This window comes from Solanum pennellii, chromosome 2 (genome assembly GCF_001406875.1).
Source record: "Solanum pennellii chromosome 2, SPENNV200".
In the NCBI taxonomy this organism is placed as follows: Eukaryota; Viridiplantae; Streptophyta; class Magnoliopsida; order Solanales; family Solanaceae; genus Solanum; species Solanum pennellii.
Genome location: NC_028638.1, coordinates 58,885,826 through 59,096,283, shown reverse-complemented (window position 1 = coordinate 59,096,283; position 210,458 = coordinate 58,885,826). Strand labels below are relative to the sequence as shown.

At 33.4% G+C, this 210,458-nt stretch overlaps 31 protein-coding genes and 1 long non-coding RNA gene across 59 annotated transcripts; 19 read left to right on the top strand and 13 right to left on the bottom strand.

The window, feature by feature from the left end:
• Window positions 1-4,031: 4,031 nt before the first annotated feature.
• On the top strand, window positions 4,032-7,041 carry LOC107009393 (BRO1 domain-containing protein BROX homolog). Of its 5 annotated transcripts, none has more exons than XM_015208721.2 (12): window positions 4,032-4,431; window positions 4,542-4,782; window positions 4,857-4,931; window positions 5,006-5,064; window positions 5,151-5,286; window positions 5,353-5,455; window positions 5,545-5,611; window positions 5,908-6,006; window positions 6,100-6,189; window positions 6,281-6,435; window positions 6,517-6,618; window positions 6,706-7,041. In XM_015208721.2, the coding sequence occupies exons 2-12, from the start codon at window positions 4,578-4,580 to the stop codon at window positions 6,854-6,856; spliced, it is 1,242 nt and encodes a 413-aa protein (XP_015064207.1). In that variant the 5' UTR covers window positions 4,032-4,431; window positions 4,542-4,577; the 3' UTR covers window positions 6,857-7,041. The 5 variants fall into 5 exon arrangements, with proteins under 5 accessions (XP_015064207.1, XP_015064206.1, XP_015064209.1 ...); XM_015208720.2 differs by having other exon boundaries at window positions 4,033-4,431; window positions 4,514-4,782; XM_015208723.2 differs by having other exon boundaries at window positions 4,035-4,431; window positions 4,514-4,782; window positions 5,359-5,455.
• A 7,271-nt stretch (window positions 7,042-14,312) lies between these two features.
• LOC107009157 (ankyrin-3) lies at window positions 14,313-19,336 on the top strand. The gene is made up of 4 exons (XM_015208430.2): window positions 14,313-14,892; window positions 16,486-16,761; window positions 17,150-17,287; window positions 17,487-19,336. Exons 1-4 carry the CDS (start codon window positions 14,563-14,565, stop codon window positions 19,014-19,016), a joined length of 2,274 nt encoding a protein of 757 aa, XP_015063916.1. The 5' UTR covers window positions 14,313-14,562; the 3' UTR covers window positions 19,017-19,336.
• A 949-nt stretch (window positions 19,337-20,285) lies between these two features.
• Window positions 20,286-23,676, top strand: LOC107011734 (transcription termination factor MTERF5, chloroplastic). The gene is made up of 4 exons (XM_015211348.2): window positions 20,286-20,536; window positions 21,469-21,518; window positions 21,644-21,859; window positions 22,008-23,676. Exons 1-4 carry the CDS (start codon window positions 20,457-20,459, stop codon window positions 23,114-23,116), a joined length of 1,455 nt encoding a protein of 484 aa, XP_015066834.1. The 5' UTR covers window positions 20,286-20,456; the 3' UTR covers window positions 23,117-23,676.
• A 1,363-nt stretch (window positions 23,677-25,039) lies between these two features.
• LOC107009213 (sister chromatid cohesion 1 protein 2) lies at window positions 25,040-31,271 on the top strand. 9 transcript variants are annotated; one of them, XR_003576273.1, is made up of 13 exons: window positions 25,040-25,406; window positions 26,780-27,065; window positions 27,208-27,245; window positions 27,322-27,380; window positions 28,035-28,093; window positions 28,165-28,724; window positions 28,983-29,094; window positions 29,235-29,371; window positions 29,448-29,902; window positions 30,079-30,115; window positions 30,194-30,258; window positions 30,355-30,487; window positions 30,847-30,988. XR_003576273.1 is itself a non-coding variant. In XM_015208503.2 (13 exons), the coding sequence occupies exons 1-13, from the start codon at window positions 25,283-25,285 to the stop codon at window positions 30,952-30,954; spliced, it is 2,127 nt and encodes a 708-aa protein (XP_015063989.1). In that variant the 5' UTR covers window positions 25,044-25,282; the 3' UTR covers window positions 30,955-31,271. The 9 variants fall into 9 exon arrangements, 8 of the variants coding, with proteins under 8 accessions (XP_015063989.1, XP_015063990.1, XP_015063988.1 ...); XM_015208503.2 differs by having other exon boundaries at window positions 25,044-25,406; window positions 27,211-27,245; window positions 30,194-30,215; window positions 30,847-31,271; XM_015208504.2 differs by having other exon boundaries at window positions 25,044-25,406; window positions 27,343-27,380; window positions 30,194-30,215; window positions 30,847-31,271.
• A 574-nt stretch (window positions 31,272-31,845) lies between these two features.
• LOC107011066 (COP9 signalosome complex subunit 3) lies at window positions 31,846-36,904 on the top strand. Its single transcript, XM_015210388.2, has 11 exons — window positions 31,846-32,157; window positions 32,656-32,771; window positions 32,864-33,110; window positions 33,621-33,678; window positions 33,806-33,895; window positions 34,314-34,379; window positions 34,912-35,001; window positions 35,168-35,326; window positions 35,409-35,530; window positions 36,288-36,360; window positions 36,449-36,904. Exons 1-11 carry the CDS (start codon window positions 31,961-31,963, stop codon window positions 36,515-36,517), a joined length of 1,287 nt encoding a protein of 428 aa, XP_015065874.1. The 5' UTR covers window positions 31,846-31,960; the 3' UTR covers window positions 36,518-36,904.
• A 124-nt stretch (window positions 36,905-37,028) lies between these two features.
• On the bottom strand, window positions 37,029-39,731 carry LOC107011067 (kelch repeat-containing protein At3g27220-like). 2 transcript variants are annotated; one of them, XM_027914259.1, is made up of 7 exons: window positions 39,523-39,731; window positions 39,259-39,453; window positions 38,955-39,184; window positions 38,354-38,524; window positions 37,995-38,100; window positions 37,620-37,826; window positions 37,029-37,448 (listed from the first exon to the last, which is right to left on the bottom strand). In XM_027914259.1, the coding sequence occupies exons 1-7, from the start codon at window positions 39,697-39,699 to the stop codon at window positions 37,281-37,283; spliced, it is 1,254 nt and encodes a 417-aa protein (XP_027770060.1). In that variant the 5' UTR covers window positions 39,700-39,731; the 3' UTR covers window positions 37,029-37,280. The 2 variants fall into 2 exon arrangements, with proteins under 2 accessions (XP_027770060.1, XP_015065875.1); XM_015210389.2 differs by having other exon boundaries at window positions 39,259-39,447.
• LOC114076031 lies at window positions 39,280-39,974 on the top strand. Its single transcript, XR_003576282.1, has 2 exons — window positions 39,280-39,414; window positions 39,555-39,974. It is a non-coding gene; the product is annotated as an uncharacterized LOC114076031 (long non-coding RNA).
• Window positions 39,975-40,387: 413 nt separating this feature from the next.
• LOC107011068 (cytochrome c1-2, heme protein, mitochondrial) lies at window positions 40,388-45,264 on the top strand. The gene is made up of 8 exons (XM_015210390.2): window positions 40,388-40,547; window positions 40,835-40,907; window positions 41,575-41,795; window positions 42,832-43,111; window positions 43,221-43,292; window positions 44,424-44,540; window positions 44,648-44,713; window positions 44,801-45,264. Exons 2-8 carry the CDS (start codon window positions 40,848-40,850, stop codon window positions 44,915-44,917), a joined length of 933 nt encoding a protein of 310 aa, XP_015065876.1. The 5' UTR covers window positions 40,388-40,547; window positions 40,835-40,847; the 3' UTR covers window positions 44,918-45,264.
• A 2,382-nt stretch (window positions 45,265-47,646) lies between these two features.
• On the top strand, window positions 47,647-50,133 carry LOC107010503. Its single transcript, XM_015209789.2, has one exon. It carries the CDS (start codon window positions 48,807-48,809, stop codon window positions 49,905-49,907), a length of 1,101 nt encoding a protein of 366 aa, XP_015065275.2. The 5' UTR covers window positions 47,647-48,806; the 3' UTR covers window positions 49,908-50,133.
• Window positions 50,134-62,165: 12,032 nt separating this feature from the next.
• LOC107011609 (transcription factor GTE8-like) lies at window positions 62,166-70,650 on the top strand. 3 transcript variants are annotated; one of them, XM_015211181.2, is made up of 12 exons: window positions 62,166-62,338; window positions 62,464-62,514; window positions 66,113-67,387; window positions 67,491-67,539; window positions 67,640-67,771; window positions 68,809-68,876; window positions 68,993-69,056; window positions 69,370-69,453; window positions 69,583-69,683; window positions 69,772-69,838; window positions 69,933-70,063; window positions 70,146-70,650. In XM_015211181.2, the coding sequence occupies exons 3-12, from the start codon at window positions 66,170-66,172 to the stop codon at window positions 70,416-70,418; spliced, it is 2,187 nt and encodes a 728-aa protein (XP_015066667.1). In that variant the 5' UTR covers window positions 62,166-62,338; window positions 62,464-62,514; window positions 66,113-66,169; the 3' UTR covers window positions 70,419-70,650. The 3 variants fall into 3 exon arrangements, with proteins under 3 accessions (XP_015066667.1, XP_015066668.1, XP_015066665.1); XM_015211182.2 differs by lacking the exon at window positions 62,464-62,514; XM_015211179.2 differs by having other exon boundaries at window positions 62,166-62,514.
• Window positions 70,651-71,304: 654 nt separating this feature from the next.
• Window positions 71,305-73,421, bottom strand: LOC107010485 (lysine histidine transporter 1-like). The gene is made up of 8 exons (XM_015209771.2): window positions 73,294-73,421; window positions 73,059-73,216; window positions 72,596-72,985; window positions 72,114-72,507; window positions 71,925-72,030; window positions 71,766-71,857; window positions 71,629-71,697; window positions 71,305-71,547 (listed from the first exon to the last, which is right to left on the bottom strand). Exons 1-8 carry the CDS (start codon window positions 73,321-73,323, stop codon window positions 71,449-71,451), a joined length of 1,338 nt encoding a protein of 445 aa, XP_015065257.1. The 5' UTR covers window positions 73,324-73,421; the 3' UTR covers window positions 71,305-71,448.
• A 1,880-nt stretch (window positions 73,422-75,301) lies between these two features.
• Window positions 75,302-77,340, bottom strand: LOC107010210 (lysine histidine transporter 2-like). The gene is made up of 8 exons (XM_027914412.1): window positions 77,288-77,340; window positions 77,016-77,173; window positions 76,564-76,950; window positions 76,100-76,493; window positions 75,924-76,029; window positions 75,754-75,845; window positions 75,612-75,680; window positions 75,302-75,537 (listed from the first exon to the last, which is right to left on the bottom strand). The coding sequence occupies exons 1-8, from the start codon at window positions 77,288-77,290 to the stop codon at window positions 75,439-75,441; spliced, it is 1,308 nt and encodes a 435-aa protein (XP_027770213.1). The 5' UTR covers window positions 77,291-77,340; the 3' UTR covers window positions 75,302-75,438.
• Window positions 77,341-79,373: 2,033 nt separating this feature from the next.
• LOC107009218 (lysine histidine transporter 1-like) lies at window positions 79,374-82,728 on the bottom strand. Its single transcript, XM_015208514.2, has 8 exons — window positions 82,369-82,728; window positions 81,270-81,427; window positions 80,790-81,182; window positions 80,317-80,710; window positions 80,139-80,244; window positions 79,970-80,061; window positions 79,826-79,894; window positions 79,374-79,743 (listed from the first exon to the last, which is right to left on the bottom strand). The coding sequence occupies exons 1-8, from the start codon at window positions 82,405-82,407 to the stop codon at window positions 79,645-79,647; spliced, it is 1,350 nt and encodes a 449-aa protein (XP_015064000.1). The 5' UTR covers window positions 82,408-82,728; the 3' UTR covers window positions 79,374-79,644.
• A 6,055-nt stretch (window positions 82,729-88,783) lies between these two features.
• Window positions 88,784-92,369, bottom strand: LOC107008752 (serine/threonine-protein phosphatase 6 regulatory ankyrin repeat subunit B-like). The gene is made up of 2 exons (XM_015207902.2): window positions 91,421-92,369; window positions 88,784-90,433 (listed from the first exon to the last, which is right to left on the bottom strand). The coding sequence occupies exons 1-2, from the start codon at window positions 92,132-92,134 to the stop codon at window positions 89,150-89,152; spliced, it is 1,998 nt and encodes a 665-aa protein (XP_015063388.1). The 5' UTR covers window positions 92,135-92,369; the 3' UTR covers window positions 88,784-89,149.
• Window positions 92,370-96,702: 4,333 nt separating this feature from the next.
• On the bottom strand, window positions 96,703-101,030 carry LOC107011861 (F-box protein SKIP14). Its single transcript, XM_015211530.2, has 2 exons — window positions 99,509-101,030; window positions 96,703-98,523 (listed from the first exon to the last, which is right to left on the bottom strand). The coding sequence occupies exons 1-2, from the start codon at window positions 100,406-100,408 to the stop codon at window positions 97,954-97,956; spliced, it is 1,470 nt and encodes a 489-aa protein (XP_015067016.1). The 5' UTR covers window positions 100,409-101,030; the 3' UTR covers window positions 96,703-97,953.
• A 2,461-nt stretch (window positions 101,031-103,491) lies between these two features.
• Window positions 103,492-110,103, bottom strand: LOC107011708 (glucose-6-phosphate 1-dehydrogenase, cytoplasmic isoform). 5 transcript variants are annotated; one of them, XM_015211308.2, is made up of 16 exons: window positions 109,948-110,103; window positions 109,251-109,452; window positions 108,961-109,046; window positions 108,534-108,588; window positions 108,270-108,456; window positions 107,474-107,631; window positions 107,320-107,388; window positions 106,599-106,657; window positions 106,346-106,382; window positions 105,718-105,789; window positions 105,424-105,571; window positions 105,174-105,269; window positions 104,460-104,530; window positions 104,054-104,169; window positions 103,913-103,958; window positions 103,492-103,826 (listed from the first exon to the last, which is right to left on the bottom strand). In XM_015211308.2, the coding sequence occupies exons 2-16, from the start codon at window positions 109,416-109,418 to the stop codon at window positions 103,659-103,661; spliced, it is 1,536 nt and encodes a 511-aa protein (XP_015066794.1). In that variant the 5' UTR covers window positions 109,419-109,452; window positions 109,948-110,103; the 3' UTR covers window positions 103,492-103,658. The 5 variants fall into 5 exon arrangements, with proteins under 5 accessions (XP_015066794.1, XP_015066796.1, XP_015066795.1 ...); XM_015211310.2 differs by having other exon boundaries at window positions 109,850-110,002; XM_015211309.1 differs by lacking the exon at window positions 109,948-110,103 and adding an exon at window positions 109,681-109,851.
• Window positions 110,104-110,878: 775 nt separating this feature from the next.
• Window positions 110,879-116,207, bottom strand: LOC107008657 (plant UBX domain-containing protein 1). 2 transcript variants are annotated; one of them, XM_015207786.2, is made up of 7 exons: window positions 116,056-116,207; window positions 114,371-114,467; window positions 114,178-114,252; window positions 113,791-113,858; window positions 113,142-113,271; window positions 112,926-113,030; window positions 110,879-111,368 (listed from the first exon to the last, which is right to left on the bottom strand). In XM_015207786.2, exons 1-7 carry the CDS (start codon window positions 116,131-116,133, stop codon window positions 111,166-111,168), a joined length of 756 nt encoding a protein of 251 aa, XP_015063272.1. In that variant the 5' UTR covers window positions 116,134-116,207; the 3' UTR covers window positions 110,879-111,165. The 2 variants fall into 2 exon arrangements, with proteins under 2 accessions (XP_015063272.1, XP_015063273.1); XM_015207787.2 differs by having other exon boundaries at window positions 110,879-111,350.
• Window positions 116,208-119,139: 2,932 nt separating this feature from the next.
• LOC107012024 (AUGMIN subunit 6-like) lies at window positions 119,140-125,347 on the top strand. 2 transcript variants are annotated; one of them, XR_001455968.2, is made up of 14 exons: window positions 119,140-119,613; window positions 119,735-119,791; window positions 119,980-120,074; window positions 120,675-120,825; window positions 121,177-121,302; window positions 121,418-121,574; window positions 121,736-121,796; window positions 121,878-122,160; window positions 122,561-122,686; window positions 122,979-123,134; window positions 123,219-123,465; window positions 123,543-124,004; window positions 124,677-124,934; window positions 125,012-125,347. XR_001455968.2 is itself a non-coding variant. In XM_015211740.2 (13 exons), the coding sequence occupies exons 1-13, from the start codon at window positions 119,398-119,400 to the stop codon at window positions 124,715-124,717; spliced, it is 2,178 nt and encodes a 725-aa protein (XP_015067226.1). In that variant the 5' UTR covers window positions 119,140-119,397; the 3' UTR covers window positions 124,718-125,347. The 2 variants fall into 2 exon arrangements, 1 of the variants encoding a protein (XP_015067226.1); XM_015211740.2 differs by having other exon boundaries at window positions 124,677-125,347.
• A 1,517-nt stretch (window positions 125,348-126,864) lies between these two features.
• On the top strand, window positions 126,865-132,588 carry LOC107011078 (serine/threonine protein phosphatase 2A 57 kDa regulatory subunit B' theta isoform-like). Of its 3 annotated transcripts, none has more exons than XM_015210410.2 (4): window positions 126,865-127,087; window positions 127,170-127,332; window positions 127,726-129,080; window positions 131,690-132,588. In XM_015210410.2, the coding sequence occupies exons 3-4, from the start codon at window positions 127,869-127,871 to the stop codon at window positions 132,047-132,049; spliced, it is 1,572 nt and encodes a 523-aa protein (XP_015065896.1). In that variant the 5' UTR covers window positions 126,865-127,087; window positions 127,170-127,332; window positions 127,726-127,868; the 3' UTR covers window positions 132,050-132,588. The 3 variants fall into 3 exon arrangements, with proteins under 3 accessions (XP_015065896.1, XP_015065895.1, XP_015065894.1); XM_015210409.2 differs by having other exon boundaries at window positions 127,716-129,080; XM_015210408.2 differs by having other exon boundaries at window positions 127,654-129,080.
• Window positions 132,589-133,036: 448 nt separating this feature from the next.
• Window positions 133,037-136,682, top strand: LOC107011079 (probable carboxylesterase 16). Its single transcript, XM_015210411.2, has 2 exons — window positions 133,037-134,291; window positions 135,795-136,682. The coding sequence occupies exons 1-2, from the start codon at window positions 133,438-133,440 to the stop codon at window positions 136,333-136,335; spliced, it is 1,395 nt and encodes a 464-aa protein (XP_015065897.1). The 5' UTR covers window positions 133,037-133,437; the 3' UTR covers window positions 136,336-136,682.
• A 7,092-nt stretch (window positions 136,683-143,774) lies between these two features.
• LOC107011319 lies at window positions 143,775-156,791 on the top strand. Of its 2 annotated transcripts, none has more exons than XM_015210763.2 (19): window positions 143,775-144,156; window positions 144,329-144,674; window positions 146,065-146,310; window positions 147,171-147,361; window positions 147,444-147,615; window positions 149,395-149,532; window positions 149,612-149,789; window positions 149,930-150,075; window positions 150,284-150,460; window positions 150,561-150,671; window positions 151,098-151,217; window positions 151,315-151,471; window positions 151,998-152,161; window positions 152,266-152,352; window positions 154,479-154,807; window positions 155,155-155,212; window positions 155,403-155,542; window positions 155,810-156,059; window positions 156,276-156,791. In XM_015210763.2, the coding sequence occupies exons 2-19, from the start codon at window positions 144,351-144,353 to the stop codon at window positions 156,609-156,611; spliced, it is 3,324 nt and encodes a 1,107-aa protein (XP_015066249.1). In that variant the 5' UTR covers window positions 143,775-144,156; window positions 144,329-144,350; the 3' UTR covers window positions 156,612-156,791. The 2 variants fall into 2 exon arrangements, with proteins under 2 accessions (XP_015066249.1, XP_015066248.1); XM_015210762.2 differs by having other exon boundaries at window positions 155,786-156,059.
• Window positions 156,792-156,991: 200 nt separating this feature from the next.
• On the top strand, window positions 156,992-159,371 carry LOC107011320 (putative E3 ubiquitin-protein ligase RING1a). The gene is made up of 6 exons (XM_015210764.2): window positions 156,992-157,477; window positions 157,654-157,736; window positions 157,808-158,049; window positions 158,170-158,219; window positions 158,324-158,398; window positions 158,708-159,371. Exons 1-6 carry the CDS (start codon window positions 157,281-157,283, stop codon window positions 159,195-159,197), a joined length of 1,137 nt encoding a protein of 378 aa, XP_015066250.1. The 5' UTR covers window positions 156,992-157,280; the 3' UTR covers window positions 159,198-159,371.
• Window positions 159,372-159,631: 260 nt separating this feature from the next.
• LOC107009523 (glycosyltransferase family 92 protein RCOM_0530710-like) lies at window positions 159,632-162,009 on the bottom strand. Its single transcript, XM_015208867.2, has 2 exons — window positions 161,526-162,009; window positions 159,632-161,401 (listed from the first exon to the last, which is right to left on the bottom strand). Exons 1-2 carry the CDS (start codon window positions 161,641-161,643, stop codon window positions 159,912-159,914), a joined length of 1,608 nt encoding a protein of 535 aa, XP_015064353.1. The 5' UTR covers window positions 161,644-162,009; the 3' UTR covers window positions 159,632-159,911.
• A 6,423-nt stretch (window positions 162,010-168,432) lies between these two features.
• LOC107010209 lies at window positions 168,433-169,941 on the top strand. Its single transcript, XM_015209447.1, has 2 exons — window positions 168,433-169,555; window positions 169,907-169,941. The coding sequence occupies exons 1-2, from the start codon at window positions 168,433-168,435 to the stop codon at window positions 169,939-169,941; spliced, it is 1,158 nt and encodes a 385-aa protein (XP_015064933.1).
• Window positions 169,942-172,764: 2,823 nt separating this feature from the next.
• On the top strand, window positions 172,765-174,026 carry LOC114076068 (transcription factor MYB20-like). Its single transcript, XM_027914474.1, has 3 exons — window positions 172,765-173,064; window positions 173,144-173,273; window positions 173,352-174,026. Exons 1-3 carry the CDS (start codon window positions 172,932-172,934, stop codon window positions 173,836-173,838), a joined length of 750 nt encoding a protein of 249 aa, XP_027770275.1. The 5' UTR covers window positions 172,765-172,931; the 3' UTR covers window positions 173,839-174,026.
• A 2,162-nt stretch (window positions 174,027-176,188) lies between these two features.
• LOC107010208 lies at window positions 176,189-178,298 on the top strand. Its single transcript, XM_027914326.1, has 4 exons — window positions 176,189-176,344; window positions 177,317-177,424; window positions 177,585-177,649; window positions 177,736-178,298. Exons 1-4 carry the CDS (start codon window positions 176,255-176,257, stop codon window positions 177,881-177,883), a joined length of 411 nt encoding a protein of 136 aa, XP_027770127.1. The 5' UTR covers window positions 176,189-176,254; the 3' UTR covers window positions 177,884-178,298.
• Window positions 178,299-179,813: 1,515 nt separating this feature from the next.
• LOC107008687 (protein WVD2-like 4) lies at window positions 179,814-183,655 on the top strand. The gene is made up of 9 exons (XM_015207822.2): window positions 179,814-180,113; window positions 180,210-180,746; window positions 181,132-181,506; window positions 181,588-181,646; window positions 181,770-181,844; window positions 182,239-182,338; window positions 182,429-182,491; window positions 182,981-183,091; window positions 183,289-183,655. Exons 1-9 carry the CDS (start codon window positions 180,042-180,044, stop codon window positions 183,427-183,429), a joined length of 1,533 nt encoding a protein of 510 aa, XP_015063308.1. The 5' UTR covers window positions 179,814-180,041; the 3' UTR covers window positions 183,430-183,655.
• Window positions 183,656-184,078: 423 nt separating this feature from the next.
• Window positions 184,079-184,837, bottom strand: LOC107009345. The gene has a single exon (XM_015208661.2). It carries the CDS (start codon window positions 184,764-184,766, stop codon window positions 184,191-184,193), a length of 576 nt encoding a protein of 191 aa, XP_015064147.1. The 5' UTR covers window positions 184,767-184,837; the 3' UTR covers window positions 184,079-184,190.
• Window positions 184,838-188,614: 3,777 nt separating this feature from the next.
• On the bottom strand, window positions 188,615-190,669 carry LOC107010411 (cystinosin homolog). Of its 4 annotated transcripts, none has more exons than XM_015209694.2 (9): window positions 190,473-190,669; window positions 190,267-190,399; window positions 190,098-190,187; window positions 189,890-190,029; window positions 189,654-189,696; window positions 189,380-189,497; window positions 189,235-189,284; window positions 189,070-189,159; window positions 188,615-188,931 (listed from the first exon to the last, which is right to left on the bottom strand). In XM_015209694.2, the coding sequence occupies exons 1-9, from the start codon at window positions 190,589-190,591 to the stop codon at window positions 188,902-188,904; spliced, it is 813 nt and encodes a 270-aa protein (XP_015065180.1). In that variant the 5' UTR covers window positions 190,592-190,669; the 3' UTR covers window positions 188,615-188,901. The 4 variants fall into 4 exon arrangements, with proteins under 4 accessions (XP_015065180.1, XP_015065181.1, XP_027770282.1 ...); XM_015209695.2 differs by having other exon boundaries at window positions 189,890-190,014; XM_027914481.1 differs by having other exon boundaries at window positions 190,267-190,312.
• An 8,250-nt stretch (window positions 190,670-198,919) lies between these two features.
• LOC107008660 (ATP synthase mitochondrial F1 complex assembly factor 2) lies at window positions 198,920-202,711 on the top strand. The gene is made up of 4 exons (XM_015207789.2): window positions 198,920-199,449; window positions 199,608-199,782; window positions 201,618-201,895; window positions 202,068-202,711. The coding sequence occupies exons 1-4, from the start codon at window positions 198,991-198,993 to the stop codon at window positions 202,173-202,175; spliced, it is 1,020 nt and encodes a 339-aa protein (XP_015063275.1). The 5' UTR covers window positions 198,920-198,990; the 3' UTR covers window positions 202,176-202,711.
• Window positions 202,712-203,576: 865 nt separating this feature from the next.
• On the bottom strand, window positions 203,577-207,012 carry LOC107011638 (succinate dehydrogenase [ubiquinone] iron-sulfur subunit 2, mitochondrial). The gene is made up of 2 exons (XM_015211223.2): window positions 206,184-207,012; window positions 203,577-204,021 (listed from the first exon to the last, which is right to left on the bottom strand). The coding sequence occupies exons 1-2, from the start codon at window positions 206,834-206,836 to the stop codon at window positions 203,850-203,852; spliced, it is 825 nt and encodes a 274-aa protein (XP_015066709.1). The 5' UTR covers window positions 206,837-207,012; the 3' UTR covers window positions 203,577-203,849.
• A 1,297-nt stretch (window positions 207,013-208,309) lies between these two features.
• Window positions 208,310-210,162, bottom strand: LOC107010439 (protein NOI4). Its single transcript, XM_015209724.2, has 3 exons — window positions 209,990-210,162; window positions 209,293-209,484; window positions 208,310-208,720 (listed from the first exon to the last, which is right to left on the bottom strand). The coding sequence occupies exons 1-3, from the start codon at window positions 209,996-209,998 to the stop codon at window positions 208,697-208,699; spliced, it is 225 nt and encodes a 74-aa protein (XP_015065210.1). The 5' UTR covers window positions 209,999-210,162; the 3' UTR covers window positions 208,310-208,696.
• Window positions 210,163-210,458: the final 296 nt, after the last annotated feature.

The following is a 210,458-nucleotide window of genomic DNA, read 5'->3' as shown; positions in this document are numbered from 1 at the left end:
TAGATTAATAAAATAAGGTAGTTTTAATATATTTAAATAAATCAAAGAATGAGGGTAAATACAGTTGTCTTAATAATACAATATTCATAAATTAGTTTAAGTCATAAATGTCCATAAAGCGACCGTGCTAGAACCACGGGACTCGAGGGATGCCTAATACCTTCCCCTTGGTCAACAGAATTCCTTACCCGAACTCGTTCGCAGACCAAACAGAGAGTCATTTCCTTTTGATTAGGGATTAAACAAAAAAGGTGACTTGGAACACCGTAACTCAATTTCAAGTGGCGACTCTGAAAAAATCAAAATAATCCCCTAATTAATTACGTCACTTAAAATGGAAAAACCCTTACGCCGCCGCGCGAAAAAGGGGTGTGACAATAGATAAGTACTATTTATTAAAAATAAAAAAAATATGTAAAAAATCTATGACCAAACGAACCTGAAAACTCCAATTTTCAAATTTATGATGAAGCAAAAATTAAATCTGATATCCAAGTGAAAAAGGATAAAGAGGCTTATTATCACCAAATTTCAAGTGTTATAATTGATTCTAAAGGGTTGACCCCAAACAAATTTATCAGTCATGATGATCTTTACATAAATAACCAATCGGATACACTTTATAGATTATACAAATATACATATAAATCAAGCAAGTATTTTATAATTGCTAATTATTTTGAATTTACGTATTTACATATGGACAACTATTTGAATTAATTCTTCTAAAATCAATTTAAAAAGGGAAAATTGTATATAATAGTAAATTAATAATCTAAAATAAATGGAGTAGTTAGGGTTTGATTTAATTGTGCTCCATAGCAAACGTTTGCAAAAAATTGTCAAGCGCCTCTCTCCCAAATATCTTGCTCGCCATTCTTCTCCAATCTCTCGCTCGCTTCCTCACTTTTTATGCAAACACAAGTGTATAAAAATTGTTTCTAATTGTATAAAGCAGAGAATACAATATATTTTTGTTCCCCTCTCTCCCCTCTTCCAGATCTCGTTCGCCACTCTCCCAAATCTCGCTCGCCACCCTCGCCTTTCTCACTTATACAAACAGAAGCGAAATGTATAAATTCTTTTTTGTTTGTATAAAGCGTGAGAAAATTGTATATACACATGCAAGTACATATATTTTCGTCCTATTCACTTATAATTATACAATAAAAATACTCGCTTGCCCAGTTTCTTTTGCCTTTCTCTCTTTCTCGTTTTATACAATTTTCAAATTGTATCTAATTTCTCTCTTTCTCGTTTTATACAATTCGATTCAATTGTATATTCCTTGTCAAGTCTCTTTTGTCTTTCTCTCTTTCTCATTTTATACAAATTCAAATTATATATAATTATTCTGTACACTCATAATAATACAAGTAATTTTATACACTTCGTTTTTATACAGTTTTCTGCACAAGTGTCTTTCTCTTTCTTGTTTTATACACTTCGTTTTATACAATTTCCTTCAAGTGTATATATATAACGAATTATATGATTTCTATGTTTGCTATGAAGCGCAATTATGTAAATTTTGATATAGCATACAAATATAAATTTTTTATTTGTTATATGTGAAAGTTACCCATTTAAAAATGGACCATTATCCAAGATAACTTACAATGGACCAACCTATTTTTTTGATTGGGCCCATCATAAATGGGCTATCCATCCCTATATGTGAACCATGGTTAGTAGTAGCCCAGCAGCCTAGAGAAGTAGTGCAAACGTCAGTTAAGACGCAACCACTTCACAAAATGTTGCCAAAAAGTGACTATATCGTAAATAGCAGTGGAAAAAAGGGTATCTCGATATATGTAGACATGTCTTTTTGATACGATGGATTGGAAAATATGCCCCTATGCATCGGAAGATCACACAAAGGGATGAAGATTTTTTTTTTTTTTAAATTTTATATTTGTTTGGTCAAATTATTTTCAAAATATTTTTTTTAAAAAAAAATATTTTTTTTAAAAAAAAATATTTTTTCTGTTTAAAAAAAAAAGTCCTAGATTGACTAAAATCAGAGTTTAAGAAAAGAATGAAAATCTTTTAATTTTGTGGTTCTAAATTAAATTTATGTCAAATGTATCAAAATATCTTTTATTTTATGACCTTAAATATGTCAAATGAAAAGTTGAAATTAAAGTATATTACCAAAAAAAGGAAATTGATTATTTTTTTTAAACAAACTAAAAAGAAATTTGAGACATTCTTTTTTAAACAAATGAAGTAAATTTCTTAAAATTGAGTAGTAAAAATAGAAAAAAACAAGTTCCAAAAGCTTTTCCATCCTTTTTTTTTGAGTTCCGAATAAATTTAAATCGTACTATATAAGGCTTATTCGAAGATGACACTCCCAACAAAACTTTCTCTATACTAAGGCAAACCCAAAATTTTTAATTAAAGGTGAACCACTCCTATCAGTAATCGACCTTGTAAAGCCTCTCCATCCTTACATACATATGATCTTCACGTTCACCCCCATCTCCACCCTTCTATATTCCTATCCGGATAACCCTTCACCCACCTTCATAGTGTTTTGCCGATTATATATATTATATATAAATATTTTGCAGATAATTTTTTTTGACCTTAGATAATGATTTTTTTATTTTCCTTGCTACCTAACCCACCAAAAGAAGGAAAAACAATTGGGATACCTAACCGCCACGGAGCCACGTGTGCCAATTTGGATCCTTAACATGTCGATCCAATAAATTTGATTGAGTTAGATATAATATACTTTCTCCGTTCAAAAAAAATATCTTCTTTCTTTTTTAGTTTATTTAAGAAAGAATTTTTTTTTAATATCAATTTTTCACGTGATATATATAAGGTCACAAAATTAAAAGAAAATTTTATACATTTAACATAACTTTATTTTAGGACTACATGATCAATTTCTTTTATTTTCTTAAATTTTGTGTCAAGTCAAACTAAATCATTTTGATGAAACTAATAGAATAGTATAGTATTTATATAATAAAGGTTCACGTAACGCACATTTAGGTGAATGAGGGGCTGATGCTTTAACAAGAAAAGAGTGCAAATCAACCTGCTTTAATGAAGTAATAATTATTTTTTAAAAAAGGTCCATGTAATTGCAAATCGAAATAATCCACCAAATTTTAACTACCTTAGCCAAGTTTAATTAATAAATATTTTTTCATAAATTGAAGATCACTTATCTAAATATGATCCAACTCGTCATGTAACACGTAAGTGTTGCTGTTTGTCAGGATCCAGTTGTCAAGCGTGGATTTGCAATATTGATTTGATGCAGCAAAACTTGATAGGTTTCTTTAAAAGTAGAATTAAATATTGTGGTACCGACAGATTAAATAATATTGATGGGGAATTGAGAAATGAGATGTATACACGCCAAATGAGTCAATCTATGTTCTTGCATCAAGTATCCTACAATTTAATAATTGCAAATTGACATATAATTGAAATTATTTTTATGCTAAAAGAGAGGCTAGATCATGCATATAGTATATTCCAACTTAAGTTAGTTATGATTCTCAAATGGTATGCCTAGGTTTTCATCAATTTTATAATGGTGTTATTCCGCTAGTTTGTGCGCATTTTGGGCTATGGATTCATGATTTGGACTCTAATGTCAATGAATATACTGTTCAATTTAGTTATTGAATTTAAAATTTAATATTTATTCATATTTAGTTGATATCTTAAAATATATACCTAATTGAGTCAAAGTTATTGGATTTTCATGGTCATAACGTACAGTCGACTCTGTTTTATTTTTATATTGATGGTGTTCGAGCTAGTTTGTAAGAATTTCACCTATTCTACTGGCGACTTATATAGATATCAAGTAACGTTATCTATTATAAGTTAGACATATAAAAAGAATTTCATGTATCGAAATTGAACTTGTTCTTTCATGATTTTTATCTATTTTATTATTAGTTACGGTACACTAACGCTCCACCAATTATGGATTTTTAGGCCAAGTGCAATTGACATAAAAATCAAAACAAGCACAACTTGAAAAGGGATAGATTTGATTAGTGGAGAGTGCTCTATAATTCACTCCTTCAAAGTCAAACACCTTTGCACATGTTATACTCTTTGAAAAATAAAATGCATATATGTCTTCCTTTATTCCTTATTTTCCGCTGTTAGAAGAAAGTTCACAACTTACAAGTAATATAATAGTTATAAATCTTTCCTACGCATTAGCATGTGACTTATTTCTCGTAATCCTCATCAGTTGCTTCCAAATCTCAGATTTCTACATAATTGTAGATCCCACTTGCAACTCTTTTCTTTTCCTTTTAATTAATATAAATGTAAAGTTAAACCATCCTGGAAGCTTCACTTCACAGTTGATATAGTCACTTAAATAGGTGATACTGATAGTGATACAATTTGGTGTCAGCCCACACTAGCAGCCTGGCATTTGCAGTAAGTTCTCAGCATTTATTAATGTACATTGCAAATAATAAATGTATATATATAGTTTCATCTTGTTCTTTGTTATTTCCAGAATCTTTCAATATTCAATGCCTATGTAGGATGTTACTAGTTGAGATCAGTCCCCTTGAAGAGCAATGGGGTGCGCGGTTTCTGTCTACCAGGTTGGAAAAAAGAAGAAGCACAAGGGCATCATCCCTGAGGTCAGCATATTTGTCCCCTCAATGCGTGTTCCTGCTCAATGTGATCTACACAGGACACTAAAGGGTGTCATTCCTAAGGATCTTGCTGATAGATTAACTTCTATAAGGAACCAGATTCTGCTCATCGCACAAGATACAGGTATATATATGCACTACGTATTGAAACTACATGACCTGTTGTACCCCTATTCAGTACTTCATTTTGTTACTTAGATGTGTCTGCTATTGATGAATTACAAAAAGCGCTCGACGAGTATTTGTCTCTTCTTGTTGGCCTTACTAGAAAAGGTTAGCACCCTTTCAAAATTTATCTACTTTATACTTTCAAAATGTACAAATCGATTGATCATGTCATGTTACAGAATTCGGGCATCAAGAATTGACTGGATTTAAGTGGAAAAACTTGGAAGATGGGCAAGAGGTTCAAATTCTTTTATCAATTTAGTATCTGCTGAGTGGTTCTCACTTGTTGACATGATTTATGATCCTTTGCTTCTTTTAAATTAGCAGGAAACCTCTGTAGCAAACTCCTGGTTTGAATTACTGTCTGTCCTCCACATGATGGCTATGTTAACATTAGTAGAGGCAAATATGAAGTTGGCACCAAGAGACATTGCTATGACTGAACGGGCTGTGTCAGGAGGTATTGTGGTTATTTATTTTCTTAAAAACTCCAAGTGTGATCAGCATTGATCAAACAGCGTTTCAGTTTCAGATTGCATGAGGGATACTGTTGATTTGCTGCTGAAAGCATCAGGTTATTTGGATTTCTGTGTCCAAAATGTTCTTGTCCACATACCACCTGATATCAAGTATGTAAATATATCTTCAGCCATATTTCTACATATATATATCTGTTTCTGCGTCATTTTTATTAGCTATTTTATCCTTATTTTACCAGGAACAAGTTGCCTAAACATCTGCATCAGGGTATTCTCGAAGCTACCTCAAATCAAGCACTAGCACAGGTATTGACGATTGATTAGAACACGAGTTTTGATTCCTTATAGCTAATAAAATCAATGAAAAGGGAACTGCTTTCCAGTGAAACAATCTCCAAAAATGGATATCATGTTAGATGATAAAGTGGGATCGATAAATGAATTCAAATCAAGTCATACAGGGCAGTTAATTAATTCAACTCATGATAATTGTAAGATCGAAGATTCTACTTCCTGTAGAATTCAATACGATGCAAGTGACTGTTTAAAAGTAAGAAGGTATTGAAATTCCAATATGGACTGATTCCTGAGTGATATTTCAGGGAACTGAAATTCAATTAGGTTTGGCTCTTGAAAGTCAAAATGCTACTTTATCAGTGAAGAGGAGGCTGGCATGTGAAGCAGTAAGCTACTATGCACAGGTACTTGAAATCTTATGAATGCTCCCAAGTCAACTCTTAGTTTGCTTTTTGTATCATATGATTGTATATCTAACTTCTTTTTTTCTCTTTCAGACACTTTGCTGCTTGTCTGGAGACAATAATTTCCACGGAACAGCGAAAAAGCATCTGTTGTTCATCAAATGGAAATATCTTGAAGCAAAGGTTTTTCTTCCTACCAAAAAGTTGTAGTTAAGCTTTTTTCATCTTCTTTCATTCCTATTGCCAATACATATAATGTTAACGACATGTTCAGGCTGCAGCTTACTACTACCACGGTATAATCATTGACAAGGGCACTGAACCATCCTGCCACGTTAGTGCAGTATGCTGTTTCCTCGCAGCAGAAGAACTACTTGCTGAGAGCAAAAAAGCCTCCTTAAGTTTCTGCCTTGCAGAACCTATCACCAGGTTTTTAATTTGCTCTTTTTAATCACATTGCAATGAATGACCATCACAGAAGTAGTAAATTTCCTTCATGTTTTTTCATAGAACTCCTCCAGCATGGGGTGTTATGAAACATTTAAACAAAAAAGTGCCGGAAACTGCTGCCAAGAAGTCCCAAATGTATGGCTACCTTTTGGACCAAGAAAAGTGAGTCTTATGAAACTTTCTTCTAATTATGCTTATTCAGATTTTCACACATATATTTAAATAATATGATGAGTTTGCAATTAGCAGAGATCTTCGAGTACTACCCGATCTTCCAGAATTCCAGTTGTCACTCAAACCTGACGACTACACATTGCCAGAAGCAGATTCAACATGGGATAGTGAAAAATGGGATATAAGCCTCAAAGAACATCTAAAAGATTGCGAAGAAACTGACTAGCATTATTGTACTGAAATATCTATCTGTACATTATTTAATTTAACAATACAAGTGTTGAGCGGAGGTGCAAGGCTCAAATAAGCTTTAAGATAATGTCGATATATACCCATTGCTGGAACATGAGTTCTTCTTATGTATTATGCACTCAATGCATTAATTTCTATTTCCTTTTCAAAATTGGCGCATTTTCTTACTCTCCATTTATTTGTTAGCCATCCAAAATTAATGTCCTCTTCAGTAGTTTCCGTGCACACCTTCTAGATTTAACGAGTTAATTATCGTTTATCTTCATTCAAAATTTCAGTGATCACAGCAGCTTGGATAAAATAGATGCAAAATACACCATAACAAAAAGAGTTCAACAAATATCCACTGCCGGTGCAACGCTTTTTTTCTTTTTTAACATCATCAAAGTTTAACTAATATCTACCCAAAGATGGACTGTGGCGCAAGTCTTTTTCTTTACACCATCTCTAGATCTAAACATTACTGATTAAACATTGTTGTTTCAATATGCATAATAGCATAAAAAGTAATAAATTCAAACAAAATTAGGAATTAAACACCATATCAATTAAATTTTATAAAAATCTCATTCAGCAAAATAATATATATTCTTTTATTAAGACAATATTTTGAATATTTATTAGGAAAAATTGCAGAAATCCCACTACTTATTACCATTATCCCCTATAAGTTTTACAAATCTTCAAAATTTCTCATTTTCGCGCATCATATTAATATATCAACGCTTATATTATTGTATCAATTTGAGGGATTTCTATAATCATAAACTTTTATGGAATAAATTATTATTTCACCTTAAAAGTATGTGATTTCTGTAATTTGCCCTATTCATATTTTATAAAATGAACGATCTGAAATGGAAATAAACTTTGGGCTAAATGCTCTATAATCCAGCTATATCCTTTGGGCTAACCTTGAAATTGTGGCCCGAGTCCAAGAATGAGATTGAAACAATATATCCATCAATCATGTTTGTACTTCCAATTAGTTAACAGTAACATGTGTATCTAGTGGAGTATTTTTTTAGTCCCAAAAAAAAAAAATCTTTTAAGTAAACGAGGTTTAAATAACCTTTCACCATATTAAATATTATTAAAAAAACTTTTTTGGATTTATATTTTCTCCGTTCACAAATTGTCTTGTTATTCACACGTGAAGCTAATAGAGTTACAACATAAAACAGAAGCTATTTATGAAATTTCCTCAAAATAGGACGTATGATAATTTTGACTCATAAATGGAAGTACAAGATTTTTTATTTTTTATTGTAGTAATTTGATACGTGGAATAAACTCAATTTATTGTGATCAAAGTTAAGTACGAGAAGATTTTCTAATGACAAGGTACAAAAAACTCTTAAAGTATAACCTAATTGAAATAAATATATATGTAGTATAGTAAAAAGGTAAATTTGACTCTATCAATTTCTCTCTTTATAATAAAAGACCAGCTTGCCAAAATGGACATGGCTTCTGAGTAGGGTGGCAAAATCAAGTTCAATTCGTCCAATTCAAAATTCACTTTATTTAGGTTTAGATTGATTATTGATCCGTCCATTTGTTAGCTCAATTCATTTCAATTCAATTTATTAAGATAATATTATTTATTTTAAAAAAATCGTAAAATATGAAAAATGAGTCTCATAAATTTAGGTATGGTTGGCAACGTTGAAGATCGATACCCTCAACTGGATAAAAAGACTTGCAGTATTTAATGATAGCAGGGGATGTTAATGACAAAATATATATTTTGCAGAAGCATGATCTAGAACTCACGTTTATATAATATTCAAAATTATATTGTAGTTATATACGTAGTAAAAGAGGCAGACATTTACAAGAGGACGACAAAAAGGACGAGCAAATTATTGTAACCCATTCTCATAATATTGTTGGACATTTTCCTTAGCATTCATATATCAAATCTGACATAATTGTTGGAACATGCAGTACTATACATTGTATATTTTTGCATATACAGACATTTATATCTAATCTGACAATTTGCTAATTTTTGGAGTTTAGGCTATGTACCTACGTGGAGCTTTTTATATCGTCCTCTATATACACTTTTCATTCCTTTTACTTTTTCCACGGTGAGTTATATGGTTTTTAGTAATTACGGTGACGTTTTCATTAGACTTATCCAATTTAGCATATATCAAAATTAGGAAAACTACTGCTCCATTAAAATATAATAATCAGCAAATGTATTACTTTGATTGAAAACACTTATTTAAGCATAAAAAGAAGTACATTATTAGAGCATTCTTGCGTGATTATTGCATGATTGCATCATTCTAGCGATATTTATGAAAATGAACCCCCCCCCCCATGCACTGTACTTAATATTAATATAAATGTTATAATTTTGAAATTATGATTTCGGAATTTCAATATTTATTGAAGTTTTAGCGATTTTCACACATTTGTGTGTATTTGCTTAAAATATTAAATTTAGTTAAATTCATAAATTATAAGTTGCATATGTCTACGTCCATGAGCTTTGTGGAGAACGAAAGTAATTAAATAACATCTCAGTAAAACCAACTGCTTACCAAACTTGCACTCAATTGTAATATAGGAATTATATAATTAAAAGATTTTAGTGGGTACATATAGCAATCATGTCCCAAAAATATTACTCCCTTCGTCCGGTATTGTTTGTCATGGTTTTTATTTTTAGAGTCAAATTATAAAAATTTTGACTAACATTTTATGATGCATTTTTTCATCATATTAATATGTAAAAATTGTAATTTATAGTATTTTTCACTTAGTTTTAGAATATTTATTTTTTTTGATTAAAATATCGAATTAAAGTGATCTAATTTGCCTTTGAAAATTAATCAAATTAACTTTTGATAAGCGCAACATGCCAAACATTTCTGGACGGAGGAAGTAGATTACCACTCTAGTATCAAAGTAATTAATTGGACGTTAATGATTGCTTTTGTATTTAACTAGGATAATCCATATTATTTCTCGTTAAACCAATTGTGGATTTGTTACTCTTACTTCTAAGTTTAGTTTTTCTTAGATGAGAAAAAACACACGAATTACATAGCTTTAAATGTGGATTACAATTTTTATTAGAAGAATATTAAAGGGAGATGCTCCAAATTAGTCTCATTAAAAAGATGCATAGCACTAAGGAAACGAAATCATATTTGCTTAAAAACGGGAACTTTGAGGATTAAGCAATTCAAAATATGTATTGCAAAAATGTTAGTTAAACATGATGGTGCACTATTTGGTATATAAAGTGTCACCTACTTTTCCTTTTCTATCGATGCCTAGCTAATTTCCTATCCAAACACCAAATTAATTATACTAAAAGATAGTTAGGCAGGACCATCTTTTAAATAAACTTCTATATGAAGTGGCGCTTAAACGGTTTAAAATTTAATTTCCATGGAACAGTTGGTTTTTGGTATTAATTAAATTAATCTAAAAAAAGACACTTCCTTTCCACGCAAGAGTATGAATAAAATAAAGGGAGTTGAACTTTCACTTAAAGTTCAAATCATTTACCCTCTCCGTTTACTTTTTACCATGCTCTGTGAGAAATAATATTTGATATGCGTATTTTCACTAATAATATATACTCTTAATTGATGTTTAATATTATGTTGATTCGAAAAAATTAGTAATTAATTCTAAAAATAAAATGAAAAAACTAAAATTTTTTCTTGATATGTTGAACATGCAACTAAAACTAAAAGTGAAAATTTATTTTTTGAATAGTGAACAAAATAAATATGAACAAAAGAAGCATAAAATCTTAATGAATAAAATTAGCAAATACTTATAATAAAAAATAATAAATAATCAACAAAATAGTTGAGAATGCTGGCATTTAAAAAACTAAGCTGCGTGGGGGTGGGAGATTACACTTTGTTTTGAACAAGAGCAATGAGCATAAGAAAGGTCCCTTTTGTCCCATGTGCGGTGACAAATGGAATTAGCTCCACTGAAGTTGGGTCCGAATTTTCAAACGTAGAAACCTGAATTGGGACCATTAATCTAAAATTAAATTTAAAGTCATCAATCATTATGAGTTAGTATTAATGTCGTTAGACAACTCTTTTTCTAAAGAAATCGCTCAAACAACTTGTAATTTCGGAACAAGGGGTGGGTGCCTCATTACAAAAAAATCATAATGATCAAATTACGTTATTAATTAAAGAGCCTTGACCCTTGCGCACGCATATTTTATCTACTTTCGCCCAACAATTGCGGTGGAAGTTAACTAACTTTTGTTGGAAATGGCGTCTGGGATTGTTTCAGCTAAAAAAAAAAAAAGATTAATTATACATAGTGAAAATGATTAGTTGACTAGAAAAAGTGGGTGGCCAAAACATGCCATAAAATAGTACCAGGATATAATGTTTTAACGCTAAAAAAGAAATTATTATAACATGTCTTGTATAAACTATTTCTCAAGTTAGGCACATGCCTTGTCAAAATACATACACACAAAGACTGTAAGCTGCATATAAATCACATGACTAGTAGAAATATATTGAGTACTAAGCAAATGTGAAATGAATAAGGACAAATTATTTTTGTCGAGTCAAATACTCAACTTGTTCTTCGCACATGCTGCATCTCCAACATTTCTTCCTTTTATTATCATAATACTTGCTAGATTTCCATTTATGTATTATTAGTCATGAAATGGAATCTCTATGTAGTTTTTATCCATGCAAAAAAATTAAATAGAAATAAATGAAAGGGAAAGTTAGGGCTACTTTGGTTATCACGATGTTAATTATTTTATACTTAATTTAGTTCCACATTTATTTTTAGCATAAATAATCAAAACTAGTGGAATTTTATGTCGAAATATTGGTAGTAACAGTATAAGGATCAGTTACACTTGGGGCAAACAAGTAAAAAGAAGACAAAATTACCATTCAGCCTAAAGCCATATTCAATAATATTATAATATTATCACTGTCTAAACTCAAAGTTAAAAAATTTATCCAATTTAAAAGGTTAAAATTTGCTTCAACTAAATATATACATCACATCAATGCAACTTATCATAGTTAATTAGTTTGATAAAGAGAAAATATCTACTCTATTATTGAACCATAATTAAGTTATATTTGTGAATATTTTTAACGCATATCATGCATTTATTAACTTAATATAAACACCTGAGTCATTTTCTTGTTAGTTAGTGTTCTCTCCTAAGCACTTTTAGAGGGTGTTTTGATTGAATTTAAAGTTGGTCAAAACCTATTTTAAGTTATCTTTTTATTTCTGGAATTATTCGACAAATATAAAAATGACTAAAAAATAAGTTAGGAATTGGTTTGACAAAAGTTAAAAATATAATTTAAAATAAATTTTAAATGACTTAGAATATGTTAAAAAACAAACGTATAACTCCTTCTACTTTTTTATTTTTGACTTATAAGCTATTTTTTTTTTAAGTCAATCTAAACAGAATCTTACTCGTCCACCATTATAATTTTTATTCGTCACGTTTAACCTATTGAGAAAAAGATAAAAAAAATCTTCATATTTATCTGAACAATAATTATTTATTTTTTAAGACATAATACTCTTGAATATCAATAAATAAGGTTAATTGATAAAATAATAATTATTTTCTTGATATATATATTAAGTTATAATATAATAAATAAAAATAAACAAAGTAAATAATATTATGGTCAATGAGATTGACTGAGATCTCTATCATATCTTAACTGAAGACAGAAAAAGAGAAAGAGATTGTGAGTTGAATGGGTTGAGTACTCGTATTGACAAGTCGCGTGCACAAACAAGGCAATTTGTTTAGCTTTTTTCACTGTTTTTAAAAAAGTGAAAGTTAGTACTGCTCAGAATTTCAGTGCAGAGTGCAACTGTAAAATTTCAGCAATTGGGATTGTTCATTATTATTTTGATTTCATCTCAATCTTTCTTTCCCCTTATTATTATATGAAAATATGAGCAGGCCCTGTCCCCCAAGCCATACCAAATAGTACACAACCCTTTGTTGGCCGGTGAGCGGACTTCCGCCCATATCCCCTTGTCAATATTGTTAGGGACTCAATTTATTACCACTACATTTTGTTTTAACGTCATGTCTTCATCTAATTTCCAAAAATAATATTCCTATTCATTACGTCTTAATTACAAATAAGTTAAAAGTTTATGCATAGAAATTTTCAAATATAATAGTACTGCTCTAGTATAAAACTAATGTAGGTTAAGTCAATGTAACGTTGGTTTAAGTGGACACAGATGGATGATTTGATGTTATTGCCTTACGGCATGCAACACATTTTTGTCGTACAAGCTTACAAGTAAAAGAAAGAATAAAGAAGAAACAAACTTTATTGCGTTGAAATAGCCATTGAGACTAGCTACTTAAATATATTTGAAAAATGGAAAGTGTGTATTCCTTTTTAATAATTAAATTCTCCGTCTTAAATGTAAATATAATGAAGTCCTAGTATTGTTGGACATACAAAACAAATATAGTTGACGATAAATTTCGAGCTTCCGATGGAGTGCGGGAAACGGTTGCCGATTGGCATAGACGTAATGGATGAAGGCCGTCCCTACAGCTATCGATGAGATGAAAGTTCACGCATTTGCCGTCCCCCATAATGCTCCCTTCTTTCACTTACCTCCAAAATCCCAACAACAAATTCATGCCCCACACTAGATTTATTCTCCATCCTTCCACAAACAGATATTACTATTACTTTTTGTATATGTAACTAAGATACGGTTCAAAACTAAGTTATACATACTTGGCTATAATCATCTCATTGACATTAATAGAAAAAGTAACCTTATATAATTATCAAATATAGAAATATATTATTCATATTTTTTTTAGACAAAAGGAGAAAGGAATACAACAATGAAATTTTTACAAAGAAATTGTTGTCTATGATGCAAAATTGCTCAGTTTTATCATTAATTATATGCTTTGGATTAGTTCATACCTTCGTTGGTTAGCTAATTATTTCTTTCTTTTCGTTCAATTAATTTAGTTTTAAATCATAATCAAATATAAAATGTAAATATAAACATAAGTATAATTTTTTTTTTACAAATATTTTAACACGTAAAGTTTACTCATTTAACCCTAATGTTATGTCAAAATTAAAACTTTACTCATTTAACCCTAATGTTATGTTAACGTCAAAATATTACTCATTTAACCCTAATGTTATGTTAATGTCAAATGGGGAAATTAGATGAATGGCTAACAAAGGATCGACAATTAATAATGAAATTAAAGCAATTTGGATGTAGATGAGCCAACTTTAGATTTTTTCACTGAAATTTTTATCTATCATTTGAAAATTTCTTACTACTATTACAATTTAAATATAAAAATGTTAAATTACTACTAGTTGGGTTGTGGGTCAGCGAGAAAAAGATCCATGTTTTAACTGTGGTGAAAGAGGCCCAATATAACACTGCCTCCTCAACCCTCTCTCACTCTGGCGCTCACTCCTTTCAAGTTTCCTCTCTCTCGATTTTCGTGTCTATTAAACAAAAATAAAACTCACACTGCTCCATTCCTTTATACTGCTCTCTGCTTCTTCCTAGCAGCACACCTACTTTGTATTTAGCTGTGTCGCTGATGCACGTTTAACACACACACAAGATAAACAAGTAAGTAACTTCTGCTTGCGTCGGAAAATGACAGTGTTTGCCCATTCTGGTGGCGGAGGTGGTTTCCTCGCCGGGAAACAGGTCTTTCCGGTGAACTACGAGGCTGAAGTTTCCCGTCGTCTTCTTGAAGCGTCGCATACAAACGATCTGACATTAGCTCTTGAATGTATCGCCGATCCGTTTGTGGACGTTAATTTCGTCGGCGATGTGTGTTTAAAGGTTCGAAAAGCAGAGGTCGTGACTCATGACGAGTTGCCGAACGAAGTTAGGATCATTTACGAGGAGTTCAAAACCGACGTTACGGCTTTGTTCCTCGCCGCTCATAATGGAAATGTTGCTCTAGTGAGAAAACTACTGGTAACAATTTTCCTCAACTTTGCTTTTCCAATTAGTACTAGTAATAATTTTTTTTATCGTTCCAGTGTTTTGCCTACTTGATTTGAATTGATTTTGATGTTTTCTTCACGCAAGAGAAAGCTTGTGCTTTTGGATCATTGACTATTAGTTCGTGTAGCATCTTTGTATTCAGCTGGAAATTCTCCATCTGTACTTCTGATTAAATTAAATGCAGCGCTTTGGTTATGACTTATGAGTCCTTTGGTTAGCTATTATGATGATATGCACTAATTAATGCTCCGGTGAAAATTCAAAGTTTGTTGAGCCTTTAACTTTAACGTTTTGCATCGTCTGTCTGTTATAAGAAATTTGAATTTTGAATTTAGCTGGATAAGACCTAAATCTTTCCGGTTCCGGTCATTGTGTCGTTATCGTACTGTAAAAGTCGCTGAAAACGCTCGCAGTTAATGTCGACTTTTCCTACTTGTACAATTTTTCTTTGTTATTTCTGCATTTGATAACTTTTTGGTCCTAGTCTTTTTATTCTTTTATACTTTTGACCGTCGTCTGTTTCTATCGTCATCCTCGTTTGAATTTTTTACCTATCAAGAAAAAAGTAACCTATTTTACTAGTTTTTATTTTATTTTTTTAAAAATGTCACCTATTTTCTCTCTACTTGATTCACCCATCTAACGTTATTTTCAGCTATTGTTCTCAATTTTAAGAAAAATGTCACTTTCTCCCCCATACTTGTTTTACCTATTGTCACTGCAACTTGTGTTTTAAAATTGACTAGTTTTCGGTTAGCAAACAGCAGTATAGGTGTTATTTTACGAAAATTAGGAGGAAAAAAATCTTACTCTAGTTTTTCCCTACAAAGAAACTTTGCTTCGATTAATTACTACTATGGGGCATTTGTTAAAGGTCTATGTTGTTGTCCATATTTTGAAGTAAATTTTTTATCTTTGTCAACCTTTTTGTTGCATTAGAGCATGACAGATCAAATTAGACAATAGGATGAGAAGGCCTTTGCTGAAGTCATTTGAAAATTGAAATGTCCAACATGGTTTCTTTTGAAAAAACATGAACAGTACGCGTTGCTGGATTATAAATCTATAACAATGGTAATTCACAATCGATCTTAAATGTGAAAAATTTAAAACACCTTATTAGTGAATGTTTTCGAACGAAAATTTTTAATCATATTTGTCCGGTGGATTAGGGAGAATGTTGGAATAAGTATAACTATTCAGCTGCTTATTCACTGGTAGAAATAGGTCCTTACACAGTTACACTGTTTTTCCACTGGCATATTTTCAATTCACGGTTATAAGAGTGTGCAAGCTACTAATCCTAAAACCAAACAATATAGAGTTTATCCTCTGTAACATCTATGGTCAGCTCCAGGCACAACTGACCTATTGCAGATCATATATCTGTTGGTTTGTATCTTCTTTATCTTTTTAGTTCTTGGTTTTTCCTGCAGAATAAAATTCCTTGTGGACTCTGAGGATTCTGTGGTTTTTGCTTTCTTCTTTATCTCATAAAATGAAACTATGCATTTTGAGTAACTTATAGAGTAATATAGTTACATTTTTTTAAAAAAATTGCAGAGCATTGGAGCCGATGTAAACCATAAACTTTTCAGGGGATTCCCAACCACGTCAGCTGTGAGGGAGGGACACCTTGAGATCTTGGAGATGTTAGTTAAAGCTGGGTCATCTCAGCAGGCTTGTGAGGAAGCTCTGTTGGAGGCCAGCTGTCATGGGCATGCAAGAATTGTGGAGGTGCTCATGGAATCGGACCTGATTCGACCTCGTATTGCTATACATGCTTTCTTCACTGCATGCTGCCGGGGATATGTAAATGTGGTGGACACTCTCCTTAAGGTGAAAAATTAAGCTAGCCATTTAAGATACTATTTCTCTGCAGGATATCACTGCTAACTTTAGCTCAGCTGTTTCCAACAAAAATTAAACCTATGAAACAATTAGGATTAGAGAAAAGCTAGAGTCACATTTTTTACATTACTCTCCTTACTCCTTTTATGCAATTTTGCCTTTATTTGCAAATTCAAGTGGGTTCTTTTATTTTTTGCTGCTCGATATACCTATAGGTGGGAACAATATTGATGTATACATACCCTTTTTAGCGTTTGCCATTTTACTTTGCCTTTATTGCTCGTTGTGTGTTTATCTTGTATCCTTTTTGGAGCAACCATGGCCAAAGTGTGAATTTTTATTAACATCTTGATAATCGCTGCTTTCTTGGTGGCAGCTTGGAGGGACTGTGGATGCTACAAATCGTGTGTTGCTCCAATCAAGTAAACCTTCTCTGCATACAAATGTGGACTGCACAGCACTTGTGGCTGCGATTGTTTGTAGGCAAGTCTCTGTAGTTCGTCTGTTGCTTGAGGTAATAAACTCAAAATGGATCACTAGTTATCAATTAGATGCTTCTCAAGTGAAACACTTGACTTCTTTCAATTACACACTCAGCAATTAATGAAGCATCCTTCTCGAATTTATCCTTGTTAAGCTGAATATTGAGCCATTTTAGTTTTAATCAACAATTGACTGATAAAGCTTTCCCCTTACCTTTTTGGACTCTCAAGGCTGGTGCAAAAACTGATGGACCAGTCCAACTTGGAGCCTGGTCCTGGGATGCAGCTTCAGGTGAAGAATTTCGAGTAGGTGCTGGGTTAGCAGATTCCTATGCCATTACTTGGTGTGCTGTGGAGTATTTTGAAGCAAGTGGCGCTATTTTGCAAATGCTCCTCCAGCGGCTTGATTCCTGCACATCTCTCAGTGGAAGAACTCTTCTCCACCATGCTATTCTTTGTGGTAATGCAGGAGCAGTTTCGGTGCTTTTGAAATGCGGTGCTTATGTGGAATCTCCAGTTATAACCACCCGGAACATTGAGTTTCGTCCTATACACATGGCAGCCCGACTTGGGTTCTCAAGCGTTCTTAAATGTTTGATTGAATTTGGCTGTGATCTGGATGCAAGAACGGACGCAGGAGATACAGCTCTAATGATCTCTGCAAGATTTAAGAGGGAAGACTGCCTCAAAGTATTGACTAGAGCAGGTGCTGATTTTGGTTTGGTTAATGTAGCTGGTGAATCTGCAATTTCCATTGCTGTCTCCAACCGATGGAAACTCAGTTTTCAGGGTGCTGTTCTGGAAGTCATCCAGAGTGGAAAGGTTCCCAAGTCAAGCAACACATCTGTCTTTTCACCATTACTGTTTGTGACTCGATCCAGGGACCTTTTGTCCCTGAAGGCACTGGTTGGACGAGGAGAGATTGATCTGGATAGCCAAGATGACCAAGGTTTCTCTGCTGTAATGATCACAGCTGCAGAGGGTCATGTCGAGGGCTTCAGGTTGCTTGTTTACGCTGGGGCTAATGTCAAACTGCAAAACAAGTCTGGGGAGACTGCTATTACCCTCTGTGCGCTAAATCCAAATCGTGATCGATTTGAAAAGGTTCTGCTCGACTTTGCTCTTGAACAGGATAGTCGAAATGCTGCAGGTTTCTATGCACTGCATTGTGCAGCTCGATGTGGTGACTTGGATGCAGTTAAGCTGTTAACAACCAGGGGCTACGACGTAAACATGTCAAATGGGGATGGTTATACCCCACTCATGCTTGCAGCAAGGGAAGGACATGGCCGCACATGTGAATTCTTGATCTCTTGTGGGGCACGTTGTGATATGAAGAACGCAATGGGTGAAACTGCACTTTCGCTTGCTAGAAAGATTCTGAAAAATGAGGCAGAGCGGGTGATACTGGATGAACTTGCTAGGAAGTTGGTCTTAACCGGTGCTCAGGTGAAGAAGCACATTAAGGGAGGCAAAGGATCTCCACATATGAAAGTTCTTACAATGGTTGAAGCTGCTGGAATATTGCGTTGGGGAAAATCAAGCAGGCGTAATGTGGTATGTCAAGAGGCAGAAGTGGGACCAAGTTTGAGGTTTCAAAAGATGAGGCAAAGGAAAGGGGACGCTGAGCTTCCTGGAATCTTTAGGGTGATCACATCCAAGAACAAGGAAGTGCACTTTGTGTGTGAGGGCGGTTCTGAGATGGCAGCGCTTTGGGTGAGGGGAATAAAGCTTGTGACAAGAGAAGCTATGTTTCACTAGTAGAGATATTGAGGACAAGAGTTAAGATGTATAGTTATTAGCTTTACTACTTTCATTTTGTCATATGCTTAGATGAATGAGTTCTTACTTATGTAGAGTATCTCTTAGTATCTGTAGTACTTCGTCTTGTAGTACTTCGTTTGTAAATGTCATTTTTAACGAGAAGAAGAAAGGTTGAGAAGACCACAGCTTCATCATACATGAGTTGGGTTTTACTTTTCTTTCTTTCACGCTTCAGTTAGTTGAGATAATGCAGATGGAATCCTCTTCTTCCATAAATGTTGTACAAACTTATAATAGGAGGTTCACTTGTTCTATTACACAGAGTAGTTTAGTCTCTACAATTTTCACTATTTAATTTGTGGAATTACTGGGTAAACGCAAGATGATGAAACTATATTTGTCATCAAGATCACACTATTACATTTTACATTTGACCAAGACTATACAGTGATGAATTTGTGGAAAACGAGCCATCTAATATCGACAAAAATAACTCTTCTGAAAAATTAGTTCACAACTAACATATCATTTGTATTATTCACATTATATAAAAATATTTTTTCTCACCCATCGAACATATCTTTTTTTTCTTATTACCAAATACTTTCCGGAGTGGACATAAATATAGAAAAAATTGAAAAAATCAAACTAAACTGATCTAATTCGGCTTTTCAGAGTAAGTGTCTCAAAACTTTCGATGCACATATCAAAGTAGAACAAATGTACAATTCAATAGTTAACTTCAAATATTACAATTCAGTAGTTAACTTCAATTATTAGTTCCCAAGAGGATCCAAAACATATTTTTATCGATGTATGTTATGTAAAGGAACCTATCTTCGTCCTTGTTTTCCTTGAAAAGTAGTTGGAGGCACAATGTTCGTGACAAAGATAAATTTAGTCTTTTAGTAAGCATTATAAGTATTCCATGACGAGCATTTTTTTAAATTTCAAATATCTTATACTTTGATTTTGTCCTTATTTTATTTTTTATTCGTATGAAAAAAATTAATTTAAATATATCAAACTAATACAAATCAAAATAGAAAAAATTAAATCAAATTATTTAGATTTGATATAAAATTCACATTTTTTATAAAACCGAAAATCAAAGAAGTGAATAGAAATTTGATAAAAAACTGAACCGCAGGACGGAACATCCAACCCCAAGATAAATATTGAATTTCATAGAGTACTACATAATCACGTGCAGTGCAGGTGACTTTCCATGAGGACTCAAAATTAAGACCATCTTATTGCTGGTCCAGAGATTGTGTTTGGCACTAGAGAACAAACCACATCTGCGGTCCAAAAGCCTCCTCCCCAAAAATCTTCAAATACACCCAATTTCCAACTCCATTTTTTACTTCACCTTCTTTGTTTAATCAATGCTTCACACTAGTTTTCATAGTAACAACACCACTGAGCAGCTGAAAAATGACATCTTTTATGCAACTACGAATCCCAAACGCAAAGCTTGCCTTCTTTTCAAGAACATCCCGAGTACCTCTTTATCGGTAACGTTATCTTCGACTAACATCACAAATTTACTGTCTTTTAATGGTTTTTCTTTGTGGGTCTGTATGATATTGATGTTTAGGTGCTATAACCTGTTATCTATGACACCACTTTCAATTTGAACATGGTAACACCATTGGCTTATGACCTGTGCTTAATGTCATAGTCTTGTTAGAGATACATATAGGCAATACCAATTACATGAGATTAAATTTGAATCAAGTTAGTATATTTACTTTAGCTCAATGCTAAGAAACTTTTAGCCTTGTTAGAGATTTATATATTTTTTAGGAATGTAGCCTGTAGGAGTGCCGGAGAAATTGATCTTTAGTAATATTGTACTGAGATGAACTTAAATGGAGCGATATGGACAAGGATTCATAAAGCCGGCTGCAAACTTGCTTGAGATTGAGGCTAGTTGTTCTAAATTGTTTGTTAGTGATAAATATGACTATTCCCTGGCAATACCTCTTAGAATTTAGAACTAAACATTAGGTGGTTGGTGTAAATATTATATGCATTATAATACCACTCGTACAGAAAAAAGCTCTAAATATGACTCCTCTTTTTCCTAACTATATGAATAAAAGAAGTTGATTAGGCATCACTATTTTCCACTGCACTAGCATATGACCTGTTTATACTTTTGTAGACATGTAAATCCTCGTTTTTTCTACAATATTTTCACTTTAGTTTTTACTTGTATTTGTCAAAGCTATTTTTGCAAATGTTTTTCTTGAGCTATTGGAAACAACCTCCCTACCTCATTCAAGATAGGGTAAGGTTGCGTACAGCCGTACACCCCACCCTCCCCAGACCCCACTTGTCGGATCACACTGGGTATCTTGTTGTTTGTTGTAATTCAGGGTTTTGTTGTAAATATCGTCTTCTCTCTCAGTCGGGGTTAAATAATTAGTTAAACTTTCTTCAGGATTGTATTGTCGTTCCCTCAGAAGGTTTTCTTTTGCACAGCTAAGTATTGTAAGTTTCTCAATTCTGGAATATGAATTCTGTTACCTCCAGTAGACTTTCCAGCACTGTGTATCCTCCTTGCAGTGCTGCTATTGGTTTTGCCATAATATTTGTACATTATCTTCGATTGACAGCTGAATCTGAGGTAGACGGATCTTTTAGCTTAAGGTTGGTCCCCCCAACCCTTGTAGCTGCTGAAAAGGAAGAGGCGAAGGCTGTCTTGACCTTGTTTCTGAAGAAACAGGGTTTAAGCAATGCTCTTGCAGCAAGAGCTATCAACAGATCAGAGTCTTTTATCGAACACCTTGTCTCTCGGCTGCATTCTGTTCATAAGTCTCGCTACCTCGTAGGTCTGGTTTAAGCAGATTGATTTCCTGTTGTTTTCCCCTATTTCTCTGCTTGTACATCTGTGGATTCGCAGAATGTGCATGAGCATATTCACTGTGCTGTTTTCAGTTTAACTTCATCTGTAAATTGTGAATTTCCTTTTATTTGCAGGACGAGAACTAACAACTCTTGAGATTAGGGATGCTCTCATCCCATACCTTGAGGCCCTCCACGAGGAATATGGAAGCATTTTGGTGGACGTTGTGGAGAGCTTTCCAAACCCACCAGTTGTGGAGAAAATAGAAGAAACTGTTGAAAAAGTACCTATTCCTGTCACACCAGCTTCACCTCCTAGTGCTGTTCTCGACTCCAAGAAACTGAAGGCTCTGGCACGAGTGACTGATATTGGACCCACTGGAAAGCTTCCCCCACATATTTTGTACCTTGTTGAACTGGGCATGGACATTGAAAGGATTAGAGTAATCACACGAAAGTTTCCTGCTTTTGCTTACTACAGTCTTGAGGGAAAAATCAAACCAGTAGTTGAGTTCCTCCTTGATCTTGGAGTGCCAAGATCGCAGATCCCAACAATTCTCAGCAAAAGGCCTCAACTATGTGGAATTAGTCTCTCAGATAATTTAATTCCAACAATGACATTTTTGGAAGAACTGGGCGTTGATAAAGAACAATGGGCTAAAGTAATCTACCGTTTTCCTGCACTTCTCACTTACAGTAGACCTAAATTGAAAGCAACAGTGGACTTTCTTTATGAAATGGGTCTATCTGCTGAGTGTGTGAGCAAGGTTCTAACCAGATGTCCAAACATCATAAGTTATAGCGTGGAGGACAAGCTAAGGCCTGCAACTGAGTACTTCCGGTCAATGGGGGTTGATGTTGGAGTTCTTCTCTACCGATGTCCTCAAACCTTTGGTCTTAGCATTGAGGCTAACATTAAGCCTGCCACCGAGTTCTTCAAGGATAAGGGGTTCAGTATGACGGAAATTGCCACAATGGTGTCAAGATACGGTGCTCTATATACTTTTAGCTTCGCTAAGTTGGTATTAAAGTGGGAGTTCTTTTTGACCATGGGTTATCCAAGAACGGAACTGGTCAAGTTTCCTCAGTATTTTGGTTATAGTTTAGAAGAGAGAATCAAGCCAAGGTTTGCCATTATGACTGATAAAGGTGTAAGGTTGTTACTGAACCAGATGTTGTCACTGTCAGAAGATGCTTTCAATAAGGCTTTGGAAAAAAAATTGCAGAAACTAATAGATAGTTAGCCATAGGCAACGTCTCTGATGGAAGTCACCAGCCAATAAAGGGATATGTGGAGATTTTAGCATTTAGATTTCAAAGTCCGTTGAGCCAAAAGTTATGGTTTTGAGTTATTGCTAGGTGAAGATAGCAGTGTTCCTATTATGTTTTTTTTACAAAGTTGTCTCAATGGATGCTAGGGAAATTTGCTTCCTCTCCTCTTGAGGAATCTTATTGAGCCAGTAGACATCTCCTGTGCCTGGTGTACAACTGTACAGACTAAACTAATCGGAAATATTGGTAGAATAGCTTTTAGGCAATGCATTTTTATGTGTATTTTGTACTGGAGGTTTGTTGTGTTAATAGGCCTTTAGAATATGATCTTTAACAAGTGATTTCTCAATTCTTGGGAGATCAACACTATTTGTGAGGACACATATATACATGGCTAGACAATCGAACACCTCTTATTCACTGTTTAGTTAAGGTTGTCTATATGTTTGTTTGGACTAATCCTGGGAAATTTACGTTTCTTGTATGTATTATCAAGTAACGAGCTTATATTGAATATGATATTATTTTTGTACATATAGTATCTCATTTAATAGTTCAAATATTATTATTTGTGATATTGATTCGTTAAGATCATCCAGAAATAATATTCATTTATTAAATTTTACAGGTTGGAGAATGGAGCACTTTCACAGTCAGATGTTAAAGTAAATAGTGTGATGAAATTATTTTAAATTTTCTATTTTAGTTACGAGTATAGGTTAGAATAGAAAAACTTATGATAGTATGTTATTAAGTTTTTATAACCTTACCCTAATTTAAATCAAGTAGATATCAAATATCGTAGGATCAAATCAAGTAAAAAGAAATACTCTAAGTGCTTTTGTACAAAACTCTTCGAAATTATTTCAATAAGTACGTTTTTTTACAATGTGATTCCTTATTTCACTTTCAAACTTGAAATAGAAAATTTTGATAAATATGCTAAGAAATATATTGAGTAAAATAATGATTCTTAGTTTATTTTCAATCAAAATTATAGCCAAATTCATATGAATCATTTGGTACGATGACTAAATTATTTTAAAATTGTAATTTTAGATTAATTTATTAAGGATGATTAAGATAAAATATAGTTCCAAATAAATATTTAAAATGAAATGTATATTATATTTAATTAACCATATAAATTGTCTTTTCTTCTCGTGGAAGATACCTTACGCCCTAAAATAATAAAATTACATTAACCAAATGATAAGATTAAAATAATAATTGGTTAATGATTCTGGAAAAGCAGTAGGAATTGACAGTGGCCGTGGGCGATAGGGGTGTGTCGAAGTGACACGTATTGCACTCAAAGTTACTGAGCTGGCAAGCAACGACCTAATCGGGTCAGAGCCCCGAAAATATCCGTACATACACAAGTTACCGTTTGTGAGGAACCCCATAAAATCGATAAGAACAAACGTGTCTTTTCAAAAAAAAAAAGGTAACTTTTTTTTACTGCAAATACATCAGACTACGGACAAAAAAAGGAAGAAGAAAATAGTACTACGTACTACTTATTTGAATTAATAATGTGAGTTTATCCTTCCCTTTTCTCTTAAAAAGAATTCCTAGGATTAACTTTTAATTGAATGCAAGAACAAACCATATTTGATTTGTCTCCAAATTTTAATTGCTTGTTCCTAAGCTAATAATATAATGAGTTCTGGATATGTTCGCTATAAATAAATACGCTATTTCTAGAAAGTAAAAATCTTTTTTTTTTAATTACATTATTAACAAAATGCTTCTATATCTACAGTAACACCATTCTATGTAATATTAACAGAAGCATAAAATATTAATTAGTAGTTTCCAAGTATGCCTAATCAGTTACATGACCTGTCAATAGAAAGTTATATTTATTGGTAATATATAATTTGGTCATTAGTATATATTATTTTATGGTGAGATAGGGGTTTACATTCCAAAACGGAGAAACACATTTCGAAATTAAAAAATTGTGAGACTTGTTTGACAATCCACTCTCTCTTCTTCCTCTTCTCAAAGGGCTAGCAGTTGAATGCAGAGCCTACACTTTGATTCATCTCATACATAGAAAAAGTTTAAAGTAGAGTGAGGCATTTTTGTCTCTCTCTTGTACAAAAACAAAGATAGGTAAAGAGAGAAAGAACATGTTTTATTCACACTTACTTCTTTCAAAGAAGGGGCCTTTAGGCACCATTTGGATTGCTGCTCATTGTCATAAACGTCTCAAGAAAGACCAAGTCCAGCAGACAAACATCGTTTCTTCTGTCGGTGCGTTTTCCGTTTTCCTGTTTACCCCTTTCTTCATCATTGATGGAGAGTTATTACAAGAACAAAAAGTAGTCTTTTTAATTAAGATGGTGTTTTTTATCTTTCTTCTTTTCCTGTAAACGTGTTTCTCCTAACTTCTTTCTATTTGTATTTATTTTCTTCATACATTAAGACAGAGTGAGAGGTTAACACTGCAGGTTTCTTTACCCTTTAGAGAACCCTGATTTCTAATATAACCACAGTGTCATTTATTGGAATTTAGTGTTCTGTTGACTTACTAGTAAAAAGAGACGTGCTGCTGACATGAGTTTGGCGGATTTCTTTATATAGCTCTCGCATGCACAGTTCATATAGTTTATTTTTGTCCCAAATTGCAGCTACTAGTTACCTTTTGTCTCCATTGTGTTAGATGTCATCCCTACATCAACTATAGCCTTCTATTTTCACATTTAGTTGGATGGCTGAACAGTTGTTCTCAAATTGAGTGCTAAAACCATACATTTATCAACTAGATTTTTCGTAAACCACTGCTTGTCAATCACATCGGAAAGTCGTTGGGTCAGTGGATACCTCTCTCGGCAAATAATTTTACCACAATGCCCCAATTAGGTACTACCACTTATAGGAATCTTCTTTGCTAGTACAATGCCCCCATGAGAAGAAAGAATATTGTGGTGCTCACGCTTCTCGTTGAACCTCGTGGGTAAACTAATGAATGAAGAATGTGATTTAATCACAGAATAGAATCGGGGTTTTGGTCATGAAGGTGGTGAAATAGGTTCAAGTGTGACTGACTTTTTTTTTTGGAAATTTCACTTAGTTTGCAACTTCTACTGTGTTAGCTGTAACAAATGCTATAGTTGTAACATGGAATTCACAAGACACAGTGTAAAATAATAATTACTTGGAAATTAGCATGTCTTCCGAGCCACGGAAAATGGTTTCTGGCTTTATGTTGGATTGTGAACCTTTGCTGCAAACTTGGGTGATTATAGGTGGTGTTAAATGCTGTCTCTGTGAATTCTCTGGATGATCTAGGTAACTGTTTTTAGGCGGGGTTATCGGAAACCTCTCTGCCTCCGTAAGGTAGGGGTAAGGATGCATATGCACCATCCTTTGCAGACGCCACTTGTGGAATTACATCGGGCATGTTGTTGTTATTTGCAATCTTGATTACGTTCACATGTTTATGAATTGCTGTGTATATACGTAATGAATGTGATCATTGTCTTGGGATCTTTTTTATTTCGGATTCTTGACGCTGTTTGATTCTGTTTTTTAATTGCAGCACGATGCACATAAAAGTAGCATTAAGAATTTTAATGATTTCTTGAGTGATTTAGATTTGCTTTACTGGTTTTTCCTTTGCTCAGAGAAAATTCTGCATGATGAAGCTCCTGTGGTCACATACAGAATTTTAGGTCACCTGCTCCTGGGTGTGGTTAGAATATATTCGAAAAAAGTGGAGTATCTTTTCAAAGACTGTAATAATGTTCTTGTTAACCTTGCTGATTTTTCAACTCGCAATAGACCAACTAGTAAACCATCAGTTGTAAGGATCGCGGGTATGCATGCTCCTGTCCACTCTATCACCCGACCAAAGAAATTTGAACTGGATACTTTTGATCTGGAAGTCTTGGAAGATCAAGACGCAAACAGGTAAAATAAATACTTTCCATGAATGACGTAGTTTCCCATGTTAATTTGTATGTTTTCCTTTCTCTTTCTCCTTGTGTTTTTTCTGATTGTCGATTTGGGGTTTAATTATTTCAATCTTGGTTTGCAACAAACTGTTTTGAAGTAGTCATTTCGCATCCCGTGAAGAAATCACGCTTTCCGGTACAGTACATTTCTGTTGTCTTTTAATTCATAATTACTTTTTTCGGCTTTATGTCACTTACTCTTTTTAAAAGAGACTTTCTGCTTTTTGTTTCAGATGCTCAGGAAAATTTGGTTTTTGGCTCATCTTGCAAGGTAGTCATTTTATGAAGTATTATCATTTCTTTGGTTTGTTTTGTTAACAGCATATCTCGGCCTGTGAAACTTTTCCAACAAAAGAAGGCAGCATAACTCACTTTCTGCTTTGTGTTCACTTAATATCACTATCACTGCTTAGCAAGATATTTTACTGTTTTCCCTGAATATCTCATAGTTTATGTTAAACTCTTTGCTATATGTTGTTAGAACCTTAGGATTGGTGTAGCACATCGAATCAGTTGATTGATTTTAAATTATTATCTGCAAAGTGGTTAGTGGAATTTGTACTTGTCAAGATACATCATGGATTCACGTAACTGCTTTTCTTTGAACAAGTACTGGACAGTGTTAGTGGTGATGTGTTTAATTTGAAGAAGTAATTTGATGGATCAAACTGTTCTTGTTTCTGATGATACTTGAATAAGGATTAGCTTAGAGCCGTAAGCAGTCACCTTCATTTGTTTTTTTCCTGATGATGGCATGGGTTGGTTGGAATTTCGCATAACTACTACTTTCATTTTGTGTGGGTGTTGGGGTTGGGGTGTTTCCGTCTCTCTCTCTCTCTCAATCTGGTACTGCTACATGAAAAACGTCAAGCTTTGTTTTCTGTGGATATTCTTGCATACATGACATATAAGCTGCTTTTTTCAGTATGAGGAAGGTGTCTCTCATTCAGAGTTGAAGTCCATAAATCACACTCCAGTTAGAGAGTATGCACTGATCTCACTCCTCTTAAATAGATGTAGTGCTAGTGCTAAGAATTTAACATTTCATGTTATAGCATATATTCACCTCACCTGATGGACAAAGATTTGGACTTCAACCCATCAGTTGGGTCAAGCCATGTGGAAGCTATGTGGAACCTTAATGAGACTAGATTCTCCTTGGAAGAGCGCTTTGAACCAATGACCTTTGGGGACATTGAAATTCAGATGATCTTTGATAGGAAAGCTGATCACCAGACTGGTGATGAGCAAATGAAAGAGTCGAGTGCTGGGAACTTAGTAAATGAGGAGCATCTTTATGAAAAGAGGTCATCTTTGGAAAAGCACGCAGAACCGATGATTATCACAGAAGCTACATTTGAAATCAACACCGATCAACAATCTGAGAAAATTCATCAGCCTACTCATGAGCTCTTAAAACACCCTGATGTAGGAGTGAATGTAGATGATGAACAACCAGCAGTCCTTGGTGAATCATCTCTTGTGGAAAAGCACTGTGGTTTTGAGCAAAAGAAAAATATTGAAGCATCTTCCTCTAGGAAAGGGAAGGATCGGACTAAAGTTGATCGATCAGTGTCCCTCTGTATTGATGTATCCCCAGAGACCAAGATCGCAGGTGATTCCTTATCTGGTTTACGTTGTTCTTTCACATATCTTTTAAGTTGAACAGCTGAATCCGACCGGAAATGGAATAAGCTGCACCTACCACCCCTTTTCCCCTTCACCTAGAAAAAATAAGAAGGAATATGTGTGCCCCTTCTCACCCTTTTTGCTTGCTTGTTGGACACGATCTTATTCGTCCCTTCAGATGCCCAAGCAAATCATGTTCTAAACTGCTTGTTTTTTTAACCAACATCACTTTCTTCTAATTCAGGATCTACATCACCAGATTTTATATCTCTTCGCACCCCAGCTAAGAAGGAGCGTAGGCGGATTTCAAGGAAGCGGAAGTGCATATTTGATGAGTCTATTGTGATCCCAAATGAGTACGATCCTTGTCTTTATTCAACCTATTGCACTAAGATATCCGTATGCAGGATCTTCTTGTTGTAACCTTCTTTAGTTAGTGCAGTTAAGTTCATTGCATAGTTAGAAGAGATTGATGTGACACAACCCAAACATGCAGGGTATTCAAGCACTGGATTGGCGATGCAAATGACTTAGTTTGCAAGAGAAGGAAATCCCCTCATTCCAGTTATTTTGCATGGAAAGTACATAAAATTTCCTCACTTCCTCAGAGTTTTGAGGAGCCTCTTATACCTTGTGAGTAAAGGTTCAAACACTGCCACTGCCATTTCCGTGTTTTAGGTAATTTAATTAACCAACCGTGGCAATGCAGGTAGTCTTTCGATTGATATTGCATCAGCAATTAGCAAAATTAGATCAGCACGGCATGGGCCTGCAGAAACAGTAGAAATTCCTCTGCGTGAGGACATGCCAGACTCTCCTTATAAACTCAGATCTGGGGAACAAATACCTATTGCTTCTGCTACATCTATGCATGAGTACTTACCTGAATCCCCTGGTACCCTCAGATGTGGAGAACAAATACCTGATGCTCCTGCGGCATCTCTGCATGTGGGTGTACCTGAATCTCCTAATACTCTCAGATATGATGGAGAACAAACACCTATTGCTCCTGCAACACCTGTCACTGGCTCAAGTTCGCTGAGATTTCATGATACGCAAGGAACTTCTAAATCACACATAGAACCAGCAAGTTCAGCTGAAATCACAGAGAAAGAAGCACTTTCCATGGAGAATGTAGAATTTGAAATGAATTTAATGGACGAGGTATGACACGATTGACTAGTCTGATTGCTTACATAAGCAAAAGGAAATTGCTTTCAGCTACTGAAGTGTATTGTGATGATTATTAACTTTTTTTGGAAATAAAAGAGTTCTATTGTCCGTATCTGTTATTGCAATGCTAATAAGTGCTAACTGCAACAAATGCGCTCTTTCCTCAGGAGATCAATTCATTTGAAGGGGATACCTCAGGAAAATGTAAGAAAGTACTGTTTTAGTGGTGCAATATTATTTCAATTGAGTTGCCATTCTCATAAGTTGTCGTCTTGGTTGCAGGCAAATTTTCCCTGAGAACAGGGTATGTGAATAAGGGATCTCAGTTTCGATTCTTGCATCCCCTTGTCTGTGGCATCTTTTGGTTATGACTCTCAGAAATTTGTGAAAATTCATTTCTTCTGTTTTTGGCGGTGATCCAATTTTTGGCTTTTTGCATGCAGAAAGGTCGCAAAATTCCTGTTTGAAAACTTCCTTGCTCGGAAGGGGAAGGAGGAGGTAGAAATTGTCAACTTGTCCTTGCTTATGAAGGGGAAAACAAAGGGAGACAGTGCAAGGGTGTTCTACGAGATACTGGTACTGTTTCTAGGTTCTTTTCGTCTTTCTGGTAATTTTAAGCTGCCAAATTGAACTTGTGGATGAATGGAATTATTTGATACATATTTTGAGTAGCGCTTTCAGCAGGAGTTTTTGTCCCTTGTTTCCCTTCTGTCAAGCATCCAGGATGTGCTCTAGATGTGGTGCTTAAAAAGGAATTTCTTTGGTTCTATTGTTGTTAAATGCCCCCGTGTTTCTTGGCCTATAAACATTGGTTATAATGGATGGACACATGAATTTATTTTATGCATTTGTCTCTGTTTTTAACTAAATATAATCCAATGTAATATGCAGATATATACATTGTGAATTATTTACAATGCTTAATTTTCATGCAGGTTCTGAAATCAGGAGGCTGGATAGATGTGCGGCAGGATGATGCCTACAGTGACATTCTTTTGCAAAAACTCCCAAGACTAAAGCAGACCTTTGAAGCTGAGTCCTGAATCTATGATTATATATATATGTATGTTCACAAAGAGAGCTGTATTGGTAAATAGTAGCCAGAGGAAACAATCACATGACATATATGCCTCATCTTAGAGTAGTAGTAGATGAACCAGCAAACATGCATATATGCTTTTATGTATGTTTGGTAGTATATAAGAGTGGAAGAGCGCTTTTCTTTGCTAGGTTGATGTAAAAAATTGTGAATCAACCATTGCTCTTCCTCCTTAACATGAGGGCAAGTTAGGTTATTGTTAACTATTATGTCTTCTGTCAGGAATTAGTTGAATTTATTGTCAATGTTTTGGTTTAACTACTACTGGTGCCCAATTTAACCACTTGTGAAAAGAAAGCTATTACTCTAATTTTCTTTAACATTAAATATACGAAAAGGCTTTTTATGAGAAAATTTAACCCAATATATATCTGGAAGTGGTTATAGAAAAATATTGCTCTACAAAGTTGTCAATTCATAGGCATTTTAATCAACAATGAGCAACAATAGTTGTGACTTATGTCGTATAAATATCACGTTACATTTGTAGTCGTGAGTTTTAAAAATCTTTTATCGCGAAAAAAAAAAGAAGATATGTTAGGATACAAAGAGGTTGTTCGTGTCTGTAAGTAGTCATAGAATAAAAATTAGTTTATGCATAAAATTTTGGTGTATTATTTGATTATCAAATTTGAAATAATTTATTCCTCCATTTTATATGTAAAGGAATAAAAGAAATTAAAATAATTTTTAAAGTGTTTAAATAAATTGTTTTAAAAAAAAGAAGTTTTTATAATCTCTTTATTTAAATTTAAATTTAATAAAAATAGATCAAAAGATGAAAACCCAATCCCTCTTTATTTTTATTTATATAAGAGAAATAAAACTGGACATAAAAGAAGTCCCAATTATTTCTTTTTATTTATTACCCAGTCCAGTTGAAGCCTCGGCTCTTAGACGTGAATCTGCTGAAACTCATAGTGTGTTGATTGATCGGTTGGGCGAAAGAGATGAATCTGAACATGAATTCAATGGAATCATTGGTTGCTCAAATCCAAGGGCTATCGAGCAATTCATCAGACATAACTCAGCTTCACAACTTTCTCAAACAATCGGAAGAGCTACTCCATTCCGACTTCTCTCGCTTGCTTTCTTCTCTCGCTGAACTCGATCCTTCTATTCACTCCCTCGGTTTTCTCTATATTCTGTAAGTTCCTTTTCATCCTCATCTCTTATTCTTATAACCTAAACCTAGGGTTTCTATTCTGAAGATTATTATTTGTTTAAATTAGCCATTGTTAGGTTATATATATATATATAGATAGATAGATTGATTAAAACACCCTGGGGTGTGGCTTAGTCATCGTGGGCTATGGACGATGAGGTTTCATGTTAAAATCCCAATGCAGGTGTTTTTTTCCCATCTGCCCTAACTTTATTGGTGGTACGCGTGGAATTAGTCTTGGTGGACACCACGGTGATTATGAAAAAAGAAAAGCTAATTGACAAAGAGGAATGTTATGGTCAACACCAATACATGTAGGATTGAGGCATAGTTGATTGATTGATTACATAATCTATAAAAATAATGCAGAATTGAACCATCCACTGAACTAAAGACCAGTATTTGTGTAACAAGTGGGCGTTGTCTTTTGTACTCTGTCTAGTGTGTATTAATCATATAATTGTGTTTGTTAACTAACAGGGAGGCATGCATCTCATTCCCAGTTGCAAAGGAGCATGTTAGTGAACTGCTTGTTTCTGTCGCTAGATTTATCAATTCATGTTCTGCAGAGCAAATCCAGTTGGCGCCCAATAAGTGTAATTTTCTCTGGTTTCTGGAATAGCTTTTGTGAATATTCTTGTTTCTGGTCTAACTTATATTGAGGCACGTCTGCAATTTGTGGTTGCAGTCATTTCTGTTTGTAAAAAGTTCAAGGATCATGTTTTCGGACTGGAAACTCCGATTCGTGGTGTGGCTCCAATGCTGACTGCTATTCGTAAACTGCAATCCTCCCCTGAGCAATTAACAACATTGCATGCCGATTTTCTTCTTCTTTGTCTATTAGCAAAGTGCTACAAAACTGGCTTCTCTGTGCTGGAGGATGACATATATGAGATTGATCAGCCACGGGAGTTTTTTCTCTATTGTTACTACGGGTTAGTTGTTTCAGACTTTCTGCTTAGAAGTTATTTCAGTTGTGTTGGTGTCGTTCCCTTGTTCCATTCCTTGTTAAATTTCTCTGTGACTTTTTTTAAAAAAAATTGGAATATTTTTTATGGCAATTCATTAAATCATGCTTTCCTATCAGTGTGTTTTCTAATTTTTATAGGAAAGAGGAACTTTGCTCGCCTATGAATATTTGTATTTGCTTGTATAGTTATCTGGTGAAAGAATTAATTTTGTTCAAAAACCCATGGTATTGGTATACAATTATCTACGTCTGCCTTTCTTACCTTTGATATTGTTTAGTTCTCCAACCTAAAGACAAAGTTCTTAACAGCAATGTGAATCACAAGTGATGTACCAATTTAGAATGAGATTGAGTAATTCAATATTTTCTTAATTAAAAAAGTCACTGATATATGATCTTTCTATCGCTTTTTGGATTTTTCTGGACTTGTGTCTTATACTTGTTGACATGTCTTATAATTTGAACATAATAACAGGGGAATGGTTTGCATTGGACAAAAGCAGTTCCGCAAAGCATTGGAACTCTTGCACAATGTATGTTACTGTGTTCTCATTCCATGTTTCCTTTATTGGTATTTGGTTTTGTTATTCCCTCTTTGCAAGTTACTATATATTATCTATATCTGTTCGTTTGTGCTGATTCTATCTGTTATGCTTCTAGGTTGTGACTGCACCTATGTCTACTCTAAATGCAATAGCAGTTGAAGCTTACAAAAAGTACATTTTGGTTTCACTGATTCATCTTGGGCAGGTGTGTTTTGCCGCCATTTTTTACATACTTTTGGTGATAATATTTAGTCAATTCTCCTAAGTCCTAAGCAATACACTATATTCTTGTGACGTCTCTGTTGGACAACAGTTTGTGAGATCTATGTGTCTTTTCTGGGGCTTGAGCTTGCACTGCCGTATAACCTTCTTATTTTACATTATGTATGATATTATCACCCATGGACTCGTTTAGTTTGAGCCACAATGTGTCAACTTTTTAAAATGATTTTGGCTTGTAATATGCACTTTGAGTAGAGATGTAAGCACCCCCCTCCCCCCCTCAACCAAAACAACAACAAATATGCACAAAGTAAAAAAGAATATGATAGGTCATGTTTCCGATGTTTATTCTTGCTGATTTTCGTTCTCCTGATTAAATTGAGGTTTGCTTATCATGGCAGTTCTCTACCAGTTTTCCCAAGTACACTTCTTCCGTGGCTCAAAGGAACTTGAAGAATTTCTCTCAGGTAATTATTTCAACTGTGCAAACATTGATTCCAAGTAGCACCGACTGTTTCACCCAAAGCAAAATGAAAGGAATATTTTCCCTCAAATGATTTGATGACAATGCAAGCTCAGTTAAGTATGCACAGTTGGCGTTACAATGTTGACGTTAGAAATCTTGTACTGATTCAAGTGTTGTTTCAAAGTATAAGCATTGCATATTTTGTATTAGCACTTAGCAGGCTAGGCATGAAACTACATAAATGATAATGAAACAAGAAATAGATCAGTATCTAATAGAAGTGAAAGAAAGAACGCATTTTCGTGTATCGGAAAAGTCACTGTTTAGAGTCCTCAAAATCTGTTTAGTGTACTCAGCGAAGAAATAAGGTGACCAGCTGGAAGCTTCTGAAATCCCAACAATATTTTCTAATATAAAATGAATCCAATTTGGGAGGAGACTGAAGAGACGCCTCATCAAGGATAATTCTCTGTCATGTGTGGTCCTTATGTGTGGAATATAACATAAACTACTTATTATTTCTTTTTGAGCAGCCCTACCTGGAGTTATCAAACAGTTATGGCACTGGAAGAATCTCTGAACTTGAAACATTTGTTCAAGCAAACAAGGAGAAGTTTGAGAGCGTAAGTTTTCTTGTGGTCAAACTGGTACATTTCCTGATCCTCTAGCAGCTAAGATGAAAGAGCAAGTGTGCAAAGTGGAAGCCCTTTTATCCACTCTCAGCTCCCAAACTCCCATGTTAGTCCATCTTTTGTGGAAGTTGTAACAATCTTTTCATTATATTTTCAGGATAATAATCTTGGATTAGTGATGCAAGTAGTGTCTTCTATGTATAAGCGCAATATTCAGCGGTTAACTCAAACGTACCTAACTCTCTCCCTCCAAGATATTGCTAACACTGTCCAGCTAAGAGGCCCCAAACAGGCAGAAATGCATGTGCTTCAGATGGTATCCTGCTTTTTGATCTACTGGATTGTGTAAGCCTTCAACTTTGAAACTTGAAATGCTGATGTTTCACTTTTGGTTATAGATTGAAGATGGTGAGATATATGCAACGATCAATCAGAAGGATGGTATGGTTAGATTTCTGGAGGATCCTGAGCAGTATAAAACGTGTGGAATGATTGAACACATCGATTCATCAATTAAGAGGTGAGACTTCTGTTACTTCGGTCACTGGATATGGATATTCTACATTTTACTTGTAATTAGACGGTAATTTTTCTGTCCAATGTGGTGGCTATAGGCTATAGCTACTGATTGGCTTTTTAAGAATTTAAATTTAATCTCAAACTCCAAATAAAGTTGGAATGAATTTGAACTTATGCACATGGTACTAATGATAGATGTCATGATATGCGCAAAAGAATGCCAATTTCCATCCAGCAATTTGGATATCTGCACCAATTGTACCTACATAAGGGAGATGTTTCTAAAATACTAGCGATTGAGGGAGGGTGAAATTAAAATTTAGTAATGTTGTACATAAATAGGTTGGAAATTTTACTTTGCATCGCTTGGGGGTTATTTGGTTGGAAACTAGTTATCCAAGGATATCCTGGGAGGGATATAACTTATCCCACCATGTATATGGGATAACTTATCCCATCACTATGCTATAAATGGTGGTAAAAGTTATTTCAAACAACACATTCAAATTTTATCCTTGGACTAATTTTTTATCCCAGGACTATTTATGCTTATCTCTCACACCAAACGAGCCCTTATTGATAGTAGGGTGAGGCTAAAGGGTAGGGTTCTCCATTAGATTTACTTTAATCTTGACATCTCTATCTCTCTGTGTACATATGTTCTAAAGAATTTTACAATATGTGAATGAAACTTATGTCATGTGATCCTATGTACATATGTTCTAAAAACTACAATGATGTATGTTTTTCTATTGCAGATTGATGGCAGTGTCGAAAAAGTTGACGTCTATGGATGAACTTATGTCATGTGATCCTATGTACCTAGGAAAGGTAAAACTATGTCAAAGTCCTCTTTCGCTAACTGCTTAATAGAACAACTGTATTTTTCACTAATTTAATGTGTTTACTTGCTATGCAGGTTGGTAGGGAGAGACAGAGATTTGATTTTGATGATTTTGACAGTGTTCCTCAGAAATTCACTATCTGAGACTAGCAAAGTTCAGTTTTCTGAGTAAATATGGCAAATGATGCTGATATGTTCATTTGAAATATAAGCAAACTTTATTCCATTGACCTCAAGAAATGGCTAAGGAAATAGGTGTATTTAACTCCTGGTTCAATCAGTGGTATCATGTTTGTTCCATTTGCCCTTCTGCTTTTCGTTTTGTGTGGGCAGGTTGAACTGCTTGCTCTAGTTTTATTTTACTATCTAGCAAGGGAACTGTTTAGTTGCAGTTAGAGGCTAGGAGGATGATAATGTTCATCTTCTTTAGTGGACATTGGTGTTTTAGTTAATTTGTTTTGAAGTAGAAAGTTCCTCGGATGGTTAGAGATCTCCCAGTTTTTAGTTATTACAAAAATGGATACCCTTCTTTGTACTTACTTATAATAGTAAAATAAGATGCTTTGCATGGTCAACAGCATTGTATTGCCCCATAATTTTGAGGATAAAAATCTTTAGTAGGTGTAGAACTGGACATGCTAAAAGCAACACAAGATGTGTAATTTTCTGTAATTAGATTTACTGAAGAAGCTTCCCTATACAAGTATTTGTTTGTCGTCTTTTCCTTCCACTGGATCTCTAGACCCATCTTGACAAGCTTTCAAGGAAAGTCAGATGGGGACAGGTCGCCAAATGTGCTAATACAAAATTGCCTAAATAATACATTTTAAGAAATGAAGAGTACTAATGAATGAAACGCCAAATTAACTTGACATTCAATAACATTGGAAAAGCGACATGGTAGCATTCATAGTAATCTTAACTTAGTTCTCCATGTATCTCCTACTACTTTCCTGGGCTGTGGATTATCTGGTCCTCTATCCCGCTGTCCAGAGGTGAAATACAACCATCCATCCCAGAATCCCGCCTGTGTTGTCTTTGCCCGATATGGCATCTTTCCGATGACAGACCATGTCTGTTTAAATTGTTAAAATAAGAAAAAAAGTCAGAAGTCAAGACTGTTGAAAAAGAAATAAGTTATGCAGTGACTTGTATGGAAGGCAATGAAACAGAGAAGTAACTTAATTAAAACAGATATTTCCAACATTGATGATTGATTGGAGTCAAAGAAAAGGAGATAAAATACCAGTGTATTTAGGTTGAACTGGAACACCTCTCCAACTAAAATCATCCTTTTGGTCACGGGATGCTTCTCTGTTGTGCCTCCAACAATAACAATAGAATTATTTACAATAACCCAAGAACATTCTATGTGCGAAACTGGTTTTGGCATAGAAGGCAACCCTTTCCATTTCATACTTTCATCCAGCATATAAACATCTCCAAAAACCACCTGAAGTCACAAACATACAAATTATAGTAACTTCCCAAAAAAAACTTTGAGACAAGACCATTAGAAGGAAGACAGAACCTCGAGTTTAGTTGACCAGATTGAAACAAGAATACCTAAGCTTTAATAATCAGATTACTGAACCTAGATAAAAACTATAGCAACATATACCTCGAACCTTCGCGAGCATTTAAAGATAGGGGAGCCAGGTTTGGCCATAAAATCACCCTCTTGACCACCAATTACGTAGAGCCGATCACCAACAGCAATACAAGCCCTGTAGGGAATAGCCTCAAGTTCAGGTTTTGAAATAAATTGCATTTCAGAACAGGGTATATACTTTTAAAGAAAGGAGAGCACAATTTTCAATATGGACCTGTTAGACATTTTGAAATGATATTTACCAAAGTTCATGTTAAACTATTCTCAAACTACTCAAGTATAATCTTCAACATAGTTTTAGCTTTTAAAGTCCTCATAAAAGTATAATGGAACAAGGGCTATAGCCTTAGAAAGAACGACTGACAAACCTATGTGGTCCTCCACGAGGAATGGGTACTTCTTTGCGCCAGTGCTTCTCTAAGGCTTTTCCATTTGCTACTGCAAGACTCCAATGATCTAATCCAGGGGTGTGGCGATTCTCTTTGCCTCCACCCATCACATGTAGCCTGCCTTTCCAAAGCTGAGTTGCTGGTGCATACCTGAAAAAACCCTAGTCATTGCTCTAGTTTTGTATCAAACTCATCATAAGCTACTTATTATTTCAATATTCTATCACTACGATGTGATGCTAATCTAGAACCTAAATGGATGATGGGCTAGTTAGAAACTTGATGGATGATGGGCGCATTCCTCTTACCATTTTCCACTTAAAATACCAGGCTTTTTGTCTGCAGCAGAATTTGAAACCTTGATGTGCGCCTAAACCACAGATTATCTTGCGGTCTCTACAACCCACAGTTTCTTAAACCACTTCATTGACCACTACCTTTAGGTGCACAAGAAACTGATACTATATCAACAACCTCCATCTCCATATGTGATTATTTTAAGAAATAAGGTACACAATCTAGTCTAGGTTTAATGTTACAAAAGAGATGTGTTCTTGGATAAGCCAGCAAGGATACATACCTTGGTGCTGGTAATGGTGGCAAGCTTTCCCATTTTCTGGTGTGTGTGTCCAAAACAAATGTTTTTGCTGTAGGTCCCCTGCATTGGGGACCATATTGTCCTGACACTATATATATGTATCTTCCATCAGTAGCCACCCCTAAATGTGAATTTGCCATATCTTTTGGGATTGCAAAACTCTCCGTCCATGTATTTGATGTAAAATTGTAAACATCAACATGAGAATGCACCTATACATAGTGTCATTCGTATAGTTAACTAGCCAATTTTCAATCTAAAAAAAAATGGGGAAAAAGATTTTTACATGGTCTAGGTTTTCATATCCTGCAAAAACGAAAAGCAAATCCTTAATCTGAAGAGAATAGCCATCCAAACGAACCACAGGTGCAGATGCCATCTGTTCCCATTTCAATTCAGGAGCAGGCAAATCAGCATAGGTCATGGATAACGCTCTCTCAGGGTAACGATCCTTATTACTTCCTCCTCCTAAATCCTGATTCAACAAAATGCAAAATAGATCATAATTTCGTAGTAATTAGTTGAAGCAACCCAAATGCTCTTAACTAACCTGATTGGAGACGTTAATACGGTACTTGTCAGGAGCCCAAGTGGTAGCAAGGGAAACATAAGCAGAAGAAGAAGCGGAATGAAAATCGCGGGTCAAGGAAATTGCTAGAAGAGCAACAAATGCAAGAAGAAGAATGATGGGTTTTGCGAAACTGTGCTTTGCTGTTGATCTTATCATTATGTTGTAGTAATAATAATAATAATAATACAGAAGCCCTGGGAAGAATACCCATTTGCGCCATTGATATAAGATAGGTTTATTAATTGGAGGATTGTTTTAAGAGGAAGAAGCGCGGCCGCTAATGGTTTTTCACTTTGCCCCTTGGTTTTCTGCCTCTCTTTTTTTTTTTTTTCTGATTCCTTCCCCTCTTCTTTTGGTCGGAAAAAAAAAATATTCTTACTTGATGTACTTGTTAAATTTCTATTTTAATCGTTAATTTTTAAATATTTTTATTCAAGGTCAATTTTTTTAATAAGTTAAAATTGTTTAATGTACTCACTCATTTTATCCATAGGTCATTTTAAAGTTTCAATTTTACTTAGTCTGATACGATATGCAACATCATCATCATCACTTTATTTGTTTCTTTAAAATTATTGATCAAAAATACTAGTCTTCCTCTATTAGATATGATTTGTGCATTGATCTTTATTTCTTCTACCTCCGCCTTGTGTTTTAAGATTACTGAACTTGTGTTCTCGATTTTATGTTTTACTTATGCTGTATTATTTTTTGTTACTGCTATAGCCTAAACAAAAAGTTACTACTACATGGTTAAACTGCACTTCTCCAACTTTCTTTGATCCTCCAAAGGCCCAATTAAATTAGCTGGGTTATCTTCTTCTTTGGGCCCAATACCATTTATTATCGGAAGGCCCAACGAGAAAGATAGAACAGCTCGTCCTGGAGCAAAACCTCCTCTTAGAATATTCTGAGTAGTTTTGAAGACTAGACTGTTTTTCCGGATCTCTCAGGCGCTGTTTGTCCTATCGCCGTCGATCAACCCTCTCTACGGTCCTTTTCCGGTGAGCTTTTATCCCTTCGTCTCTCCTCAATTTCTTCGAAGCTCTAGCTTGTTTCATTTTGAAAAGCACCCTAGGATTCCCTTACTTGTTGACGGTGTTTTGAGTAGAATGAATTTGCAGATCGCACAAAGTTGTTTGCTAGGGGAATAAGGAACTGTAGAATGAGTTAGGTTAAATAAATAGTCCGTTCTTAGGCGTATTGACTTAGGAGTAAAATAATCAAATCTGTTGAGTTATGTTTTATGTTTTGTTTCCTATTCTTTTAATTTTCTGATTTCCTGACAAAGGGCGTGACTGACAATGTTGGGAGGTAGAGCAGTCCATCGGTTACTAGGCAGGAAATTTCAATCTGAATCCACGGTATGGCTGTACATCCTTTCTTCTTAGCCGATGCTTATACTCTGAATCTTTGGTTTATGTATATAAGGAGACTTATTGCCTTCAATGTGCATACTCTCTTAATCTCTTCAAAAAATGCTTTTTTTGTACACTGATGTCTCGTATTTGAAATGCATTTCATTGGCAACTGGAACACATTTCAGAGCTGTTTAGTTTTTTGTTCTACAATATGTTGGGTCATGTTTTGATTTCTGTGTAATAGAAGGATAAATTATAATAGAGGATTAGTGTTTTTAAGACTAATAGAAGTGGGTTCTGTTAAAGTTTAAGTGTACTGAAATTGTATTCAATATATTCAATCACGCAAACTAAAAAGTTCTCTGTGACAATGCAAATTGAGAAAAGGACTCAGCTTTTGTGACCCTGCATTAAATTGTTTTATGTGAATGCGGTCTGCATTTTCCTGCTTGTGTTGGCATATATAGTTAAACATGCTGCACTACCTGATAACATAACATCCTTCTTGCGGCAATAAGCTAATAAGTAGTTCGACGAATCACCACTGGCTGTGCTAGAGCTCATATCTGATGTGGGAAATTTTGTGATTGGTACTGATTTAGTTGAAAGACTTGGGTCCTATCAATTTCAAGTTGTACAAATCTTTAGTTAAAACTACATAAATTTGCAGGCATCTCCAATTTTATCATCCTTTGTTTCCAAAAAAGCTCAAGAAGAATTTGGTTCTTTTGGCATGAAGTCCTTCAGAACATTAGCACTCATTGGAGCGGGTGTATCTGGACTTCTAGGTTTTGCGACAGTAGCATCTGCTGATGAGGCTGAACACGGATTGGAATGTCCAAGCTATCCATGGCCTCATGCAGGCATTCTTAGTTCATACGATCATGCTTCGTGAGTTTCTCGTGAATCTCTTATCCCCCCTCCTGCTTGCTCTATGTTTTCTTTTTCGTTCTCTGCTATCAGTTGCCCCGTCCCCCCCTTTCCTTGTCCCATCAGGAAAAGGATAAAGATGTCAGGCTTTTACGTGTATTTCTGATAAAGAAAGCTCTCTGTTGTCTTTTTTGTTCTCTGCTTTCAGTTGCCCCGTCCCCCCTTTTCCTTGTCCCATCAGGAAAAAGGATAAAGATGTCAGGCTTTTACGTGTATTTCTGATAAAGAATGTTCTGTGAAGTGTAAACTTCCATCCCTTTAAAGAAAAGGATAAGGATTTCAGGGTATCTGCAGATTTTGTGATAGAGGGATTTTGCCAGGTGCATTTCAACAATAATATGGGTCAATAACTTAAAGTACACTACATTCAATATGCATTTTTATGGCATAGCATGGAAAGACCTTTCTAAATGAAGTGTTGTCCCATTCTCATGTTTGGCCTGAAAAATGGAAGCTTCTTCTATGATATGGAAAAAATGCCAAAAATGCCAAGCACCGACTATGGAAATTGCTGCTCATTTGGTTTACAATTGTATTTCTTGTCTCTTTAATTTCAAAATGCCAATATATAGTACATCGAGACTTTTTGCATATTTAACGAGCTTATGTAGAAAAGATTCCATATTCTACGCCAATAGATTCATGACATCCATTAAGTTATCATTCTCAAAAAAAAAAAAGATTCATGACATCCATGTACTGAATCGTCAAAATGAGCATGCTAAGAAAGCCCAAGCTTATACTTGTTGGCCCATGCCGATCAGACAAAACACTCCTATACTGTGTCTGGTGGGGAGCTTTTTCATCTCAAAGAATAAGCAGATCTTCATATTTTGCATTTTACATTACCTTATAGAAAGAAGAAAAAAGATATTGTGCATTGCTTAAATTTATACTGCAGGATAAAAAGGAAGTGATCAAGACCTGCTTACAGAATTCAACTAGCTATATAGTTGTATTTTAGTTGAATTATTTGTGCTGCTCTTTTGGCAAACAGGATTCGTCGTGGTCACCAGGTTTATCAACAAGTATGTGCATCTTGTCATTCAATGTCACTTGTTTCATATCGTGACTTGGTCGGGGTGGCATATACAGAGGAAGAAGTAAAGGCTATGGCAGCCGAGATTGAGGTGGCGGATGGGCCTAATGATGAGGGTGAAATGTTTACCCGTCCTGGGAAACTGAGTGATCGTTTTCCTCAGCCATATCCAAATGAAGCAGCTGCTAGATTTGCTAATGGGGGAGCCTACCCTCCAGATTTAAGTCTTATTACAAAAGTATTTCCGCCGTTCTGTTTCTGTTTTTTTTTAGAACAAATCTCCTTTTTGTTCCTATTTCAGTCATTACTGTTATCTGCCCCATTTAGCTTCTCATTATGTTTCTCAGGCACGCCATAATGGTCAAAACTATGTGTTTGCTCTTCTTACTGGCTATCGTGATCCTCCTGCTGGTGTTTCGGTATGCATCTTTATCCTTTGTGTATCTTAGACTCTTTAAGTTTTCAATCTTGAAGCCTTTATTCCTTCTGCACTGTTGGTTTTTGACTTCCCATATGATTTTTTTTTCTTTTGATAACAAAGAAAATCCCTGAGTGGCAGAATGGGCCTTTTAGTAGAAATGTTTTTTTCCCTTTATTAAATAGCTGGTTGTGTGGCCTGAGCAACTTTTTCAAGTGGAAGTAATTCTCTTTCACGTTTCTCTCTAAACATATGAATCCAAATGTTGTCTCTAATTTTTATTTTTTGAAAATTCTTTTTGTTATTGTAACCTTGTGTTGTGGTCAAAAAAGGAAATTACTCCTAACATGTGCCACAAGAACATTGTGACACAGTGATTTCTTGTTTCCGACTGTAAACAAAGTAGGATAAGTCTCCAACCCTTATCTTGATGTATTAGACTCTGCAGCTGAGAGGACAGGAGGACAGGTTTCGTGAACTGCTTTGACACTGATAGGCATCTTATTCTATGTAATCTTAAGCTGCAACTTGAATTTAAATCAACAATCCTACAGTACAAATTCATTAATTTAATCAAATCACTTATGGAAATAGAGTAGTGAGAGGATCAGAGTATGTTTGATCACCTTTAGTTGCATAGGATCTCACATGAGAGTTTATGATCCTGTTTATAGGATTGTATTAGATCAATTCAGACTGTAGATCTTAAGGTTTCACTCCGTCACACTGATCCTAGTATCCTACTAATTTGTCAGTTGTATGAAATTCCCATATTGTATTTTGTCATCTTGTATTGGCTGTGCAACAAATTCCAAGAGCAACAGGTGCAAATAAACCGTATAATATAATAATTAACCATGTATATTTGCTTGGATCTTGAAGTCCTACTATGATCCATCATGGGATCCGAAAATGATCCTATCTAGGATCTCCATTCTAGAAACATCTCATGGTGCATTTGTTGGTTTGCTTACTTAGCTTCCTAATTGTTGTGGTTGTTTGTGAGCATAATCTAATCAAGTCAACCATTTTATTAGCTGAAGATAATTAGATTACTAGATTTTTTTTGTCCACGCAATACTGGCGTTCCTTGTTTCTTTCACTGATCTGTCAAGCTACAACCATACTATAGATTCGTGAAGGACTGCACTACAATCCTTACTTCCCTGGTGGAGCTATTGCAATGCCAAAAATGCTTAACGATGGTGCTGTTGAGTATGAAGATGGTGTCCCTGCAACAGAAGCTCAGGTTGGTGCCTTTGTCACTTGATTGGAGGTGTCTGCATGTAGTTTGATAGAGATGAGCTACAATGTTTAAGTATAAATAAGCTAATTTTTCCTTGTATCGTTGTGTAGATGGGGAAAGATGTGGTGTCATTTTTAACTTGGGCTGCTGAACCAGAAATGGAAGAGAGAAAACTGGTCTGTTGTTTTTGGTATTTGCACAGATGATGATGTTTGTGTTATTACTATATGGTAGTTTCTGATGTATTTGCATTTCCACTGCAGATGGGCTTCAAGTGGATATTTGTACTGTCCCTTGCACTACTTCAAGCTGCTTACTACAGGCGTTTGAGGTGGTCTGTTCTCAAGTCACGTAAGCTGGTCCTTGATGTTGTCAATTAGAACATCCCCTATTCAAATGCTTGTGGAGCAGGCAAATAATATTATCTTTCTCAAAATGTTTTTGTTGTTTGACGTCTTACTCTGGAATGGCCTGGTTTTTGGTAAAGCAAACAGGCTAAAATTTTCTTATATTTGGAGTTGAAATAAGAGGCCCGTGTAATTTTCAAGTTGTGATTTTTATAGTGGGGAGACATTCTCGCCTTGTTTTTGAGGCTGTCTGACTGTTGTGAAACTTTGCTCTCCAGATTTATAGTTTTGTGACTTGACATACAATTTTATTGCACTTAAAAAGAACCTATTCCGAGGGTTACCAATACGATTAATCAAATAAGAATATTTAGTAGTAAGTTTATTGTTATGGGTTGGCGGATTTGCAGTTTACGTGTATTGCCATGAATAATTCTGTATAATAGTTTTCGCTGCCTAAATTCTGTTTAGTACGGAGTAATAAAGTGACTTAAATGTAGATGGTGGTATTTGACATATTTTGAAATGGCTATAGCCAATTTTTAAATTAGCTTCTTGAAAAGCAGAGGAAATTTTTATCATCTAGTATATTCTTTCTTCACTATATGTCACTATTTCTTGTCACTCTTGAAGGAGAGGGGTTATTAAGCGGCCACATTCAACGTACACTGTAAGGTATAATATCACATTCGAATGCCTTTATTTTTCTTCTCTCCTAATTTTTGTTTAATGAAGAAAAAAGGTAACTAGAAGGAGACGGAACTTGTGCTTTTTGAACCAATTAGAAACCAGCCAATAGCCATGTTCCACGTACTTATAATTATAAGCCCAACTTGTCTATTCCATCTAGCTTTCAGCGTCGCCACGCGTCCTTTCCACTAATATCAAATTATAAAAAGAAGAATTGAATTCAATTCCTTGTATTGGGTATGGGTGAATTATTGAAGCAAATTAGTTATTTATTGGTTCGCAAGATTTGATCTCATATAAAACTAGATTTCCTGTCTTTTAAGGTTCCTCGTAAACGACATATACATAGGTGTCCACTCTCCATTCCACAATACAATTTCAAGACAAAAACACTACTAATTTCATTTGTACTACTTTCTTCCTTTAAAAAAAATGCCTTTTTTTTTCCTATTGCCAAAAGAATAACTTCTTTCTTGTTTTGTTAATATTTTAATTTCAGTTTTTCACATTGCATATTTAATGCCACAAGATTAAAGGATAATTTTTTAAATTTAATTTTGACTTTAGTTTAAAATTATAAAATTCAAAAATCTTCTCTATATTCTTAAATTCCGTGTCAAGTGAAATCAGATCATTCCTGTGAAGTAGAGGAAATAAAATAAGTAACATAGAGCCACAATACAATTTCAAGACAAAAACACTACTAATTTCTTTTATACTAAAACAAATAACATAGAATTAACGTATCGTAACAAGTAGAAACACATCCATTCAAGATAAGCATAATACACCATCATATATAATCAGTAGTTTTGACTTAATTTAACGCAATACTTCACAACCAATTAATTTTTATTAATATATGCGGTATAATTTTTCATCGAAGGAATATAAATGGCTGCCTCTTTTATTATTATCAATTATACTATACTTAAGTGAGAATATTGCTAGGAGTAAGGGCCACATAACGGGGAGAGAAGCAATCAAGCAATATATGACACCTGGTGTAGCAAACAATTCCCCTCATTTTATGTCTCACTTTCCAAAAGCGGTTTAGACAGACTTTTCATATCAAAAGTTATATTTTTTTTAAAGAAAAAATAATGAGAATTATATATATATATATATATATATATATATATATATATATTAAAGTGTGTGATTGTGTAGATGCACGCAGATGAAGCGATGGATACAAAAAATTTAAATTAATATAATGTCTCAAATTAAAGGTGAAGAAAACGTTGTTTACTAAGTAATTATAATAATATTTGTGCAAGCAATTCGTCTAGAGACTTCAATATTGTGCCATGTGTAATGTTGATACCTCAATGGAAGCATCTATATGAATGTGTAAGCATTTAATATATTATACCCAACGAGTATTGGGCGCAACATATATGCATTCAAATGCCTCAAAACTCTTAAAAGAAAAAAATGAAGTTATACATAAATGATCACTTAACATATAATCATTCTCAACTCTCAAGAGACAAGAGGAAGCAACTCATGCTCTACACAACCATCAACTTCAGGTAAAATTATATTTCTCCAAAACATATTACTTTGCCATTCATTCTATTATCGGAGGGAGGGAGCAAAGTAAGATAGACTATATTTAGAAACTCATCGGAATAGTATAATATATATATATATACTACTCTTTAGCAATGTAATTATCTTGTTATATAGTATATAATACGTATACTTTTGCTCGTACATGGCCTAGAATTTGAACTTAAGTTTCTTTTTCCAAAAAATATGTGTTATTGTATACCCTGGACAATCATCTAACTATTTCAATCTGAAACACAAACTAGTTAGATTGTTTATTATTTATATATCTTTGTCAATACATTAGAAAATATTGTCACATATGACTTTTCCTTCTAAGCCACATACATGCCGTGCTGTCTTTACTGACTCATTACATATACTCCTAAAAAATTATGATTTCATCGAGAGACTTATCATAAAATTTTCATAAACAAACAAATATATATCTCACTTTTTTATATATAGATATAAAAAATAAAGTAATTAACATGTTTGTTTGTATGTTATCGGGTGAGGCCAGGCAATATATATTGTAGCATGTTTGTATGTTATCTTGTTGATTGTTTAACAGAATTGTCAAGAAATAAATCTTGGGCCTAATTAACTCAACCTCTAATATTAGTTTATAACGGGAGAACCGTCAAAATCAATACAATCCACACTCAAGAATCTATTGTAGCTTTTTAGATCAAAGTTTAGTAAGTTTGAATTATGAGAAACATGATTAGACATGTAGAACTCATACATGTATATATATAGATTATTTGGTCGAGGACTCTAGCAGGCTTTTTGTTTTTCTTTTTGGTTTCTAGATTTCATCAACTTTGAATGAATTAATAGTTTTCATATACTCCTCTCTAACACAATTCACCCTCAGTGTGCTTCAGGGACATGTTTCTACAAGTTAATAATTTGTACACTTCTATTAATTTTTTTAAAAAAAATTTTGAAGCAAAATTATTGGATTACTGAACTCATGATTCATATCCTCCTAGTAGTCTGGTTTCTTAATTTTACATAGTACAAGCTAAGTAGCAATAAACTTGCTTCTTTTTTCAAACAAACTTCAGTATATTTCGTGTAGATAAGTTATTAAATGTTTATATTATATTAAAGAGAAAAGCAAGAATATTAATAATTTTATATGTAGGAAGAACTTCACTATCCTAATTCATATGAATGCAAATACAAGGAGGCATCAGATTCTATGAGTGTAGTGAGTAGTAGTATTAGGTGTAATCTCCAATCACAAATCAATTCAATTGTGATTGTTGTGTGACCTCACCTAACCTCTATTTTAATTGATTTGATTGATGGGAGTGGGACCTAATTGTGATCTAAAACCATCCACTCGCCCAATAGACGCGTGCCTTCTCCTCACTGGTTTTCATGACCCACCTTATTTCTGGTTAAGTTGATCCATGAAAAAAAATATTATTTTGTATTTCCTATGATTTGAAACCAACTTTTCTACAAATTTATTTACTTGTGTACATTCCTTTATACTTTGTTCTAACTTTCTTATTTAGGTTAAAAAACATTCTCCTTGTTTTTATTTCTTAGTTTTGTTAAGTATTCATTATTTCTCGTCAGTAGAGGGGAGGTGATATTCACGATGAAGCAAAGGAGAGTGGGAATATGTTAATAGGAAAACAAATGGACACGCGTCTAATTAATGGAAAAGCATTCCCACTTTGCTTCTATCAAGGCACACCTTTTTTTTCCTCAGTGCTCACTCTACGTGACCTCATATTATTGGCTCTCACTGGCACACCAATCGCAGCTACTCTATTTTCATGGGACCCACACATCTCATCACTGTTTAAGTTTAACCCTAGACACGTGGTGCCCTACGAACTACCCAACTATGCCTGTAACTATGATAATCTTCTCGGCATCCGGCAAAACCAAATTATTTCTATCTAAAAACTGCTCTACAACAGCCCGAATGGACCTTGCAAATACCTGGGCCGGGCCGGGATACAAACCTACGCCCAAAGATACCACCCTAATCAACCAGATGATGCTCAGGTTCCGCCCTATTGCGCCAAAGCCCGTAGCTAATTCTTCTGGCCCGCCGGAAACTCATGTGGTTGCAAAAAGAAGAACAAAGAGAAAGTACGTTAGAGTTAAGAAAAATAAGAATAATAAAAAAGAAAAAAGTGATGGATTGCTGGATGAGGTTGTAACTCTTCAGCTACTGCCGGAAAGTAGCGGAGGAGTTAAAACTTCGCCGGAGGACAGATCGTACCCAAAAACTATCAACTTTTTGGTGCAATTAGACCGATCTATATGGATAAATAAAAATATTTTATCGATCGGTGCACCAGATCCGTCCGTAGAGATCCGATCTCCGATGGTTGTGGAATCATGGGTGATGGTGGACGGTTTAACAAACACTACTTTTGTAGATTTATCAGCTTTAGGAAGTACGGACATGGAGAAGATGATGAATCTACAGCGTGACACGTGTCCAGGGTTCATATCGGACGGTTTAGATAGCGTGAAGTGGGTGAATCTGGCGTACCGGAGAATGATAGATCCGGAAGAGGAAAGAGGAGAACCGACGGAGATGGTGGTGCGATTAGTAGTGAAGGAGGATAAAAGTGCACCATTATTATTATTATTGCCAAGTTTTGCATGCATAGTAAGAATTGTGTATACATGGAATAAAGTGAAGCAGTCAAGGACAATGCCTTGTGATGTATGGAAGATGGACTGTGGGGGATTTGCATGGAAATTTGATGCTAAGGCTGCGCTTAGCTTGGGCCGTTGAACCCTTGTATCGCTATAGTAACTCAATCAATCTAATAGGAGAGGGAGGAATACATCAGGTAATGTTAATTTTATATATTAAACCCTAAGTGAAAAAAAATAATCTGTGCTTTGGCTGATAACTAAATCTAGCTAGGGCAAAAATGCTCTTCTACTGAAAAATGTTTGCTGGTAATTAAAAATTGTGAAATTCATGACAAAACTTTTATTCAGCTTTAATTTTAATACCCTACATGTTAACTCTTCTTAGAAGTTACAACTAAGAAATCGATAAGTACGTCTCAAACTTATAAGTGACTTTAATTTGAGGATTTTTCGTATACTAGACTTTAAAAGTTCCTCCAACACTCAATGATTTAACCTGTAATATCGCTTAGTTTACTAATTCGAACACCAATAATTTATAGAAACAACTTAAATTTTCATTTCGTATCCCATTGTATCATGTCATTTCCAACATTTCATTTATCTTGAAATGTTCTGATAGAATTTTTTTCATTCTCTACAACACCTATTCTGAATGCTTAAATATTTTCCATAAAGGCATCGCATACCCAGACATTGAATTTGTTTTTGATATCAAATACATCGTATTGACTTCCAAATAAATATCTACAGTAGAAAGAAGAGTAGACATGTACAAAATTAAAATAAAAAAAGATATATATGTTTAGAACAATATTGTGAATTAAGCTCTTCTCTTAAGGGTCTTTGCACACTAGAGAGGAAATTTTCTACTCTATCATTCTCGAAAAGTGAGAGGATTATTCTCTACATTATCCTGTAGTTTGTTCAAAATAATGGTCTGGCCAACTTTTTAGTCAAAGAAAAATAGACAATATTCATTGGATAGTTTGATCACATGATAAACATTGAATTATTGACACAATATTCATTGGATAGTTTGATGACATGATAAACATTGAATTATTGACTATTGAACATTCTTCATTTGTTTCTGTGTTATATTTAATTTGTTTCTCCTTTCACATATATATAGTAGTACTGGATAGGAATTATGACTAAAGATAACTACTACTACTAAAGTAACTTAATTAGTGGAGCTAGCTAGGTAGCTAGTATTGAAATAATTGGACAGGGTTATATTAGGTTGTAATCACATTGTTATATGCTTTATTGAAACTAGAGACAATATATATATATCTTCATCAGGACACCTGTAACATAACCAGCCTCATAAGATGCATATAGAAAACTGTATATTATTGCTGTTTTCTTCGGTTGATGTGTTTTATTATCGTTTGTGTCTTGCTCTTTATAACAGTAAAGTTATTGGCCACATAAAGTAATTTCATTTCAATAAATTACCTTTACTTGTGACAGTGGGCAACCTTAGTACTATTATGATGGATAAAATATTGTTTTACTTTAAAAAGACAAATACTATACTATAATTTACAATTTCATTCATATTAAGCCTCTTATCCACGGACCAGGCATGTGTGTTAAGTTATAGTACTACGTACGGGTAAAATTTGATTTTGCTTGATAATTAAGCTTAAACAATTAATGAGATATTAATTATTACCTAAACATCGTTATCTGAATATAGTTGCTTGTAGGAAAAAGCTCAAATTAAAGATATACTTATCAAGATTGTTGTCGACTAGTAAGTATTGATTTTTTAAATTCTTAATCATATATTTTAGTTTGATTTCTAAATATATTAATAGTGTCTTTGTTAGAAAATACTTTATATTTAGTATCAAATATTTTGGTATATTTCAAATTTAATAGAATCGTGATTAAAAAAAACTGAAGAAAACCTAACCATTGAATATATGCGAGATGTATACCTATTAATCATGGATTATTTCACATAGGTAAAGTGATGATTCCAGATGGTTTCCTGTTTTTTTTTTTAATTATTATTTAAAGTACCTTATTTCATTTTAATTATCTAATCTGTATAATTTAAGTGTCATTAATTAGATGTGAACGGACAGAATAATTATAAGGTGATTTTTCTTTCAATGGTAGATTAATCTGGATTCTGGGTTAGTTAAAATAAGCTGCAAAGTAATTATTAGAGTGTTTAGACCAAGTATAAGTTGGTAACCTCCATATATGATACGTAACTCGTGTACTTGTCAATTAATTACCCGCGTTTGTAAATAGGAATTCTTTTCCTTTTCTTCTATTTTCAGAAGAGGTAAATTAAGGATTATATCAAAATATTTTTTAATTATGATATTTTTAAATTTATCATGTGAAAATTATATTAAATTAAAGAGTTAGAGAAAGAGGTTTTTTTTTTTGGACAACTTTCACATATAGCAAATAAAAAAATTCATATTTGTATGCTATAGCAATTGCATTATAGCAAACATATAACTGTATAATTCGCTATACATATACAATTGTATAATTTATTGGCCTAAATTGTATAATTCGCTGGCCTCGCTATACATATACAATTGTATGATTCGCTGGCATATATTGTATAGTTCGCTGGCCTATTGCGTTGCAATAGTATAATTCGCTGGCCTATTTCACTGCAATCGTATACTGCGTACTTGTATAATTCGCTGGCTTATCTCGCTGCAATATATGTATAAAATTTGCTTTGCATACAGTTGAATCGAAGTACAATATTTGTATATTGTATAATTATAAGTGTATGGGAAGAAGATATATGTTTTTCTCTCGCTTTATACAAAAACATAAACATAATTTATACACTTTTGTTGTATAAAGTGAGAAAATTGTATTTCACTGCAATTGTATAATTCGCTGGCCTTTTTCGCTGCAATATTGATATAAAATTTGCATTTGTATACAATTGAATCGAAGTAAAATGTTTGTAAATTATATAATTAAGTGTATAGCATGAAGATATATGTTTTTGCATGTGTATATACAATTTTCTCTCGCTTTATAGAAGACGAAAACACAATTTATACACTTCTGTTATATAAAGCGAGAGAGGCGAGTAGAGGGAGAGTGGCGAGCGAGAATGGGAGAGTGGCGAGCGAGAGTTTTGGGAGAAAGACGACTGACAAACTTTGGCAAAACGTTTACTAGGGGTACAATTAAATCAAATATTAGCTACTCCATTTATTTTAGATTATTTATTTGCTATTTATATACAATTATCTCTTTTTTTTTATCTATACATACTAAAAAATAATTATGTTTTCATCCTTTTTTCGACTACTTCATTTCTTTTAGCATCTCTTTAATTTAATTTATTATAATATTATAAAATATTTAATAAATTTGATATATTTTTAATTCAAGATCATAAAATTCAATTTCTTTTTTCCTCCTTAAATTATATATAAGTTAAAAAATACTTAAATTATACCCCTAAGTTATAAAAAAAAATCGAAAAGTTTATAGAATGAAATAAAAGGACATAACTAGATTTCCATTTAGGGGTTGTTGGCTGGAGAAGAACGACGCCACGCGTCCTCCTTTTTGACCCAATTCTTTTGCTTTGCTTTTTACTCTTTTTTTGTTTTGCGTATTACTCTATATTTTCAGAAAGCAAACCTGCTTTAAATTGTTTTCTTTTTGTTAAAATAATCAAATGTCCTTTTTCTTAAAATTCTGCACTTCAACCAAATTAAGAAAAAATTAAGAACATTGTTAATATTCTTCAGCAATCAATAGAATGCCGTTGCTAGTGATAAAATATGGATCAATTCCTTTGATTGCAAGTGTAAGGTATTATAATTTATAATAATGTACATGTGTGCTACATCCATAGTTAGTTATTTATAAAAGTGTAACTTTCAAATATAGCAACATAAAAATCATATTTGTGCGTTATAGATATAATTTTAATATAATTGTGCTCCAAAAAAAACATAAATATGTATATTTCGCTGTACATATACAAAAGAAAGTAGTTATATAATTTCGTGATATATATACAAAAGAAAGCGGTAGCATAATTTGCTTTGATATATACATACAAAAGATCAATTGTATAATATGTGTTTGTATAAAGCGAGAAAGAGAGAAAGACAAAAGAAAACTAGGCAGGGGAAGATCGTATTTGTATAATCATAAGTGTATAGGATGAAAATATATACATTTGTCTTTGTATATATAAATTTCTCTCGCTTTATACAAACACAAACACATGTATACATTTGTGTTTGTATAAAGTGAGAGATGCGAGTGAACGGGCGAGATTTGGGAGAGAAAAGAGAGGAGAACGAAAATATATGTATAAATACAGTTTTCTCTCTCTTTATACAAACACAAACGCATTTTATACATTTGTGTTTTTATAAAAAGTGAGAGAGGCGAGTGAGCAAGCAAGACCTGGGCGAGGGGAGAGCGGAGAACGAAAATATATGTATATACATAATTTTCCATCGCTTTATACAAACACAAACGCATTTTATACGTTTACCTTTTTGAATAAATTACGGTGAGAGAGGCGTGAGCGAGCGAGATTTGGAAGAGGGGAGAGGGGGAGAACGAAAATATATGTATATTTATAATTTTCTCTCGCTTTATACAAACACAAACACGTTTTATACATTTTGTATAAAAACAAAAAAGGCAAGAAAGAAAACGAGAGTGGAGAATGAGATTCACAAAGAGAGAGACGAAATAACAACAATTTGTTATGGGGTGCAACTAAATCAAATCATAATTATAACAATCAATTTGAATTAATAATTTACTATTATATATAAATTTTCTCTATTATAAAAATAATTGCCGAAAACAAATAAATATCATAATAAGTTAGGTAAAAACTAGGAAGAATACAAAAGGTGGAATAAGAATACAAAAATTAATAATACATCAATTGTAATTACATTATTATTGTCACTGAAACAACCATCTCTCAATTATTTAAAAATTATTTCTCCGTACATTACAATCTTTACCTGGACTTCTCTTCAAACTAAACGACCCATCAACTTTTTATACGTTGAGGTGCATTTAGTCACACATTTAAAAAATGTTTATGCGTTAAAATACTTTGAAAATTGTTATTTAATGATCGGTAGTAAATGAAATTGTTGCGTGGGGACCAGTAATGAATAGATTGTCATGTGAAAATTATATTAATTTTTTTTTAATGCAACTAAGAAAGCATTGCATGCACTAGTTATTCCTTTGTTATTTTCATATACATAAAGCGAATATTTTTGTATGAAAATATTTAGAGGAGTAAATGCATCTCATCTTATAAAAACTTGCAAGCACAATCTCTTTCAACTTCGATTTTTCATATTTTCGCTAGTATTAAAAATATTATATTAAAATCAAAATTTAATTCATAATTTCAAGATGATAAATACACTAATATTATAAAAAAATAGATATGATATAAAAAATGTCAATCGAACTTGGACAACACTACAATTTTAGATTTGAATATTTTAACTTTAATTTCTTTGATAAATGAAAGGAATTTCACGTCAATAAGTGGAAAAAGAAAAACAAGCTGATTAATTTATAATAATAAACTAATTAAATAGTTTAATATTAACCGAATTGGTTAACCATTTTATACTGCTATCAACAGAACAACTATCTACATCCAAATATCTATTTAAGTTAATTTTTAACCTTAAGCTAACCAATATATAAATGATAAATGAAAAGGTTTTGATTTTTGAATGATGCTGATTAATTTGAAGACATATGAATCGCCTAAAAAAGACAAGCTGATTATATTTGATATGAAAAACGAAATTTGATTTTACTTATTTTTATCGTAAGTTATACTATTAGACAGGTTGTCTAACCAATTACCAAAGAAAGGAATCACTTCAAAAAGCTGAAGACCAATATATTGGGCCTCGAAGTGATTAACTTGGTCTTGGTGGGCCACTGTGTGGCAGCTCTGGCCCATTTGTATTATTGGGTTTTTCCAATCTAGGCCCCTGTAAACTGATGCACAAAATTATGCTCATATTTACTCAATATGTCCCATTTTAAGGGTTGAGTTATCAAGAAAAGAGTATATATAAACTGATAATTATTATTATTTAATAAATCGTTTTCTCTCAGAAATTGTGCATGTTTCTTTGATATTGAAATTAGAATAGGGGGTGTGTAAAAATCGAATCGAAAAAAGTGTTATTAATTTGTCGTTATTGGGTTAACAGGTTTTTAATGATTTTATATCGGTTTATCGGTACGGTGTTAGTTTTTAATATCGAATTATAGCGTAAATAATAATCCATTAAGAAGTTATGTTATTGTCTTGTCGTGTCAAATTTATTAGAAAAGTCATGTATTTGTTTTATAATCATTTTGTTATTGATTAAACCAAAAATCGAACCGTTAAGGTTCAAAACCGATAAAAAGTATCTTATTTATTTAGTGAATTTAAAGTCGAAAATTGATCAACCGAATCGATAATACATAAAACCAAACTGAATCGACCAACCACACCCCTATGCCTGAGGTATAGTTTGAAATAGTTATTAACTTCAATCTTAAACTTCTAAATTGACAACTTCTTTTTAGCTAAAGAGATAATTATAACGAGATATGATCTGATACGGAGTGTAATTCGTAAAATAAATATTTGTAAATATATATTTTGATATGAAAAAATTATTTGCATACAAGCTCACCGGGGCGGACCCACAGAGGGTCAAGTGGGTTCATATGAATCCATTTTGTTGAAAAATAACACTGTGTATTGTATATTTGATCATTTTTTAAAATATTATATATTTTAAATTTTGACTTCACTAACACAAGTGTGACCCTTGATCTAGTGGTAAGGAGGGCTTAATTTTTCCAGGCTACCCAAGTTTGAATCCCTACTCCCATATTTTTGTTTTATTTTTTATGTCTTGAACCCACTTCTTGAAAATTCTGGGTTCGCCACTGCAAGCTCATACACTATTGATGAACTTAGAGAAGGAACTGGAGTGAGGAAGAAACGAGATAGAATTTCATTAGTCTGAATCTGGACCATTTATAAGTGAGATAAATCAAATATATATATATATATATATATATATATATAAATGAGGATTTTCATTCCGCCTATATGGCATGCCTCAATGATCAGAAAAATATTTGTTTTTTTATAAAAAAATTGGGCTTTTTAGATTATTTTTTTTACACAATAATATTATATGTATAAATTGCTATTAATAAGTTACTTAATGATAATTACACCTCCTAACCTTTTAATAATATATATAACTTCTATCCTTTCATATTCATAATCTTCAAAATATTTAATATAAAAAATTATAACTCCTAAATATTACACCTATAAAGATCCACTTTGAGACATGCATGATGGTCATTTTATTTTTATTTTTCTTATTCTTCATTTTTGTTTTTTTGCTTTGTTAATTTTTTTTTCTTCTTTGATCTGATTTTTGCAAGAGAGAGATGTATAATGAAAAATGTTAGATATTTTGCATAGTTTGATTTTGTGAGATAAAATGATTTGACATGTCTAATTATCATTATAACTTTTGTTCTATTTAAATTATACATTTGATATTATTGGGTTGGATTTTTGATGATACAAATCATGATTCTTTTATAGTACAAAATGTTCATTTTCTTTTTTGCTTCTCTTTGTAGTTTTTTGAGATTTTTTTTTCTTATTCTTGTAGTTTTTGAAGACACTGATTATTTTTATTCACTTTGTAAATTTTGAAGAATTGAATTATGTTATGTTAAGAACATGATCCTTCTTTCCTCTTCAAATCATATATCACTAAATATTTTAAATATTTTTGCTTGATTAGTTAACTAAAATTTTATGTCTTTTTGTTGTTATTATTATAAGGATTGTAATTATGTTATGTTGATAACATGATCCTTCTTTCCTCTTCAAATCATATATAACTAAATATTTTTAATATTTTTGTTTGATTAATTAACTACAATTTTATGTCTTTTTGTTGTTCTTATTGTAAGGACCGTTTATAGTTCTCCGGTTAAACCTCCAATGCAATAAGAGCTGATTGGTTCTTTATCAGATTAATTAGTTAATTGAAAAAACGCCAATATATCTTATTTTTAATTTCGTATAACAATAACTTTCTCCTCACTAGCTATAAAAATGTTATACAAACATATAATAAATATAAGTAATATAAAAAAAATAATATATCACATCTCAATGTAAAGTAAATAAATATTAAATACAAACATATTATATAGCTAAGAATCAAATAAATCGATTCCTCTTATAATTTTGTATCTCAGAATCACATAACAATCATATGGTAAAAATACATAATTTTAACATTTCATTATTTATTATATTATTTATATATAGAAATTATTTATAGGCCAAAGTTATTTCACGATTTTGAGAATTTAATCAACAAAAAATTAACTATTTTTTAATTTTATTTTAAAAAATCCGTAGGATTACTTTTTTTTTTAACAATTTTAAAAAATTTTCGTATTACTTTTGATTAAATTTTTAATTCTATGTCCCTTTTTAAATATGTTTTTAATTAATTTTTCTCTTAATAGATATCTCTCGTATAATATAAAATAAGAGAAGAAGTATATATTATTAAAAATAATAGTAATTACTATTGTTTATTAAAAAAAATGTGTAATTATTTTTTTTTACTTTTTCTCTTATTTTTATATATTTATTTTTAATTTAATTTTTATCATAAACTCACACCTCTTCATCTTTCATAATCTCTATACTTAATTAATATTTATTAGTAATACCTATAACTTCCAACTTTATACCTTCATAACCCCAAATTATTTAATTTTTAATTTTGTGACATCTTAAAAGAACATCAAAAAAATATTTCTAACCAAATATATTATGTTAAGATTAATGTCTACTTTAATCTTGTAATGCAAAATCTATCGATAAAGACTGCTTTGTGTAATTATTTTTACTTCTAATAAGAATGATACAAAATAAGATTTATAAAAGAGAATAATTGATTCATTTTTTGCATGAAATTATAAGAGCAAGATCATTAACAAAAGTAAGACAAAAACAATTATTGAAAACATTAAAATGTATTTGTAGATACGCTTAGCGGCGGGAAATAGTCAAAATTATTATGAAGTTATTTTTAAATTTTCAATAAAATATGAATCATGAAAAATATAATAAAAAATTAATTAAGAGAATTCATTTTAAACATTTTGCTTAAATTAATAAAAAGCTAAAGACAAGCTATAACTTGATTATATTAAGATACGTTGCTAATTATTACTTTTTTTAAAAAAAAAAAATTAGTAAAAATACTAAAGACGAGCAAACTTGATTCTCTTAATTACGATGATAATTGTTAATGTTTTCTTAATGGAATTAAATAAGCAATGATTAAAAAAATGAAAAAAAAAAGAAAAGAAAAAAGGAGACTAAAAAAAATAGTGTTTAAAAAAATTTAAAAAAATGTAGAATTATAGAAGAGAATTTATCTAGGAAAAAATTAATACAGATAATTATTTCAAATATATTTATTACTTAACCATTCATCCTCCATTATAATGATTCTAAAAATTTACTTAACTTTTTCTCTTACACTTTAATTATATGAAAATATTATTTATCATTAATAATTATAAATATTCATATTATTTATGAACAATTTTTTTTTATATTTACCTTATTTAGAAAAAATTCAAGAGTCTAATTATAAGTTTTTATTAGACATATAAGTTTTTCTTTTAATCTTAACATAAAACCTTATATCATTCATTTATAATTGTTCATTGATTACTTACTTTATTATATATTTTAACAATAGTATATTATTTTTATGTTAATTCTATATCATTAAAAATTATTTTACCGAATTAAAATCATGTATCACCCATTTCTTTCCAAAGAATCAACATATATAGAGAAAATTTTAAATTTTAATATATAAATATGAAAAAATGCACAAGTACCCCCTCAACTTATACTCGAAATCTCAGAGATGCACTTATACTATACTAAGGTTCTATTACTCACCTGAACTTGTTTTATAAGTAATTTTCTATCCCTTTTGGCTTACGTGGCACTAGTTTGAAAAAAAAAGTCAACAAATGTTGGGCCCACAAGATAGTGTCACGTAGGTCGAAAAGGGGTAGAAAATTATTAATAAAGTAACTTCAGGGGGGAATAGGACTTTAGTATAGTATAAGTGTGTCTCTGAGATTTCGGACATAGGTTGAGGGGGTACTTGTACATTATCCCTATAAATATTGAAGTACTTTTTTAAGTCTTCAAATTATAGGTAGCTTATCTATTACAAATAATTTTTCATATTTCTAAGACGGTTTTTGAATTTGTTACTATTTTAGTTCTTTTGATATTTTAAAAAAAATTTAAAAGACTAAAAATCTCACTTTAAATTTTTTAAAAAATATCAAAGTTGACCATATTTAATCTTGAGAACTAATTCAACTGGATAATAAAGTCATAATTTTTTAATTATATATTATAACTAACATAAAAAAAAAAATAGATACTGCTAATTTAAGGATATTTATTTTTTGATAAAATCAATTTATTAATTGAATTGAAATTACTAATCCAAAATATAAAATTTATTAGCTAATCTATTTGGATTTGATAATTAAGAAAAAATAAAAACTTTTATACACTTCACGTAGCGCGGCTAAGTTTACTAATTATATAAAAACCAGAAGAAGAAAGAAGAAAATATCTAATCTACTAACTGATTTATCAACACAGTAATTGAGGTAACTAACTAGCATCAACTAACATTCTGAAATGACCTTCTAACTAATTAATGGATTAGTAACTTTTGGCAGATGCAAGATTTCGGACATAAATCCGAATCGATCAACTAACGCATAACTTATGAATCTTTAGTTATTTCAATATAACGTTTTATACATTTAACTGAAAAGAAATTGATATAAAATATTTACTTAATTTATATAGTTTAATTTTGCACATATGTAAGTTTGACATTTTACTTTTTTTTTTAAAAGTAAAAAATCACGCAAATCTCAAATTACTACCATAAAGAAAGTAAGTAATTTGGTATGTACAAAATTTAGAGTTTAAGAAAATAAATTAAACTTTTAAATTTTTTTAATTTTGAATGTACCACGTACCATTTGATAATTGGTAATAAATATTTTTTAAAACAGGATTAAAAAAAAGAAAAAATGAAACAGAGAAATTGAACATGTCACCTAAAGAAAACGATTAATAATCCTACTATTGCTAAACAATAAATCGTCTTTGAAAGCAAAATACGAATCTAATTTTGCTATTTCAAGTTGACATTTTGACATTGAATAGATCATTGTTTTTAATCTTAGAAAGAAAAATGTTTTCCGGATCCAAAGATCAAACAACACACTTTTTTATTTATACATAGGAAAAGAGTGATATATTCCTTAATTTTGCCATTTAAAATTGATATATTCCTCGTTATAAAAATAGTTCATATATATTCTTATCGTTATACAAACGACTCACATTTATCTATGCCTTTACAAAATAAGCTCCCATATACTCTTCATTTAACGGAAGTTAAAAAAATATTTTTAAATTTATATTTTATACTTTTAACTTTTAAAAAAATCATTTAGTGGTATATATAATTCTTCTATCAAAGTTTAAGGTGTATTTTAATTTTTTCATACATAAATTATTTTTTGACTTTTATTATTATAATTATTTGAGCTTCTTATTCTTATTTTATTTTTTTCTTTCGTTCCTTAGTTTAAAGAAAAAAATTTAACCTATTTTTTTTGTCTATATCGTAATTTGATTTTTGAATTCGAAGAAAAAAATTTGGTCATCTACAATAAGTTTTACAAGAATATTGGTAAAACATAAATAAATGTAATTATCAAAATAATAATTCTAAATTGGTTATTGAAACCAAAAAAAATTAAAAAAATATATTTAACGAAGATTAAATTTATTCATATAAGATTATAGTTTCTAGAAAAAAATAAAAAATTAAATTAAAATTATGTTTTTTTTTTCATTTCGTTAGAGGAATAATTATATATAATCTATTTATTTATAAATAAAAATATATATAACCACTTTTATAATAAAGAATATATCAGTTCTAAATAATAAAGTTAAGGGCTATATCGGACCCTTTTTCCTTAGTTATTTAAGGATCCTAATAGATTCAGAATCTTCTAATTTGCAAAAAATAATAAAGAAATCATAAATTAATGATCCAGATCTTTAGTATGGAAGAACAAAATAATATCATCCGTTGGATAAGCCGCCATATATTTCACGGTTGAGATTTCTCCCGAAGTCGTTATAAAAGTCAACAATTCTTCTTATTTTAAAGATGATAGCGTTTCGAGAAACCCGTTTTCTTTACTTCCCTCACTCTTAACAGAAAGAACCAAAAAAAAAAATAATGAAAAATTCATAGTGAGAGAAAAAAAAAAACATATCTGATTGAAGAAGTGGTGTTTGGAGCTTTCAGCTTGCCGTGTGATCACAGCAGTCGCCCTATAATTTGTTCAAAGGTTCGCACTTCTTGTAGGTTTTGGGGCTCAAATTGGGTTAAATTTCACAATTCTAGGGTTTGCTGTTTTGATATTTACGGCTTCTTCTTCTTGAATTTTCATCTGTATTTCTTCGAATTATTTAGTATTGGTGTAATTGGGCGTTGCCGCCAGGATCAGGAGCTGATTAAGCAAAGGTAATTTGTATTACCAAGCGAATCTTTGTTAATTACTTAAGTTTTCCTTTTTGTTGGAATAGCCAGCTGCGTCAGATTGAAGCTGTGAAAATAGTGAGGACTCTGTGTAACTGTCTTGTTTTCGGATGAATTATGAAGATTGATTAGCTTTATACATTCAATTTGTATTGCCCATATGTTAATTTTTCATGATAAAGTTCCTAAGTTTTTCAATTCAAGAAAAACTAGTGGTTTTGAATGCACTTGCAATTTAATATTACACCTCAGTTATTTTTTTGATTACTGACCAATTATTCATGGGGAAACACTTTGTTTCTTTGGACTTTATTCGGTGAGTTTTAGCCCCCATATATATATATATATACACATATATATATATAAAACAGAATTTGTAGCTACAATTTAAAGATCAATGATAAGATAAGAGAGAGAATTGAAAAACATAGCTGATGTTCTACCTCACGTCGCAATTCCGAGCAGCTAAAGTGATACTGGTTGTGGCATCAATATAGATAGGTCTGAGAAGAAGTGAATGTTCTCCCTTGGCAGTAAGTGGATTCTCGAGGACCTGAGCTCCGATTAAGGTTAGACATGACCCTGAAAATCGACCTTGAACTCAAATTGGGGTTGACATAAACAATGATAATGGGCTGTTATCCCTAAGTTTGCAGTAGGACTTCGACAAATGAATGAAGCTACAGACCAGGGGTTCATAGTGGCAGTCTGGCTATTTTCTTAGAACCAATGTTTTCTCATGGAATTCTATCTACTATGTAGAAATGAGGTTACCCCTTTACCTGTCTCCACTTGAAAACTAAACTTGGTTCACCAATAACTCGTGACTAGTGCCTACTATACATCTCATGTGTTACTGTAAAACCAAATTCTTAGGTGCTTATAAATCAAATCCTTAAGCTCTTGGGGTTCATTTTCCTTGCATGGGATAAATGGACAATAATTCTGGAAGTTTCTAAATGTGTCTTCATTCCAAACTTTCATAATGAATACATACTAATCTTCGAGCGCTTCATAGCTCCATTGCTTTCCCTCCTCATTCAGTTATACCTTGTCCTCAGGGTCTGAAATCAGGAAATAGAGGACGAAAAAACTGTATTTTCCAATGTAGTCAGGGGCAAATTGATGGGGAAAAGTTGGGGCATGTGAATCTGTGGTCTCTCGTAACTGAGTAATTTATGTATATATTTTAACATTTGTATAATATTATATGTTGACGCTCATGCTACAAGAAGAAGACTAAATGATTCGATCTGTTGAAGGTTGGTTTACTTATTTAGAGGACTAGAGATCGATTCCCACTAATTTTGTTTTAGTGGTGCATCCATGTTGTAGATCCCTAGATTCGCCACATAATGTGGCTTTCTGGTAACCAGACTTGCATTGTTGCAGCATATTCCTTGTTGACAAATTTTGATCGAGTATGTCTATAGGCTTTACTTATGGATGCCATTAGAAGTGCACACTGTTACCTTACTTAGAAGAAAAAGGAAAATGCAGACTTTGGGGCTTTTAGTAGCTTGATAAGGTTCAAAGTGCTTTGGGTAGCTTAATGGTCCTTCTGATAACCACTGATCCCCTCCTATTGGGTTGTAATCTAAGCATCCTATTATTTTTTAAGCGGAGTTGTGGACATTCGTGTATGTCATATGGTTCTCTCGGCAGCTGTCGATTTCCTTGGGCTATCCATCTATTCGTGAAGGGTAGAAAAGCTTTGTTGTTGTTTGACCTGCATTCATTTAAAAGGTTCCTTTCGAAACGATCTCGTCTGCAGGGACAATGATGTGAGTAGTCCATGCAGGCTATTGTCTGAGAATATTCTAGCAACTTGGAAAACAGTGAAGAGCGTGTCAATGAAAAAATACGAGTTTGTGTGCTATAATAACAATCTACAATTATAAAGATGGTGTTACCCTCTGACTTGGTCGCCCCTTTATTAAATCCATGACGACGTACTCCTTTGCTTTCTCTAGAATTGGTAGGGTTTGTGGAAACCTAGGTATGTCACATCCTCTACTTTGCACTTTTGACAGGTATCAAACACTTGAACCTATTTTCAGCCTTCCTCAATTAATGGAAGCCACGTAATACCTTATATGTCCCTTCTTAATGGCTAGGGCAGAGAAGTGCCCTTCTGATGAATCATGTATTAAATAACTTTCCCTGGACCATTATACCTCAACTAATCTATTTTGCAAGGAGGTTTCAGTAATAGCCCCTCACATGATTCTTTTTATCTGCCCCTGAGACCTTCATCACTTTATAGCTAAATGTTATCAAAAGCGAAACAAGATAGGAAAGCAACAAGTACTTGCTGGGGCTTATTTGTGTGAGGAACAATTGAAACATGAGTTTTAGCAAGGTGATAGGTAAACTAGATGCAAATTTCTAATTCAGCTTAGTAACTAACCTGCGCTGGTCATCACTTGAGGACCAAGTTGATATCATAACCCTGATCACCATCCATATTTATCCTACGAGTATTTTTACAAATAATACATCCACAAAAAGAAATCACATCTCGACAATGAAATGTGATCCATTGTGAGAACCGTCATAAATAAAAAGCTGAAAATGGTAGGTTGCGTCTCTTGGCTCTCTCCCGCAGTTGAGCAGAGACCATTCAGTCTGCTATATCCAGGTATGATCAATCGGAGACAGTCAGGTTTAAATTCCTGTCAACAAAGGATCTGCCTTGTTCATCATCAGAGTTCCTTGAGCAAGTATAATCGGAGTAGGAGGAGAGCTTTCAGCACTCCCGATAGCCTCCATCTTAATAAGCTGAGTCCCCATAAGTCCATCCCGCAATAAACATCTTCACAACATCAAAAGAGAGCAGACAACTAAGTGGAGTTGACTTCTCAAATGGTCACTTAACTAGAGTTACTATCTCATGAAGTCACTTTCTTTGATGAAAATTATCGAAATCAAGAAGGTGATTTGAGATAATAACTATTAGTAGAGTGACCATATGAGGAATCAACTCCAACAAAATTATAGTGAGCAGTTCCAGCAACTTTGAACCTCTTCTTTCTCTGAGTGACGAAAGCTTGAAATTTTGATTTCAAACCGTTCATTGTTGATATGTTTGAAATTTGGGTTTTCCACCCCGGTTAATATTTAGAAGCTCCAGTGCTAATTTGTAGTGAGAGCTCAAAGATCAAATACATTACAAGAGAAGCAAATGATATTTGAGAACAAAATTGAACAAACCAAACAACGAAGGGAGAGAAAAAATAATAAGAGAAACGTGCTCAATTAATTTCATTTATGCACAACACTTTGTGTGATTAAGGATTTAAAGGTGATGGAGGTTATGTAATTACCTCACAGTACACTGATGTGACACGGGACAACTAGAAATGAGGTTGTAAGAGGAAAGAGGAAATTTTGTTAGGTGGGACTAAACTGTAAAACTGAAAATTTCTGAATAGAACTTTATTGGAAATGTTGTAATCTCAACATTCTACTTGTGGAGCTCTTCATATATATATATCTAGAAATTCCTGCCAATGTAGCGCTTTTAGGTTTTATGGCTGGTTTCAGGATTGGCTTTCTGAGAACTTCTCTTCTTTTGTGATAGGTCGGAGAAATCCATTTTTTGCTGCGGCCAAGTAGTACCTATTCTGCAGTCTGGTGGATGGCTAGGAAAGACAAGTTGCCTGGAAGTGGTTCTGCTGGTTTTGCCACTAATTATGGATCGGAGGGCTCTGGCAGTTCAGAGAGATTCGATGCTAGAATCTCTGTTTCAGGACATTCAATTGCTCCTCAGCAGAGATGGATAAACATAAATTCTTCTTCACATGATGGTTTTGCTGTGCCCATCCATGTTATACTGCAATCCAAGCTGTCACCATCTGAGAGGAAACACTTGGTTCTGCAATTGACATCTGATATTGAACAAATTAGACTTCTTCAAAAGAAAGTTGAGTTTTATAGGACAAGTGCAATTGCAGTTTCATCTTCTAGTGATATTGTTAGCTGTAGCAATGCACAGAAAGGGCTCCCTTTAGCAAGCAAGAAGAGATCTGCAGGAAACCCTGGGTTTGGAAAAAAGTCAAACCCTTCCGCTCAGAAGACACGGGGCCTGAGCAGGGAGGTGTCAGGCAGGTTTAAATCTGTTAAGCCTGCTTCAGTACCATCCCGTTCAAATGCAACATTGATGAAACAGTGTGAGAACTTGTTGAAAAAGTTGTTGTCACATCGTAATGCGGGTGTATTTAATGAACCTGTTGACATAGTTAAGTTGAACATTCCCGACTATTTCACTGTCATTAAACACCCAATGGATTTGGGGACAATAAATAAGAGGCTGACTTCAGGTGCTTACTCGACTCCACGGGAGTTTCTTGCTGATGTTAGACTGACGTTTTCTAATGCATTGACCTACAACCCCCCTGGTAATATTGTAAATGTCATGGCTGATGAGATGAGCAAATTTTTTGAACTGAGATGGAAAACTATTGAGAAAAAGCTGCCTACTAACCATGCTGAATTAGTGGAAGAAAAATCAGGCTTGCATGAAGAAAATGGATCTGCTTCAAAGAAGAGGAGAGTTTCTCCAACGCAGCATGTAGTTGTGCCAGAACCTCCTAAATCCAAGATGACTGATGAAGAGAAACATAAACTTAGTGGTGAATTAGAAGCTTCACTTGGTGATCTACCCGACAACATCCTTGAGTTTTTGAAGGACTTGAGTTCAAATGGAACAGCAACTGAAGAAGATGGAGAAGATGACATTGAGATTGACATTGATATTCTCTCTGATGATACTTTGTTCACGTTACGGGCGCTTCTAGATAAGTTTTTGCTAGAGAAACAAAAAGGCAATGCTAGAGCTGAACCTTGTGAGATAGAGGTAGTTTGCCGTCAAAGAATACATCTTCACGTACAATGTAGAATGGACTCTCCACCAGTGTTTGATGTTAATGAATTATTGTTCTCTCTTATTGTTTTTTCAGCTGCCAAATGAATTGGGGCTTAGTAATTCATCCATGCACCTAGGAGGAGGTTCTTACTCGCTCTTTTGATTTCATCCACGCTATTAGTTGTTTGGTGTTAGATTTTGAACTTCAATGATTTTCCTTCTAAATACTGGAAAAATATACAGATAATGACCATGTTGATGAGGAGGTCGATATTGGTGGAAATGAGCCTCCTGTCTCCAGTTATCCTTCACTTGAGATCGAAAAAGATACAGATCCCAAAAGAGATGAACGTATAAATACAGGGGGTCCCAATGGTAATTCAAATTGTTTATTGACTCATTGATACTCTTCACTTTGTTTCTCTTGGACATTCTTGTAGTGCATCCTACTTTTTCAATGATCCGCTTTCTGGTGACATATCCTGTTCATATCATATCTACATTGTCTTATCTTCTAGGGCTGGTAAAATGAATTTTATAGCCATCAAGTCATCGGACTATTTTTACCATATTGTGGGGTGTGCTCGGTTCCCTTTTGATTTTGATGAACTGGGAATCTTTGAACATTCTAAATTGTTGTAGTCTGATGAATTTCTTACATTCTGAATTGTTTCCTTTAAAATAAGCTAAACTATTCTATTTCAGGTTTTCTGTTGTTGATCTTGTATCTTCTTTCCTAGTTCTTCATTGCACTACATAATGAGGTTCTTATTAGTTTTGCTGCATCGTTAATACTTTTGGAGAAATCTACCAAGTCAAGCTTGTCATAATCAACATTACTTGCTCAGAACACCTATTATTTGCTCTCTTTTTCTTTTTCTTTTGAGTACCCGTCAATTTCCGGTCAAGTGGTTTGCCAAATAACTGGCAACCCTGGCTGCCAATGTTGCATGATTGCTAAAAAAAGTGGATGCTTGTGGCCCTACATTTACTGCATTCAAGAAGTTCATAGATTTTTCTCTACATTAAGTTTGAAGTTATTCTAGTCATATGTTCGTGTATGTTGAAACTTAGCTTGACCTATTTCATTTTTGAAGTTCGTGTTGGTGCTACTTTATTATTTTTTACTTCTCTTGCCCAGCTTTCCTTTTCAGTTTCCGTGAAACTTTTTCATCATTTGTACTGTGCTTCTTGAATTGAATTTATTCTATATTCTATTTTCTTTGATAAAACTTAGATGAAGTTAAATACTTAATGTTCCAAATTTCATGTCCATCCATACAAGTGTAGTGTTATCTCTCAATATTAAGCGACTTGGAACTGCTGATTTAGTAGGGATTGCTTTACTCATTGTTTGAACTTAGAATTCTGAATACTGTCTTAACTTGTTCTATCATCTCCCTTCCATCCAGATTCAGATTCTAGTAGTTCTTCTGATGACGAGTCTGAAACTCAAAGAACACCTGATCATGCTGAGCAGGTGAAGAGCGATCACAATAGCTTCTAAATAAACCCTCATGGTGTTTATTGCCATTAGATCAGCTTTAGAGTATTTGGAAACCTAATACATCTTTTTGTGCCGGTGTTCGATCACAGGATCACAGTTCTCCAGTAAAGACAGGTGGAAAGGAAGCTGGCAATAGTTTAGCTGATGGAAATCGTGAGTTCTATTCTGATTGTGATTTCTTGATAAGTATTTCTCTGCTGATTTAATATATTAGAGAACTCTGTTGATGGTTATCATTTTATTTGGAACTGAGTACTTATCTGAAATGTAGGAAGTGCATAAATCTGCAGAATACCCATATAAGTGTGGTGATTAGTGGTTTCATAGAATGGTTATTAGGGGATCTGAGTGTAAGGTTATGAAATATTTAAGCTCTCTGGTGGTCTGAGATCCTGTAGTCAGGTTTTTTTGTTGTCTTTTTCTTGACTTCATAAATGTTGCTATCTCACTCCTTGTTTATCTCCAGACTCTATCAACGGCCTTGACCAGCTGGAACAAAGTTCTCAGCAAATGCCGTTCTCTGTTGACTCGGAAGCAGCATATCAAGATGGTGAGTTGAGAAGTGAAAACTGTTTTTCTGTATTTATTGTTAAAGATAAAAAGGTAACGTAAGAAAAGTTGGTTTATTTCCTTTTGTCTCTATTAATTTGTGGGTTCATGTGTTGTATTTTAACATTAGGAGAGAGTAGGGTCTCCCCTGGAAAGCTCTATAGGGCTGCTCTCCTGAAGAACAGATTTGCGGATACAATTTTAAAAGCTCGAGAGAAGACACTTGTTGAGGTGGGTATCCTTTGCTTGTTATAGGCATTCTGCCTTTTCCATTTATTTTGACCATCTTGTCAGTCCATCCTGTAATTTTGCTACATAGGTCGAGAAGGGTGATCCAGAGAAACTTCGTCGTGAAAGGGAGGAGCTTGAGATGCAAAGGAGGAAAGGTATCCCCAACCCGAATTCCCAATATTCAACATGGAAGAAAATTCTTTTTTTTATGTAAATTGATAGCCCTATAATGTTAATTTCCGTGATCAGCGAAAGCTAAGCTGCAAGCAGAAGCGAAAGCTGCTGAAGAAGCTCAAAGACGTGCAGAAGTGGAAGCTGCAGCTGAGGCTAAGAGAAGGAGAGAGCTCGATAGAGAAGCAGCAAGACAGGCGTTACTCCAGGTGGGTAGAAAATATATCACGTCGTAGAAGGTCAAGTGCTTCCGTTAGAATATCAAACGGGACTTCCATTTTGTTTTTGCAGATGGAAAAGACTGTAGAGATTAATGAGAATTCAAAGTTCCTTGAGGATTTGGAGATGCTGACTGCTGTTCCTTCCGAGCAGCTACACAGCTCGGTAGACGAGACCAGTCCAGATCATTCCCAGGATGGATTAGGTACCTTCAAATTTGGAGGCAGTAATCCCTTGGAGCAACTTGGTTTGTACATGAAGGTGGATGATGATGAGGAAGAATGTGAACTGGCTACTCTTCAAAGTGATGATCCTATTGATGTTGAGGAAGGTGAAATTGATTAAGCTATTACCCTCTGCCCCAATGTGTTGCTGTATCATAGCATTCAGAAATATGTGATAGGTTTAGTAACATGAATCCGTTTTCCACCTTGAAACCCGATTTTCTTTTTCTAAAAAAAAAAAAGTTACAGATAATGGGAAGTGTTGATTTGGAATTCAGTTTGCAATTGGATGTGAGAAAAGGAAAAAAAAAATAGAATTGTGTGGAAGTCCTATGCTTTTTCGCCTTTTCTGATTTTCAGCTTTGCATTTTTAATCTTATTATCCATTCAGTATTAGTGTTTAATTATGAGGGCCCAGGTTAGACCGTTAGTCTTTTTAGAAATTACGGACGATAAATATGCAAGTATCATCTTGTTTCATGACAATGATATAATTAGAATTTCTATCTGCAGTTGTGAATGAGATCGAAAGAAAGGCAATTTTCATTTTTTTAAAAGTAATTATCAGAAAATTTTCTGGTTCAACTTTAGTTAAATTCACTTCGTATCGTGAACTTTTAGACTTAACGTTGAAAGACTAGTGTAAACATGAAATTTTGGAGTTGAATGGTGGGATTTCTTTCATGGGAAATAGAGTAAAAGGCGGGTAGAAGTATAAGTAGACGGGAAAAAACATTCATGAAAAGTAAATGGATTCTTAAAATTTACATTATTGTATATACACTAAAGAAACGGACTTGAATAATATACTCCTTACGTCCTATTTACTTGTTCATATTTCTTTTTATATTTGCTTTTATTTACTTGTCCATTTTAATAAATCAAGAAAAGACAATAATTTTTTTTAATATGCACTTACTTAATTCTAGAAAATTTGTAATACTACTAAGTTGTAATTCATAATTTTCGAAATCAGAAAATACATTTATTATACTATGGGAATTGCATAATTTTTTAAGTTAAAGAGTAAAATTATAACTAATCTATAATAATAATTGGTGTCACTTCTATAATGAACAACTAAATAGGGACAGAGAAAGTAAGAGATATAATTCTGGACTTGGATAAACATAAGATGAAGTTATGGAAGACTAAGAGAAAAATTCGTAGTCCTTGGCTTGTATAATGATGTTCCTTAGACCGCCGATTGGTGCCAACACAGTCAACAGAACTCCCAGTATTATGCAAATCTGTCATTATTTTGGCTAATTAGTTGCAGTTTTAAGCTGAAATAATGAAAATTGAAAATATTAACTGCACCATAACCATACCCAGTTAGTAGTCCAAGAGAGACCCCATTTCTTTGGTTTGTAGATTGAAAGCCACATGATGCAAGGGAGCTAAAGAAAAAAGGTAGTGTTAGTGCAGCCATTCTAGATTTGGCAAGGGGAAATAGGAGGAAACTTACAAAATATGTTGTTGGGGCAAAAGCAAATCCTCCAAAGAATCCAAGAAGTCCCCCAAAGAATGGGAAGATGATTCCAACAATCATTGTGAAAGCTGCAGGCGACAGGCATTACAAATTTGATTGTATGGGATGGGACACAAGAAATGAAGGCAAACTTACCAACATAAAGGTTTCTGGTAGCAAATCTCAAGTACCATGTTGGCTTGAATCTACGTTTCTTTACAAGGTAAGTCTCAAGCATGTCAAACACTGGTATTGCATAGAGCTAGAATAATAGGTGTCAGTTTTGTATGTATATTGACATAAAGACAGAGAGAGGTAATGGAGAGAGAAGAATGGATGTTTAACCTGATAGCTCCCAATGATGTGGATAACAACAAAGGCATTAGCAAGGACAATGAGCCAAGTAGGTTTGTTCAATGAGATGAGAATGTTGTCTGATACTGAATTCCCAAATGTATAATAGCCGATAAGTGCAACTGGGAAGTAACATAGAGCCACAATAATGTAAGCAACAACAACTCCCTTCCACATAGGTCCTTTAGAAGGCTTCTCAGGTGTTGAAGGGATGGTAGCTTGAATCTCCAACACCACATTATGACCTGCGTATGCAAAAGCCACTTCTCCCAATCCACCAAAAAAATTGAAAATTGCTTCCCCTGTGTTTTTAGCCCTGTACTCATAATTCACATCTGCTTGTACACCCTTTTCAAGTGAAGCTGCCCAAGCAATTGTACAGTAACTGTTGAACAAGACATGCATGCATACTCAACAAGTAAATAAAACTGTCGGTACACATCCTAAATAAAAATATAAATAAATAAACTTACCTTAAAGACATGATAGCTGCAATTAAAGACACACCAGATATGGCATTGAAATTGGGAAGATGAGATAGCACAAAATGTACAGAGGCAAATATCATAATGTAATAGGTGAGTTTGATTTCTATGCAATTGCCAGGAGTGCAGACTAAATCGTGGATCTTCTGGAATGATTTTCCTCCAGTCACCATATAAACAATGTCAAGGCCAACTTCAACAACCAATTGTTGAGGCACCACGATATAGAGCCCCAACTTTTTACCAAAAACATGCTGCCCAAGTTCATGATACCTATCGAAACGTTTCCCTGGAACCATTTCATGCATCTCAACCATTTGCCATAGAGTGTATAAAGTTATAACCCAAGATATAAACATCACTGCTACACCAGGTCCCCTGCCCATAAATCAAATCACGAAATTAAACAAAGTTAATTAAATTAATTGCTAATCAGTCAGTAATTACTTACCATCCCAGCTCTGACATGGCATAGGGAAGACCCAGAACACCAGCACCAACCATCGCAGTAACATTGTGGAATGCTGAATACCACCATTTTGCATTCCTAGAAGAAGTAATCGGAAGCCATTCATCGATCTTCTTTTGTTCTTCCGTTCTTCCATCAGGCTGTCAAATTCAATTCTTAGTCTTATAAACAATTTCACATGGATAAACACAAATATATACAAAACAGATTGCAGTACCGAATTTTTCTGTGGTGATGTAGCAGGCATATTGTTGTGACTATTTGTGATGCGATGATGATACAAGTTATGAAGATTGCAATCGCTTCTAATTATGAATTCCTTAAGATATTACACGTTTATATATTTTATATTTTTTTTTAAAAAATAAAATAAAATTTCACACAGTTATGGAAAATATATCCAACATTAATTTGTTTTAAAATCCGAATGTGTCTCAATTCAGTTAAACACACTCTCCATTTACTCTACGCCTCACATATATGCCTTTTTTTTAATTACAAAATTAAATGAGAATGTATCTCTAAAACAAAGTGTTGTTACCATTGACTATTGGAGCATGTTTGACTAGAAAAACATTTATGTCAAGAAAAAATATATATTTTTATTTTCAAAAAATAAAGTTGACAGGCTGGTTTGTTGTGCTGTTTTTTTAAAATAAGGAGCGTATATATCTTTAATTATATTTAAATCATTATGTTAAAATATACCAATATTTAATTTATTTTTTATTCATTTATGTATAATATTAATTAAAATTTTAAATATGTATATTTTAATTTAATAAAAATAAATACTTCATTAAAAATTATAATAAATATATAAAAAATAATTTTGATATTAAAAATGCATTGATATTTGTCATATTTTTCATAATTTGACGCTCAAAGTATATTTTGAAAAATCATTAGCCAAATAGAATTTGCTTATTAAAATATTTTTCAAATAAATTAACTAAATATAAATTATTATTTTTCAAAAATACTTTTTTATAAAGCTATTTTAAAAAGAAAAAATTATATAACTAAGTTTTGACTACAATTTAAATTAGAAACGGTTATCATTTCGTTTATATTGTTTATGAAGCACTTTTTTTTTTCAAGGAATACTTTTTTCACATTTCATACAAATCTACGCCTTATCTCTTTTTACCACATCCACTCAATTTACTCCTTAAATCTCTCAACCCCATAAATACCTCAACTAATCAAAATTCAAAATTTGACTTCTTCCTCTTTTTTTCTTTCGTTTCTTTTATTTTTCTCTCTATGAGTAGTCGCGTGTTTGCACATAAATTTTAAATGTTATAATTTTAAAAATACTTTATAAAATTTATTAGCACTTGTAAAAAACTTTTTTTTTAAACTACTTATAATAATACACTATTACTAATTATATAATCATATTAACTTGCATCATGAATTATCAACGATTTAATATTATTAATACACTCTATTGAACGATTTAATATTATCAATATGTCTAGTTCTTTGTTCATCCACCATGATTACTTTGTCAAAATCAAGTTCATTACTTGTAATAGAATTGTAAAATCATTACTTGTTAAATGCCCCCAAAAGATCATTATAACATCATCTAAATATACCTAAAAAGTTGTTTAGCTAAATTTTCAAAGTACTTTATTGAATTTCAGAAAGAGGCAAAATATTTGATAAAAAAAAAGGTGAAGTTTACAAATTTGATTTGCATTAACTATTTGAACAATAGTTATGATAAAATAGACAAACTATAGCTACATGGCCTATTATGTTTTCTGGTATAGTTACTTGTGAAATTTCCCATTTTAAAAAAGTAATTTTAGAAATAAACAAATTTTAGCACTAATGTCAAACAAACAAGCTTAAGCTTATAGTATGAAAAGAATATTTACATTAAAACCATCCATGTCATAATCATCGTGTTGATAAAGAGTCTTTATTTTTTTCGTTATTGACCGCTATCAAAATCATATCATTAGTATTGAATTATAGCTAATTATTGCTATAATTGATTGGAGGATCTTTATAAATTAGTCCATTACCTTAGGATATTATTGTTAGCGGTGGATTGGTCATTTGCTATAATCTAACTCAAATCAATTTGCTTTCAAATCATAAAGTGTCCAAACAAGCGCTACTAATAATAATAATCGTTTGATATGAAATAGCATGTCAAAACGTCACCTGTGTGTTACTAATAAAATTGGATAAACAACATTCACTAATAATAACAGAGGGGTCTTGAGATTTCAAAATACATAAAAGAGTAAAAAAAAGTAGCAAGACAACACATAAAAGCTAGGAAAATTCAATAATTTATGAGCAAACAAACAAACTTGAATCGATGAAACAAACTACATGTTCCCTAATCGAAAAATTTATAGCCCTTTGCTCTTAAGATGATGGATCTCAAGGCGCCAATTGGTGCCAAAATCATCAAAAGAAGTCCCAAAATTATGCAAATCTGTCATCATAAAAAAGGAATCATCATCATCAGAAGAAAAGTATTAGAGTAATTAATACTAGTGTGATTCTTACCCAGTTAACGATCCATGAGAGACTGAATCTCTTTGGTTTATAGAGTGCAAGCCACATAATGCAAGGAAGCTGTAGAAGAAAAGAGAGAGTTATATGGTAATAGTAATAGTAATAGTTGTATAAAAAATAATTGGAGACATACAAAATAGGTTGTTGGGGCAAAAGCAAATCCTCCAAAGAATCCCAAAAGCCCACCAAAGAAAGGAATGGCGATAGCAACGAACATTGTGAAAGCTGGTTGAAACACAATACAAATGTTAGTTGATGAACAGTAATTGTTTTTCTTCATTGGGCAGAGCTTTAATTTCTTACCAACATAGATGGTTCTGGTAATAGCTCGCAAGTAGAAAGTAGGCTTGAACCTGAGTTTCTTGACAAGCAGAGTCTCCATCATGTCAAAAACTGGCATTGCATAGATCTGAACAATGTTGGGCGTTAGACTGGATAACAAAAATGTTGGGTCATAACAAATAAAAGAAGCCAATTACCTGATAGCTCCCAATAACATGAATCACAACAAATAAGTTCGCCATGACAATGAGCCATGTAGGTTTCTCCAAGGATATAAGAATGTTGTCTTCGACGGAATTCCCAAAGACCCAATAGCCAATAAGAGCAACAGGGAAATAGCAGACAGCTACAACAATGTAAGCAACGACAACACCCTTCCACATGGGTTCTTTTGAAGGCTTTTCGGGCGTTGAAGGAATGGTAGCTTGAATCTCTAACACCACGTTGTGACCTGCATAAGCAAAAGCCACATCTCCCAATGCGCTGAAAAAGTTGAAAACTACTCCCAAATCGGTTTTAGCGGTGAAGCTATAGTCCACATCCGGCTGCACGCCCTTGTGAACCGAAGCAGCCCACCCAATTGTAGAGTAACTAAATTCAATTCAATTCAATAGTTAGTCATGAGAAATAGATACTGATAAGTAATTTCTGGATGGGATACCTTAAGGACATGACAGCGGCAGCCAAAGAGACAGCAGATATGGAATCTAAGTTGGGGAGATGAGATAGCACAAAATGGACAGAGGCAAATATCATGATGAAGTATGAAAGTTTCATGTTGTAGCAATCGACTTTGCACACCAAATCATGGATCTTCATGAGTGATCTTCCTCCAGTGACCATATAAACAATGTCAACTCCAACTTCCACAATTAGTTGTTGGGGCACAACAATCCATAATCCAAGCTTTTTCCCAAAAGCATGTTGACCCAACTCATGATATCTATCAAAACGTTTCCCTGGTACCATCTCGTGCATTTCAACCATTTGCCATAGTGTGTACAAAGTGATAATCCAAGATAACACCAACACCGTCACACCAGGTCCCCTAAGTAAAATTTTAAAACAAATTAAAACAAACAAAAATTAATATTATTATTAAGACAGACGTACCATCCAAGCTGAGACATAGCATAAGGAAGACTGAGAACACCGGCTCCAACCATAGCAGTAACATTGTGGAATGTTGAATACCACCATTTTGCATTCCTAGAAGAAGTTACCGGAAGCCATTCATCGATCTTCCTTTCTTCTGCACTTCTTTCATCAACCTGTCATTGAAATTATTCAACAAACTCACTTTAAAAAATCAATTATTATTTCAAATACATTAGTTCAATACTTATAAACATTCTAACACTGTTTGCAATATGAAACTACAATACCATATTGTTTGTTGTATGACGAGAGAATGAAATCACAAATTGAATCAAGAATAACCTTTCTCTTATATATATATATTCCTTCTGTGGAAAATCTTTTAATATAAATAATAATATTATATAAAGTTTTTACCTTATATGTTTATTCTACTCATATCTTATCTTTTCTATCAATGGAAACTTATTTATTAGAGAACAAAATATGTAAATATCATTCAATTCATTAATTGTTATTCCAAATTAACATGACAATTTGCACGTAAATTATGTCATATAAGACTTATGTGTCTACTTATTCAGCATTATATATTTACTTGTACATATCTAAAATTGAAGTATATAAATATAAAATAAAATAAATTAAAAAACATATTTATATATTATGGGTGGATAATATGTGATTATACTTTATCCATTTCTAGAATACACTTGCTATCTTATTTTATTTTATTCTTATCCCCCCAAATATATACTAAAACATTTCCCAATTCCTTTTTATTATATTCTCTAACTAAGATTTCGTGTCTTTTTTAAAATTAATTTACCTTAAAATTTGCTGTCATTTTTAAAAAAATCCATCATTAATACTGTTAATTAATATCTTTCCTTAAATCCCTCTCAATTACTTCTTTTGTGGTACCCTTTTTCCTTCCCATAATCTTATTATATAAATGATATTTATATCCTTTTTTCCCCTCAAGTGGCTCTTTTTCTTTGTTTGTCCTTTTTACTTTTTTTTTACTCTCCCTCGTTTGTGGACATCTTTTAAAGAAAAATATCAAGTATAGAGTAATTTGACCAAATTATTCTTACTTATTATTTTTTAAAATTTAATACTTATTTATTTTGTATCACAATAATATCTCTTTATATTTATGACTATGAATAAAGGTGAAAAACGAATAACCAATTATGTCTAAATTTTTTTATATTGACAAGTATTGTGAATCATCTAATTTGTGTAAGATAACAAGTAGTCTGAAAATAACTCATTACAGATTTACATCCAACTTCCAAGTGGGTAATAGGCATTTTCTCCTATTTTCTTTTTTACTTTCTGTCCAACAATAATTGTCTACTATACTAAAATTAATTATCTAACAATACTTGTTCAATTTAAAAAATCAAGAGATGATTTACTTTTTTTTAATTATATGTTTTGTCCTTGCTATTAAATATATTTATCATCTAATACATTTCTCAAGACGTTAAATTTAATAAAGTCAAAAGATAATATAGTAATACTATACCTATTATGTATTATTTCTTAAAAATATGTCAAATCATTAGTTGGATAACTAGTATTATTTATTGCACATTTTGAGCTTTAGTATAAAAGACAACAAGTTTTACTCTACCATCGGTGAATGCTCGACAAGCAGTAGTCTTGATTTTTTTTTTTGTCCAGTTTAATAACACGGCCCAAGTTAGGTATTTTAAGACACTAAACCCAGTCAATGCTCTAGAAGTGGTAGTGTGGAATTAAGTCTTAGTCCTAACTAACATCCCAATTATAAAGTCTTATAAGGAGTTCATCCATCTCATTAACTATTAATGTGAGACTTTTGTCATTCTTTAACAAATAATGTTATTCTTTTTGTCCAGTTCAACAACACGGCCCCAGTTGGTATATTGAGACATTAAACCCTCTCAATTAACCACAAGTTCAGTCTTATAGTCAAAAGCTAGAATAAGATACGTTGTTCATCTAATATAAATTCTAATTCTTACTTATAGGGCTATATATATATATATAAATTTATCTCTATCAACGTAAACATGGAATAAGAGAATCTTACAGCGTTTGAAAATATTTATGGTAAGTAAAAATTTGAAGGACATAACTTCTTTTTCCTGTATATTGGACAATACTAAAAAAATAATAGAGGGGGGCAAGTAGTGAAAAGTTTGATAAGCTATATTTCTTACTATAGCAATATTTTTTACGAAAATTATAAAACTAAAAAAAAATCTTATCAAGTTCAGTGGTACCCTAAGAATCCCCTGTTTTCTAACAACTAGTTTGAGATCAAGACGTGTTGTTGATATTTAATTGTATGTTTACATTTTGATGATGCGTCCATGACAATAAAGACTCAAGTGACATTATGGTTTTTGTTTATTAGAAAGAAGAAAAGTGAAACAGAGACGCACAAAGATGTGTTTTAAGTTTTGACAATGAACAACACCATGAAATCACCCATATCTTTACACATGAAGAAAAACTATACTCTAAAATGTTTTATAGCCAACACACACAAGGAAATATATATCTTGCCAGAAATTTCCTTTGCCAAACGTACGTCTATCTAAATTTAATCAGATGGCATAATCACTTGATCAATCATAAGAAACTTGTCCTAATTGTAAAATTTGTAGGTCTTTGCTTGTACTATGATGGATCTCAGCCCACCAATTGGTGCTAAAACCATCAACAGAACTCCAAAAATAATGCAAATCTGTCATAAAACAACATATTAGTCTGCCATTTTTAAGTGTATTATATAAAATGCAGAATCACAAAATTGAAAATGCACTTACCCAATTAGCAAGCCAAGAGAGACTCCATCTCCTTGGCTTGTAGATTGCTAGCCACATGATGCAAGGCAGCTGAAGAAAAATAAAAGAGTTAGCACTACATAGAGATTAGATGTAGGGGGGAAAAAACTTTATATATTCACTTACAAAATATGTTGTTGGGGCAAAAGCAAATCCTCCAAAGAATCCAAGAAGGCCACCAAAGAAAGGGAATGTGATTCCAACAAACATTGTGAAAGCTGCAATAACATAAAAAGACATTTGTTACTAGTACTACTTCAAAGTTTTTATAGTATGCGACCAAGTCATGACTTACCAACATAGATGTTTCTGGTAACAAACCGCAAATACCAAGTAGGCCTGAATCTAAGTTTCTTAACAAGCACGGTCTCAATCATGTCAAACACTGGCATTGCGTAGATCTACAAGATTAAAGATTTGTTATAAGTCATTGAAATTTTGCAATTTAGATGAGAAGAGGTACATGGTAATACCTGATAGCTTCCAATAACATGTACAACGACAAACATGTTAGCCATGACAATGAGCCAGGTAGGTTTGTTCAAAGAGATCAGAATGTTGTCTTCCACTGCATTTCCAAACATCCAGTATCCAATAAAAGCAACAGGGAAGTAACAGAGGGCCACAACAATGTAAGCAACAACAACTCCCCTCCACATAGGTACTTTGGAAGGTTTTTCAGGTGTTGAAGGAATTGTAGCTTGAATCTCCAACACCACATTATGACCCGCGTATGCAAAAGCCACTTCTCCCAATCCGCTTAGAAAATCAAACACAGTTCCTGCAGTGCTGTGAGCCTTGTACCCATAATCCACATTTGGTTGTACACCCTTCTTAACTGATGCCCCCCAAGCAATTGTAGAGTAACTACATCATCACAATACATATATGCAAAAACTTAGTAACACTATGAAAAGGTACATTTATTTAAAGAAATAAATTTTACCTTAAGGACATAACAGCTGCTGCCAAAGACACACCAGATATGGAATTGAAATTGGGGAGATGAGATAGCACAAAATGGACAGAGGCAAATATCATGATGAAGTATGAAAGTTTGATATTAGCGCAGCCATCTTCTTGTTTGCAAACCAATTCGTGCACCTTCTGAAGTGATTTTCCTCCAGTCACCATATAAACAATGTCAACACCAACTGCCACAATTAGTTGTTGGGGCACAACAATCCATAATCCAAGCTTTTCTCCAAAAGCATGTTGACCCAACTCATGATATCTATCAAAACGTTTCCCTGGAACCATTTCGTGCATCTCAACCATTTGCCATAGTGTGTATAAAGTGATAATCCAAGATACTACCATCACAGTTACACCAGGTCCCCTGAAATTAAACTACTCATTTCAGTTTATCTAACTTTTAATGTTTTTTTTTACTGAAAGAAAAAAAAAACAGAGTATTGTATTGTACCATCCAAGCTCAGACATGGCATAAGGAAGACTGAGGACACCAGCACCAACCATAGCAGTAACATTGTGAAAAGCTGAATACCACCATTTTGCATTCCTAGAAGAAGTAATCGGAAGCCACGCATCGATCGCCTTCTCTTCTTCTGTTCTTGTATCAATCTACACTCATTTCATAAGTATTTATATTCAAAAAACCATAAACATATACAGGATGTTTACACAACTTACAATACATTATAGTTTGGTCTAAAACATCCAATTTTGGTCGTTTCAAACGTTTAACTTCGATACACTAACATGGTTATTATCGCACTCAAAGCAATTTTCATGTATTTTGTCTTTAGTAAGCTAATTTGTATCCTACATAAAAAAAAAAATTATTCAAAAGCAACGTGAATTTTGGCGTAAAACTGAGGAATTGGGAAAAAAAAAGATTGGGATTTTAAATCGATAATCCATGTGACCCACTAATAATAAAGTATTGATAGTGTGAGATTTGTATAGTATGAAAGTCAACTGAAAAGTTGAGACGATTTTCTCATCGCACGTCTTCAGTGTATGTATAACAAGTTGCCGTGAATTCACGGTTGTCAATAAATAAGTAATTAAAGTCCTATGAAAGAACCCTACTGACCTAACGTGATGTACACACATGCAACGTTTAAACTGAATTTAATGATCCGAATTATTTTATTTATTTATTTTTAAAAATGTAATATCACTTTGACTTGTTCAAGATTGACTCTAGACCACCAAACAAACAAGAAAGAGCTAGGAAAATTCAAATTTTTCTTATGAACCAAATTAAATGAGCACAGAAACGAGCGAGATAGACGGGCTTTTTTGGTACAATAATATTTCAAGATCTAAAACTCAACCAAGCATTTCAAATATTTATCATTATCTCACACAACATTTATGGAAATTCTTGGTATCTCAGAGTTTAATTTTTATAAATTAAACCATACTATATTGTTACGAGTAATTATTCATAAGAAAGTCGGAAACAACAACCTAATAGGTCATAATACACTTGATATTGTCCTTGCATATACGTTAAATTCATACATGTTTGCAGAGAGAGAGAGAGAGAGAGTTACCTTGGAGTCATCGTAATTTGATGGAGCTTGAGTTCCCATGGCTACAAGTTGTGACTTGTGTTAAATTGGAAAAATGAAATGACCAAATAATTTAAAAAGGGAAGAAACGGAGGAGAAGAAGATTAATGAATATGGAAGACTTGGAAAAAATATCGAAGCTATCTGTCTTTTATAAACAAAAAAATAAAACTACATATTCTCTTAGCTGTGTATATTATTATGATGGATTCTCAGTCCTATAGTATGTATTTAAATTTAAAATAAAAATAAAACACCATCTTGGACCTAACAAGTAGCTAGAAGAAATTGAAAGTGACGTTTTTGTTTGACTTTGAATTTTGTACAAAAATAATATTGTCATCAACGAATTAGGCGATGAATTTTACACTATATATATACTATACAAGCTGCCATCAGTCTCATTGTTATTTGCTTATACTCCAAATAACAATTGTTTTGACTTAAAAGTTGTTTTCAGATTGGCTGTAGCACTCTCCTTGGAAAATTCCACCAACTCCTGAGTCATACTATTTTTATTCTCCGGCCTGCAATTATTTGTTATATAATGTATCGTGTTGTGTGTTAAAAAATATTATTGCTATGATTGACTTTAAAACGCTAAATATACGAATTAACCACCCTCATAATGAAGGAGATATTCGTGAGTTCATACTCAATTTGAGTAATAATGACCGAAATATATGTGAACATCTCACATGCAAATAATTGATCATCTAAAATTAAGGAAGATTTGAATTTACTATAGGCAAATGGAATTTTTAAATAGAATAAAAGACATAAAGATATAGAAAATATTAAATTTCATATTTATATAATATATAATTTAAAAGACAGTACGTATACAAAATTTGATCCCCAATTTCTTTTTTCACAGGACAATATAATATGTATAAGTTATAATATTTTTTTGTCGTCATAATTTTCTTTTTTTCTTTCTTAGAGTTTAACTATAAAAAAAATTTACTATCATTTTATGAAGTATCTTTTTTAAAAATTAATATGTAAAAATTATAATTTATAATACTTTCTTCATAATTTTTGAATATCTGAATGTTTAAAATATTAAGTTAATGTAATCTAAATTAACTTTGAAAATAATTAAACTGACCTTTGAAAAGTGGAAGATGACAAATAAAAGAATGGAAGGAGGGAATAATTAATTAAAAGAAAATTATTCCGATACGTCTGAAATGGATTATCGAAGACGTAAAACGCTCACAAAATATTACTCCATAAGGAAGTGTATATTTTTCAATTTTTGGTTAAATTTTTAAAATAATTTCTAATTTTTTAAAAAAATAGTAAAATTATATCCTTTCGCCCTACATCATATATACCCCATCTTTCACCTCTAGGACACCATATTAGGCAAGTCGACAAACAAGACAAATGCACTTATTTCTTTAGAAAATCGTACAATTTCAATTTTTCGTGTTTAACTAATTTTTTTCACGGATAATATAAAGATTTATTAATTAGATGTATACAACAATATTGGAAAAGATTGTTTTGCAGAAGAATATGAAATACTATTTTTTTCATTTATTAATCATTACAATACAATGTTATTGAATTATTTCTTTATGAATTGAGGATCGAGTGTTTACGATATGATTAAAATAAAGTTTTCATGATCATTCTAGACTTGTCGCAGACTTATATTAGTTTATACCAAACAATTTATAATAGGTGTTAGTATATATGTTGTTTCACTTAACCATCGGTTAATATTGATTTGATATATTTTTACCTTGTTTGACTAATAAATCAATAACAGAAAAATGAAATGCAATTCGTTCGAATAAGACTAACTAAGAATAAAAAAGAATATACAAACAACTTTCCATAAAATTTACTCAATTATGATAAGTTAATATAGTTTAAGATAAATATCATTATTATACACCAAAATTATCTATGGATTTAATCTTTTGGATATACTTTCACACAACTTAACAATGATCTATTTCTAATAGTCAACTTGTAAGTATTTCTCATATACACGACATCTTATTTTTACATATAATAATCATTAAATTTAAAAGAGTGCTTCACGCTCAGGCTTTTTATTTTGTTATAATAATATTTGTAACATCGCATTACTATTGTAATAGCGATAAAATAAGTTCGATTTTAAGTAGTATTATTACGAAACTTCTTTACGATATTATATTTATTTTCAATTCTTTTTAATTATAATAATAAAATATATTATAAAAAGTGTTTATTATAAAGAAGTCCGACTAACATTATATATGCTTACGATATACTCTACCAGCTTTGGTTTTTCTTTGAATTTGACTAAAAATATAACTTTTTAGTGGTGATGATGATATTTAAATTCAAAGCTTACGAATTTTAAAGTTAACTCACAAAGTGTACACACATGACCCCATTAAAGTTGGCCTTTTTTTTTTTTTTTTTGATAATTCATCATGTGCACTTTCGTTGACTTCCCATTTCTTTGAAGATAATTTATTTGACGTAACTCCCTGGAATAAGGGCAACTAAAAATAAGATATTTTCCCTCTCTTCCCGGAGGTTTTATTTTGCGCTCGATTACAAATATTATTTTACTTATATGGTCGCTTTTTTTTTTAAGAAGTATGTTCTAAAAATATATAGAATCGATTAATAAAATAAATGAGTGTGATTCTTTTTTCATGGATTAATATTGTTTTTTTTTGTTCTTTAATTACTGACATATTTTATTTTTAATCCTTTTGTTGTGTGATTATACATCTAATCTTTAATTAATTAAAATATGTGTTATTATATAAGGATATGTAATGCTTAAGATTGTTTGTGAAATTATATTATCCTCAACTATAACATAACAATACAAATTTAACATAAAATTTAGGTGATTAAATGATATGACGGTAACTATTTCTTAAATTTTCTGAGAGTATATTTTAAAATTATTTAAAGGTTAAATATACTTAACGAGATATTACACTCATAGATTACCGGTATTTAAAGGACCAAAAACACAATTTCCCTTCTTACATTGTTGTTTTGCTTATTCATATTAAGTAGCAATTTTATAAGGTCAACTTCTCAAATTGAAATTTAAAAGATAAAAGGCTGTACGTATGAAATACAAGTGTGGAAAATTGCGTGTGTCCATATTCTAATAGGCTGCTGAATTTTCCTAGAAGTTGCATTTTCAAATAATGGCTTATATACGTTTGGGTTGCAGTTGCTTTTTCATTATGTAAATTATTAGGCAAATCAATAATATAGTATTTCAAAGTAGTTGTTGCTTTTTTATGTTCTAACTCTCATATCTCCAAGTGGACTTCAACAAAACCAACCAAATTCATTCAGAAAAAAAGAAGTCCTTAAATTCCTTCATCAAACAATACATGTGCCAATAGGATAAAAAGAAAAAACATTGCACATTTAATTATATAAAAATAATCATATTCTCTTAGATATAACAATCTTTTTCATGTAATAATAAAGGCGACTTAAATAAAGTCTTGGGACGCATCACGCATATGCAATGCATAGGTGTGTGGTGTGACAATCCTGTAACATTAGATTCCTATCAATATTTGACAAATTAATAAATAAATTAAAAAGAAAAAGAACCATAAATATACTATATTTTTAACTTGCAGGATATATTGAATCCCCAATTTTCTCTTAGTCAGTTGGTTAAAAATATCTCCCCAATATTTTCTATTCCTAATCTTCTCCCAGTTGAGAAAAATAATTTGTTCCAAACTTCTTCCCAAAAATATCTCCCTTTTTCCCTAAAATTTCTTTCCTTAATATTCACACAATTTTCTCCTTTAATATATTCATGCAATTATTTTTTTATTTTTTTCAAACACGATTTTTTCTTCTTCTTTTCCTTATTTGTATGTTTTCATCCCTGAACCCTGATTTATTTATTTATCAGCTTTTTTGTCATTGAAAACTTGAAAAATAACAAAACTTATTATTATTTTCAGTATAAAAGATGATATAGTTCATTCAATCTTGATCAATATGGATATCAATAAATGAATTTTAGATTTAAATTGATATCATAGTGAATGAATTTGTATACAAATTGATATCACTCAAATAACTTTTTTCCTTCATAGATACCAACTTGTATACAATTTCCATTCACTAAAATAGTTAATAAAATATAAAAATGGCTGATCACAGTTTGCATTCCAACTTTGACATACATACATATATCCTGTATATGAAATCACTTTGTAAACCGATTTCATTCATATATAATCTAATAAAGTATATCTTTTAAATTTGATATCATAATCCATAAAAATTAATTTGTATAGCAATTTCATAAATAATTAATCAAATATAAAGCACTAATTTTTATAGTCATTATACACATCACATATAAAACATTTTTATATATTACTTTATATTAAAATATTAAGTAAACCAAATATCAAATGAATATGTTAATAACTCAACATAAATATGGCATTTAATGGGTATATAACTTGGTTAACAAGTGGTAGACTAATATACAAATTTAATACCGTTTTCATATATTATTATTTTTAAAACACATTCTTTTTATTTCTTTTATGGTCACGAAGAATTAATAATGGAAATTGAAACTGTTTAAAGAAAGAAGACCAAAGGGGCCGAAATAATACTTTGCCGGGAAGCCAATATCCACTTGGGGCTCCGTATTAGTTTGGTTACACATATACATAGTCCGTCCATAGATTTTAATTTATTCGTTTTACTTTTTTTCAATCTGTTTTTAAAAAAAAAGTATTTTTATGGTAATTTTTTAATTTTAATTTTCAAATAACATATTTAAGATTATAAAATTAAAAAATATCTAATTACGTTTAATATATCATTAATTTATGACTATTTATTTTTCTAAATTTTGTGTGATGTCGAATTATGAAAAATAAATTGATTCAAGAATTGTTTTTCTTTTTTAAAAAAAAGTAAAAAATATTGAGCACCAGCAGAAATGAATTTTGAGTAAAATTGTATTAGTCATAGTCAAGATAACGCCATAAATAAATTTAGACTAGAGATGTTGTCTTATCAAAGACATTGACTGCCCAAAATATACGCCTATATATTTTGACTTTTTTAGAATTTGTTTCTTCATTTCTTTAATTAGTTAATAAAAGAAATATGTATAAAAAGTGTTACTCATTGTATAACAATTTTGATAAGAATAAGAAAGAAAGCAATTTGATTGTATGTATTAACAATGTTTGACGTCATTTCCATGTTCCTCTATTATATCGTTGACTTGACAGATCAGTGTGAGTATAGCAAACGGTTTCTTATTTTTAATTTTATCAATCTACTCTTTAATGGCACAACTAATTATCATTAAGAAAAAATCAAGACGGGAAAAAAATATAAGAAGATTAATGTAGGTTTAAGATTAGCTTTTCTGTTTGATATATTCTTGTACAAGTACTAGGTGATATTAAAGGCGAAGCCAGAGGAGCAGGAGGTTTATTTAAATTTTTGTCATTGACAATTATATTTATATATATATTTCCTTCTTGTGTAGTACTCTCTTTCCCAATTCACTTGTTCTGTCATATTTCGAGAGTCAAAACCTTATTTTTAATTTGAATTTGATATAGATAAAGTTTTTTTATTAAAATAATATTATATCTTTAAAAACTAGAAAAAGTGTTATAAGTAAAAATACTTGAAAAACTCTCAAAAAATATAAATATCAACAACAATAATATATATCTAATGTAATGAAATATAGAGATGATCGGTGTATGTAGACCATATTTCTACCTTTGTTGGTAAAGAAAGGAGAACAAAACATAACAATAGTGGAAGAAAACTGAAGAAGAAACAATTAGTAAAAAATTTAAAACTAAGAATAATCTATATGAAAAAATTTAATAGAATAAAAATGAAAATGATACTAATATATTGCTCACAATTTTGGACTTTTCAAACTTGTAAGTCTACGTGGTTTAATTCAAGTCAACTAAGAATTTTCCATGAAACTCATGTACTCCAAGTAGATAAGCTTATAGACGCACGCAACTTACTAATCACTGACTTTTACTTTTTTCTGCAATTGATTCGCTTAGAAAAACTGCACTATCATCTTCCTTAATTTCTACTTTGTTTCTAAATTCTAAAAGTAGTGCAAATAATAGAATTCCTATTAATTCCATTCACATCAACACTTTGTAATAATCAAAAGATCATAATAAATACTCTTATAACAATTTGCTTAAATGTTATATTACGTGTATCACAAATGCCTTTATCTAAACCACGATAGTGAATGGCATACTAGATGGCTCAAAGACATTGTATTGGGATATAAATTTTCCTCAACCAAACGAACCTAAAGCAAACCAAGAAGTGGGAGATTTACAAGAACTTTTGATGGCTGGCTAGGCAAAACTTCAAAGTTTAATAAGTCTCTCTGCTTCAACATACTAAAAACATGTTTTATTATACATATCCTTCTTCAAGAAAAACTTGCACACAACTACAATTAAGAAAGCTTGACGGATTAGTTCTTTAAGTTACAACCGACAGAGGTGTTGCAAAATGTAATTAAAACATACATCAAACAGATTTACATGTCTTCTAGAGCGAAGATACTACTTCTTGGAAATCTTACTAGGTTATTGAACTACGAGGACATGTAGATGTATTGAGCTAAGAGCTCACTTGACCTGCCAAATTAATGGAGTCCACCGTATGAGCCATCACCATCATTCCAATTTCTGATTATATCAACCAGAATTCCTCTCAGTCTAGAAGATCAGGCCGTGGATAGAACAGAACGCTCGTATATTTCATATGGCCTCAGTTCGCTTGAAGTGGCTTTGACAGTTTGTTCTGAAGCACCAAAACACAAGTACTGATTCACCAAACTCTTGTTTCCTTTGTATATTGAATCTGATGATTTTGCTCGTACGTGATTGGAAGAAGAAGGTCTAGCAAGCTCATTCTCAATTTGAGTGGCCTTTTGTTGGTCCAATGAAGTGTGTGAAGACACTGATGAAATTGAGAATGAACTAGAGCAAGATGATCTACGGCGGACACTAAGATGTGGTATGGCCAGCATGACACCATTTACTAGCCCTGAAGCAAGTTTCTTCTTAGCTGTTGGACTTGGAAGGTTACTTCTAACAGAGAGTGTCCGCTTGTTGTTTGGAAGAGAGGAAGGCTTGGAGAATCTCTGTCGAAGAGGAACTGGTGCTGCTTCTGAATTTCTAGCACAACTTTGATCCGCCAATTTCTTGAGCCTCTGAGTATCTCCTTTCCTTATTTTTGGCCAATAGAAAAAGCGTTTCAGCCTTTGTGCAGCATTATTTGCAGAATTGGTTTTACCCTCATTTCTAGAACAATCATTTTCAGTGTTCAAATTGTGTTGACTCAATTCAGTTGAGGTGCTCAGCTCTGCGCTTTCATTGCCATCATGCTCAATGCCCGTGTATAAGAAGATTTCAGTGTCAGAGAGTCTGAAGGAAGTGCCAGGACTACTACCTACGTGTTGCATCTTTAAATGAGATGCTACAACTCTCCTTGCTGAATGGTCGTGTTGACTAAAAATTCCCCCAGCAGAGATCAACTGCTTTGTGAGAAGATCTGATGAAGCAGAACGAGGCCGTTGCCTAAGGATATCAAGTGGTGTCATTCCATCCTTATCACGAGTATTGACATTCACAGAGCGGACAGTCATTAGTAATTCCACAAGTTCAGAATGAATATTTCCAATGACAGCCAAATGAAGTGCGGTTCTACCATCCTTATTTTCAGCATTGACAATTTCTTCAATGTTGAACTTCCCACAAACTAATTGCTTCATGAGCTGGATTTGATGGTCCAATCTACGGAAACAAGGAGTTTGGAAACCAGTAATGGCGACATGGAGAAATGTCTCTCCGGCATTGTTTCTCAAATAGACCAATGAGCTTGATGCAACAATTAAAGCTTCAACAACAGCTAACTGGCCCCTGGAAGCAGCAATATGTAGTGCAGTGTTACCTTGGTTGTCTGTGGAGTTAATTATATCGAAACTTTTTATAAGATGTTGGACAACCTGCAACCATGAACAGAATGATATAAGGCACAAAGGAAATCCAAACTTAATTAAGGAACTGCAAAAATATTACCCCAATTGCTAACATTAATATTGTCTCTTTCAGATACTTAAGATTTCGAGATCACAACAGTTACATCATCTAAGCTTGCTCTGAGGAAATCTTCAACATGAGAAACACGAGGTCAACCATTTATTATTAGATGAGAATAGTATCCAAAAGTCCAGCTGATCTTTTTTTTTCCTTCTGTTTTAAAAAATATGGATGAGTAAATCCAGACCAGAGTCTTTTCAAAGTCTCAGATCAGGTCATAAACAGACATCTGTGAAAAGAAAAGTCAATTGTCTCACCTCTTGACTCCTACGTAAAGGTCAAGTACATAATCAAATATCTCGGTTATATTCCCATCTCGAATTAGAAGTGGACAAGCTAGGGAAAGTTTACAAAGAGATGTCTGAACAGGAGAACATCTTAAAGTAGACATTAACTAAGACTTGAGTAAGGCAACAAGGGAAAACAGATGATTAGCAAAATTCTACCACCTTCTGCTAACGTACAGTGACTAGTACAAGAACCTCATACAATAAGTAGTAGATTATCGCTGACTGAGAAATTTTCCTTTAGATTAGTTTACATGTAGACCCCTAAATTTAATATCCGATTTTTCTCATAGATATATGATCAACAAAAGAACAAAGTTAGAAGTACCAAAGCCATGATTCAGAAAGTCATAGCAAGCCCAATAGCTACTTGTACGGGAGAACAAGTAAGCATAACTCCCTCCTCCTAAACAAGTAAAATAGATTGAGCGTGGGGAGGAACATATGTACTAGTTATATCATTTGTAATGGATTGAATCTCAAGACATTCTTTGAACCAATCATAGACGTTCTCGGGAACTAGAATGCAACAAGAGGTCTCCAAAATCCTCAAACTGGTAAACAAACAATGCAAAAGGCTCAAACTGGTAAGCAAGCAAGTCATACCTCAACCTGCCCCTTGGCAGCAGCTGCATGCAAGGGTGTTGCACCCTGAATGTCTCTATAAGCTAAGATGTCATCACAGCATTCAGCAAGAAGCTCCTTCAGTACCTGAAGATTACCTCCTCTAGCAGCAGCATGAATTGCTCTATTCATCATCTCCCACTTATAAGCCGATGGAATCTCACCGCCAATATGTTTATCCATCTCACCACCATCACGCACCAGAAACCTCGGGGTGATAGCAAAATCAAACAGAACCTTGAAAAGATCACAACTTTTACTCCTAGCAGCAGCATATAATATATCAGTAACACCATATTCCCCTTCTCCGAACACCAAAAGCGGGTTTCTTTCAAGCAATTCTTGAACAAAAGGGAGGTCTCCAGCAGAGGCAGCAGTATATAAAAGCCACCCACCATAGCCAGCTTTAAGAAGTGAATTTTTCCCTTTCTTGGTGTCACATTCAAGCATCAGTTTTCTAGCAACTTTAGAGCGGCATCTAGCCACATCATCAAACTGTTCTTCATCATCCCATACAGACTCAAGCCTTCGAATCCTACGTAGTGAAGTGAGCTTAATAAGGTGATTTCCATCTAATCGAAGAAGCTCACGGACCAAATCATAATGACCATTAGCAGCTGCATAATCAATTGGCGAAGCATACCACCATTGATCCCCTGTGCTCTCCCATCGAAGAGGAAAATACGTTGGAGGCATTCCAGTAAACAGATTATGAGTATACACGCTCAAATTTTACCAAACAAGTTCCAGAGGGAAAATTGAAGATTCTGCAACGAGAAATTAAAACTTCACAGTTAACAATCGCAAAGAGATAGGAATGAATGACATAAAGGAACTTGACCCACAAAACAACTACTACTTAAAGATGTAATAATAATAAGAGAAGACCCTACTGTGACAAGTACTAAAAATAGCTTGTGGATATACAGAATAATCAATAGCTTCAAGAATACAAATAAAAATATGAGAGAAAATAGTACAAAATGACACATGGAAAAACATGATTTAGTTATAAAAAAGTGAAGACAAAACCAGAAAAGATTGATAGTGATGAGAGAGAACAAAGATTGAGCCCATCATTAACCCACTAAAACTGACACATTTGCTTACCACAAATGTTCAAAGCCAATTTCTCACAGAATTAACAAAATAAATTCATGGAAGAGATATTCAAGTTTTTGTATCAGATCAAATAATTTGTATTAAATGAAAGGTCATAAATTAAAATTAAAATGCGTATATTTAATGCTATGATTTTTATGTTAAAACACATTTATTTAATTAGATATAAATTATACATCAATTTCAATTTAGTGAAAAAGCGAAACAGCATGCAAAACTGAAAAAGGCGCCAAACTTTTTTCAGGGAACTGTGGTAAATTGATATATATATCCCCAAGTCATGCCCCATTTTAACTTCTTCCATGCCTATATTATTATATAAACAAAATTAGAGCATTACATTAAGAAATTAAATGAATATACTATTTTATTTTTATTTAATTTTATTAACGTTAACTTTTCAATTAATTTGTTTGATTTAACTAATGATCATCAATTATTTATTTAGTTTTTTTCTATATTGGTCAAGTATATATTTTTAAGATAGTAATTTACAAAGATATTAGGAAAATATTATAATTTATACATTAATTTTATAAAATAATAGTATTATAAACCAACTATTTATAATAAAGATTACATGGAAGGAGTAATTAAGATGAGTAAATTTCAAAGATTTCATTCCAAATATGCAATCTTGAGATTCGAAATTTTACGGTATCTTTCCTCGTCTGTCTGATGCACTTAGGTACAAAATATATTGTTGAAGTGTAACATACTTTTTATTTTTAAGAAAGATCTTTAGAGATATTAATTAAAGCTAATTTAATGATAAAATTCTTTTGATTCTTCTCAGCCTCTTCTTAAAAAGGAGAGAAAGTCATTATTTAGGATTTGAAAGTAAATGGAAATCACATCAACAAGAAAGGGCAGTTTTAGAAAAAATACTACTAATCTACTTTTTTTTAATTATTTTTAATTATTTGTTCATTTTAATAAATTTAAAAAAAAAACAAAATATTTTTATCTATTATATCCTCAATTAATTATTTTAAAAAAATAAATTTTTTTAAAAAATTTAAAATTTTTAATTTATTCACTTCATAATTTATAGAGTAAAATAATAAATTCACTATGTGAATCATTATTTCTTAATAAGCGTAACATTCTAAAAATGAACAAGCAATTGAAATTAATGGGAGTAATTAATACATTCTTGAACTTTGAAAAATTCATATATTGAAGAGAGTAATTATACCTACTTTGTATTTGTCCATATTTACGTGTTAAATGATTTTTAATTTGATTTCTCTTTTTATTTGTCAATTTTGAAAGAATAGTTTATTTTTTTCTGTTATCCCCTTAATTTATTAAGTTAATGTGTATAAAAAATGTAGTGAGTAATATATTTGGGATCCCGTTAATTAATAGATATAAAATAGTAAACTAACTATGATAATTAATGTGTCAAAACAAAGTTTAACAAGTAAAAGAGCGGAGGGAGTAATTTATGTTCCTTGTTCATTTCTTCTTATAACTTATTTTTAAAATAGATCTTTATTTTTTACTTGCTGTTTTTGATATAATAAAAAAGGATAATAATTTTATTTTTATATTTTACCCTCAACATTAAATACTTATTTTTTAAATTATTTTTCAAAACCTCACTAAAAATTTTCTTGATGAGATAATCTCTTTGGTCATTATTTTAAAAGGTATAATTTATTTGATTACTAGACAGCAGGTGACCCCCTTAACCAAAAGTAGTTTACCTTTGTTTAAATTAGGTTCTCTTTTAGGCAAATTATACGGTAGGAATCTATTTGGAGTAGTGAAAGATAATTTATATATAGAAGAAAGAAACCTTCCCAAAAAACGAATTAAAAAATAACATTTATTCGATACAGTTTAACATTTTATCTTAAAATTCGCTTGTTGAAAATCAATAAACTTACGAACCACTTATATAATAATAATAATAATAATAATATAAATATACACTAATATGGGAGACAAGTGAAGAAGAGAGGGACCAATCCTATGAATATGGCCATGTGATAAAACAGCTTTTTAGCTGAAACTGAAAGGGGAGATGTGATCAAAAAGGAAAAAGGATATACTAGTTGGTTCTACAAGTAATAATGCAGCATGTGATTGATTGCCAAAAATTTAGCTTAGTGCTTATACTACTTTTTTCCATATGTTCAGTTATAAAGCAACATCACTCACACAAACAATGTATAATAAGCCATCTCCCCCCACCTAATGCTAGCTAGTTGAAATGTTAGACTTCAATCAATGAAAAAACAAATAAATCATTTAAAATTACTAAATATATTCATTATGTTGACAGAGACTTATGTTAACCTCCTTTTATGTATATTATGGAAATGGAATGTATCATTTCAATTATATTTATCTAATCATGATTAATTTGCTTTCAATTGTACATCTCCTTCAAGGCATCCTCAGACTCTTTCCCTACAAATATTACTTACTTTCCATCTTCTAATAATAAAAATCTCCAAATATTGTACACTAGTACTGGCTGGCTAGCGTAATACATATGAGGATTATGTACTCACCTAATCTAATCTAATCTAATCTAAAAAATAAATATAAAAATAACAAGAGTCTTAATAGTCAATCTAAACTATAATTGCATAAAATTGGAGAGTGCATGTATGAAGGTGTCAAAATCTCCTTAGTCATAAAAGCCATAAGAACGTTCCTTTCGTGACTTCGATGCAAATTCATATTTGTTCTTTAATTACTTGTCCACTTTGTCTTTAATTACTTGTCTATTTTGTCAAATTACAAAATGACAAAATAATTTTATCTATTATACCCTCAATTAATTACTTTTAAAAAGATACAATTTATTGAAAATTTAATATATCCACTTAATAATTAATAGGGGTAAAATGGTAAATATACTATGTCAATAATTTTTTCTTAATAGGTGTATCAATTCAAAAGTGGACAAGTAATTAGGGACAGAGAGAGGGAGTAGTATTTAAGTAGAATTAATCAACCAAAAATATGGGTACATTGTGAACTAGTAATATTAATTCACTCCTAATATTTTCGTTATAGATCCTAGTATATCAAAAAAGTTAGGCATCCTTGGGATATCTTGTAAGTTCTTTCTTTTCCTATGGGCCTAAATCAAAAGCCCACACCATTTGCAACTCTTCTTAAATTCAGTAGAGTAATACATGTGATACCAAACATACTTTCAATAAATTCAGCATAATTTGCGTGTCTGTGTTGGGGTGGGGGCAGTCCAACATTATAAACGTTGTTTCGACTTCTTTACACAAATCAACTAAGTTAAGTTACTCCCTCCATCTTACAATAATTGACCACTGGTACATAATTATCGTATAATATTTTCCCAACTATTTTCGAAATTACAAGAATTCCTTTAAATTTATCAATTCGAATACATCACTAGACTTCCTGATACACCACTAGGCTAGACATCCGGATACATAGGAGATAGATGGACCCATCCGGATACATAAGAGATAGTTGTACCCGAGTGAGAAGGAATGTATCAGGAGGGAATAGAACATCCAAATTTACAAGAAAGAAATGTATCAAAGAAGGAATATAACATCCAAATTCATAGGAAACGAATGTATCATAGAGGGAGATAGGAATGTATACGCCAAAAGGAGTGATGTGTCAAAGAAGAATTTTTGAAATTTTTTCAAATAGCAGAGAATTTTAAAGATTATGATAAAAGAATATGTACATTTAAGTAATTTCCCCATAATTGTCCACTAGCACAAGAATTAAATAGACGAAACATGATAAATTATGCATCAGTTCTATAAGTCAGCAAGGGAAAAAACTTACCCCATCGGAATTTACATCAATCTAATACAATTTTCATTACTATGTGATTTAACAAAGTTTATACATGTTAATTAATTAAGATTAAATAAAAATGAACAATAGATTTAAACATGTGGCATACATTGAATTGGTGCGGGTAAATTTTACCCATTAGACAAGTATTTGTTAGACATTTCAAAATAACATAATTGTCCAGTAGAGATAGTTGGAAAGAATATTAAGTAAAATTTTGATCTTTCTTCTGTTTTTGGAGCAGGTAATAGAATAATTAACATTATTAATCTTCTATAGTCTGTTGGAGATTTTATACTTAAAACTAAAAATGCAAGCAAGAGAAATCACTGGACCTGGAATAGCAATACAGCATTAGTATTCAGTAACCACCAAGTCATGCACTAGACCACCAACGGTTCCATAAGCTGTGAGCTGATTACAGAAGCATATGCACTATTATACCTTTGAAAATACATGCACATCAGCTACAGCAGACTTCTTTTTTTGTTATAAGAAACAAGTTTTTTTGTAATATTCTTAAGGAATAACCAAGAACTATATAAACTATGTTTACGGATACACATGACCTCTTAAGAGGAACACAACCAGCAACAATGCTAAAGGCTTCTCACACTGCTGTGCTCCAGGCTCTAGTAACAATATCAAACCACCGACGAGAAAAGCCATTGAAGAACTTCAGAACACTTAAACCTGCTGCAAGAAGCATGGAGTGAAGGTGTACTTGCAGGTTATGTCGGAAGATACTGGGTATGCGAGAACAACTGTGCCAAGTTTCGGTATTGGCACTTGTGGTCTGATTTCAAGCATGAGAAAGATCAAATATGATCTTTAGGATAGATCCACAGTACTCTCCTCCTCACCCTTCTCTTGAAGGCTTTGAAGTTGAGTGTATTACGGGTGCTCTGAAGATGAAAACTTCCCTAGTAACAGCAGATAATTCAAGTTCTACAATAACGATATAGAATACACTGAACTGGAAGCAAATGCATACCACTTCAACATTTTTTTCCCTTGTTCTTAATTGCTAACGCATCAATGGCAGGTGTGTTTCCCTTTCACCTAAACGTTGATGCCAAATTTCTTCCTTCACTTCACCAAGAAGTTGGTGTTTATTTTCTGGATCTACAGATCTAGTTGGTGATTGATGGCCTACTCCAAATACAAACACAATTGGTGAAATCATATAGCACAATCCGGCTATATTTCAGCCATAAATGTAGCTATTCACCATTCATTGAACTTCCTCCTCTCAATCGCCTAGTGAGTAGTTGTATTCAAACACATACAATACCACCGCTCTCTCTATCTCAACATTCAGCGTCCCTATAGTGCGAGTTCTGTAAGGAGTCTGAACCCTCTGCAAGCCCCATCCTGCCCGCACTTGCTTCACTTCACGATATCACTACTGACAAAAGCCTGTCTGGTCGGAGATAACTTTCACATCTGTCATCTTTTTCCTTCCAATTCCACAATCATCATATTCCAATGGCACCACAACCTGTAATTATAAAGTACTCAAGAACTCCTTTTGATTTGATGCTTATAGGCAAAAGAAGCATTGCCTGCTGCATGTTCTAGCCACAAAAGAAGAAATGGCAGCTTGTCTGCTTATGAGGAACAGGATTTTCCAGTGGAACAGTAATCCTCTCTTGCCTCTCTTGGTGATCCAAAAATTCCTTATAGCAATCCCTACAGCAATCTAAACACAGATTGTCGAAACTGAATAATTCCTCATATTCACAATTATTTAAGCACCGCCCACAGTTGATACAACGTTTAATGCAGATAGTACAAGCTCTGCACGACTGAGCAGTAGATTTCTTCTTTTCGCAACTTTCCGAGGGGCAATCATAGACTACTCTAAGCTGCTGGCATATCGGGCATATTTCAATATCAATAGCATAATCATCATCAGAAGACACAGATAACTGTCCACCTTGGAGAAACCGTGGTTTACGAGTAGATGGCAGCTTGCTGCTATCAACACCTAACAAGACCTTGAACTCTTCAAAGTGGTGGTGTGTCATACCAAATAATCCATTGACCCCAAGGTACTTAAGTCTGGGTTTACCTGCAGACCTTAAGACCTTTAAGTTCCGGAGAATACCATCAGCTGTGAGTCTCACACATCCTGGGACACTAAGCTGCATTGATAAAAGTAAATACATGACATCAGAAAATATAATATAATATAATATAATAAGAATAAAAAATGAAACATTTGTTTTTTAAACAAACTAGGAAATGAAGAATATACTAGACATTCAGAGACTTAGATGAACTTCCTGAAAAGGCAGAACCAAGGGCCATAGCCGAGCATATTTTGGTTGCTAAACTAGAGAAATGATAGTTATACATGATGTCTCTCAATTTCTGTCACAACCCATTAAATTTCTGTGCATGATCTATATCAATAAAATTTATGAATATAACCCAACCTCCAAGAATAGGTCTATTGGTCTAATCAAAAAGTCAAAGAATTGCCTCAATTCAGTAATATAAGGCTAAACTAGGTCTCTTCACTAGAGCAATTTTTTTGTTTTCCTAGACAGAATCTCCAGAGCTTTAAATTCTGGTAAAAATACCTACAACTTTATTCACTTGATAATTTCAGCAATACATATTTAAATAAAGAATTATAAAATCTTCTCAAAAAATATGAACTACATAAGTGCATTATAGAGGTAGCATTAAGATGTGATAGATGCCATAATGTAGAATAGCATGAACACTCATGGAACTCAACAGTGAAGGATCCTGATATCCACATTTTCAGATAGGGTTCGATACAATAACAAGTGAAATAATGTCGCATTTTAGCCAAATCCAATCAATAACATTTTTTGAAGAAAACTGAAACATTCAAAAGTTGCTATATGAGGCAAATAAGGTGAGTGTACAAAAAGCATGTGAGGCAAATAAGGTGAGAGAGTACAACAAGTATGTGAGAGTACAACGAATAATAGCGCAATAAAAAGAATACCAAACATGTAAGCTATGCAAGCCTTACATTCATTATCAGACAAAACAAATCATGGTAAGTCTAACATATGATTACATCTTATACGAAACTAGAATGAGCTAAAGTAACAAACATAGTTAGGTAAGCAGCAAAAGAGAATAGCTGACCTTTTTCAGGCTAGAATTCCTTTCAAGAACACAATTCAAACTACTATCAGTGATCCTTGGGCAGTGCACAAGACACACAGAATCAAGATGGCCTTGAGCCCTGTTCGTCAACTTTATAAGAACATCATCTGTGATCTTATTACTCAACGGATAATCAACTTGAATATCTCTCCACAGAAGTGGATCGCTACGCACCACATCTCTTAAAGATTTGCAAACACCCTCAACAGAAAGAAGGTCCCGCAATCCAAGATAATTAAGGGACAGGTACAGCGCATCAGAAGGAGCCCCTCCATCTGCATCACAATGATCATTCATACCCGACTGATCTTCATGAGCTGCATCTCTAAAAACCCAATAACAGGAATTCATAATATCCTCAATCTCAACATCCATAGGCAATCCCTCTCCTATATCAATCTCAGACACATAGGAGTTTTCCCCTACATCCTGGTGAACTCTAATAGCCCCTTTTACAACAATATTAAATTCCGCATACAATTGAACATCAACCTCAATCTCATCTGTACAGAAACCAAGATCCTTTAACCCAAAATCTTTGTTAATACCCTCTAACCAACCAGTGATTTTGGTACTAATATCCATATCAAAAGGATCCTGTGGCAACAGATCAACAATATCATCAGAACCCATCTTTGAGTTTTCATCTTTATGGTCTGGAAAGTTGCCCTTTTCACAATTCAAATCCCAAAAATCACTAATATCATCAGAAATCATCTCAGTTTTTCCAGATTTGTGATCCTGAACTTTGTCAATTTCACGCTTCAAACCCCAGAAATCACCAAATCGATCAAGCTTCTCATTTGGGTATTCCTTGTCAAAATAACTATTATCTAACTTGGTCCCAGCTAAAAATCGTTCTTCTCGATTCAAGGACATATCCGTCTACTCAAAAAAAAAAAATCAACCCAATACCCAAGGAAAAAGAAAGAAAAAAAAAAGGGGCGTGCCCTAGGCGCAGAACGTATTGAACAAGAAAACCCTCAATTCTCGAATGCAGACTAAAACAAAAGCACCCAAAGATTTCACAGAGTTTCCTGTGAAGCGCCTAAATGGGTCAAGCAAAATTCCCCAAATTGTTCCAATGGATCAATCAAAATTCACCAAAATCGAACCCCCACATTCCGGTAATCAATAGAAAGAACAAATCCCAGCTACTATGGGAACATATTTACGCACAAATCTAATGAGTGGGTGCGCGAGAGGGATAGGGAGAGATTCAATAAGAATAAGAATAATAGAAGAGAGCGGTGATGATAAAAGGAATCTAAGAAAGAAAATGGAAATTGCAAGGTGTTTTGCAGATATGTACAATAAAAACCAACAGAATACAATGTGATGGATGGATGATGCATAAGGTATTCCTGTATCTACATACTCGAGAATCGCTCGCACCCTAATTTTGGTGAGAGAGAGAGAATTTGTATATGTGTCTCTCTGAACTATAGGTGTCGATTGGTAGAGATTGATGTGGCGCGAGAGACTTGTTCTTTTGCGCTACTTCAATTACCTCCCTATAAATTAGGTTACAAATTGGGCCTATTTGGGCCTGCATTTATTTATTTTTTATTTTTCTTTATTATGTAAAATTTTGATTATTATTTTAAAACTATTACTAAAAAATGGATTTGTTTAGAAAAAGGAAAAAATAATTAAATATTAAATAACCTCAAATTTGAAAAATAAATCTTATATATTATTTAAGAATATCTATTATTATTAATATGTCAAAAATCTAATAAACTTGTTTTAGCACCTTTTCAAAGAACAAATACCAACGAATCTATTTAGCACCTTTTCATTTTGGATATATATTTGCCCCTCAGTCCTATAGGACTAAAATACATATTAAAATTGGCCATAAAAATAAAATATTGAAATGAAAGTAAGTTTTCGAAAGAAATTAAAAACGATAATTGCAAAGTTATTTATTTTTGGAATGCATTAAACTTCAAAAGGGATAGAAATTTTATGATTGAAAAAAGATCACTTGAAATTCTTATTAAAATCATGTTTTTCAAATTTAAAATTTATTTTTCAAAAAAAACATATATTCCTCGGTTAAATATATTACCAAACGTTGTCTTAGTATTTTTTTTTTTTAAAAAAAAGAATCATATCTAAATAGATTTTAAATTATGTGGTTGTTTGATCATATTTTACCATAAAAATTGTAAAAGATAATCTTTAAGAAATTTATTTTTTAAATTCTTTAAAAATATGAAATTTTGTGGTCAAACATAATTTAGTTATTTTGGTTGTTGGGGGCGGTTCTAGGGTAGGGGCTGATAATTATAAAAAGGGCCTAAAATATCCTTGGTATAGAAAATGGTACAAGATTATCATTCATTCACATATTGGCTCCAAAATATTTTTCCCATCCACTTATTGGCTTCAAAATACCATTGTCATCCACTTTTAGTTCAAAAATTGATCACTTATTTAATTGTTTTAAAATTAAACTCTTTAAATATTTTTTAAAATACTTGGCGTTCAACTATTAGTTGTAATTTGATTTATTAATATAATTTATAAACCAACCTACTACCCACTCATTACTAACTAAACCCCACCCAATTAATAATTCAATTATAATATCAAAATGATAGATTTCTGAAAATAACATCGAAAATAATTTAAGCCCCAACTAAATCTAGGTTGAGCCGCTTATATAAGAGGAGACTTTCAATAGGATTCTCTTATTTAGGTGGATGACAGGGGGGTATTTTGGACCCGTGAAAAAGATATTTTGGAGCCAATAGGTGGATGAAGCATAATTCTTTACCATTTCCAATATTTTGAGAGTATTTTAGGTCGTTTTCCGTTATACAAGTAAATATTAAAATTCAACTTAAAAGTATTTTAAAATTAATTAGTATGAAATCAGATGATTTATATTTCATCATTAGAAAAGGGTTGTAAAATAAGGATAATTTTCTTAGCGAAGAAGTTCTTTTACACACTAAGGAAAGATCCAACCATGTCTCATTCACTTTTTTCTCTAAATAATATTTTTATTTAGTCATTTTCTTATCTATTTCAAATTATTTGCAAAGGTGTATGTTATTAGTACCTCAAAATGGACATCTATTGCCTATATATATCATAATTGTTGTAGCTTGTAGGGGACCAATAAGATAATTATTTTTTTCTCAAAGACATTAGCATTAACAATTTAGTTGGTAATCATATACTCGTCATTATCACATCTCCATGTAATTCACTTACCAAATGAATATAAGACTGAGTAATTTTTTTGACAATTGACATACTACAAAATAATAAAATACAAGAGAATTAGACCAAACATGTTCAAGTTATGCACTCATTATACCAGATATTAATATTTATGAGTCACTGATTTAACTGTCTCTTAATAACAAATCAAGAAATACCATGAGGAATGCTTTTATTTTCTTTTTAGATTTTGATGCCTAGGGAATCTATGATAAAAGATAAAAGATTAAAAAAAAGGAACATTCATTGTCTACACTTGTGACATGTGGGGTAAAAACTTGGCTTCCAAGGTGTTCTTTCCTTGGACAATTCTACCACTCACAACACTTGCTTTCTTAATGGAGTAGTTCACAAAAGGGGATGGAATAACAGTCAAACATGAAAAGAAAGCAAACTAATAAATGGTCTTAAAAACAAGAATGGATTCCTCACGCCTCTTTCACCATTTAGCCTAATTGTCACTCTCATTAAAGAGTTGAAAAGGTGACAGAATGTTGCTTATTATGGAATGTTTACACAATATATTCACTCATTATATGAATCATTTACATCCATTATGTAGGATTCAAAATAATTACTGTTATCGACCTTATCAAAACGAGTTAACGACTATGTCTCTATACCAAACCAGTTAGATCAGTCCTCATTTTACAACTTCAGTTATATATCGCTTGTGTGTGTGTGTGTGGTGTCTTTATGTTACTTATTAGGAAAAACCCAAGGAATATTCAGATACTCTCTCATTTATTAGCTTAAAAAAGATGAGATTATTACATGCAAATATATTTGTGGTACACGGACTGTTTGTTACTTCTCAGTAAGTTTGCACATAGGCAGGATACTACATGGCAAAAGTGACAAGGTAGCACTCATCTGCAATACTTTTCCAAACTTATAGTGTGGGAGGGATCCATATATAGCCATGAGTTTGAACGTAACCGGCATTTTGCAACAACTCATCTGCTTCAGCAGGGCCTCTGCTGCCTGGCTTGTATGGAATTGGCTTCACCTCTCCATTGTCAATTCTATGCAAAAGAGGGGTAAAGATCTCCCAAGCCGCCTATATTTAACAGAATAAGAGTTACCATCAATCGTGTTTATGCAACGGGTACAATATATATACCAAAAACAAAATGCACTACGTACCTTGAGCTCATCCCTACGCACAAAATGCTGCTGATCTCCTCTTATTCTGTGAAATGAGAAAACGTTGTTAGCACACTATGTTATCTGCCAGCATGCAAACATGTTAAAACTAAGGACATGCACAAAGGCTGAGAAGCATACGTGTCGAGAATTAGACGTTCATAAGCCTCTGGAATGACAACCCCTTGGTAACGCTGCCCATACGACAGGTCTAATTCACTTTGAACAGTTGACATTTCAAGCCCAGGTTTCTTGACCTGCATGAGAGAAACAAAAGATGTGTCACTAAGAGCACAAGCAAACTGGAAAAGAACTGTTCCTTTTCTTCTCCTCTCTTCCCTTGAAATAAATGAACAAATAAATAAAAGGTGAACCTCCACATTCCCTTAAAACTCAGATAATGAACAAAATAGCGGCTTCTTCTCTCTGTCTCAATATCTCTTACATCGTAATTTGGACACTTCCTGGCCAGGCCAGCTCAGAAACTATTTGATGAACAACCAAACTGATAGCTTGAACAGAACAAGTAGCACAGAATTATTCTTACCGTAAGCTTCATGTACATGGCTTCTGAAGGTTGGAGACGTATCACAAACTCATTTCTCCCCTGCTTTTGACCTGTTTAATATGTCACAAAAGGTATTTTTCCATCATTGAACTTTGACTGAAAATCTGATACACAGCAATGAAGTCACAAAGGGAACAAGTAGATGACCATGTAGGTGAAGTTTCATATAATGCATAGAGTTTATGGAAAACCAAAGATGAAACCACGGTATTAAATGGCCTAGCAATGCTGAACCTCAATTGAGAGAATTAAAAGCAGCAACTATAATTTAACCTATGAACATCAAAGCTCTATCCCAAGCTTGCGATACTATTGCCTTTGCAGCCTCCTTGACGACTAAGTTAAAGCTCCAGCCCTACGTAGAAACACTTTTTAAGATAAACTCTCTATAGAAATACTGGAAGGAGCTAACTATTCAAGTAGAAAAGCTCTCTGACATGCATGATATATATCTTGAGATACCATCCACGTATCAACCAGAAGTAGATCTGTTTCTGGCTAAAGTAAATTAATAAATTAGTGGTGATGCAGTGTGCTAGTATAGGTGATGAAATTTGATAGTCTATGTAACACGAGCTAACAATCAAACATCTACAAAAATGTTAGTAAGTAAGACAAAGATAGTATCCTTAGAAAGATCCTGACACATAGTAAGACAAAAAATAGTATCCTTAGAAAGATCCTGACACATACATCTAAATATATCACCAGGAACATCCTTAAACTGCACTCGTATTTCTGCCTTTCTTGAATTTAGTGCTTTTCCAGCCTTCATTATAAAGGGGACACCTGCAGCAGGTAAGCCACATATACATAAGATACCCAAGATACAGACAAAAAGTAGTCGTCAAAGTACATCTCTGAAACAACAGATAAAAAGCAGTCTACAGCTGAGATCAAACATTAAAATACAAGTTTTAAACTTGTGAAATTCTTATCTAACCTTCCCATCTTTCATTGTGTATGCGTAAAACCATAGTTGCAAAAGTAGGAGTATTTGAGTTGTTAGGAACTGTTGGGTCATCCTTATAGCCTTCATATTGTCCAAGAACAACCTCTTCATCTTTAATTGGAAGCATTGATTGAAGAACCTGCGTGGATAAGAAAACAAATAAGTGAAACACACAATTCTGTGAAAATGGAGAATTGGTTCTTCAAGTCATTATCATTATCTTATTATCCTACAAAGAAGCAAGCAACCACATTGAGTTTGTCGCAGTGTTAACCTGATACATACCTTAACTTTCTCATCCCGAATGTGTTCGGGCTTCTGAGAAACAGGCTTCTCCATGGCAACAAGGCAAAGGACCTGCAGTTGAGAAGGTCACTAATGGTAAGAATTAACATACCCAAGCATAGTGCAGAGTTCAACTGTTCAATGATTAAAGATATAGAGAAATCAAAATAGCAAAAAAGAATGTGTGAGGAATGTATTCCACCCGATCCCCGATGTTTTGAATTAATACAAGGAATGAGCCTACGCAAAAAAATAGCTGCATCTATCAAAAATTGAATATGTTGATGGATTTTTCAGATCTTAACGAATGGGCCGGCATTGGTTTAACCACAATCCTGAGACATAATCATGAACCGGCTTCTTGTAATGTACTTCCAGGAGAGAACCTGTGAAGTATTGTAAATCCCATATTTTGAGTTTCTAACTAACAAAGGTATTGATATGATGATTCAAAAACGACTACTACGCCCCAATCCCAAACAAGTTTGGACTCAGCTATATGAACTCTCACCGATCATGTAATTCCATGTAAACTCATCTCAGGCCAATATTATAGGAGTACAAAAAAAAATATAATAAAAAGTAGATGGCACTTGTTAGCCTTAAAGACAGAATAATTATGGGTCACCTGCAATAGATGGTTCTGAATAATGTCGCGTATAATCCTGCAAAATGAATGAAGGATAGCTAATTATTACCCAAAAAAATCCAAAATGCAGCTTAGTGAAGTGCAGAGAAGGAAATTTATAGGCTTCTTAAAGAACATCTGCTAAGACTTCATCTGATCCTTCAAGTAAAGGGAACAGAAGCCAACAATAAGAAAAGGAGCACAGAGAAAAAAATGGGAAGTTCTCATCTAGGAGACATAGCCATGTGCATACCCATATTCATCAAAATATCCACCGCGGCCTTCAGTTCCGAAGTCCTCTCTAAAGACAATCTGCAAAGTGGAGAATCAAAGTGACCATTTGGAAGTGAAGAGCATTACAACTAAAACACTCTAAGAAAACATGGAACAAGAATCAGAAAGGACAACAGGAAGCTAATGTGGTAAGTTAGCTGATATCAATATCTAAATATTGATCTAATATTGACTACTGAGATTTTGCTTCATGATCTCAGCCATCATACTGGATCATCATGTTCTTCTTCTCCATAGATCAGATAGAAACAAGACACTTAACCACCAGGTAAGGTGTTTACTCTACACAACAGACTTTTCCCTCATTAGGATTTGTGAGAGGCATGTAATAGGAGGTAGTTCAAAATAGTTCAAGAACTTTAACCTTGAGTGACAAGCTAAGCAAACCAGACAACTTTTGCAGATACATCTCGTTATATGCTTAGAAGTTAGAGGAAAGCCTCCTCTCCTACCCTGTAAGCAGATGTACCTTTCGTCTTCTCAATATCAGTGTGATATGAATATCTAACTAGTTACAATTTGTAAATATGATACTGATGAGAAGAGCAGTAAGAGTACATGTTCAACTATTGATTGCTTCAATCTTAAAGCTGGAAGATCATTGTAATGCGGTATTTTTCTTTATAGGTTACATTACAAGAAATTAGTATTGCACCATGTATCTTAGAGGGAAAATATACCTGTATATTATCAATGTTGTCACGATTCCAGAGCGGCAAAAAGAAGCGATTTGCAAAACGCAGCACCAACTGCAGTAGATTTCATACAATATGAGATAAATGCACGTACCCGGGTGAACTCATACTAAACAAAATAGTGTGTTTTGGGAAGTACCAAATTCTGAACCAACTCCTTCCCCAAATAATGGTCAATGCGATAAATTTGGGGTTCGTCAAATAGTTCTCCAATCTGGGAACTTAGTTGTTCAGATGAAGCTAAATCCTTGCCGAAGGGCTTCTCAACAACGATTCGTGTCCAACCACCAAGATCAGCTGGAATAGTGCAAGAAAATCTTTAACAATTTCTGTTGAATATCCAAAAATATTGCAACCAAAAATAAAAACAGCTACTTATTGGCACACAATCTGACCAAGTACAGTGACTTGAGGATATTTTACGTAAGTCATACAGTATGCTGGTAATTCTTTTTTCTCAAAATCAAATTTAGAATGTAAAAATTCAACAGAACATCAAAGTTGTAAACTGAAAATCCCAAACTAATGAAACCTTAATACAAGGGTTTACCAATTTCACCTAAATGAAATATTTGTTTGTTGAAAAGGAGATATTTCTTTTCTTGCACAAGTCAACTCTATTCACTCCATTTTACTTCTACAAATATATAGATGACGATAGAACTAAATTTGATCTTCCTGTTTAAAGAATGTATTGCCTATCATTAATTTTGTACGTCAACTCTTCAAGCTAAAAAGGGCCGTTTTTTATTTAAAAAGGACAATGACATCCAGAAAGGAAGGTTCGTAATTTTTGTTCACACTAGGACAGTAGCATATATCTAATATAACCATGCAGAAATGTGAGTATTTGAAGTCAACTGATAAAAGACCAAAAGAATGAGGATTGCATAGTAATCAGTAAAGTTGAACTCATTATTAGAAGAAATACATACATTTGTTCATACAATAACTTTTTATCATTCTGCAAACAGAGGGATATACTGACGGAGGAAGAGCAAAGTAGAAAAGTCTTCTGGATGATCCTTCTGTGCTATTTTTCGAGAATTCGTGCTCAGATATTGCCTTGTCCAGTAACGTAAAGCCCTCACCAGAATCATAAGAGCCACTGACGTATTTAATCTGAAAGAGCAATGACAAGTAAGCTAATTAAACATCAGTTAAATGGTGAAAAGAACATGAAAAAGCTTTTCACTCACCAGTTGCAGAAACTCTAATACTTCTCCTTCATTTTCTTTCCCCCGAGAAAGATACCTGCAATCAAAGAATCTTGTCAAACCCAAGCATTCTCCCCAGGTTTGCAAGAGACATGAATGGAAGTAGAGCGAAAAATACGAAGGATGAGCATTCTAATCAGCAAGCAGGTGAACTACAATGAAAAGATTTCTTCTGGGGGGGAGAGCCAGGGGCGCATGGTAAACTAGCAAGAACAATCTACAGAAGAATATACGAGTTCTTTTTTTGGAAAAAATAATTCAAAAGCAGTGGTACATCCTCACTATCACGTTTGAGGAAGACCAAGACAAAAAGTATCTGAAGAAAATTGACATAAATAGAGACAAGGCGAACAACAAAGCATTTCATCATGAATTTGAGGCATGCAAATGCAACAGATATCATACTAACCCACGGATACGGCTTCTCAAGTCATCATCAGAAATTTTTGTCCTTGCGTAGCCAAAAATGTGAACTTCATTGGATTGCAGAAATCCCTGAGAATTCACAGCCCAATGCCAGAGTTAGCATACTGCTCGAATGAGCTCCATAAACTTTTTAACTAGTGGTATAACTAGGTATGATTAGTCAGATTTTCTTTGTGACTCCGCTATTGACATTGATTTATCATAAAAATCAGATTACCACAAAAAACAAACACCAAATGTCAACCTAGTAAGGTAATCTGATTTGAATTGTACCTGCCGATAGAGGTTGAAGAGTGCAGGAAAAGTTTTCTTTTTGGCAAGATCACCAGAAGCACCAAGAACAATAATAGAAAGACACCCAGTTTCAGGTATATTATCATTGTCTCTAAAAGAGTCATTCCTAATAGAACCCCTTTTCTCAATACACCATGATGCCGCCATCTTCACAACCAACTTCAGCCTTGTGAGTTGTGATCTATAAATCAATAATCAGTCAATCAAATACTGTGAGTTGTGATCAAAACAACAGTAGACGACACTCAAGATTCTGAAAATTGGGTAGTTAATAAGATTTAAGCAGGCTGCATAAAGTAATCAACTTTACTAACTTTACTCTAGCACGAGAAGAAAGCGGATGATCCAAGAAAAACAAAAGAAAATGGTTTGAAGAAGCAGTTGATGACAACGTAAAGCATAATTAAACCTGAATTAGCAGAGGATAATATAAGAAAGATCCAGCAAATTAGCAAGTTAAAGAAAGCAAAAGTTCAGCAACCAATAAACTACCAAGATCGAATAAAGGTGACAAGAAACCAACTTTTAGGTATTGAAAAGGAGAGTAAGCAGTAAACAGGAAAGGGGTTGGATCAAACCTGAAAAAAGGGGGCAGTAAGCAATACGATGTTTTTGGTGATTTTAATAAAGATTTTTATTTTTTTTTTAATTTATAATACAGATGCCGTTCACCTACCACCACTTTGACTTATATACGCCGCCGTAGTCTCTGACGTCTTTTTAGTTTCCGATCAACCACTTTTTTAATGCCATTCTCCATTTCACATTTAAATACAACAACAACAGTAAACAAAATTAATTATTGTAATCACTCATAGTGGGTAGACCATTCCATGTTTCCAAGATCATCATATTTTAGTAGAACACCACTCTTGACCACCTTATGACTTTATTCCATTACATAATTAAATACAAAAAATAGTATTTAAGTTTAGCACTGTCATTTTGTTTGAAAATACAATAAAGTGGGATTTCGGTGTACAACATTAAAAAAAAAAAAATTTATCTCGAAGATATAGAGATTATTCTTGATAGACATTAAATAAAAGATATTCAAAATATATTTTTTTCTATACTTACTACTTTATAAAAAAAAATTACTTACACTGTTTCTTCTATTTTGACTTGACAGATAATTGAAAAAAAAAAAATTAATTTTATAATTTTAAATATGTCAAATAAAAAATTAAAAATAATTTTAAAAAAAAAACATTTTTCTTTAAACAAGAAGTAAAATAAGACTAACATTTGACATGGAGAAGTACAATAATTGGTATCATCGTTTGTGAATATATATATAGAGTCCTCATTCTGGCCCTACAATAAAATAATTGGGGAGATTTTAAGACATTTTATCAACTAATTATAAAATATCGAACAAAGCATATCTAATATAGAGCATGCTTATTTTTGACGGAGGAATTATTTTCATACACTAATTTAGATTACGGAGAAATCGTCAACAAGGGGGAGACCAACTTGACTTTCAAAACTGAACTTTTCTTTTAAGTTGTAAACCAGCCTTTCCTTCTAACCAACAAAGTTGGTACTACACTTCGAACCAAACAGCTGATTAATTTCTCTAATTCAGAAGCTCACTCAATTAGTTATTGTAAAACATTGTAATACCTTATATTTGGTTATGGACAAATCAAGCATCTAAAGTAGACTTTCAATCTATATTTGAATATTTCAAAGTTCAAACCTCCTCTTTTGGCATACTCCACCAACTGAGCTAAGTGACAACTGGTTTACATACAGAACAAGCAAAGCTTTTGCCATACAACTCCAGCAACTGACTGACTATCCATCAACTGATTACATACAGAACAAGCTATGGATTACATATAACACTGGATTAGAGTATAGTATAACCCTGACATCATCGACCATATCACAGTTTCAACCACTTTGGCTTAATTTTCTTCTTATCAGCAGCAGGCTTTTGATCTGGTACTGAAGGAGGGGGGTTGGTAGTTGGAGATTCATCTCTGCTAGGTTCATCAGGCTCCATCTTCTCTATCATAGAATCCAATCCTTGCAAAGACATGACCTCTTCTTGAAGATAGGATCCTGATGCTGCAGCACCATCATCACCTGTGAATAGGTGAGATCAATTTCACTAATAACATGATTAAGAGCCGTGAGTGGAACACAACTCCAAAAACCAAATTAGAATTAAGTCAGCAGAAGATTCATAATGTGGAAAAAGAGTCCAATTGAAGTGTCATAGTGTAGCCACGCCTCACATTCCAGTACACTCTCCGATGCTTGCTTCTACGAACTGTCCTCTTAATAGAGACCTAGTTCAGCCTCTAGGCAAATTGTCATCGCCGTCGAGTTAGCACTTGCACTTAACGTTTACGTAACTTAACCAAGCATAGCGACCTGATGTGCTTTTTATGTACGCAAGTTCTTGGAAATAAGAAAGCAAGCTATAAGCCTAAAGACACAAGGGAGCTCAAAGACCAAGTTCAGCCTCTCAGAAAACTGTCGCCACCTTAGAGCTAGCCCTTGTGTGCTTATTGTATACGAAAGGTTTTGGAAATAAGAAAACATAATAAAAGCCTAAAGACCCAAGACAAGCTCATGACAAGGCCATTGTTTTGTTTTCTAATGGTCAATTTCAGCCTTCTAAAACTTGCAGAAACGCTGCGATACATTGGAACAATGATCCAAATAATATTTTATGTTTTTAATTTGAAAATGCCGCCAACCAGATTGTGTCAACATCATAGCTTTAGGGGCACTTTGTATAATCCGATGACTTTTCTTCAAATGGCCGAACTCTCACAAACAATGCAAACTTAGGGGTGACAGTGGTGGAAGTAGCTAGTATGAAATTTCTTGGGCACTTACCCACATGATTTGGCCCCTCTTCCCAGGAATGAAGAATTTTCGGAAAAAAAAAAAGATTTTTGTTTTTTATTTTAGTTTATAGATTTCTTATTATTATTATATGTTAGGAGGAACTTCTTCTGCTGTTTTCTCAAAGGTTTGTTGTTTACTTGATCGCAAATGAACGGGTGCACACATCGGTCTCTAGCTTCCTATGTCCAAATAGACAACCACTATCCAGCACAGTAAGTGCCTGCTGGCGCACGGGCAAAGCAAAAAAATTGTGGTGTCTTACATATATTCATAGGTTAATACATATACCCACATGGATGTTTTACCAATCATCCATAAGATAAGAAACAACTTAAATAAGTAGGAGAAAAGGGCATGTACATGAGCATCTAGGGAGTTGGATGATGGAGACCTTTTTTGCCGGATTAGTACAACTCTTATTGATGAAAACAGGGTGCTTGTATCAATATTACGACTGACGGCTTACACAGGATTCCAGATATGAAGAGATATGCCATAGCAGGCTATTGATTAATATATATAAACCTTCCCTCTAAAAAAGCAAGGACTGAGGTCAAGGAGAAAGATTCTCTTGAGCTAAAGGTACTTAAACCCCTCACACCTCCCTGTTGCAAGGTTTTCTTAGAATAATCACCAAAAACATTCAACATCATTAAATCACCACTGAAGTATATCAAGTATGCAAGTCATTGCAGGTTCAATTCCCAAATAAGTAACAGAGGTTTCAAAGAACTGAAGTTACAAAAGAGCGGAGAATTCAGACTGTTAACAGTTTGCACTAACCTTTGGGTAGATCATAAGAGAAATAAACAACAGCACCAGGAATAAATCCAGCAGAATAAAAATCCTGGGAAAAATCTTTTATTTGCTTCTTAGGAGGAGTGGTATCTGAAATAACGGACAAGCATTAAATCTTCAGCAACACTAATATTATAAACCGCTATTGAGAGTAAAATATAGGAAAAAGTAAAATGTAGCAAATGTTTAGAATAATCTTACAGATATAGAAAGGCAGTTCAGGGTGAGCAATCACTTTCACAAGAAGGTCAAGTAAGCTCTTGATTGTCTCTGACGGATGAAATGTGGCCTCCAATATATAATTATCCGGGAAGCGTACTCTGATTACAGCCTGAACAACACAGACCAACACGTGATATAAAAACCAATAATGTCAAATGCAAAGACGTCGAAAAGTGTCAAGGTCCCCCTCATGTCAATTAAGTTCAGAATTCATTTTTTCAACATATAATTCGGACGTAACTTCTTGTTTTTAAGTTCCAATTGATCTTTCTGGCTAGTTTTCTTCATTAAAGCTTAAAATTTCCTCTTCATAATCACTAACCATTTATTCACAATATTTTCGAAGCCATTAAAGTAGCATTTCACCAGCTGCATTTATTTTTTATTATCGCCCTCTCCAAGATAGATCCCACAGTGAGGAGCACGCTTAGAGCCTTCTTTAGGCACTAAAGAACTGTCCAAGTAAGATGACACTCTCAGCCTCAGATGCTCAGCAACAACAACCTTCAGATGTCAAGTGTGGCTTTGACAATACTGATGAAAACTTAACTTACCAAATCTAACACCAAAAATATTCAAACTCAATACAAGTGAAAAAATCGTCTGGAGAGAAGGATCAACTGAAAACCTTAGTTATCCTTGCTCTGCGCACAGCTTCTTCTGCCTCACGAATTTTCTTCGTCTTCAAGTGCTTCTCTGTTGAAAATTTTCCCAACACCAGTTAGAATAAGCAGCATCATTAAAACAACCAAATACCTGTATACTTCAGATCTATAATAATAAACAAGATCCATTGAAGAAGGTAAAAATGAGGAAGACACGGTGAATATACCGCAAGCCGCAAGCAAATAAGAAAAATAATAGAGTCTGGAGTTCTAGTGTAATTTGTCAAGTAAATCGACAGACAACTAATTGACATGTTTTTTGTTCTTCTGTTAGAGGTCAGCTAGAAATCTCACTTTAGCAAATACTTGAAGCCATTTTTCATCTGAAAGTCTATACAAGTGTATCTTACCTTCTTTTTTAGTTCCCAAAAGTCGATAATAATCCTCCGGTGTGAACTCATAGAAGTCTTCGGGCTCCTCTGACACTGCAGAAGATGATTGAGAAAGGCCACAGCAAAATAAAATGAGCAGTTATGAACCAGACAATAGAATAGAGTTCAGGAAGTTGTATTAGTACTAATGTCTATGTCAAGTAGGAAGTACCATTGCTGGAAACATCAGGAGGCACTGAAGAAGCTGTTGCTGTTTCAAATACACGGATTTCATGTCCAAACTTTTCTTTTGCAGCAGCAAGCTTCGCCTGAATTAACCCAATAAAACAGAAAAGTTACAGTCCAGTATATATTTACATTTTCCATGCTTGAGTAGCAGACGGAGCTTTCCATGATTTTAGCTTTTGAGGGTGTAGCTGAAGTAAAACCTGATGTATTTACACAAAGGGGAATAGGTAACTTTACTTGACAGAAAATACAAACGAATTTGGCAGCTATTGTATCGGATTTTTTTTATCATTCTTTACTTTTACAGCTGCAAGTTAGATTTTACTATAACTCATCGTCCACAGTGCTTCTGCAAGTTCAATAATTTTAAGGAAGTGCTGATCCATGGTCTTCCCCCTCAGAGCAGTTCACAACAACAACATCATCCTCATCATAATCATCAATAACATCATACCCAGTGACACGGACACCGGAGCAGTTTCTTATTTTATTTTTAAATTTTAATTTGTTTGCTGTTAGGTGAAGGGGAGACCTGGAGCAGCAGTAAAATTATCTCCATTTGATCTATATGTCATGGGTTTCAGCCATGGTATGTACCACTTGGAGAGTGGGCCTAACCCCCGAACCCTGCATAAACTTGGATGTTTGGCGCGCCCAACCGTTTTCTTTCCCTACTAGATACAAGTCAGGCTATTACAAATGTCTCAAGCTAGTACCTTAACAGTTTAATCGGAAGTTTTATGGCCTACGCACATCTCTACAAGTGCTTCATTTTTTGAAAAAAATAAGGGGTGTATTACAAATATAGAACAAAAGAAAAGTGCAACTTACATGCCTGAATTTCACACTTGTATGCTTGATTTGCTCAATACAGTACTAGAGAAACTGAAGAGTAGGGCATACACTTTATTTGTTATTTGGGCACAAAGAGATAAATCAGTGATCATATAAAATGGGAAGAAAGGTGATGTTCTAACAACATTTCTCATGCACAGAAACATAAAACAACGAAATGTATGTAAATGGGTTTAAATATTAACAAGAAGCAGGTATGCAGCAACCCTTAAACAATGGATTGTGTATAAATGGGTTTAAGGATTAACAAGAAGCAGATAATTAAGAACGAAAGAAAAGAAGCAGATACACAGCAACTTTGAAACAATGAACGTGTGACAATGGGTTTAAACATTAACAAGACACAGCAACCCTAAAACAATGGAACGGGCTTGAAGATTAACAAGAAGCAGCAACTCTAAAACAATGAATGGGTTTAAAGATTAACCAGAAACAGCAACTCTTAAAACAATGGAGTGGGTTTAAGGATTAACAACAAACAGCAACTCAAAAAAAATGGAATGGGTATAAAGATTAACAAGAAACAGCAACTTTAAAACAACGGAATGTAGGTAAACAAAAAGCAGATACAACTGGCGCCTTTCTTGTGTTGAGATTTTTCCTGGAAATAGTCTTTATACAAACTTCTTTCTACAGGATTCTAAATAAAGAAAACCAAGAAAATAGCAAACAAGAAGGCTTTTCCCACCATGAATCAACCACAGAAACACATGCGAACTGATCTGAATACTCACACAAAAAGGGGTAAAACAAGAAGTTTAATCGAACCGGTATCTTGAAAGAAGAAAAGAAAGATGAGATTGAAATGAATACCTTAGCTGATTCCAACTCCATCGGATCAACGGCGGTGAATCTCTGGCGCTTTGTAGCTGGTGCAGAATCAACTATCATTACCCACACAAGCAAAGAAGAATTCTCTGTTCTGGATTCCGGGTGGGGCGGGGTTAAATAATAAATAATAAATCCGAATATGGGATATGGTCTAATGGGCTTTAATTGTATAAGCCCGGCCCAACTTCATTCTTGTCGGATTGGCTTACAAGGCACGGGATCTTTGCAAAACAATTAACAACCTTTATTTTTCAACTCAATATATTCATTAATATAATATATTATACACATTACTATATACATTTTTCAACTAGGCTGAATGGCTATCTAATTAATTTCTCTGAAGGAGTCGACAAATAGTTTTTGTGTCATTCTTTAGAATTTTTCTCCATTTAAGAATTTTATATGAAAAATAAATAAATTTATATTTTTAGAATAATAGAAAATTACACTTTTCATGAACTAGGTGAAATAAACGTCATTTTAGTGTAATAACATTTATATACTTTATTAAGTTTTGCACCTTTCTTATCAAGTTAATAGATATTACATTATTTTCAAGCTATATGAGTAAATCATAAATTTTATTTTCCTTTCATTTTTCTATCTTAATAAATTGTTCGCCTGTCTAATTGAATTGGCAAATATTATACGTGTTATTCAATCATTCACAATTCTTTCAAATTAAATATAATGTTCATCGTAACTATTTGATTATATTATTTATCAAAATGAAAAAAATTTAATTATTTAATTATTTCCAAATTGACAAATTAATTAAATATGATAAGTATTACTAACACTACCAGTTATTACCTTCATAACACGTGAGTATAATAAGCTTCGAAACTTGAAAACACTATTATAAACAAAGATAGTCATAATAAATAATAAGGATGAAATTTTTGTTCTTTTGAATATGTGAAAAGATTGTACCACAGATTTATGATACATTACAATATTTTAAGTGTCACAAAAAAAACGTCTTAAAAAATTTAAAATAAATTAAATTCGTCTTTAATTCATACTCACATTCTACATTACTCTATCGCAAAAGATTGAAAGAGAAATCATATAGGTTTCCTTGCTATTTGTTGATAATTATTTTTGCCATGTCACTCATAGATAGTAGTAATTAAATTTAACTCAAACTAGAATAGGGGTGAAGGAACAACTAAATTAAGCTTTGTTGCCAGTGTAGAATAATTTTTACGGAAAACAGCTTAAAATATATCCTCCATTCATCTATTGGCTCTAAAATATTTTTTTTCACCTATATATTGGCTTCAAAATACCCTTTTCATCTACCTATTGGCTTCAAAATACCATTTTCATATACCTTTGGATTCAAAATTGATCACTTATTTAACGGGTTCAAATTTAAACTATTTAAATATTTTTTAAAATACTTAACGCTCAACTATTGGATATAATTTAATTTATTAATATTATTTATAAATTAACCCACTACCCACCCATTACTAATTAAGCCCCACCCAATAGACAAACCATTTCTAATATTAAAATCACCCTAAACACTACTAAAACACGATAAAATTACCGATTTCTGAAAATGACATTCAAAATTATTGAGTCCGGATTGAAGCCCCAATTAAATTTAGGTTGAGCCGATTATTTAGGAGGACACTTTCAATATAATTTTATTTCAAACTTGAATTCGAAATTTATGATTAAAGGTAAAGAAATAGCACCTCTCGAATTAATTCATGCACTTTTAAATATAATTTTATAAATTTTTATTATTTGTTTTAAATATAAAAACATTAATATATTCTTTTTTTAAAAAGTTATTCATTAAGTGAGATCACATAATTGAGGCGAATGAATAATTAAGATGAACATAGTCAGACTTTTAAGTTTATCGGTAATTTTTATTTAGACACACGAATTATAATTTTGATTAAGGACTTGAATGTATGATAATGTATTTCTATAGATATTTTCGCCTCAAATTTTTAGAAACACTCATTTGTAGTAGCTTTCTTGTTGTGCATTAGTAATATAGCGGGTTTATTAATTGGGTGTGGTTTAATTAGTAATTGGTGAGTAGTAGATTGGTTAATAAATTATATTAATGAGTTAAATTATAACAAATAGTTGAGCGTTTTGTATTAAAAAAAATATTTAAATAGTTTAAATTTAAAATCTTTAAGTAAGTGGTTAATTTTGAACCCAAGGATGAGAATGGTATTTTGGAGCCAAGTGAATAAGAAGGGTATTTTTGAGGGATATAGGGTAATTTTATATCATTTCTGATATAAAATATAAAATATAAAAAAAAAACAAGGTGGATGTGTGAGATAAGAAGTTTTATATTGTATTGGGTGAGACTCACGTTTTGAGACATGGGACGTAAGTCTTATGAATCTGCAGTGCACGATCTTGTGTATATTTCATTTTATAATTTTATTACTAAGAATATAAGTAGAAGTAAAACTTTCAATTATCTCACTAATAAGTTTTAATAACATATAATATGTATATTAAAAAAACTATAAATTTTTATTTGAGAAAGATATTAATAACCAATAATGAAGAAAAAAAGCATTGCAAGTTCGGAACTATTATTTGAGAAATATTATTACAACAATAATAATAAAAAATAATTTCAAGAAAAAAAATAATTTCCGGGTATGATTTTTATGCTTGGAGCTTGTACTCCGAATTCTAAGACTTACGCACTATGAATTTATGTCCTTAATTTACAGTCTGATGCGTATTTGGTATACCACGCCTTGAAGCTCACCCGTGACTAACACAAAAAACATTTTTTAAAAAACTTATCATCAATACAAAACAAATAAATCGGTATTATTCAATTATCATTAAAAGATACTGTACATTGAAAAGAAAATTTACATCAATTAAATTTCACTATATTATATATCGAATAAAAAATATTTTTGTAGGCAAAACCAAAAATGGGCAAAGCTGAGATGACGAAAATCGCATTGCCGGCAGCGCAGAATAATTGCCGATGATTTCAGCGGCGCACGTTAGAGACATCCCTCCCACGAATTTCAAAATTTTCTTCAATCGGCAAAAAACGCGAGTACTCCCTTTTTAATCCAACCCGACCCCACCAAAAAGAACCAGAAATTTAAAAATGTACCCCCAAATTTTAAATTCAACTCTTACATGTGATCCAACAACCAGGCCCTAATGCTAAATTGACTAATCTATAAGGGCTTCTCGTTTGAAAATTTGCTTAGTTATTATACATTCAAATCGGAAATCCGAAAGACAGACGAGACGGAGAGTTGAAGCAAAATTGGGTGAGGAAATAGCCAAAGAAAGAGTGGAATGACGATGGACCGAGAGAAGGAGAGAGAGGTTGAGTTGGAAAGTGCAATGTACACCAACTGTTTGTTACTAGGGTTGGATCCATCCATCATCGGAATCGGAGCCGGAAACGGCACACCTCGCGTCGGACTTTTTCGTCATTCGAACCCTAAATTGGGCGAACAGCTTCTCTACTTTATATTATCTTCTCTTAGAGGTCCTACTCAATCCGCTAAGGTAGTTGCTACTTTTCGACCTATCAATGTGAACTTCTTAGCTCACCTGTGATTCAGGCTTATACTTCCTCTGTTACCATTGGATGTTTTTGTTTTGTTTTCTCACTGCAATATCTTTTCAGGATTTCGATAAGGTCTGGCCAATTTTTGATTCCGCACAATCTCGCGATTTTCGTAAGGTAATTATATACATGATTGTTCCTAAGCCGATAGGTCTTTTCACGCTGAATAATTGAACTGGACGCACACAATCTGTATAGATTTGTCTAGAGTTGGACAGTACTAATTCTAAAAAAAAATAGATTTGTCTAGAGTTGGTCTTCTTCTAGTGAAAGGTTGCTTGCTTATTTATTTATGGAAATCTTAGGTTGTACAAGGGATTATAAGTGAGCTGGAATCTCAAGGGGCACTGCCTAGAAGTAATTCGAGGGTCTCATCTCTTGCCACATGCTGTGGACCAAGGTTGGCTCATTGATAGCTGTTCAATTCATATACCGCTTTGGTTGTGGTTCATTTTAATTATTTGGAGCTCTCATTTGATTTTTCTGTATCTTAGTATCATGTCTTTTCTGTTTTATGTGTTGCAAATAGTAGTCCAGTGCAAGTTGATTCAACTCAGCAAGTAATTTGATCAGTGGTTAGTAATTGCATTATTGAAAATAGTTGTCCTACAGATACCATAGCTTCTGTAAGGGAGTAGATAAAAATTTTGAAGTTCGAATTGCATTAGGGTCATTAGCAAGTTCTTGCACCTGTGTCGCACTGAAATGCCCTCATTCCAGCCCATCCTAATTAATTGTCTTAATGAATGAGTGTTAATGAATTTTCTGGTGCCTTTGTCTAATTATTGAATTTCTGAAAACTTTTGGAGAAGGAAATGATTCCTCTTGTGAGTGGTAAAGCTAAATAGTAGATGGTACCTGCTTCGTTTTCCGTTGACACACTCATATAAGTTTGATTCATACCCTATAAGGTGAAGTTTGCATGCTCATGTGTCAAGAGTAAACATTATAGCCACTATATTACTTAGTATTGATTATTTATTTAACATGTTTACTGCAGATTTGTTGAACTTCTATGGCAACTTTCATTGCATGCTTTGAGGGAGGTTCATAGGCGAATGTTTGCTGCTGATGTTGTTTCTAACCCCTTGCCTGCATCATTAACAGATGTAGCTTTCTCACATGCAGCCACACTACTTCCTGTAACCAAGGTGTCTCTTCTGATTCCTTCCATCCGCTAGGCTTTTAAACAGGCATTTTTGATATCAGGGGGTTCTTGTGACCTTGAATCTAACAGCTTTATCACCCGTAGCAAGGTTTTTAGTTTTCTGCATATTTTAGATGTAAGGCAAGATATGATGTGACTCGATTTTCTTTCCTAATGTGGAAGCTATTACTTGTATCACATTGGCAAAGTAGCTTACCAGTAGTCTATGCTTAGGCAGTGTCTGTTTTCTTTGCTAGTTCCGAAGCTTCAATTCATATGTATTGTAGACAATATCACGATTCACATGAGAATTATTTCTAGTGGATGGATCTAATTGCTGCTTCTATGTGAATAGGCTAGGATTGCTCTTGAAAGAAGGAGGTTTTTGAGTAATGCAGAAACAGCAGTTCGTAGACAGGCCATGTGGTCTAATTTGGCTCATGAATTGACAGCTGAATTTCGAGGCCTTTGTGCTGAAGAGGTGAAAGAAAATCTTGTCACCTTTCTTTGAGGACTTGGAGTTGGATTCTTAGCCCCTTATCCACAGCGGTAAATAATTGTTTCTGAGGATCCATCTTTGATCTTCTTTGTCTCAGGCTTATTTGCAGCAAGAACTGGAAAAGCTGCAGGATGTGAGAAACAAAGTAAAGCTGGAAGGTGAACTGTGGGATGAACTTGTATCAAGCTCAAGTCAGAACTCACACATGGTTCAAAGAGCTACTCGTTTGTGGGACTCTTTGCTGTCTCGCAAGAGTGCGTTCAATCAGTATCTCACTTGTCAATTATATCCTAATAATACAATGCTATTAGCATGCTTTTGCAGAGTGCTTCTCTCACTGATCTTGCAATTAGTGTACTAGAGTTTTGTATACCTGGCACTTACTTGTATTATGTATATATATATATGTATACAGATCAACATGAAATTCTCGCCTCTGGCCCGATAGAAGATCTTATTGCTCATCGTGAGCATAGGTATGATCGCTTTCCATTTTCTCTTCGGTTTTAAAACCAGGCCTTGCCTTCATATTTTATTTTTCTTTAAAAATCATTTAGGTATCGCATCTCTGGTTCAGCTTTGCTCACAGCTATGGATCAAAGCCCTGTAGCTCCACCACCCCATTTGGCTTCTTCACATCAAGCTGTAAGATCACAAGCAGACGTGGATAGAGAAAAGCATGCAAGGAGTTCAGATTCTTCTCATATTCAAGTAGACGATAACACATTTTCTCGAGTTGATGAGAGAGTTGCAAGAGGCCATCCTACTGTTGATATAGCAGAAGTTTTGAGGCGTTGGACACATGCCCTACAACGTGTTCATAAGCAATCCCTTCAACTGGTATGATGATTCCTTTGACTCAAGATTCTATACGTGTTGTCAGAACTCTTTTTTTTCTCTCCTTGAATTTCAAGCTTAAAGTATCGCCTGGCAGTTTACATAAATGTTTGGAACAGTTCTCTTGCTATGTGGATTCAAGTGGTCCAGGTGAAGCAAAACCTTTTTAGGGTGGCCTAAATATGGTGCAAGGACTTTCTACATCTATGGTTTTGCGATGTCACCGAGCACCATGTCTTCTCCTATTTTGGACTTTAGAAGTAGTTAATAGGAGAATGTCAATGTGTTACACAATTGAATACAAGGGTTTACATCTGTTTTAACACTTTAGAATTTATTTAACAATTTGAATGTCTTTGATTTTAATTTCATGCTTTCTTTATTGTACCACTAATTTTTGCAGGCAAAAGCAAATGATGGAGAGGGTCCAGAGCTTTTGAGGAGTTCACTTGATGGTGGTACTGGTGGTCATGCAGAGTCCTTGGCTGCAACCCTTGCTGAACATAAGCAGCACCTAGCAAGTATACAGGTCTGATATTCAGTCTAATTTGGTTGCACTTATGAACTATTATACATGGACTCTGGTGAGAGTATTATTATTGATGCATATAATTAAAAGAAAGCAAGGTAGTTGTTAAGAATCCAATGTGTGGCCTAGTGGTCAATGAAATGGATTGAGAACCACGAGGTCTCATGTTCAAATCCCAACAAGACAAAAAAACACTATGTGATTTCTTCCTGGCATTCTCATATAACTAAATTATTGAAAATATTACAATTATACTGTTGAAAGTTTGTGATGTGAATTCATTGATCTCTAGGTGCTCATAAATCAACTGAAGGAAGTCGCTCCATCCATACAGAATTCAATTTTAGAACTTACAGAAGAAGTTAGTAGTATTTCGTCCAATTCTTCTAGAACAGCCAATTTTCAGGGCAGATCACATTCCCAAGCACAGAGCAGTGGGAGAACATTGGTACTGTTTTCTGAAGCATTTTGTAAGACTTCCTTTTACCTTTTTGAAACAATAGAAAAACCTAAACTACAATATTTACTACAGGAACACAGTGATGATGAGGTAGCTGAGATGAGCTCAAGATTGTCATCCATGCAATTTGAAAAGACATCAGCTAGTCCCACTACTTTGAAGCTCCCACCTTTGTTTAGTGTGACACCGAATTCTTCAGGAAAAGGTGGTGCACAGAAGCGACAGATCTCGGACCAAACCAGCCAAATTGAAAATATGCCTGAGAGGAAGTCTCTGGATCAGCAATTTCTAAATAATTCCTTCGATAATTCGCCACAAGGTTTTTATCCTGCCTTCTGAATGCATACATTGATTTCTTAATTGCTATATGCATAAACTTATTATGAATTTTTGCAGATAATGACACAAGCTTTGTTCAAAATCTGAAGAGATCTGTCAGAGAAGCTGCACTTCGCTCCGAACCTTACTATCAGGGATCATCTCAAGATAGTCGTTCTGATGATAGTTCTGAGCACTACTTTGAGCCTGTCTCAGGGTTAGGGTTTTCTCAGCATGGAGATAGGGCAAACTTGCTGAGAAGAAAAAAATTGTTTGTGTCAGAACCAGATTCTTCATTTTTAGGGACTGGTGCACCGGATAGTCATATGAACATCAAGTCTGATGGAATACCTGACTTATTACATGATCTGCAGTCTGTGGATGACTATGATGGTTTTCTTTCTACTATGGGTTCAAACTCTTCATTTTCGGATGCACATAGGTCATTTTATGATGTGGAGGAAGCTAAGGATCAAGTATTTTCTCCTCCTCTGCTTATGGATGCATCATTGTTAGCAGATTCATATGAGGATTTACTTGGTATGTTTGTTCCAACCTTTTACCTGGTAGATCTATTTGACAATTTTCTTTTAGTTTCGAATCCATGTTTCTACAGTTCCCAATGCTGATTCTCTGATGCTTAAACCTTCAGGCTATATCCCTAATCCCCGAGTCCTTTAATGGTGGTTCCATGCCATAACTGATAACATGGAGTGATGATGTTTTGAAATAATTTCCTAATCTGGACATTGCGTGGTGTCTAAACATGTTCTTTGTTAAATTCTTTCTGGATAAATAACCCTCTTTGGTCTCTTTCCTTTGAGAGAGAGCTTTGTCGAGAATGAGTCGCATTTTATTGCTCTCTTCGCAGGGCATATTTATTTAGGCTGCTGTTCTTATTTGTGTGGAAGTTTTAAACCTTGGTTCTTCTTGGAGAGCCATGCTCTGTTCTTTGCTCTTGATCCACGAAGGCAACTTGTTTGTCAAAGTAGAAAAAAATCATTAGCAATACCACATGCTTTTGTGACAAGCTTCCGGTTCCTCATTGATACTTACTATTGAAACGGAATGGTTTGTTTTTGTACCTGTTAGTAAAAGCCCTTTGTAGGACCCATCACCATTTGCTTATGATATCTTCTGCAATGCCTTATTTATTGCTCTACCAGGCTATCGATAATTTAATGTGTTCTAATAGAAGTCATACTGTTGCAGCACCATTGTCAGAAACTGAAACTGCTTTGATGGAGCATTGAGATAAAACATTGGGTTATGTTGCTGCTCGGCTTTGAAGAGATTGCATGGAAGCTTGTACTGCCAGCCTTTCTGTTGTTGGAATACCCTCCTCATATTAACTTCCGTTTGATTGTGTGATTTCTTGTATTTTTCATGCTTCAAGTGTCTCAGCCTTTATCTTTTGCATTTCATTTGACTGGGAAGAGCAGAGAGAGCTGATCATCAGCACATTGCTCGGTAAGTGTGACCATGGCCGAGCCAAGATTTTGATGTGCTTACCCTGGTCCTGTCAATGTGAGCTTGTTCTTCTGCAGGAGATCGGCAGGACTGCTTCAGACAGTTGTGCGCTGTATACTGCTGGGTAAAGAAATTTTATCTTGCTCCCGATTTTTTTTTTGTTTACTCTGTAACAATTCAATCTAAGGGGAGCCTTGGAGTAACGGTATAGTTGGTTCCATGTTGGTTCGAGCCCATTGATGGTTGCATCAGGATAGGTCGCATCCCGTGTGATCACCGAATGTGTTGTACACTGTGCTGTCCTTTCTTCTGTAACAATTCAATGGATACGGTCGAAGAAGTAATTTATCTGTTCGTTTGTTCTATAATATGGTATATATCTATTCAATTCCCGTTGTGCTTATTTTACCTTACGAAAAGAATCTCTCATAATTTTATGTTTATATAAAGTTAAATATGTTTTTCCATAAAGATTGATATGTTTTATATTATAGAGATATATTTTGGATATTGACATGTCGATTTGATAGGTTGGGCCCCGTATAGTCGGTCAGTAATTTTGTGGATAATAGGCGAATGACAGTAACTTCCAGTCTTCCACCGACTTTCCATGTGTAGATCCCTTTCTCTATCTGCTCATTATCTTCAATGAATTGCTTAATTCCTTGTGATAGGTTCCACTTTCATTTTTTACAGTTTTACATATTATATTACCACAAAGTCACACTGATATGATGACATTATAGGAAGAAATAGGAGTGTCTCCACTTTACTAAATGATTGAAAGCAAGAAACATAATACTGATATAATTGCAAGTTGAAACCCATGGAGGAAATGTTCAAGCCTGAATAAAGTAACAGTTGGATGCTGTTATGACTGTATATCATTGGTTTGGGTTATCAAATTAATGGTTTAGGTATTGATTTAGAATTTTATGGTACATAAAAGCAAGAACACTTTTTTTTGGTTTTAATTTTTATACCGTATAAATTAATTCATTAATAATCCGATCAATAAAAGATGAATCAAATTAATTGATATTTTATAAGTTCGATAGCAATTTAGCGCATACAGATCTCGATAACCGACTCAACAAAATTCAAGGGTAATTATAATTAAAATTTTGATGATATTACCAGACTTTTAAGCTAATAAATAGACACGTTTCTCTATTTTTTTCTTTCATAAGAAACACAAAGATGCAATCCATCCACTTCCTTCTTGTGCCTCAATATCTCATATTTAACCCTGATGACTTACTTTTGTAGTTGTACCTTTTCAAAGTCTGAGAAGGCGAGATTTGTCAAAATACAAAAAATGTCCAAATCTGGAGAAACCCAAAAGTGAGAATAATTACGGCAAGTGATTTTGAGGTTGAAATCTGTGACTAGAAAAAAGGAATATGACAATAAAATACTCCTCTTTCCAGTTCCAAGTTCTCAAGAATCAATTTAGAACTTTTGCTATGTTGCAATCTTTTTTCTACCTTGGTGTAATTATTTTTGTTATTTATTATATTAAGCTCTATAAATCTTTTGTTTGATTAAACATAGGTCTGTCGTAATTGTATTTTATACTAAAAATATATCTAAATCATTTTAATTGTTTTAGTTCTATAATTAAATATATTTCTCCTATAGAAAAGAATGAATAATTGATAGTGAATTTTTTATAACTTAGATTGATTAACTATTTGAACTCTCATTTTGCTGATGAGAGCTTCTCATTTTCTCGCCTAATATTCAAAAATATAAATAATTAGTATTTTAATAATTAATTAATTTTGATTTTGATATGAAACCAAAAAATTTAGATATGATTTTCGCCTTGCTCTACCTTTTATTATAATCATATGCTCTAATTATTATAATCTATGAAGAGAGAAAATATGATAATTATTATTATGATTATAAATCTAAGAAGAAAGAAGACAAAGGAAAAATTAGAGAGAAAATGGGAAGCAAAAATCAAAACAAAAAAAAGAAGAATAATTGTAGCTAACCAAACACATCAAAAACAACAACCAGAGATTGGTTTTGTCTAATCCATCACACCCCTTTTCCTATCTTTTCTCAGTTGGGAATGTTTTTAGATTTCGATCACTGAACCCCAACTATCTAAAGTTTCAATCTTTTTCATCACTCAAAATTATGTAAGCATTAACAACTCATTTTATGTCTGAGTGCTGTTTCTTTTTAATCTTTATTGACTCACCTCTTTGTGATTCTTTGAAGGGATGTTATCTGGGTTCTTCCGTACATCATTTGCCCAGATCTTAATATTCTTTGACCTAGCTTAACAGCCCAGAGTCTCTGTGGACCTCAGCAAAAAAAACAAGAACAAAGGTTTACTGCACCTCCCCCGTTCTTTTTTCTGGTTGACAGCTAGCATGGATAGGTAAGATTTTTCAGTTTCTGATTCAGATTATTTGATGCTTGTTTGATTATTAAAATAACATTCTGCATCAGGGTTTCGCCTTTTGCACTGTTTAATTCAACAAGAATGCACCTTTTTTTAATTGTTAAGTGGAAGTGCACACAGAACTCTCTTAGTGTGGAGTTTCTTATAATACAAATTACTTACTTTACCAAGTGAAAGAAAGAAAAGGGATTAGGTCACAAATGTTGATCTTTTTAGCTCTTTTCTCCATGATGAAAAAGAAGTTTGAACGGTTCTAGATTTCTTCATTTTACTTGCCTTTTTGTTATTGTTTTTCAGATGAAAAAGAGTTTTACTCGTCTAGACAGGTAGTCTCTGGTCTCATTTGTTTATTGGTTTAGGGGGTGGCAGATAAGGATTTGGGGTGGATGAGATCCGCACTGGCTTGCTAACAATTCAATTTGCTGCTTAGACCTTTCAGATTGATGAAAGTTCTGTTTTGAGGGTGTTTAAATCAGTAAAACATTACGACCAGAAGATCATATTTTCAAGTGATGATCAAACAGATACTTAATAGGCTCCCTAGAAAGCCTTCCAAGTCAGCAGAAAATCGTGATGGAGGAAGCTCTGCATCACCATCAAATGCTTCAACTGGTTCTAGAAGCAGTGATTTGTCTACTGCGCAGTCAGGAAATTCAAGTGCCACTACTGTTTCAGGAGTCACATCTTCAACTCTGGGACCAAATCATGGAAATAGGCTACCGCAGGCGGCAAATGCTAAGGTGAATGGAAGTGCAGCAGTTTTTCCGTGTGAGACCTTGCCTAGTTTTAAAGATGTACCAACTGCTGAGAAACAAAACTTGTTCATAAAAAAACTGAACTTGTGCTGTGTATTATTTGACTTTACTGACCCAACAAAACACTTGAAAGAAAAAGACATCAAGCGGCAGACATTAGTAGAGCTTGTTGATTATCTTAGTTCTGCAAATGGAAAATTCACAGAAACTGTCATTCAAGAAATTGTTAAAATGGTGTCTTCAAATCTGTTCAGGCCTCTAACTCCTCAACCTCGTGAAAACAAAGTATTGGAAGCTTTTGACTTGGAAGATGACGAACCCTGGATGGATCCTGCATGGCCACATTTGCAAATTGTGTATGAGTTCTTTCTCAGATTTGTGGCATCGCCGGAGACAGATGCAAAATTGTCTAAGCGATATGTTGACCATTCTTTTGTTCTAAGGTTATTAGATCTCTTTGATTCAGAAGATCCAAGAGAAAGGGAGTTCTTGAAGACGGTTCTGCACCGAATATATGGAAAATTCATGGTGCACCGCCCTTTTATTAGGAAATCAATCAACAATATATTTTACCGGTTTATCTTTGAAACTGAGAAGCATAATGGAATAGCAGAACTTTTAGAAATTTTGGGCAGTATAATCAATGGATTTGCACTTCCACTGAAGGAAGAGCACAAGTTGTTTCTTGTTCGAGCTCTTATTCCACTTCATAAACCAAAGTGCGTACACATGTATCATCAGCAGTTATCTTACTGCATAACACAATTTGTGGAGAAGGACTGCAAGCTCGCTGATACTGTCATAAGAGGTTTGTTGAAATATTGGCCTATCACAAACAGTTCCAAGGAAGTAGTGTTCTTAGGTGAGCTGGAGGAGGTTCTAGAAGCAACTCAGCCTCCAGAATTCCAGCGTTGTATGGTGCCTTTGTTTCATCAGATCAGTCGTTGTTTGAGCAGCTCGCACTTTCAGGTGAGTAGTTCTAGTTATTTGGTATTTTATTTTATTTCCTTTGCTCTTTGTGTTGCTAATCATCTATGATCAGGTTTAGGTCGAAACAGGAATATGGTGTAAAGCCAATTTGCTGTTTCTTTCATTTTTGTTCCTTTGGGACAAAGTAATAAGTTAATTGATGTTAGCTGGAAAACTTGGATATATAAAGTGGCATACAAAAGAGTAGGGGCCCCATCAGAAAACGTGGTTCTTTAAGAATTGCATCCAGTCATCTACACTTACAGGGATGCGATAAGTGCACCCAAAATTCACCAAGAACAAAAGCCAAGTTCTTAACTTCACAAATTCATTTTAAATACCTTCAAATGTTCCATTCTTCTGTCTCCAAAGTATTATTGCAGGGTCCAAAGTAGCTGCATCCTATGCTCCACATCTTCTTCTCTTTCTTCTGAAGTCCATTGTGCAATTCGCCATTAACTATAGTCAGCGTTAATCAAGCTGATGCGCATGGCAGTGCACTAGTGAGTGATCTGCATCCTTGCTTGACCATGTGCACAAAGTACCAGTTTACATAACAGAACTTCCCTTTTCTCGGTTTTTTCAGCCATTACCTTACTTCTAACCAAGTGAACTGAGTATCCTTTCTGACGCGCTGAGAATCTAAAATGACAGATGTAAACCCCCTGCATCGTCTCTTTTCAAATAACCTGCAATAGTAGGACTTCTTACAGAACACTTCATTCCCTCTTCACTTCCATTTCCACGTGGCATGTTCCTACCCGTTTCATGTTTTTGCTTTTGTAGTATGCCATTATGTTTTGGAATATCCTATCTCCACATCTTGTAGAGTTATTCGGAGCCTCTTATGCTAATAAGCTCTGCTCTTGTGTCCTGTAGACATGATGAATCGTCATATCCTTCAAACTCAATGTGTTGTACATGATCTGAAAGGCAACGCTCAAAGTATCATTGCATACTACTTGCGCCTCTAAAAGCTGATCCTATTTTCGTTCCCAACAGTAAAAATGATGTTGTCGCTAAACTCTTCTCTCCCTTTATGTTGTTCCACATTCATAGGCCCTTTATGTGTGCCACTCTTGAATGCAATCACTCTCCTACAAAGCCTGTACCTTACTGTCTAACCTCCAAGGCCACCTTATTGGAGATGTGACCACCTCCCAGTTCATTATATGAAATTTTATTCCATTGTCTGTATAACATTAGCCTTTTCAACCTTTTGGTGACACTAGCCGGCACATGCATGCAAGAATGGATGCTTGACAGAGTGTTGTTGATCAATGTCCCCTTGAATCAAAAGCTATGATATTGTTATCTTCCATCATTGAACCTCTATGTAATTGGCAGTTTCTTCCTTCCCATTTTAGGGTCAAAGAAAAATCATTTTTACCCATTTTTGGCTGTTCCTACCATTGGTTATTCCTGGCATCAGTTAGATACACATCGAGATATGTATTTTCAGCGGACAGATTTTTCATTTAGAGTGGCCGAGTATATCATCCTTTGATCTCTAACTGATTTACTCCATTCATTGGTATAGATCAAACTAACAAACAGGTGTGGATATTTTCAAGTTGTGTTGAGAGCAGCTCACTGCCAAAAGATCAATGAGAAATATCAAGTTGAAGATGATTTTTCCCTTCATTAAATCTAGTGCAAATTTTATTTTGCAAATCAAGTTTGTACTTTTGAATGATGCTTGTTGAGGTTTGAGATTGATGTCAAAAATTGCCATAATTCTGGTTTTTGAAGCAACTTGCTTTGTTGTGAGGAGTCTTACTGTTGAAATTTGCTTTCAATTATTGCAGTAAATTTTAGCACAATAAGTTGCCTAGATTTAGAATGAAATTGAAATTTGAATTTCTATTAGGTTGTTTTAGTTGTTGAGATTACTTGACCTTTTTGAATTTTGTTATGCTGATTATGTTTTCAAGTTGGCTAATTAAAGCCCTTTTATGGTTAATAAAATCATTGAGAGACATTTTCAACACTTTTTTGCTGGCCATCTTATAAAAAATCCAACAGTGGTTCCAGTTGAACGTTGCTCAAACAAAATCAATGGAGAATGTAAAAGGAGAATTAAGGTTCTTCAGGATCCCTTAAGGTCTTGAGCAGGAGAAATATGCTGCTCCTTATCAGCCTAGTTAGGAATGAATAAGATACTCTTTTTTCTATTGAACTGTATTTTCCTTCATGTGTTTGCAACTCCCTCTTTCCAAACATCCTAAGATGAAAAGGGAAAAATCTGGTTTGCCAGAGAGAGATAGTTGCTTTTCAGAAGTTCACTTCTATTTGTGTGGGTCAACAAGCAGACTAAATTTGCTGCATCTTGATGGCTTTTCCTCCTGCCGGATATAATGTGCTAGTTTGCTGTTTTCAGTTGTACCTCATGAAACAACTTGATATAAATAACTGTACAACATGTGATGGCACATATTGGCTAAGTTGTCATGGCTGTGAATCAAATAGAAAAACGATTAATCAACTGAAAAAATGGTGTGCTTGCTTGTAATGAGATGGATTGGATCAATTCGGTGATGTAACATCTGCCAATGCCTTTTTTTTTTTTTTTGTCTTTTTTCTAACTTTTTTTAACTTTGCATCTTCAGGTGGCTGAGAGGGCCTTGTTCCTATGGAACAATGATCATGTTGAGAACCTAATCAAACAAAATCATAGAGTTATACTGCCGATAATCTTCCCTGCCTTGGAGAAGAATGCTAGAGGCCACTGGAATCAGGCGGTGCAAAACTTGACATTAAATGTCCGCAAGATCTTCTCTGATATCGATTCTGAACTCTTTGAAGAGTGTTTGCAGAAATTCGAAGAAGATGAGGCCCAAGAAGAGGAGGTAAAGAGGAAACGTGAAATTACTTGGAAACGGTTAGAGGAGCTTGCTGGAGTGAAAGCTGCAAGCAATGAGCCAGTGCTAGTTTCTCATAAGATAACACCTCATTCACCATCTGGCTAGAGACTCTATCTTTGTTACTGTTGCTTTTACCTTGATCAGCTGATCAGTACGCTAATTGAGAAAGGAGGTAATATCTCATTTGTTCATACACCAAGGCATCCTGAAATTTTTGTTCCCAGGTCTCACTTTATGGTAACGCAAATCAAGTTGGATACCAACTCAGTGCTAATATAGAGGCAAGGACTGTTCATACGGAATTGCGTAACTGGAGAACCTCAAGATTTTATAGTCTGCTGTCCATGCGTGGCTCGAGTTCATTTGGTGTTTGCTTTGTTGAAGTTTCTAATGATGAGATTATAAAAGCATCATACTTGAGGTATACGTCTAAAGTTCCTTTTAGGGTGCTGCGCTTGAATCTCTGTACCGTCAATATATATGCTTTGACATTGCAGCTTGGCATGAAAGTATCTCTGTAGATAATCTTGAGAATGATCAAATGAAGTTGACATAATTAAGTTGCAATGTATTAAGTAGTAATTCTTTTGAATTCACACACTGCTTGCAATTAGTAATATTTTACAACTTCCCTTTCTATGTGACTGCGTATGATCAATGATAGCTGATGCCTGCGCTGAAGGATTATAACTTTCAAATTCCTCTATGCTGATGGACATGCTTTTTCAGTTGGTTGTACTATCATCATATTAATGCACTATTTTCAAACAAAGGGTTTTAAGATGTGAAAAAAGTAAACAAGTTCAATGTGGTTTAAAATATATACACAAAAAATTACTATTCAAATCATTTATAAATAAATAATTTAATTTTTCGCTAAAAAGGATTTAAATGATTCCGTTCAGTCCATCATAGCGAACAACATGCACGCTACACTAACTAGAACTAAAAAGTTATTAGAGCCGCTGAGACTTTTACTTGAATAATAAAAAAATCTATATAAAAAATTTAGGATAGAAAGTGAAGTTTTATAGTAAGACTGTAAATAAAGATTGAGTTGGTATTAGATTCGAAATAATTTTATCCGATTTTCCCATTAATTAGTTATTAGTAGTAGACAAAATTAATAGGCAGACGCCACAATTAATTTTCTAGAAATGCTGTTTCCCCACTTCACTTACCTAAATCCTTCAGAAATTTTTGATTCGCTATATAATTTTACTGCTACTCCTACTACTGCTACCAAACCATCTCCTTCCTCCCTTTTCCTCAAATCTCAATCCATCCATCCCCAAAAACCCTAAAACTAAAATTAATTCGATTCATATCTCTAATGTTCAGATCAATTTATTCAACGAATTGTTAGATTATTAATCTCCTGAACAACAGGGTCTCTGGGGTTGGGGGAAGGAGACGTCATCTTTTACAGGGGGGTCGGGGAGAGTGATAGCCAGAGCGGTGGAGCTAGAGGGAGGAGGAGGGAGTTGAGGGAAATGCCAAGCGTGGCCGTGAAATTATACAGTGTTTTCTTCAAGTTTATGTTAAAGCATCGGTTGCAGAACCGAACCCAAATCCCCGTTGATGACGCCAATGCCGGAACTTCTTTCGGCGTTACGTCACGTCCTGATGAGGAATCTACTGCAGCTTCCAATCCTCTTTTCACCGACGGCGTTGCCACCAAGGATATACATATAGATCCTACCACCTCTGTTTCTATCAGAATATTCCTTCCAGAGACCTCCCTTGGCTCTCCTGATTCTGATTTAAGGGCACAATCTAAATCTAGGGCTAAAGCTTCCAGACCCGATTCTCTCACAGGATCCGATCTACGCAGAAGCAGCTATGGTGCTGCTACGACTGATAATGTCACCGAAAATCGTAATAGAAATAGTTTTAATCATAGGAGAAATAGCTACGGAGGCAATGTGGATGATCTCGCTTTGAAATCTGAAAATGGGGTTTATAGAGGATATGCTCCCGCCGGTAAAAATTGCAGGAAGTTGCCGGTGATGTTACAATTCCATGGAGGGGGGTTTGTGAGTGGGAGCAATGATTCGGTTTCAAATGATTTTTTCTGTAGAAGAATTGCAAAGCTTTGTGATGTCATTGTTTTGGCAGTTGGATACAGGTTATCACCTGAGAATAGATACCCAGCTGCATTTGAGGATGGGTTGAAAGCTCTGCATTGGCTGGCGAAGCAGGCCAATTTGGCTGAATGCAGCAAGTCATTGGGCAACAGACGTGGTGGAGCAGATGTGAAAAAATCTCATTCCCACGGACACATAGCGGATGCCTTTGGAGCATCAATGGCAGAGCCTTGGTTGGCTGCTCATGGAGATCCATCGAGGTTAGTTTGGCCCTATTATCTTATTCCATACTTGTTGCCTGGTTTTAGTTTTTGACGTGGAAGCATTAGATGTGATCTTTTAATCTGTTTTCAGTGAGTAATTTTGTTTGTGATTTGATCAGAAATGTGGTCACATGTATGCTATGAAGAATGAAAAGGTAATATATCATTATTTAATTTTGAATTCCATATTATTAGGTTAGACATTGCAAAACTATCCATATAAAGTAGGTGCAGTGAGTAGGAAGGGCCAAGCAATATTTGAGACGTAAATGCTTACTTTTGGGACTCATGACTAGTGGAATTTTCTAGCTTTTTCGTATGATATCATGTGGTTACGAGTTGAATTCCATATAGAAGTAAGTGCATTTTGTCTTGTAAATGGGTCATGTTCCTGTAGTCTTTTGAGCAATATTAGGAGTTATAATGTTAAATAGCTACTATATCCATTTTTGGAAGGGAAAACGTTTTACTAGTGGTTTTTCTGTATGCTGATTTTCCTGTAATCCACTGATTTTGTTTGGTATGACTGGCAAATTCAATTTCTGAATAGAAGTGTTCCTTTTCTTCTTTTTCCTTTTTGGGTGAAACTGTAAGTGTTTTTGATGCAGGTTTTGGTTGTCTTTCAGTACTTGTTTTGAATACTTTTTGGATTTTTATCAGTTTGTTTCTCATCCAGAACCCTTGCACAATCCATGTGGGACAATTATACAACTAAGCACCTCCTCTCTCATGTAACTATATTTGTTCGTTCCAATTTGTTTGTCCTACTTTCCTTTTTAGTCCATTTAAAAAAGAATTGACTCTTTTTTAGCAACTCTGCAGTTTCAATTTTCCCTCATGTCATGTTTAAGACCACATTATTAAAGGACATTGTGGTACATTTGACATATTTTTAATATAAGACCAGAAGGTTTCAAAAGTCTTCTTTACTTTCTTAAACTCCGTGTCAAGTCAAAATGGGACAAAAAATTTGAAACGAAGGGAGTACTAATCAGAGGAATGTCCTCCACCAAATATTTGGCTCTATTATCATGTAAAAAGAATTTGAGTACTAATCAGAGGAATGTCCTCCACCAAATATTTGGCTCTATTATCATGTAAAAAGAATTTGAGTATCCAATCCAGAACCCCAAGTCAATGGGTGGAGTAGTTCAAGACCTTTATAAGCTGCTTTGAAAGCCCTTTAACAACCCATGCAGGACAATTGAATAAAACACTTTCAAATTAACTTCTTCACTTACATTTGGAAAATAAAGAGCTTCAGTCCAGCTTTCCTGCAAGATGAGTTTCCTCCATGAATCTTACGTGTGAGCTAACCAACCCCATAAAATGAAACGTAAGGATGAATGGACCACAAATATTTTGTTTCAAAAGTTCTGCATTCCTGTTACGATAATGAGATGATATCCCCAACTTGGCATGCTTCTCTACGAAATTTTCAGTATAGTATGCATATCATTTTGTTCTTAAGCACACAAGCAAATTGGGTTATTTTTATAGGTGTGTTCTCCTTGGAGTGAGTTGTGGGGGAAACATAGCTGATTATGTGGCCCGAAAGGCAGTAGAAGCAGGCAATCTTTTGGACCCAGTCAAGGTGGTGGCACAGGTCTTGATGTATCCATTTTTCATTGGCAATGTTCCAACTCATTCCGAGATAAAGCTAGCTAATTCCTATTTCTATGACAAGGCAATGTGCGTACTTGCCTGGAAATTACTTTTACCTGAAGGAGAGTTTAACTTGGATCACCCTGCTGCCAACCCACTTGTTGCTGGTAGAGGAGGACCTCCGTTAAAACGAATGCCCCCAACATTGACAATTATAGCAGAGCATGACTGGATGAAAGATCGGGCTATTGCTTATTCAGAGGAACTCCGGAAAGTAAATGTTGATGCTCCTGTTCTTGAATATAAGGATGCTGTTCACGAGTTTGCAACTCTTGACATGCTTCTCAGGACCCCTCAGGCTCAGGCTTGTGCTGAGGATATTGCCATCTGGGTAAAGAAGCACATTTCACTCCGAGGTCATGAGTTTTCATATTGATTTGGATAGAGGGTCTTGTACAGCAGCATCTCTGTGACAAATGCTACTCTCGATTTTAAGGTTTAGCATTTATGCCTTATAAGTTTCATGGCACATTCTTTTTTCCCTTGGGATGTTTCTTTTGTAATATAGATGTGATTTGCAGAAAAATAGGGGTTAGCTGAGTTTTGACTTTTGAACCACACATTCCTTCAATTTGAGTTAAAAGCATTTCCGTGGTATCCTTGTAAACATTTTCCCTGTATCAAGAGATTTCTTTCATTAGCAGATAATGGAAGAGATGTATCCTGCACTTAGTGTTTCGCTTTATATTTGATGGTTGAATTTCAGCAGTATTTTGCTTTAAATTTTTTTTTACAGTACAACTTGTATTTAAAAAGTTCTTCATGAGTCTCTATTATCAAAGGATATAGATAGTTGATAGTTCAATAAGAGCAACATGCTTATTTCCAAATTGTGTGTCCCAAGAATTGGTTTCTGCTGAAGTGGATCGATGTTTCCAATGGCCACCTGATTTCAATGTCAATTTGATCAACATTCCAAGCAATTACGTAACAAAAACGGAAGACATGAATGTTTGCATATATTGGGATTAACGCTGCACTAAACTAATTTTCTTTTTTTTTTAAAAAAAAAAAATCTACAATTCTTTAGCTTATTTTTATTTGTTTAGTTTGAAAAAAGAAAAGGTAATTCATTATCTTATGTCTATTTTATTTGCTATTAAGTATTATATTTATTACTTAGTTTTTAAAAAATATATCAAATCAAACATATGCAAATAAAGATGGACAGAAGGAGTAACAATATTAATGGACACAATTCTTTTTTCGTTAAACTTCCTTTCTACTTGGAAAGGTGAGTCCTCCGATTTATTTTAGCTGCAAAATAATTAATAATCAAGTTTATATTCAATTCTTAAAGTGCCAAACAAATTAAGTAACAATCATAGATTTCAAATATTTTTATTTTAACTAAAATTTATGAAGTTATATGGGTTATATTTTTGGGAAATTTTCACATATAGCCATTTAAAAATAATTAATTATTCTCCATAGCTATAGTTTTATAATTACAATTTGTAGCTACATGTTATATGGAGGAAAGAGGCTAGCGAGATTGGAAGAGAGAGGAGAGAAGCGATAGAAGCGGAAAAGAATTGAAGAAAGGTGAATTGTATATGTATATTGGTTAGATAATTGTATATAATACATATGTATTTGTCTATATGGCAAGAGAGATTGGGAGAGGAAGGAGAGAGGAGAGCGAGATAGGGCAGAGAGCGGGAGAGAGGTGGATTATATATGTATATAATTATATATTATACATATACATTTGTATATAGGGCGAGCGAGATTGGAGAGGGAAGAGAGAGGTAAGTGAGATTGGGAGAAAGAGGAGAGAGAGGTGAATTGTATATGTATCTAGATTAAATAATTGTATATTATACATAAATGAGCATTTTCTGAAAATTCAATGACATATTTGATCATTATCCAAAATAAATAAGTCAGAACATATAAGCGACCCCTTGAACTTGGACGTTTTTTCCGTTTAGATGCCTTAGAGCCCTTGCCTATTGAATACTTAAACCACTTAAAAAGTGTACTTATCAAACACACGTGACTGACTTGCCACCTGTCATTTGAAGCACGCCTTTTGAGCGCGTGAAGTGAGAAAAAATAAGCTGATATGTCTGATTTGACATATGTAACGTTACAATTTCCCCCCTTTTATTTATCCACCCTAAATTTTTTTTTATTTCTAATCTCTTTCTTCTCCATATCTATCTCACTATTGTTGCTTCTGGAGATCAACAAAAAATTTCTTCATTCATCTTCTTTATAGCGAATGAAATGTCCAATTTGCCGATTTCAACTTCTTTTGTGGCAAATGTATTTTGTCGATGTGGGGTTAATGCTGAATTGAAAACCTCATGGACACAACTTAATACAGGACGTCGATTTTTTTGTTGCAAATACACAAAGGTAAGATTTTTTTGTTATTATTCAAATCTGGTTAAACAAATCGCTGTCAATCTGCTAATTATAGTTTAATTATTTTAATAATTGTGTAGAGAAGAGATAGATTTTTTCGATGGTGCGATGATGATCTACCGCCTCAAGCAAAAAAGATCATATGGGGCCTATTGAAAAGAATCAAATCATATGAAAAAGAGAGGAAGCGGGCAACGAAATCAGGATCATATGTGTTATTGCAATAGTGATTTTTGCTATATGACAATATTTATGTTAGTAGGCTTAGAGTGATTGTATCAATAGTCTTGTGTTTCTGTTGTACTGATGTTAGACTAAGGAATGTAGTTAAGTTGTTCATTAGTCTATCATATTTTTCTTATTTATTCACCTCTATTGTAGTGTCTTATTTCTATTCCTCTTATTCACCTCCAAACGACAATAACCATATTAAGTGAACAACACAACAATAAGCTCCAAACAAGCATGAATGATATACAAAAAAATTCTTTGCATTTCCTTGCAAGAAAATCCACAGTTAATTAGTTATAATTTACATCAAAAACATATTAAGCAGTCTCAGTATTGTTTCCTGCTTGCATTACAGATTCAAAATAAAACAACCCCCAAGAGTACATCAAAAACACCCAAGACACATTAAAGTGGTCACACCCATGTTCTTGTTTTCGTTGCACTAGACATTTGCAGATTCACCCCTTTTGGACTTGCGTTGTAATTGTGAAGTGGTGACAATATCTCTACCCTTCCATTTTAGTCCACGAGGCTTATAATCAATATCAATGTTTGTTGGTGCTGCACACTTGAAAATAACTGGAGTAACAACTCTTTTACCTGTTATATACAAGAAACTAAAATTAAGTGCCTATTATCAAAGTAAGTAGATTATAAATATTTAAATTGGTTATACACTCTTACATTTAATGTTTGTCTGCCACTTGTATCATCAATGTAGATGCCAAATCCCACAGTCTTAGGCCTTTTGTTTCCTCTTGTTGATGTTGATTTTCCTTCTCTTCCCATACCTCTTCCTGCTTGTTGCCCTTTTGTAACAGTTGAATATCATCACCTCCTCTCACCCTACCTTTTCCCCTGCCTCTTCTAGCTTGTTGAACTCTTTCAACAGTTGAAGTATCATCACAAATAGAAGTTAATTGTTGGCCTAAGCGGACGTGTTGTGATGGTCTCTAGGTTGGTGGTTGGCTAGAACCTACAGGTTGCCTTGAGCTTGCAGGTTGCCTTGAGCTTTGAGGCTGATTTGAGCTAGCAGGTTGGCTTGACCTTCAAGGTCCAGGTTGGGTTGAGCTTTCAAGCTGACCCAATTCAGAGGATTTAATAGTGTAAATAAGATGAAGAAAAATTGTCCTGCATTTTTATTTATTTAATTGAAGTAATCAAAGGTTGGCTTGATTACTACCACATGTTTGCAGGCTTTATTATTGTGGCCTTATTGATGACACTTGGAGCAAGTCATTTTTACACCTCTCCTAGATAACTTTTCATACTTCTTTCTTGGCTCATCCCTTGACTTTCATATGGATTTTGGTGGTCTGCCAGGCATTTGTTTTGGTTCAGGAGGCTCAATCACTATATCACTAGTGTGAGACCACATTTTCATGTTAGGTATTGGCTGGATAAAGTAATTATAAGTCTTCATTAAAGTATCTTTTTTGTACCAATGTACAACATGATCTTCAGGGTCTTGGCCTGCATGCTGATATGCCAAAACAACATGTTGACATGGTATGCCTCTCAACTATCAGGTTCTACAAGTACATGTCGTTTTTTTATATCAACAATATACCTATAATGACCCTCTAAAATTTCATATCCAAATTGGCCATTGAACCTAACTTGACAATCTCTAGCATAATCTTTATTTTCTTCAAGTACTAAACTAGCCATAAGATTAATTTCTGATCTCCACATTTCTATCCATTATCTTATGTCTAATCTCCTTTAACATGGTGATAATTGATTTATGCCTATCAACTAATATCCAAGAGTTAAATGTCTCACACATATTATTCTCAACAACATCAGATTTAGCATGCTCCTTAAAAGATGCTTTACATCATGTCTTTCTTTCATAATGTAACAAGTCCCCACAAATGTTCTTATTACCAAGTTTAGCGAGTTTGTCCCTTTCATCTTGAAATTTTACCTCAAAACTTGATTTCACACATCTCCAGAATTGTTTTCTTATTTCTTCTCCTCTCCAGGTCTTCTGCCAAATGGACCAAATGTGTCTAGCACACATCCTCTGCTCACAATCTGGAAGCAACTCCATTATGGCTGCTACAAGACCTTACATATCATAATAATTGAAATTTATGAGTAGTAATAATTAAATAAATAGGCGATGAGATCAAAATAAATAAAATTAACATTAAACTAACCTTTGCATATCAGACATTACAGTCAATCCACATCTAATGCCTAAGTTTAGATCTTGTATCAAGGAATTGATGAAGAAACTCCAACTGTGCTTTGTGCCCAAGCAATTGGAAACATTTGTTGATTTCCAACTGCAACCAATAATTCACCCTTGCAAGCACCCTTCAGAAAACATCCATCAAACCCAATGATTTTTCTGCATCCTTCCAACCAACCTCTCCTTAATGCATCAAAACAAATATAAAAGTAAACAAACAAAATTTTTCCTCGAGTAGATTCTCTGTCTGTCCTCACCCAACATGAACTATCAGGATTAGTTTATTTTATCATGTCTGCATAATCACACAACCTTGCAAACTCCATCTTCCAATCACCCATAAACTCCTTAAGAGTCATCAATTTTGCCCCATAACAAAGAGTTCTTCCAACATACAACCTGTCTCCTTCCTTACCAACTCTTGAATTTCCCACAACTTTATATGAGGTTGAGAAACAATTCTGCCCCTGAACTTATTTGCAATAAAGTTAGATGTACACAACTTGTTCTTGGTTGTGTAGGGCACTGATGAACATGATAGTAGTTCTAAACAATAATGTCACCAGCGTCTTTGTCTAGACTAGCATACAACAACCATTTGCATTTTTTATGTTGACATTTAGCTCTGACTCTATGTTTTTCATTAGGCCTCAATTTTAATTTGACTTTATATTCCGCAGCATACTCTGCTACAGCCTTTTTAAATTCTATAGCATTTTCAAATACCATACCAAGCTCAAATATAACAACTACACAATCAGGATCAAATCTAACCTTTTTACTTTTTCTTTTAACTGGTAAATCAACACCTTTCACAGCTTCAAAATCTAATTCATCCCTACTATCATCACTATTCAGTTCTGAACTATCAATATATTGTTCATCTCCCCCCAATCTTCCTACATACCTAGCAGTTTTGTTCCTTCCAATGTCTTCAGATCCGTTATCAACACCAGCGACTCCAATAATTATTTCCTCTATAGGAATTGGTTTTTTTCCCTGCAATTTGGTTATTCTTTCATTTCTAAGATTTCTCAACTCTTCATCAATCTCTGAGTCATCTTCATCTGGAATAAAATACTCTTGTGAATAATTACTGCAATCCCAATCAGTTTCAACACCTTCAAGATCTGATGCATCATCTACATCAACTTCAACATTAATATTCTCAGATTGGGCAGCTTGTTGTAACTCTTCATCCACACCAACTTCAATATCAATATTCTCAGATAGAGCAGCTCTTTGTTGGTCCCTTCATCCACATTAATATTATGTGAGTTTTCTACCCAATTCTTATTAACACTTTCACCAGTTGTCGGCCCACAAAGATAACCTGTAGGGACCCCATCTTTAACAACCTCTATATCATCCACAACATGTTCAACATACAAGTCCAAAAAGTCACCATCACCTAGATCTTCTATAAGCTTTAGTAAACTGAAATCATTATGCACTAAGACAAAGTTATTGCGTGTAGGGTCTTTAAAATAAAATTCACCCACAGTAACATACCCCAGGTCTCTAGTATAAAAAAGCAATTCCATTAAGAAAAATGGTCTTTATTGATACCTACATATTCCACTTCACTTTCCCCTATGTAAGTGAGACCTTCACCAGGATGTGTCTTTCACAAATTTACCCCCATGATGAAAACGAGTTAGTATAATAATATCCATAAGATTCCCTGGAATTTTTTTTAAATAAAGCCGACAAATTACTGACAAAGAAACCCTAAAAAAATCAAACTTTATTCACATGCGTATAAATCATTTTCACAGTACTAACATACAAAAATTGTGACAACCCCCTCGGGATCCACATATTCAGGTATTGTCTCTGCCATGGGCGGCCATTCGCTCTTTTAATCCCCTCTTATTGGCTCGCAGCCTCAAGGGAGAATCGAACCCGTGACCTATGGCTCCTTTACATCCCTCCCAAGGAGATCGCCTCTTACCAATTGATCTGCAGCTCAATTGGTAAGAGGCGATCTCCTTGGGAGGGATGTAAAGGAGCCATAGGTCACGGGTTCGATTCTCCCTTGAGGCTGCGAGCCAATAAGAGGGGATTAAAAGAGCGAATGGCCGCCCATGGCAGAGACAATACCTGAATATGTGGATCCCGAGGGGGTTGTCACACTCAATTGGTAAAAGGCGATCTCCTTGGGAGGGATGTAAAGGAGCCATAGGTCACGGGTTCGATTCTCCCTTGAGGCTGCGAGCCAATAAGAGGGGATTAAAAGAGCGAATGGCCGCCCATGGCAGAGACAATACCTGAATATGTGGATCCCGAGGGGGTTGTCACAAAAATAACCGCTACATTTAAAGGGAAAACAGCAACAATGGTCATGGAGATTCGAAAATGAACTTACCTCAAGATTTTGACAGCACAAGATCTACTAGCTTTCTCGAATTAGGCGTAAAACACGACAACAACATCTATTTTCTTCAATCGAGCACGCCGTTGGAAGAATACTAACAAAAATGATTGCAAGGTTTCCTTAGAGAATCGACCACATTGAGTGGGAATCATAAATGAAATTTTAGGTTTTTTTCAAAATGAATTTTGGAGATTTTGGGGAATGACTGAGGGGTTGGGGTGTTTTACCACGTAGATTAGATTTTTTTCACATAGGAGGTGTGTATGTCACGCGCTCCATCTTAAAATAAATGCCTCAAACGACAGGTGACAAGTCAGTCACATGTGTTTGATAGATACCCTTTTTAAGTGGTTTAAGTGTTCAATAGGAAGGGAGTCTTGTTAAGGTGTCTAAACGGCGAAAGCGTGTAAGTTCAAAGAACCGCTTATGTGTTTAGTCGATAAATAAATATTTTTATGGCTAAACAAGTTGCTAAGAATTTAAGATGGATAAAGTCATTAAGAGGATACAAAATGACGAAAATGGTAAAACGTCAGAAACTAATTACTATTTGAAATAATAATAATAATAATAATAATAATAATAATAATAATCTTTATATATAAGTGTATCTACTGTTTCACAAATGCGTAAATCTGGAAATCTGAAATGTATAAAATTAGCAGTAACAAATTATGGATAGTTTGTGAAATTATAATCATTCGACTCATTTCCCTATCTTAATTAATCTCTACTTTCTATTCCGGATCTGACATTGATGAGCTGATCTTGTTTTGTTGTACATGAAAGACTACAATTAATACCTTTGAGTTTAAGATTTCAGACATTGCAACTTCATGTTTATACACTGAGACGTCTCACTACGCCTTTCCTAAAATTGGGATTCATTCCCTTTTCTGGAAAGGCACACACTTTTCTTTACTTTCTTGATTCTTGATTCTTGATTCTTGTCGCCTTCAACCAAAGATTTGTCAAAATTCCTATTATCATTGCAACAACCATAGATCTCCAATCAGGTACACCTTTCCAACTGAAGAATGTGTTTTGTTTTCATTGCACTATAGGATGTTTCGGTGCACATATTCTGTTTGTAGATTGTTCCCAAAGAAAACAGAACCCAACTTCCATTTTTCACTTCTTGGGTGAAAGATCTATGTACTGAGCGTTACATCTTGTGTAATTTGTTAGGTGGGTTATTGAACCGATCAAGATGAAGTGGATGGGCGGTAGCGTGAGCCAAAACATGCAAGGCTGTAGAGCGAAATTTAGAGTGATTGCATTGGTTCTACTTGCTATATCTATAGGTTTAGCTGGTCTTTATAGCATGCTAAAACCCATATCTAATGGATGTACCATGACATACATGTATCCTACTTATATCCCTGTACCTACACCGAAAAATCTGTCGTCCATGAAGTATGGATTACATCTATACCATGAAGGATGGAGAAAGATTAATTTCAGCGATCATCTTAAGACACTTAGTGGAGTTCCTGTTCTTTTTATCCCTGGCAATGGTGGAAGCTACAAACAGGCAAGTTTCTTAACTATGTCCTCAAATCTTTCGTAACAGAATTGCCATCATATGTCTCTTCAATTTTCTCAAATCTTCCATCTATGAATGTATTAATGCATGACTAATTCCAATTAGATGGAACGAGGTACCACATGTGTGCATTTAGTCATGACAGATGAGCAGATACAGAACTTAAGATGTTGCTGACTGCACAGAGAAAAAGTCTTATATCCTTGAAACTGTTCTCTATATTCTTTGGTACCCTGAAAGCATAACACAAGTTCCCTCTGGTTAATTTATGCTAAAACTATTTGCTTGCTCTGTGACTGCATTAAATTAAACTGTCAGAGGTAGTAATTATTGAAGAGTAAGTAAATGGTATTTATGTGTGAACCAATTAAATATTCTTGGCTTACGTAGAATGGTACGATTAAAAGATTGAAATGGTGGAAATAACCTTTAAGTTCTGGATCTTCCCTTTCTGTAGGGGGCTTACATCAATCAATTGATTCTAAGATAAGCACCGAAAGTGCTTAATAGCCAAAATCAAGGCCGCGTTTCTACTTCTAAGCACTTTTGGTTTGACCAACTTTTATACTATTTTTTGTTTTTGATTATCAAAGTTATTTCTTTTTTTGGTTTGACCTACATTACCTAATAGTGTTTGTTATTCTGGAATTACACTTTTCGAAACAAACCCCTAACCAGCTCTTTGTTCATTTCCGCCTTTCATTTTTCTCTCAACTGTGCTTACTTCCTAGCCATTTTTCATCTGTCACTCCAGTTACGATGAAATAATTTATATTTATTCAAATAGTTTAATCTAATCAATTTAAAACTTAATAGTGAATTGAGGCATAAATTAATTTGTATTTGAATCAGTTTGAAATTAAGAATCTTGCAATAATCAACTTCTTTCAAGCGTGAGGCATGGAAGTTATTTTAACCGAAAAAGTGTTTGATACCAAACATATCAGCGACTTACCATCAGTTTTCAGCACTTCTACCAAAAACCGTTTCTGCATATTAATACCAACTTCAGCACTTATATGTGCTTTTTTAACACTTGACAAAGGGGTTCCAAACCAAGAGCTTTTCAAGGAGTGTATTTTGGAAATCGGGTTGCTTCAATCAGACAACTTGCTGTTCTTCTACCCATTTTAGACAAACCTGATTCAGAATCATCTCTTTTACGGATGTTATAAAAAAGCTTTACTTGCTGTGACAACTGTTGATTGATAGACTTATTCTAGAGAAGGTGGCGTGGAGGTTGCACTCTTCCTTTTAGCTAGAGATTATTTATTAACTGCTTGTTATGTGAAGGTATGTGCATCATAATATGAGTGCAAGAATGTTACTGAAATTATTGTTCTTGTTTGTTCCTAATCCTTTTCAAATGCTTTTACAGGTGAGATCTGTGGCTGCAGAATCTGATAGAGCTTATCAAGGAGGTCCTCTTGAGCACAGCTATTACCAAGAAGCCTCTCTAACTCTCGGAGAGGGAGTAGATTTTGATGTCACCAGCACTCCTTTACCCTATCAATACACATCCATGCTTGACTGGTTTGCTGTGGATCTTGAAGGTGAACATTCTGCAATGGATGGTCGAATTCTTGAAGAACACACAGATTATGTTGTATATGCCATTCACAGGGTATAAATTTTCTTACTCAAGAAAAAATATCTCTTTTTTGACATTTGACTGATGCAACGTGATGTCAATCTTTATTGCGTAATTCCATAGCTTGTCCAATATAACATAGAGATGAATACATGATGTTTTCCGGGAAAAGGGAGAAGGTAAAAAGTAAAAATTTCAAGTTGATATGGTTCACCTTAAAAAATTCGTAGACAATAGACTGGACCATTTGATGTTATGACAGTGAAAAACTTCTAGAACTTCTTAAAGGATATATGCAAGTGAGAGGGTTCTGGTACTCCAGTCTTACAGCAAGTGGGGGCTTATGTTACACATAGACCGCCAGAGAGTAAGGCAAGAAATCAAGAAGAATTTCAAGTGATGGAGTGCTTTATTTGAGTTTATTCTTTATCAATTCGAAGTTTAAAACTCGCTCACTTGATTTAATTTTGCCAACTTTCAGAAAGCAATTAACATTTTCTACTCTTTTTGGATCTAATTCAGACCTGTCATATGCATGGTTAAAAGAAAAGGGTAGGACAGGTGCACAAAGCATCCTACGTTAGCCGGGTGCGTGGTGGGCTGCACCCCAAGGGGTTTGATGTGGACAACCTACCCTATCATATGCATGGTTATTGTCATTAAATAAGTTCGTCTCCGTGGTGGGCTACACCCCAAGGGGTTTGATGTAGACAACCTACCCTATCATATGCATGGTTATTGTCATTAAATAAATTCAGTCCCTGGTGAAGGTTGAACACTTACTGTTCTACATTTTATATTCCTCTCTTCTTCCTTCCCTCCACTCTCTTCGTCTTATTTTATGTGATGTAATTTTCATGTCTGTGTTTCTATTTACATCTTCCTACTCTTAGATATTGGATCATTATAAAGAGTCCCACGATGCACGAGTTAAGGAAGGTGCTGCTGTGTCTAGGAGTCCTCCGAGAAGTGTGATATTGGTTGGTCATTCCATGGGTGGTTTTGTTGCTAGAGCTGCGATTGTCCACCCAGATTTAAGGAAATCTGCTGTTGAAACTGTTCTGACACTTTCGTCTCCACACCAGTAAGTTGCTCTACTCCTGGGAGCTATTATGTGGTTACAGTAATGCTATAAAATAACTATCACTTTTTGGTGCCTTTCCCAGGTCGCCTCCTCTGGCTCTGCAGCCATCACTTGGTCAGTATTATGCACGAGTAAATCACGAATGGAGGAAAGGATACGAGGTCCAAACTTCTCGTTCAGGGCATCATCTGTCTGATCCACTACTCTCTCATGTTGTTGTTGTCTCCATTTCTGGTGGTTATCATGATTACCAGGTACTTGTTCTATTTGCTTTTACATGTTCAAAGTTGAAAATCTGAATTATAGTTGACAACTAAAAATGTAAGGCTTATAATTGGTATCATTTCTTTTCATTCTTTCCTTTCCAGTAGGAATCTTCAACTCTCCGATCCAATCAAATTATCTTCTTCAAGTGAATGATTGTTTGTTACTTTTAGAGGAAACTGGATAAACATAATATACTTATGTTTCATGGGTTTTATTATTTTCCTTTTTTATCTCATTTTTTTTTATGTTCATGGTTACTTAGTAACTGTCGTGCTGTTTCTGTTAAATGCACTGCTCTATTAGCTAAAAGAGGGAAGTAGCTCTATAACTTATTCTTTCTCCATCTTGCGTAGAGTCTTAATCTTTTAAAGGATTCTGGGTTTGCCTACTTTATCCTTTGCCTTGGTCTCTATATAACTGTAAAAGTATACTTTATTTCAATGGTCAGGCCCTTATATAATGTTTAGTATACTTTATTTCAATCTTCAGGCTCTTATATTATGATTTTGAGTATACTTTGTTTCAATCTTGAGGTTCTTATATATAAGTGTACTTTATTAAAAGGCGAAATGGTCTGGTGAACCCTTATACTTGTATCGGTTCATATTCTGGACCCTCCTACTTAATCTTTTGTCAACTGAACCCTTAGACTCAATTAAAACGAGACTTTCAAGCCCCTCCAACCATATGTGTAGCTCACTCTCTTTTACATAAATGACATATCATATCCACGTCAATTATATATTTGCCATGTCATATGCCACATCAAATATTATTTACAAAAATGTTAAATAATAAATTTTTTATTTAAAAAATAAAATAAAATAGTTACATTTCTCAACTTTCATTCACTTCCACAACCACCATTAGAGATCTTTCACCACCATCTTCATTTCTTTAATCCTTTCTTCTTCGAAAATGGCGCCACAAGGACACCGAAATTCATATTATTTCAGAAGAAAAAGGAGTTCTGAACCTCTGTTTTTTTTGCAATGCATCAACAAATTACTACTCCCAAATCAATAACAATTTAGTACCCATTTTCTTAGAAAAATGTCAGTAAAACAAAGTACTAGCATTGATTGTCGATCGCAACAGAGTACTAGTATTGATTCCATCACAAAAGAAAAAAAGTTTAGTAGACATCAACATGTAAAGAAGAGAATCCAGATCTAATCCTCTACAGCTGAACTTCTTAATCGTTTTCTTCCTTGGTTGTCGATCGCAACATCGACCAACTTCAACTTTCACCATGGATTGGGAACGGACTAGGACTTAAGAGAGTGACAACGGCTAGGGTTTTGAGGACGATGGGTTAGGGACGATGACGGAAGGAGGCTGAAGCTTTAATTTGTTTTTGCTTTTTATGTTTATTATTTAATCAATTTTCCAAAACAAATTTATTACTCTCACTCTCTTTTTAAAGCGTTTGACACCACACTCTATATTGAGTCGGCAAAAAAATGCCACATAAGTTCGGTCAATGGTCAGAAGGTTTTAAAAGTTCCATTTTAATCAAGTTAAAGGGCTCAGTTGACAAAAGATTAAATATAAGGGTTTGGAATACAAATGCATACAAGTATAAGGGTCCATCAGACCATTTCGCCTTATTAAAATAGGCCACATTTTATCCCCTGCTGCCGTCCGTGTACTTTGTTCTTTGGCTGTTGTTCTTTCTCTTGCCCCACCAGTTCCCTTCATGTGAGCACAGTTATGCTTTGCTTCACTAAATATGTAGCATTAGCTTCTATAACTTTTCATTTTAGGTCCGATCAAATTTACAATCACTTGATGGTATTGTGCCTCCTACCCATGGCTTTATGATTAGTAGCACAAGCATGAAAAATGTGTGGTTGTCAATGGAGCACCAGGTTATCTTGTGGTGTAATCAGCTTGTTGTCCAAGTAAGTCAATTTTTTCCTGAGAACCTCCAGTTAAATTTGTAGCCAAATAGCTCTGAATTTCATATATCAACTTTTTCAGGTATCACATACTCTTCTTAGTCTGGTAGACCAGGGGACTGGTCAACCTATATCTGATGTTCGAAAAAGGCTGGCAATCTTCACAAAAATGCTTCATAGTGGGATACCTCCAAATTTTAATTGGTTAAAGCAGCCACAGCTGCCTCATATACCAATTGAAGATGGAGAAGCTAAATATGGTATTTTCACTCCCCAACTCTCTGTATTAAAGTGATGATCCTTATATAGTGTTAAAAGTATACGGAAATGCATTTTCATGCTAACTGTGTTCTTGTATATGGCACCAATTTGGTGTTCTGAAAGGTGAATTGTGGTGCAGGATCTCAAGCACATAGAGTGTATTCTTGCCCTAATAACATCCATTGGAGTGATGATGCACTTGAAAGAGATTTATACATCGAGACAACCACAGTTACAGTTTTAGCGATGGACGGGAGAAGGCGGTGGTTGGACATTGAGAAGTTGGTCAGCTTCCTTTATTTTTTATAAAAAGTTACATTGTAGATATCTTTCATAGCGTGCTTGCTTGCTTTGCTATTGTCCTCCTATTTCAAGAAACAAATGTTTGCACTCTTCTGCGAATAAGGTCTTTGCTTTAAGTTTGAATACCAGTTACCTAGAATGTGTAAATGCTATTTTTCCAGCTTATAACTTATCTTACTTGCATATGCAGGGGTCTAATGGCAAAAACCATTTTGTTTTTGTCACAAATCTTTCTCCATGTTCCGGTGTACGACTGCACCTTTGGCCTGAGAAAGGAACTGAAGTTTCCACTTTACCGATTAATAAACGGGTTTTAGAAGTTACATCAAAGATGGTGCAAATTCCATCTGGACCAGCTCCAAGGCAGGTACTTAGTCGTGTGCACTGTCTGCCGAATGTTCTAAAATAAGATGTTATATGAGCTAGTTTGATTTAAATTCTTCTTAAAGGTGCTGTTTTTGCAATAGGTTGAACCAGGTACTCAGACTGAGCAGGCACCTCCCTCTGCTGTATTTTGGCTGCACCCAGAGGATATGCGTGGTTTCAGATATCTGACCATCTCAGTGGCACCTCGCATGGTACTTGTTCACAGGGTTCTCAAATTTGCTTTAGCTTCTTTTTAGTCATGATACCTGGTTTCTTGGGAATTCTTTGTAATAGTTCGTATGTGTTAGTGTAATTACCCATTAAATCTTTTATAATACGAGATAGGACTTTAGTTTCTATACTTAATCAATAAAAGATAAAAGATCTCTGGGAAGGAACTTTTCTTTCTCAATGTGTTTTAAATAGAAAATCAAATCTTTCTTCTGTCTTTGATGGTAGAGTGGCCGATAGATCCTCATTGCTGTACTTCATATATATTCATGAGCTTTTCTAGTGCCACAAAGCAAATTTGGTCTTGGAATAGAATTTCAGATGGAAACTTCTGTTTCTCTTCGTGTTGAGTATTAAATGTGGTTAGATCCTGGCTTTTCATCTCATGATGACTTTATGATTTTCAGGCTGTTTCAGGAAGACCTCCACCAGCCACTTCCATGGGAGTTGGGCAATTTTTTAGACCAGCGGACGGGGAAACAGCCTTATCTTCTGGTTCGTTGATTCGGTCTATGTTTTCTTTACAGGTTTGTGGTGGGTGGAGCTTACTTAACTAGAGAGGGTGAAAAAAAGTTTGAGCTATATATACCTTTTAATACATTATTTTTCGGTTCAAATTTGCAGGAGATGATGTTGAATGAGGATCATCCTCTTGCACTCAATCTGTCTTTCTCTGTTAGCTTGGGTCTCATGCCTGTGACGTTGTCTGTCAAAACAACTGGTTGTGGAATAAGAAAGTCAGAGTTCACTGCTGATGAAACTGGAGAGATGGAAATTGACAGTAAGGGTTTCTCCTATTTAACAAATAAGGCATCTTGTACTGTTTCTATTAATTAGTAAAGGATTTTGTACTTTTTTACTTGTTATTGTGTTACTTGCCGACATCTTTCACCAATCCCTCCAAATTTTATAAATCTTGGTGGAATTGATGTTTGAGGAATTTCTTGGGAGGGAATTTGAAGTGTTACTTCCATATCCCTTTTGCTAAGTAAATGCAATACAAATTTAAGAAGCTTTATGTTTACTCACCTCCCTTTAACTGCTATTCAATCTGCCCCATCAAAGGGATCTTTAAATAGAAGTAGTTGTATAATAAGAATAACTGGTAAATCACATGTATCATGCACACTTTCAACTTGCCACCTTTGTATGTAACTGCAGAAAATGTAACCAAGTAAAAAGTAACTTCTTTAGTTCATTCAGCTGAGTATTAATCTTACCAGATAAATGTTCCATATATAAGATTGAATGTCGCAGTTTTTGTTATTTATTTGTGCTGCTAATGTAACTTATTCTTTTGGATGTAGGGCTGTGTAAACTTCGCTGTTTCCCTCCTGTAGCAATTGCTTGGGATGTCACGTCTGGTCTTCATATTTTTCCTAATCTGTTCTCAGAAACAATTCTTGTGGATTCCTCTCCAGCACTCTGGACTTCCAGCCTAGGGTCAGAAAAGACCAACGTTATATTGCTGGTATTATAACAGACCCGTTAGTTTCTCGTTCGGTTAGAAAGTTGAAAAACTGCTGCTCTGTTTCTTTAGCTCTTACATGACTTTGTTTTCCCTCTTATGTGCAGATTGATCCACATTGTTCGTACAAAACAAGTATTGGTGTTAATGTAACCGCTGCAGCTAAAAGATTTTCGCTTTTATATTTCCCACAGGTGAATGCAGTTTTAAACCAATCTTATATCTCGAAGTTTTGTATACCATGCAGTCTGAGACTTTGCTTTCATGTGTATATTTCTTACATTTCACTCACAGGTTAGCATCAAACCGTTATAGGATACTGATGGTGGCACAGAATCTCCCATTTGATTTTGATTCCCAACTATTAAAATATTTCATGTTATTGGTATTCTTCCATGTTCCATTCAGTTGGGATACATTCTACCATTATACCTCAGAACACCAGTCTTCATCATTTCACAATTCTTGCTGTCTGAGCTATATATAACTCCTTATATTAAGAAGTCCACATCGGTAGAGGGATGGGAATTTGGTCTTCCTTATATGGACTTGGAAAAACCTCCCCTCATGAGCTAGCTTTTGGGGTTGAGTTAGGCCCAAGTGTCATATCTTTACACCTTATCAAGCCTACTTTTAGTGAATACCTTCATGCGAGAGTTACTGATGAAATGATCGGTACACCTTTTGCAAGTTTCAAGGTTTCAGATTTAGATTGTCAAGTTGTGACATGACCTTTCCTTATCAATCTAATATTTACCTGTGACATCCAGTGATAAATTTAATACTCACTCCACTGCAAATCATTTTTGTGGTACTCACTCTCAATACAATTAAATGGCTGGAGGTGCAATATACTTGAAAGAACTAATTTGCATACTTTTAATGCCAAACTTGGAAAAGGAAACCACAGCATTCCGTACACACTACTAAGAAATGAATTCCCTTGTTTCCTTCATAATAAAGTTTGTTACTGTTATTTTCTTAGTCGAGGCCCAATTCAGTTGATGTCTAAGCAAGCTGCAAGCAAGTTGTTATGAAACATGTAAAGCTTCACAGAGTTTAGGATGCCTTTGATTTCTCATTCAAGAGTGATTTGTTTTCTGATCTCTTAAGCATTTTGTTGCATTCTAATTCCTTTATGAAGAAAGAATGAAGTCTGGTATTGTTGTAGGACCGGTTATAAAAAAAACTATTTTTGTAGGATCCTTCATCAAGCCTCACTGCCAAGCATGTAGCAAAAAACTTATTCTGAGTGAGTAAATGGAATATTGAGTCATATATTCCTTTTCTTTGTATAATAAAGTTATACAAAAAATATATGAAGTTATATGATCAAAAATTATTCCTTTTCTTTGTATAATAAAGTTATATGATCATCAGAAGTCTGGTCCATGCATGTATCCGGACTAACAACAACTACACCTCAATTCCAAACAAGTTGGGGTCGGCTATGTGAATTCTCAACTATTACATTTACGTTCAACTCATGTCATCATCATATAAATAAAAACAAAAACAAATTAAATGTATATAGTGATAATAGTAATAATATTTGAAACTCTCTAACAAGAATCCTTTAACCCACTAGTAGATATCGCCTAGATATTTTTCTTCCATTGTGCCCTATATTTTGTAGTAAAGTCTGTATTGATCCAAGAATTCTTAGGTCTTTCGAGACAACATCCTTCAATGTGATTTTAGGTCAACCTCATCCCCTTTTTTACACCATCTCTCACCATGGCTTCACACCTATGGATTGGTCCATCTGTAGGTCTATGCAGGACATGACCAAACCACCTCAAGCGACCTTGTTTTATTTTATCCTCAATCCGTGCTACTTGCACCTTCTGACAAATATGGTCAATTTTAATCTTATTTAATCTTGTATGATCACACATCCATCTTAGCATCCACATCTCTGCAATACTCAACTTGTGGATATGTTTGACTTTAGTGACCCAACATTTACTACCATATCCTTCTAGCACATAACACCCAGTAGCAGTTCTCCTGTTCAACCATTCAGTTTCAATTCGAGAAATTACATCTTCATGTATCAGTCCATTCTCTTGAAACAACAAGCCTAAATATCTAAGTTGGTTGCTTGTTTCCTTACTGATATATCATATATCAAAATATCATCAATGGTTCAATAGTTCTGTGTCCGTTCTTTTGTACTGAATCAGGTTTGTTCTTTTGTTCAATGGCTGTAGTTCTTATAATTGGTGCTGATCTTTTTACCATGCTCCTTGGTGTAGCTATTGCTTTTTCTTCATTTTCTGATTATTGGGTTCATTGTTATTTGCTGTCATGTGTGCAGATTACTGGTTTTGCAATTGCTGTTGTCTTTTTTGCTTTAATGCGGCAAGCACGACAATGGGAGCTTGACCTGCCTATACCTTCACTCCTTACGGCAGTGGAATCAAATTTGCGGATGCCATTGCCCTTTCTATGTTTGGCCCTGCTACCTATCTTATTTGCTCTTGTACTTTCCTGCCTCATTTCTCTACCTCTTCCTCCAGCCATAAGTTTCATCTCTGTCTCAACAATCTGTTACTTATGTGCAAATGGAGTGGTGGCTGTGCTGATATCAGCCTCCCAATTGTTGTTCTACGTTAGTGCATCTTTACATGTATTCATCAAGAAACGGTTAGTTACTATCTCTTGAATATATACCACATTTATGTTACGTAAGATTTTCATACAAGTGACTGATATCATTTATTAGTCAATTTACGGACCAAAGTTGCATGTGCTGGTGAAATTCAGTCTTAATCTCAAGAGAAATTTCTAGTCCCCCTACTTCCCAACTGTCCATAAACGATTAAAATACTCTCACTCAAGGAGTGTGTTGCAGACCTAAATAAATTAATAAAAGTGACTACTCTATAACAGTGTTAAGGTTTTTCTTAAGGTACCACATAATTTAACAGAAACCGTTATGAATGCAAGAAATTCATTACCAACTGAGCTAATGGTAATATCATCTTTTGCAGGTCGCAAACACGGGAACATAACTTTTCTCCTCTTTTCACTGCCTTCCTGTCATCCAAGGTTAGTTTAATTGTGACATTGTAGCTTGCAAAAGCATAAGTTTGTAAAAGGCTGGATTTGTACATATATTTTGGAACTGAAATTGAATGCATCTTTCGTTCCTGGTCCTCTAATCTTAGTAAAATGTCGAAATTGAATGCATCTTGCATTCCTTGTTCTCTTAATAAAAATTTTTTACTTATTGAAACAGGTAGTCAGGATCGTGAGATTCAATCCATTATTTGATATGACACTTGTCTCTTTGACCCTAGTGTGCTTCGCTCATCCAGCATTGGGTCTTCTTTTGCTGGTCATTTCTCATGCTGTGTGCTCCCACAATTCCCTGTCCAGGTACATCCCTAACTAGTACCCTTTCTCCACTCTTCTGTAGTAGTCTTATGCTGTGTATTAGAATTGAGGGCCATCTCATGACCATTGATTGATAGTGTGTGATTCCTAGCCGAATTCTGACCATTCCGAACTTCTGAATAGATTAAACATTTGACATTTGATATTTAGTTTTTGGCTCTGCTGATATTTGATATTTGTTATGACAAAGGTAGTCTAAAACCACTTGTTCTCGTCTGTAAACAGTTTTTTGATGGCTTCATTTCACAGCCGTACCCAGACTAAGGAGTTCATAGTATCTGGGAACAGTCGTCAGAGTGGATCGAAGCAGTCCATACCCGAGCATGATGGTGAAATCAACACGCATGTTCCTCAGATGGAGAGTAATTCCAGTAGTCTGGACTCAGTAAAAAGCTATGGCGATACCCAATTAGAGATCTTCAATCATCGGCATGGCTTGCTTGTATTACACTTGCTTGCAATGCTGATGTTTGTCCCTTCATTTATTGCGTGGATCCAGGTATTTCTTTTCTTTCTTTAGGACCAAGAGGATTTAACTGCCTTGTGTTCATATTATTGGAACCTCGCTACTTTGCACTGATAAATTGATAGAGCAAATGCTCTCAATAGTCTTGTTAATGAAATAATATTTGGGTTTTTGTGGACATTGTTGATTGCTCGAAATAATTAAAAGTAGCATTAACATTCTTCTTTTTTGGTGTATGTTTGCACACAGAGAATGGGGATCGGTCATAGCTTGCCTTGGTTCTTGGATTCTATACTTTGCATAGGTGTTTTGCTGCATGGTGTATGTGACTCAAAGCCAGAGTTCAACTTCTTCTTCTTCTTTCCTTTTCCGGGCATCCAAAGATGGGAGATAAACCTGAGCTTTGGCTATCTTCTTGCTGGATATTTTTCCTATATTTGTGGCTTAGCCTTGGCTCCTTACATAACATTTTACCCCATGGCCGCCATTGGGTTCATATCATGTGCTTTTAGGATCATAGAGAAGAGAAGTAGGGAAAAGGGGGAAATGTACCATCACCGTAGGAAACACTCTCATAAACACTAAAGTGAAAATACTCCCACTATACGATAGTGCCACGTTCAGAATGTTCTGCAATAGATGTTCTAGTTGACATGCCTCAATTTGTTTGATGTGTAATTTTCATTTCAGAGGAGTAGAATATCAGCTTGTGTATGGTTTTAATTCTTTATTTCAACACAAGTGATTCAATCATTGTATTTGTCGCAAAAATTTGTTATGGTCTTTCAACTTAAAACTATTGGATTATTTACAATGTGAATGAATCACTAATTGGCCTGAGGATAGATAAAAATGATTGTTCATAGCGTGTCGTTTTTCTTTTTTGCCATAATTTTGTCTAACTTGGCCTTTTAATACTAAAAGAAGAAGAGCAAGAATATTTTTCCACAAGATAGAAAGGCCCTTTTATAATATATTTTCGGCAACAAGTACCGTAAGGAATAAAAAATGATTTTTCATTTGAAAGAAATCCAAAAGAAACAAGATTATAAGCAAGGGTGTATTGGTAAATGAAAATAAAAAGAAGAGCACAGCATACTGCATGTACCATAACACACTTGATCGGTGCCAATATAGCCGTTACTCCACACCAAAATCAAAAGAAATATGACCGTTACTTAAAACCCTAGAGTCTTCATCACTCCACTCATCACAAGAGAGAGAGAGAGAGAGAGAGAGAGAGAGAGAATAAGGATGGTGACCGATGGAGATGATAAAGCTGAAGGGTTGCTGAGCCCCAAGTTCCGGTCAGTGGCTGCTATGGCTGGTTGGGATGAAGAGGCTCTTCTCATGGCCAGTCTTGTTGTCGAAGACACACCTGATCGCCTTTCTAAGCAAAAGAAACGTTCTGATTTGCTGCATTTCAAGACTCCCCCAACAAATTCTAGAAGGTACTTGCACCATTTCTTTTTTAGATTTTAAATAAGAAGCGAATTCAGGAATTAAAATCAAATCAATTAATCAGATAGATCATCTCTATTTTATCCGATTGGATTATCAGTCGTTCTTCTTTTTGTTTGTTTTGTTTTGGATTATTGAGAAATGCATAAGTTTGTCATCTTTTCAGGAAAAGAAGGGCTCAGAAAAGGAGCCCTGCATCCATAACTGTAACTGTTCTTGATCTGGACGACCAAGACACTGCAAAGCAAGGTAAATCATGATTTTCAAGAAGAGTTTGTGTTGTGAATAATGGATTGTGTCCTGATGTTAATGTTCTGCAGAAAGCGAGAAAGAGGAGGCGGAATCAACATCCATTGAGAAATTAGACAAGAAAGGAGATGAGGCATTGGAAGAACAGGGTTGTTCTGTTGCTACATCTTCTACTAAGAAGATAGAACCAAAATCCATTGAGAAAGCAGACACGAAAGTAGCTGAAGCATCAGAGGAACAGGGGTGTTCTGTTTCTTCTTCTTCTGCAGCATTTCCCTCCATTGATCTACTTCGTGAAGAGCTTTCTTGTGCTGTAAGTGTTGTAAATCCGTTCTTGAACCTTGATGCCCCTTCCTGTTTATCAATTGAGGGCGTCTTTTTTTCTATTTTCCTATTTTATTTTAGTATAAACATGATTTCTTTGAATTTGCAGATTTGTTTGGAGATCTGTTTTGAACCGAGTACCACTCCTTGTGGTCACAGGTACGATCTCAATGGCATCCTTATCAACTTATATTCATAAATCAATACATATAGACATTTTCAGTAACTGACTCTGACAAATTTGGTAAAAATCATATCTGTAGTTTTTGTAAGAAGTGTTTGCGATCTGCTGCTGATAAATGTGGAAAGAAATGTCCCAAGTGCAGGCAGCTTATCAGGTACTGTTAGGATGCTTTTTCATTTCAGTTATATCCCTATTTCATTTGACATTTTTCATTTCCTGTGAGCCAAGTTGGCTAATCTTTGAAGCTAATTGGATTATAGATCAACCCAATGCTTTTCAAAAACTACATGAATAGTACTAAGTTGCGGAGTTCACATTATCAATGTTTACATAGTTAGAGTCCTGAAAAAGAAATGTCACATAAACCAAGTCAGATAGAGTATTAAATAAGCTTGAAAAGGATTTATCATGGTTCTATTGTTTCAAGTATGACGTATTCCTATTAAACTTGACTTCTTTGTAGCAATGGTAGATCATGCACTGTAAATACAGTACTTTGGAATACAATTCAACTGTTGTTTCCCAAAGAAGTAGAAACAAGAAAAGCAGCTGCTGATTTGAGTAGTAGAGAAGCTAAACGTCAAAGTCCAGTAACAGCTGTTGCTACTCATTCTAACAGCAGAACGACAAGAGTCCTGCTACTTAACAGTCCAGAATCTGGTCCTAGTAGTCAAGAAAGAAGGAATTCTCGCGCCATGAGAAGACAAAGTGCCCGAGCTTCTGGAATGCCAAGCAGAAATCGAGACATTAACTCGAGGAGGGAGTTACCAAGTCAGGATGGGGATGCTGCATTGGCGCTAAGAATGCAGAGAGAGGAGTTCATGGAATCCTTCAGGACAAGAAGTTCTGATGATGAGCAGTACAGGAGCTCTCTTGCTCTAGCCAGAGCAAATTTGAGGGCCATGGCATCAAGAGCCATTAACATTCGTGTTAGAGGAGGCCGTGGCTCATAAATTTGTTTTCCGTTCTACTTGGAATTGTGCTTTGTCTTACATTACATTAGAAACTTATATATATAGGTTTTTGTTGAAAAACTAAAAGGTCCTTGAACTCCTCATGAAGATGCCCATTATCCATAGCTAGTTGTAATGTTCTTATATCAAATACATCTTTTGCTTTGTTATTTACTCTCTTTCAAATTCGGATCACATGAATGAATGATTCCTCTTGTCCACGCCAGCAAGATGCTGATCAAGTCAAAGAATCAACAATGATGAGATAATGAAGCAATTTCACTTACATTGATGGTGATATATAATATTAGCAGAGAAAGAATAAGATAATACTATAATAATCTGGATATGAAGAATAATTCATTATTTTGCCTCCAGAAATTTTGGATGAAGGAATTGAAGAGCTTATAATATGAGAAAGAAGTCATCACATGTCCCAGTACCTACTAACATTCTGTCATTGCTCAATTATTGGCTTTTATAATAATTTTCATTGCATCACAAAGAAATGCAACGTTACATATACTAAAAAATGGTTTTGACTTTCACCAGATACATTGAACATTCAACTTTCATTTTCATATTACCTTTGTGTTGTGACGTAAATTCATGTACAAAAAGAATATATGGACTATTTCATGTACAAATAAAATAGCAAAAGAAATTAGATCCTCAAAGTCAAAAACTGATATGAAATAATTTCATGTTGTGGCGTCATGTCAGTGATTTTTGCCAGGGTAACTTGCCAGTGTTTGGGTCGGTGAACATCTCTGCTACTCGATCTTTTAGGCCAGTGTCAGTAACTTCACAAAATCGACTAGACCAATCTGGTGGTTCAACAGCTCGTGTCCCTAAACCAGGGGCACGATCCCTGGACCCAACATTTCTCTGTTGTTGCCAATCAGAAACATAAGTAGCCACCCTCCTGTAGAACTTCTCCTTGAAGACATCCCAAACTTGATACTTGTAATGGTTAATCACAAGCACATTTCTATCCATATTGGCATATCTAAACTCAGACTTTAAATGAAAATGGTGAACCACATTGATTAATGTTGAATTCAATGCTTCAGGTTTCACAATACTCTTATGCCTCTCAGGTGCAATCATCCTGCAATTGTACCCCATGGTGACCCCTTGTGTCGGGACATGTTTGAGACCAGATGGTCCAAAATTATGACATGACACCCGCAACTCAGCAACTTTACTATTACTCCTTGATTGGTTTCTTAATATGTCAAGCAGTGACATACCAGTAGGCAAGTGGAAGAACTCATCCACATCCATAAAACCAACCCATTCACACACATCTCTAGCTCGTAATGCACAATGAGCAAAACCTGCCTCTTGAGTCTTGATCCAAGGCCAAACATGTCGTGTCACATTTATGTTCGATAATAACCTAATGACATCATCAATATCGTCCAAGCTGTTATTATCATAAATGAACCAACGCTGTACTCCAATTCTAGTATGGTACATGATCCACTCTTTCAAGAAGCTGGCCTGGTTTCTTAACATTGTGCATACACACATGTTGTGCTGTTTTTGAGCTGGCAAGTTAGGCTGCAGACGGCGTTTAGGACTCGCTATAGAGTCTAAAGGTTCCTTACCAACCATTCTAACAGAAACCTTAACGGGCATGTTACTAGTACCAATAAACCTCTGTGGATTATTCAGTATGCTCACTGGGGTATTACATCGAACAACTTCTTGAGCAATGGATACAACATCTGATTGTAACACAAGTTTGGGATTCTTAACATCCCAACCATAAACACACTTGAATTTTGAAGCGTCCGATTGTCTTCCACCTCGAAGATTAAACCCTTTAACAAACACTATGGTCGTGTTATCGCGATCGATCATCGCCTCATAGGCCAACGAATTCCACCGACGTGATGGTCCAATTGAGAGGGTGTAACCGGTAGACTTGACGAAAAGTGACGTCAGGACTCCACGTGGCTTAACCAGGGGACATCGAACGAGCTGTTGGCCCAATAATTCATCGTTTTCAACTGATTCAGGAGGTTGAGAAGAGTTAGGATCAAGGTAGAGGCAGTATAGGTCATGTTTTGTGAATAAGGGAGTTGAAGGAGGGTATTTTAGGAAAACAACTGTCTCGTCCGGGAATTCGACGGTTTGTATAATTGGCTTAACAACGGTTAGGGCTGTGGTTGTCGCCGGCCGCCATTGATGAAACCCTGAAGTTAGCAAAATGAAAGGTACTTAATTATAATAGATCGTAATTAAGGTATAATCAATCATACTCCATATTAACCGCAAACTAAATTTATGTTTGTTTGGAAATAAATTGAATTTAACTACCTTGAAATAGTAGAGAAGAGAAAGTGAAGGCAGCAAAGCAGAGAAGAAGAATACACCAGAAGAAAGATCTTCGAACTGCTACATGTTTTTTACGATGTTTGATTGGAATTTGAGCCATACCCACGATTTTAATGGTTCAAATTCAGCAGTCTCTGTTTCATCATCGACTTCTGCTATTCAGTTTTTGAGCATATATTAGTAGTATTTGAGAGTTGTACGTGGTCAAGCAGTATTGTTCCAATAAAGAAACAAGTTACGAGGTCACCCACTTTGTTGCAACTTCCTTCTTTTGATTTTTTTTAATTCAACTTCAATTATTATTCTCTTTTCATCTTCAAATAAAAACCCTTCTAATCAGTTTTTATGGTTTACTGGAAACCTTCCCCACATAACTAAGTTCAACTCTAACCTAATAATACATAAAGAATAAGAAAAAGAAACATCATGCCACTTCACTTGTTCCTTTCACTCTCTTTCTACGAAATTCCATTTCCATGGGCTTTTTTTTTTTTTTTTTTTTTTTAGGTTGTTGCAGTAGAATGAAAGAGCATTTTTCAGATATACCAAATATAAAAATTATATTTGTATACTTTGATTATAGTTTGTATAGTTGAGGTTCATAGCAGGTTTTTTATTTGTTTTAATAGAGCTTTTAATTTGTATAAGTAGCTACAAACATTCAATTTTATATAAATTGTTCAATTTTATATAAATTTATTTATACATTGTAATTAGTATAATAAGATCTGTATTTGTATAATTATAAGTGTATAGGACGAAAATATATGCATCTATAATTGTATATACAATTTTCTCTCGTTTTATACAAATACAAACACATTTTATACTGAAATATATAAAATAATTAATTATATACCGAATCAGATGACAACAAAAAAGAATGTTTACTGTGAATTACAATTAAAATAAATTATGACTATAACAATTAATTTTATATTAATAGTTTATTATTTTATACAATTCTCCCATTAAAAAAAGTGTCTATATATTTGTAACCAAAACTAAATAGCATATATGTCAACTAAAATCAAGTTGAAGCACATATAGTTTATATATTTTTATTTCTTCTGTTGTGGTCATAGAATTAAAAAAAAAGTGTAGATAATTGCGACACAAAATTCCTCATAGACTATTCTTTCGTCTTTGAAAAATAACACAATAAATTAAAATGACGAAAAGGACAGGCTTGTTTATTGGACTAGTTTAGAGGTAGTGGATTTTTAGTTTTTGAGTAATAATAATTACAAACAATAGAGTGCTTTGACAGAAAACTTTTACTACTCCCATATGTATTTTAGTTGCATCAATGACTAATTGTCTATCTTTTCTTTTTATGCTTTTTGATGACAGATTATATATATATATATATATATATATATTTCTGATTATTTACGATATTATTAGAGACAATTAATCAGTCTCCTCAATATGCGACTTTAATTATTTGTTAACAGGTCATTTTCTAAATGTTGGTTAGGCAAATAATCTATTGTTAAATCCCTTTCTCCTTGACTTCTTATGTATATTTCTACTATAATCTTTCCTAAATGAATCAAAAAAAAGCAGGAAGGGAAGAAAAGGTTGATCATTATTCTTGTGAAGTAAATATCTTTTGCTCGATTTCATACCTTTTATCTTTTTTATAATTAAAAAAGTGATAAGCTCGATCGATTTGAATTCTAATTTACTTAATTTTGATTAGTTACTTGATAAGATTATACTGAGTATGTTTTGACTCAGTGGGACCTTTTGGAATCCAACATCATAAATCTTATATTACATAAAATTAAATAAAATTAAATGGAGGGAGTAAGAAAGTAGTAGTAATAATTAGAGAGAAAAGTTTGGTTTATACAATCTTAGATATGGTCATTATCAAACTTTAAAGATGGATCAAAATTTAAGTAAATGTCATTTGAGTTACAGGTGTCATGATTGATTGAGATTTTTGATTAGCTTGTTTAAAAACAATTAAGAGGGAAGAAAAAAAAAATTTACGGTTTTATGTCGAATTATATCCTAAAAAAAAGCCGGCGGCCGGCCTTAGACATAACAGGGGACCACATCCTGGCGGCTGATCCACGCAAGTTGTTTCTAGTGAGTCGTGACTGTTGATAATGATGGGCCTGTTCTATTGGGCCTTTGTGCCAAAAGCCCAAACTGTTGTTTCGAACAAATATGTTGCAATATTATTAGAAATCTCACTAGTTTAGGGTATTTTTTACTTGAAATCTGAAGGAATGGTGTATCTAACTGAAAATTTGATATGAAATAATTACATGTAATTAATTTAAATTATAGATTGGATTAATATTTATGGTAGGAATATTTTTGTAAATAGGTAGTTTTTTTCATATTAATATGTAATCAAATGAAGTAATTGATAGTGTAAAAGAAATTTAGTATGCACAACTTAATATCAATTAATTAAGGAAGAACAATTATAATTAGTTGGACTAAAAGCAAGAGATAGGATATGCTGTAAGGCAGCTGATGGAATCATTAAATGGATTGACTAACTGTTGATTAGAAATTGACATTTAAGCAAACAACAAAAGCTTCTGTGTGTTCTATGGTGAACTAGAATTAGAAATTTCCATATTTTTAATTAGTCAATTAATTTGTTCTTCTAATCGAACTACTTTTTTCAAACGTTTCCAGATATATACGCTCTACATGGAGAAAGTGCAAATTAAATACCAACCTTTCGATATATACATATATATATTCGTCTGAAGTGTATAGAATATTTTTAATAGTAGATATAATATTAATAATAATAATATGTGAACTCCAAACAAATGAAACATTCTTATGTCATTACATGAATTTGATATCGGCCTTTTGGATTTAAGAAGCAAGCATCAAGTACTGTAAAAATTAATTGTTACAGAGTTTAATTAATTACAGTACATTATCTTTTTAATTAGGTTGTCAATTGTTGTTTACCATTGAAAAAGAATACCTTGTAATTGTCTTATAAGCAACTTAATTATGCAATTATTTTTCACTGTTGTTGGTCAATCAATGTATATAACAAACAGAATATACAAATAAAACGATGCTTGGTTGTATGTAGAAGCATCAGTGATGTGTCCTAATTTTGTCCCCATGACTTTGGAGAAACTCCTCCAAACGACTTCCCAATAAAATGGAGGTTTTGGGCTGAGCCGGCTTACCGTCAGAGAGGTCTTTTATGTATAATTAAAATTATTTTATATCTAATATATACATATNTTTTAATTATTTTTAATGAAAGTTCTGGCTCCGTCTAATTTCATAGAGATAATATCTGGTTATTTATGAGATAGTCTTTTATCGATATATCCTTAGATTCCTCCAGTCCTATGATTAATCAGTCATCACGTGTATACTTATTCTGCGTTTTTTGTTTCTCCCACTTGTTCCTCATTTAAATCTATTTTTTTTATTTTTAAAGCTCTCAATTAATCTCCAATCACTATAATCTCTGTCACACCCTCTATCCTCTCGGGTGAGCGTTCATTTACATATGTTGTTACTGTCGTTTTTATGTCCCTATTAGCGTCCACCTGGGAAATTATGGGTATACATGATAAAAAAATTATGAATACAAGGTATAATCTATTAAGTAATTTATATTTATTTAATGTTTTGTTGAAAATTGGGCATTATTTAAAAATCAAGTACTCTTTTTAATATTAAAGGTTTAGAGCGGAATAATTGCTAAGTTCTCGCGTTAAATTTTTAAAGTGATAATTATTTTGGGACAAGTTTTTTGAGCAGCTATTATTTTAGCCTAAAGGGTATAAAATGTTAACAAAAATTTCAAAATGATATATGTATTTTTATTATAATCAAAATGGTAAAATCGCTGAAATAGCAGCAATTTAGTTCGCCGGAAAAAGCAAAATCGCTGCTATAGCAGCGATTTGATAAATTGGTTTTTTTTTTTAAAAAAAAAAATTTTTAAAAGAAATCGCTGCCAAGGCAGCAATTTTCAAAATAATTATTTTTAATGTTTTTTTAATAAAACGCTGCCTAAAAAAAAATTTATTATTATTTATTTGAATTTATTTTTTAAAAAATTAAGCAGCGATTTGTATCAAATTTTTTTTTTAATTTTTTAAAATTAAGTCGCTGCAGTACAGTGAATTTTTTTAATAAAAAAAAGAAAAATTTTGATACGTTGCTTTTAAATTTTTTTTAAAATAAAAATTCACATACCATTTTGGAATTTTGTTAATATTTTATATCCTTTAGGCTCCGAACTCATTTAAATGGGATGAAAGGAATTGTTTACCTTTAAACTGATATACTTAAATTTATATACATGCTTAATTAAAAACACTCAAACTAAAATGACCCAATAAAGAATCGCAACAGACTTATTAATATCCGTGGAAATTATGCCACACAATATAGTAAAGAAGTTAAAACAAATATTAAAGAATCAAGCAATAGTATCGAAATAAAAAAATAAAAATAAAGCCTGATTTCTAACGTTGATAGTTGGAAACCTCATCCAAAAAGCTTTCAGATTGTTATATATATATATATATATATGTTGTAACTGTGGAATTTTAAATGTTGTACAAAGTATGAGTATAATGTTTGATTGTTTGTGTGTTCTTCCAAAATTAGCTTATCTTTTAATAAGAAGATATATAAGTCATTATTTACAGTTAAATTATTAACTGTGAATTTCGTCAACATAAAGTCTATTAAACATATATACACAAGCAGTATCTTCTTCTTTAAAAAATAGGGAAGGTACTGGTAGTGCTCTCTTCGTGACGCAATAAAGGAGTGGTTGTTGATGGAACCGTGAGTAATTCATTAATTAATTAACAAACTAACTGCTCTCTTAATGATAATCATTAGCGAATAACTAAGTTGCATGCATGTATTACATGAACTCAACCTCTTTTGCTTGATTCCTTAATTAATATGATTTTCATAATTATTATATTAATAACTATAATTCATTTTCGTAAAAAAACAACAACTACTTCTAATGGAAATTTCGTTTTTTTTAGTTGGATCGACTAAGTACTCGTGCAATGTTCAAAATTGACTGCTCTTACTATTTATGTAAGTAAAATTTTTGTCGGTAATCATACCCAACAGGACAAATCGGACGGATTGCCTACTAGAGGAGCCAAATTCAAACTTATTAGCACTCCATGGTTTACGTTGAAGTCATTGAATTTATTATAATATTCGTTTTGACTTTCTCTGCTTATAGTGTTTATATAATTATTTAATAATAAAAATAGTAGTGAAAAGAATAATTGCTTTTGATCGTTAAAGTGAATCAATACAAAGAAAATTTTGTTTTTGTATAAGGACCAATAGTAAAACAAGACTGAGGAGATATGTATGTGTTTGTGTATAGTTAACATTATTAATCAATATACATTTCACCTCATAAATCAATCTAATACCGAATTTCGTAGTTTACCGAAAAAGTGGCTGATTAGTAAGCACAGCCCGGATCTGGCTCCTCGCCATTTTGTCTTCATTTTCATTTTGATTAGATTTAATGGTTAAGATTTAATTAATTAAAATATATTTATAATTTTTTCTTTTAATTGTTTAATCGTTATTTGCATTGCTCAAAATTAATTTAATTAGATAACGTCTTTTTGTAAAAAAGAAGAAGATATTTTTCAAAATATTTGATTATACGATAAAAACTTGTCCATTAAAAGATATTTCTGTATTTAAAAGAAGCACATTGAGAACTAATGTTGTTTAAATTAATGTATTTTAATACAAAAACCAAAATTCTAGAATTTTCATTTCTCAGATAAATGTAAACGGATCGGTGTTGCAAAATGAAAATAAAGAAGATTTTGGAGGGAATAGGGAGAAAAAGAGAGGAACAATTGGACTCGGAAGGAATAAGGATAAATAAGAGGATTATTTTTAATTGATATAATCATATATTTATTATCTAAATTATTATTAAAAATATATTTTAATTAATTAAATCTTAATCATTAAATCTAATATCACTAATCAAGATTTTCTACTTGGAGAAAATGGAGAGGAGCTAAATCCAATATAGCCCCACTCTTAATTAAATATCTTGATTTGGAGTTCTAAAAATAAAGTTATAGCTAGTGAGTCTTTACATTACTCCTAATGGAATTTCCTAAAGTGAAACAAATTTTAAAGCATCTATTGAAACATCAGTAAAATAAACAAACAAATAAATAAATAAATAAAATCAGTCAAGTCAGACTGTTACGATTTAGTTAGTTAATTATGTGTAATCATTTTAGTTAGCCATTTCAGTTAATTAGTTAGAATAGTTAGTTAGCTAATTCCGTTATTGAACAGCTCACTAGTTTGTTAGATATTTTGATTCCTTTTTGTATAAATACATTGTCTCCTCACAATACAAAGCAGTTGGCTGATTCATTCTTCACACTTTCTTCCTCTCCTTTCAGTTTTACTGTTGCGACTATTTTCTTCTTCTTCCTTCAGCTCCATTGTTGCATTCATGGAAGATCAGCCATGATTTGTGAGCTAGTTTTTGACATGGTATCAGAGCGAGGAGGTACTTCAATTCATCTGTTTCACCTTCTGAGTTCATCTTTTTAGATCTCGTTTTCTTTGTTTTTGATATGTATCTCAAATGTGTTGATTTGCTAGCTAGAATTGGATTCTAGATCTGTTTCTTGTTTCAATATTTTCCTTGCTTAAATTCGTTACTGGATCAATTTGTATTTTGTGTGTTTGATTGATCTGGTTTTGCTATGGCGATTGAGAATGTTTCAACTTCGACGGAGAGTTCTGTGAATAACAATGGTGTTAACAATATTGTCTTAGTTCTCCACTGTATGTGCATCCTTCGGATAATCCTGGTGTTTCGTTGGTTCACAATCCTTTTGATGGAATGGGTTATAGATCATGGAGACGAAGTATTCTAAGAGTTCTGTCAGTTAAAAACAAACTGGGTTTTATCAATGGTGATTGTAAGAGGCCTGATACAGGAATACCACAGTTTCGTCAATGGGAAAGGTGTGACGACATGGTTACTTCCTGGATTCTTAACTCTTTAACTAAGGAGATAGCAGAAAGTGTAGAATATGTTTTTGATTCATATGAATTTTGGAAAGACTTGGAGGATCGATATGATCAAACTAACGGTGCAAAGCTGTATCAAATTCAACGTGAAATCAATGAGCTATCACAGGGAACTTTGGATATTACTGCTTATTACACTAAAATGAAGAAATTGTGGGAAGAGTTGAGTACATTACACATTAAAGTTCAATACAATTGTAATTGCATTTGTGGAGCCAAGGATAATATGTACAAAGTGGAGCAGGATAGAAGATTAATACAATTCCTTATGGGGTTGAATGAAGTCTATACTGTAGTACGAGGAAATATCCTTATGATGAATCTATTACCTTCCCTAGCACAAACCTTTTCTCTGTTAATTCAGGATGAGAAGCATAGAGATATTAAACCTAGTGCTCAAATGTTCATAAAATCCACATCCTTGAATGCAAGTAGTTCAGGAAAAAAGGTTATGGAATCTGCTGTTTTCAATGCAAACAGCTCAGGAGGAGCAAGTTCTTCTAGATCACTAAGGCTAAGTAACAACTCTACAGGGAAAAACAATGCTAATTTCAAAACCAATTACTCTCAGACCAGTTTCTATGGTAATAGCAAACCTCGTGTGATATGTGACTATTGCAGAAGACCTGGACACATCAGAGATAAATGCTACAAACTACATGGCTACTCACAGACAAATAACAATCCACAGAAGAACAATTATCAAAATGAGTACAGGGATAATAATCAGAATTCTAGATTCAACAGAGGAAAGGGGCTTATGGCTGATGTTCATGGTTGTTCAGGAGAGGCAAATGATAGAGAAGCTCGTGCAGAAACAGCTCATCAACTAACTAAAGAACAATATGTTCAATTTGTGGAGTTGTTGCAACAGTTTCAAGCTGAGAAAACCAATGCTAAACACATGGACAATGGTGGTATGAATTTTGCAGGTATGATAGCATGTACTTCTTCAATTGTTTTTGGGAAATTATCTTACAGATGTTCTCACAATGAAACTGAATCTTGGATACTTGACTCAGGAGCCTCTCACCATATGACCTTTGATATAACAGTCCTAACAAACATTACATACCTTCCATGTCCATTGTTAATTTCCTTACCAAATGGTTGTAGAGTAAAAGTTATGAAAAAATGGTACTGTAATACTTGCACCAGACATTATTTTGCATCAAGTGTTGTATGTGCCTTCATTCAAATATAATCTTGTTTCAATTCATTGCCTTTCAAAATCCATGCCTAAAATTATTGTGTATTTTTCTGGATCTTCATGCATTCTGCAGGCCCCTTCAATGAAGAGGCCTCTGGTAATTGGTGAAGCAAAGAATGAGCTTTATTTTTTGTGTTCTAAATGCTTGATGAAACATGTTCCTCCTGATCATCTATCAAGACCAAATGTTTTCAATTCTAAGTCTATATCTTTTTCTACTCATTCATGTAAACATAATACACAACCTTCTGTTTGTTCTTCAATCAACACAATTCCTAATACTTCTCTTATGACTCATACTTGCAATGATGTGGATGTATTGTGGCATAATAGACTTAGACATGTACCTTTTGGAAAAATGAAGGAAATTAAATCTATACCTGAAAACTTTTCTGTAGAACAACAGTTCCATTGCAACATATGTCCTATGGCAAGACAAGAAAGATTGCCCTTTCATCATAGTACCCATGTTTCTACCAAAATTTTTCAACTTGAGGGGGGTGTTACGATTTAGTTAGTTAATTATGTGTAATCATTTTAGTTAGCCATTTCAGTTAATTAGTTAGAATAGTTAGTTAGCTAATTCTGTTATTGAACAGCTCACTAGTTTGTTAGATATTTTGATTCCTTTTTGTATAAATACATTGTCTCCTCACAATACAAAGCAGTTGGTTGATTCCTTCTTCATACTTTCTTCCTCTCCTTTCAGTTTTACTGTTGCGACTATTTTCTTCTTCTTCCTTCAGCTCCATTGTTGCATTCATGGAAGATCAGCCATGATTTGTGAGCTAGTTTTTGACACAGACTTTCAGCAATTTTTTTTTTATCTTGTGTGCATCTTCTACATCAGCGGCAAATACCCTTTCGTTGCACGCAACAGAGCACAAAATTAATTATTTTTGAAATTATCATAATTAGTTTTTGAGTTCAAAATTAATACTAATATTTACGGGTAATTACACATTCACACTATTAATGCACTTAAAAGCCAACTAAAAACTATTCGATCTCTTACACTTTCGTTTTTCGAGAGTTAAACAGTTTAGGTTTAATTGAAAATTAATTATAAAAAATCTTTAAAAGAAATTTATATGTTTGTAAATTATATAAAAAGTAATATAAGTCATGATTATTCAAAATGTTTAAAAAATTTATGAAAAAATTACGATCAAAGATAGAGTTATTTGAACCTTAAAATTTGAATAATGCCATGTAAAAGGGACGGAGGAAATGCTAATTTTCTATAGCAAATGTGCCTTGGCTATAACCTACACACAAATAAATATTGAAACAAATTGCTTCCTATAAGCCTATAACCTATTAATCCTCACCGATGGTGTAAAATCTTCATTTTAATTTTTGGATTAAACCAATTATATCATCACATATGGTTCCCCCATTTATGTTAGTATATGGATTACATCATCCCATTAAATTAGGCAATTATTATTAAGTGAAATAGAAATTCTATACTAAAAGATTCTTTAGTTACGTTGTCTACTTCTTGTTTGGACTATGAAGTAGCATCCTGTCATTATGCCATATAAGAATAACACATATCTCATTAACGATTGAGGTAGAAATTTTTCATACTTTAACAAATTAATATGAGATCTGATGACATGACTCTTGATCGTATATTAGATAAAGAAATATATTTTAAATCTAATTTAATTCCAAAAGTTAATTCACGAAAGATAATTATTAATTCTATATAAAAAGATCATCCATCTTGATAATTACTGGTGTGAGACTTTTTCATTTTTATGCTAACACATGTCAAGTTTGTATTGTTGGTTTTTGATGGTCAAGAGAAAGAGTTGAAAGTTAATAAAATATTTAAGGAACAATTATTAAGTCGTAACAAACGAAAGCACTAAACATAATAATTGCAATGATAATATGGTGTATCTTCTGTATCTTACCTTTAGTTGTAGTACTTTGAATTGTATATTGAATATATGGATGGACAAATTAAAAGGAGTTGGCGACAACGACAAAACAAGCCAGCTTTTAAGGGACCATTTAAGGGAATCTCATCCATTTGAGTATTATAATTCAGCCAGCCATCTTAGTATCACAAAATGTTATTCACAAAGACTTCCTCAGTAATAAGCTTATTACACAGTTCTTAATAATTACCTTGCTTTCCCTAAGGCTCGTATTACAATACAAAAAGATTGTTATGCCATAAATAATGCTAAATCTATTGATTTAGCTTGTTATGTCATATTGCATAATTTTAAGTCAATCATTTTGTTTTTCTATAGCCCACATATTGTTGATCGATAATACATATATATTTATCACAAGTTTTATTAAAATTAGTAATATATACGACATTTGAACATTTATAATATTAAAGAAGCAGAATGACGGTAAATCTTCGTGGTCTCTTTCTAGTGCATGACATGAATAGCTCTCTAAGTTTTAACATCAACATGTACTAGAGAGCATCGTTTTTTTCCCATAGTAGTCATCTAACAAAAAAATTAACAAAACACCACTTACTTTTCGATATTAATTAAACTTTCGTTAATAAGGCTTTGTGTAAGGATTTTCCTATCGATTAGCTGGAGAAGGGGCAATTGACTATGCAAAAACGAAATACTATGATAGTATTAGTTATGCGAAGATTAAGTTTTCCTATACTTTGAACCTAACCACACAAGAGTTTCAAAGGAAAAAGCACAACGAGAGGATGACTTTTATGAAAATTTAAAATATAATACTAGTTAAGTATATGTATGATTAGGTAAGAAGCTGCCATAGCAAAGTTTGATTATATTGTGATGGTGGCTTCCCACTTTTTATTAATATATGTAACACATATTCCATGCGCATCACCTTTACAAATTTCTTTTTCCCTATTCAATCATGCATTTCCCTTGTTCAGCAGCACATCTTTTTTGTTATATGTCCCTTTGCTGATCTGTACGCATCTTTTCTTTGCTTCGAATATAAACTTCTTTTTTCCTTAGAGAAATGATTGTCTACTACTCTAATCATTAGTATTATAACTACTTATTATATATGTGGCCTTCTTCCTCTCTTTACTAGTTTTAGCTCGCTTCTCCAATTAAAATTTAAAAATAAAAATGGGAAGGCAACCTTGTTGTGATAGAGTTGGATTGAAGAGAGGTCCATGGACTATAGAAGAAGATCATAAGCTTGTCCATTTTATTCTCAATAACGGCATTCAGTGTTGGCGAACTGTTCCCAAGCTTGCAGGTACTTGTTTCTCTTCTCTTTCATGTGCAATAGCCCATAGATAAAATATGAAATTACTTTTTTACGCGTTGTGGTGTAGGCTTGCAAAGATGTGGGAAAAGTTGTAGATTGAGATGGATTAATTATCTGAGACCTGATTTGAAAAGAGGCGCGCTATCTGAAGCTGAAGAGGATCAGATTATAGAGCTTCATGCTCGTCTCGGTAACAGGTATTGTATTTCGTTCGTTTAACCATCTGATATCTGACTCACGATTAGTTAGTTCTGATACTGTTGTATACATTACAGGTGGTCTAAGATAGCATCGTATTTTCCAGGGAGGACAGATAACGAGATAAAAAACCATTGGAATACTCGGATTAAGAAGAGATTACAGGTTATGGGAATAGACCCTTTAACTCACCAACCAATTGACAAGGAACATGAAACAGATGAGTTGTTGTCAATAACAGAGACATATTATGATAAAAGAAATGAAACAGAGAACAACATTGAAAATGCTAATGATATTTCACTACCAAACAATAGGTTGAGTGAAAATATCAATGGGGAGTTATGGAACAAAAGTTTTAAAACTATATCGACTTGTTACAGTCCTTCAATTTCTTTGGAATCTATCAATTTCTCAACAACATCAACTGCTACTGAATCATCAAGTAATGTAGCTGCTGCACCCGCAGAAGAAGATTCTGTACAACAATGGATGGATTCGATATTCTCATGTGCGATCAATCAACTAGAAGAGGATTTGTTCCTTTTGAGAAAATACAATTGATAATTCTGCAACTTTTCTTCTCCCACTCTGTTCTTTGTTTTCTTATTTATAGAATTGTTCTTCAAAATTAGAAAAGGAAAAACAAGTACAGGGAGACGAGTTTCCTCTTCGTTACTTTGGCTGTAATTTATATTTCTTTGTGCTATATAGAACTTAGTGAAATTTTAATCGTAAGTTCTACAAATTTATTGGCGATGCTTGCTCTAATCGAATGTTTATATAGTTGCTTACTTTTGAGTCACCTCTGCTAATTCAACGTCCAGGCAGTGACGGAATCAGAATTTTCATTCAGGAGGCTCGAAAATAAAAATAAAAATATGTAAATAAGTCTTCAAAATGGGCCTTTTAATTTCTTTTTGGTTCAAAAATCACACTTTTGACAAGTTTTTAAAATAAAAAATGTTTGAAAATCAGTAGTGATTTTTTTAAATAAAAATAAACTAAATCTATAAGGAAAATTAATAAATGTTGTTACAGAGATTCAAACCTAGGACATGCAACTTAATATTTAGGGATCTTACCATTGAGTCATCTATTATTATTTGTTATTGAGAGGGTTCAAAATATATCCATCTATAGAAATACAAAAAATTTACCTTATTTATATCGTGTATATTTTTGTCGAAGATGTTCGGATGAACATCCTGGACTCAACGTGGGCCCACCCCTGCGTCCTGGTTATATGATTTCACTAATATTGATAAATGAAAATCTTATATGTTAAACTTTATAAAATTTAAATCTTAAATTCGTAAATAACTCATAATCAATTAATTATGTTAATATGAGATATGAAAACTAGAATAGAGTTCTACTAATTTTCTGTGGTGCATTTTTACCTAATAAAGGTTGTTCTTATAGACCCAAAGTATGAATCACAATATATTTGTCATTGCTATTTTAGTATTAACGTTGTTGCTGCTACCGCAGATACTACTATGTTTACACATCATTACCTTATGGAAATCAACATTTTCTAATATATAACAGTGTAGTATTTGCTATACACCAAATAAGTTAGGTGATTATCATGCTTAAATTTTCTTTTTATTTCTAATTTACCTATGAACAGTCGAAATTATGATGTTACGTAATTCAGCAAGTAAAAGCTAAAATCACAAAATAACTGCAACAACAATAGTTGAAGGAAGGATATAACAGAAAATGTAGAAAACAAGTTTTAAGAATTAGGGAAAAAGGTCTGATATACCCCTCAACTTTGTCATTTAGAGCTGATATACCCCTCGTTATAAAAGTGGCTCATACATACCCCTATTTGTAAACAAATGACCCACATATACCCTTTTCCTCTAATGGAAATGAAAAAAATAATAATTTTAATCTAAAATTTTATTATTTTTTTCTAAAAAATATAATCCCATATGAGTAAATTTAATCCTTGTCAAACATATTTTTTTTGACTTTTTTTTTGTTTTAATGACTAATTTATAATTATTATTTTGATAATCAAATTTATTTATGTTTCACTAATATTCTTGTAAAAGTTATTATAGATGACCAAATTTTTTGTTCGAATACGAAATTAAATTACAATACACACAAAAAAAATAGTTTAAAGTTTTTTTCTTTAAACTAAGGAATGAAAGAAAAAACAAAATAAGAATAAGAAACTCAAATAATTATAATAAAAGAAGTCAAAAAATAATTTATGTATGAAAAAAATTAAAATATACCTTGAACTTTGATAAAGAATCATATATACCCCTAAATAATTTTTTTAAAAAAATTAGAAGTAACAAATATAAATTTAAAACTAATTTTTTAATTTCCGTCAAATGGAGGGTATATGTGAGCCATTTTGTAACGGCAGGGGTATATGTGATCCGTTTGTATAACGGTAAGGGCATATATGAGCCACTTTTATAACGAGGGTATATCAGCTCTAAACGACAAAGTTGAGGGGTATATCAGACCCTTTTCCCAAGAATCTAAAAACTATAAAAAGATGAATAAGACTCTTTATATAATGAAAAAGGAAGTTCTTGTAATTATTAAATTCTCAAAAGAAAAGGATTCCGGATTTTTTTCTTTTCTAAAAAGTTTTTAAGTGTGAAAAATATGTGTCTGAATTTTTTGCTTTTACAACACGTTAAACTTGTCATAATTTGTTCATATATTACAAAAATAGTTTTACAGATAAAATATTAAACGGTCAGATAATCAGCATGTCTAGGCCATCACTTAAAAAGATAAATGAGTTATTAAGAAAGCAAAAATAGGCTACTAAATAAACAAATTGGATAAAGTTACACTTTAGAAGGCCTAAAGAGTAGTGGGTCCAGAATTAACAGCCCATCATTGCAATGATTAATGGGGCAGTCGACCCGATCCAATTAGTTGATGTTCGGATCCTCCTCACAGACATAGCACCAGTAGGGAGATTCGACTTACAGAAATGAATGTGATCAGGAGAGGTGTTCGAAGCATATACACCACAGTAGATTCTCCACGCCTCACCAGATTTGCTCTCCAACCTCCTAAATTTGTAAGTCTCTCTAATGGATTGTTTGTCTTGAAAACTTAATTTCTAGGTTTACGTATTTTTGCCTATAATCTTCTTATTCTGCGGATTCCTGAGTTTATGTTTGTTTATCTTGCAATTATTCAGTACACAGGTCACAGATAACAATGTTTAGAAAGTCTTTATGAAATTGTTAGGGGGAACTGCAATTGGTATTAGCTCTTAACAGAACAATCCAATGAATATTTTACTGACCCGTTTCAAAATGTTTATGCAAATGAATGGTGTTAGATTATTTTTAACTTGCTTTTAGTTTACACTTGTTGCGATGAATTTACATGTGAATAACTGAATTATTGGTCTCAATCATTCTGGTTCATGTTCAGTTGAGCAACTTCCTCTTCAATACTACATGTGTTATTTACTTTGTAGGGTTGATGGAAATTTATTTACTTCAATATTCCATTGTAAACATTCATCTTTTAGGCTTGTCTAGGAAAATAATCCAAGCTAGACACTTTGATTGTTTTCTTTATTTTGAATTTATTGAGTTACTTTTATTTTTTTGGGGAAGGAACTATTGAGTTGGTTTTGCTGCACCATCATTGATACATTAAGTTTCAAAGGATTGTGTTTGAGTCACCAAGTGCATGCCCTCCTTGTTCTAGGGAACTATAGAACCTGTACTCCTTTCAGTGATATGTCAATAATGATGTGCACATAGTAGCATTATAAGCTTTAGTTTGACGATTGGACGGGAAAAAGGTTTTAAATAGCCCACATATATTTGGAGAAAGGTGATGTTAGAGTGCTGCCTTTCCAAAAAAATTTAAATCGTGAATCTAGTAATAGTCACGTCCCTTTAATGGGTTTTGGAGACTGGTTTCATGTATCTCTGGTTGCATCAATCTGGATTCTGCAAAGTGCAAACTTGTTTACTATAGGCTTCCAGTATTCTAAGTTGGACCTGTCTTATCACTTGGTGGATCTTTTCAGGTGGAGGTGGAGTTTGAAAACGGCAGTCTGTATAAGTTGTCAGCTGAGTATTTGAGAATATACAGCCCCGCTGTTGATAGTAAGATCAGATCGATTTGCGGTGAGAAGGTAACTAGAGGAACACTTGCAGTTTTCTTTTACTGGGATATTCTCTTTGCAATTTTTGAAAACGAAGACGCATGAGTTACTGGCAACATAGTTCCATCATCAAACTGGATTTAATATTGCACGATTTAAATTTTTCTAACTTATGTGCTTGTGTATTAAGGTCATATCTGGTAGGCGTCATGTCGGAATTATGTCTGCAGAACCTATTGGAAATTATGGAGTGAGGTAATAAGAGTAAACAACTATTTATGTCTTAACAATTTACTTTCACTTTTTGTTATTTCTCATTCTCTTCATATGGTTCAACCTAGGTTATTATTTGATGACTTGCATAAGACTGGTATCTTTACATGGGACTACTTCTACCATCTTGGAAGTAACAAATTCGCCCTCATGAGAAATTACATCAGAACTCTGAAGAAACATGGACTAAGTCGCGATCCACCTAGACGAAGATGACATTAAGACGTGCCCATGAGAAGGCTGATCCACACTATTTAAGCTGGAAACATCCTCGTTATATGCTCAGAGTGAAATTGTGACATAAAACTGTAGTGTTGCAAATATTTTAAAGACTGGCTCTTGATATGTTATCATATGTTCAGGGATATTTGTGGCGTGCTATATTCTAGATCTAGAGATTGAACATGCGATACAAAAGAGGTCATTAGTTTCTAAGGAACATTAAGGAAGCTCTTTGTTTGTAATTTAGATTTGGGAAGCATGTTGGTGTTGCAGAACAACATGCTTGATTGAATGAAAGGAACAGTAAACGTTGCAAGTTTGTTTTTTCTTTCTTTTTTAGTTTTGTCATCTTAGAATGTCTTCTTTAATCTGTATCAGGAAAAAGAGGAATCATGATAGAGATTGAACGTCGTTTTTTGGTACTCGTTCCTTCTATTTCCACAAAAATTATCCATATTCCAGTGATATTACTAAACAATTAGCATTAGGTACTATTCCTATAGTTTCTTGTTCTTTGATCTCGGTTTACACTGGTTTTATATGTGCTCTGGTTATTTGCATTATTTTGTTTTTCCTGTTGTTCCATCTCTCGTTTGTCAGCGTTACACTGTCCCTTCCACATTAAGTTGTTATTGCTTGCATATATGTTTCCCCTTTTCAAACTGTTTATTTAAGCTGATGATCCACCGGAAATGCCTCTCTATCTCTGTGAAATAGGGGTAAAGTTTTACCCTCCTCAAACCCCACTACCCCACTTGGTTTATCAATCTTATATCTCTGTTTGTGTTGGTTGTTGATAAAAGGAGGAAGATTGTCGTAGACTAACATTTTATGGTGAATCTTTCTGATACAAAATTTGTTTGAAATCTACAAATGAGCTGTTTACCACCATCTTCTCTATTCAAATACGAGGATATGTTTGAACGTGTGATAACATTATTAGCTGGAAAAGCCTTTTTTCATGTACTGTCTCAATCGATGGCAGACGCATGATTTGTAAGGTAGGGTCTTAATTGAATTCAAAATGATCAGTCTATAATGAACTTTCGTATCTATTTGAATTGAAAATAGTTTATTGATTTATCATACAAAAATATTCATATAGTTACAATAGCATTTGTTAAAGCACATAATTAGTGTTGTTAACTGATTAAGACGAACATAGCTTCTTGATATGGTTCTTTCATGTATGATTATTTCCTAAAGTGAAACAGCTACTTCAATTTTACTTGAAAAAATTGATGTTGTAACTACTAGTAGTTCAACAATCTGTAGCATATTACATTGCGACAATCTGTTGCTTCAAACAAACATGTATTTCTCCTAGTAATGAAAACGACATCTCTAAAATTATAATCAAGATTGTGTATAATAACTTCGTAATTTTATAGAATCTGATCACATTATTATGAGTTTAAATTTTCGTGGCAGACTGGAATTACTGCTCTTTAATTAGTAAAACGTCAAAATCTTTTTCATCTATTTGTTCTTTATATATATATATAATGTGGTCCTACCCTTTGGTATGGTCTACAAATTAAGCAAAATATACGTATGACTTACCAAACCTTGACTTCTCAAAATTTGTAATTTATCCGTTTGATTTCACGCAATAAACTTTTGTATTATTTTAGTATATTTTGAGAAAAAATAAATTAATTTATATTCAAATATTTTTATCTTTACTTAACCATATTTAATACACAAATCATTTCATTAGGAGAAAAGAAGTGACTCGTGGAACTTTTGATTTTTGGGTAAATATTTAAGTAATTTCACATAAATCGAAATGAATATTAAAATTCGAACGTTACTAGGGTTAAGTTCAAATAATGTGGGTCCCGTTTTGGAGAAGAAAAAGACAACGTTTCACTTGGCCGAAGTCTAAAGAAACTAGAGAAATCGAAGCACTTGGCCTAAATTTAAAAAAAATGACACCTTTAGCTTCTTCTTACTCTATGAGTGGCCTTTCTTAAACAACGTGTATCGCTTTTTTTACATTTGAATTTCAAATTTAAATGCTGAGATCCAAAAACAGAGAGACAGATAAGAGAGATTACATGCCATAAAAAATCATTTTTAAGTAACGGCACAATAATTATTCTGTTGATTTTTTCAGGTTCCATTCTTGTTTTTTTTCCCTAGCAGACTGATGATGGAAGATTCAGCTTGTCTTATACATGCTTTCTCTTATGCTTCTGCTATACCCAATGAAATAAAACAGGTATAAATAAATAAATAAAAAACTGTTTTATTTTTCAAGATTCTTGTGTTTCTTTTTCTTTCTTGCTGATTTTTTGGGATGGAATTGAGTATTCAGGGAAACCCTGTGCATGCACTTGGGGAGTCAATTTCTTTTGGGAGATTTGTGTCTGAGTCTTTAGATTGGGAAAAATGGTCAACTTTTTCTCATAAAAGATATGTAGAGGAGGCTGAGAGGTATGCTAAGCCAGGTTCTGTTGCCCAAAAAAAAGCTTTCTTTGAAGCCCATTACAAGAAAATTGCTGCCCAAAAGGCTGCAGCTTTGCTTGAACAAGCCAATCAAGAAAACCCCAATTCTGAAATTACCAAGAATTCAGCCCCTGATTCTACTTCACTTGTAAAACCCCATGTAGAAGCTAATCAAGAAGAGGTTCATGAGAACCCTGATGCTTTAACAACAGATTCCATGGTTAAGGTTTCAGTTTCAGTTGCTGATGTGGAGGAGATAGAGAGCGAGTCCCCAGTGGAGGGTCCAGGTACTCCTGAAGCTACAGAGAAAGAACCATCAAACCACATTGAGAATGGTGAAACCCAAGAAACAGTTTCTGAGATTAGTGAAACATCTCATACTGAGAAGCCTTTGCTGAAGATTAAGGTAAATATGTGTTCTTTACACTACTTTGGCCTAGATTTTGAACATCTTATTCATACCAATAGTGTAGGAAACTCTGGCTTTATGAAAAGTATAGTTAGTCTTCATGAGATGATTTATATAGATGACCCCAATTAGTTTGTGATAAAAACCTAATTGATCTATTGAATCAGTATGACAACAACATATCCAATGCAATCCCATAAAGTTGGGTTTGGGGAGGTCAGAGTGTTAGCAGACCTTACCCCATCCTCAGAGGTAAAGGTGTTGTTTTCGATAGACTCCTCGGCTCAAGAATAAACAGTCCAAAGCAGTTCATTGTATTGATTGATTCATATACTAATTTTTAATGCTATATGGTACTGATTCATCTCATTTGATTCCACAGAGCTCCAGCTCTAAACTTGAGGATGATGCTGCATCAGTGACAAGCAAGAAAAAATCTGCTTTTTCTTCATTCAAATCAGCAGTCTACTCCAAAAAATCAAAATTTCCATTTTCGCCAACTAGGCATAGTATTCCTCTTGATGTCGATAAAGAGAACAATTTTACTCCAATCACAACTAATTCTTCTAACTTGGACTTGATGAATGAAATGAGATCAACCCCAAAATCTTTGAGCAAGTTGATCAACTTTACTCCTGCCAAAGAGCCACACAAGATACCTCCTCCACCTCCCTTCCTCAAGAAGGAAAGTTCAAAGGTTGCTCCCGCTACTAGCAAGGCATCTAAGCAGTTTGCAACTCCACTTAAGACTCCTATGGTAATTTCCTCCCCTTGTTTAAACTCCTTTGTCAAAGTCTTTCTTGGTTTGCCTAATGTTTGCTTCACTGTTCACCTGCAGGCAACATCAAATGGTGCATCAAACCGTCCCATGACAACGCCATCTTCAGAAAGCAGAAGGTATATTTCCCTATATTGTCTAATTAGAATTGTTAGCAAGCATTTCATTGATTCCATTAATACATGGTTCTTTGGTTTTTTCCCACCTTCCCCACTCCAATTCTTGTATCTTCGTATTTACAGGATTAAAACACCGATTCATCCCTCAGCTTCAGGAAGTAGAACAGCAGGGCCTAAATGGAACATTTTGTCTTCTGTGTAAGTGCCTATTACATGATGACCCTAGATTCTAGCATAATCATTTATACATTTGAATGAATAATAGTAGAGCGTTTTCGCTTTACGTGTAAAAACTGCTGGTTGAAGGTTCAAGCTGAGTGTAACCAGGCTCTGTCATAACTCAAAATAGGTATCTTTTAGTGGATACAGTTTGAGCACTTCTCCAGGACCAGGAAACCTTTTAAAGAGAATCTGAGAGACAGTTGTTTCTACTTGAATTTAGTTATCTTCCCACACACATAAGTATGTGGGTGTGTGATGTGTCAAACTATCATGAACCAGGACAGTGATAATCTTCTTTCTGCAAGTATTTGATTATAGAGTATATAATTGCCTCATTGGATATCGCTTACCTTTGTTGTTCCTTGTTCAGTTCCAAGTCTTTCACAGCCTACCGAAACAAATTACAATCACCAACTTTATCCACTCCTTTCTCACTGAGAACAGAAGAAAGAGCTGCACGAAGGAAACAGGCAAGTGTATACATTAAATACTATGGACAATCTTCTTTTCATTATAAAAACTATTTCCACTCATACTTGTACTCCTGCAAATACTTACAGAAGCTTGAAGAAAAATTCAATGCGAAGGAGGAAAAGAAAGTTCAACAACAAACGACATTAAAGGTTCATTTCCTAATGCAAAACTTCCTTTATGGCTTGTCGAATGTTTTCTCTTTACCATGAATTCTGCACCACCTACTTTGAAAAGAAGGAAAACAAAGAAAAGTAGTGTGTGAACTTTGAGGTTTTCCACCACTGAACATTATTAGAGTAGAAACAGTACATAGCAATAGGTGCTTTTGCTCTTTCCACTAGTAATCAATTCTTCTTTTCGTCCATAAATTTGATTTTCATATGATTTCTTCTAATCACAAGGTAGCAGCTCTATATCATTTATAAAGATCTAAAAGTTTCTAACATTGTAGTATTATGTGATATTTCCTGAAAAATATATGCAAATGATTTGCACTATCATTAGTAATATTTTCCTAATATAGTTTTCACTATCTTTTGTATTCTTGGGCCTCTAGAGTAGTTTTCCTCTACCATAATTTCTAATTTTCGAGTTACATCTTAAATTGCAAATTCGTAACGACAAACTCTTGCTTGCAGGAGAAAGCAGGAACGGAACTTAGGAAACTTGGACAAAGCTTTTGCTTCAAAGCTCGTCCGCTGCCTGATTTCTACAAGGAAACAGAAACAGCAAAAGATCATGCAAAAAAGGTACCACTACATTGTATTATATTTTCATTATTCAGATATTCCTAAAAACTACTTTTGTCAAAATGCGTAGTGTCTTGTTCAATGTTGATCACATTGTCCTACTACTATATTTTCTAAATATATGTGTGCCTACTATAGATAGGCATCTATGCTCTCCCTTCTGCGGCAGTGGTTCATATGGGTTTAATTTGGTGCAGATCCCAGCAACACAAGCTCAATTGCCCAAACGTGGAAGACTGCCATATCCCAGCTCAAAGCAAGGCTTAGTCTCGAAGCCAGCTTCTTCATCTTTGATGAAAAATGACTCTTGCAAGAATCCAAGAAAGAAGACTAGCTGAAAAAACTCACAGATCAAGAGTAGTGTCTTATTAGAATGTGTTTCAATTGGGTATTTCTTCCAAGAGAATGTTTTGGAGGTGTGTCTTCCCTTAATATGATTTAAGGAGAAGCAACTCCAAAATCTTGTATAAAAAGCTATCTAGACATAAAATGATTTTAACCTTGGAGCTCTCAAGTGACCACAATCATTTATATTAACGTTCTCAAGTCAATATTGTCCTCATACATTCAAATTGCCTTTGCAGCTGTGATTTAAACTTAAAAGTTCATGATTTTTCCTAGGCCGCTATTTTGATGCAATTTTTCTTATTTAAGTACATACCATTCTAGAAATGAAATAAAGGATTGAGAATCCTAATCGACAAACTGGTTGAGGACAACACAGAAACGCAATGTGAAAACTGTGACGAAGCAATGAGTCAGTCGGTTGTGCGGTGCATCTTTTAGGATAACAATAAAAAAGTTGCCATGGGCAATCATTTTCTTATACGACACTATTATCTTTGTTGACATAATAAAACAATTACAAAGATGCGCATATGTATACTATACTATTTATTTAAAATAAGAAAAGTAGTTAGCATCGAAATTGTAATTTTTTTCTAACAGTACAAGGGTGAATGCATATATATTACAAAGATGCGCATATGCGAACGAATGTCATCGAAATGTTCCAATTTATTTGACAGTAAATACAATTACAGAAATGTAACAATTTTTGTTCAACAGGTTAACACAAATACAGTTGGAAGGAACTGAATTAGATTCCTTCCACAACACACCAATCTTCATCTTCTTCAACATCTTCCCACACAAATCCCACCTCACAGAAACTCATTTTTTCTTCATCGTTATCTTCAATCTCAACGCCGATCGCTGGAGACCAATCGGAGTCAACTACTAATTCCTGATCTCCGTCACCGTAATCTTCATCATAGTAAATTTCATGATCCATGTAATAAGAAGAATCGCTATCCAAATGATCCAAAATTCCAGAAGCTGAAAACCCTGAAAAATTGAACCCAGGCCTAGCATCAACAACTCTCCAAGTAACCAACGAAACGACGTCGCCGCATCCCTTTAACTTTTGTGTGCCCTTAGTTTTGTCCTTGGATTTTGCAGCTGGATGAACATGGCAGCTGGTGCACCTGGGTCTACCGCACTTGCCGGTGAACTTGGAATGGTTACTGGGCTTAGTTGGGACCTTTGCGAAAAGCCCAGCGGTTGGTGGTGAATTGGACTTGTTCATGTACCTGGGCTCGGGTCTTGGGTTCCATGGAGAGGGTAAAATTGGGTAAGTACGGACCATACCGTGTTGGCGACCTTCTCTCCTCATTTTTGAAGAATAAAAAATTCAATTGATTTGGAAGATCAAAGTGTTAAACTGGTTTTAGTATTTGTAAGGGAACCTATTTATAATATATAGTGTGTGAGGGGTGGGTGTGTCTTGGAGGTGGGAAAACTTGGGAAGCAAGGTGTTTCAATTAGTCAACTGAGGACATGTTCTTCTCTTTTTTGGGTGCGTGTCTTGCAAGCCTATAATTAACACAATTCAGAACAACCCATAGCCACATCGTAAATTATGGAAAATGCTAAATGACTAGAATTTGATCATAATTGAGAAAAGACTTAATTTAATTTTTTTCTCTTTAAAATAAATTAAGTCTTTATTATTACTATTTTTTAGACTTTTAGAAATACATGTAAATAAAATTTTATATTTAATGAATTAGCATTAATATTAATTGTGTGAAGAAGGTTATTTCATGAGACTAATGACAATCTAACTTCACCTTTGTTTAATTCTTCCTAATTCTCTCTTTCTTTATTCCTTTTTCTCATCTTTTTTGTCATCCTTTCTCCTTTCTTTTTCATTATATATAAAATTGAATTATACAAATTGTAATTCTACAAGATATATTTGCATACATTTTATCACTACTATACTCATTTATATATGGGAAAATTGTATATAATAGCAAACTAATAACCTAAATTAAATGGAATAGCTAGGGTTTGATTTAATTGTGCTCCATAGCAAACATTAGCTAAAATTTGCCAGCGTCTCTCTCCCAAAAATCTCGCTCGCCACTCTCCATTCTCGCTCGCCTCTCTCGCTTTATACACAGAAGTGTATAATTCTGTTTCTGTTTTGTATAAAGCGAGAGAAAATTGTATATACACATGCAAAAATGTATATCTTCGTGTTATACACTTAATTATACAATTTACAAACATTTTACTTCAAATATTGCAGAGAAAAAGGCCAACGAATTATACAATTGCGAATTATACAATTGCAGTGAAATACAATTTTCTCTAGCTTTATACAACAGAAGTGTATATATTGTGTTTCTGTTTTTGTATAAAGCGAGAAAAACATATATCTTCTTGCTATACACTTATAATTATGCAATATATATACATTTTAATTCGCTTCAACTGTATGCAAAACAAATTATACAATTGCAGCGACATAGGCCAGCGAATTATACAATTTAGGCCAGCGAATTATACAATTGTATATGTATAGCAAATTATACAGTTTTATGTTTGCTATGGAGCGCAATTATGCAAAGTTTGCTATAGCATACAAATATAAATTTTTTGTTTGCTACATGTGAAAGTTGCCCTTTATATATTATATCTCATAATCTTAATAAATACAATATTTTTTATGATAATAACAAATCTTTTTTAATAAAGTTTGTACTTTAATGTGATAAATATGGAAAGACAAGTTCTGTGGGACAAAATTTAATAATTAGATAAATTTTATGTATTAAAAAATAAGACATAATTTTCGTGTTATAATTTTTTTGATATTTTATAGTGAAAATATGGCATAACGCTATAAACAAGTTAATTACATTTAAGGTAATTTGGAAATTTCCTTTAATGTGATACTTCTCACAATGTTCAGTAATATATTTGATACTTCTCACATGTGATTTTTTTAGAAACATTTTTATTTTAATGATTAATTTCAGTCTTAAACATCTATTTGTGGATTTATTTACTTATCATTATCTAAATATTTTGTTTAGTTAATAAAAAAATATTTTTTTGTGTATGTGTATAGTTCATTCTATTTCTTTTAAAAAAATAAATATTGTTCAGTAAATAAAAAAATTACACGTTTAGTTAAAAAAATATTTTTGAATTGTACCTTAAAAAGATGTTCATTAGGTACTAATGCATACCTTCGAAAATTTAGTTTTCATTTAAAATAAATTTTCTTTATCAAAGAAAATAATTAAATTTCTCATTAATAATAAGTACAGATGACTATCTTCTCTACTTAAGATTATACTTAATTATTTTGTTAAGCGTAGATTCAAATATAAATAGTTGAATTTTTCTTTAAATATAATCAACTAAATAGATTAGACTATAATATAATGGATGTTTTTCAAGAGAAAAATAATATTATTTTGATAATTAGATATTTCTAAAAGTAATTGATGGTAAGACGTTTATAATTGTGCACGAATAACACATTAAATTTTATGGACAAAAGGATTTTCCAATTAGGATATACATGTTTAAAAAATTATACATTTAATATAGAATTTTTTTACCGAATTAAACAATTAAAATTCATATTAATAATATGTATATGTCTTTAAATATAATTCGAAAAATATTTCAATTACGATAATCAAAATTCAAAATACTTTAGAATTGATAAAAATCAACACATTATAGAACTATGTAATTTAATTTTTAAAACATAATAATTAAATATGTAGGTTAATTTTTTAAATATGTAATTTTAAATACGTGATTTTTTTAAAATATAATATTTAAATATGAAGTTTAATTTTTTAAAACATAATAATTAATAATTATCGAAACTATAACATTATTGTGTAACTATCTTGGTTTGTAGTGAAATAAGATCGACAGATATGAACCATATAATTTATAATATTTCTTTACTATGTCGATATCTACTTATTAAAGTATTTTGAAATTTGACTGTTATTATTGAACTATTTTACATTACATTTTAAAAAGCATATTAAAATTGAATTAAAAAATTATTGAAAATTGAATTTAAATAATTATTTAAATATATAACTTAAATTTATTCATAAATTAATAAGATAAAATTACTTAATTTAAAAATTCTTATATGTTTCAAAAAAATATTAATCTGAGAGAAAAGAATATATATATTGTGACTATAACTACGTATACTTAATATTTTAACATGTCATTTAACAAAACAATAAATAATACTAATAAAGAAAAATATATATATGATGAAACTTTGATCTAGTCCATATTTAATAAATTTATGTTGTCATTATCATCGGAGAATTAATAAATTTGTAAAATATTGAAATAATGGCAGCTCAAAACACATTAGACCTGATAATTGTCAATAGTTATAGAAATCATGCGTATAGCTCATACATGTCGAATCAAAGAGAGTCATAAATTAATAGTATTGATTATTAATAGTATTAATCAAACAAGACTTACCTCCTATATTACGTAGATTTGATGAATTGTAAATCATTACTTATATTTATTACTAAAATGACCTCTAATTAAGTAATTTTTTAAATTATTATATTTAAATAAAATTAAACTATATATTCAAATAATTTTTAAATGTAATTTATAAAATGTTGAGATAATGACAACTCAAAATACATTAGATCCGGTAAATATCGACAATTATAGAAATCGTGCGTTTGATTAAATACATTTTGGTTATGAAAAAAGTAAAGATAATTAAGTTTCAGCTTCAATCCGTTACCAAATGGGAAAAAGCAGATTATGTATCCTCACATCTTCCATACATTTTTGTTTCAATAAGCAAAATTCTAACATTCTTAATGTATTTTTTCAGGAACTTCTTATAGCATATAACGAAATTATGTAGGAAAATTTTTGTTAATAGTCATGTGAACTGCTCATGTTTTTGTATGATTCATTCATTTTTTGACAATATGTAATAGAAAGATGAAAATTGTTCACTTTTATATATTTGAAGGATGTTTTCCTGCTAATAATGATACTTTAAAGATGTATTTTAAGTTTGAGGTATAATTTAATGATGTTTTTGGCCAAAAACTCTATCTATATAGAGAATATCTGAGGGATCAATTAAATATGTCAATTATGACTCAGTACTATTGGTTTAAAGTTTTTAATATAATTGAAACGGAATCATGAAATAGTACTTATGATTACCATTTGGTTCATAATAAACTTGAAATATTCCTAAAAACATGTTCAAATTATTGATTACAAACTTGAATTTAGCAATGACAGAGCATATCAATAAACAAACTACGATTTTGAAATACTCCAAACGTTAAATTTATAAAATATAATAGACTACATCTTCTTTAACTATGTTTCGACTGGAGTAATACTTTTACGTACACCAAGATGACTTGAGAAAGTTGTAAATCAAATTCCACTGTTTTATCAGCAACTGAATCGAGCAGCAATCAACGTCCCTGAATGTCCCTTGGTTCCTCCTGAGTAATGCATATATAACCAAATTATAAACGATAAATATTTGCACTAGAAACACTTCATTTGAAGAAGAAAAAAGTGCATTTTTATCTAAGACATTATGTATGTGGAATATATTTGAGTGATGGATTCTCTGTTACCACATCAAATTTAGGAGAAACTTCTTCTTTCCTTGAAGGATATAGCACATAATGTTGCAGAATGAAGAGAATGTCAAAGAATATCGACACCTGCAACATTCATTTGATCAAAATACAAAGACGAGTATATATATATAGGTAAAAACACAGCTGAACATTTCATACCAATGACAACAAAGTCTTGCCGATGTTTCCATAAAAGTTCACCCAAGAATCTGTGGGAAAAGTAGATCAAACACTCTCTCTCTTAGGCACACAAACATTCATAACTCGATACTGCATATAGGAAGATTGAAAAATAGAAACTCACGTTGATCTATAGATTGCACTGCCATCTGCCCGTAATTTGTTAAACCTCCAAACAAATCCAGCAAAATGTTACCAATACTAAAACCAACAGTGCTCTTTCTCCGGAAGTTCATAACAGCCTATAGATTTTCGACAGCCAACATTCTTAAACCATTGGAAGTAAACTAAGTAATATGTCAAAGAAGAAGACGACTATATCATAAAAATAACTGGAAGCAATTGATAACTTTTTACTCAAACAAAACAAGAATTTCAAAGGGCTAAGCCATATTTACCTGGGGAATGTACTTGGTTACTGTCATAGCAACCTGCAATCCGCTGCAATTGACAAAAACAAGTGTGAGATTTTATCGCTATAACTGAAAAAAAAAATAGTTTTATCAGGACTATATTGTCACAGCAGATAGAGTTCAGTTCAGTGATATTCATTTATAACCCTCACCACAAATAACTAGAGATTAATGACAAAAAATGTGAGTTAAATTGTGGATTTTAAAAGAAGGTGGCTTACTTGAAACAGGACACTAGCCATAGCCAGGAATGCTTAGGGATAGCCACAAACACACAAACTGCAACACTTAACCAAGCAACAGAAACAATTGCTATAGCAATTTTCGATACCTTCTGATTTCCACGCTGAAAAGAAATATACTACTCCATATGTCTATGAGAAGGAAATTAATAATTTGAACTGAAAAGAGATAGTTACACTTACATACATCATAGATAGAAATCTGAAACAAGGTAAAGGCTGTTAAAAGAACAGCATGAGTAGAGAAAGCCACATCATTGGCAGCTACAGGTATCATCTGAAGTTAAACAATTAATTAATTAGCACAAAACAAAACACCATACATGTATGTACACATGTGTTATCGCACAATGAACCTCATTTTTGCCATATCGATAATGATATTGCCTTTGAACAGCACAACTGAAGAACATGGAAGCATTGTAGATGAGATAAGACGAGTGCTTTGTCAAATTCAACACCACGAAATCAAAATTCAAGCCCACCACACTAAAAAGTTAGAAATAACTGATCAGAATAACTGAAGTTGCAAAATTAAATTAAAATAAAAGCAGAAAATTACCTTTTCCGACGAAAATTCAAAATGACCTGAGGATAAAAGCTAATAGACCATGACACAAACGCAATCCATCCCAAAACATTATACAACACTTCCAGTGGAACGGAATTCCAAGAAGCCATTAATGAACAAACTAGATTGAAGAGAAAAATCGAATCGTAAAATCCCTATTCTTGTGTCTAGAAAAAAGAATAGGGGGCATATCATTATTTATTTTGATGCAAATCCCAATGTAACCAACATTAATACAGAAGTCAATACTCAGTCAAACTTTGACTAATTTTTAAATTTAAGTCAACCTGACTAATTTTTAAAATTAAGTCAATTTGACTAATTTTTAAAAATTAAATTATATTAATGTTCTTCTTTTAAAATAATTAAATATTTAAAAAATTATACAAAAATATGAATCAAAATTCTTATTGTTTAACAGTAAAAGAATCACAATAACTAAAAATGGACATATAAAATGATTTATTTTACGCAAGTAATGAATGTGCCCCACATTTCGTCCATATTCACGTCCCTTTCACCCATCATCTATACCCAAGTGCTTACGTTCAAGCAAGAAAATATGATGCGTGATTTGAAATTAAACAAATTATACCGGAAAAGAGGAAAGGATCCCTCCATTATTATTTTGTTCATATGTAAGCCACGTGTCCACAATAAAAATGTTACTCTCCATTCCGTTTTCTGGTGTCAATCTTTCGAGATTCAAATTATTTTATTTTTTAGTGATAAGTTTGTATTTTTGTAAAACTGAAGCAAATTAACAATATAAAGATAAAGAAAAGAAGAATATAAAATAAGAGATATAAAAGATGAAAATAATAGAAATAGGGAGACAAAAAGATGAGAGCTTTTCTTATTCAAGTCTTTACCAAACTCTATTTATTATGCAGCATAGAGGCATACAAAAAGTTAGTCATAAACATGACATTAACATGAATATAATGGAGAGGTTATGAAAGTGAAAGGTTACAAGAATAATAGTTATAAAGGTGGAGGTTATGGAGGTTATGATCATCTTCATAATGAGGAAAATAGTGGAGATAATGGTTGAGTAACTTCTTGATATAGTGGGCATCCACATTATATTGTTCTATAACACTCCCTCTTGGATGTCCATTGATATGTCTTGTTAAAACCTTACTAGGAAAAACCCTGTGGGAGAAAATCCTAGTGAAGAAAAAAGAGTACACATATCTTCGTTAAAAACTTTACCAGGAAAATCCATTTGGGACAAAACCATGGTTAAGGAAAAGAGTACAATACGTATTTTTCTCTCCCTGATAAAAACTTCACTTGTTATCTTGAAAACAATGCATTTCAATCTTGTATCACAACTTCTCAAATATTGATGTTGACAATCTTTAGTGAATAAGTTTACAAGATTATCACTTGAATGGATCTTTGTACGTCTATCTCATCATTTTGTTGAAGATCATGTGTGAAAAATACTTTTGGTTAAATATGTTGTGTCTGATCTCTTATGATTATATCACTCCATTCAACTGAACTATATATATTTGTCAAAGGAAAATCACATATTTTCTGAATATGATAGATTATGATTCCAACCAAACACACCCCTGACTTACTTCATTGATCAATATGATTTGAAGAAGTGGTTACAATGTTTGTTGAATGCCAATATATTGTCGTGACTCCATATGTCAGCAAATAGTTCATTTGCGATCGAGCTTTATGTAGATCAAATAAATATTTTGCATATATATAATTAAATCATTTCTGACTCATGAGATTGATCAATTTCATTGAAGCTCGTCTTTTCTTCTCAAAGAAAGTCACACATCTTCTAGCATTTGCATAACCAGCAATCTGTAAGTGCACCAATTGCACTAATACATAATACTTTAAATCATTTTCATGAGGTTGAAGAAATCATTTTTTTGTGTTAAGCAATCTCAAAATCATTGAGTACTCAATAGAATTGCGTTAAGACCTTTTAAATCTTTCAAGGATTTTCATATAACCTTCATCGTCTAGTTAGACGTAATAATCAATCATTTTGTATATTCAAGTATCTCATTTATTGGTAGACTGAAACAAGTCTATTGCATCCACCACTAGAGACTATATCTCCATTTAATAATGTAAGGATTTTTGCGAAAACTCTCCATGCCCCGAGGCACAAACCGTACTTCATATCTTATGGTTATACTTTCGCATAATGATTCATTTGTACCCCACTGACATATATTTTGATCTATGAACTATAAGTTCAAAAATATCACTTTTCTAAGTGAAACAAAAATATACTTGAATAGTGCATTTTATTTGACTAATCATTTATTTGTCCACACTATATGACAGATTCAAATTTAAAATCCTCATAACCATTTATAGCATTAAGTGCTATTTCATATCAAATATACCGTCGATGGTCATTTTGATATCGATTCCAATACGACATAACTTATCGAGATCTCTTCATTTTTTATCATTTTCAGGTACCTGAACCTTTGCCAAGGTTTTATGAAATGTTATGTCATATGTCATAGTGTTCTTTCAAAACACTTGCCTCATTATCAGGACCATTTTGATAATTACTCATCTCTTTCCTCAAGGAGCTTTACGATTGGAATCGATTGGTCTATCACGCTTCTGGCGTACCATAGACTTTGTCCTTCAAGGACTATTTATTCAAGCATTTGCAGCTTAATCAAAATATTGGGTCAGCAAATACATCTGGTAAATTATTTGCAACATTTTGCATATGAATTATCTCTTGAACTTCAAGTTCATTTCTTTAACGAGAATCGAGGATCTAGATAATTCATCCCACACAAAAACCTCAGTTGCTAAACATATCTCCCCCTAATGTTATGATATCTAACATTTACCCCTTACTTCATTTGGGCATCCACCTTTGTGCGTGGTGGAGTAATAAAATCATATATGCACACATCACATTTTTAGATGGAAATTGTTTGGTTCCTGACCATGAACCATTTGTGATGGGAGAATCTTGTTGGCTTGATACATACATTTTAAACAAACTCATCTCATACCAAATTTTATTTGAGAGATTTGTTCTCATTATCAATGGTCTAATTATAATTAGAGGCAAACAATTTCTGCTAAACCAACCAACAATATCAACATGACTTTATAGTTTGAAACTGTGCTCTTAATTTAATAATTCGAGCAAACAACCTAACAAAAACCAATTTGTAAGTTGACACAAATGCGCATGTGACCATACCATAGATGCATCTATTAAATCATAATAGTAAACGGTCCACAAGGCTGGTGAACGGGCTCATATTCACCTTTTTATATGTTCCAAATAATTTTAGGGAATACAATCTCAACCTTAGCTGGTACAATGATCATTTTATCACGAGAACAAACTATAAAAGAGAATTCTTGAAGAATCTTTTATTTCTTCAACATATAGCCATGTGAATTCTCAATTTATTTTGCATCACATATGAATCGAAATGGCCAACCGATTATGTCAATCAATATTTATTCTAGTAAACTTCTAGTTTACTTTTGCATGTGAATTCATCATCATGCCCATGTTTGTCTACAACAAACAAGAGGAAAAAATGGGTGATCTTATACATAAATATTTATAACCCACTTTTGGTGTAATAATTTGAAGATATTAAATCTTTTCATAATTTATAATCAATATATTGTTTTTTCTTTTCAATTCTTTCGAAACTTAAAAAGTTTCTTTTGAGACTCACTACAACCTCAATATTATGAACAATTTCATTCCTCCGAATTTGTGTACTACCACAAACTTCACAATGTCATTCTTATGGTGACCATCTCCTTCAAGGAGAATAATATTATTATTGTAATGGTTAAAATTATCATATGCAAGACTTATTTCTTGACAACCAATGACAAATTTGTTTGGTCATAACCACAATCTTTGTAGGAAAGAACAATGTCTTTCTTTTGTCTTTCAATAGTTCATAATTTAACATATCACAATATTTGTGTAGTACAAAATGACCATTTATGTCAAAATATTTCTTTTCAATATCTCAAACCTCCCGCAAAGGCGAGATGTGGCATTTATCCAACAATTCATAGATATGTTCTTATCCATAAGAATACGAGTCACATTTTCTTTAAGAAATGGACCATAACCATTTGAACATGCTTTATAAGTTTTTATTAGAAACTCATTGTCATACTTTCACATTTATCAAATTTATGTGACTCACCTCAACATCTTTTTAAGAGATCAAATGTACCAAATGTACTATCATTTTGTATTCTTTTATTTTGATGGAGGATTTAAAAAGCTTCCAAATTGGGTTGCACCAACTCAATATGACCAGTAACTTTTCATACCACTTTGATGACAAAAACCTACCTTCACACTTGAAGGACCATCTTAAGAACCCAAAATGTTCTTTCTTTTAATTACCACCATTGTTTATTAAAATTTTACCACACTTATATTCATACATTTAACCACTTGTCATTTTCAGACATATTATGTCTTGCTACCACATTCACATAAAAGAATGGAGCAAATCAGTGGACAAATTTTATGACTTTTGTCAAGAGCATATCAATTTGCTCATCGTCTTTATATAGTGTTGAGACTTGAACTCCACGTCTTACCCATAAGAAGACATTTTACGTTATTATTTGTTTGGATCAAACGCAACATTTTATTATCATGATGCATTAGGACTCTCACCCGATGTATTGCCCTCTTGGTGCGATAGGAATTGAATCCTTTGTCTTACCCTCAATCAGTGAAACTTAATTTGTTTGATTATCAAAATTTGATTTGTGTCACATAAATTGAAATATATCGAGTAACAGAGGCTAGAATCATTTTTCTTGGTATTTTGATAAAGATCTATTTTTTTTTATTAATTTATTATTGGAAAAATTACAAAAATAAACCCTTTAAAAAACTTTAATTAACTTTATATATATATTTTTATTTTTTTTAGATTACATAGATAACAATCAATTTTTATTTAAATGTATTTCTTTTCAATATTCGATTTTATCATTTTATGATTTTAAATTATGTGTCTTTTCGTGTGGAGCATAATTAGGATATTTAATAATTATATATTTTAAACTGTTCCAGCTGTTATATACGTTTACATGTATATGATATATTTACTAATTTTTGATGGATCAATGACTGTTTTATTAGATCTTAATTATTTGCTATAAAACTAAAGTTTGTTAATTTTGTTCCTTTGTTGAATTTGTGTGTCTGTGGAAATATGGAAAGAGGACAATTAATTCAGAGGGGAGATGAATCATTTGTTTAGTTAATTCGGACTAAAAAGTTTTAACTTATTTAGATAAAACTTTCGTGCATTTTATTATGGATTTTGTTTCCTTCTTTTACGTTTGAATGTTTTGTGCGTTTTCCTCTGATTTTTTTATTTTCAGTTTTCTTGTGGGGCTTCATCGAGATTTCCTCCTTTTGTTTTATTTTTGTTATTGAATGAGGATCAAATCAACATATTAACACACCTTTATTCATTATTCCTACATTTATATAAATATCTCGACATATTTTACAATGGTTAATCAACGTGTTATATTAATATAGACTATTATTTCTGATAACCAAGTTTTTACATTAACTAGTTTTACTAAAATTATTTTTGTTTTAGGCTGGAATTATATACACTCAGATCGTTAGGAATCTTCATTAGTGGTGATGTACCAATTATGAAATACTTGAGTTTCAAATGATTAATGATCGTGTCCACATCTAATTGTGAAGATATAGTAGTAATCAAGCCTTCATACTTAGTGTTTATATCGTACATCACTTCTTCAATTTTGTAATTCACGTAATTACCTATAATTTTTTTTAAATAATTAATAATTTTTTAAAAAATACATAATAAATTTTATACACTCATCTATTTAAGCAGTTTGGCAGTTACATTGATATTTGATACTAGTATATCAGACAATTATCGATATACTTTAGTAATTGCCCGAAATGTGCATAAATTTTTTCACCTCAATTTTCATCATCGATTACACCAAATAATTTATTATACCAATAAATACACCAATTCATACGTCAATAATTTATTATGTATTTTGAAATTATGATATTATATATTAGACCAATAAATACACCAAGCTCACACATCATAGAATTATTTTGGTGTCATTTCACTTGAAACAAATATACCAGCATAAATATCATATTACATACCTAATAAATCAATTTGTGGTAATTCACACAATCAGTTAAACCATACAATGTATTACACCAATCGACGGACAATATGACATTCAACCCAAAAAATACACTAACACATTCATAATAATTATAATTTACCACCAATTTATAAAAATAAATACACCAGATTAAGCAACAGATCACTTATGACCAATTTTTGAATTATTATCTACACCAATTCAGATAAACAAAATACACCAAAAAATTAACCAATTTTTTTTGAAAGTTATATTTTATATACCAAAATACAACTAAATACACAACAATATATATATGTATCTGAAATTTAACTTAAAGTCGGTATGTTTATAGCATATCACATACCAAAATACAGTATTCATAAAATCAGTTAATATTCAGCATGCAACATACCAATTAAATCACTTAATTAATGATTTTATATTAACTTGGTGCTTTAATCAATTTAACCTATTATTTTTTTAAAAAAAAAAAAAAAAACTTTTTCGGGTCATCAGATTATAACCAAAATCATATGATGTTGTTTTATTACACCAAAATCGTTAGTATAATACAACGAATAAATACCAAAAAGAATGAAAACACAGAATTATGTGAAAATCCTATTAATATTCCACAAACAATTGCTAAATATTAATATCTATTTAATAATTATATCTGTTACTATTGCACCAGAACATTAATCAAAATCTTAAGAATGTATATTCAACAAATTCGACAAATTCAAAGGAATCACTATCAACGCCTGCGATGAATTAAAATTGAAAAATTATTAATCTGCATTTTTTTTTATCTTAGTTTGGAACATAAGTTTTATTTTTTTAGAAAACCTTTCTTTATAGGATATGATATATGTAAATTAGGGAAGATAAATAATTGAAGAAATTTAAGGTGACTTGGTACACATTTTTTTTTTGTAATTTTAATAAGAAATCCAATTTTGAAAAAAAAAATATTGCTATATTCGTGTAATTAAAGTTAGGGCAAAGGACATGATTTATACTTTTAAGGCGAAATTATCATTTGTCCTTTATGAGGTTATAATAACAGAAATCCCTCAAACTGATACAATAATATAAGGAAAAATTATATATAATAGCAAACTAATAACCTAAATTAAATGGAATAGCTAGGGTTTGATTTAATTGTGCTCCATAGCAAACATTAACTAAAATTTGCCAGCGTCTCTCTCCCAAAAATCTCGCTCGCCATTCTCCATTCTCGCTCGCCTCTCTCGCTTTATACACAGAAGTGTATAATTCTGTTTCTGTTTTGTATAAAGCGAGAGAAAATTGTATATACACATGCAAAAATGTATATCTTCGTGTTATACACTTAATTATACAATTTACAAACATTTTACTTCAAATATTGCAGAGAAAAAGGCCAACGAATTATACAATTGCGAATTATACAATTGCAGTGAAATACAATTTTCTCTAGCTTTATACAACAGAAGTGTATATATTGTGTTTCTGTTTTTGTATAAAGCGAGAAAAACATATATCTTCTTGCTATACACTTATAATTATGCAATATACATACATTTTAATTCGATTCAACTGTATGCAAAACAAATTATACAATTGCAGCGAAATAGGCCAGCGAATTATACAATTTAGGCCAGCGAATTATACAATTGTATACGTATAGCAAATTATACAGTTTTATGTTTGCTATGGAGTGCAATTATGCAAAGTTTGCTATAGCATACAAATATGAATTTTTTGTTTGCTCTATGTGAAAGTTGCCCATAATATAAACGCTGAGACATTAATTTGTTACGCGAGATACATTAACCGTTAAGTAAGATACATTATATTTTGTACATGATACGCTATTCTGATGTACATTTTATACATGATACATTAATATGATGCACAATATACATTAATTTGAGGCGCTGATGAATTAATCTGATGCGCAAGTTACATCAATTTGACGCGCTGATACATTAATTTGATGCACGAAAATAAAAGATTTTGAAAATTTGTAAACTAATAGGGAGTAATGATAGTAAGAGAACTTAAAAGTGTGATTTCTGTCATTTTTCTTTAAAAGTTATTAAGTTGTATCTTTAAGGCCCTTTAATATCCCCTAGTAAGTTAAATTCTTACTTAAATTCAGCTAATCCAAGTGGGCCTTGACTACATCTATGGATCCTGAACAATTAATTTGGGCCTAAATGCTTTATTGAGGCCTGTTTCCTGGAAGAATTTATCAGGCCCAAACCCAAAACAGAATGCTTCTCGTGCTGAGCAGTAGCAAATTCAACGTCTTCAGCTGCATCCGTCGTCTTCTCTCCAAGCTATGGCGGCTGAAATCGTGAGAAGAAGTCTTAAAGCATCAAACTTTTCCCTTCTAAGAAACCTTACCTCTTTGCAAACTCGCTGTTTCAGTAACTTGGCTGAATCTGTACAACCGGAATCTGATGTCCCATCTTCCTCATTCACTTTCTCTGAGAATTCGGGCGATGCAGACTCGAATTCTCAGAAAAAATCAGCAATCGATGAAAATATCTTCATTAAGGGTCCAAAGAAGGCTTCTTCGTCAAAAGAAGCGGAATCTGTGACGATGCCTATGTCTTTCATGACTGGATCAATTGTGGGAAAGAGGTTTTATCAGAAAGTGACGACTAGAGAAGCTGAAGATGGAAATGGTTGGAGTGTTATGCTTGATTACCGTACGCTTAAAACCCCTTCTAAGCGCCCTCTCAAATGCCCCACTCTCGCTCTTGCTAAGGCTATTGCTGCTGAATGGGAATACCAGGTCCTCTATTCCTCATTTCTCAGATACCCATTTTGGTGAACTTCTCTTTTTCGTCATTCATGTGTTTTCTATATCCAGGGAACTTGATATTTTCCATATTGCTTGATGTTTTAATTGTGTGTTTTGCTACCCTTGGCCTGAAATGTATTTTGGTGTAGGAAGCAGATGGGATCAGGCCCTTTACTATGCCATTAATGAAACTATCATGTACTGCACTAGAAAGAGTTCCACTGACGCGTCATAAGATAATTGAATATTTGATGAAGAAATTCCCTCAAGATTTAGTATTCTGTCGTGCTCCAGGGGATAATGATCTGACAAGCGGAGTTCTTGGTATGTTATTTTGTAAAGTGTAATTCTTTTTATATGCTCTCAACATTTTGCTTTTCTCATGAAACGGTTTCAAACATGTCTTTAGGAGCAAACTTAGTTTTGATCCTTCATTTGTTGGGCAATTTATGGTGAACAGGCTTGTTTTTACTAAGTGGCAAAAAGTAGTGGTCTGATATAATTTTCATAAGTCTTTTGCTGCCCAGCTGTACTCATTTTTTTAAAAAAAAAATTAAGAACGGAAAATATATAAATGATTAACAATTCAGCTGTCCTATTTCTATGTCTAGATCTCACCCACTGCTAGTGTCAGTCATTGCCAAGGATAGAGCATACCGTTGTTAGCTAGTTTCTTTCGAGTTTGGAAGGAGGGAATGTTTTGCTTTTCCAGCAAATGGTTAGTAATTGGAGTCTGTAATTTATATCAGCCTCTGCTAATCTGTGTAATTTTATTGTGCTCTTTACTCTGGTATTTGGACAAGGTTCTCTGTCTGCCTATCTTCATCAACTTCTCGACCTCATGCATCTTGAGATTACATGGTTAATAGTTTCTGCTCTTTTTTTTCCGATGAATGATTCGATCTTAAATAATGCAATTATCTCTCTAGCTTCTGAGAGCATTTTGTGATAGCACAATTCTGCTACCCCATATTAGAGCGTATTGGAGGACAAGAAAGTAATGATAATACAGCGCTTATTTTTTACTCTCCAGAATTCCATTGCTCCTTTTACATTTGAACCACCCACTATATCAAAGTTTCATTTAGCAATATATTCTGCCCACCAAGCACACTACTAAAACCTTGTAGATAATTGAACTCTCTTCAAGGTTTAATTCAGTGAACTGAAGAAATAATTTTGATGGGGAAAATGGTGCTAGGAACAGTGTGAGTATTATTAAGAGGGACTACAGTTCAGTGTTAGGAAGTGTGATCAGACATGGTTTGGTAGGTGGTTTGAATAGGGTTCCAGTGGCCTTCTGAATTTTATAGGATCTGATATGATGTAGGAAGAATGAAGACCTAATAGGATCCGCAGTTCAGAGTTATGAGAAGGTTCACTGGAAGGGCAGTAGTGGAGAAAGGGGAGAGAGATGAGGGGTCTTGGTTGAATATGGGGGAGTTCACCACAGTTTTTTTTATTGGTTGAAGGAATTAATGTTGTGACTCTAGTCCCAAAACAAAAGATAAAATAACGTCATTTGAGGGCCACTTCTTTTTTCAATGTTACTTGAAGTTATACTGTACTTCAGTGTTGATGGATCTAGGGAAGGGATTCTTTGAGCATGACTATCAGCACCCATGATGATATCTTTCTATTCTAGTCTCCTCATTATATTTTAAAAATCCAGTGAAGTCTCCTTTTGGATTCTTCCTAGGGTGATTTTAAATCCGATAGAGCATATTAGATATTCCAGTGATCCTAAGCTTTTGTAACATTGTTAGCTCCTCCTATAAATAGAATAAGCTTTGTGCTCAGAAGTTCCATCTATTTGGCCAACTGTGAAGCGGCCTAGAATTACTTTTTGTACTGTTAATATCACAAGAGCTAGAAGAGTTTAGACTCCAGATGCTGACTGCAAGGCTATTCACTGGTTTGGTATATGCTTACCAGCTAAGTTGCTCGGACTCTCCAAAAATGCTGCCGCATTCGTGTCGGATCCTTCAAAAATACACTATTTTTGGAGGATCCGACATGCATCCATCTACATTTTTGAAGACTCCGAGCAACGTAGCTTATCAGCAAGCCTGCAGTACTCTTTTGTTTGTTTTGACCTTTTATTTAGGTTTCATCATAGTACTTTTTGAATATTGATTTGACTCTTCGAAATTTCACAGAGCGTCAAGTAGAGAAAATTGATCCCCTTCTAAAGTGGGTAGAGTCAGAATTCGGCTTCAAACCCACTGTACACACCAGTTTTTTTGGTGGCAAGCAAGATGATGGGCTTGTTAGTGCCATCGGAAGCGTTCTCAAGAAAACAGATGATTGTGAATTGGCAACAATTGATGCAATTGCTTCAGCTGCACATTCTTTAGTCATTGCACTTGGAATTTTCCGTGGTAGATTGGGGATTGAGGAAGCTATTGAGTTAATTAGGCTTGAGGAAGATTTGCAGGTTTGTACACAGTCAATTTCCTTTGTTTATCTTTTGTAGGACTTCGTGTAACCTATCTAATATGCGAACAGCCAGGGCTGTTGTCGCTCATTTAGTAGTATCTCTACATAATCGTTGCCTGCGCTACCAAAACGCCAAGTTTTAAGTGTTCACTTTCCCTGGCTTCTTACAGGTTGACAATTGGGGTCTTGTTGAAGGTGGTCATGATGTTGATATTGCAGATTTAAGAGTTCAGATTGCGTCTGCTGTGGTGTTCCTTGGACTTACAAGGAGGGTATAAATTTTGGTAATCTTTTAGTGAATCTTACCTTCAGTTGAAGTCACCAACGAGGTGAAGTCAATATGTTGGGTAAGTTGTATTAAGCTTATTGCTTTCACAAGAACGGGAGATGATTGCTGCGAATAACCTGCTGATGAGGAATAAGAACATATTTTTCTGAAATCGAATGCACTTCTTTGAACTTGGACTACCCATCAATCTTGAGAAGCAGGATGTAGTTCTGAAAGTCTTATGTCTCTTAAATCTTTTAGGTGGACTGTGCTAGCCAAATGCCTCTTTTTATTTTTAATTTGCAAGTGCCAAATGCCTATTATATTGTCATGGATGTCCTTGTATGGATAATAGCTTCTTTTTTTTTTCCCTTCTCTTTCTTATATAGTGTAAGGTATTTATCAGGGATCTTGATGCCCCCGACTTTGGCTGCTTCATGCTCTCCAACTAAAGAATACGGAATACCAAATGTTCTAATTTTGTGACATTTGATAGTTTATTGATGTATGTTGTAAATGAAGAGAGCAAATCAAGTATCTTTTACATCTCCTATATGCAATCTAAGTCTAACGTATTTAAAAACATAATTAAAAGAGTTGGTTCCCCTCGTTGATCAATGTATTTCTTCTATTGCTTTTGGCTCAACGCTCTTCACGGCAGCACTGAACGCAGAGAGGAGGTTGTTTTGTAACATCACAATAGCAACAGGCTATATCACAGTCGTTGTTACACCCTGTTATATAGATATAGAAGAATGAAGTTATTTCATCAGTCACCACCTAATGCTAACTTCTGGAGAAAAAAATATTATTTGTTTCAAGTAGTAACCTGTTACTGTGAAGTATTGAGATGGCTCCACAGTCTTAGAGTCTATGAGAAAGGGGAGACGAGTGCTTGTTCCAACAATTGTACTAATAATCACCATAGAAACCAGAAAGCTAACTACTACTAACAACTTCATTCCTTTTCTTCTGATTATTGGTTTTCATGTGGTGGGGGCTGTTATATATAGGCAGTATAAAATAATTATCTCTTTATACTATCCTACTTTAGGAGTTTGAGCAAACCTCGTGAAGATAAAAACAATTGAGTTAATGGAGACCATCCAATGCTTGTGCTAATATAAGTACTATATCTACTGTTTTCAAACTTCAATCTAATGTATAATCAAAGGGTCATACTTCTCATATGAGGAACTAAAACTTTTGGGAAGTGCCACTTTTTTCTTTCTTTTTTTTAGTGTCCACTGCGATTCTGAAAAATGTACTAGTACTACTATCTCTTTTCATGCCCATAAATAGGTGAAGGGAAATACCAAGTTCCGAACACAAATAATTGTAGCAAAGAAACTCGAGTATCATCAAACACCACCCAGATCTGTATGTTGCTGAGAAGCAAATACAAAGGGAATAACAAATAATCACTCCTTCAAATAACACACATTAGCTAAACAAAACTTGTGAGGAAACACAAACTGCCTTAAATGCATTATGGAGCAATGTACTTGAAATTGATACTGTATTATATTTCAGAGAGATGCACCTTTCATCTCAAATTCAAGTATTAAAAAGATCTCAGAGAGTAAATTACAATCTGTGCATACATTATTTTGGGACACAACCTCCTACTAGTCCTTCAAAATCAATCTTAGCAGAAAAGATTGGAACACACTACACTGCAGGCTCAAGGTGCCATCTCCAGCTTCTTGATGTTCTGAATATGCTTCCCGGGATTTAATCCCTTTGGGCAAGCACGAGAACAATTCAGAATAGTATGGCAGCGATAAAGCTTGAATTCGTCATTAACTGCATCCAGGCGCTCCTGAGTATATTCATCACGGCTATCCATGATCCATCTACATTTAAATACAAGAGATAAACCTCCGTTAAATATATCGCAAGGATGGGAATAATGGATAGTAGGGTTAATGGGGTAGATCAACTTATAAACAATCCAAAACTCTAGAAAATCAAGGCAAGTACTGAAATTTCGGAAATCCAAAACTCTTACTCCCTCATCATGCAATTGACCTAGGTAAATAATGCCCTACATCTCTAAGGAAGTCGGTCATACAAGTCCAAAAGCAGTTTGGACAAGATGTTAACCGAAAACATCTCTAGCATTTGGCCTCAGGCAACAGCATTCCTCTAATACTCCCTTTGACATAATAATATAATAGAAAAAGGTCCTCCTTTCATCTACTTCTCCTATCAATTTCTTTTTTCTTTGAATGACGAGTCGCCCAGGGTGTGATTTGAACTTTTTCCATCCTCGCATGTAATTCCCACACTGAGAAAGAATAGCAAAGGACTTCTAACACTAGTATTGTCTTTGAACCTTACAAGCTAATCAGTGGTGGCCCTAAGATTTTAGTATCATGATACTCAATGCCTTTGAATGTAGGTTGCGACACACTTGAAATTTTAAGGTGATTTAGTGGAGAAAGTCAAAAAAACATAATGAATATTATCATTACAAATAGAAGTGTTCAAGAAAATCAAAAAAATCAAACCAAAAAGAAAACCAAACTGAATTGATGTGTAACAAAAATTGACATATTCTTTGACTTGATTTGATTTGGTTTTAAATTTTAAAATCGACCATCATAACCATCGGATATGATTCAATATTTGAAAAGAACAAACAAAATCGACTGCATAGAGTACTTCATTTGTAGGATTCTCCCATTCATATTCAGTAATAAGGAAAAAAGAAATATGGATAAGCAAAAACACAGAAAAAGAAAGGGAAAAAGTTAATAAGGAAAACAATAGAAGGAACAAAGAAGTATGAATTAGTAACAAGGAAAAAAGAAGAATAGATAAGCGTAAAACAAAAGGAAAAAAAAAAAGGAGAACTCTTCAGAGAAAAAGATAGAGTAAAAAAGAGCAACAAATTAAAAGGAAGATGCACAAAAACAAAAGCCGGTTAAAATTTAGATTGATCCCAGACACAATATATGCAGGTACCTTTCCTCTGCCCTCTAAACCAGTGCCACCCAAACCCTCATGTGCTTTGGGTGTTCACTGTGCCTCTATTTACAAAATATAATTAATTTCCTATAAAAACACAGACTATCAGTTGAGACAATGTGTTTGAGCACCCAAAGGACATAATGTAGGCTACCCCTACAACTAGTATGAGAGTTATAAAACTGATTGTTCTATAGAGAAAGGATCAGCACAATAGGAGCGGAATGGTCCAAGAAGGACACTTAGTTGTCAATTGGTGGTGCAGGCAGCAGAAGGAATGAAAGAGCCGTGTATAATGTTAATGCAAAGGAGAGTAAAACCTAACTATTCTTGGCACATTAGTTAGATTTTTTATGAAGGATAGCAGAGCAAAGAAATTAACCACACGGCATTCAAAAAGCTGAAAGATGTATTGTCTAAAATGAGATTCTGGACGTATATCTTCAGTTTTGAATCAAATTAAAGATGACATAGGTTAGAAACAAGTACAAATTAATGAACCAATTAGGGATTAGTAAGATGAGAAATTAATGTTTCAAAGTTGTCCAATGACAACTCAGAATAAGATTACCAGAACTACCATGGAAATTGCACGGTTTTACCATAAAATAAGACGTTTCAGCATATGATTCATCAAACTTCTACAAAAAGTTTTTTCTTTGGTCCATCTTCTACAAGAGTTGGATAGTGTTTCAGCTCACCAGAATGAGATTCATTTCATATCTGAAAGGCACACGGCGTTCTTAATCTGATACAATCAATTCAAATATTTTTATGGCCCAACCTGTTATATTTAAAAGTACCATATATTTGCTGCACATCCAGAAAAGTTAAAATGTTTATTGTCTACAGGTATCTTTCTACCTCCCCACCAACACAGCTGCATAGGTTCGGGGTAACGCTATCCACCAATTAAAGATGTATTTAATTTGATATATGATCCAAACGCAACCAGAATATAACAACCAAACAATCTACAGCACATCAATAAAGAGTAAATGCAAAACAGGCAGAGCTTGACATGATAATAACAAACAAATATTACCGGTTGGCATGGAGGAGTGCAGCGGGACCAAGATAAGACTCAGGATTCCACCAGTAGCTAGGACATGATGTGCTACAGCAAGCACATAGAATACACTCGTACATTCCATCCAACTTAGCCCTATCGCTCTTGCTCTGTGGTATCTCCTTCCCAGGCGTTGGTGCAGGTGTCTTCCTCTTAAGCCAAGGCTCAATAGACTTGTACTGATTATAGAAATTAGTCATATCCACCACCAGATCCTTAATGACAAACATATGTGGCAACGGCGTAATCGTCGATTCAGAATCCGACGAGATCTTGGTCAAACAAGCGAGTCCATTACATCCGTCGATGTTCATAGCACATGAACCACAGATCCCTTCTCTACAGGATCTCCTGAAGGTAAGTGTAGGGTCAATTTCATTCTTGATTTTGATTAGCGCATCTAAAACCATAGGTCCGCATTCCTTCAGATCGATTTTGTATTCTTTGAGCTCAGGTTTCCCTGGGTTGTCTGGAGTCCATCGGTAAATTTGAAATGACTTGAGATTGGGTTTAGATTCTACCTTCTGTGCTTGGGAGTCGGAAGCGTGAGCTCTGGCGACGAGTAGCCTCGCCGCCGGTGCTGATGACTGAACCCTAGAAATCGCTCGTCGGATTAAACTAGTCGCCATTGAAGAATGAATGAATACCAAAAACGGAGTGATTGGATAGGTTGCTAATAGAGAAAGCCAATAGAGGGGGATTTTATATTAAAGAAAAATATTGGTATTAAATGACGGAAATAGGCCTGTAAAAGAAACCGACATTGGGTGGTTTTGTGTTTGAGAATGGGTGGATGTGGAAGGGGTAGTTCGGTACATGTGGAAAATATTTGAGGTTGTATTTATTGTTTCGTCGACTAATAAGCTTTGCCGTGAATGAGTTGGGATCTGTGTGGAATATTGATGACGTGTCGGATTTGTAATCGTTAGATATTATTTCTAAGTAACGTGGTTGGCTCGCGTCCTGGATCATTTACTTTTCGCTTTTTTCAGCATCGTTTTTACTCAAATACATAAATAATATCTTCGGTGTTGTGTTATTTATTTTGTGACCTAGAAAAAGGGATAGCAAACTTACAATACAAATTAAATATAAGCAACAGATAATAATACAGGTCCTATTAATTTGGGAGATACTTGACCGATTTAAATTCATTAATAGGTCGTAATTTACATTCCGTAAACACTGTTATATTTTTATGTATTGTTTAATATGTTATGCTCATATGAGGTGATTCACATTTCAAATTGACCATTTTAACTGTCATAGATAACCCTATTTGACAACTACTATTGATACATAAATGCAGGATGGCAATAGTTTCGTCAAAATCGAAATTCAATTTTTGGTTTGAATTTTTAAATTACGATTAAAATATTGCATTCAACTTTTCGGACACTAGTGTTTTTTAATTGTTTTTATAGATTAAACATAAATCCATATATCAAATTCGACTCATGGTAAATAATGCAAGCTGAGATGTATTCACTCTGACTGTATTTTTTATTTATTTTGATTCAAGGAGTTGTGTCCTTAAGAAACACTATATTAATTGATGATTATATTTGAGTTATTTCATATAACTTAAAAGATTGAGTAATCATTGACTTGAATTATCAATAGTATGATTTGTGTGGACGTGTTTTTACTTTATTTAGATTAGGAAGGAAATTCCTAATGATCCTTGCTAGAATGAACATTTTATTTGGATGATCGTGATAGGATTTAAAATTTCTTAAGGCAATTTTGACATGAATATTTTATTAGGATTGAAAAATTATTAAGACATGAATATTTTATCTAAATAACCAAATCATTAATTCAAAACCAAACTTAAGAAAACCAATTCAATCCGGCTTACTTGGAACAAATTTAGATCGTAGTTCTTTTGTTTCAAAAATAAAAAATACAAATGAAAGTTTTCATATTTTGGTTTGAGATTTAAGTTTTGTAAACTAACAGCACAAGATTAAGTTGAGGAAGCAACTCTTTATAATAAGTGCATAATGTAGTATCCTAAACATGACTTGTTAGTTCTTTCTCTACTAACAGCAAGTTCAAGCATGAAAGATGACTTGTTTCTCTTCTAGCTAGCAGCCAACTTTGATGAACAAGTTTCATCATCATAATGTATAAGATACATAGTCCATGTAGGTTCAAATATTCAAATCGAACATTGAAAATTTGCTCATAAAAATTCAGTATAGTGATGGATGATGCGTAAGTGATATAAATGGAGAGAGTGATCGACTATGCTTTTCAAGTAGAATACATTAGCGTGTGTTGGTCGACGATTCCCCTGAATACATACATATATTGGGGAATAGAGACTAGAGAGAGAGTTGAAGAAAACCTTATATGCAACAATAATCAATAGAGTAAAATACAAACAGAAGGTGCAGCACTCATTCTCCCACTTGGCAGACTTGAACTGCAATATCCGATGGCCTTAAAGTCTCATAATTCACAGCCACCGAAACATCCTGCTTTCAGAAACAGCAAAACCTTTTTTTCTGCAATACAAATACTACATGTTAGAATCTAGTTGGGGTCTTGAGTACTGTTCTATGAACATAAATAAATTCTTTACATTTCCTACTAACAAGATTACAAAGTCTCCTAACAAACATTCAACATGAACTCTCCAACAAAACCAGTACTTGTTAATTTTTCTTTTAAAAAACAATTTAATCTGTTTTTTGTTAAGTTTCAGTTAGATCTGGTTCTAGTTTCCCAGAGATGTTATTCAAACACATATCATGTCACCACAAGACAACTCTAATATAGAATAATAGTTCCCTGAATCTCAAAAGACAGAATAGTACCTAGAACCAAACTAAAAAGGAACTAAACAACAACAAATTACGCAGTATAGTCCCACAAGTGGTGACCTTACCCCTCCCTTGGCAGGTTCGGCACAAGGAAAGCAAAAACACAACATTTATGACAGTAACAACAACATATGATCGTAAGAAAAAACAACGACTAGACTTTAACTCCAAAATGTAATTTCTTGAATGCTTGTAGCACAAAAAGAAGGAATTATTAGTTATAAGATTTAGTAGTTGAGGGGATGGATATATACCCTGGTTTCTTGCTGATAAGGGTTAGGTTGTCCATATGCATAGTCATTTCTGGGCGTTTGTGTTGGTGCTGCACTGCTATTAGCCTTCTTGTCATCTCTAGCCTTAGCAAATATGACAGTGAATCCATCTGCCGAGGCTGGATTATTTACATCCCACTCCCCGAATTTCGGCAATGGCCGACCTTTCTCTTGCTAGAAATTGCCAATGTCAAAAACAGAGTTTTCAATAACATGTTAAACTTATACAAATGGCATAACAGGTTTTCTCTTCTTTTTCTTAAACTTGTCATAAAGTCAAACAACTCTAACGTGTGATTTTCTTCCAATCTATATGTTTTGTATGAACAATCAACAAAATACCTTTGTTAAACCGAAATGTAAAAGGGATTATCAACTAAACATGCTCCATCGTGCTATAAAAAAAATACACAAAAACTTGTTGGTGAAATCAAATGCAGCAAACCGATTGAAAAGGTTGGTCGTAGCCGTAAGACATATGCCATATATGAACAAATCAATCATTTTTTCGTAACGTCTAATTCATTAAAAGAGAAATGTGAGGCGTCGGGGTTTTGGATTTTTACAAATTTCTTGAATCTCATTAGATTTTAGAATAGCACAAATTCAAGAACGTTCACGTTTAGAGGCAGAAGGAATTCAGAATTAAAAAAAAAAACTGGAAGAGAGAGAAACTTACAGAATTCATGAATATGATATTTTTGGTGTAATTTAATTGATGAAAGGAAGAAGAAGAGAGAAAGGGATGATCAGAACGAGTCTTGAGGGAGAGGACAATTAAAGGAGTGGGAAATCAATTTGCAAATTAGTTGTTGCACCCATGACACCCCCATTTTTTAATTCACCTAATAATTTTGTCTAACAAATCCTAAAAGTCAAATGCCCCCAGGAACATCACTCTCTGTCTTGTTTTAAAATTCCAATTTTTTTTTTAAAAAAATAATAAGTAATATATTTTTGTGGCCAAAAAGAGAGAAATCCAAATTGAAATATCATGAAAAAATAAAAAAAGCATTGGACTACTTATTTGGACGGCATGGAAAATTTAAAATTAGTACGTATCATCTAGGGATGCCGATTATAGCGCCATAAAAAAATAATTAACTTGTTCAACTTGTTTTGATTTGGATGGCTTTAGCAGGATATAT

Excerpts from the sequence above, each read along its gene's own strand:
- LOC107009157 (XM_015208430.2), top strand. The coding sequence starts at position 14,563 with ATGACAGTGTTTGCCCATTCTGGTGGCGGAGGTGGTTTCCTCGCCGGG. Across the intron at positions 14,893-16,485 it reads CTCTAGTGAGAAAACTACTG|AGCATTGGAGCCGATGTAAA; the intron begins GTAACAATTTTC and ends AAAAAATTGCAG. Across the intron at positions 16,762-17,149 it reads TGGTGGACACTCTCCTTAAG|CTTGGAGGGACTGTGGATGC; the intron begins GTGAAAAATTAA and ends TCTTGGTGGCAG.
- LOC107011068 (XM_015210390.2), top strand. The coding sequence starts at position 40,848 with ATGTTGGGAGGTAGAGCAGTCCATCGGTTACTAGGCAGGAAATTTCAA. Across the intron at positions 41,796-42,831 it reads AGTTCATACGATCATGCTTC|GATTCGTCGTGGTCACCAGG; the intron begins GTGAGTTTCTCG and ends TTTGGCAAACAG. Across the intron at positions 43,293-44,423 it reads ATCCTCCTGCTGGTGTTTCG|ATTCGTGAAGGACTGCACTA; the intron begins GTATGCATCTTT and ends ACCATACTATAG.
- LOC107008657 (XM_015207786.2), bottom strand. The coding sequence starts at position 116,133 with ATGATAGTTGATTCTGCACCAGCTACAAAGCGCCAGAGATTCACCGCC. Across the intron at positions 113,272-113,790 it reads GCAGAGCAAGGATAACTAAG|GCTGTAATCAGAGTACGCTT; the intron begins GTTTTCAGTTGA and ends TGTGTTGTTCAG. Across the intron at positions 113,031-113,141 it reads TGAACTGCCTTTCTATATCT|ATACCACTCCTCCTAAGAAG; the intron begins GTAAGATTATTC and ends CCGTTATTTCAG.
- LOC107010439 (XM_015209724.2), bottom strand. Across the intron at positions 208,721-209,292 it reads CTTATCAGCAAGAAACCAGG|AAAAAAAGGTTTTGCTGTTT; the intron begins GTATATATCCAT and ends TTTGTATTGCAG.
- LOC107011861 (XM_015211530.2), bottom strand. The coding sequence starts at position 100,408 with ATGTCCTTGAATCGAGAAGAACGATTTTTAGCTGGGACCAAGTTAGAT. Across the intron at positions 98,524-99,508 it reads GGAATTCTAGCCTGAAAAAG|CTTAGTGTCCCAGGATGTGT; the intron begins GTCAGCTATTCT and ends TTATCAATGCAG.
- LOC107011078 (XM_015210410.2), top strand. The coding sequence starts at position 127,869 with ATGATCAAACAGATACTTAATAGGCTCCCTAGAAAGCCTTCCAAGTCA. Across the intron at positions 129,081-131,689 it reads TGAGCAGCTCGCACTTTCAG|GTGGCTGAGAGGGCCTTGTT; the intron begins GTGAGTAGTTCT and ends TTGCATCTTCAG.
- LOC107010485 (XM_015209771.2), bottom strand. The coding sequence starts at position 73,323 with ATGCCTGCTACATCACCACAGAAAAATTCG. Across the intron at positions 73,217-73,293 it reads CATCACCACAGAAAAATTCG|CCTGATGGAAGAACGGAAGA; the intron begins GTACTGCAATCT and ends TGAATTTGACAG. Across the intron at positions 72,508-72,595 it reads GCAGCTATCATGTCTTTAAG|TTACTGTACAATTGCTTGGG; the intron begins GTAAGTTTATTT and ends CTTGTTCAACAG.
- LOC107009345 (XM_015208661.2), bottom strand. The coding sequence starts at position 184,766 with ATGAGGAGAGAAGGTCGCCAACACGGTATGGTCCGTACTTACCCAATT.
- LOC107008660 (XM_015207789.2), top strand. The coding sequence starts at position 198,991 with ATGGCGGCTGAAATCGTGAGAAGAAGTCTTAAAGCATCAAACTTTTCC. Across the intron at positions 199,783-201,617 it reads TCTGACAAGCGGAGTTCTTG|AGCGTCAAGTAGAGAAAATT; the intron begins GTATGTTATTTT and ends GAAATTTCACAG. Across the intron at positions 201,896-202,067 it reads GGCTTGAGGAAGATTTGCAG|GTTGACAATTGGGGTCTTGT; the intron begins GTTTGTACACAG and ends GGCTTCTTACAG.
- LOC107008752 (XM_015207902.2), bottom strand. The coding sequence starts at position 92,134 with ATGCCTCCAACGTATTTTCCTCTTCGATGGGAGAGCACAGGGGATCAA. Across the intron at positions 90,434-91,420 it reads CTGCCAAGGGGCAGGTTGAG|GTTGTCCAACATCTTATAAA; the intron begins GTATGACTTGCT and ends TCATGGTTGCAG.
- LOC107012024 (XM_015211740.2), top strand. The coding sequence starts at position 119,398 with ATGACGATGGACCGAGAGAAGGAGAGAGAGGTTGAGTTGGAAAGTGCA. Across the intron at positions 121,303-121,417 it reads GAGGCCTTTGTGCTGAAGAG|GCTTATTTGCAGCAAGAACT; the intron begins GTGAAAGAAAAT and ends TCTTTGTCTCAG. Across the intron at positions 122,161-122,560 it reads ATAAGCAATCCCTTCAACTG|GCAAAAGCAAATGATGGAGA; the intron begins GTATGATGATTC and ends TAATTTTTGCAG.
- LOC107011708 (XM_015211308.2), bottom strand. The coding sequence starts at position 109,418 with ATGGCGGCATCATGGTGTATTGAGAAAAGGGGTTCTATTAGGAATGAC. Across the intron at positions 109,047-109,250 it reads TCTTCAACCTCTATCGGCAG|GGATTTCTGCAATCCAATGA; the intron begins GTACAATTCAAA and ends GTGAATTCTCAG. Across the intron at positions 105,270-105,423 it reads ACACAATGAAAGATGGGAAG|GTGTCCCCTTTATAATGAAG; the intron begins GTTAGATAAGAA and ends TACCTGCTGCAG.
- LOC114076068 (XM_027914474.1), top strand. The coding sequence starts at position 172,932 with ATGGGAAGGCAACCTTGTTGTGATAGAGTTGGATTGAAGAGAGGTCCA. Across the intron at positions 173,065-173,143 it reads AACTGTTCCCAAGCTTGCAG|GCTTGCAAAGATGTGGGAAA; the intron begins GTACTTGTTTCT and ends GTTGTGGTGTAG. Across the intron at positions 173,274-173,351 it reads CATGCTCGTCTCGGTAACAG|GTGGTCTAAGATAGCATCGT; the intron begins GTATTGTATTTC and ends TATACATTACAG.
- LOC107010411 (XM_015209694.2), bottom strand. The coding sequence starts at position 190,591 with ATGGCTTCTTGGAATTCCGTTCCACTGGAAGTGTTGTATAATGTTTTG. Across the intron at positions 190,400-190,472 it reads TTGAATTTTCGTCGGAAAAG|TGTGGTGGGCTTGAATTTTG; the intron begins GTAATTTTCTGC and ends CTAACTTTTTAG. Across the intron at positions 190,188-190,266 it reads ATCGATATGGCAAAAATGAG|ATGATACCTGTAGCTGCCAA; the intron begins GTTCATTGTGCG and ends GTTTAACTTCAG.
- LOC107010209 (XM_015209447.1), top strand. The coding sequence starts at position 168,433 with ATGGGTTATAGATCATGGAGACGAAGTATTCTAAGAGTTCTGTCAGTT. Across the intron at positions 169,556-169,906 it reads TGGTGGTATGAATTTTGCAG|GCCCCTTCAATGAAGAGGCC; the intron begins GTATGATAGCAT and ends TGCATTCTGCAG.
- LOC107010210 (XM_027914412.1), bottom strand. Across the intron at positions 75,681-75,753 it reads TTGCCCCAACAACCTATTTT|CTTCCTTGCATTATGTGGCT; the intron begins GTATGTCTCCAA and ends TTTCTTCTACAG. Across the intron at positions 75,538-75,611 it reads TCTCATGGATCGTTAACTGG|ATTTGCATAATTTTGGGACT; the intron begins GTAAGAATCACA and ends TTATGATGACAG.
- LOC107011067 (XM_027914259.1), bottom strand. The coding sequence starts at position 39,699 with ATGATAAGATCAACAGCAAAGCACAGTTTCGCAAAACCCATCATTCTT. Across the intron at positions 38,101-38,353 it reads CCTCGTGGAGGACCACATAG|GGCTTGTATTGCTGTTGGTG; the intron begins GTTTGTCAGTCG and ends TATTCCCTACAG. Across the intron at positions 37,449-37,619 it reads AGTTCAACCTAAATACACTG|ACATGGTCTGTCATCGGAAA; the intron begins GTATTTTATCTC and ends CAATTTAAACAG.
- LOC107008687 (XM_015207822.2), top strand. The coding sequence starts at position 180,042 with ATGATGGAAGATTCAGCTTGTCTTATACATGCTTTCTCTTATGCTTCT. Across the intron at positions 181,507-181,587 it reads CTCCACTTAAGACTCCTATG|GCAACATCAAATGGTGCATC; the intron begins GTAATTTCCTCC and ends GTTCACCTGCAG. Across the intron at positions 182,492-182,980 it reads AACAACAAACGACATTAAAG|GAGAAAGCAGGAACGGAACT; the intron begins GTTCATTTCCTA and ends TCTTGCTTGCAG.
- LOC107009393 (XM_015208721.2), top strand. The coding sequence starts at position 4,578 with ATGGGGTGCGCGGTTTCTGTCTACCAGGTTGGAAAAAAGAAGAAGCAC. Across the intron at positions 5,612-5,907 it reads CAAATCAAGCACTAGCACAG|GGAACTGAAATTCAATTAGG; the intron begins GTATTGACGATT and ends GTGATATTTCAG. Across the intron at positions 6,007-6,099 it reads CAGTAAGCTACTATGCACAG|ACACTTTGCTGCTTGTCTGG; the intron begins GTACTTGAAATC and ends TTTCTCTTTCAG.
- LOC107011609 (XM_015211182.2), top strand. The coding sequence starts at position 66,170 with ATGGCTAGGAAAGACAAGTTGCCTGGAAGTGGTTCTGCTGGTTTTGCC. Across the intron at positions 67,772-68,808 it reads AAATACAGGGGGTCCCAATG|ATTCAGATTCTAGTAGTTCT; the intron begins GTAATTCAAATT and ends CCTTCCATCCAG. Across the intron at positions 69,454-69,582 it reads GGAAGCAGCATATCAAGATG|GAGAGAGTAGGGTCTCCCCT; the intron begins GTGAGTTGAGAA and ends TTTTAACATTAG.
- LOC107011066 (XM_015210388.2), top strand. The coding sequence starts at position 31,961 with ATGAATCTGAACATGAATTCAATGGAATCATTGGTTGCTCAAATCCAA. Across the intron at positions 33,111-33,620 it reads TTTCTCTATTGTTACTACGG|GGGAATGGTTTGCATTGGAC; the intron begins GTTAGTTGTTTC and ends ACATAATAACAG. Across the intron at positions 33,679-33,805 it reads CATTGGAACTCTTGCACAAT|GTTGTGACTGCACCTATGTC; the intron begins GTATGTTACTGT and ends TTATGCTTCTAG.
- LOC107009218 (XM_015208514.2), bottom strand. The coding sequence starts at position 82,407 with ATGGGAACTCAAGCTCCATCAAATTACGATGACTCCAAG. Across the intron at positions 80,711-80,789 it reads GCAGCTGTTATGTCCTTAAG|TTACTCTACAATTGCTTGGG; the intron begins GTAAAATTTATT and ends GTGATGATGTAG. Across the intron at positions 79,895-79,969 it reads TTGCCCCAACAACATATTTT|CTGCCTTGCATCATGTGGCT; the intron begins GTAAGTGAATAT and ends ATTTTTCTTCAG.
- LOC107009523 (XM_015208867.2), bottom strand. The coding sequence starts at position 161,643 with ATGGCTCAAATTCCAATCAAACATCGTAAAAAACATGTAGCAGTTCGA. Across the intron at positions 161,402-161,525 it reads CTCTTCTCTACTATTTCAAG|GGTTTCATCAATGGCGGCCG; the intron begins GTAGTTAAATTC and ends TGCTAACTTCAG.
- LOC107011320 (XM_015210764.2), top strand. The coding sequence starts at position 157,281 with ATGGTGACCGATGGAGATGATAAAGCTGAAGGGTTGCTGAGCCCCAAG. Across the intron at positions 158,050-158,169 it reads GTGAAGAGCTTTCTTGTGCT|ATTTGTTTGGAGATCTGTTT; the intron begins GTAAGTGTTGTA and ends TTGAATTTGCAG. Across the intron at positions 158,220-158,323 it reads ACCACTCCTTGTGGTCACAG|TTTTTGTAAGAAGTGTTTGC; the intron begins GTACGATCTCAA and ends TCATATCTGTAG.
- LOC107011638 (XM_015211223.2), bottom strand. The coding sequence starts at position 206,836 with ATGGCGACTAGTTTAATCCGACGAGCGATTTCTAGGGTTCAGTCATCA. Across the intron at positions 204,022-206,183 it reads GCACTCCTCCATGCCAACCG|ATGGATCATGGATAGCCGTG; the intron begins GTAATATTTGTT and ends ATTTAAATGTAG.
- LOC107010208 (XM_027914326.1), top strand. The coding sequence starts at position 176,255 with ATGAATGTGATCAGGAGAGGTGTTCGAAGCATATACACCACAGTAGAT. Across the intron at positions 176,345-177,316 it reads CTCTCCAACCTCCTAAATTT|GTGGAGGTGGAGTTTGAAAA; the intron begins GTAAGTCTCTCT and ends GGATCTTTTCAG. Across the intron at positions 177,425-177,584 it reads GATCGATTTGCGGTGAGAAG|GTCATATCTGGTAGGCGTCA; the intron begins GTAACTAGAGGA and ends TTGTGTATTAAG.
- LOC107009213 (XM_015208502.2), top strand. The coding sequence starts at position 25,283 with ATGTTTTATTCACACTTACTTCTTTCAAAGAAGGGGCCTTTAGGCACC. Across the intron at positions 27,381-28,034 it reads TTTTTGGCTCATCTTGCAAG|TATGAGGAAGGTGTCTCTCA; the intron begins GTAGTCATTTTA and ends TGCTTTTTTCAG. Across the intron at positions 29,372-29,447 it reads TGAGGAGCCTCTTATACCTT|GTAGTCTTTCGATTGATATT; the intron begins GTGAGTAAAGGT and ends GTGGCAATGCAG.
- LOC107011319 (XM_015210762.2), top strand. The coding sequence starts at position 144,351 with ATGAAGTGGATGGGCGGTAGCGTGAGCCAAAACATGCAAGGCTGTAGA. Across the intron at positions 150,076-150,283 it reads GGTTGGACATTGAGAAGTTG|GGGTCTAATGGCAAAAACCA; the intron begins GTCAGCTTCCTT and ends TTGCATATGCAG. Across the intron at positions 152,353-154,478 it reads CGCTTTTATATTTCCCACAG|ATTACTGGTTTTGCAATTGC; the intron begins GTGAATGCAGTT and ends TCATGTGTGCAG.
- LOC107010503 (XM_015209789.2), top strand. The coding sequence starts at position 48,807 with ATGGAAAAGCATTCCCACTTTGCTTCTATCAAGGCACACCTTTTTTTT.
- LOC107011734 (XM_015211348.2), top strand. The coding sequence starts at position 20,457 with ATGACATCTTTTATGCAACTACGAATCCCAAACGCAAAGCTTGCCTTC. Across the intron at positions 20,537-21,468 it reads TCCCGAGTACCTCTTTATCG|GATTGTATTGTCGTTCCCTC; the intron begins GTAACGTTATCT and ends AACTTTCTTCAG. Across the intron at positions 21,860-22,007 it reads TAAGTCTCGCTACCTCGTAG|GACGAGAACTAACAACTCTT; the intron begins GTCTGGTTTAAG and ends TTTTATTTGCAG.
- LOC107011079 (XM_015210411.2), top strand. The coding sequence starts at position 133,438 with ATGCCAAGCGTGGCCGTGAAATTATACAGTGTTTTCTTCAAGTTTATG. Across the intron at positions 134,292-135,794 it reads GCTCATGGAGATCCATCGAG|GTGTGTTCTCCTTGGAGTGA; the intron begins GTTAGTTTGGCC and ends TTATTTTTATAG.